This window comes from Seriola dumerili, unplaced genomic scaffold (assembly GCF_002260705.1).
Source record: "Seriola dumerili isolate Sdu_G_001 unplaced genomic scaffold, Sdu_1.0 BDQW01000291.1, whole genome shotgun sequence".
Taxonomy (NCBI): Eukaryota; Metazoa; Chordata; class Actinopteri; order Carangiformes; family Carangidae; genus Seriola; species Seriola dumerili.
The window spans coordinates 20,120-304,218 of record NW_019174546.1 but is presented as its reverse complement, the minus strand read 5'-3'; the positions used below and the strand labels follow the sequence as shown (position 1 = coordinate 304,218).

Below are 284,099 nucleotides of genomic sequence, written 5' to 3'. Positions count from 1 at the left end.
TGTAACAGTGGAACATGTAGACCGCAGCCAGGAACTCCTGAATGCTCAGATGAACAAAGCAGTAGATTGTTTTTTGGAAGATCACACTCTCTCTCTTGAAGACCTCTGTACAGACTCCTGAGTACACCGAGGCCTCTGTGACATCAAGACCACACTGCTCCAGGTCTTCTTGGTAGAACATGATGTTTCCTTTCTCCAGATGTTCAAAGGCCAGCCTCCCCAGCTTCAGAAGAACTTCCCTGTCAGCCTCCATCAGCTCCTGTGGACTTGTCTCATGTCCCTCATCATATTTGAACTTCTTCCTCTTTGTCTGAACCAGCAGGAAGTGTGAGTACAGGTCAGTCAGGGTCTTGGGCAGCTCTCCTCTTTGGTCTGTGGTCAACATGTGCTCCAGAACTGTAGCAATGATCCAGCAGAAGACTGGGACTTGAGACATGATATGGAGGCTCCTGGATGTCCTGATGTGCGAGATGATTCTGCTGGACTGCTCTTCATCGCTGAATCTCCTCCTGAAGTACTCCTCCTTCTGAGCGTCAGTGAAGCCTCGTACTTCTGTCACCCTGTCAACACACGTAGGAGGGATCTGGCCGGCTGCTGCAGGTCGGGAAGTTATCCAGACGAGAGCCGAGGGAAGCAGATTCCCCTGGATGAGATTTGTCAGCAGCACGTTGGCTGATGACTTTTGTGTGACATCAGACACAACCTCCCTGTTGGTGAAATCCAGTGACAGTCTGCTTTCATCCAGGCCGTCAAAGATGAACAGAACTTTACAGACAGCGAGCTGCTCTGCTGTGACCTTCTGTAATGTTGGATGGAAAACCTGGAGCAGCCTGAGAAGACTGTGCTGCTCATCTCTGATTAAGTTCAGCTCCCTGAACGAAAGCAGAATCAGCAGACTGATGTGTTGGTTCTCCAAGCCCTCTGCCCAGTCCAGACTGAATTTCTGCACTGAGACAGTTTTGCCAACACCAGCGACACCTTTTGTCAGAACCACTCTGATGGGTCTCTGTTGTTCAGGTAAGGCGTTAAAGATGTCATGGCACTTGAGTGGAGTGTCATGTACAGTCTCCATCTTGGAAGTTGTCTCAAGCTGCCTCACCTCATGTTGGGTATTAACCTCTTCACTCTGTCCCTCTGTGATGTAGAGCTCTGTGTAGATCCTGTTGAGGAGGGTTCCACTTCCTGCTTCACCAGTTCCTTCAGTCACATGTTCACAGCTCCTGCGTAGAATAACCTTATGTTCATCTAAAACCTCCTGCAGACCACTGTCAGCTGAGAGAGAGGTAACAGAGAAAAAAAATAAGCATGGTAAGTGATTACTGCAACACAACAAGTCCTGTTTTCAGAAATGATGACATCAGCAGACGGATATAGTCTTACTTTGTACAGTGCTGGTCTGACTGGCTGTTTGCAGTCCAGGTCTTGTTCTGGATCTTTGTCCACACTGGGGACAAGAGGAGTCTCCTGGTGAACCAGTCTGGTTCCCGTATGAGGTGATGCACTGTCTGCAGAACCAGTGTCCACAGCTGGTAGGGAGTGGATCCCTCAGGATGTCCTGACACAAAGCACAGCAGGACAACTGCTCCTCCACAGAAACACCGCTCCTCTTCCTCTCTCTGTGGAGATGAACACATCTCTTTTTAAATAGAAAACTCTTGTCATTTCTCATCTTCTGCTTCTCAGCTCATTTTCAAGTTGGAGCTGCAAGCTGCCAACCTGAAAGACAACACTTAACTTTTTCTGACATCATAGCCAACAAAAGGTCTCTGTTTAGCCTTTGAGTTGTAACTGAAAGCAAAAACTATTTAGATTTGATTATAAGATTCAGATTCAGTAAGTAGACTGGATAAAGTGCCATCAAATCCCAACCCTACTCATATGCAATCTGTTCTGCATACATAGTGTCTTACTTACGTGTTTGAGGGTCCAGGTTCATTATTGAAGCCAGGATCACTCATCTTCAGTCAGTGTCAGAAGTACACCTCTGACATTGGAGACAGACACACAATAACCTTTATTAGGGGTGGTGTAATATCCAGTGTAACAAATGAACGCGGCATGAACAACTTTTAATATTATTTTATGAAATAATATCAATAAACAACTTCTATTTGTAATTAACTAATATTTGTAAATAATTTAAAGTAATAGTTTGATTGGTTTATGATTAAATAAGAATAACTTTGGCAATTTCTATACTGTTGAACACTACTACTGATTATGTTATCTCATTCTATAACTGTTTGCGCTTCAGAATCAGAAAAACGTCACTGATCCCCTCCGGGGACGTTGCTTTGTTTCTTCCCTATACAGGATAGTTGCGCAACGCTGAGTTGGTCAAAGGAGTTGGTAAAGAGGAATCAAGTAAGAAAAGTAAAAATAAAGTAAAAGTAAAAATGACAATAAAATAGTTATATACATAGTTATAATAATAAACACAGTAATTGAATAAATGTATGAATGCAAAAAAAAGCAATGTGCGGGCTACAATCACGGTATGGACGTGCAAAAATGGAAAGCAGGAAATTATCTGCCTTTCCTCGCGCTCAAAACTCGGTTAGTTTCACAAGACTTGTTGACGGTAAGAGGGAAACAACTCACCGGGTTCTTCTGATGGGGCCAAACTTTTATATCTTGCCCAACTCAATACAAACTTCTCTCGTGCTCCTTTTCGTGATTTCCTTGAGCCCGGTCTTGTGGCGAAGTCGACCCTGCAGACTTCACACTGTCTTTATTCTTCCGTGGTGATTAATGATCTAAGGTCCGAAGTATCTTCAGAGCCATCGCTGTTGATCAGACTCAACAGAGGCAGAACTAGCATTTAATTTGGTTTCCCTCGTTAATGTCAGTATCTCTGACATTGTGCGGACACAGATTGCACACTTATATGTAAACAATTCCTGTTAGGCAACAGCTGACACAAATATGGTTCCTAAAAATGTTCAAGTACTCACAGACACAAATTAGGGTACCACTCACCTTATCAAGGATTCATAACTAATTTATAATTAGGTTGTTCATTTGGTTGTTAACACTTTACAAATCATAAACATACAATTATAAATAGGTAATAACGCAGTTTGCATACATTGATGCAGGCTCACTATTTGGCAAGATCAAGTTAATGCCTACTACAAGTTATTATTATTTATAACTGGTAAGGCATTAATAAATGATGACGGGCTCACTATTTGGCAAGCTAGGTATACTGAGGTATTTCAGTTTAAATGCTGCCCACAGTGTAGGCCTACTCCATCTTTTTTCGGGAGTTCCCAGTCTGCCCTTTGACATGCTTTGATCTGGTCTTAAGAAACAGTCTGACTTCACCACTGCCAGGCAGGATCACCTTAAAGGAAGTGAAACACTACACCACAGGTCAGTAGTAGGAAATGATACCCACCACCACACCAGACATACATTTTGTGTCTCCTCCTCACGCAGCCCTGTGTTGGACAGCTGTTGTTCTCTGACACAAGTGTAATCCAGCAGAAAAGGTAAGATCATTCTCTTTATTCTCTATGACAGAACTAAGCTACTGTATATGAAAACAAATACCCTTCTGTTTACCCTACTACATTTTCATTTGCTTGTATTATTTACTGGTAGACTTTCAACAAGACAGCAAACATTATTTAGTTAATGATAATTCTTTAAAGTGTCTGTTCAATATGTTTAACCATATTCCCCCACAACATATGTTCTCATGCAGATAATGTAGTTTTGGTTTTGAGATCTCTGGCAGCAAACGTCTCAGTGATGGAGACCTTAAAACATCTGCCAAAAAACACACACACACACTTACAGTAAAATCTAGATACAATTATGGGTACATCAGATTCTTTTGTGTGTGAATCAAAGGATATGGTTATGTTTAAAAAATTCAGACCTGATGTAAGCTTGTACACACTGGCAGGCAGTGACTGAAAAGTTGAACTGAAAGTAAAAGACAGGAAATGTGGAGAATGTGGAGTTTTGTTCTCCATCTGCATTCTTTTATCATCAGTGACTGAATGAATCCACAACATGGACTTACTGCACAGTATTACACCTTGTTGAGAATATCAACTACAGCAATTTCCATCTTTAAAACAGAACAGTGACTGAAATGGACCAGTGGAAACATCCTTCTCAGTAGTTCAGATACCAAAGTTAATGAGCAAATCATACATTTACTGTAATTAGAGCTGCAACCATTAGTTGACTGAGCAACATGTGTAATTGATTGAACATTGTCTTTGGCCCCCAGTTTCCTCCACAATGTCGGACACAGCCGACCCCATCGCACGCAAAGAGATGCAGTACGTTCCTGACTCTGATGTGTCCTCACCACCACCGTCATACTCCTACCAAGGGCAGCAACCTCCACCCTACTCTGCAGCCCCAGATATGTACTATCCACCAAAAGCGGAGACGACTTGCATCTCTCAGCCCGGCACTGCGTATGAGTCGTTCAGCGACATTAGCCCAGACGCCCCGTCAGACACGACTCCCCTCATAGCCTCGTCTGCTTTTGATGACAAGACAGTGAGAAGAGCGTTTGTTAGAAAGGTTTGTGTTGTGAGTTTTTTGTCTACTGACTTCAGGAATATCTGCATGTGTTTAAAAAGCATATTATGACTGGTGACAAATAATCTTTGTGAAATATGTTTTACTGGTAAACAGTATTTGGTGTGTTCATCTCATCATGAGGGCTATTTCATGAAACGTTATTCTACACCGGAATTTCCCGTCCTCACTTGGGGATCCTCCTCAGTGTTGCAGGAAAAATTCCAGAGAGTGTAAGATGATTAACAGGATAAGAAAGCAGAAAAAATAAATATTTCTGCAACACAAAATTGTTTTTTCTAGACTTCGACCTAATCTTTGCTTTTTACTGTAAATGAATGAATACTTTTACCCTCCTCAGGCCTCTAAAAACTATTAAAATGAATCAATCTCAATAGCAGAAAATATTCATAGACACATGCAACCTGTGAAAACAAGCTGTGAATACACATTACTTTGTTTTCAAGGGTCAGAAGCCAAAAACCACTGTCCCACACAAATTCGAGCCAAAACTCTAAACACCTCGATTCAGAAACCATCAATTAAGCAAGCAGCCTGTGGTTCAGTGTTTCACTTTAGGGTGAGGATAAAACAACTCAGTCAACAAGAGTTTGTGGAGCGTTAACTCAAGTGTCGTGCATGCTGACAAGTACATTAATAATCACACATTCTCTCTGAATAAGTTGTTTGATGAGCTTAGTAAATGTTTGCGCATGACAGTGTTTTTCTATTCATAAACGGTCACAAATCACGTGTGTTATTTTAAAATCAATGGTTTCTATTTCAGTTAAAAAACTGAAAACATTATACATTACTTGACAACATCAAACTGTGAGTTGAATTTGACGAAAGCATCTGTATACACCTATTAGATCCCTTTTTTCCGTATTTAGTAATACATTTTTATAAACACTATTCTTGTTTTCTCTCCCTGTGCAGGTGTTCTGCATCCTGACTGTCCAGCTGCTGTTCACCTTCAGTGTGGTGTGTGTGTTCACCTTCTCCAGCGTGGTCAAAGACGCGGTGCAGACCAACCTGTGGGCCTACCTGAGCTCTTTCTTCATCTTTGCTGTGGTGGCCATCACCCTCAGCTGCTGCAAGTCCTTCAGTCGCCGTCACCCGTGGAACATTGTGGGACTGGTGTGTTGAAAATACAGGAGCAAAAAAAAAAATCTTAAATTTTATATCGATATTGGCATTACACAGCAAATAAACTGAAATAATAACAAAGATAAGAAGAACAAATATATTTAAATGCAGACCTCTCTTAGACATTTGGATGCTTTTTGAGAAAAGCTGAAAACCTCAGTTTCCTCCTTAGCTGTGTTAATAAGATTCACACAAAGCCATTGAGGAGGCGCTTCCTGTTTTTGTAATATACACTGCCAATGGTCTGCACTTGAATGTGGTTTTCAGTAAAGACAATAATTATTTTAAAAAAGAACATAGATGACATGGATGATAATAACCCAGCGAGGTAAAAGAAAAAAAAAAAAAAAGACATTCAAATGATATGGTGGTGTTTAATACACTGAATTTTGTGCCTACAGGTTGTGGTCACTCTGAGCTTGTCGTACATGGTGGGAACCATCGCCTCCTTCCACAACACCACTGCTGTGGTCATCACTATGGGAACAACGCTGGCGATTTCTCTGGCAATCATTGCTTTCTCAGCACAGGTTAGTCAACCAAGCTCAGCCAAGGAGCTCCATTTCAATATGTCTCCTTTTCAGTTTTGTAGGTTTCTGCACTCAACTCTTTATTTTAAAGAAAGTCCATATCTGACATTAAACTGATGCATGTTGCAGCAACTGGAAAATGGTATCAGAAGAAGCAGAGTGTGAATGTAGAGATGAAACTATTAGTTAATAACTAGTCGACTGTCACTCGAGTCTGTGCTATAAGACTAGTGTACTGTAGTTAGAATAAATGTGAACATTTTTACAAAAGAAAACGAAATATAAAGAAGAAATTTTTTCTCATTTTTAAGGAACTTTGATGCAGTGGTTGGAAGATAAAAATAAAAGCAGCCATATTTGCAATAAATGGACAGAGAATGTATCAATGAAATGTATTACTAATGTGTTTCTGTGTTATTTGCAGACTCGTTATGATTTCACTATTTGTTATTGGTTATTGCTGATCCTGGCTGTGGACCTGATCATGTTTGGATTCTTCTGCACCTTCTACTACTCATACATCACTGATATCCTCTACGGATGTCTGGGAGCTCTGCTGTATTCACTGGTACGGGGAAAAAAGAAAAACATATACCGTGATAATAATACTACTATCTAAAAGGATGACACATTAACTAGACTTCCATTATTATAAAACAGAAGGAACACATTTATATAAGATACAGCTTCTTTTGTTGTCCTGACTTTTTCAGACCTTTTTAATAGCATATATAGAACACATAGAACGCAATTTAATACTTTTTCATGGTCAATAATTGTTTAAATTAATCAAAGGTTTTGCTACAATTGACACTTGGCCGGTTCATAGGTTGGTTTATAGCTACTGCAGCTAGAGAAAAAGTTACAACTAATGTTACTGTCAATGGCAGGCGAGAAGCACTACCTTCTAAGGCCGTTTTTTTTGGAAGGAACTGATTTCAAGTTTTGCAGATACTCTCCTCAAACTGAAATCGAGGTGGTCTAACAGGTGCTAAAGCTTCTGTGAGAAAAAGGAAGTCCAGTGTGAGGTTCACTTTGCAACATAGTGCAGTTTCACTTCATTTTTTGTGTCATCACTGTCATGTAGAGTTGCACAATATAGTATAGAAACTCCTCTTTTTTCCAGCGGACATGTTACCTTAGAAGGAAAAGTAAAATACTACATTTCAGAGGGAATTAGGTTATACATTTGACTCCACTATATTTATTTTACAGTTGTAGTTACTAGTTAGATTTTACATAGAAAACATCTACTCAGCAGTATAAAAAGTTGTTAAAAGTTAGCCACTATTAATATTGGTTTTACACATTAATACATTAGTGATAATAGTCCACTAAAATATTATACATAAAATATAATTCTTAAAGGGACCTCACCATTACTCTTAATACTCAAAAGTACATTTTGCTGTTACAACCTTTGTGTCTAAGGTTTTAAAAGCAGAACTTTAAGTTGTAATGGAGTATTAGTTAACTGTGGTATAGGATCTGACTACTCCTACCTGTGTGAGCCAGCACGCACAGTACCAGGACCCTGAAGCTGAGGTAGCAACATGAAATTCATCTGTCATTAACTTTATAATTTATACCTGTGCTTTTCCCGCTGTGACATGTTAAAAATGTCCTATGTGAAAAGGGCCTATCATTAAAATAAAAGAGTTAACTAGTTCTCACCCTGTCCTAAATCATCGTCTCCTCCTCTCCCTCCCTGTCTGTCTGTCCATCTCAGTTTCTGATGGTCGACTGTCAGCTGATGATGGGGATGATGAGCTACCGTCTGGATCCTGAGGAATACATCAACGCTGCTCTCATGATCTACCTCGACATAGTCCTCATCTTCCTCTACCTACTGGGGAGGAGGTGAAACTGTACACACATGTAGACACAAACAGACCAAACTGTACTCATAATGAAAATGTCCTTTATTATTATTATTATTATTATCATGTAACTGCATCCTGATTTAATTGACAAACAATGAATAAATTATTATCAGTGTTTATATAGACTCTTGTTTTTGTCTCCGTTTTACATAAATAAAAAATAATATGAGACATTTTTGTGCTGAATTTGTTGTTTGGGTCTGCATGTCGACCCATTTGACCCAGCAATTATTGATGAGCAAGAACCTTCAATTTCTATTTTTCTGACATTGATAAAACACATTCATAAAAACTGTGGCAGTTACTCAGTATAAATGCTCATGTCAAACCTGCCTGAGGGAGTTCCAGATCATTATGTCTGTGTTGCATACAGCACCAAAGCCCTAACCCTAACCCAGAAAACCAAAATGCAATAAGTGTCACAAAATGCAACATACAATACAATTTAAATTGATATGAGGACATTCACAACATAAAGCAACATAGAAAAAAAGCAGTGCTAACTGTTATGCATTTTTTTCTTCATATCACATAGATCCATCCTCACCTTTTAGAAAAAGTAGAAGCGGTTCTGTTGGTGTTTTTATTACTTGAATTATCCACTCACCTTTTACATATTGAGTATGTTGTATAGACTTTATGTCTGTCAAACCAAGACTGTGAACATACTTGGAGGGCTGCAACTAACTGTAATTTTCATTATCAATTAATCTGTCAATTATTTTCTCGATTAATCCATTGATCCCTTTGTTTATAAATGTCAGAAAATAGTAAAAAAATGTCAGCTATATATATTTTTGAACCAGCCTAAGGTGATGTATCAAAATCAATGTGAAAAAGATATGAAAACTGGCAAGTACTCACATTTGGATCATTTGAATAATTTTTGGCATTTTTTCTTGAAGAGTGACAATTTTCTGTCAATTGACTAATTGATGAATTGACTTATCATTTTAGCTACAACACTGAGAAAGCAAACATTTCTGTTATCCATCTAGTACTAGCAGTGTGTTCACTTACAGCATCCTATCCCCACAAACAAGAGCTATACAGTATCTAACTGACTAAGTGATATATCACCCCTGCTCCTTGATGAGCAAATCCCTCGATAAATAGCAGTTTATGTACCGCCTCACCACAGTGAAGAGTAGTTGAACTGGATCCGCAGCAGGTACCTCATGCGCGTTTGGGCAGGGTTGTAAACGATAAACTCGTTGTAGAGAAGGGAGTAACTGCTGTTCTTACCCACCCCCGTCTTCACACCAGGCCCCATTGGCACTGTGACACCATCCCTGAGAAAAAGAGAGAGGTGGATATATTCACACTCTAATGGTTATAGCACATTAGGTACAAATGACACCCTTACATTACCCTCACATTACTTCTAACTGTAAAACATACCACAAGGCAATTCCCACAAATATAAAGTTTACTCCAACACAAGACTATGAAAAGCAGCAAATTCTCACATTTGAGAACCTGAAATTATCAAATGTTTGTCATTGTTGCTTCAATATGATTGAATCAATTACATATCTCATATCAAAATAGTTCAATTAAAAAAAAAAATCAAATTTGGTTTTGATCAACTAATCAAATAATCAACTAATCAAAAAATTGTAGTGGCTCCAGCTGAAACATAAACAAATAGCTACCATTGTCTATTAAGGTTGCTAAATAATAAATAAAATACTGTTCTATGCTATAAAACTGTGTTTTCTCTGACTGTGAAATCCACAGAGGAGAAGCAGCACAGAAGAAAGCAAAGTCACTCCATTAGTGTGTGAGTCACTGCAGAGCAAACAGAGTTAAGCATTTAGTATCCTGATTTTCATTTAAGTGGTTTTACTCCAAACTACCTCTTTCTGAAATAAAACCAACCATGGCGTGCTTGAAATGACCCTCAGCTAACACGTCTACTTAGATAAAAGAAAAGAGCTTGGATAATCTATCCAAGCTCTGTAAGAGCAGAAGGGTCTCTAATGAAACACTGATGGTTACGGGGAATAGAACCAAAGTATACGCATTATTTTGTGAAGTTAATCAAGTTATTATAGATATTATAGCTGGAAACATCCCAGATTTATCAAACTTTTCTACCCTTTACAAACATGACCACATAGCAAACTAGAAATTTAATTAATGTACCTTTATAGTACACATCACATGACATCACGCTACACCAGTGATGATAGTTTATCTATCAATGTTTTAACAGATAACTATAAGTAAAGATTTGTCACAGCTCAATATAATTGGCCTACTCATACATATATATATATACTTTGCTATATCTAACAAAAACATTACAAATGTTGTATTTTTATTCTTGTCTTTTAGTTCACTTTTCTCTGTGCTCTTCAACCTGCATTTTTTTCTTTGCAAACTCTCTCCCTCAGATAACTGAATGATTTTTGTGGTGTAACAGCTGAGCACAATTAAATCCATGTTTGGCCTGTATGACATGTATCCGTGTAATGAGACAGACTAACAGTGTGACAGAGTTTTTGGAGTCAGGTCCGGTCTGTCCCAGGCCCTTGGTGCTGTGTTTTCCAGCAGGCAGGCTGCTGGCCTCGTAGTCAGCATCGACCAGCTCGTTACAGTCTCCCAGAGCGACCTGCAACCACACACAGACACACAAAGCAGGGACACTGAAACAGCGCTGCATCACATCTGGGCCAAGCACATAATGTGCTATTCAATTCAAATCATGTTGGTTTTATTGTTAATGAGAGGTGGGCTTGTATTGGCAGGTCTACGGGGTCTGAAATAAACCTCTGAGCACCACTGTTTGTCTTGTGACGATAAGTCAGGACGCTTCTCTGTCTACCTTCCACAGTAACTTTAAGAGACAAAATGTTACTAAAAACAGGTGATGAGGAGCAGGTGTGAGACCTGCAAAAAGAAAATCTACTTTATAAGTTTTGGAGGAAAAAGACGCTGTTTGTTGCCACTTTGTTCACTGATTTACACACTTGCCCAATACACACAACTTTAGATTGATCACACCCAAATTAATTACAGTTTACAAGTTATACTGGATGGCAACATTGTTTGCTTGGCAGGTAAATTGTCTTTAGCAGTAATAAAACTCTCTCTATTTTTGAGGTTTCAGTCTGCTCATACTTCATGAGGTATAAGCACCACAACAGTATAGATAGATGTACAGAAACAAATATATAGATGCTGGATAAATGCAATCAGATGACCACAGAAATGAGTTCAATTGGTGAGTAAAACACCTTGAACACCCAGAAACACTGCCACCCAGTGAATTGCACGAAGAGGGGAGGTTTCTTTCATAAAACATCCAACAATCAAAAGAAGAGAAAAGAATTGGAAAATGACGAAGGTAAATATGGGCAAAAGTGCTAAAGTGCATCATTTATCTGTGATCAATTTTTTATCACACAGAGCATTTACACATGTGCAAGATTTGTTCAACTTTTTTTGTGAAATTTCCTTTGCCAGGAAAGAAGTATCATGTCGCACTGGATTTTAACTCCAAAAAAATGTATCGACCCTACTTGTTCTTCATTAGGCAAATGGCCATCTTGACAAAGAGCCAGGTACATTATATATATATAAAGACCATATATCTGTACTTCAGCATGTGACCTGATGTGTAATTAAGAAATCAAGAAAGAATCACAAGAAGACAAATCCCACAAAATGTATCAAAAAATGTATTAATGTCTTTTTTGTTATAAAATACATATATATTTATGAAAGAGGAATATGAAGCTATAGCAAATTGAATATGCAATGTTTAAATAGACTTCATATAAAGACTAACCAGCCACATCACAGCAAAATTATATTAAATTAAAATCAAAGTTAAAATCCAGTGTGCTGACACTATACTTTTTTCAGCCACTGAATCTGTTTTCCTGCGCCTGCTCTAAATATGTGATGGGATGTAATGTGCAGACAACGACCTACATTTTCTTTACCAGCTATTTAAGAGCCACTGGCAGCTGAGACACGGGAAACAGTCGGTCAACTCACCTCGCACAGCAGCAACAGTCCAACATGATTGTGCTGATTGGCAAAGCAGTAGTTGGCACTCTTTGACGACATGTCAGCAAAGTAGATTCCTTTACCAAACTGGATGGAAGAAAAACAGGGAAATTATTGTCAATGTAATAAAAACAATATTGCTGTAATGATACAGTCCATAGAGTTTATAGATAGTGAAGAATGTGTGTCTTATTCCAAAGTGCAAAGTACAATCTTCATCAGTTGAAAAATATAGAACTTTCCCTTCTAGAAATTGCAGTCGCTGGGTCTTAGCGCCTAAACTGTCACTGTAATCATAGAATGCAGTGTTTCCTCTACATTCATTTAGCAGTGGGGGCCCGCCACTGCTAAATCATAGCCGCCACGCCTTCAAATTTCTTTCTTTTTTTTTTTTATTATCGCAAATGCACCACCGCCACATCTCTCCACCTTCACAGCACAGCCTGTGTGATGATGAGCGCAACAGCGGGGGGAGGGGAGGAGAGGGGAGGGAGGGAGTGGGGTGGCTGGGGGATCCTATTGGAGTTAATTACTCGCGAGAGCGCGGCCTTGAAAGTGACGTCACGTCAGGCACCAGGTCAGAGTCAGAGAAGTGTAGTCGTGAGGAATAAGGCAGCGAACTACCGGAGAAAAGGTAGACTTATTAGCCAACTCAGTGACGCTAACTTGGGTAAACTAATTGATAGCATTAAGCTAATATCTACACGTCATTATGTATTAACTGCTGACTGCATTTTCAGATGAGCTTGTTCAGATACTTCTCTAAGAAGAGAAAGACAACAGATGAAGAAGACGCTAGTCAGGTAGCCTATCATAAGCCTTTTACTGACTCGTAAATGATGATGGTTAGGTAAAAAATAGTATTTTAATGTTCACACTTGTAATCAGATGTGATGTGAGTGTAAACTATATAACGCTGAAAATCAAGTGCTCTGAGCCTGGGTGCAAACTTTGCCACTGACTCTACAGCCCCATCTAGCTGATCTTTATATGTTTATTTATTATTTTTATTTATTTAATGTTATTGTTTTATTTATTTTTTACTTTTTACATTTTCAACTGGTTAGAGTTGAAGTAACATTTATTTTTCACAAACCAAAGGTATTTATTTTTCTTGACATTGTATATGGCTGAGATATATATTGTAAAAGTTCAATGGTAGCGATAAAAGCATATTCAACTGGCCAGCCAATAAATAGGTTTTGAAAGTAAAATCTGCTGTCAACTGCTCATTTGGTCATTTGTGTATGCCCCCCCCCCAGAGGAAACACTGGAATGTATGACTTGTTCATTATTATTCGTTACATAACTATCAAAATTCATTTAATGTTATGTATTTATTCTATTTATTTTTGACTTGAACTCTACTTGAGAACTTGGTTTTGAGACAGACATAAAAACAGTACAGGCATCATTGATGTATTTTTCTATCCACTCATCCATCCTACCATGTAACCAGTGACAGGAGCTTCAGGTGGAGCCACTCTGAGCCCTTTACTGAGGATGCCGACCCAGTTAGACAGACGGGAACCATGCCACAGCAGAGTCCTGGTAGGACAGACAAACGGACACAAACAGCAGGCTATTTGAAGAGGAGTTCATTCTCATGAAAAACAAAATGTATTGGCATCATTTTCACATTTTATACGGGCAAATTTGGAACCTAACAAAGCAGATTTAAAAGTAAGTGTTTTAACAGAACACACAACATCTGTGGCAAAATAAACCGATAATGGTATCGATCCTGTATTACCTGTTGTGTAACTGTGAGAGGAAGCTGCTGCTCTCCCCGTCTCTGTCCACTGAGAAGATGTCAAGGACGGTCATGGAGTAGTCACGATGGGTGGGGGCGTGAGTGGACTGCAGATACTTTTCTATCACCTTCAAAACATGGAGATGAGGGGAGAGTTTTCCCTAAACATGTTGCTTGAAGGCATGTAAACATAGCTCAGTGGTTCATGAACATTTACAGTCACACAAATTGTTTTAAATATGACACATATACACATTCTTGTGTACTGAGGCAGCTGCCAGTGGAGAAATGTGTCTCTTTGCCTTTTCTACAACGGACTCCTCTCCCTGTCCGATGGCTGAAATTTCACTAAACTGGTTAGATGCTTATTTATGGCACACAGACCTGGTACTCATGAGTGCTGGGGTCCAGAAGGTTCAGTTTGCACTGGAGGGAGCGGTACTGTCTGTCCAGAGGATGTTCGTCACCGTCCTCACTGGACTGAACCATTTTTACTGCTATCTGGATGTCACTCAGTGCCTGAAAAATAAATAATACAGATAAAATATAAATAGATATCATAGTGTGGACCACAGATTTAAGTGAAGACATAAAAAAATAAGTGTAGACCAAACTGAAATTGCTAAAATCTTTACATTAATGGAGAACCCCTTTACCTCCAGCAGTGCAATTTTTTTCTTCAGCTCATCCTCTGTGTGGATGACTGGGGGAGTTTTCAACCTGGAGAATTACATATTTTAATTATAGCAAGACAGAGACCTTTGTGAAACATTTTGAAAACCTGTGACCCCTCTGATATCAATTTCCCTGCAGCATTAGTGCACCCCTCTAACTGTGCAGCCACGTATTCTTTACCCAAAGTCATGAGGGATGCGGGTGTAGAACTGGTTGCAAGCCTCCAGCAGCTCACGATTGCTGCCCTTCCTCTTCAGACACTCCTCGATTCTCTTCAGTGCACTGTAGCCTGCACGGATCTGCTCTGAGGTCAGTTTGCCTGCAGGTAGAAAAAAAATTGTGAATTTGAAATATGAAGCACAACAATGAAAGAGGTTTGAAAACACTGATCACTTGTTTGTCACCAGCTGAATCTACTCATGTGGTCAGATGGCACAACTTGAGCTTAAAAGCAAAATGTGGGAATGTTATTATTAGTAGAAATTAAAAGAGTATAACAGTACATTTCTGTTGTGATTGATTCTGTCAGACTCACCGAGAGGAGCTTTGCGGGTGTCAAACTTCATCTCCAGCACACACTCCTCCATGGCTTTAAGGTCACAGATGAGCTCTAGGAGAGACTGGATCTTCACATCCAGCTTGGAGGTCTTCTTTTTGGGTACAGTGTCCACTGTGGTCTTTTCCTCTTCCTGGAACAGTGAAATAACATCTATGTACATAACTAGAGACCCTATCTTCGATTCGATGGAAATTCCTGTCACTGAATTGTCAAGTCCTAATTACAAAGAAGTTGTTGGTTCTTTATCTTTAAACGTACCTTTTCATTAGTGCTGTAGTCCATGAACACCATGTCATATTTTCCAGCCACCTTCTCAAAACTCGCCCGCTGTTCCCACTCGTTCTTGGTCTTGTCCAAGAACCTGTGGCAAAACAGACAAGAATTTCACTGAGCCCACATCTATGCGAGACATCTGGAACTATTTTTTCAGAGAAACAAGCTCACTTTTTCTTGAAGACATCTTTTGCTTTCAGCAGATCTCCACCAAAGGCTGTGAGGTTGTTTTGACCCACTTTGCCCACTGATGAAAGAAGGGAGACACCACCCAAATACATTAAATTGAGCCGGTTCATCAGTTAGTTTAGGTTTTAGAAAAGAGCTTACTTGTGTTCATTTCCTGCATAAGTACACACATTTACATATATCAAATGTGGGAAGAATCATCAGTACATAGTGAACTCACCTCTGCCCCACCTCATCCACACACTGTAAACCTTGGAGTTGTCATCTTCCAGCAGCTGGATCAGGTAATATTTGTTGTTGTTAAACTGAAGATTTGTCTGCAAAATAAGAAAGAAATTATTTGCCACAAGCCTAAAAATCATTTCATTTTCCCACAGAGCAAAATGTAAAACACAAATAGAATTCATGTGATAATTTTAAGGCCTTTACTTAATTCCTGTTTTTCAGATATCATTTAAAACCAGCACAGGAGCAGCATTGTTAACGATAAAGAATCTCATGCCATACATACATGAACGTATGTATGGTATGTATGGTTTTAAGATGCATGAAGCTTAGTAGAATAAATTTTTGTCTAAAATCATCAGTATCTGAAACCATGGTGATAAGCTGTGATCATAATGTCTCTGAAATGATTCACAATTACTGTTTTAGTCAGTCAGCACTGCTCAATGTAGAAAAAGACTGCAGCTTTGAGTGTAACAAAACATTTTAGCTGGTTACCTGGTTCAACATCACGTCATAAACATCATTTCCTTCACTGTAAACATGAGCCTGAAAGAGAGAGAATCAGTTGTATTAATGCTTTATGTCGCATGTGTTGTTTTATGTGTTTGAAACAAAGTGCATTTTCATAGGTAAAGACACAAGGACATTACAGGATTAAAGGTGGGAAATGCTCTAAAAAGAATTGTTTTTTCAGTGAACAGTTTTCTATGAAATGTAAATAAAAACAACAACAATGAAAAACACCCATCACAACTTCCCAGAGTCCAAAGTGACATCCTGAAACTGTTTGTTGGGCAAACAAAATAAATTTTACTTACCATCATATATGACAAAGGAAAGCAGTAAATCCTAATATATGACAAGCTGCAGTTGGTCACATATTTGACATTTTCATTAAAATGATTAATCAATTATCACAATAGTTGCAAAATTACTTTTGTTTCAATTGATTATTTGATTATTCAACCAATTGTTGCAGCCCCAGCTGTTTGTGTTGGTATGGCTGTTTTATTAAAAAATAATAATGATTGCTAATTAAATCCCCAGAGCAATGACTACAACAACAACTGAGAGAATCAAACACTCAGCCTGAGTAACCTCCAATGTACACGGCTGCTTTTAGTAAATATCAATAACCACAGTGGTATTTTTTATACTGCCTATCTATGGAGTGTTAACTTGACCTTTTCAAAGAAATGTACATTTCTGACAAGCTCTTGGTAGAACAAGAATTTAAAAGATTTAAACTGCAATCATGTTCAATTTTTGACTGATTTAACACCCTACGTTAAAAAGAATAGTGACACGCTTGTGTATAATAAACCAACAGTGTCGTGCTAAGAAGGGGAACTGTGATTGAAGCAATGCTTTGCAAAAAACCCTCCAACAGGTGTTAAACCACAAACAGAAACAATGCCAACCATGAGTTTCTCTCTCTATCTTGTGTGGACATTTGTACCTTTCCGAGTTTGGCTTTGCATTCAGAGTCCACTGGAGCTTTGCCCTTCATGACCACCGTCCTCACAACCTCTGTGCAACATCCAAAGATCAGAAAGAAAACATTACTTAGGCCAAGTAACATCTAATATTAAACACGGGTAACAACATTTCCTGTTGTCCTATTTAAACTGATGTGTTTAGAAACAGCAAATAAAGAAACCCCTAGATGACGTTGCCAAAGTTGCTGAGGTATGTTTGTCACCACTCCCTCAACAACCGCCAAATCGTTTTTCACTTTATAATTGTATGACATATACAACATGTATGAAAATTAGAGGCACGTTACCTTTTATTTCTTCTTTGGGCATTTCTTTAGTTTTAGTCTGACGCTTGCTCTGCCCTCTCCTCCTCTTAGTTGCAGGTTGCTCCTCTGTCTCCTCCTCTTCCTCTTTAACTTGAACTGGCTTCCCATTGTGAGCAGTCGATTCACCGGCTTCATTCAAACTTTCTGGACAAAAGGAGAACAGGAGAAACACTTTAAATACATATTTTTTATTTAAACTATATTATTAAAAAACTGAATAAAAACAATATATACTTCATATAATACTACTGTGACTACTACTACATAAAATCTTTGTTGAAAAAGTTACAAAGTTCAAAGGAGAGATAATCTAATAAAACATCAGCGGGGAAAACTGGCAGAAAACTTTTTTTACAACGATTTATTGACCACTATGAGTCATGCTTATATAACATTTTTAGTGTGGATACTGTATTTAGTGACATGCAAAATGCTGGCAATTATTTTGTTATTGTAATCATTTTTGCTGCTCTTTGCCACAGTGCTAAGTTACTGCGTGCAAAAAATACACATCAAAAAAAATGTAGTGACAATAATCTGAAATAACAAAATAAAATGGTGCTGTGATGGAAAATGGCAGTCAGATATGCCCTAACACAACACACACACACACACCTGGTTTTACTGTCTGAGAGCGAATCTTCCTCTTGTATTTTGTGACAGGATTAATCTGGACCATCTTCTTCAGGTCGACTTCATAGGCCGCCCCAGAGCCCAGAGTCAGAGTGACGGAGGTTTTCCCTGAAGAGACAGCGGAGTCCAACAAGGCGCAGTCTGAAGGCGAGTACGGTTCCCACTGTCCTTCATCTCCTTTCCACTGCCACACTGATCACAGACAGAGAGGGGAAAGGGGGTTGTGTAAAACTTTGTGCTAAAACAAGCTGAATACTTAAATTTCAAGAGAGTGTACCTGCCATTTGTCTTTATTTTGCACTTTAAAGAGTAAATGATTGATGTATTAATCAAAATTACCTATAACTATTAATTAGTAACAAAAGTCATCAAGCATTGCTACTTTAGTATGTACAGACACAAGATTAAACTGTGGGGTCATGAAATTATGATTTTGCTGCTGTTGTTTCACCATCTGATTTATTGTTTTATGGTACATTTGGGGTATTTTAGTCTGTTTTTTTTGTTTGTTTGTTTTATATCATTTAACTGTCTAATTTTACCTCCTAATTTCTAGTTCTCAATGTTGTAATCCTGCTGAAAACCATGTAAAGCACTTTATAACTTTGTTTTGAAAAGTACTGTATAAATAAAGTTATTATTATCATTATTATTTAATTTTGACATCTTTGGGCCTGAAAAAGTAATTTCAATTAAACCATCTGAGAAGTTAAATGGGAGATCTCTCCTCTGTAGAAAACATCTGAGACATGTGACAAAGGGCCCCAGCTTTTTAGAAAGAGGACATAATTAAAAGTTTAGTCTTAAATAATGTGTGGTATGTAATGAGCTTATCATATCATGTTTCTTTACGTAAACTGAAAATTAACTACAGATATTAAGTAAATGTAGCGATTTGAACTCTATAGTAGCATAAAATGAAAATACTTATGTACTTCAAAAATGTACAGCACTTGAGTAAATGTACTTAGATACTAGTTTTAGTTACCTAATAAACATGCACTGGGTGCTTATGGGATTTTCAGTATTTATAATATTACCACGTGCACCCCTGGGTTTCAAGATATCACCCTCAGGAGAACGCAGGTGGTTCGGTTGAAGCTTTGCAACAACAGCACTGCGAGGTCACTAAAAAACGTTACATAACATCAATTTTCCTGTTCTGTTCAGACATGTCCCGGGAGCAGAGGTGGCAGAGTCACAACAGCTAGCTAACTCATCCTTCCAGCGGCAAACAAACCTGTTTTAGACCGGACTTCTTCATTCTCTGCTGCACCCTGACTTTTATTTCTCGACCCTCTTGTTCGCCTCATTGTAGTTTATGGAAAAAATAACTAGCTATTTACAGTAATAAAGGGAACACAGTGACAACAGACGGACACGGCGGCAAACTTTAAACTTCCCCTCTGTCGTTTCCTCGCCGGTGCAGCTAAAGATCGTTTTGTATGAAGATGAATCACTCAGTGGTTTAAAAACAAAAAAAAAAAGAGATTTTTGTCGCACATGCGCTACACCCTCATAATGGGTTGTTACCCTGGCAACAGTTTTAGCACAAAGCTGAGCGTCACAGTTTAACGTTAATCACAAATATCCTAACGTTAGGTTTGGCTTTCGCTTATTTTAGTCTATATAATTTCCATGTGAAATCTATGAAAAGTTAGACACACATCGGAAAGCGTCGACTGTGCCCGAAAATAAGCGCAGAGTGAGCGCTCTTGTATGTCCTCTTAACAGGGAACAGACCTTCGGTACCAAGGGTTCCGCTTTAAGCCATGGTCGGAGTTATTTTGTTGAAGGATTGGTGAGAGGCTAATGTGGTGCTCCCGTGCTCGTCGTGGTGTGGATGAAAGTTAAATTTAAAAATACAGCTTTTTAAATACAGTTCAGACACCAAGGACATGGCATCACGGAGCTACAGTGCCAGTGTCCTCTGCCAGAGAGCGGGAGTCCTGAAGATGATGTGCAGGGTGAGTGTCAAGGAACGCAGCATCTTTACCATGTAGGTCAAACACGTAAACTCTCTAACAGGACGGATTAAATAAACAATTTGTCACGTTCAGGGCATTTAACATAATATTCTTATTCATTAATCTATCAACTGTCTTTTTTTAAATACATTTATGTTTTCTCTGTTTAATGTGACACCATTTGAAAGGCTGGCGTCGAGAAACATCTTCTTACCCTTTCAGCTCCTAGTCTGCGTATTTATTTATGTACATTTGAGTGCAAAAAAACAACTTCACAGTCTGAATCAGTTATTTGTTAAAACGATGTGTATCTGCTGAATCCAGTCACTGAACAACTAACTAAAGATATAATCGATCAAAAAAAAACAATCTTCAGAAACACAATGACATAATTTTGTTGGTGAGTTTTTTGGAATTGTGCTGTTGATTTTAGTAATCTACTAGTCTTCATATGCAGGTGTATGTGTGGGTAATACAGATAACTTCATTTAATACAGTATATGTATTGAAAAGAATATGAGTATACACCCAAAAATGTGTATAGATAAAGTGGCCACAAATCCTAGTTAATAAGTGAAGAAATCAGAAATAAAATGGGTTTAAATGGAGTACAGATTTTAAATCGAATACCAAATCAATTGGTCTCTCTTGTATATTAGTTTGCTTTAATCTTAGACCTGAAGGAGGTTGGATACTATCAACTCACTACAATTTAAAGAGTTTCTTTATTTATCCTTAGGGAATGAGCACTGCTGCCCAACCACAGTCTCAGGTAGATTTCCTAAAAGGAGAACCGCACAGGAAGCACCCAGGTGTGACCAACCTGAAAACTCTGCACCTACCTGAGGAACTCCAGACGGCTGCACGGTCCATTATTCACAGTAAGTTTACTTGTGATTGTGGCTATCAGTTGATATGCCAAATATTTCTGCAGCATCACTGGTCCTTAAATGAATATGGTCAAAATGCTGTGCGACTCTTGAATCCCTCCGCCTGTAGGTGCTCAGGTGCTTCGGCTGACTGAACGCACTCGCAAGCTCACAAACTTACTGTGGAGCAGAAAACGAGCAGTTGAGGATGTGACTCTGCGAAAGAAAGCTGTGAGCCTGGAGAAAGAGCTTTGGGAGAAAGCGATGGAGAAGAGAGGAGGTGGGTGTGACATGCCGTATAAATCCAAAACTGAAAGAGGATTGTATCAACTGTAAAGAGATTGTATGATGCAGCAGCTGGAGGAAAAGGAAACGTGCTTTACATTGCAGATATAGATGAGGAAGCGCTGGAAGACCGAATCAGGAGGAAAGTGTTTTCAGAGCTCAGAAGAACAACGTATCACTGGACCCCCATGAAGTAACAGTTGCTTTTATCTACACTTTCTTTGATAAATGGAGAACATCAATTAATTTATTGTCTTTATCAAATTATTGGTGTGCTCACAAATGCTCCCTGCTCGATCCACAAATTTTCAAGTGGAGGAAGAGCATCCTTTTATACAGCTTATGTACACAAGATATAGATCTGATATGCGCAAGTTCTGATAAATATTTAAAACTTTAAACATTTTTATAGCCTTAAGGTAAACCAAAACTGATTTTGTTTTTGTTATCGTGTTGACTCTAAAGTCTTGAAATTGACTTTCAAAGCATAACAATGTGATGCCAGTGAATCAGGCTTCAAACAAAGCCAGAGATGGAGCGACAGGTTTATGGGTACATTACATGGAACTAGTAACTGGTGATTTCTCTTGTTTGAGCCTTGAGATGTAGATGCGTTTATATACAGCTCACTGTCTGTGTTTCAGGTATGATGAAGAGTCAGGCGTGGTGTACATGGCGGCTCGGCTGGCCGGAGGCTACGCGGCTGTGAGGAGAGCTCTGAATGAGGTACGAGCACGTGGTGAGGATATAAGGTTAACCCACATGATGATGCCAGGGCTTCTCTTTAAGAGTCAGTTCACCCACATCGCACTAAAACAGTTTTTTACACTTAAAGTGGTAAAACTTTGAAAAATGACAAAATAAAGGAGGATAAAACAAATGAATGTGTTGGTAGGTCAAATTTCTGGCATTTTATGTCCTAGATGATGATGTTTTTCTATCATTCCAGATAAAGAAGAGGGATCTCTCTTTTGCCCCTCAGTCCCTCCTGGATTTCGGTTCGGGGCTGGGGACAGTTGTCTGGTTAGTGTACAACACATAAAGAGAGTTTTCATGTTTTACAAGACTATAAATTCAGCCTCTCTCTCTCTCTTTCTCCCGCAGGGCGTCACACTCGTGCTGGGCCGGCTCTTTGAAGGAGATGGTGTGTGTGGACAGCTCTGGGCCAATGAACATTCTGGCAGAACGACTTCTCAAAGGTGGACACACAAATACGTCATTTTAATTCAGATTTGTTACATTTTTGTGAAATATTGAATCTGACAATCGGGGCATTTTTTGTGTGTGTGTGTGTGTGTGTGTGTGTGTTGCTGAGCAGGTGATGATGAAAGAGCTCAACCTCTCATCAAACACGTCTATTTCAGACAGTTCCTCCCTGTCTCTCCTAAGGCAAGTACGCCCTCTGTTTTTATTTCAGCAGCAGAAAAAACCCATTCTGTTTTCAGCGAGTTTCTTCAGAACACATATGTTCTAGCTTTCAATTTATTCAGACTCAGATTCTTGCTGTATATGTGACAAAATAGACACTTCTTTCCTTCTTTCTGAATGATCACACCAAGACACATGAATCGTTCGTCTACAGTCATTATTACCCAGATGCATCTAATATGTATGATAATGGCAGCTGGAGTGACTAAGAAACTGTTGCTATTTCTGATGGTGCAGTGGTGATCTTTCTCAACAAAAATCCCTCAAACACATGATTTGTTTTTTGTGCTTCCAAACCCATTTGTATTTATTTATTTTAATTTATTTGAATAAATAAATGACAAACCAGGTTGTTAGTCAGAGCAGTGCTAGTTTCCACAGCTTGGGGACAAGGAGCCGTGATAGTGCTGCGTTCCTTCTTTCAGGTGCAGTTTGATTTGGTGGTCGCGGCTTTTACCCTGTCAGAGCTTCCCAATGCGAAGGAGCGAGAAGAGGCAGTGTTCACTCTGTGGAGAAAGACGAGCTCGTATCTGGTTGGTTGAAGTAGTGACAAAACTTGTCGTTTAGATGATGTGTAGTTTACTGTCAGTTTTCTATCATTGCAGAGTAAGTGAAATATATACTAAGTTGGAGACATTTTGTTTATACATTACAATTTGTCTTGAAAACTTTTCTGGTACCTGTCTTATTTAATGATATTTATATATGTGTTTTTTTTTTGTTTTTTTTGTTTTGTTTTTTTTACAGGTGCTGGTGGAAAATGGGACCAAAGATGGCCATCAGATTCTAATGGAAGCCAGAGACACTTTATTAAAGGTATTCAAATGCGGTAGATAAGATGACACTTTTAAAATCCTGATAGGGGTGTTTGATAAGTGCTGTTGTGGAGATGACTTGACGCTGATAACACTGGAATCAGACTGTTTACTTACAGTTCTTTTAACTCCAGAAACAAGAGAAGACGGTCCATGACTCCAGACCAGCCTCAGTGTTTGCTCCAGTACGTTTAAGTCCCGGCTGCTTTTCAAAATTGTCTTGCCATACTTTCAGTCAGGAGCGTCGCGGCTTTATGGGACCTTCTCTCTATTGTTTGGGTTTTCTAGTGTCCTCATGAACTGATGTGTCCTAAACTGGCCGGAAAGCTGACCGTCCCCTGCAACTTCCAGCAGCTGTACCAACCTCTGCCTCTGCCCGGGGTGAGACTAAACTCCATGTATTCCTTTAATTAAAAGCAAACATCAGTTCGTCAAGCATGAAACTTCATTCATTCTTGACCTCAGAAAATAAAAAGTTTGACAAAATAAATCCTAACTCAAGGTGTTAAGTTTTGGTGCAATTTTTAAAAAACTTAATATAGGATTCTTCATACTTTTGTATATTTGTCAAATAATCTGTCAATAAGTGTAAAGCATCTGTAGGCGGAGCTGTTGTCTTTGCTCAGTCAGGGTATCATCACGCTCATGCTTATGTCTCTACCCTATTTACTGTGCACAAGTGTGTTTTATTTAAATTACAGGTTAAATCACAGTTGTATCAGTTACTCGCAGAAGGCAGAAAATATAAATTAATTCTATGAAAATAAAAAAAAAATGAAATCTACAAAATGGAGATAATAAATAAAATGCTGAGGAATCTAGCAAAACTATTTGATATGAGATGAAAGAGGATCCAGAAAATTATTATACAAAATAATATTGATAAGATAAATTTATATATATATAAATTTCTTCCTCTTTTATTTTTATTAACTTATTTGTTTTCCTAAATTTACCCATTTTATTTATTTATTTTTTTTTGGCTGGGTATGTAATACAGCTATGATAAAGTTATTTCCTTTTTCCAGCACAATGACCGTCAGATAGAGAAGTTCAGTTACCTGATTCTGAGTCGCAGTGGACCAGCGGAGGCAGAAACAGAGGGTGTGGACTGGGCCCGGCTGATCGCACCGGTGCTGCGCAGAACGAGACACGTCCACTGTCAGATGTGCTGCACCGACGGACAACTACAACACACGGTGGTGACGGCTCGAAAACACAGCAGGTAAAGGTCCTGCACCACACATACCGTCAAAACCCCATTATCATCAGCAGCAGCATTCTTCTGATACATTAGGGGGGGGGCATTGCACTTTTCTAAATCAGTGTGAAGGTCCAAAGAAAGTACAACAGCACTATCTTATTGATAATATTGAATATTAGATTTAAACCAATATTTTTCTTTCAGTTTTCTTTGAAAACTTTTATGCAAGTGGTCATTAAGCCTGGGTTTTTTTATAATAGTAGTGCCAATACAGTACCTGAGTTCACAGGTACAAACATGCCAGTTCAAGCCGAGCTTCTCAGATGTTACATCTTGTTTAAACACAAGCAGACATGCGAGAGGTTTTCCTGAATTAAACAGTCTAACATTTTGATTAACTAGCTGAGCAAAGAATATGTTAAAAAAATAAAAACTGCGGATCTATCCTGACATTCACTGCCAGCGTTTGCTTTTCGGTAGTTTGCAGTGCCCTGTGCTACGATCACATTCGTTGTCTTGCTTTTTTGTTCCGATTATGGGTTCTCTTGATTTGCCTGAAAATTGCATTTTCATTTTCTTTGATCAGAGATATGTACCGGTGTGCCCGCAGCAGTGACTGGGGAGATCGGCTGCCAGTCACTCAGAATTTCCAGGAAGACGTCCAGAGTGATTCAGAGTGATGATTCAGGGAGGAAGTGATTTTTTTTTTTTTTTTACACTTCTGAGATAATGGAATACACCGTAAAACTGAGATAAGACTGACCTCCAAGGAATCATCAGCTGATACAAAACAACTGCACCTCCTTACGGGAACTGGTAAAATACTGACTCACTGAACAGCTATTGTGTGGTAATCAAGATTATTTCAATAAAAAGTCACAGTTTTGTCTTGCTGTACTTTACCCAGCTTATTGTGCACCACCTTTAACAGACCATCATCTTGGACCTCAATTTGAAGTGTAAAATGTCTCAAAATGGAGAAAAAGGACCTCATGACATTCACCTGTATTCTCCTCCATCTGGATAAATATCATCACTTTATTGAAAGAATCCCAAAAGCCAAGAGCCACTGATCTTCATTACTTTCTATTGCTTAAACGATTACACTGAGGTTTGGGCATTGATCAAAGAAGGTGTGTTTCAGTGGTTTGCCAAAGACGTCCTGCTCTGTCAGACAGATTTTAGCTTGAACAATTGCATCCTCACATAAACATCTTCCGAGCAGTCCTTAGATCTGAAGAATGTGAGATTTACAGAAACGTGTCGTCTACCCATTTGTGATCCTTGTTTCTTTTGTTTTATATATGATACAGTAAGTATGAAGGCATCTTTACAGAATTTATTAAGTCAGCACATGTTCCTCTAAAATCTGTTAACTCCCAACAATCTCCTTCAGGGCTGAGCTCAAGTCCGGGTACTTGTACTGAAATCCAGCCTCTAAAGTCCTCTGTGGTACGACTTTCTGTCCCTGGGTGAGGACGACCGCCCTCTCAGAGCCCATCAGGGCGTTCATGACGAAGCCTGGCACGGGAAAAATGGTGGGCCGCCTCAGAACCCGGCCCAGTTCTTTAGTGAACTCGTAGTTGGTGTTCAGCGCGGGTGCGACTCCATTAAACACCTGCTGTGAAGGGGAGGGAGTGTCGGTGGGGGGCTCCAGGGCGTGGGCGATGATTCCTGCCAGGTCCGAGACGTGGATCCATGGGAACGGCTGGCTCCCTGACCCCAGAGTGCCCCCGAGGCCGAGCCAGAAGGGCAGCAGCATTTGCTTCATAGCGCCACCATCGCGACCCAGCACTGCCCCTGGTGGAGGGAGGGAGGAAGGACAACAAGGCAATGTATTTAAATTAGCGATACAAAACCGCCTTTTAGTACTTTTAGTACTTTTAGTACTTTTAATTTTTGATTCCTTGTTTTTCTAAGATACAGTGAAGTTATTGATATTTCTGATGTACAGTTATCATCTTACAGGAAATATTAATAACAGTTTTTGGATGTAGATACTCACTATGGTTTTTAATTACTTTAATTGAAAGTTATGTTGACTGAAATCATTAAATTAATTAAAATATTAAACTATGTGTAATGTTATTGTGTTTGTCATCTGATGGATAACCTTGGGGGAAATTGCAAAGAAAGGAGGAGGGGTGGTGGTAGATAGGATGAAAGAGCACAAGGGAGGGTTGTAGGTTTTTGCATGGGGATGAATGCTTATGTTATTATTTTGATGTTTTGTCTAGAGTTTTTCTCATTCTAGGCAATTGTGGCACATGAGATCAGAACAGAAATCATCCAATATGTGGTTGTGTAGATTATTGTAATGTCAAACCCATGATATCAGACAAACAGGAGAGTCTAATCACTCAAGACCCTGCAGGTACACCAAATCAAAATTTGGGACATAAGAGAAATGAGACTTTTAAATCTAAGAACAATATATCAACTACTCTCAAACGACAGTGAGCAAGAACTCCTTCCAGAGAAGGTGAAATCACCGAAATACACCTTTTCCTGTCAATCTCATGTCACAAACCAGCCTGTTTTTGATAAACATGAAAACAATGTAAAACTTTCTGAAGTTGCAATAACCCTTTATGGGCATTAATGTTCACTTTCAGAATTTTTAGTCTGTAAAAATGCAGTTTCTACTTACCAGGCCTGATGACGACTTGCTTGGTGTTTTGTGCCACAGTCTCAGGCAGAAGTGCTGAGGCCTCCCACTCTTTGACGAGTTTGGAGAGGAGGTCAAATGGTGTCCACTGACTGTCTTCTGTGTACTTAGCTGTCAGACTGGGTTGGTAACAAGCTGTGGACATAAAAAAAAAAATCAAAGAGGGAAATTTACAACAGCTTTGCTCCGAGCAGCATATGAGAACTTTGAGTTTTTGTCATTAGGCAAAGACTCACCTACACCTGATACCAGCACCCAGGAGTGAGGGGGGCTGGGGGAGGCAGCAATGGCTTGAGCCAGAGCTTTTGTAGTATCAATGCGACTGGAGAACAAATCTTTTTTATAGCTTTCGTTCCACCTGGAAGCAAAAGTAACAACAGATCAGCAGATTGAAATCCAGCTACAATAAACATCTATTTGTGTTAGTTACTGAGAAAATCCAAGCTGTGATTAACACTACATGTTTAACAGTGCAGCTATATGGGGTTGTCACTCAGGCTCTGCTTATTTTTAGAGCTTAACAATTAGTTGATAGTCTACTAATGTTTTAGTCCATTTTTGGAAGCAAAAGTGCTGTACATTTGCTGGTTCCAGCTTTTCAGATTTCAGGAATTTATACTTTTCCTCATCATATGCATTTTGATAGTAACTATATATATGGGTTTTTAACTGTTAGTCAGATGAAACCAACCAACTTGAATGGGTCAGCTTAGGATCTGAGAAATGAAAATCTGTAGTTGTTCACCATCGCAGCGGGTTCATGAGATTCTCTCCAGCCAAGTTGACGGCGCCTTCACAAGGTGGGAGGCCGCTGGACTCCAATTCGCCCTGCAGGAGCACAGATGAGTACAGTTAATGGTATCTCATTAGTCACAGAGGTGAGTCAGGAGCTCATAAACGAACCCCATTCCCTGCTGTTTTACCATTACTCTGAATTAAACAAAGATCACACCCATGTTATTTTCCCTGGACCAGGCTGGCGAGATATCACTGTGACCTCGTGACCTTTATCTCTGAGCAGACGAGTCAGCTCACGGCCCACAAAACCAGATCCCCCTCCTGCAAGGAAGACAAGATGCACATAGAATCCATCAGTTATCAGTTACAATAGATCTGAGAGAAAATTAAGTTATATTCCTTACTAATATTAGTAAATATTATACACACCAGTTTCCATTAATAATAATAATAATAATGATTATATTAAACTTTATTTGTTTAGCACCTTTCATGCAAGAAATGTAGCACAAAGTACTTTATAATAAAGAGACGACATGCACCAAGTGCTTCACATGAAAAGAAAAGACATAAAATGAACTGAACATTGTTAAAAGCATTAATCTAAAATGAAAAACATCAAAAACATTGATGTAAAATTAGATAAAATAATGAATAGCTGTAACTGTCAAAGTCTGCATCCCCAATTTTCCTATGGCTGTTGCTGGGAACCTTCAATGAAGCAGCAGTGGATGACCTCAGTGTTCTCAAGGGTACATAGTTAATCAGGGCGTTAGCAATGTAGCATGGTCCTTGCCCATTAAGGCCTTTGTATACTGAGGACCTTGAAATCAATCTTTAGGTACACCTAACTAAAACTAAAACTTAAAACTAATGCCGTCTAATACAACACACACTCCTGTGATAAATGCTACCTTCATGAAAGTAATGGTCAGATTTAGAGGATGTGGTTTGTGGTGCTAAGTCTACTCTCACTGATACAAATGAGACGCACAAAATAATAGAAATAGTTGTCAGTATATTTTTAAATGTAAATATCCTTTCTATTGTCACATTGAAAGCGCCTGATAGCCAGAGCAGTGCGCATGCGCAATGCACATGCTTACAAAACAGGACTTGTGCATTACTTTATCAATCTAAGCTTTGTTTAACAGTTAACCCACGAGGTGGCAGTTTTCTAGGTTTAATCACATAGCTGGCACGGTGTTTTTACTGTAATCTTCTGGGTAAACATAATGCACACGAAACTTAGATGCACAAGGCTCACTTTATGCCTTTACGATTGCAATGCTAAAAGCTAGCAGGTAGCGTTATGTCACATTGACCTTTCCGAACCACTTTATAAAAAAAAAAAGATGTAATTCTTTAGAAAACGTACATACCTATTAAGACTCTCATGGTCACCGAATTACAGTCCAATCGTAATTAAATAACAACGTCGTTGCACGTTACACCGTATCTTTATGGCTGCACCGCTCTGTGTTATGTCAGTGAGTTGCGTTTTAGCCCTTTTGGACCAAGAGGATTTCCGTAACTTCTGCTACCAGTTACGTCACTTTGTAGTTTAAAAGGAGCTCTATATGGGAATGTGTTTTAAAATAACAGGTGACATTCAATCACGGGTTTATTTAAACTGCAGTCAGTTGTCTCTAAATATTTACTTACTAAAGTCGTGTATTCATTTAGGGAATCTATGTCGTTTTGTTTTCCCTTGTGGTTCTTTTGTAAATACTTTTAGTTGTTTTGTGTCTGTTGATACTCTTTTTGTGTACCTTTTTGGTCGTTAACTGTCTCTGTGTGGTCATTTTGCATCTATTAAACTCTCTTTCTGTCTCTTTATGGGGTTATTTTGCATTTCTATATCATCATTTTTTGTCAAGGCATACTCATGTTGCGCTCTTTGTGCCTATTTTGCATCTCTTTGTAGTTGTTTAGCATGTTTTTTTTTTTAAACTAATTTTTGTGTCTCTTAGTCTTAAATGACTTTCCAACAAGAAATGTTAATGTCAGTTCATATGAGGCTCTGATCCAGGGGCCCCCAGACTCCTTGGGGGGCCTGGGCCTGTGCTCGATCGGCCCATTCAGTGATTCATCCTTGAACTCAGGGATCAGAGATGTAAAACTGACAACAACTGTAATCTACTTAATCAAGTTGAATTTTTACTTCATTGTGTATATATTTAATAAGTATAAATACATCTTTTTTATTTATCTGTTTTATTGTAAATCATTTTAATTGATATATTTTTGTACAGTTTGGTTAATGGTTCACAGCATGATAAAAACAGCTATAACATAAAGGAAATTCAGCTGCCAGTATAATCACAGACCAAACAAAACGCTACAAACAAAATACACAATAAATCAAAAAGGGGGGAATATAAGGTACAACAACACCAAAGCTAAGGTCTAACAATATTATGAAGGACAATCGTGTATGTTTTATTTGATACATTTTTAACAATTATTTGTATATTTGATCAATTATGTATATATTTTATTAGTTTAGAAACATGTTTGTGTGCACAGCAATGACCCTCCAGCTGCTGAATGATATCCGTATGTTTGTTGATATAAGTTTTATAATTCACTAATACCGACACAGTCACTAGAATAAAACTGCTCTGAGAATGAAATGTAGTGATTATAATGCATGTTTGATCAAAAGATTATAAGTATTAGTTTAATTATTTTATTCTGCAGCAGACCCGGAAGTTTTCTGGAAGCTGTTTTGTGACGAAGGACAGCAAACACGTGGTTTTGATAAAGAGATAAATTGAGCCTCAGCCTCATTAGCGGCCTCTCTTCCTTGTTGCGGTGGTGGAGGTCGGTCGTGTGTCGGCGGAGAGATGGAAACCAGCACGTGTTAAGCTTCATCCACGGTACTTGTTGGCGATTTGTAGCTAATTACTTTGATAACATTGCAGCTGGTGTATTTATGTGTCCGCCGGTGGCTGTTTGTTGCGGTTGTTTCCGCACAGATTATCATTGTTAGCTTGCTGCTTCAGCCGACCTCGTGGGGTTTTTTTCTGTTACTAATGAGCTGAAGTTTACAGCTGGAGATAGAAGGATGCATCCGAGTAAACGGTGCCTTTGGGTTAAAATGACGAAATTAGTATCTAAATGAACCATCAGGTGTGCTGGGTTTAAATGCCTATTTTATGAATTACTTTCACCGTTAGAAAATACGAACATTTTCTCATGTGTTGTACTTAAGTACAATTTTAAAGGCACTCTGTTAAACTTATTGTGAAATGTGAGCTAGTTTTAGCTCCACTTTGGGCCTTAAACAATAAATTAGTTGAAACTATCTGCTGAGAATTTGCAGGAAATGTATCTATAGCGGAAATGATAATTCAAATCTGAAGCATGTGACAAAGGGCCTCAACTCCATACTGTTTTTTCAAAAGGGGGTTGCAAGGCAAACGGGATGGAAACCACTTGTTTAATCTCTAACAGTACATTGTATTTGAATCTGCAGACTAATGTGTAAATAGTACAATGTTTTCCTTTATATTTAGGGGAGTAGTACTCATTGTGCAGAATGTGGCCTGTTTCAGAATTAATTCATTAGTCAATAATCAGAAATGATCGAATTTGGGATAATTGGTTCTGCTGTGCAGGACTTGAGTGTAATATTGCCAGGCATCATTTACACTCGTTGCAGGGGGAGGGGGGGGGCTATTGTGGGGACTTCTGATCTGCACCTCAAAGCCACTTTTATACAGTCAAACCTTGATGATGAGTTGCATGTGAGTCCGTGTTTCACCTGAACCTCATGATTATTCTTTCACTGCACTGATGGGTTTGACAGTACAGATAGTAGTATGGTGCTCATCATATTGCAAGTTGAGACTAACCTGTTGTGTTTTCTTTTTGGATTTCAGAGCCGGTACTGGATATACACTGCTCAAAACATTAAGGTAACACTTAATCATCACAGTGTAACACCAGGTCAGTTAAACTTCAGGGATATTAATCTGTCCATTTAGAATTTCATAAATGTAAAAATTATGGCAGAGATGTTGTACGAATTGAATTATACTCTACAATGAAGTAAAGTGGCCACTGAGTGTAATCTTGTGACAATGTATGGACTGTGAAATTCATTGCTCAATAAAGCTGAAAGTGTTAAACTGTGTATTGAATTCATTTGCAAATCAGAGGTGGTAAAGTGGAGAAATGTGTGGGTGTGGTGTTTGGTGGGATATTGGTAACTAGTAAGCCTGAAAAGTGGCACAGTAACACTTTATTGACAGTCATGATAGAAAAAATGTAGCTGCTTTAGGCATCAATGAAAACATAGCTGAGCAAACGTATCAAATCTTTAAGCGGTTAACATTTTTAACCTTTTATGTGCAAAGCTGGGTATCTAGTGCAATCTACATTCAAAGATCGTGAGGCTGGCTGATTTTTATTTATTTTTTTTAGATGCGATTAATGCAACTTCTGACTGTGTATAGAGAAGTAAAATCCTAATCAGAGGTACCATTTAAAGGTCTGACTTGCACAATAAAACACTAAATCAGAGGCATAAATAGAAAATCTTTGAGGATTAAAAAAAAAAACTTGTAGTACAGTGCTTTTAAAAGCAATACATCAGTGGACAACTGGTAACAATTGTCATTACTGTGTTATGAAATTGAATCAAAATATGAAATGATAAAACTTAAATTCTCATTGACAAACTGACATACAGAAAATAAATTAAAATGGAGACAGTTTGTGCCTCCAAGATTTCATTTACGATCATGTTATGTACACTTGCCCAGTCTAGTGGAAAACTGGGTGGCAGTTTGCCCATAAAGTTGGTTCAGAACTTTTGCAACATGTCATAGTCCAGGTATTGACACTTCAAAGAGGAAAAAGTGATCTACCCTCCAAGACAAGTATTTCAAGAGTGAATGTGTCATTCGTGTTATGATGAAATTCGTAGTACTGATTGGCTAAAAGAAAATAAGTGGTTGAGGAATCTCTTTGGCCTAAAACAAGACTGTACAGATAAGTTGCAAATGCATGTCATTTTTCTGAAGGGCCAGAAACATTTTAAGTTCCCCTATCTAGCAGTTTTAGGTAATATAAAAAATAAGAATACAAAAAAAACTTGTAATAGTGTGTGACACTATAATGTAGTAGGCAGATATAATTAATTTGTCAATAACTCCTGTGGACACCCAAGAGTGGAGGCTGCTGTACAAACATAACTGACAATATAGTACAATACAGTGGTAATAATACAAAATATGTGCCCATAGTTATAATTGTGGGCAAATACTGTAGCCCTACATTCTAAATATCTGAAAATGTCATTTATTGCTGTGTAAAATGACATTTTACTGTGTTGTAAACCATTTATGAAATATTTACATACTGCATATAAATGCTGAAGAGCAGGATTTAAAGTAAAGTTTGCAATTGCTTCCCAAGGTACTGTACTGTATGTTGTAGTTATTAGTTATTTTAAATTGTTTTCATTTTCCAAGTGTTATTCTCTGTATGTGCCACAAAATGGAATAAAATACAAATGACAGTTCTGATATACAGGTCAGGTACATAGAGTATCATTTCTTGTGGCTGGACCACCGACTTCCAGTCAAACTATCCGCAAAACAAAATTTGAATGTTCAGCTCTGAGCTGGTGCTTTGGGTTTGTCTGTATTTAAGCACAGCAAAATCAGGCTCAAATCTTGCTTTAACCTAAATCTGCACACTCCACATGTAGTTTGGCATGTTTCATTCAAACCTCATCTCCCATTTTGTACAGAGTTACACCCTGTGCTGGAATCAACAATACTGGTTCCCACAGTGTCTTTACCCATGGACCGACTCTTTTTGTTTCCTGTTTGTTCCGATATACCCTCAAAGAGCTTAGCCATGAAGGCGAAGCCGTTCTGCTTTATGTAGGACTTCCCAGCGAAGGTGTAGAGGACGGGATTGGCGCAGCTGCTGATGAAAGCCAAAGCTGAGGTCACCGCACGACTGGACTTCGAGATGTGTTCCAATCTGCAGATAAACAGAGACATTTCAGACCACAGCATCAACTAAAACAAATGCTATATTTAGGGATTGAGAAAAATGATGTTGAAGTTTGGCTGCATTGTTGGGAGCTTAACTTTAAACATCTTCTTCTCAAATTATGAATAAATACTGTATAAATACAGTATATCCATGGATTGATTACTCAACAGGCTCACTGGGACAGGCCCAGGGGCCCCAAAGTTAAGGGGCTTTCACCTAAAAAAATATCACTGAATGACTACACAAACACAACACTAAACAGTTGCAAAGGGGCCAAAAAGACACACAAAATGATCACAAAGAGGCACAAAGTAACCTCACGACTATAAACAGACACAAAACAAGTACAATCAGAAGCGAAAAGGCTACAGAGAGACACAAAACTAAAACAAGGGACAAGAAATAACCACAAACTACAAAGAAACACAAAATGACTACAAATACTGTTGAATTTGCCAAATATAAAAAGCTTTAGTGTTCACAATGTTGGCAACAAAGTAAAATTTATTCCTCATAAGAATTTCCAGACAGGTTTTTTAATATATTAAAAGTCATGAAATTCTCTCAGTAAAACAACTGATCTTCATATCAACCATGAAAAAATGATCAACAGGCATTTAGTTTAAGAAATACATAACCAAACAGGATGAGTTGTTTGCATTTGTGCTTGTAAGAATGTTGCAAACAATAATTGTGCAAAAGCTAACCGTGTGACATTGGGCAAAACATAATGTATAACATTTTAGAGTCTTGGTTTTGTGAATCTCTAAAAGTACCAACTGTCAGTGAAAATAATTTTGTTCAAGAGGTGAAAATCTTTTGTTTTACTCACACTTCTCTTGTGCTCGAACCAATTTCGTACCACTCGGCCGCAACCTTACACAAAACAAAAACATGGTGTTCATTCGAAGGGTCACACTGTTGAGAAATGCAGAAATGTGAACAGATTTCATGTGATAAACGACACCGCGAACATGCCCTCACACACCTGTATCATGTTGACAACGTGGTACGGCAGCCAGAAAGCGCCAAACATCACCACAATAGCCAGGATGAGTTTCTCACTGCGGACCTTTCGCTGGAACTTGGTCTGCCTCAGGCGTCTCAGGATGAGGACGTAGCTGGTTATGATGATTGCGTAAGGAAGGATGAATCCTGTCACTGTCTCAAAGGCATACTGAAAACGTACCTGCACACGGGAGGATAGAAAAACAGATGTGCTCACAAAAACGATAACGTGTGTTTCAGCAGACATGAATGGATCTGTCAAAACAAGAAAGAACAAGACGTCAGAAGAGTTGAAATGAGTAGTTGTAGTTTGTTTAAAATGTTACAGTTTGTCCATTTCCAGCTTCTCAACTGGAAGAATCGGCTGCTTCTCTTTGTGGTATATCATAGCAAGCTGAAAACCACTGAACTTTTGGTCAGACCGAACAAGACATTTGAAGATTTCACCTCAAACAACAAGAAATTGTGATTTCCATTTTTTTCCACTATTTTTTGGTCATTTCATAAAACCAAGTGATAAATTGCTTACATTTTTTTTTTTTTTTTTTTTTAAATCAGCAGATGACTGAACAATGGAAATACTTGTTTGTTCCACCCATACAGAAGCATGAAAAACATACTTTAACACATCTTTATGTGTTCATTCAAGAAAGAAAGATTAAACAAAGTAGCAAAGGAAAGAAACAAAGTTAATATATGTAGCATTGTTCTATGGTAGTATTTTTTTTCAGTTATTCTGATGGCAAAGGTTAAATATCAACAAACAACTATTTTCTATGCAAAAAATATGGAGTAATGTCCTGAGCAGAGAAGTTCTTTGTTCTTTTTGTTTTAGTACCCAGGACGGCGGCGCGTTCATGTAAGTGCATGTGACTGGCTCCTATTCCAACAGTTGGCCCTCCCCTCATTTATAAACACACAGGGACCACCCCCAAGCACGATAACCGGTGCAGTCCACAGCCCTCAGGTGAAAGCTACCTTACAGAATTTCCTTCACTGAAGAAACCACATTTGTGTCCAAAAAGTTCTCTGGCAGGGAACTGATGGACTGACCGTGGGGACTAATCCCTGTAGGGTCGGTGGACCGTCACAACAGTCATTCCTGTGGCTGAATCTCACAAGCTGCTAACGGGCTCCAACTTCACTCAGAACTGGATTTTCTTTGCAGTGTGTAAGTAACTTATTGGCTACATACTGTTTTGTGTGTTTTCATTCGTGTCAGGCTACAGTAGCCATGATAAAGTTAGCTAACTTGCTGTTATCGATGTTATGAATGTGTTCGGTGAATGTTGCTATCGGTTGGTGGCCAGCTGTCAAAGTGTAGTCGACGGATCATTTGTTTTTGGTCTGAAATGCTGGTGATCTAGTGCGACACCTAGTGATCGTTTCCAGAACCTTTAAGTCCAACAGATATTTTTTTTCTGCAAACATTTTGGCACCTCATGGCAGAAAAGCACAGGTGGAACAGATAGCATTAACAATTGGATTAGTAAGTGTAAGTGATGCCAGTGGCCCTGCCTGCACAATACCAGGAGCCTAGAACTGGAACACGTAACTGTAATGCAGCCTTTATTAAAATGATTAATTACACCTGTGTGTTTCAGCTCTGGTTTGGTCTCTACCATCCTGAGGGAAATGTCTAGCTCCACTATGTTCAGCAGCTAGTTGTTAAGTGTGTCTGTCTGCTGTTTGGTGCTGAGCAGGCAGGGTACAGTGGGTTTTTAGCTTTTTCTCTACTGTCTGCAGCACAAAAAAATGAAGTTACGGACCAGACAGCGAAACAGTGAGCTGAGACTCTTTTTTTCATATCTTTCAGCCCTATATGATAATGTTGTTATGATACAAATTAATTGTGAAAAATGACAATGTGAAAAAAGGCTGAAAAAATGACTTTAAATGAATGCTAATGTTGCTCTGTAACTTCTGGGATGTCTAAGTAAATACATGTGCAAAATATCAACTTAAGGGTGATGATTCGTCAGTGTGTTCACAACTTGTTTCTGCTGCTTTGATGTGGCCAGCAGTGGCCAACAGTCTCAACACAAGGTCAATTTACTGCCCCTTCTGGAGCTTTTGATTACATCTCATGATCATCATCAGCGGATGGACTTGTCGTTGAATTGTAACAGTTCAAATCAGGATTTAAGAAGAAGTTCTTAACTGAACTCCTTGTCCATGCTGGCATAAAAGAGCTTCAGACGTTCTAGTTTTGCGCATACATTTAATTGATTAGTCAAGGAAACAATTAGGTTAATAACATGATAGTTGTTAGCTCTATCGTCTACTTACATGTGTAGGAAGGGTGTGATTGGGCGCGCACACCAGTCTTATTTTACCCCGCTCATCGGTGTCGTCTCTCACGTCCCGAAACACCAGTGACGGAATAGAAATGACCCCGACCAGTATCCACATGGCTACAATCACCCTCCTCACAATCTTCTTGCTGGCTATGGAGGACAGTCTCCTTGGAAACACCACAGCCACCAGCCTGTGCACACTCATCAGTGTGATCAGAAAGATGGACGCGTACATGTTGGCGTTGCACAGGTAGAACATGCCTTTACACATGGTGTTACCAAAGATCCATGTCTGCATGGCCAGGTATATAATGAAGAAGATGGTGAGGATCATGAGGAATCCATCAGCGCACGCCAGGTTGAGGATGAGGATGGTGGTGACTGAGCGTCGTCGGATGCGTGCCAGGATGCTCCAGACGATGAAGAAGTTGCCAGGGACGCCCAGGAGGAAGACCAAGCCAAGGATGAGGGCACCCATGGTCGTGGAGAAGTCATTGCTCACAACACTGTCATCCTCAGGGTTTTCGGTAGTTGTTCTGTTAGTCACGTTGATAAAAGTGGGCGGTGTCATGCTGGGGGAGTGATCACCTTGAGGACGAGAGACAAAGTTAGAACCTAACACAGGATGCTAATCTACACTCTGCTGCCAGTTTACAGTCGAATCAACACCTCTCACACTTTTCATCAAAAACTGAAGATGATATGAGGACAGGATTTATTGCAGTAGGCTACTGTTGTATTAGACCACATTCGTTTTACATTACATTAATATCACTTTCTGATAAGGCACCATTTATAGAAGATTCATGAGCTGTAATTAATGGCTTTCTTAATTGTTTACACATGCTTTTATAGATCAATGATAAGTAATTAATAAAACAACTTTTGGGTTGCCAGGTTGTGGAAAATCCTTAGCTCTCCAATGGACTGTTTGACTGCCTGCCCCCTGGAAATGTTCTGCAGGACATCTGGACCAGAATCCATTTACCTATTAGTAATTGACCCTTTATTAATGGTTTACTACTATTTATAACTGCAAAAGCTTGCAACTATGTCTTGCATTAAAATTCGGTTTCAATTGCACTCTTCTATATTCTCTAAATATCCAGAGTTTGACAAACTCGTGGTTGCCTTTCTCATGACTAGTCCAAGTGCAGTTTTTAAGTGCATTTAGTCGTGAGTTTAGCTTAGCTTAGCTGGGCTGAGCATCACCCTCAAATTTACCACTTTCTGTCCTGTAAGAGTTGGTCAGCTCTGCAGAAAAAACATTTATCTGCTTTCTTAAATAGAGTGAGATGAGAAGATTCATATAACTCCAATATCTGTGTGTGAAGTACAGAGTTTTAGTAAGGAGGTGATTAGCTTAGCCTGGCATGAAGGCTAACAGAAGGAAGCTACCTCGGTTGTGTGCAAAGTGAAAAAATACACCTGTCAAATTCAATAATTAGTTATTATTAGCAGCTTAGTAATTTAGTTTTTAGAGGAATTAGTGTTTAATACATTTCTCAAATTGTTTAACTATTCTTTTAGGGATTTGATACTTAACAGATACAAATGTTACCTAAATGGGATATAGTATCCTAGTCATTTAGTATAGATGGGGTGAGTGAGCAAGATCAAAAGTTTGATAAACTTTCTAAATTCTCATTCAGTGGAAGCTCACTGAATTTTCATAATTATGAGGAATATTTATTTCTTACTTTATCTCAGAATCATAAGATCTGTATTTCATAATTATGAGTTGTTGTAATCTTGAAATACCAAAGATTCTTTGCAAAATTATGACATACTGTCTTATAATTATGATTTACCATCTAATTAGGTAATAGGTAAAAAAAAACACACACAAATATGGTGGATTATTTTTACAAGTGGAAGAAATGGGCTTCTGCATGGAACCAGTTTTACTTCCCTCTGTTAATAACCTATTTATCACTGCATTACTGGGGCAGAGATAAACAGACAGATGCTGGTAGGCATGATAGTATATCCCCTTCAGTTTCTTGTCTTGCAAACATAACTATCTAACCTCACCATCACTAGTGATTTTGCTGTGTATGCAAACAGATGCACGGACCTGATTTCAACACTGATCATATCTATGATGAAGTATAGACACACACCACACAACCAATATACAAAAAGTGTTTGTTTTTAAAAAAAAAAAAAAAAAAGAAAAAAGGCAGGTGGAGACCATGGTTGAGACTGATAATCTGAGCTCTCTTCTCTTTTGTTCTCACTGTCCTCACATATCACTGATACGTGTGTGTGTGTGTGTGTGTGTGTGTGATGAGAATTGACATTGCATCACTCTTCTTTAAAGTTAACAGGAACATTCAGTACAAAATCTATTTCCTCTTGAAGGAAATGATTTCTAACTGTGAATGATGACAAGATGTGGTAAAAGGGATAAAGAAACAGACTACTGTTGAAAACCAAATTGCCCCTCGAGGACAATATAGACTTTTAAATTTAATCTGATCGAATCTTAATTGTCAGATGTCTGAGCATGCTTACTTGTCAAAGATTGCTACATTCTAGGAAATATAGTGAAACAGAAACTGAAGAGACATTTGCCCACTAATTCTAGCCGCCACCCTGACGCAGCCTCTAAAATATTCACAACAGACCATGCAGCCAACAGTGTAGCTCGAATATAGAGGCAGCATGCTATGACATGCCAAACATTTGCAGTACTGCGTCAAACCAGAGCATCTTTGATTCACTTCGATTTTTTATTTATTTTTTTGTTGTTGTTGTTTCTTGTCCTAGTTTCTCTCTTTTCTTTGGAGTCTTTCTCACTGTCCTTTCACATGGAAACTTGTCCCACAGAGTGCAGGGGTCACAGAAGGTTGACCTTTAATGAAAAACACATCCCTGTATGTATCCCTGACTTGTATATGCCGATCATAATAGAAATATTAGACGTGATTGATACAGAGAGACAGTCATTGGTTCAGAAACTTTTCATATCACAGTATGATAAACCCAAAACCGTGTTTAACCCATGTGAGAACATCATCAAGTTTTTATTTCCTGTTTAAGTCATAATTCCTTTGCTCTGGTCCCGCTAAAGCCAACTGTTTATTTTCCCCTTATAGCTTTATACGAGATTGAACGAGTAAACATCGTGAATCAATGCCAGGCTTACATCACTGGAGAGAAATGCAACAGAAAGCCCAGTCTAAGCAACACAATGATGCTGTCAGGTGAAAGCACTGTGTCTCAGGAATTACAGCTTTACAAGAAAACTGAAGTTTTTCATAAAACCAGGTGTCCTGAATCTTTTCCAACCAAGAGGCGACCGTGCTAACTGTCAGATCAGGAAAACACACAAGAATCCGCAATTTATGACCTAATATTGCAATGGATATACCACATAAACATACTGTTGTAATGGACAGTGCAGGAAGAAGAAAAAAAAAGTTGGAAAAAGGACTGTAAAAGTATGTGCAAGAGAAACTGATAAATGGGAATAAAGTCATGGTACTTTTACTGTAAATTACAGCAAAGTCAACAAAACAAAACTTGAGACATTTTTTAAAAAAGTCTGAAAATTAACATGACTCCGCAAACCGCTTGTTCCTGCCCAAAACTCTGTTTGCCAGTAAAGTAAGAATGATGGATTAGCCTTTAGTCCACAAGTATTAAGATAATGAGTCACAGATTTGTAATAACTCTGCTATGTGTAAATAATCAAGTCAAGAAAAGTCAATTATTATTTTAAGATAGAAAATGGAAATGGAGAAAAATCTGAACGACTGAAGCAAAACGTCAATAAGAAGTTGAAAATCAAGGTATTGAGAAGTTCAAGAGTGACTGACCTTTCCTGGAACTTGATGTCTCTCTCTGTGATGTGTGTCAGATTCAAATATCCCACTGCTGCTCTCTGCTCTGTCCAGCTCTTACAGTGTTTCTCTTCTTCCTTGTCTCTGTTAGCTCAGCCCATTACAAACTGAATCACATCCTCCCTCACAGGCTGCAACATGCTGTGGTTCAAGAGAAGGAGGCACAGAGGTGTGTCCTTCCTTAAAACGCTCATTGACTTCAGTGCTCGGTATTCTTCTCTATATATGAGCATCTTGTGGAAAGAGTCTGTGCTATATCACTGTATACATAATGGACTTTTTTGTTAACAAAAATGCATTCTTCTTGAAAACATGTCCCAGCATCACGTATTAAAATCTATATCTTCTGTGTCCAGAGGCACTTTTCATTTTCTGTGAGTCAATAATTCTTGCATAATGTGAAGGAACAGTTAGTTGACACACACAAAAACTCACTAGTTCATACAAGTCTAACACTTACAGGAATGTTGGTTTCCACAAAGAAGAAGCTCCAGGACTTCCATCCTTCCAATTAAAGTTTGCTAAACATGCACACCCTTGTTCAGTGACATCATTCACATTAATGCAGCTTCACACTTACAGACAAGAACGGGGCAAACAACTTTATCTGATAATTATCTGTGATCTGTTGGCCATAGAGAAGCTTAAATGGAACTTAAATTTTTCTGAGGAAATGTTTAAGATCACACTTGAGAGTAATTCCCAGTCTGATGTCTTCTTGGATTCTTGCTCACATTATAGCAGTTTGATCAAATACCAGGGAATAGTTTCTACTTTCAACACATACTACAAATATTATGACACTAAAATGGTTCATTATCAAAAGCTGCTCGAACTAAAAGTCAGGGGGTCGTCAAAGTTATTGGGATTCCTCTTCAGGAGATCGCGAATGTCTGTAAACAGTTTTGTGTCAGTCTGTCCTATGGTTGTAGGCATATCTCAGTCTGGACCAAAGCTGTGGACTGACTGACAGGCCGACATTGACTTACTGTACATAGTGCCTCAGAACTAGTGTGGCTAAAAATATAAGTCCAGAGCATCTCAGTCCCGGACATGTTGTAAGTTGGTAAATTAGTACAGCTATGTTATACAGTTACAAAGATTATTTAGTGGACAAAGTGGTTAAAAATGTAATAATCCAACCATTGTGTTGTGTATGCTTGGTTGTGCTACATTAAGACATCAGTACTAGCAGTGGAAGTCAGCATCTTCCAAGGGATTTAAAAAAAAAAAGCAAAGGACAAGATATAGATATAGATTGATATAGTGACATGAATATTATATTATAGATATAGATTGATATACTGACATGAATATTATATTTAGTCACAGACTTTGGCTACTACCTCTGGGGCATTACTAACGTAGCTTGTTTTCCAGAGACATACACCCGGTACTGTTAGTAATATTACTCTTTGAGGTAGTTTATAGAAAATACTCTGTACTTGTCTAAGACTTTATCACTTCTTGCCACATCTCGTCTAGTGGGAGAAAAGGGAGGGTGTGGTTTACTTTCCTGGCATCAATCCCCCACACCACTTTGGTCCAGATTGAAATATCTCAACAGCTGTTGGAAAGATTCAGATGAAATTTTTTCTAAAGGCATTCATGGTCTCCAGAGAGTGAATCATACTGACTTCGGTGATCTCCTGACTTTTTCGTGTAGCAGGTTGACACTTTTTGCATTTACCGAGATATACCAGCGAGTGTTGTATGGGTTGGCATGAAATTTGCTGCGCACATTCATGGTGCTCAGAAGTTGAGTTCTAGTGACTTTGGTAATCTTTGATTTGTTTTTTTGTTTTTTCCTGTAGCACCTCCAACAGATCAAAACTATCACGTATCCTGTCAAATATCCCCAAATCTACTAGACATTCATGATGTCCACAGTCCCCAGATGATGAATCCTAATGTTTCTGCCTTTTTCTTCAGCACCACCAGGAGGTTCACATTTGTGGTTTTCATAGAGGTACCTCAATAGCGCCATCATTTGACCAAATATGAACTTGTCTAGTACTTTGTTTTATGACCAAATACATTAAAAACTAATGATATTCCCATCAGCCCTGGCTCTAGTTCCTGACAGACTATTTTCCACCAAAGATAGCGGGTATAATCTATTATTAGTTGCAAAGAGAAATAGTTTTAGTCTCACATTCTACAAGTGAGTAAATATGAATTAGTTACTTAGTAGCTTGACCTGTATGTAAACTATTTAACAGCAAACAACCCTCTCTTCTAGAAGTCACGCTTATAAATAGCAAATAGTTTTGACAAATAAGTGTTACTTAATACGAAACATATATGGAAAAAAAATATCATTATTATTTTCCATGATTTTGTTTACTTTGTATCAAATACTTATATATTTAATAATATTTCCAAGCATTTTGTGTTTTGGAATAGTGTGAATTTATATATTCATGTCAGTACTTATTTAATTTAGTATTTTTAAAACATTGGCACAAGTTGCATGACTTTTTATGGAGAATGTAGGTTTTTTTTTTATGTGTCTGTTGAATCATACCACCACAAAATGTACTTGAGTTAAATAATTCATTACAGGCTCTCTCTCTCTCTCTCTCTCTCTCTCTCTCTCTCTGACTGAGAACATAAGTCTGTCAGGGATCAAGTTACAAAAGATTTTCCACTGATAACAATAATCCGTGTCCTCGGGCTATGTAAGCAGAACTGACTTTTGAGGAAAGTTCCAGTAAAACGTTCCTCTCTTTCACCACATGAGGGCAACACATCCACGAGAACAATACCTTTCGTTTTCTCCTTCTCTCATAAACTTGACACTCAGCAGTTCCTCCTGTGTGTTGCACTCATCCATCACATTGCAGCAGTCCTTTAAACAATTTACTAGCCATTCAACGCTACAGTTTCACAACCCCCCACCCACCCCAAAACTTTCCATTTCTAGAAACGCTCTGTATTTGAACAACCACTGAGAATGTGCATACAGTACCAGCATGTGCTCATTTTGACCTATCGCATAACACAGATGTTGTGATGAACACATGTTATTTGTCAAACGGCTTTTGTGACTTGAAATATTACTGTTCACCCGGTTAACAGGTAGCATTTAAAATCACAATTTGTAATTAGTTGTCTGACAACAGAAACAGAACAATACGTGAGTGGTAATAAATTGTGAGGTCAGCTCTCCTGAAACACAGTTTAACCTAGGTGATGATAAAGGGCAGGAAGGGACAAAGCAAAGATTTAACCAGCTGAGACTGTACGTTTTTGTTAATTGCCAATCAAAAAAAGAAGGAGGAAACGATTTTGCTTTTAGATTTAGTTTCCCCATTGTTTTGTGCTTTGGTCTGGACAGATTTTTTTCCCACAAAATTACTTGAACATGCTGAACGGAGGCTGTAAGTTATTTCCACATCGACGGTGCTTTTAGATTGTCTGTGGCCTGTGTTATAGGCTTCTCGTTCATTCCGGTGAGAATGCTGTGTTGAAGCAGAGGGCTCCAGAAAAAAGACGTGAACTTGACAAAGCTTTTGCCGCAACACAATGCGATGTTGTCGCCAATCAAACACATGCAAGAGCATATTGCTGGTAGATTACTTTGTAGCATCAATGTTGCACTTGTACGGTTTTCCTTGCAGTTGAAAAGATGCATGAAAAAGTCACGATAATTTTTCCAGAGTTGTACGATCTCATGGTATTATCAACTTTTTGCCTCGTTTTAGTGTCTGAGAAGCCTTGATACTTATCCATCTGCCCCTGGAACCAGCCTTCCTGGATCGTATTTCATGTCACACCACCCCTCTGTGAATGCAGCATCCCTGAAATAAATTAAATCATGAAGGGGGCGAGAATCAATCAAATAAGTGTAAACTGTTTATTCTACTGAAAATAGTGTTCATAGCGTTGCAATTGTTTGCACACAAGAGGTGACAGTGGAAGTTTCCCTACACACACCTGCTGTCAGGTTGTCGGTCTCAGAAAGTCACACAGTTTGTCGGATGCAGTAACCCCGGTTCTGTGATTGGAAAGTTTGTTGGGGGAGTTTGATGACCTGAAACTTTGTTTGAAGCTTTCTGATCCCTTCAGTTTGGACATTCTAGCCTATAAATTTATATCGAAACTAACAGTCATGGTCAATAGCAAACTAAATGGCTGGGTAGGAACATTTAGCCAAGAGGGAGCCGGCCCCAAAAATCTGAAAATTCTTTTTTTTTTTACCACTAATAATTCAAACATTCACTGCGGGATTATGTTGTAGTCCGATGGCCTGGTGCCATTTTGGGATTTAGTGATGGTGGTGGTGAAGGGTTTGTCAAAGTCTTGTTTAGGGCCTCAGAAAGTCTTGCGTCAGCCCTGCTGGTAGCACTTTTTCCTCTCCCCAACCAGACTGTAACATCTTGAGATCAGTCCAGGATCCAAGGCCTGCCCACACAACCCCAAGAGGATGACAGGGAGAGTGAAACAAGCCCCCAGTTACACTCCAGTATAACATACGCCTGATGATTGTGAGAACCAGAGGAGGGCGAGGAAAGAGGACAGAGGGGAGAGACTGAGAGCAGGGGGGGTGGTGGTGGTGGTGGTGGTGGTGGTGGGGGGGGGGGGGGTAAGGAGCTGGACCGAGGCGGAGAGAGCCTGAGAGAGTGTGTTTATTTAAGTTTTTCGTCTCCTGACTCAGACAGAGAGCAGACTACAGAGGATAATGAGAAACAGATCTGTGGTGGAGAGGAAGGAGGGAGGGGAGACGCAAGAGAAGGAGGGACGAGGAGGAGTTGGTGGGGAGAAGAGAGGAACGAGGAGTGGGGTAAAAAAAAAAAAAAAAAAAAAAAAAAAAAAAAAAAAAAAAAGAAAGAAGAAGAAGCAAGGGGGAGGAGAGGGAAGAGTGACAGCCAAAAAGGGGGGCTGTCGTGTTCGTCGCCACAGGAAATAGGCCCTCTTATGTGCAGTAACTGACAGTTAACATCACAGCCCTGGTGGCCGTGCAGCCGGCCTTCAAAGGCAAGTTTTGGAGACAGTGAGCTGCTTGCCATGAGTCCTGCTCATGATTGGAATAATAATCATATTGTTTAGAGCTTAAATGTGTGAAACATTGTTATTGACACTGGGTTATGATGTGAAGACAAACCTAAATCTAGAGGGGAAACGCCGGGAAAAATGATGTTTGGATGATGCAAGATTAGATGTATAAATTGTAGAGATACTTTTGCAGGATATTGGTGTAAATGTTAAGTGAGTTTGACTAAAAGAGAAACCTCCTGAGTGAGTGAGTGAGCAAGTGAGGAGGGGGGGGGGGGGGGGGGCTGGAGGTTGAGCAGGGGGGATTCATGACTGACAGGCATGAGATCCTATGGGGAATGAGTAACGGACCAACTGGAGCTGGGAAACCCTCCCAAAGGCAATTAAGGGTAAAGGACGACAAAAATATTTGATAAACTTTTTTTCCCTCTCGCTCTCTCTCTCTCTCTCTCTCTCTCTCTCTCTCTCTCTCTGTCTTGAACGGGGAAGAAGAGGGAGAAGCTCCGGGGATGGCGATGGAGCTAGAATGAAAGACCCGACTCTATCTGGGAAATATGTTCCGGAAAAGACTGTGAGATATCCCGAGCGAGGAGGATTTGATTTGGACCGCAAAAAGCTGCAACGATCCGAGCAAAAGAAGCAGCCCTCATCGTGTGGAAACAGCGTGGAAAAGTTGCTCAAGTTACACCAAAACTTTTCCAAGAGCAGGGACATTGGCGCAATGACACGCACATAGGAGAACGTTTTGGGAATATCCTATTTTCGAGGCGCGCCGAAGGCGTCAAAGTCGCTGTGTTTGACCCACGGAGATAAGACTGTATCGCTGTATCTGTATCCTGTCCTTGCTGCCGGAGGGCGATGGGGGCCGCGCCGGGCTCGGGCTGGGAGGAGGGCGAGTTCGAGTTCAAGCTGGTGTTTGAGGAGGACCCGCCGCCGCGGCAGAGCCAGGGACCGTCCCCGGTGCGCACGGCCGAGCCGGAGAGCTCCGGTCTCGGGGAGGGAAGTGAGGGCGCCCTGCTGCACCTGGAGTCCTCCAGCAGCAGCAGCAGCAACCAGGGTCAGAGTCATTTCTGGGGTTGTTGAATGTGTTGAAGTAAAAGGGGCACACTGGAGAGAGATGGTCTGAGTGGCCAGGCGGGCTTCTAATGCATGGGAACTTGTGTGTGTGTGTGTGTGTGTGTGTGTGTGTGCGTGCGTGCGTGCGTGCGTGCGCGTATGCATGTGAACGTGTTGTAACACGGGCCTTCATCTGCATGCGAAGTTCGTGTGTACGTGTGTTTGAGCTTGCGTGTGATGTGTGCGTGCCCGCTTCTGTAAGCATGTGAGCACGAGTATATTTTTATTGTGTGTTTGTTTTGTGTGCGGTATGCATCTGAGTGTGTTGCATATTCTGTATTCCTGCACAGTGCATTTGCGTGTGCTCATTTGTGTGTTTGTGTGCGTGCAGCCCCAGACTCAATGTGTTTCCAATCAGCTGTGCGTGTGAGTAGAGTTAACAGCTGCCATCTGGGAAGGAACCTCAACCTCTGTGTACTGAACGAGCACCACATACACACCTCCCTCCCTCCCTCGTTCACTTCCACCTCCCCCCATTTTTCACTACACACAAACACAAACACACACAGGCACGCACACACACACACACACACACACACACACACACACACACACACACACACTCAGGAGCACACACACCTCATATCCTCACATCCACTCTCTCACTTGTTTCCCTCCCACACTGGCATACAGTTGTTTTACCACACCCAAGGCATGAAAGTGAACTGCAGGAGAAACAAGAGGCAATTCTTCACTTTAGGTGATTAGTTTTTTACTTTTCAGAGTAAAAACCTTCACACAAGTTGGTTCGAGTCTTGTTTCAGCTCTCCTGTCTCTCCTGATATTCAGATCTTATGTCCTCAGCAATATACAAAGCAGTGGGACACAACTTCTTGTGGCTCGTGACACATAAAACAAAGCAATGTTAACTTACCAACCCTGGTAGCTGGCAGCATGTGTGCCCAGTTAAACCGAACCGTGATTTAATTATTACTTATTTGAATAACTTTTAGATGAGGTAGAGGTAGACTTTAGTAATGTGCCGCTCCTACTTTGTCTTTCATGATACCTAAATCTGAAATCAGTGTATCTGCCAATACTGATCATTGATCCAAAACCAGTGCTCTATTTCTCCCTGATTTGAAGTCTGTTCATCTCGCTGCATCATTGGAATCATTTTTATCTAAAGTAAGACGATGAGGCCAGAGATTGTTGTGGCTCTAAAAACCCAGTTGGCAGTGGGCCATCACTTAATGAACATAATTTATAACAGAAACGCAGAATTTCAAAACAACATTGACAAAAATATGTATTTCACATGGAAAAATTAAGCATAAATTCACAAAAAAGAGGCAAAGATAACAGGAGGATCCCAGCAAATAAAGATTATTTTGTGTTGCAGAAATGCATAACCTTATGTTCCCTCAGATTTATTTTGCGGCCCCTTGTGCGGTTGCTGAACCACTCATCATAAAAGTTAGATAGTTAGACTTTAGCGAAAGCAGCACATTGTGCTCAATAGCTCTTTGATAGTAATTTTGCATGTCCTGCAGTGGTGAAGCCCCCTTTGTCTTCCACTAAGAGTAATGTATAACAGTACGTTTGACTGGAGAGACGAGTGGATGAGGCTTCCTCAGAGGAAGTGACGTGATGTGTTTTCGGAAAGCGTCGACTCCTCTGCTGGTCTGCACCTGAACATCTATGCGATCATTTCAGAGACTGTAATGCGAGGGCAGGTTGAAGAGGAGATGAAGAGGTACAATTATCTAAGAAGTCACAAGAAAAGAAAAGAAAAGAAAAGAAAAGAAAAGAAAAGAAAAGAAAAGAAAAGAAAAGAAAAGCATGCATTAGAGAAGAGCCTGAAAAATAAGCATCATTTTGTTCATCATTTTTCTTACCTGTTTATCATCTCAAAACAACTCTGATTTATCATTCATAAGAAGGTCTAATTATAGGATGAAGTATTACATTATCTTAAACATGTAAGATGAGGCTTCCCAATATTATGTGACTGATTCTGTTCGGTAAATTCTGCCGCTCTCTCCACCAACTTATAAATGACTGTGTCATCAATAGTTTTAAGAGAAGAGAGTCTCAAGAGGTAAATGTATTTATTTGCTGTTCCAGGTCTGACCACAGCTTCATTTGACAACTGTAGATGTGTCACTCTGGAGACTGGATGGTGAATTAGTCATAGCCAGTAGCAGGATTAATACTCAGGAACCCTCAGCCACCACCAGTGTCAGGGACATGTATACACTTCTTAATTTCATTATAGTGCCCAGTTGTGCCATATGGGGATTGGTTAGGGGTATAGATTATCAGATTGTGCCCCTGATCACTTTGTTGAGGTTCAACTCAGGATACATCGTAAAATATTACCGTATACTTGATCTGTTAGACTTTAGATTAGCTTTATTGTGCTCAATAAGTGTTGGGTAAGTTTTCTTGGCTCATAAACTCCTCCGCTGGTCCATACACAAACATCTAAATCTTTATTTCATGTGAAAAATCCTCCAGCAGAAGAGTTGCCTCAGCACTGCAGCTTTAATCACTTGGAAATATTTTTGTTGCCAGGAAACATTTGAGGAGATTTTTCACCCCGAGTCTTAATTTGCTGGCAGTTGCTGTTGTGCGTCCCCGATGCCCAAAAATTGCCGGTATGGCCTGCCGCCACTGCAGTGCACCAGTGATCAATTGGAGCCTCGCTAATTACAGAGTAACTACTGTTTGGCTCCGTGTGGAGGCCGACCGCACCACGCTGGGGAAATGTTGTGGTGAGGACTGTGGTTTTGAGGGGTCGTGTCCTCATGAGGACGGTTGTTTGGCACAGTTCTGTTGAGCATGTTTTCTGAGAAAGCTCCAAATCATCTTCATAACTGTCAGGATTAGCAGCAGAGTCGGGTTTGTGATTCTTAAAAAGTGTAAGATTTGGATCAGTGAGACAAAAAACTAAACTTCATGATTTGGTTAGAATGAAAATAGTTCTTCTCACGCAAAGTAGAGTTAAAAAAAAGTGCTGGGGGGGGGGCATTTAGTAAATTGTTGCCATATGACTGGGAGATTATGGAATATAAGACTAAACTCTACTCTAATATTAGTCAAGTTTATTACTACTATATATAAGGATAAACTCCTTAAAATGTCCTGTCAGAAAAAGATATATATATATATATATATATATATGAGGAAGAAATCATGTGTCAATGATTAACCTTTTCAGTGTTATAAATTAATTATAATTATTACCTTTGCACAGGGCCAGACTAACTGTTTTCCCCCGTTTCCAGCCTTTGTGCTAAGCTAAGCTAAGCTAACTGTCTCCTGGCTCCAGCTTCATATTTACAGTACAGACATGAGAGCAGTATAAATCGTCGTATCTAACGTTCAGCAAGAAAGCAGTAAATTATTATATATATATATAATAATATAATAATATATATATTTCCCAAAAAGGTCAAACTATTCCTTTATATTAAAAGTGACGAAAATGCAGCACTTTTGTGAAAGACGCTAACTGTGCACTTCCTGAGAAAACGTTCCAGTTGCACGCATCGTCCATATGGCAACAATTACAGTGCAGTAAATCAAGGAAAACTGATGTGTAATGAATGATGCAGGCATGTTGATGATAAAAAAAAAGAATCTTTACTTACCACAAATTGTGTTTACAATATTTTGATTGACATCTAATGAGTCTTTCTCGTGCCAGATGTAAAAGAACAGCAGGTCTCCAGAGTTAACTGTCATCATGTGGTTCTGAAGAAGGATTGATCTGAGGTCACATGACCCTGAAAAACAACCCACAACATGTGATATGAAAAGAAAGTGTGTGGAGAAAAAAAGCAAGCCAGAAAATGAATTGTTTTATAAATTGTTGCCATGTGGAAGTAAAGGTGAATATTTGGGGAATGAAAACGCTTCAAACTCTTCATTAGCAGCAGTTGGTTATCAGCACTTTTGTCCAGAGGATGCTCTCAAGTGTTTTCAGTCTGTGCTCCGGTGCCTGTGTTTGCCGTGTTTCCTCACTCTCAAACCGAGGATTATTCACTTTTCAGTTACGGACAACCACTTGGCTGCCACTCATGCAGGACACTCAATCAGCATCCCCAGTCCGCCGCCCTCAGCCAGTCAGCGGGCTGGGATGCATTCCCCGCCTCCGCGAAGGGCCCCGGTCAGAGAGTTCAGCGGGACCTATGAGAGCCTGCCAGCGCGCTCTGTACAGGTGAGACAACCTCTGTATACTCAGACAGTCTGAACCTCAAAAAAGTTGATGAGTCATTCTGTACCTTTTGCATATTTTCCCCCATTAATAAGGTGAGCTGAGCTGTGGGTCCCGCACTCACCATGACATGTGGTCTTTCTCCATACAATCACAAACTTTATCTCTGTCATCACGTATAAATTACTACAGCTACCCTGCATTCATGTAGTCGTCATCACTCACAACTGGAAATTGCCTAATTTAGAACTAAACTAAATCTACTGCACATTTCTGTGAAGGTAAACCGAGGCTTTAAACAGACATCACTTCTCAAACTGTGGGAGCTGTCGCAGTCTCAATCCAAAAACAGCAATGTCTCGCTCTTCCCATTTTTGTTGATGCGAAATCCAGGGACACTTTATCAGTAACGACCTCTTTCAAAACCATATCAAAGGCAGACAGCCAATGTTCTCATGTGGTCCAAGCAGCATTAATTTAAGCTTCTATTAATCTGAACATTTAGTTGATTTATTTCAGTTTTGTCAATGTCACATTATTTACAAGCCGGGAAATCTATTCTTTGTTGCTGCATTTATCTCCTTCACCATCTGAGGTTATGTGGTGTGAAATTTTGCAGACAAACACGATGAGCAAACATGGATGTTGGTTAAGTGAATTATTTTTTGCATCACAAACGTAGCAGTTCAGTGGCTCTCCTCAGCAGAAGTGATAGTAGTTTGGTAACAGTTCCTGCTCTCAGCTGCATTACTTCATGGTCACAATGTAACTAAATGTTAAGGAAGCTAAATGGTGACCGTGATAGATTTTGTAAATCATTTGAAATTGATTACTGTCTCGAATGTAAGTGACTTCACGTTATATGTTTTGTCCAACCAACAGTCCAAGTCTAAAAGTTTCCAGTGATGAAAAACAGAGAAAAACAGAAAATCATGGAAAAATATTTGGCGGTTTTGCTCATTAAATAACTTGGACAATTAGTTGATCATTAAAAATTCATAATTTTCTGTCTATGCACTGAGAGATAGAACTAAGACGATGAATAATCTCCTGTTCAGGTCTCAGAGTCTCGTGTGGTCGAGTGTCCCAGCATCCAGATAACCACCATTTCCCCTGAAGACGACCCAGCGCCCACCATTTCCAGCTACTGGGACATGGGCGGCGGAGGTGGGTGGGACCGAGAGCGCCTCTACCTCCCCCTGCTGGACCCCTTTACCTACCGTGATAGATGCCCTGGCTCCCTCAGCCCCAGCCCGGCTTCCAGCCCCTCCTCCCGCGGCTGGCTGAGCCCCGCCTCCAGCTGCGACTCCCTGCTGGTGGAGGAAGAGGAGCTCAACGAGGCCACCATCAATTTTGGGCTCTCGCCGTCATCGAGGCCCACCTCCCCTGGGGGCAAAAAACGAAGAAACTCCCCCCTGGCTTCCCCCTGTACCTCACGCAGGAGCAGTTACTCAGAGGAGCTGCACGGGTGCAACCTAGACGGTGGAGACTCCACCCCTCAGTCGCAAGCTCCACCCAGCAGCTGTGAGCTCAGCATCCCACAGAAAACCAGGAAGACGTCATTGGAGCAGGTGAAGACGCTGGTTTTGGTTTTGTGGTAAAATATGAAACATTTTATAGAATTCAGATTGCCCCGCAGTGGTGACCCTCACTTTCTGTCCTCCAGTTGTCTCCCAGGGAGGTGGATCAGGAGCAGGCTCCAGGCCACATCTCCCCCTGCCCGCTGCCAGAGACCCAGCAGACCAGGAGAGAGCCCACCTCTCTGGGCATGGACTACCTCTCTGTGCCCCCTGCTCTGGCCTGGGGCAGGGCCCGAGCCAGCGCCCACAGCCCTCTGTTCAGGCAGGGACACACACTCACACACACACACACACACACACACACACACACACACACACACACACACACACTCACACACTCACACACACACACACCACCATGTACACAAAAATATAATCTCAGAGAGTTATCAGAGTTATCAGTAACCAAGATAAAGAGCTAACGAAAGTTTTTATTGCAATACAATTAGAGTAGATGTGGATGAGACGTGAACATCACTTTCAACAAAACCTAAATTCATTTACATTAATTGAAAGTACAATTTTAACAGTATTAATAATCACTAAGGTTCGGTGCTTACTGTGTTGGCTGTTTTGCACCTGTCATGTTTGCATGTGTAAATTATATGTAAATCTCATTAGTTGCTCCACTAAATAGTTATTCATCTGCACCTGTCGCGCGTCCCTGCCCCGACTGTGTTCTCTGTTCCCGAGTAAAACCGTAATGATTTTCTGATCCAATGCTAGGTCTAATGCTCTGCCGCCACTCGACTGGCCGCTGCCGTCCCAGTTTGACCAGTACGAGCTGCGTATCGAGGTGCAGCCCCGTCCGCACCACAGAGCCCACTACGAGACGGAGGGCAGCAGGGGAGCCGTCAAGGCTGCGCCGACAGGACATCCCATCGTCAAGGTGAAGCACGGACCTGCAGATTTACATACATACAGCTTCTGAAAGATGTATTTGCATTTTTAGTGACGATACAGATTTGTCAGAATAAACTTGCCTAGAAATGCTCACACAAACACACACACACACACACAGACACACACAAAACTCTGACTGATGTTACATTTAATGTAATTTCTAATCAAGCTGAGGTAGAAAATTAGTGTGAAAAGTTTTGTGTTTGTAATAGTGGAACAAAGTCTGAGGACCCATGTCGTGGCTCACTGCTGCTGGCCTCATCACAGTTTGATGTCATCCCTCACACTGGGTCTCTCTTCACAGCTGTGTGGATACACAGAGAGGAAACCGCTGTCTCTTCAGGTTTTCGTTGGAACAGCTGACGACAGATCCATCAGGCCACATCCTTTCTATCAGATACACAGGTACTGAACTGGACTGAACTTTCCGTTTCAAATCAAACTTATTACCGAGCACGTAGATATTCGAGGGACACGACATACTGTGTATTCACAGGGCTCGTGGTGCGATCGCTGTGGCTTTAGTCATTGCGTAATCTGCCACCAGCTGCTTGTTGTGTTGGTCTAGGAGATGTTTTTGCGCTGGTCATCGTCAGTGTAGCTTGTTCTATGATGAGAGCATCAGCTAAAAGTAGAAAATGTAGGAATATTATTTGAACATGGCTTACAGGGATGTTGTTTTTTGGTTGGCGGCCAGTTCTCTAACTCAAACCTTCAGATGCAGCGTATCACTCTGCATTAACATTCATCACTGGAGATGGTTATCGGACACAACATTACTTCATATACCAAAAAAAATTGGCCTGCCTGTGAGGAAGACCTGCTTTCTCTTTACTGTGTCCCACACACGTTGAAAATGCTTCAACAAAACTTAAAGCTGACCTCGTTAATGCAGCTGAGACAAAAGTTTAATTGCTAATTTTATTGTCATTGTCAATTGTCATTGCTTTTAATTTTTAATTGTTCTTATTCTTGTTTAATTTATTTATTTGTCTCATTGTCAAGTCAAGCCTACACTTTCACTTTTATCATCGTTACTTTTCACCATGTCGTTATAATTGACATAGCAACGTATTCTTCTTTTTTACTGCTATTTGATTTTAGTTGTGTGTTTCTGAACCTCTGCACCATTTAAAACGGGGATTCACAAACAGTGGGTCCGAGGTTTTAAATCAGTAAATGAGTGAACAAATGTTATTGCAAAATAAAAGTCCAGAGAGGAATAGGTGCATCAAGAGGAAAGACGCTGTATGTCTGACTTTGCTATTATTTTTCTCAACTCCTTGTATCTTGGGGCATCTGTGGGATATTCTGGGACATCAACAGCTTATGATTTGTCTTTATTTGAAAATATTTAACTGATTTGACAGTTTCCTTACCAAACTGCATGTAGTTGTTCCTTTCATGGATAGATAGACGGATGTGCTTTTCAGGATACAGACTATATGCAAGTGAGCGTAACCATCACAGCAAATGTGAAATAGTAAATAAAAGTAGATAAAAATAATTAATATAAGGTACACATAGCCAAGTTTAGGGCTGCAACTGTTGATTATTTTCATTATCGATTAATCTATCAGTTATCTTTTTCAGATAAATATAATGATTTAATGAAGAAAATATTATAAAAATGTTGAAAAATGCTGTAAACAGCCAATATATTTTTTGCTTAGTAAATCACTTCAGTGGTTAATCAGTTATCAGAATTGTTTATAATCCAGCCCCTGTTATACGGTGCAGAGTTGACAGGAGCTGGAGCGTGCACACAGGGTTCACCAGATCTACCTGAGGGCTGGGATTCAGCAGAAACACTGTAACTGGAGGACTGTTAAATGTAGCTGTTTGTCCCTCTTCAGGGTGACAGGGAAGATGGTGGGTACTGCCAGTCATGAGAGCGTTCAGGCGGGGACCAAACTGCTGGACATCCCCCTCAACCCCGAGAACAACATGACTGCACTGTGAGTAGAAGAGAGACGTCCCCACCGAACAAGTCGTTGTTGTTTTTTGCATGTCATTCAGCCTTATGCTCCAGTGTCAAGGTCATTTATAAGTTTACACTGTAAACTTGAGAGGGAAGCGAATCATTTCGATTCCTTTTACTGGACCACTGTTGAACAATGTGACTAAACAACAACAAGAAGTTTAAGGTACTTGTCCTTTAATTGAGTATTTCAGTTTAAGCTACTTTAATTGTCTCAGATTTATAACCTCAGATTTATCTTGTGACTCTTTGGAGGGACCCGATCCCTGGGTTGGAAACCATTAAATTAAAACCACATAAAATAGTTAAAACTAGTTCCACTGCAAGCAGCTGCAACAGTAAAATGCTGCTCACACACTGATGTAGAAGTATTATTTTTATATGATAATATATGAAAGGGAAACTGTAAGTACATTTCCTGATAATTATGCCATACTTTTACTTAGGAGCTGAGTTCTGCTTAGTGCCAGTAAGAAAAGTGCTGAGCCCCTACCAACCAGTTCAACATTTCACTCACCGACAGTCTGTGCACCTAAATTTACAGTTTGAAAAAAATCTTTTGTGCTGCAGCATTGACTGCGCAGGGATCCTGAAGCTGAGGAACTCGGACATCGAGCTGAGAAAAGGAGAAACGGACGTTGGCAGGAAGAACACGCGTGTTCGTCTGGTGTTTCGTACCCACCTCCCTCTAGCGCCCCCCGTGGCCCCGCCCGGCCGGGTCCTGGCTCTGCAGGTTGCCTCCATGCCCATCGAATGCTGTGAGTTGCTGGTCACGTGTAGTTTTAAGGAAACTACTGTAGATGTGAGTGGGGGGGTGCACTGGCCTTGGTAGAACTACTTCAGGTGTGTTTTGGTCTGCAGCAGATTCAAAAAAAAATAAGCAGACCAAAAAATTTGTTATATGTTTGTTTTGTTTTTATGTTCATGTTTATTCTCATTCTGACTTTTTTAGTTGTAAAATTGAAATAGTTACCTTTCAAAGGAGAGCAGGGTTATGGGTGTCTGGCCACAGGTTAATTGATTATCAGTTATCCCAGTTTAAAGACATGTGAGGGGAGTGTATTTACTGGCCTTGTTTCATTTGCCTCTTTCCGCCCTACCTCAGCCCAGCGTTCGGCCCAGGAGCTGCCTGTCATCGAGTCCGTCAGTCTCACGTCCTGCTCTGTGGAGGGCGGAGAGGAACTTCTGCTGAGCGGCACCAACTTCCTGCCAATCTCCAGAGTCGTTTTCATGGAGAGAGGGACAGGTGAGTGTGCACAGAGGAGGCCAAATGCTAATAATGTGATTTCTGAGCAGAAATTTGAGCTAGTTAACAGAAAACAGGAGTGGTAGGGTGAGTAAGGATTTCTGACGCTGCTGGAGAAAAACTTTTTTGCTTTACAATTGGAGATAAAAGTTCAGATATGATCACTGAGTCTGAACGTATATTTGAATTAATTTCTTTAACAGTTAGAGTAATAAGAATTCAGACAATCGCAGAACAGTGTTCCACAAATTCAATCTTTGAGGGTATATATATATATATATATATATATAGTAGCTCAGTGTTAATCAATACAACTCAGTACCGTGTGTGCTGGTTTTGATCTTTCTATAAAGGCTGTTTAACAACAGTCAGTCATTCAGATGTTGTACAGATGGAAATCACACTGCCCTTGAAGTGAATCAGGGAGCTTTCCCTCAGTCACACAGTCATGAATAAATAGTTTTTATTTATTGGTGTCAGTTTTTTTTTTATTAAAGTTGTGAAACAGGATTAATGTTCCTCAGGAGGATAGTAAAGGCATTTCAGGATGCTGGATACACAGCACCATGATTTTAGATCAAATGTTGGTAGATTTTTATGAAATAAGATGATTAAATACATTGAATTACTCAGGAACAGACAAACCCATCATTATTTATTCTGGTGAATAATAGGAGAAGTAATGAGCTTCATACTTATCTCTGGGGTTAAAAATCAGCAGCTTCTTATAGAATCACATGCTAACCTCCTGTTAGTTTTTCTGTAGTTTCTGTGTGTGTGTGTGTGTGTGTGTGTGTGTGTATGTGTGTGTGTGTGTGTGTGTGTGTGTGTGTGTGTGCGTGCGTGCGTCACACTTGTCCTTAATTCTGCCTTATGTTCTTATCTATCAGATGGTAAATTACAGTGGGAGGAGGAGGCTCATGTCGACCGTGACAACAGCAATGAGGTAATTTAGCACGTGTGATGTCAGTCTGAAAAAAACGTAACCGATTCTGAACGGATGAACTTTTCATCACTGATCAAGTTGTAATTTAAATCAGCAGATACAATTATATCATCCGATGAATCTCTTCCATTTCTGTGATATGTTATGTCCACACCTCTCTCTCTCTCTCTCTCTCTCTCTCTCTCTCTCTCCTGGTAGTGTTTGTTGTGTGTGAGAGTTCCCGCCTACAGCGACCTGTCCGTCAGTCGGCCGGTGTCGGTCAGTCTGTATGTCTCCAACGGGAAGAGGAAAAGAAGCAGCACTCACTGCTTCAAGTATCTGCCCAGTGAGTGTCCATTCCCACCGTATTCCCCTCTGACTCTATGATTCATGGTGGATTTTGTTCAGTTTGTGTGTTTCGAATTGGAGGTCAGACGTGTTAAAACCATCCCTGCTTTTTAGATTTACACGCAGAAAACCTAAACCGTAACAATGAGTACCAACATTTTCTACATCGCTGCAGTAGGTGTGTACAGAATATATATGCGAACAATTGAAACTACATTTATTTTTTTAATATTCCCTTCATAAAACAAATACATATCAGTATATAGATATATGCATGATCACATACATATTTATTTCTCTCCATAAATTTAAGTAAACGTTGTCTATACATATAAGTTTATTTCACATAATTGTACTTCCTGAACAAACTAATCAAGTCCCGCTCTGTCACATGTGATCATTGTGTATGATATTTCTTTGATCCGATATTTCCTGATCTAAATTTACAGATCTATAGCATATTTTGTAAAACTGAAAAAAGTGTACGTTCATATTCCCAAAACAAAGGTATCGACAAAACAGTAAGTTTTTCATGTAATTATCAAAACTGAGGAAATGCATTGACAGTTATTTTTAAAAAAATGACATCTTGATTGCATCTGTGGATGTATATCTCATCTTCCTAAAACCAGCATTCACGTCATGTGGTGTCACCTTTCTGAGCCGCAATATAAGCGATATTCAATGGGTATTCAAAATCATATTAGGAGGATAGTGTGTTAATATTAATAGAAATTTATTTTGCATGTGCAATGTTTCTCCCTGAAGTTATGTTTAAAGAAGAGGACCCTCTGCTGTCCCGGCCCTCTGTGCTGCCCCTGGACAGGGGGACCGTGTGTCCTGTGGGGGGTCAACCCAGGATGGACAGGGGGTTCCATGTGAGAGGTGATCCAGTGGCTGATGATCGAGGCCTGGGCTTCCAGCTGCCCCCTTACCCCTCCACCTATTCTCCTCCCTGCGCCACCATGAGCTACCACGAGGAGTACTGCTCTAAACCCGATGCAGCGGTGGAGGAGCCCGGCGGCTCCAGAGCAGCCCTGTCCGAGCGTCACCCCAGCTTCGAGAACCTGGAGCTGGGCTTCACTGAGCTCCTTCCCCCTCTGTACCCCCGCGGCCCGCAGCCTCCCTCCCCTTCCCCTTCTCCGTGGCTGGACTCACCCTACCTCTCCTCCTCACCCTCTCCCTCTCACTCCTCCTCTCTCAGCCCGTTCCCCGCTGGCAGTCCTATCTCGACCTCCCCTCTGCCTCCCATCCCCACCTCCCCTTACCCCCAGTACTCTGCTTATCCTCAGGAGGCGTGTCCCTCCCCTCCCTCCAACCCCAGCCACTATCAGGACATCTGCCCAGCACCCTACTCCCATTATGAGGGCTGGGACCCCCAGGGAAGGGTGCTGGGGATGGGACATGGGGGAGAGAGGGATGCCAAGATCCAGGAGTGCCCCCTGGAGTTTACCAGCTCAGTGTCTATGCACCACATTACCTTTGAAGAAGGTGAGTTACATGTATTGATCCTCATGTTGAGGAGGGTAGATATGTGGAAACGTTGAATTAGGTGGCTGCTTTGCAGACAAATGAAGTACATGGGTGAGATTGTAAATAGATAGTGAATGGAAAATGGCTGAATAAATGGTTACTGTATGTGCAGAGCTTTTCAGTATTTCACCTTTATGTTATAGTATTTTTATAATCTAGAAAAAGGAAACAGGGGAAATGAGAGAGGGGGGCAAAGGTCACCGAGCTGGGAATCAAACAGTAGACATTGCAGTTACCTGGTAACCAGTCGGCCTCTGGATGCCCTGTCTGCAGAGCTTTTGAATAGTTGAGTACAGTAATACCAGAGTTAAGTCTCTTTTTATATGTGACGCCACATTTTAAAACTAGGAGATACTGTATGATTTTGTTTTGTTTTGTTGTTTTTTTTGATGATATTGAATTATCATTTTTCCATTCATTGGTGGGTCAAACCATGTAGAGACACTCTCCTTACTCTCCTGTTGAGAAATGTTAGGCCAGGTTATACTTGTCACTGTGGTGAAACCAGCGCCATCAAACTTTTATCACATCAGAAATGATGAGGTTCATGTTACCTACGCGGTCAGTTACAGTTTATGATAAGAAACAACTTCAGAAAAAGTCTGTTAAAGTTTGAATGTGCAGAAATTTACCAGATGGCACATTTTAATCCTGTAAATTGGGCAACACTCTCCACCATCTTTGCCAGTTACAGGAATCAGAAAATACAAATTTGGATAATGTTGTGAAGCCCGAGTGGAGCTGAAGTTGGGCGAGTACGTGGCAAACACTGTGACTGAAAGTGATGAGAGTCTGAGAAGTCAAGTGTCAATCAAATATGCCCCAAAACAAACTCCTCTTAAAGGTTCTTAAAGGATGTGGCTGTCGCTCAGTGACTACAAGCAAAGACATTTGACAATCTTAACTTTAATTTTAATTTTATGTTTAAGTGAATACCAATATTGAATTTTGAGAGTTTAGTCAGCCTAAGTTCTTTTAAAAAAAAAAAATGTTTTATCAACACATAGCATAACAAATATTTTTGATAAGCAAACTATGTAACGGAGACACCGTTTTGAAGCTACCTCGAACGTACCTTTGACACATCTCTAGAGTGCAATTTCTTGTTTCTTTCTTGGCAGACATTTACAGTGATGTGGATATTTGATGATGAGCTAATATCAGCCAATATATCAGCTGATATTACCAAGAATTCCTCAGGCACTCTCTAAAACTTTCACCCCTGCTGGCTTTGTTATTTCCCAAGCGTTTTGTGCTGCTCAGCCATGAAGAATTGTGATATGAGCCAGCCGACAATCCAAAACATTTCAGCTGCAAAGTTTCTTTTTTTTTTTTAAAAAAAGTGTGTTTAGCATCACTGAACTTTTTCCTTGTCATATTTACAAATACAAAAATGTGGCTTTATTATTTGTATGGGGACATAATAGCATGACAGATTTCTGTCGGAGGAGACACGTCATTCAGATGATTACAGTGTTCTCACCTGGGTTAGCACTTCCTGGTTGAAGAGCAATGCATAAGCCTAAACCGCACCTTGACATGTATGATGTGGATAGATGGATGAAACAAGATTAACAGTGATTTTCTCTCTTCTCTTCTCCACCACAGTGTCAGAGTTCATTGGAGAGGACATCCAGTCTTACCAGTCAGGCTCACAGATGGACAACCAGCCAAACTGAGCTCAGAGCAGCTGATTAACCCCCCCCCAGTTTGATATTCAGCATCATTTTAAATCCCATGTGCACTTTGTATAAAGATGCGTCGCTTCAGTTACATGTGATATTGACTGGGGGAATTTGATTGCCAGGACACTGTTGTAATTATGATCACAGGTAATTGTTATGGTTTTATAAAGGGAAACTAATGTTTTTAACATGTTTTCAATATAAATTATACAAGAAGCTGCTTGGATTATGTGTTTTTCTTTTGTGGGGAAAAAAACATAATTAACATTTATACAAAATGAATCTAGGGACTGAGGGAAAAAGGCTTAAACCCAATGGAAAACTAAATGGTTTAATAATGTACGGTATTTTCTTCAATCCCATGTAACTATACAAATGTTTTTTTTTTTTGTTTAAAGCGACACAATTATTTCTTTTTCCTGAAAGTGTCTTTATTTTAAGAAGCAGAAACGTCATCCATCCTGCAGTAAGTAGACATTTCTCTACGCAGTTCCTGAATGTGATGGAAAACTTTCTAAGTAAAGGCGACAGGATTTAAGATCCTGTGTTTCCAAACAGTGGCAATTATTTCAGAATTTCTGAATGTCAAAAAAACAACTACAAATGGCCGCTGTTAAGAAAGACCCGATGTTGCCCCCAAGCCTATCTTGTATCGGTAGATGCACTGTGACTGGTGTAAAGTTTAGGTGTTGAGACCAAAGGACAATTCTGTAAATCTGACCCCATGGAAGGATGATGTGACCGGGCTGTGACTGTCGAAGCTGTTTGACAGGTTTGCATGAGGAATAGTTTGTTAGATCCTCTCTAAGCAGAGCAGGTTTGCCTTGAGGAATAGTGCCACCTGGGGGGAGTCAGGACCAGAATGCCTGAACTGTCCTAAATCAGCGGTTGTTGGAGATATTACTCATTCTGTTGTAAAACTTCACAGCTTTGATTTTCTTCTGTTTGTACTTTCTCCACTCAAAAGAGTGTGGCTGCAAGAAAGATAGACAAAAGTTTTTCATTGTTACAAAAACAGAGAGGGCAATAAAAATGCACCGACCTAACAAAAAGACGCTAGAATAGCATTATATGTTTTCTTGACAGTTTAATGGCTCTATATGGTTCAGCACAACCATAAATGGACATGTTCTGAGGTTGAGACCAAAAAAAGCCTTAATGGTAAGAGATAGATAAAGTTGGTGTAAAGCTCTGAACATCTTTTTAAGATGAACTTAACGTTGGAATCTGAAGCCGTAACTCCTTCATGACACCGACTTTTCCAGTTCCAGCTCCTACTTTTTCTCTCTGGCCGCGGCTCAGGAAAGGTGGTTACACATGGAAAGTTCATGAGAGGTGAATGTGGCGTGAAAATAATGCAATGGAAACGCTCCTTTACAAAATACAGACCATAAATACCCCCACATCACTGTAAAATAACAGTTTAATTAATATGATCATATTCGGAGCACACGGCCGAATGTATGTGGACACCAGAACATCACATCTGTGTGTCTTGTGTTGCACATGTCTTTCCAAAACTGTGGTCATTTATCTACTGCTCTATCAGCGCCTACTCCTCTGGGAAGGTCTTACACATTCTGCATTTCAGTTCATCCCAAAGGCGTTGGATTGGGTCAAGTTCGGGGGCTGTATGGAACCTGTCTCTGAGCGCATGGGCCCTGTCCAACAGGAAAAGATGTCCCACACATTGTTGCTTCAAAGTTGGAAACCGCTGTTTTCAAAAATATTAGTGTATGTTGTAAAGTTTTCCCCTAATTGAAACTAAGGGCCCTTGTGATAATGAATCCCGGATGTGTGGTTCACTTGATAAATAAATAGATTTAAAAAATGTTAAATATTAGATGGATTAAATGGATTATAAAACTCAGATATGATCATTATCATTGCATAAATTTATTTAAAGTCTTTTTTTTCTCCTCTTGTCTCCTTATGTATGACACGCTGGAACTCATAATCTTGCTTCATGTTCAGTCTGAATTTTTCAATATTATAGTCTAATCTAATCTTAATTTCTTTCCATCCTGGCTCTTCCTTGTTTCTATTTTCTCTGACCATACACTGGCCAGTAGTGAAAGTGTTGCCCATTCGTGTAACATTATGTAGAGAGGGTTAGGTGTAATAAGCTCTATAGCTTCAGCCTACACCTTTTCAGCCAATATTGGTGTGTTTTATTTCTATGTATATTTACTGTCTATAAATAAACAGCCCCAAACAACTAGTAGTACATGAAAGTATGTAGACAGACGTGTCCACATACTTTTGGTCATTTACTGTAGTGTCGTTTGGAGCCATGATCTTCTCTTATATGCTACTTATTAATGTTTGGAAAGAATTGAGTGACTCTCTTAGACTTTAGAGCTTTCATTTGTCATTTTATTATCCGTATAGCACAGTTTCCCAGCTTATGAATAGACAAGCAAGGTCACCCTGACTTGAAACTGTGATTTGTGACCTGTTAGAATTCAATTACTGCACGAGGAAATAAAAAATGTTTTTTCACACGCAGATTTGAGAATCTGATACTGTAATGAAACAGAGGCTTTATCCTGCCTGAAGATGGCGTATTGTTTCTTACATCATAATTTCTTACACTGGTATTTGGGAACGTCTTGGTAACATGAAATCACTCAGAGTTTCACCAGGGGGAGGTATAATCTCAAAGATCAGACAGGGAGTCCTCTGAGTCATCCTGACTGACACGTACAGGTTCACACAACAGCTGACAAACAGACCCTTAATGGAAAAGCCTTCATTAGATAAAGAGCTTAAAGACCACTACATCTAAACCCAGCCTCAGTCCCAAAAGACAAGCTAACTATAGGATCACTGAGCTATGTGGAAGCAGGACACTGACACTTAATACAGTGTACAGACTGTTACTGAATACTGATAATATGTTACTGCTACTACTGCTGCCCAATTTTGAATTGGCACTAACTCTAATATTGACACTGATATGTTAACTCATACCAAAAAGGCTAATAAATGATGTAAACACTAATTCTATTACCAGCAGGAATATCAATTGTGTTAACATTAATAATAACACTACACATTTTTAGTATAACATATAGAATTTTTATTTCAACCTTAATGTTACATTTAACATTATATAAAAGACTTTATGAAAATATCATGTTGCATATTATGCTAATTTCCTTGAGCTAACATAGTGATACTGTCTAACACAAGTGCTACTAATGATCTAGTTAATAATAATGCACCTAATATTCCCACTTGAATTACTAATATACTTTTAACATCATAATATGCTAAAATTCATTTTATTCTCATAGTCACTGCTTGTGCTAGCTGAGCACACATTAGAGCAATTTAAAGCATGGTTATAGTGTAGGACGGCCGTAGAGACAATCTAAAGTGTTTATGGACATTAAACAGCCAATTTTATATTCACGCCTACTTGATTATTTCACTAGAGACAGGTTTAAAGCAACAGTTCAACATTTTCTCTTGCTGAGTGTTAAATCAGTAGCTAGAGATGATTGATAGCACTCCCATGCTTAATATAAACACTGAAAACAGAGGGAAATAACTAGCCTTGCTCTGTCCAAAGGAAGCAAAATCCATTTTCCAGTACCTCTCAAACTCCCTAGATACCACATTACATCTTGTTTGTTTAATATGTAAAAACCAAAATGTGAATTATGGTTTTATCAGGGGTCATGTGTGGGACTATTTCTTAGCCGGGAGTAGTCAACGTGGTGGGGTGGGGTGGGCAGACAACAAGCAGAAACTCCTGAATGTCACTGAACCCAGACAAGAAATAGTCCAGCACATGACCCTCCAGTAAAACTACAACTTGATACTTTACAAATTCAGCAGTTCTCCCCATGATGACTAAACTGGCCTTTACGTGTAGAAGTGGCGGAGTTCCTCTTTAAAACACATACGCATTGGTATATTCTACTGGAAGCAGCAAGTTTTCAACACAGTCATGGGTGAATGTGAGGTTGAAAGGACACAAATGTGTTGAAATAAGATGAGAATATTAGGGAACACCCCAACAAAACTACTTCACTTGTTACTCACAAACAGCTTGCACAGCTGTTTGCCATTGAGACTCATGGTTTGGAAAGAGATGAGGTTAGAAATCAGACTCAGGCCAAGCAGACAGCTTCAGGCTGTTTCCGTAGGAAGGTGAGGACACATGAGCCTGGCGGAGACATGACTGTTTGACCTTGTCAGGCGCTCGGCACATCTGTGTGTCTATTTTCATTAGTTGTATGTTTTGTATTGTCATTCAAGGGCTTGTTGTTCCATATTTTACTCTTGGCTGCGTTGAGAACAACACATCCGCTTTAAGAGTGGAAACACGATGCTGTGTTTGAGACAGAGCTCTTTCTGTGGCCTCTTTCATTTGAGATTGTATCAAGCTATTGTAGTGCTGATGACTTAAACTCTTTGTTCTTTTTATGGGTCAGAGTGGGAAGGCCAAGAATTAATTTAGTTACTTAAGGAGAGTAGGAAGACCTCTCCCCACAGCACTTTTCACTGCATGAACATGACAGCAGTGACGCTTATGGGAGATGGTGTAAAAAAAAAAATTAAAAAAACAGTCAGGCTAACCTCATGCCAGCAGAGATTGAATCTCGCCAAAATTTAAGTGGCCAAGGAGATAAGAAAGAAGGAGGATGGTTAAGGGAAAAAGCTGGGAGTCGATCTTAAATCAGCTGTAGCATTTTAGATCCAGGGCTTAGCAGCATAGGAATAATGTTTATAATCAAAATAAAAGATACATTATATTATATTATATTATATCACATGTTTTAAGTAATGCCTAACTTAAAATGCACACAGATGAGCCACCATAGATATTTAAATAACATTTTGCTGAAGAAAGGAGGTCGAACTCCTTATAAAATGATCGGGACAATTAAGAATCATTTGGGCCGTACTGCTTTCACAATAAAAGTCTTGAGGCTGAGCCTGCTGCACCCCAGCATAGCGTGATTAAAAACTGACAAACCTACAGACATACATTTATGATAAACTTTTAATTAAAGTCACCTTCTATGTGTAATCTACATGCACCTGTCAGATCAAAAAGATGGATTTCCAACAGACATTTTTGAAAAAAAAAAAGAAGAAAATTGAAGATAATGAAAAGATCTATGCCAGAGTATAAATTACATTTAATTCTCAACCTCAAATCCCACTGTGGATCTACTTGAGCACAATTTTCTCATTATGAGATTAAGATTTTTACATTCAAAAAGTGGGTTAGATTATAGACACTAAATGATACCAAACAGTGAATACAAGTAAATCTGAAATCATCTTTCAAATGAGAGGATTTGTTGCTTTTCTTTTTAATTGTTTCAATAACTTGTTTTTTTTTTGGTTTTTTTTTTTTATAATTTTGAGTTTTGGAAACAAAACAGGCATCATGAAGGGGTCACTTTGGGATCTGGGCACTTCTGACTATTTTCTGAATTTTTACAAACCAAACATACAATCAGTTAATTGAAAAATTATCAGCAGGTTAATCCATATTACAGATGATCATTAGTTGCAATCTCATAGAAAACAGTTAAAATGATCTCCATCTCAACCAACTAGTACTTTTGATACTTTAAGTATCAATAAATATTCCTGAATATATTTACGTGCTTATATTAATTTGTGTGGTATTATTGCTTTTACTGAAGTAAAACACCTGAATACTTCCTCCACCACTCTTTGCACATGGATACTTATGAAGTTGAGTTATGATGTTCCTGCCATGTTTTCCAGGGACACTAACTCCTAACTTGCCAGCACCTATTGTAGTAGCTACATTCCCAAGCCTGAAAGGGACAACCCTTCCTTAAACAAAATAAACTTCATGACATGTCATTGTGTCAGAACTGGGCGTCGTTTTTCCTGGCCATAGATTTATAAGTGACTGAAATGGGCAGGGAGGAGGAGGTGAGGAAAGTAAAAAATGTGACGAGAGATAAAGTAATCAGTGGAGTATAAATAGGGATGCACTGAGGAGATGCTAATTTACAATCAGCTTACTTTCAAACAATCAGCTTGCTCTATTTTGTTTGACAGTTTTCAAATCTATATTGTCAGATACGCTCAGTGTTGCTGAGCAGGTAGTAGTGTACAGTTAGCGTTGTGTTGGGAGCTGGTGGTTTTGACAAAGAGGTTCTGTTTTAGTTTTGCGTCTCTTGAGAACCAAAGCAGTGAGTTAAAGTGGCTGAAAGCTCCACAAAGCTGCCAAATGTTGTTGATCCTCAGTGGTATCAGCAACCACAAGCTTTTTTTTTATATATAACCATCAATAGTTTACTTCAGTATAGATATTTAAAATACAGCATCTTTGCATCATTTTGCGGAAAGCGGGACTCTAGGACCATGGAGGGGCATTAGCCAATCAGCTGCAGTCAGCCGCAGGTGTGCGAGACTAGCTGCCTCCACAGTGTCAGTGACTCAGACTATGGTGTGTTTTTTGTTTTTTTTTAAATCAATGATGTTTTATATTCATTTTCAGCTCTCAAGGTATCCAGCATGCCAACAATGATAATGCTAACATGCTAATGTTCAGCAGGTAATCTTTAGCATGATCACTGTCTTAGCTTAGCATGGTAGCATGCTAATATTTGTGATGGGAAAGTCAATGTCCATATTTGGTCATGAACTAAAGTATTTGACAAATTAAAATCCATTCATTAGTTGTTGAGGTATTCGAGTCCATACCAAAGTGGTGGACGGACCAGCATACCTCCAGCCACGCCCCAACTGTGGTTAAAAACTAAAAAGAAAGTTTATTAAAGTTGATCATGTGACACGTTTAAAATAATGCAATGACACACACACACATCTGTTTACCATGTGGTTTTATTGAAACCCTGGGTTATCCTTTCCTAAAACACCGATGTGGTAAGCACACTTAAAACATGAACAGTGAAATATAAAAAAGTTAGAGAATATAACAACATCTAGAGAGAGAGAGAGACCCATCTTCTTTGGTCTCTTTCTCAGATCTTTTTTTTCTTTTTTTTTCTTTTTTTACAGCAGTACAAAACCAATAGACCCAATCAACAAAGTGTGTAAATTAAGTGGTGTGAGTTTTGTGTTAATAGATGCTTTGATATCCAGGGACACCAAGACTTTAAACACACAGGAAATACTAATATTAAGTGCACTTTAACCATACTTGTTTTTTAAATCCACCATCTTGCTTATGTTCTTTCCACATATATATTCTTGCTATATGATTGTAGCTTGCAGATACAGATACAAATATCTCATAACAGGAGCAGAAAGCTAGCCTATAGCATTCATCTTAATATCACCTAAACAATTTTTGCACTACTTCAAGTCTCAAAACATTGGAGCCGAGTAAAAAATACTGATGAAGGACACAACCCAAACAGCTGCACTGCGAATTGGTTTCGGGAAACCGAAACAATCAATTACTAATGAAACCATCAAAAAAAAAAAACTTTCTTTGAACTTTCTTGGGTTGCTAATATTGAATTTTTCTTTTTTCTATATTTCATCCATTAGCAGTTAAGAGAAGTGCTGCTCGGCAGTTTTTTTTATAAGTGGAATCAAATTTAAAACAAACTTAAGGCAGAGCATTGACATATACATTATGCAAAAAAAAAAATCATACAAAAACATTATAATAAGCCGCCATTTACTTTGGTTTTTCATCATGTGTCATCACGGACTATGTTTACATGCACACTGTATTCTGGGTTTAGCTTGTATCTTTGTCAGAGTCATGTTCGGGAGATTCTGTTAAAAGCTTACTCATATCCAGACATCCCAAACATCCCTGTATACATGAAATAATTGCGTATTTTAAGTCTTATGATGGGCACAGGACTTTGACATTTTTGGCTTATATCAGCATGTTCCAGCAATCACATTCAGGTCTCTCATAATCAAGATAAGAGTCTATACAGGTCACTGGAAGCAATGTTTGACATTTACATGCTCCAACACGTGGGGCCTCACTAATTTAAGGGAATATTGTTGTACGTGTAAACATAGCCATTGACCTCAACCTCTTCCTCTTCTCTCCCCCTTCTCTCTCTCTAAGGTCCTAAGGCTGGCAGTATACTTCACACAAAATCAAATCTGGCAGGTTTGGGACCTAAAAAAGCATAAGTTGGATTTGATGATTCGGGTTGGCTGGATGGACTTTGAAAAGGCCTGAAAATGGCCTCTTATTGTATTCTTACTATTTTGATCTACCAGAACTATAGCAAAAAAAAAAATTACAATCTTATTTTCAGAGGAAATTTCAAACAGAGTGACCATAATCACAACAGACAGGCTCCTCAGACCGGTGTGGACACCATTAAACAAACAGACACAGTGAGTACACCCGCATCTGCTCACAACACCGTATTTGGCACCAGTTTGACAGCCTTTAAAAACATGCCACATTGAATTTTATTTGGAGCATACTGCTGGCCTAACATCCGTCCTCTTCCCTCAAGCACTGACAAACACCAGGCGTGTGGAGTAGATCAGGTCGGCCAGGTAGAGGAGGAAGTTCAGAGCGGTGAGCACAGCCACCGCCATGAGCTTATCCCACACACACAGCCCCTGGGTGCTGCTGCAACTGGACGGCCTTTGTTTTGTTCCGCCGTGCTTGGAGTCAAAGTTGAAGATGGGCCAGATGATGGTCGCTGACAGATAGAGGACCACAGCCAGCAGAGCATAGGCAGACAGGAAGCGGGCAAACGGGAAAGGGAGGCAGCCGGTGCACTCGCCTATGCAGAGCAGGATGATGGCTGCTGATAGGATGAAGCAGATGCAGTAGACGGACATGCAGTACTTGAGTGCATCGTGACGGTCGTAGAGCACGGGGTCGCTGATGAAGACAAAGATGATGCAGGCCACAAAGGTCTCGCAGACTTTCAGCAGGCCTGGGGCTGTGGCCATGTAGCCGGCCACCTCGCCTGGACGCGCCTTACTGATGCTCACCTCGCTTATGTAAGCGATGGTGGCCAGGCAGGAGAAGACAGTTGACACGATGCGGTAGTTACGGACCTCACTCGGGCCTGAGGACCCCTTGAGGAAGTAGAGGGGGAAGATGATGGAGGCGGACAGGCAGAGCAGGGCAGCGTAGCAGGCGAACGTGATAGGGAAGTTCTTCCACGAGACGGGGGCTCTGGTCTGAAGGCCGAACAGCTCCACCAGGATGATGAGCACTGTTCCGGCGAAGCTGAAGGCCCAGCAGAAGATGCACCAGTCTCCGGTGCCATGGTACAGTCTGCCACCATGCACGGCCACAGAGAAGGCCACACAGGAGAAGACCAGGGCTGCCAACCGTGTCCATAGGAGAGGGCTGGAGTGGAGGACTATAGCCATGGTGGGAGATGTAGTGGGCGATGAGAGAAGGGTGATGGCTCTTTTCTTTATTTTCTTTTGGGAGTCACTTCCTCAGATTTTTACCATCAGCCACTCAGACAGACAGAACTGCAAGAAGAAAAGACAATAAAAAAGTATTAGCAGGGTTTTATGTAATCTTTTCTGACCTTTAGATGAAGTACAAGATACGACCACATGAGGGCAACAGCTTTCAATTCTCCTTAAACAGGCAGAACACTCCTACATACCACTTGCTTAGACACACAATGCTGTTATTGTATTTTTATGAATGGTTGATACAAGCGAAACCATGAAAACACAATTTCAAACCACAAATAATGACTGCACTGTGGTCACACGCGTCACAGCACATTTACATCTGGTCAAATCATCTGGTAAACACTCTGTCTCTTTTTCTCTGGTCCTTTCTGCCTCCCATCAAACTCCAGACTGCTTTCTCAACAGCATTCCTGCGCTTAGTGCAGACTGTTTCACCCTGACATCCTACATGGCCATGTCCTCGGTGACAGGCGTGGCGCCGCAACCTCCACCGACCCCACAACGTGTCTGTCATCGCGCTCTAAACATGACCCTCCTCACTTGTTCCAACTCATCTACACTGCGAGAAGATCTGAAATCTTAAAAAGGCCTCTGAATGTGAATTCTGGACTTTGCTAATGGAAACTGCGTCTTAAAGGCCCTGACAACGTGTTTTCTCATTCGGCTTCTTCCTGTGAGTGATGGGATTCTATGAGAACAGAATTTTTTCTGCCAAAGTTAAAGCAGTTTTTTTTTTTTTATTTCACATAAGAGGAAAGTGATGGTATGTATTTCATAACACCAATCAAGATCAGCTGAGCTGATTTTTAATTACTGCTCAATACTTTGAATGTCTTATTCCAGTGGTTCAATTATTGCTTATTTAGTCATGAATATTTAAGGTTACAGAGAAATACTTAAGGTTTGAAACCAAATTTTCATAGACTTTAAAGAAAGAATGCTTCTACGGTGCCATTAGGTCTGGGTTAGGGTTTGCACTTACAACAAAATAATGTATTAAACTTTTTTTCTTTTGCAATTTTTTTTTACATTTAGATTGTATATTGATTTATTGGAGTAGACTTACTTACAATTTTGAAAATGGTTGTTTCAGTATAAAAAGTGACCACAATAGCCACAATTGACAATTTCAGGACAATGGTAAACGCTTAGACATGGTGTAACAATAGCACAAGTATAGAAGTGTTATAGAGTTATACAGCAATATTTTAAATTAAATTAAGTTAACTTAAGTTTGCCAACAATAGCCAGATAAGCTACTAGTCACAAGGGTGTAGCAATAAAACCCTTGAATATATTGCATAGAGCAATGGTTTGTTTTATTACCCATGAATACAACTTTTCATTTTGCAAGCGAATGAATGAGCAATTTCTTCTTCCAACAGTCACACAGTCTCACTTTAAAGCTCAAGTGGGGACATGTTTTAGCTAGGCCTCGACATCAAATCCTCACATTTGTGAAGATGAAACCAAACACCTAAATTACTTAAATGATTAATGCATTATCAAAATATTATATTATATTTTACCACTAGCTTTGGTTGGCTCTGTCTTTGCTTGACTGACAAATGCCGATAAGGATGAAACACTTTGTCGTTAGTCGCCCGATTTAATTCACTCTTCTCTCAAAGTTGGGTTTTTTTTTTTTTGTGGCTGCTAAAAATCTGACAAAATGGTGCCTAACTCAACTTCAGACCATATAACACCCTTTCCGAAAATTATAGATAACGTCATGTTTTCAACAAGCCCCGGAGGTGAGCAATCAGGTGTGAATGATTGCACTCAGCTGCCCAAAGCAAGGCAGTGAAGGGTATTTCCAGTTTATAAAAAAAGATACTCAAACCGCAACCTTTTCTGCAGATGCACTGACAACTCTGTGATGTAATGATGCTTCTTTCATTAATATAGTACAACATATACTCTTGCTCCTCTATGAAGGATTTGTATTGTATGTTGGAGTATAATGGCGTCTACATAAGTAAACTCTTATATAGACTACTACTCCTGTCTTGAAACCAGCTGATATGTAGTGGAGTCTCTCAGTAAAACAACAAGCCTAGAGAGAAATTTTTACAGTGAAGAAACACTCTGACCCCATTGGTCGTCCTCCCTTCCGTCCCCTCTGACACCCATCGCCCACTTGGCACTTGGCTGTGCTACATGTTCCCAGTTTACACAGAGAGGCAATTATAAACAAGGAGAAAAGGCATGTTAACATTAGTCCCATTAAACACCTATGAAACAGTCGGGGCTGGGCAGAGGGAAAAGCTGAGCAGTGGCGAGTTATGAATGTAAAAGAAAGAGGCAAAAAGAGACAGAAATGGAAAAAGAAATCCTGCAGGATGACTCACTTGAAGCCAAGAGGGAGGGTAGGTGAAGGTTGGTGAGTGGGAGGGGTGGGGTGGGGGGTGAAAAGAGGGAGGGACACGGGGGAAGCCCTGTGCCTCGGCCGCAGAAGAACACATAGTTTAAACACAGTGATGGAGTGGAATAGCAAAAGAGTGAGTCACCGCCGGGCCCCTCTCTTTCACCACCCCCCCCCCATTCTTGTAAGATTTTCCAACTTAATGATGTGTTCCAGATGTGCTACAGTCTGGCTGCTGCTGAACAACTGGTAACTTTGTCATATTTGCCAGGTCCTTTCCTTTCCTCTCCTCTCTTTTCCTTTCCTTCCTTCGCTCCTCATAGTCTCATTCGGCGGCTACGCCCTCTTTTTTCCATCAGTTGTCCCTCTCAGCTCAATACCCCCACTCCAGCTTTAAAGTCAAGGCACCAATTATACCTCATGTAAACCACTCAAAATAAACGTATACAGAGGGGCGTAATGGAAAAATCAATCGGGCCACTCCTGCCGCCATAACTTTGCTGCTTATGGAATCAAGTCAGGAAAGAAATGGGAGAGGAAAATGGCAATCGAGAGAAAAAAAAGAAAAGAAAAAGAAACAAGAGCTCCATGTGGAAAAAAGTGTCTTTACACAGCACAGCATGGAAAACACGACAGGATCATGCAAACAGGGTCACTTCCCCAAATGGAAGAGGTGCTGAAAATAGGTTCACCCATCAGGCTTGCAACAGGACAGCAAACAGGATGTGATACCATCATGCTCCTCCACACAGTCACTCAAACAGCAGGGGAGTGTGTTTCTACACACACACACACACACACACACACACACACACACACACACACGTACGTAGACGTTCAGGAAACAAGTGTTTGTCTCAGGCTGAGAGGTCATGAGCGCTGCTTGTTTGGTTGTCATGACACAACATCACAAACTCAATTTCAGCCATAATCCACTTACAGGGGATCCGTGGGTCACAGCACAAGACAACAAGACAAGCTCTGTTGGCAAACCATCCCAACGTGTGTGTATGTATGTGTAAGTAACAGCTTAATAGAAATATATTAGTTTATTAAGGTGCAACCATTGTGGGTTTTCGGAGGGTGAGGAAAAAGACACCATTATCACCCATTTTTTCAACCTTTTCAAAACATAAAAATCTCAAATATTCAGGATTTTCCCACAGAATACCATTCTTGTCGGCACAGAGAACAATGTGAAACAGCTTTGACACCACCATGAGATACTAAATGTCTCTGATGAAACACATATGATCATTTCTTAAAGGGTCATCGCCTTTTTGCAAGGCAGATTGACTCACCACATCTTCTTGCGGGAGAGGGAAACTTGGCAACAGTTGCTCATTTAAATGAAGTACAATCAGTATCTTGATAATTCAGGCAAGTGAATCACAATAGCCGCAATGTCCAAAAAAGAGAGTAAAAGTCCTCCATAAACTACTAGTTGTGTTTTAGGTTAATGCAAACGTTCATTCATTGACAGTTAGGGTGGGTGTGCCGCCTGCCGCACCCTGCTCCCATCACACTACACTACAGCCCACAAAACACAAACTGACACAAAAACAAACAGACATATGACTGGGAAATACATTTTGTCAAAGATACTGTCAAGAAAATCAACTTGTGAAAACAAAGTTACACACCCTAAAAATATTACAGTAGAAATTCCTAAAAATTTTATAAAATAAAGTTGCTATAAACTCAATAAGAAGCAAATTAAAGTCCTTTAAAACTTAATTTAGTTCTCAACTAAACTCTCAACTGGGTTTTTTTTTTTTAAATAGGCACCTTTCCAAGTGTGAACTCAACGATGTCAGAGTAAAAGCTCTTTCTTTAATCTGTGAAGAATTGTACAGAAATAAAATCAAATAAAATCAAATAAAAGCACTCTGTAGCTGCTGACAGAAGGTCATCATACTTTTCCCAAAAGGCAAAAAAGAGGCAATAAGTTGCAGCTGAAGAAACCCTTTCTTTTGCCCAAGCTTGCAGTAGAACACTTTCCCTTACCGTGAAATCACATCGGTTTTATCTGAAAGTTGGTTATTACCTCGTGAGCTCTTCTGCTGCTGTTCTCTGTTCTCCAGGTCGGTCCAGAGAGAGAGGGGAGTCGTAGATTGCACCTCCTCAGCTCCCTGACTGAATTTACTAGCAGCTCAGGGGAGCAGCTCCCCGCCCAGCAAACCAAATTAGGCATCAAATGTCTGCACAGTTATTCACATCTGTGTGAATTCCTCCTCCTCCTCCTCCTCTCTGCTGCTAAACACACCCAGTGTAGTGCAGCAGAGGTTTACCCTCCTTTAAAATGACATTTCTGGATTAGTTTTGCACATGTTCCCTGGCTGGCTGCGTCGTGGAAATAAATCTAAAGTTAAATTGATATTTTTATATCTCTTCACAATTATATATCTCCTGTATTTCTCTTGAATCCCCCCTTTTCTGTGTTGTATCTATCCCTGTTAATGGAGATGTGCGTGTACGTCTGTTTATCTATTTAATGTTAATATTCACTTGGAAATAGACAAAGTGTGAATAAAACTAAAGGGGAGTTCCCCCTCCCTTCCGGATATTACTAATAAGAATGTCGTCATTTTTATTTTCATTCCTTTCCATCATTGTTACTATCGATACGGATCAGATAAGCTAAATATTTGTCAGTGCTCCGTGTTCTGTGTCATCGCACTCTGAGATTATTTGTATGTGCTGCTTAGCAACCGCCGCAGTAACCCCTGGCAACCATATTTATTTCCTGAGAGTTGTAAATTGGCGAGTGTCCTGAGCTTTAAAAAAAAAAAACCTGTAAGAGAGCGCGAGATCTCTGTCACATGCACATTCTTACGAGACTGCTTTAATTTGCTGAAACTGCACATTTCACTGCGCCATTATAATCTATAGGTTGGCTGTAATGTCAGACACTGGCACACTGTGTTTGTGTGTGAAAGATTTATTCTATTCTGTTCTATTTTTATTCATCACTTATTTACAAAAAGTTGCACGATGTTCTAGTGGACAAAATGAAGTGACAGTGAAAATGACATGATTCATCTCCAAGGTTTTTTTAAACCAGGTTGACTTCCTTTTCAAGAATGATAAAATCTTCTCTCTATATCTCTTTATTCAGATTCTTTACTTAAGTAAAAATAGCAACATTGAAAATGTTAGTGAAGTAAAAGTATGTAAGTATTATATGATATTTACCCCTTGTGGTTATAACATTTTTCATGTAGGATAATTGATTTGAGACATTGTCCATGGACACTAGAGTTTGGGATAGGTGATTTTATGTTGAGCTGTAACCAGCTGTGTAGATTTAGCCAAAATTGGATGTGACTGAGCATAAATGAAAAGGTTGACTAATAAAAATTCAATCTGAGATGTACTTGCTTGTAACACAGTAGCTATATTATAGTTGTAATCAGCTATAGGCATATTTAAAATGGTTCCTCATGCAAATTAGGCTATTTCTTAGACTCTATAACTTCTCCTATGAAGAAATTTATATTATCACAATTTTGTTTCGCTGTTTGTCATTCATTATTTTTTCATAAAGTTGCTTCCACTTATTAGAGTCCACAGAAGGAGTTAAAATTGTTGGTTGGCAAATACATGAATAAATATTTAGGGTGGGTTTAGGTTGAGTGGGACACTTAAGTGAGTGGATAGTTCACTGTGTGAGTGTTGATGACCAGTCGCAACAACTGTTGTGTTAGTGCTGAATGCCTGTTGGACAATAAACAGAGGCCTTGATTGGTGAAATGTCACAGCTGTGGTATCACTTTAAAAGTGGCTCACGCAGAAAACCTCACGGTAAGCATGCTGACAAATCTTTTGGAGTGATAAGAAAACAAAATGAAAAAGTTAAAACTATAATCTGAATTCTTCTTTGAAACAACAACAACTTTCTTACTATTAATTTTAAATATACCAGGCTACAGAACAGACTACACACACAAAAAAAACAAATTTAAAACATTGTCCCACTCAACATGACAGTGTTAGCTAATGTGGGAATGGGGATTGCAGGTTGAGTGGGACTATTCAAAAAAACAAACAACCTCATAGCTGTGGGACATGAATCAAAACAAAGAGAGTAATGATGTGTCAATTTATTTTCATAGTACAAGTAGCTACATGAAACAGCAGACGGACATGTACTAATAATAATTCAGAAAATACAACAGCATATAAGAAATCATAATTTAAATGAAATAAATAAATCCAAAAAGTATATTTTTTAAAGAAAAAATAAATACAGGGGTACATAAATAAATTCACAAACAATTAATTATTCAGTCAGAAGTAACATGGAAAAAGATGCTATAATTGTCAAAAACGTAATACTTTTTTGTAGTTTATTAAACCGACTGATTTGATAAGAGGATTTAGTTCTAGGAGAAAAGGAGAAAATTTAGGATGGTTGATTTGGCAGGTTTTTGATTGTGGATAAAGAATTTAGCAATGGTAATTCATATTTTATATTAATTTTCCTACAGGAAATTACATCATACACTTGGGAGAGAGAGTAGGGAGAGGTTAAATGGAAACAGAATATTAAGGAGAGTGTAGAGTTAGAAGAGAGAGCGAGAGAGAGTATATAGTCCTTATAAATGCCAAATAATGTAAAGTGTTATTCAGATATCACCAAGGAGTTTAGTTTTTTTTTTTGTCATTTTATCCGCTGCCACCAGATGACGCCATATTTATTTAAAGTCAAACTCGTAGCTATGACGACCTAGATTCCGCGACGTTTTCGTCAGTTTTCGGGGACCTGTGCTCAGTGGGTGTTCGCAGAAGGTAACATCATGGCGTCAGGAGCAGGAGAGTCGTCCGCTGGACACGACGCAGAACTGGACGAGTTATTGGACAGTAAGAGATGGCATTAAGTATTTACATTCACTTACATGTTAACGACATTAGTACGGTTGGTTCCGGTTGTAAGAAGGGCTCCGATGTGGCACTGGGACCCCCTTCTCCCTCTGTGTATGTATGTGTGTGTGGTTAGCTTATGTGCTCGATGGGACCTCCGTATTGAGTCCCAGATATCGTCAAATTATCGTCAATATTCACCTAAACAAGCATATAAAAGTTACAGGTGGCTTTGTAATAAAGCGCTATGTGATGATAATGTTAGCTACCTTAGCTGTGATCTAGATCCACCGAGCAGTTTTAATACATTATGTCTTTGCCCTTGAATTTGTTTAACCCATAGAAAGTTGGATACAGTTTGATAGTCTTTCTGCACTCGCCTTTGTGAGCTTTTTTATGTGGCGAATACCTTTCTGTTGCAGGTATTGGTTTTTACTTACTGTAAACATGTTGCTGTGAACACCTCACGGCTGCACTAACACTGGTGGAAGAAGTACTCAGATCCTTTACTTAAATACATGTTCCAATACACAATGTCAAAATAGTCTTTACAAGTTAAAGCCCTGCATTCACAGTTCTATTTAAGTGAACGTACAGGGGATTTTTTCCGGAAAATGTAAGTAAAAGTACCGATTCTGCAGAAAATATCCCTTGACCGTGATATATCATCTTATGTGACATATTAGATAATAACACATGCATAAACCATGTCGCCGTGGAAATCTGTAATAAATAAATCTGAGGGGTCATGAGATGATTAATGAGGGTTGGACACAAGCAAATTTTATATTTTCTTTGTTTGCCTTCATGAAGGTAGGCAGTGTTGCAAGGCTGTTGAATTGGTCTGTATTAGTTTTAGTTTTGCCAACTGTATGTACATTTCAGGGAATATTTTTGCTTTATGGGAGTTAAAATGCTATATGTATGTGCAGGAGCTGAATGATTGTTAATCGCGAGTTCAAGCTTTGAAGCGTAATTATTTGCTAGTTTACTTAGTCTGTTATGTATACGTTTGGGTTTTGGACTGTATGTGGGACAAATAGGAGTAATTTGAAGACGTAACAGTGGCCTCTATAAAATTACGATGGACATTTTTCTCTATTTTCTGACATTTTATAGAGAAATCGAGAAATGATTATTAGTTGCAGCCATAGTATGTAGCCATTCCTTAACTTCTGTTTCATAATATTAAAGGAAAGAGTCATCCTGTTAGAGCTCCTGAAGAATGGAAAACATCCGTAGGACTGCTCTAATGTGGCCATAAGCCAGAAACGAGGATCACTTATTGCTACCAGGGAAAAACATTAAGTATATAGTAGGGTTACCGTTTAGGTTTGGACACAGTAAAATCAGCTGAAATATGCTGCACAATATGTTACAAAATGGAAAAGAGTAGACAATTAGAAAATTATTACATTTGGGTGAATAACTGTTAAAAGTCTCTTGACTGGCCGTGTTTCTAATGTCGTCGCTTTCTTTCAGGTGCGTTGGATGACTTTGACAAAACATCGGCCCCTACGGCCCCTGAACCTGCAGCTGCTTCCTCCTCAGCCAACAGTGGCGCAGAGAAGGTCTGTATGTGCACAACAACTAAACTTTTCTTTGACTGTAAGTGGCTAAAACAGTGAAGTTAGTTTGATAGAAGACCTAAAGATCAAGGAATTAGAGAAATTAACAAGTATATATATGAACTGTGTAGGGCAAAGTCTTTGTTTTTGCATTCTCATGATTTTGATAATAGTTCTTTAGGGTTTTGAGTTTCTGCCAATACCATCTATGCCTAGTTTAGTTAAAGGGAAAAAAAGTCTCTTAATAGATTTTTTGGATCAATTCAAGTAGCTGTTTCCAACTCTGAAAGATGGACAGTATTTGTGTTTGTCTGTGGTCAGTAGCCCTTGACTTGGTCAGTTCCTTGTTCTCTTTTTGTGTTTGTTTTCTAACTCGCTGCTGCCACATGTTTCAATCAGCTGGTCGCTGGTTGTGTAAATTGCAATACTTGCAAAGTTCAGTACAACAAACCCCGCCCCAAACCTTCACAGTCCATCAAAAAATACTTTAACAGTTGAAGGGAATGTTTTTGTTGTAGTAACCAAAATTTACATTTACATTTACATTTACATTATAGTTACATTTGCTGAGTTCTTGAAGGTGTGCCTGTGATGTCAAAGGAGTTATTGAGTACTGAGAAGTAACAGTAAAATTTAAAAACAGGTTAGTTACAGTTTAATGCCCAGAGTCATCTCCCAAGTCTCTAGAAAGCACCTTACGGGTTCCCTGTCTCCCTGTGTAGCCACCCCTCCTTGAGGACTGCAAGCTCTTCGAGAGTCTCTTTGAGGGGGAAATGGCTGCTCAAGCCAAGGAGGAGTGGGAGAAGGCCATGACGGAGCTGGCCCAGGAGGAGCCAGAGTTACTCCAGCACTTCCAAAAGCTGTCAGAGGCTGCAGGCAAAGTTGGTAAGGTCATCAGTTTGCACTACTAGCCCCCCCACCCCCACCCCCACCCCCCCAGGTGTGTGCGCTTACTGTATTCTAAATGGTACCTGTGTATTCTGTATAGGCAGTGACACCGCCTCCCAACAAGAATTCACTTCCTGTCTTAAAGAAACCCTCCGTGGCCTGGCCAAAAATGCAGACAACCTTCAGGTGGGTCAAATCAGAATTGTTTCGAAACTGCTCAATGCATTAATTTAACACTTTTCTAACCATATTGTGTTTTTCTTTTCTTTTCTTTCTTATAGTCCACAGGACTAGCTGGGGACGATCTTGTCAAGGCTCTAGAAGGCCTCGGATTGGATGAGGGTGGCGAAGGAGGTGGCGAGGACGGAAACATTCTGCCCATCATGCAGTCCATCATGCAGAATCTTCTCTCTAAGGAAGTGCTTTATCCATCTCTCAAAGAGATCACTGCCAAGGTCTGCCTTTGTTCTAATAGCAGTTACCTTACCTCTTTGTGTCCCTTTTTTATAGCACTTGTAATAACTGTCACTAACCCTCACAGTACCCAGAGTGGTTGGATACCAACAAGCCAAGCCTTAGCCCAGAGGACTACCAGCGCTACGAACAGCAGGCCAACATTATGGGAGAGATCTGTAAGCAGTTTGAGAAGGAGGAGCAGGCGCCAGAGGATAAAGAGAGCACGTTCGAGAGCATCATGGACCTGATGCAAAAGGTAGACGCACAGATTCAGTCCGTTTATATGTTTGTTACAGTGTCTTTAGCCTTGTGCTTCTTCAATATTTGGATTGTGAATCTGCATCTAACCATTACTGTGATAGATAAAATACACACCTACATTAAATTGCTACTACTGTAAGAGGAAGCCAATTGCATTGGCAGTGGATGGCACAGCTTACAAACGGCTGTATTGATCTAACCTTAATGTGAATGGACTTTGGCTCGTTCAGAATGAAACGCATCAGTTTATAATGTTTTTGCTTACAGCTGCAAGACCTGGGCCAACCACCCAAAGAGCTAGCAGGTGATGCGGTGAGTTTCCACTGTTCTCAGTCAACAGAACAACACTGGATGTGTTATATGTGACCTTAGTGAATAGCATGATAGCAAGAGATGTTTCACTGCCGAAACATATTTTTAAGTTCGTTTTCTGATCTCATTTGGAGCAAAGGAGGCTTTTCTGTATTCTCTCACTATATCTAAATTCCACATGGTTTTACCTTTACACGTTCCTCTGTGGATATTTGGTTCTTGCTACAGCCTGTAAACAAAACTCGGGCTCCACAGTGTACACTAAAACTGTATTGTCAAGTACACAGCTGTATTACAAATCCCCGAGTCGGGAATCGCACTCATGTTCGCCTTCATACTTCTCAGTCAACGTTTTCTTTTATGTTCTGACCTGTACTAAAACCATTCATGCATATGTGTTGATTTATTATCCGTTTATTACAGCCAATGAGTTTTTAAATTCTTTAAGTGTTGATTAAAAAAATCAAGTTTATCTTATAACATCACACAAATCCTCTCCAGAAGATGTTTTTAGGACGATGATATTTGTTTGCATAGAGGAACTTTTCAGGAAAAATCAACTCATTAACTGCTTATGGATAAAATAACTAAGGAGGACTGTGTATTTTCAGTTAATCTAGTCAATTAAATAGCCAACAAACAATGGTACTAAATGGCATTAGTGAAAAAATCATATAAAATTCAGCCATTAATGTTCGTTAAATGTATTTTCCTCAATGGCCCAATACACCCACAGATATTAAAGGAAAAGCTATCAGTGTATAAATTATATGGTAAAGTTGACAGCTGATAAATTAATATGATTTCATGGTATCTACGTATTATCATTTTGACCGACCCTTGCTTAGACGTGACGGTATTCTTCCTCTTTCTTCTTCTCCTTTAGCCTCCCGGATTTAACTTTGACATGGAGTCACTCAACCTCCCTGGAGGGCCGGGGGCCGGGGCGGCAGAGCAGTGCTCTATCATGTGATGAGGTAGTGGCGCAGTCCCATCAGAAGCACTGGAGCCAGAGGATCACTCTGTGTGCGTCAGCAATGAAGAAGAAGTGAGGAAAGGGGTGACAGAAGCAGAGGTCGGGCAGGAGTGTGACCAGACCGACGACACTGTTCTCCCTTAAGCAGAAGGTGTGTGGATGGCAGCAACATCGGGAGGAGGCACAAAAACCACCAGGAACCACACACACAAACACACTCTCTTCTCTGTAAAAATCACTGCAACGCACAACTGAGAACATCTTCACATCTCTGCATTAGTTTTTCAGCGGTTGCTACAGCTCCTCCATGGTTTAGGTTTAACAGCATTCCTTTAAAAAAAAAAAAGAAGAAAAATACCACTGCTGTTTTCCATATTGTTTTTACATACTGTTTAGCCTCATGGTAAAATCTATCAAACCACTTCACGGGTATAAACGGTGCCTTTGCAAAATGACTTTAAGTTATTATTTTAGGTCTCATAATTAAGTGAATATTCTGCTATCGCTCAGCTCAGCACCTCAGATCATAGTTTTAAAGTAGTGTTTAAGAGTTTGCAAAGATCATCCAAGGTTTACACCAAGCTAGTGATCATTCTTTGGTATTTAACACACCTCTGTCTCTGTGCAGGCTGGACAGGATTTGACTTAACAAGTTGATGATTTATTAATGTGTAAAGAAACTGGAAAAAAAAAAAAAGAGTGTACATTTGTTAATTATTTAAAGAATTAAAAAGACTAAAGAAGATTGAAGACCTCATGAGAAGTTCCCAGCACTTACTGTAATTCATCCAACTAATATAACAAGACCCATTCCCTGAGTGTTATTCCCCATTCCCAGGTGTTGATTTGAAGTGTTTGAGATGATGATTCCCGGATGCCTTTGCTGTGGTTACAGTGATCATTATAGTGTAGAGTTACTGTGCAAAGTGCTTCCCTTGTGATTCCCCGTGTTTTTAATGTGCTGAGTGGTGTTTTCTTGGGTATGGGGTCCCTGGTAGGAAAGAAAAACACTTGAGTGGTATTCAGGAGTGTTTACCACCTGATAGCATATGCGTATATCCTCTGTACCCTCCATTAAAAGTAAATATTGTTCTTTCCAGAAAAGCTGACAGGCAGAGGAAGAGAAACATGTCTATAATTGATGCAGATGCACTGTTGGGTAAGGACATCAACAGCCTCTTGATAGCACATTTTGGCTGCGGTCGGTTGGTTTGTTTACTCCAACGGCCAGTTTTCACCGGCCGCTATCGCCAGTGAACAAAAGCTTACCGCAGTCACTACAGAGAGGTCTAGAAATCACACGACCATCAGCTCATCAACAACTCTATAATAAAGGGGTACTACTGTGAAAGGATTCAGTCAGCCATGCACTGAAAAGAGATCAAATTTACATCAAACACAGCTGAGGGGAGGCTGCGGTGGAGGTCCATAGCGGGGGGTGCAATCGTTTCAACTCTCAGGGCCAATGCAAACATGCCCAGAGCACCGTTACAAAAATGCAGCCTGTCATTTGACACTATTTTGTTTTGTTTTTGTAAATATATGAAATAAAATAATGATATATTGCAAATTAATTTTTGTTGTGAATTATTATTCATTATTGCTTTCATTTCATCAGTGCAGTGGTAGAATATAAGGAAGGTACTGTGCAGTTTTAGGTACTTATGTATTCCAGTTTTTGTTGTCTTATGCCTCCATTTCACTACATGTCATACAGGTCCTACAATTTAGGCAACTATAGTGACAGGTTACTTTGCAGATGATGAAACTATGTTTGGAATATAAAATATGATGCCTGGTTATATCATAAAGTTTTATTTGTCATTTCAAGTGCACAAAATTGAGATTTAAGACCAGAACATAAAAGCTTTGAGAAAAAAAACATGTAACGCTGTATGTAGGTCCATGGACGTGTGAAAAGCTGAATAGTAAGCTGAGTAAGTAATACTGCTTTAACTGCGGTATTGTTAATTTTATTGTATTTTGAAAAAATAAAATGTCAATTGAAGGTCCACTTACTAGCTTTTTATGGAGTTTTTTTTGTTGAGTTTGTTTTAATTATTCTTCTACCAAGCAAACTCTATCCACTGATGAAGACAATGAGATGAAGATGAAACTCCAGAATAAACAAATAAAGTGGACCATTTAGTTGTGTGTGTGAGTGTGTGAGAGAGGTTGTCAAACCACTTTTTCCAAGGTCACTGATGAACTTTTCGCGCTCAACATCTAAATGCTTCTTCCACCACTAGTAACAGTACAGGAATAGCTGACATTCACAGTTTAGTCTTGATTTGGGAAACAGCTGAAGGAGTTTGGAAAACAAGCTCACCACAAGGTCCACTTTGGTAGCCACTGTGCAGCAGCTTTAAATCATATCACATGATCTTCATCAGCAGATGGAATTTTGTCAGTTGCCATGGAATTGCAGATGTTCATGTTTCTATTTTTTTCTGAGCACTGAAAAAAAGCACTTGAGATTCATATATTATGACTGAAAGCTCCAGAACAGCTAGGCTACGAGACAGACCTTGTTTTCTCTGGAGCTGCTGTTCACAGGGCCATGAAAGAACTTTGAACTTCGCTTCAGCAGTCTTTAAAGTGCACAGAAAAATGGAAATGTGAATATTTACATTTCCATTGGCAAACTCTATCTGCTGATGAAGATCTTGTGATATTACAGAGACAGCTACTAAATGGACTTAGTAGTGAGACAGTTTCCTCAACAGTACAGATATGACACTCAATGGTCTCATCAATTCATTTTATATGGGACCCTTTTGCGTGTTGCCTGTATAGAAATTTGCTATTTAGATATGTTATGTTTATATTTTCCCTGCGTGCCGCTTGTCAGTTCAGTTCTATGTGTTGTATTTCTATATGCCGCCGCCGTGGCGCTTTCTGCGTCAGATTTTTACTTCACAACTTTATTGTTCACAGCCGGAAGACAGAACGGGCTACGTGTCAGGAAAAAGGAGACTCGGCTAAATGGGCGAAGGCGACTAGGCCGTCTGACTTCACCTGTTTCTGGACTATTCATCTGTTTTTATGCTTGTTGTGGAGTTTTATTTTACCGGAGCATTAAAATTACGACCTTTACAACCGCCCAGTGACAATGTTAACGAAATTTGAAACGAAGTCGGCCCGTGTTAAAGGTAAGAGACTCGGTTAGCATAGGAGCTAACGTTACCTAGCTGTAGTTAGGAATTTAGGCTCAATTTATTCCATTAAAGCTGTGTCTGTAAATGAATACATCCCTTGATCAAACGATTCGTGTATCACAAACTCTTTTGTCGAATCATCTATATCACATCCTATGTCTATTTACAGTGACGTTGACACTACCCCAACATTTCTTTAGCTATATAGGCTAGCTAACATAACAAACTGCACTATGTGGTTAGACTTTACTGCTAAACATGGTTTCTTTGTCGCATATACGGTTTAGTTAGATTATATCTCAAATGGCCTGTTTGTAAATGTTATTGTTAGCTAATCGGCTATTTTATATTTCAGGCCTAAGTTTTCATCCCAAAAGGCCATGGGTTCTTGCAAGTTTGCACAACGGAGTCATCCAGCTGTGGGACTATCGGATGTGCACTCTGATTGACAAGTTTGATGAGCATGACGGTAAAACAGTGATATTTAATATTACTCCAACATCCACGTTGTGATCTTGATAGATATGCAATTTGACTGACGTGTCGTTGCCCACAGGTCCCGTCAGAGGCATTGATTTCCACAAACAGCAGCCTCTGTTTGTGTCTGGAGGAGATGATTACAAAATCAAGGTGAGGTTGCGTTTGCCATGAAGAAATATCATCAAGCTCTGAGGCTTGAGCAAAAAACACGTTTTATTTGGAAAGCTATTCTGCACAAAATGTTGTTTTATTGTACCTTTCTTGATGTTATTCGCTCTGGTGTCCATATATCATCTAGGATCTACTCAGAAGTCTATCGTCAAATTTTTACATTAGCTGTCAGAGAAGTGAATGAAGAGGAGGGAGACAGTGGAGGCACTTGTCTGGGTTTGCAATACTGTTAAATGAACGAAATTATGGTTAGACAAATGAAATACAGTTTCAAAGAAAAGTCCTCGCACACTAAGTTAACTCCACTATCCATAGCTTGGGAAACATAAATGGTGTAGTAGTCATAAATGGTGGCTATGCAAACTCTCATTTCAAGGTATTGGAATTAACAAATGGATTCTTCAAATGGTAAATGTCAAGGTTAGTGATTACTCAGTTTTGTCACCTACTATGATGTAGGACAGACACCCAGCTGGAGCAACTCACCAACTCACCCAATCTAATTACCAATAAATCAATGGCAGGAGAGACTTTCCAGTGATGTTTAATGGTTTGTTTCATGGTACTATTATTTCTTGTGGATTTATTATTTCATAGAATTGTTAGATTTCATCAGCATGTTATATCTGTATATGCTGTGTAAATATTCCTGTTTTGACCAGGTGTGGAACTACAAGCTGAGACGCTGCCTCTTCACCCTCCTTGGACACCTTGACTACATCAGAACCACCTTCTTTCACCATGTGAGTTATTATGCCACTTTAAAATACACATTTCCTATCTATTTCATCATTGATTTTGAGGGGCAAATATATTTTATTGCCCATGTGGGGAAAAAAAAAAAGTCTGTAATGAATGAATGAATTATACCATTTCACTGCCTGTAGGAGTACCCCTGGATTCTGAGTGCCTCAGATGACCAGACTATACGCATCTGGAACTGGCAGTCCAGGACCTGCGTCTGGTAAGACACAATGTAGCTTGAACTGTTTTCCCTGTTTCATATAATCACACAAAAGAAAGACATACTTGGAATTTATCTTGATTTTACAAGTTCTGAGATCCCAGAAAAATATTTCACATCCTAAGTGTAAGCCTGGTGCTGATATTCTCATTTTCCCAACAAAGAACTTGATTATGCTGTTGGTCAAATTCATCATAGTGCAACATCTGTTTTGTTTCATCATAGCAACCAGTCACACTGTGTTCTAAAATATTTGAATGTACCCTGTCTTTCCCTCTCGTCCACAGTGTGCTGACCGGCCACAATCACTACGTGATGTGCGCCCAGTTCCATCCATCCGAGGACCTGGTGGTTTCCGCCAGTCTGGACCAGACTGTGCGAGTGTGGGATATCTCCGGTGAGGGCTTGGGGATGGTGGACAGAAGGACAGCGACCTGGGTTTGGGGGGAGGAGTGGGGTTGGTAGTGGGGAGGGGGCAGAGTGGTACAGAGGATAAGGAAGATGTAGGTACAGGACGAATATCAAGTCCTGAACCGCCTCTTCTGCCTCTCCAACTTGTAGATGACAAATCTCTGTGGGCTACTTGCAGAAACACTTCTCCTTTCAGGACAGGCAGAGACAGGAAAATAGATGCAATGTCAGAACATATTTAGAGTGTGGTATTTCTTGATGAAATAATACACACTGTAAATACGCGTTCTGAATGAAGACATAGGTTACAGATCAGAATGTTGCAAGATGTAGGTAAAAAAGACAAACTCGAAATGGGAGAGGTGTTTCTGTGCTTCTGCATGCTATTAAGTTTTTGTTGTTGGTGTTTTTTGCTTCTTGTTTCATGTTCTTTCATCTGCTCATCCTTTCACTAACTAAACCATTAATTAGCTCACATTTCCTATCACTTTCTTACACATGGTCATGCCTAAGATGTGGATCCGTCTCCTGTCCTTGGGATTTATTTGCTTTCACATTTTCCAACTTTGAGCATGATTGCATCCATCCATACTGTTCTTATGAACTCTTAGATCATGTGATGTCATAGCAGGGTGCACAGTTTTCATGCTTAACCCCCATGTTACTTGCACAGCCGTCATTTTTAGCTTTAAAGAAAGGGTCGCTGCACTTATACTTGCATTATTCGAAGCCCATTCTGCTTTCTACACTGTAATTTGTTTTCAGTCGTTTAAATTGCATCAAGAAAAAATAACAGCCATCTCTACTAACTGGTTTGAAAGTGTATTCTTTACAGACTGAAAGGTCCTCAGTACTGATCTTAAAATGTTCATATACTCCTCCTGGCATGACATTTGCGTGGCTGGCTCTACTACTCAAAATATAACATGAAATATACAACAGTGTTTATATTTCCTGTAGCATTAGTCGCCATATTGTTATCAACTTCATTCCTAACCCATAACCGAGTCTATTAACTCTGCATGTGACTCGAACATCCTGACATGCACGAGCCTCTAAGAAAACAAACTTCAAAGCTCATACTCCTGACATCCAGCGCCCCATCAGAGCACGTCTTTACAACAACAGCAGCCACCCACCAACCACCCACCCACCCACCCCATGCCCATCAGCCAAGTCCACATGCACTCCCTGTGGTGTCCTCCTTATCCCATGCTCTCCCTGGAAACATCCACACCTGCACATGGGTTCCTAGTGCCATCTCTTTCCCTCTGTTTCATCCCTCCTTGCTGTTGAGCTGTCTGTTCACCACATTATTTTAACGGGCAGGAATCATGAACGCAAGCTATGTTTTCTCAATCCTTTTTTTTTTTTTTTTCTTGTTTTCATTTGAGTCTGTGATGTAATCGGTAATCTCGCTCTGTCGTCCAATCAAATAATGAGTAATTGTGATTTTCTTCTCTAAGCCAGTGATTCATTAACCCAATCAACAGTACTGCTACAGCCACGATTGTTTCCAGACTCAAGTTGGCAGGGAATGAGAGAACAGAGGTTGTGTTGGTGTGTTTCAACCCTGTGTGTGTGTTCAGTAGTCCAACAGTTCTCCCTCCTTGAAATTACCTGTCTGTGGTCTGTGCTTCCATCATATTGTTTCATATTTGATTGTTTTGTTGACTTGCATTGTGTTTTTCTTCTCCCTTATACTCACGTTGTGCCCTGTGTATCATGAATGTGGCTCCCCCCTTGCACGTGGTGCTCTGAATGTTGGTTCCAGGTCTGAGGAAGAAGAACCTGTCTCCTGGTGCTGTGGAGACGGAAGTGCGCGGCATCTCTGGCGTTGACTTGTTCGGTGCCTCAGATGCTGTCGTCAAGCATGTCCTTGAGGTGAGCAGCATCTTTTACACATATGGTTTCAGTTATATTGTGTAGCCAGACGTGTGTGAGCCGTTGGAGGGAATCAAACAGAAATGATAGATAAGTGATAGAAGATTCCTCTTCTGTCCAAGGTGCTGTGCTCACTTCAAACCTTTCATTTCAAAATTCATTTATCTGTGTCCATTCATTTTCAGGAAGGAACATTTTAACTGTAATGATATTCTGAGTGAAGCTACAGTAAAATCCTCTTATTAATCATTAAATCCATCCTTTCCACTGAAAAGCCAAAGAAAAACAAGTGAGCATTGTAAAGAGATTTTCCATATGGTCGCTGACTTCCAAGTGTCAGTCCTGTTAATGGAAAATACCATGAATGGGGTTTGATTTAAATTACATCATGTTCTTCTGTGTTGTTTTTGAGTCCTGAATTATATTCCTTCTCAAGGCCGAGAGATGTCCAGCCTAAGGAAATAGAATTATATCTCTTGGTCTGGGTTTTAACATCAATAACAATAGCTGAAAGCAATGGAAAATCATGACACAAGCACAGTCACACATCTTTGGACTTCTCTGGAGGTGGTAGTGAAGGTGACAAAGGATAAAGATTTCAGCACCTTAGGGAATCTATAATGTACTTTTCCTGTACCTCTTAATAAACATGAACATTTTTCCATAAACCTAAAAATGATGAAACATTTTATTTTGCTGTATTTTGACATTAAATTTAATTTCTTCCAAAGAGGGCCGTCGGTGTTTTAGTGTTCACTACGGCTTGCCTTCAGTGCTTGCAAGGGTGATGGATTTTTTTTGTTTGGATTTGTATGACTTGAGGTTGTGTGTCTGTGTCCAGGGTCACGACCGGGGGGTCAATTGGGCAGCCTTCCACCCCAGCATGCCTCTCATCGTGTCTGGAGCTGATGACAGGCAGGTCAAGATCTGGAGAATGAATGGTGAGTGACGTTACACAGGACTAGTTGGCAATCCACTAACAACCTTCTGCCTCGTATCCATTAAAGTCAAATACTACTGACAGTTTTTGATTTTATTACTTGTGTTTTAGATCAAAAATAAAAGTAAGGGTCCATCATCATTCAGGAACACCTGATAAGTTGCTTTACACCCTTTTTAGCTCTTCTAACACCTCTTCCTCCCCCGGTCCAGAATCCAAGGCATGGGAGCTGGATACATGCCGCGGTCACTACAACAACGTGTCCTGTGCCGTCTTCCACCCACGTCAGGAGCTCATCCTGTCCAACTCTGAGGACAAGAGCATCCGGGTGTGGGACATGTCCAAGAGGACTGGAGTGCAGACCTTCCGCCGGGACCACGATCGCTTCTGGGTGCTGGGGGCTCACCCAAACCTCAACCTGTTTGCTGCAGGTGAGTTGTGACACCGGTCTGTATCCGAACATGTTCAACAAAATCATAATCTTCGTATTCTCGACAAGGAAATTACACTTGTTTTGCCTTTAAGAGAAAATGACTTTTTATTAACGGATTGTCATGCAAAGGGAAGATTGTAATTTACCATTTACAATTGACCTTAATATGTCAACTTATATTTAAAATTAAAAACGTAATTATCTTGTTTCTTTGTTTTACATTTCAGATTAAAACTATTGTTCTTCCTGAAAACGGGATTTCTGGACTCTATGCCGTCTTTGTCGTGCCAGAAATAAAGCATTTAAAGCCCCTAAGCACAGGATTTAAAGATGTCTTACTTTGGTGACTGCTAGTATTATATTTGACTGATAGTATTAAGAAGACACTGATCAGCAACAGCAAAAGAGCAGATATGTAATTTTTCCAAAAGGAAAGAACATATAATATGTATGTATGAATATTTCACTAAAAGATGGTCTGGTGTATGTTCTTTAGGCCATGACAGCGGCATGATTGTGTTCAAGCTGGAGCGCGAGCGTCCGGCATACGCCGTGCACGGTAACATGCTGTACTACGTCAAGGATCGCTTCCTTCGGCAGCTGGACTTCAACAGCAGCAAGGACACTGCCGTCATGCAGCTACGCAGGTAGCTACTTTCTAGTGGTAGAAGCATGCAGCGAAACATCTCGCCTCTCATTCTGAAAGGTCTTGTGGAAATATTTTGATATGAGAGATTGTAACATGTTGTTTTGCTTGTATCTTGTCCAAGTGGGTCGAAGTTTCCAGTGTTCAGCATGTCTTACAACCCAGCTGAGAACGCCGTCCTGCTCTGCACTGTAAGTACCTCTAAATCAAAACACACTTACACACTAATCTCTCACTGTATATACAGATGCTTATATTTATGGAGTACCGGTATGTGTTTAATGCAATACTCTGTGTGTCCTGCAGAGGGCGACCAACCTGGAGAACAGCACCTATGACTTGTACTCTATTCCCAAAGAAAGTGACTCTCAGAACCCTGATGGTACTAAAACCTCAAATCCCAAATCTTATACCTTTTCCCTCAAACGTTGCTTTTTAAACAGTGACATATTTGTTATATTTGTCATTCAAGATGATGATGATGCCAACTTGAATCCCTTTTAAATGTACTGCACTTAGTGACCAAAGTAACACAGATCCCATCTTTTCTCAGCTCCGGAGGGGAAGAGATCCTCGGGTCTGACAGCAGTTTGGGTGGCCAGGAACAGATTCGCCGTCCTGGACCGAATGCACTCTGTAAGTCCATTTACAGGTTTACAAAGTAGGGAAAATGTATTGAAAAAGAACAGAGGGGCATTGATCTTTAAATCAAGTCAAAGATCTGATAAAGAGTTTTGAAACTGAGTTTAGACAGGCTGAAATAGCTAATCATAGGGATGTAAGTTTTAAATATTTTTCTTTGTGTGTTTTATATTTCTTCAAATACATATAGAGTTTAATTCATGATGAGCATTATGCCAAAATAATACCAATTTTGGAGAGGAGAAAGTCTTTATTGTTTATCAAGCAAATTTTAGTTATTCACATTCCAAGATGATGAAGTTACACATCAGCTCTTCTGAAATTATCCCCCTCTCCTTTGCAGCTGCTGATTAAGAACTTGAAGAACGAAATTGTGAAGAAAGTTCAGGTGCCAAGCTGCGAGGAAATCTTCTACGCAGGGACGGGCTCGCTGCTGCTGCGCGACGCCGACGGCGTCACGCTGTTCGACGTTCAGCAGAAACGCTCTTTGGCCACCGTCAAGATTGCCAAGGTCAAGTACGTGGTGTGGAGCGCCGACACCAGCCACGTGGCTCTGCTTGCTAAACACGGTGAGTAGATAAGATGAATATCTGCAGGTACAGGCAAGGATACTTATCAGAGAGGCACAACATCTTTATCTTGTTTGTGCTGCCATGGCTGAAGCACTGAAACGTTTCTAATTCACTCAGCCGTGAGCCCTGTTTAAACAGACTTATAATAAGCAGAGACAGGCGGTAATTTGATTTCACCCACGCACATCATGACTCCAGTAAAGTAATTTTCTCGGGGTTGTGGTAATGAACTGGTAAACCACACAAATTCATATAGCAAATAGAATTATTTTGTCCAGGGGTGAAATCTCCTGCTCTCATTTCCCTTTTTGCATCAATTTGTGCTTCAAAGAAACTTGTGGGGGGGGGGGGGGAAATGGTGTCACTGATTCAAACTGCAAAAACACATTTCAAGACCTCTAATGTCAGTTCTCAGCTGATCAAAGAAAGTTCAAACTTGACGTTTAGCTCTTTAGAAAAAAAAAAAAGAAAAAAGAATCTTCCCTCTTTTCATCCTGCAGCCATCATGATCTGCAACCGTAAACTGGAGAGCCTTTGCAACATTCATGAGAACATCAGAGTGAAGAGTGGAGCCTGGGACGAGAGTGGAGTCTTCATCTACACCACCTCCAACCACATCAAATACGCCCTCACCTCTGGGTATGCGCTGCTGAGAAATGCTGTATCACCTAACACTCGCCTGCATTTTAACTCCGATCAGTAAACTAGACATGTAGAACAGAGGAAGATCTTGCTGAGAAAGCACCAGAATAGCTGGAGGTGTAAACTGATCAAGCCAAAATGTAAATGCTTGACTGACTGGTGGTTGGCACACGTTTTCCACTTGCTGTCAGCTGTGACTGACCTCATTTCAAAGATGAAAGAGGTTTTTTTTTTTTTGGTGCAGAGGCACCAGAAGCAGAGGCTACATGAGTGCTTGTTAGACCATGTTAAAAACAAATTTGTACTCTTTAGAAGGTAAGTCTAAGTTCCCTTCACCACAAAGACTTGACTCATCGCACACTTCTACCTTCAGAAACTTGATGTGCAGCAGAGGGGATTACATCATTTCAGTTCTGAACAGACTTGGCATGTTGACAGAAAACTGATGGTTGTTGCTGAACAGAAATACACTTAATTCATCCACATATATGGCTTTACATTAGAAATTCAGATGGCCTTACTCATCAATTCGTGATGGTTTGTTTTTTCTTTCTTTTCTTTTTTTTGGGGGGGAAAAAACTCTAACATACTACTTTCATTGTGTCCCTGCAGTGATCATGGCATCATCAGGACCCTGGACCTGCCCATCTATGTGACCCGTGTGAGAGGCAACAGTGTTTACTGCCTGGACAGGGAGTGTAGGCCGCGTGTCCTCACCATCGACCCCACGGAGTACCGCTTCAAACTGGCCCTGGTCAACCGCAAATATGATGAGGTGAGCCTGTGATGATTGCTGTTTGTGTGAATGTGAATAAGAAAGACATTTTTTACTTTGTATTGGCACTGATTTCGTTCCCACACATGATAGTTCTGATATCATTCCTGTTACGGTTGTCCCCTCCAGGTGCTTCACATGGTGCGTAACGCCAAGCTGGTGGGCCAGTCCATCATTGCCTACCTGCAGAAGAAGGGCTACCCTGAGGTGGCGCTGCACTTTGTCAAAGATGAGAAGACACGCTTTAGTCTGGCTCTGGAGTGTGGCAACATTGAGGTGTGTTGCTGTTAGACAAACTGTATAATTAGGACACAGTGTCTAATTCACCACATGTACCTTTTACTGAATTATATTCTGCAAAAATTACCTCTACAATAATATTTTCACTCTAGTTTGTGTTGTCCCTCTGTTTTCTGCTCAGTTTTTTTCATGAGATAGTTAAAATACTTTATTTTTTTTTCCATCATTTCTTTCACTGAATACTTCCAGGTGGCGCTGGAGGCAGCCAAGGCCCTGGATGAGCGCAGCTGCTGGGAGCGTCTGGGCGAGGCAGCGCTGCTGCAGGGTCACCACCAGGTCGTGGAAATGTGCTACCAGAGGACCAAGAACTTTGACAAGCTCACCTTCCTGTACCTCATCACTGGCAACCTGGCCAAGCTGCGCAAGATGATGAAGATCGGTGAGTGGTGGAGACTGTAGTAAAGGATGTGCTGTGTTTTCATCATGTCTTGAGTGTCAGTTACCTTACAGTACATCTAATATCTGTGTTCTCTTTATGTGTAGCTGAGATCAGAAAGGACATGAGCGGTCACTACCAGGCAGCTCTCTACCTGGGAGACGTCAGTGAGAGGGTCCGCATCTTGAAGAACTGTGGACAGAGTGAGTTAAAAATCATTCAAAATGAACAGTTAGGTTCAATAGGAAGCATTTCCTTTCTTTTACATTGTTAACAAACAAACAAAGAGCCAACTCATGCAACTGTTTGTGTGCATGTTTACAGAGTCTCTGGCTTACCTGACTGCAGCCACCCATGGGCTGGACGAAGAGGCTGAGGCGCTAAAGGAGACCTTTGACCCAGAAAAGGAGACGGTGTGTTGGGAAAAGATTCTCTCACAATAAAGTCACTCTTTGTTCTTTGATAAACACATTATTTTAAAGATATGATAATGGTGGATCTTGTCTCATAGGTGCCAGAGGTTGATCCAAATGCACAGCTGCTGCAGCCTCCTCCACCCATCAACCCTCTGGACACCAACTGGCCTCTGCTGACTGTATCAAAGGGCTTCTTTGAGGGAGCCATTGCAGCGAAGGGTGAGTCATCAGCCTTGACACATGACAGATGCACATATACATGACGTATGTATTCAGCATATGTATATATGCATGCCTATATATGGAGTGTCCATGTTCCTTTCAAGAAAGACCATTGATTAATTGTGACAAGTTTCAGTTAACTGCTGTCCTGATGTACACCAGTGAGAAGTGTTTTTCATTTTTCAAAATGCACTGAAACTCAAAAATAAAATGAGATCACCCGTGGAAACATGTGGCCAGAGTGAGAACAGTGTTTTCTCTCTTGTAGGGAAGGCAGGTCAGATGGCTGCCGATCTGGACATGGAAGCTCCAGGAGGCGAGGGCTGGGGAGACGATGCTGAGCTTCAGCTGGATGAAGGTGAATTGAATTTAAAAATATTTTTGACCTGACCTTTTAGTGAGTAGAGTGGACCACACCATCAATACAGCATAGTGTAGAAATTGTATAAATGAATTCTCTCTCCCATTATTCTCTGTGTCTCAGATGGTTTCATGGATGCCCAGGAAGGATTAGGGGATGAAGGAGTGGTGAGAGAGGAGGGAGGAGGCTGGGAGGTGGAGGAAGACCTGGACCTTCCTCCAGAGCTGGTGAGAGGAGCTTCATCATTACAAATCCTTTCAGGATTGAAACAGGGATACAAATCCTTTCAGGACCGGTTACCGGTGTAGCTCACTGTTGATGGTAAATGTTGAATTGTCTCATTACAACATCTTTCTCTTGTTTCTAACCATCAGGACATTCCAGCTGGTGCAGGTGGAGGAGCAGAAGATGGCTTCTTTGTCCCACCGACCAAGGGCATGAGTCCGACCCAGATGTGGTGCAACAACTCCCAGCTGCCAGTGGACCACGTCCTGGCTGGCTCCTTCGAAACAGCCATGAGAGTATGTTATCAACGTGATATCAATTTGTATTTTTCACTTTTTATTTTATATTACTCTTTTTTTTTTTTTAAATAAACAGTGTATATATAATTGCCTGAGGTTTTGGCCAGTCACTAATTGGATATCATTTTTGTCATTTACAAATTCTAGTGATATTTACTGTTCCCCTTCTGTACCACAGCTGCTCCACGACCAGGTGGGAGTTGTGAACTTTGGCCCATACAAGTCGCTGTTCATGCAGACTCTGTCCAGAGGCCGCACCTGTTACCTGGCACTGCCTTCCCTGCCCTGCCTGCGCAGCCATCCCCAGAGGAACTGGAAGGTACAGCTGTTACTTTTGTTCTTAATAACAATCACAGTAGGTTTGTCTGGTTTTTACAGTGACTTACATTTATTGTCTAGTTTTCTTTGTAGGTGTTCGCTTTGCAATAAAATTTTTAATAAATCATAAATATAATACATTTTTTTAAGGACTGTGGGGCGAAGCAGGGTCTGCCTGCCGTGGGCCTGCGCCTCTCCGACCTCATCTCCCGCCTGCAGCAGTGCTACCAGCTGACCACTGCTGGGCGCTTTGAGGAAGCTGTGGAGCGCTTTAGAGCCATCCTGCTTTCTGTGCCCCTGCTGGTGGTTGATAACAAGCAGGAAATTGCAGAGGTGAGCACCGGACCTACTTTGAATTGCAGTCAGTTCAAATGTACACTTAGAAATGTGAGTGTATTAAATGTGCTTGGTTCGCCTTTGTGATTGGGATTTGTGTGTGTTTCAGGCTCAGCAGCTGATCACAATTTGCAGAGAGTACATAGTGGGTCTGACCATGGAGACAGAGAGGAAGAAGCTGCCTAAAGACACACTGGAACAGCAGAAGAGGCTGTGTGAGGTAAAAATCTGGGCTTTGCCTTAATTGAATATCAAAGCTGTTGTCATAGTCTTAAATTTAGACCTCTTGATTAATTATGATACATTTGTTTCATTCCTCAGCTTCATTTTCTGATGTGTGTGTGTGTGTGTTTTTTTTCCCTTGCAGATGGCTGCTTATTTCACCCACTGTAATCTCCAGCCCGTCCACATGGTGCTGGTGTTGCGTACAGCTCTGAACCTCTTCTTCAAACTGCGTAACTTCAAGACAGCTGCCGGCTTTGCACGACGCCTACTGGAACTGGGGCCGAAGCCAGATGTTGCACAGCAGGTTGGTTGTCCGACATCCATAGATTAATTGACTTGGATATGATATTAAAGTCTTCATTTTTAAAATGGATAGAACATGACGGTTTTCTCATCTCTTATCGTTACGTTGAATCTTTCCCTGCCTTTCAGACCCGCAAGATTTTGGCTGCTTGTGAGAAGACCTTGACAGACGCCCACCAGTTGAACTATGACCCCCACAATCCATTTGACCTGTGCGCTGCCTCTTTTGTCCCCCTGTACCGTGGACGCCCTGTTGAGAAGTGCCCTCTGTCTGGAGCCTGCTACTGTCCTACATACAAAGGCCAAATCTGCAGGGTCACACAGGTAGGTCCAGACAGATAAAAAAAATTAGTCTCAATATTAGCGACAGATGCACAATTTAGAAGCAAGTGTTGTTGATTCAATACACTAAGAGATGAAAGTTTTCACTCAGTGCCCATTTTATTAGGTACATCGGTACAGTCTAACATAATCCAAACTGTTCTGCCATAAAGTCTACTTTTCAATGAAGGACAAAAAAGTAGAAACACCTCATATTATGTAGTCCAGCACTTTAACTATGGGGCATCTTGGTGGCTGTGTGGGTATATTCATTAAAATACTAACAAAACACCAAATAGAGAAATAGATTAGCTAGTGGTTATATTATTCACTGTTTCCCCCTTGTAACCTTTAACCTTTCATTTCACCTCATTTTCCAGGTGACAGAGATTGGTAAGGATGTGATCGGTCTGCGTGTGAGTCCACTTCAGTTCCGTTGAGAGGACGTGGAGAAGAAGAATCTGTTCAGCGAAACACCTCCGCACTCTGTAGAAATAATACAATTATTGACATGAGAAATTAAAGCATAGATATGTTTGCTCACAGTGGTGTGAAACCTATTAAATCCTTTCAACAATCTTAATTCCATGCACCATATATCCTGCTAAAAAGCTTTTTCTTGTAACTGCTGCTGCGTCCTTTCTGTGCTGTAGCTTTATTAGAGCTGTAAACCTAACTGTCTTCTCTCTTCTGACTTGTATGAGTTGAATAATTCAAAGTGAGCAGCACTGCTCTGTGTATTTGGTGGAAAAATAAAAAGTCCGTGATTGAATGAAAATGTTTTGATTCCTGTGGTGTTTTTGATGTGTGATTGATGCTCTTGGTGTTAGACTTTGTGGTTAATAAAAAGAAGGAGGGTGGATTTGCTGTGTATATGAAAGTGCTACAGGAAAAATCAAAGTGCACCACAGGACTGAGTCATCGCGGTGATAAAGTGAGTACAGACTTGTCTCTTTCCTTGGATTGTGTGACTTTTTTCCTGTAAAATGTGGTGGCGTGTTTGGAGGAGAAATTTTAGTTTGTTGCAGATATTTATGTCTTAGTTGAATTGAAGGTAAAAAAAAAATAAAAAAAAAATACAGAAAAAATATAACGAACCCAAAGGTGCCATTTTACCGGAGACCGTAGACTGGGTTTGGTAGGTCTCTTCTTTTCTCTGGGGCGGAACCGAACAGCTGAAGCCGGACGTTTCCAATGTCAACACTTCCTGTTGTGTTTTTCAGCTTTTCAAACCAGGAAGATGGATTCGCTACCGAACAAATGGATTATTCATTTACTAGTTTGTTGGTTTTTCATCGGTAAGTTGTATCCTAACAGTGCTGAATGTGTCTGTAGGTCCATTTTTTTAACGAACAAAGGGTTTTTTTGTGTCTGTCGGTTTGCTTGATGGACTTCTTTGTACTCAGAGCTAGCCGAATGCTAGGCTAGCCTTGTTCGGCTTTAATCTCCATTGCTGGCTTTTTATACAAGTTTTACAATGGAGTCCGATGTTGCAACAATCCTTAACCTATTTCCATCAACTGGAATTTCGGAAATTATCGTAAGCCTCTTTTTATTAAGTCTTTTCGGCGACTCTTTTATGTCTGCCCCCTTGATATGAGTAACTCAGCATCAGCGTGACTGCTCGTGATTCCGGAGCTGCGGCCGCCCGAAGCTAAAGGGATTAGATGTTACAACTTCATGCCAAATTATATTTATATTCTGTAGTGTTTTAATGTTCAAGTTAAGTCTCTTTCATATCTTTAGGGTGCCCAAGTAAGTAAGTTGTAAGTAGCTTACAACTGATTCACCAAAGCAGAAATGTATTCGAATTAAAACGGGTTTCTGTTTCACGTTTGTCCTGTTGCTGTGTGTGCTTTGGTGTAAAAAGGATGTGGGAACAACAGGTGGACCAATTTTTTAATTTTTAACAATTATTTAATAGTAGTTGAAAAGAGTTAAATCCTTATAGTTTAACATTTAGCTATGTTAGTGTGGACAAAGCAGCATTACATTGCCAATATTTTTGAAAGGGGCTAGCTGTGTTTTTTCTTCAGATAAGAGAAATTCATATACAACACTCGTTGAATCATTAAAGTAAGAGGACACATTATTTTCTTATATAGTGCCAAGTTGTTAAGAAACGAGTACAGCCTACATTTGAGATTATACATTAAAAATATAGAAAAAAGCAGTAATGGGAGATCTACCCAGATCTTTTACTTAAATAAAAATAACAAAAATAATTTGTTGCAAGTGAAAATCCTACATTCAAGATTTTACTTGATTAAAAGCAGAAAGGAGTAAAAGCAAAATGTACTTCAAGTATTAAAGTAAAAGTACAGAATGGTTCTCAGAGAGTGAAATTATATTTGTAATATCATTAGTGATGCTTTTATACATGAGCAGCATTTTAATGTTACTGCTTGTTGAGTTGAAGCTCATTTTAATTACTTTATAGATTATGTTGGGCAGTTAAATATATACAACAGTATCATATTTTATAAATTGATTATATGTTTTGAGATATTATGGGACAGAAATACCTTCACCATTGATAAGCCATGATTTGGCCTCTCGTTATTGACAACTTTATGTTTTTAATGGAAGGCCGTCATACAGCATTACACTATTAAATAGGAGTTCTAGTGTTATTTTCACACTTTGAAAACTGTGTTCATTTTAATTAATTACAAGAACATGCTGATGATGGGCAGTAGCTGCATTAGGGCGTTAAAGGGTTTGATAAACTGAATGAGCAACAAGTTAGACCTACACAGTCATTTTACTTTCCCTGCCATGTCATGTCAGAGGTCACAGTCTGGTACACAACAACATGCCTAGAGGTAATAGAGCTCAGATATCTGGTTCAAGGACACTGCACCAGGGATTAAATCCAGGTTCACTTAAAGGCCGTCTCTCCAGTGTCTGTAACACCATGCTGCTCAGGTTACCATATATAATCATTTTTTGAAAGAAACGTTTGTAAAGAGATTCTCAATGAATGCAAACAAGATGCAAAAAATGTAACAGGAATAGTTGGAATGATAAAATCCATATACGAACAAGAAATTAGCATTGTGTGTTTTTACTTGTGAGAGATAAAACATACAACTTTCACTTTAGGCTTTTTAAACGGCTAAGTTTTTTTACCTCTGTATGAAGTTGCCTTGATCACAAATATGACCCAATGTCAAACTGTTCTCTCGTTCAGTTGTTACAGTGCTTTTTTTCCCCTTGCAGGTGTCAGCTGTAATTCAGTGGAAAAGAAGATTTATGTGGAACTCAATAACACTGTCCCATGTGTGCGACTCCTCAATGCAACACATCAGATAGGCTGCCAGTGTGAGTAAAGCAACAAACTAAAGAGATGTTTAGTGCTCATCATGAGTGTCCAGGATGAACATTACATTTGTTTGTTGCAGTTTGCACTGCCTTAAATGTACAGTGTGTCTTCAAGCCCCTCTTTGCATCTTTCTTTCACTTGTTTGTAGGAAAAAACTTATTACAAAATCTACTAAAAGCAGTGTTTTTTTTTAAGAATTTTCTTTGTGCTTTGGAGATGCACATTTTCTTTGTGGCTCCGAGGGTTAGAAACAAATTTCCAAAGAACATCAAAAGCCACAAGATGCAGATAAAGACAGGCACTGTCTGTAATAATTGCTTGCTTATCAAAAGCTGCAAGAATAAAGCGTGAACTTTTGTCATACTACAAAAGCCACAGCAGCAGAAGTTTGGCCTTTGCTGCATCAAAACGTTTCATCCCAGAACCTTTCCAGTAATAAGACGAGGCCTAGTGGGCACTCATGGACAGACAGGCTCTGATACAGCTGTTATACATCGTGTCATGGATGTTGATACTTAATTTCCTCTTTCTGATTCCAGCCTCTTTGTCAGGTAATGTGGGTGTCCTCCATGTGCTGGAGTCAGAGGAAAACCTGGACTGGGTCCTGCGGTCTGGTCGCAATCCTCCTTATATGGTCATCCTGGAGTCCCCGCTCTTTACCAGGTACAGTTAACATGTCTCACCCTGCAGAGGGAGCAGCTACAGTCATTCTTAATGACAGTTAATCTTGCTCTCTGTCTTCTGGGGCACACCTACTGACACAGTGAAGCTTCTTTTTTTTTTGAAGACTGAAAAATTACATTTGACTATTTCTTATCATGTAAAAATTGATATAAAATAGTTAATTAGTGGATTAGACAGTAATTAAACTAGTGTAAGTGTAAGTTTCAGTAATTCCTAACCTTTCTTTCAATTATGGAAAATCTTTTCTGTTTAGAGTAGCAGATGGGTGAGAAGTTCAAACGTCAGTCATAAGTTGTCAGTTACAGTAATGTGCAGTAAATTTGGCAGATTTTACCCGTCTGACCCTGAGGAAAGAAACTTGAACCACGTTTGAAACCCATGTCTGACTTGTATTTATACTCGTGTCGTCTCCCCCGCCCTGTGCCGACTGTGTACCCGTCAGATCCATCATGATGAAGCTGAAGAACGGCTCCAGCAGGGTGGCAGGCGTCGCTGTTGTGGTGCCAAACGCAAACCCAGCTGAGGGCTTCTCTCCACACACCCCCTGTCCCAACGAGAACACAGGTGGGTGGGGATTTGCGAGCTACGACTCGTCCTTCAGAAGTACCCGAGTTACAGGAATAAATTTTAGTTTTATGATCCTAGGAAGGCGAATCCTTCCAAGTCACAAGCTGTAGTCGGTTCAGATTTGAGGTTAGGTGAATGATTTCTGAAACGTTGCTGTGTCACCAGTTAATCGTGTCTGTCCTCACAGCAGAGATTTAATGTCTCAGTGTTTTATGTTTCTTCCAAGGATGGAGGAAGTATTCACTCAGGTAGACGTAGCAGCGCCACAGTATTTTCTATAGTGTTGGGCAGTGTCATGATAACGGTGAATCATGTTTTATTAACCTATTATAAGTATTTTATGAGCTCTTAATCTAAAAAGTAACTGTAGTTACTGGTGGTTTTAAATTCAAGGCTTCACATGTGTCTGTAGTTTTTATGTTTTCAAGATTTGCATTAGACACAATACAGAATGTCAGACAGTACGTTGGCTTTAAAAAGCTAAGCTTCATGTTTTATTATTTTACAGCGTTTCATTGTTGTGTATGAACACATATTGTTTTGATACTGATCAACAGAAAAATGAATAATTAATAAAAAAGAATAAAACATGAAATGTCCCAGGGGGGTGCTACTTTTTATAGACACTGTAGATGCTTTTCAGTTGCATTAAGCTAAACACCATGAGAGTTTTTTACTTCCACTTATTTACTTTGAAGAAACTTACTCATGCAGTGCACGCTTCACGAGTGCCTGCTTTTGTGTTGCGGCTGCTGATGTTTTTCTCTTGTGTATTTCCCTCAGGTGTTTATTCGGATACCTACGATCCGGCCATGGCACACTGTAACGTGACAGTGTGGAACCCCTTGGGAAACGGCTTGTCCTACGAGGAGTTTGACTTCCCCATCTTCTCTCTCAAAGATGACAACGACACTCAGGTCATACGACAGGTAATTATAACGGCACATATTTTGTCTGTTAATCCCATTTGTACATACAGGTGCTGCATCGTTCAACTTTGTTCTCACTGCTCAAAGTGGCTGTCTAATAGTTCTCCGGTTGCCTCTGGTGTTGGAGAACAGAAAGGTTTTCATGTAGTAGAATCTGATCTGAACTTGTCTCAGTGGCGGTTGAGATTAGGAATGATGCCACTGAAGCTGTTTCAGCTGCACTCGAGATCATCTTCATGTAGGGCATGTTGTGGCACATTATGTGGAGATGATTTATCACTACCCACAAAGCATTTGCTGCTTTTCCACCACTGTATGTGACAAAAACACACAGATCGTATTACATAGGTTTTAGACATCCTCCTCTGAGGTCATACAAGCATGCAAATGGCTCTATTCCTCAGTGGGCGTTATGTTTTCACAGATTAGAGCGAACACAGAGCTGCTGACCTGCAGCTTTCAGTTCTGTCTTTTTCTCAGCTTTCAGTTCAAGCTCACTGATAATGGCGGACTGTGCATTTAAAGTTCTTTTATATTGCTCTGTGACGGACTGTGTTGGTGGCTTTGTGTTTTTTGAAATGTTTCAGTCCAGAGGTTGTATTCATGTTAGATAGATAGATAGATAGATAGATAGATAGATAGATAGATAGATAGATAGATACTTTATTATCCCCAGGGGGAGGTTTGACTTGGACTCTACAAAGCAGGACCCGCCAGCACATATAGGCACATAACACATAAACATAACAGAAATGTTATGTTTTATTTAACATAAACCACAAGTTTAAAAGATTGTGGTTGGTGTCTGGCCTGATAAAATGTCAGGGTAGACGAGGGAAACTGTAAAGTGACAGTTTCAGGTTTGATCCCCAAAGCAGCTGCTGTATCAAAATGAGAAATTTAGTCCCAGACAGGGTTGTTAGTGTTACTGTGGTCAAACGTGCCAATGTCCTCGTGAGCAGGGAGCCAGACCCAGTTGTATATGTTTCAACCTGTTCTAATGAATGAAAACTATTTGTGACTCACGAAAATTTTAATAAAGTTATCTTGGTTTCTATAGCTGTAAAAAAAACAAAAAAAACAAAGACACACAAAGAGATTTCATATTTGTATGCTTTTCTTTTCTCTGTTCCCAGTGCTACTTGGACCACAACCGTCCCATGAACGGCAGCACTCCTCAGTACCCGCTGTGCGCTATGCAGCTCTACTCCCACATGTCAGCCGTCACCGACACAGCCACCTGCATGAGAAGAAATGACATTAACTTCAGCATCAGCCCAGGTATTTACACAACATGAATAAACTGTATGCGTGATATAAGCAGCAGCGTATATCACAATTTTGTCAGGAAGAGAATCTAATAAGAAAATCAGTTCAATTCTAACCGATGTCCGTTTTTGTTTTTTTTGTTTTTTTTTTATTCTGTCTGGCTTTTCAGAGATGGTCTGTGACCCATTGGGTGACTATAATGTTTGGGCGTCCACCAGGCCGCTCAACAACACAGCCAAGGGCCACAAGATGTGGGAGAGTGTAGTCATCGCAGCAGCCAGGGTGAGTTGCCGGAAAGAGTCCTTCTGAGTTTAAGCAAAAGTGATAAAATAGGCTCCTTCCAATGTTGCCTTACAGTCCAACAGTTGTTACCTATTATTGTGCAGATGCTCATGTAAGATTGTGAAAAGCGTTAAACCTTCTGCTCCCAGTATCTGCAGTGATCTCACTCAAGCGAAGTCCAAGCCAAGGAAATTTTATTGGGCACTTTCACCATTTTCGGACATTTTGTTAACCACAAGATGAGTCAGTTAATTAAGTAAATAACCAGCAGATTACTTCAAATAATCATTAGTCACAGCCCTACATTACACTGAGTACATTGTATTGTGCTGTAGGTAAACCAAAAGACAAGATGGTCTACATTTGTGGAGTTTGTGGCCACATTTTTACTTATGGAATAATGAAAACAGGTCATGACAAGTAGAACTGGACTACTTACCTAGATAAGATCCCTGCTTGATGGATCTCCTCTCCTCTCCTCTGCAGCTGGACAGCAGGTCTTTTTTCTCCAACGTCGCTCCAGGAGCAGAGAGTGGAGTCTCGGGGTTCGTCACCCTGCTGGCGGCCGCTCACGCTCTGCGTAACCCCACCCAGGAGGCCCCGCCTAACCGCACCATCCTCTACACCTTCTTCCAAGGGGTCAGTTGTTTACACCCTGTTGTATGCACCACTGTGTTCGATCAACGGGCTAAATTAGATTTAGTCTGGAGTGCGCTACCAGCCTTACTCATGTTTCTTTGAACTGTTTGTTTGACTGTTTGACCACAGGAAGCCTTTGACTACATCGGCAGTTCCAGGATGGTGTATGACATGCAGAACAATCAGTTTGCAGTGGACCTGGACAATGTTCACTCAGTGCTGGAGATTGGACAGGTGTGTGTTGTCGACTTTTCCAGGAACTTCTGTGTGCATCGACCTGCACCTACGACCAGATTTGAAGGGGAATGCGTCTTTAAAATAACTTCACTGCAAGGAGATTTGCTTGATCTTTTCTTACTGTGTGAGCTATACGTCATGTTTGTGTGTGTATATTTAGTGTAGTGTGTCAGTTTGTTGAATTTTCTCACCGTAGGTGGGACTTCGTGCTGACTCCAGAGTGTGGCTTCACACTGACCCCGTGTCTCGGAGGAACAGCAGTGTCAATAAAGAGGTTTGTATATTTAAGTTTCCTTTCTTCCCATTCAGTACTGATCTGCCACCACTGAAAAACATGTCCCGTCACTCCTGGAGAAAATGGGGTTTTAAATATTTAGCATAATAATCATTAATTGAACCTAATGGAGAGGATAATTAAATTGTAATAAATCAAAACAAAATCAAAATTCTATTACTCCAAAGCCTCAAAAATTGAAATAGCTTCAACAAATATTGAAAACTATATGGAAAATGTCCTTCAGCACTGTTGTTGTGGGAAATATTATGAAATCTGCAAAAAAAAAAAAAAAAGATGTTACTTGAGGGGCTAAATTAAGGGATTTCTGAGTTGATGATTAACTGTAAAAACCACCACAAATTTAAAAATATTAGATGACAGTCCTGGATGTAAAAGAGGAAACTACAAAAACAACTTGTGTATTATGTATAACCTTTTTTTTTTTTTTTTCTCAATGTATTGTTTCAGGTGGAGGAGCTCATCAATAACTTGCGCTTGGCCGCCACAAATTTAAGTGTCTCGACAGAAGCGCCCAATTTCTCTCAGCCGCTCCCGCCCTCGTCCTTCCAGCGTTTCCTGCGAGCTCGGCCAATCCCCGGTGTTGTTCTTGAGGATCACCAGTCTGCGTACGCCAACAGGTGACTCTGGGATTCTTAAGCTACAGAGCTACACACTATAACTATTCATCATGATGGTAGAATCTGTAACTTGTTGTTTTTCTGCTCTCTGTGCAGGTTCTATGAGAGTATGTATGATAACGGAGAAAACCTGAACATAACTTACCCACCAAACCTGACGCCAGAGGAGCAACTGGAATTTGTCACCGACACTGCTAAGGTATTGCTATTAATCACCGATTACTACCAATGCAATGCACAACCCGGCCTGCTCTTGTGGCTGGTAATAAGAACTCTCTTGGATGAAACACCAATATGTTCCTTTTTTTTTTTTTTTTTCTTATAAGGATAGGATAATTCAGAATATGTAATATGATCCTGCTTTCAATATTTAATGTGTATAATGTGTTTTTTGCATTTTTGATGCTTCTATTTCCAGAACTTAATACAGATATTGTGGAGCAGCTCTAATAGATCTTTTCTTTATTTCTCCTCATGGTTCTTTCAGGCTTTGACTGAAGTTGCCACCTTGGTTGCTCGGGCTCTGTACAAACAGGCAGGAGGAGCAGAGTCCCTGCTGAGCAACATTAAGGCAGATCCTCAAATAGTAAGACTGTTTGATTTTATTTCTTGAGTAAATACGTAGGTTTCAAGCTTTCCAGCTCATCTACCCGTTCATTGTTTCTATATGAAGTACCTTTTCCCCGTCTCCTCTCCACCTTTTCCTTTGACATATATCAGAAATATCACAGCCGTCCTCACCCTGAAGAGTATTTCTTCCACTTTTCTGACACTGATGCCTTTAGATCATTTTTTGTTTGTTGTGCTTGTTTTTGATTTATTATTTACTTTACTTTCTTCTTATATATTTACTTTCTACTTCAGTTTGAGATGTGCATTTTAAATAATTTATCATTATTTCAAAAACAACAACAAAGGTTTTACTTGTGCTTTTCTGTGACACATTTTTCTCAGTGAGTGTTTCCTCTTGCAGGAGTGACACTGAAGTCTGTTTCTGGTTTCTGTCTCTCAGGTGACCCAGCTGCTCTACGGTTTCCTTGTCCGGTCAAATAACTCCTGGTTCCAGCAAATAGTCTCCCCCGACTTGATGAGTCATCTGAGTAAGTCGGGATAAAAACAAACTAAACTAGATTCATAAAAAGTGTTGATAAATAATTGCTATTGTTAATTGTACTGTTAATATATAATCAATCATTTTGATGCTGCTGGGGAAATGATGAATGTCACAATTGTACTTGAGTATGTTTGCGTGAGATGGGCACCTTTTATTATTACCCATGTGGGGGAAGAGCAGAGGAAACTCAATGTCTTCTGTTTTCTTCCTCCCAGTCGACAGGCCCCTAAATTTCTACGTCGGCGTGATCCAGCAGTCCAGCGAACCGACTCTCCTGGTCCAGTACCTGCTGGCTAACCTGACCGGCAGCACCGTCAACGTCACCAAGGACAACTGCCAGAGCCAGAGGGAGGATGAGGAGGACAAAAAGAGCAAACATGTAGGACATATGGTCGTCTCCCTGTTATTGAATTACCTTGATTAGATTTGGTTTTCATTCAATCTGAGAGAAATTATATTACAACAAAAAAAAAAGACTGGTCGAGAACATACCTTTAAGAAAGGAAATTTAAAAAGACAGAAAAAACAGTATAATGGAGGGAATAAGAGAAGCGTTGACAGCTGCAACTAATTATGTTCATTCATTCATTTTCATTATCAAGTAATCAAGTATTTTATTAACTAGTTATTTTCTCAATTTTTCAAATAATTATTTGTCTATAAAAAGTCACAAAGTAGAGAGACATGTCAGTCTGAAGTTTCCAGAGTCACGGCTTCAAAATTGCTAAAACAGTCCAGAATCCAAAGATATTTCATTTATTTTCATTTAAATCAAAGAGAAGCAGCAGGTTTTCACATTTGACACATTGAAACCAGTAAATCTTTGGTATTTTTGCTTGTAAAAAGGATTTAAGTGATTGATAATCAATTATCAAAACAGTTGCAGACTCATTTTGATTNTATAATGGAGGGACTAAGAGAAGTGTTGACAGCTGCAACTAATTATGTTCATTCATTCACTTTCATTATCAAGTAATCAAGTATTTTATTAACTAGTTATTTTCTCAATTTTCTTTGGTATTTTTGCTTGTAAAAAGGATTTAAGTGATCGATAATCAATTATCAAAACAGTTGCAGACTCATTTTGATTGATTCATTTCAGCTGAAGAAATGTTATTAGCTATAAACCTGTGGTGTGTAAACAGGGGTGAGGGGACAACACGAGATATAAAAGAAGACAAAGTGACATCACGATGTTAAAGTCTGGCTTTAATAATGTATTTTTTGTTAAGTAGGGTCATTTTAAAAAGAAATAAAGACGGAATAATATATTAATTTCCTCTCTCCACCACCCTGTGACCTTTCCTGACTCCTCCCTCTCAGATGTACTACTACATGTGGGTTCAGGGGGCGGCGCCTCCCAACAGCACACAGAGAGAGGGTTTCTGTGTCCGCTCCACCGCTCGTCTCTCCAAAGCCGTGTCCCCAGCGTTTGACCTGCGGCAGTACACCTCCAAAGATTATTCAACGTGGACGGAGTCCAGGTGGAAGTTCATCAAAGGACGCATATTCCTGGTGGCCAGTCATGAACTGGAGGTAACCCCAACCTCTTGCTCGTCAGCATCAGAGACAATCCTCAGATTTATCCAGATCCAAATAAAGACTGATGTTGCTACGTGTCTGCTGGATGTTGTGATTAAATAGGGCACTGTTCGTTAGCAGGTTCACCACAACAACTTTAGAAGGTGTATGGCAGTGTTGTTTTTTATGTATTTGGTGAAACAACATGAAGACAAAGACAGTAAGAACATAACGAGGTGTAACATAACACAACATAACATAACAAGACATGACATGACAGCTTACATTACTGCAGAGAGAAACTGACAGCTTTTTGTTATTGCTATGTATTTCGATGACATATATTGTGATTTATTGAGAGGGAGAGAAAAAAAATAATGGTGCTTGAATGTGTTGTTTTGCACCAATAAAAAATATGATTAAGGAAAACAAACTTAATCAAAACCGGTGACAAATAATCAGTGATGTATGATCCTTTAACTTTTCCATGTAATTTTTTCCTCTTCCAGATGTTGACGCTGGGTGTGGGCATCGGCGTGCTGCTCACGTCCTTCCTGCTGACGTATTTCATCAGCTCAAAGGCCGACATACTCTTCAGCTCGGGGAGGGAACCCACCAACGCCACCTACTGATCCGAGCGGCGGCGACACAGGCCCACGACCACTACTACTACCATCACTACTACTACTACTTCTATCCCAACCCGACATGGACAGGTCCTTTTTCTTTACAACACACCACGAGTAGGTACACAGACGGGTTAGACAGTGGGGGGGGGGTTATTAGAGGACGACGACGACGACGACGACTGTGTTTATGGACTCACTCAGGTGAGGCGTGACATGACGACTGGACTGGACCGGACTGGATTGGCCTGGATGGATCTGGACTCATCAGGGTCAAAAAACACTGGTCAGGCACCAGAGGGCCTTCCCAGTGGGAATGATGTTTATATTTCTTTTATTTTTCTTTAATTTTTTTTCCCTTTTTATTGTCAAAGAATGTTTTGTTTACTGTGTCATGGGATAGTAACTAATCAATGAGCATTGTTTATTTGAGTGTGTGTGTGTGTGTATGATTGTGAATATGTAAATGTGACCGAGTGTGTCGGCAAGTGACCACGTGATTCAGTGTGTACGAACAATTATGTGTGAGAGTGTGTGTATTTGCGTGTGCATGCGTGTGTTTGCGTGTGCGTGTGTGTGCGTGCGTGTGTGTGAGTGTGAGTGAGCACGCTTAATATGAGGATTGCGATGGTGCAATACTGTAGCCGTCTTCTCTGTCTTGTAGTTAACTTATCACTCAGCTCTAATGATGAGAAACCACTTTATGAGTCAGTGAACAAGTAGTAACATTTAAATTCAAGGTTCTGCAAAATCTGGAAATGTGTGGTGAGGTTTCTTTTTTTTTTTTTTTTTGAGAAGTTCTAGGTCCTGGGAATTTGAAAAAAATCGTGTGAATTTTAGAAAAATTATCAAAAATATTTATATTATTCAATCCCAGTACACGTATAACTACACTTATATGTAGTTGTAGACCCACTGCAAGTTCACATATTGTGATATTTGTGTGGAGAAGAAGAGTTTCCCAAATCTACAAGATCCTGGAGTGGCTGACAAACACTTTATTTCATATCGATCAGCTGCCAAAATCTTCAGATCCAGTCAGAAAATCTTCTGTTTTGACAGTGAACATGCGCTGGTACTCTGGCTGTGCATCTTTCTCGGTTCGTATCTTTTCCACAAGGTTTCTTTTAATCATAACTTCTGAAAAATTGTGACAACACACAAGAGGTTTTAATTTTTGTTGATGAGTGTTCATTTACTGGCTGGAATCAATGACCAATTGTGATGCCTTGATGAAGAAATAAACATTGCTTCTTTTCCAGTTTTTCTCTTTTAGTGGTTTGACATAAACAGAAAACAAAGAAATGAGATTTGATAACACAAAGAATTAGGAAAGTATGGCCTCCGCTTATTTTTCTTATGATGCTGACAAGTTTTGGCAAACCAGCCTTTGTCAGAGCACAGCAAGATGATGTCATCCTCCTTTTATAGAGAATAAGCAACCAGGCAGGAGGTGTGTAGAGGAGGTACAACAATATACAGTAGATACTTCAACAAAAGTCATCTGTTAATTATCTCTAATAAAGGCTTCCTTTACAAAATGCAGCAGCATGAGAAATGAAATGGTGAAGTGAGGCCATGATATTGGGATTTCACTTTCCACAAACACAGTTCAGAAGCTCCTGTCACTTCGGCAAAGCACTTAAAAAAAAAAAAAAACGCTGTTCGCAAACCACAGAGAGTCTAAAATGTCCTCAATCACCTCTTCTCAACCCTTAAACATAGTGTGTCAGTGATTTGTTTTTCCCCCTTCCAGTATCCAGTATTTCACAGGAAGCAAAGAGCAGAGAAAAGACAAAAAAGAAACAGAAGGACTGCTGTATGTTTTTTTTTTCTTTGTTCTTATCCAGCTAATCATCTTGTGAACCCTTGGAGCGGTCCTGACCCGCAGGTCGGGAACCATTAATCTTGGCTAAAACCCTGTAAAAGTATTTGATTTACCTAATTAAATTTTAAATCTGAAATTCAGTTTTAAAGGGGGGTGAAATAGTCGAGGTCTCAATCAGCTGCTTGTGCAGAGAAATACTGTGGAAAGTCTAAAGTTTCATCCTTACATGTTATGAAGACATGGGTCTTTTCCACTTATCTTGATGAAACTTTCAGGCTTCAGTATATAATTGTATGACTGTATTTGATCAAACAGTATGATTTGATCAGTCACCTGAAAAGAACACAAATGATCTCCCTCTCCCTTAAAAATTAAGAACTACAATATTTGTTTTGAGCTATTAATGAGATACAAAGACTCATCCATCACATATACAACAGCAGTGAAATGCTTAGTCAGCATCTCCATAGACTGTGCAAAGTTCAAGTACCATAAAACAGGAAAAATAAACATTTTAAAAATGGGAAAAGAAAAGTATAAACACAAATAGTAGAAGCCCTGTAAGTAAATGAAAGTGGAGATGAAATATAGAACTGAGTGGAAAAATCAAAATGCGAAGCAAAATGTTTATGTTGTAAGGATACAAGTGTTGAGGTAAAGTATCAGAGGATTGTGTACAGTAAGAGGCGCACAGTGAACTGTACAGCTGAGTAGATAATGTGCAGACAGATGTGCAGAGCTTATGGCGGCTTATAAATATTTCTAATTGTGTGATATTTTGTATAGTGCAGTAGGTTAGTTAGAATAAAGGGGCTCAAGATTTAAAAACTTTAACCTACAGCAGTGGTTCCCAACCCAGGGGCCACGGCACTCAAGGAGAGCAGAAATAAAACATTTATCCAACACAAAGGTGTATGTTTGTTTTTATACACTTCCTCTAATCTTGTTTTTTTTCCCCCTCTTTTATTAGCTAAACATGCGAGAATACAAAGAATGAGTCTTGCTGTTTGCTCCATAAATGCAACACAGAGGAATAAGAACAAAAACAGCAAAAGTGAAGTAATAATTAATACTGAAATCAAACTAAAATCACAGACAGTTTTGACAGCTTTGAAATGGGATATAAACATTTGAAGTGAAATATTGAGCTGTGCTGTGGAGGAAGAAGTGAGGAGTTCGGAATATTTGAAAGTGACAAGTGCAAGGATGAAATAAAACAATTAATAATTAAATAACAGTGGAGGTGGAAGACAATGTACAATGCAAATTACTGACGAATTTTATTTCAATATTTAAAAAAAGTGTGAAGTGAGAGGAAAATCTTCCAGTCTTGATGAACTGGTCACAACTGGTGAGGAGGGGGGTTGCAAGGAGAGACTGTTTGTTTTAAGGAGTCACAAACCAATAAAGACTGGGAACCAGTGATGTATGTTGTCCAGCAGTATCACAGAAAAGTGGCTCTTTTATCCAAACTTTGAATCAAAACGTCTTTAAAAATGTCTTGAATGTTTCTTTACAGTCTCATAAAAGTCAGAGTAAACTGCCAAACACTTGATGGTGATGGGTTTGGGTTCCTTTGTTTTATGAGCCAAGGGAACCACTTACTGACTGACATTATCCTGTCCGGTCCTTTCATGTGAGAACACACACACACACACACACAGAGAAATATAACTGTGCGGTGGTAGAAATGTGTTGTGGCTGAACCACACGGTTTCACAGGCCTTGTCTCCCCCTCCTCTCCTCTCCCCTCCCCTCCCCTCCCTCCCTCACTCACTCCCTCCCTTCCCCAGGGGAAAACAGAGGAGGGGCCAATGTGGAGCGGAGGCGGGGCGCACGGTGCTACGGCTGAGTGGAAAGAAAGTGGAAAGTGAGAAAATACCTGAATGGACAATCTGGAATAAGTAAGTAGTATTTTTGTGTGGAAATTGTCTTGAAACGCTGCTGCTCGTGCTGCCGGAGCCGGTGGGTTGTGGGTGCTCGTGCGCTGCGGAGACGGAGTGGAGGATTTGGGGCGCCGGAGATCTCCGGTTTCCCCAAACAATAGTCGAGAGGACGCGATGGTCGCCTTCTCCCTCTCTCCCTCTCTCTCTCTCTCTCTTTTTTTTTTTTTTTTTTTGAACCGCAGGGAAGTTTAGGACCCTCATTGGCCCTATTGTTGTTCCCACCGAGGCCACGTAGCTCTGTTTGAAACGTGGGAGGATTGTTGTGTTTCTAAATGTTACAAGAGGATTTTTATTTTTCAAAAAAAAAAAAAAAAAAAAGGATCCGGGCAGTGATGCGTCTGGAGGGAGCGAGCGCGTCCAGTTTGAGTGTAGGCCGAAGGTTTTGAATTTTCTCCTCGGTGAACGACTGGTGGGAAATTGAGTGCGTCCATTCATTTACAGTGAGGGCGTCCCGTTTGGAAAAGGAAAGGGGGAAGAAAGGGGAACGAGCATTTGGATAATTTGGCATCAGGACGCGACCAGTGGGGCCTGGGAGTCTCCCATTGTCCTGCCTTCTTTCTTTCTTTTTTTTTTTTTTCGACAACAGCCTCCTTTTTCATTTTGTAGGTCGCACAACTCTTTAGATTCGCCGGCTCCTCGCAGTAAGTTGGCCTGTTGGTGGTAGCAGCCCTTTGTGCGTGTGTAATATTGTTGAATTATTGATGTGGTTTGACTCTTGATCTGTGTTGCTTCAGCCTGCAGCTAGGTTGAGCTAAAATGTGTCCACAGCTTTTAGGTTATTGCACGAATTCAAAGAGAGACAGTGAAATGTAGCTGCAGCAGTGAAAGGCCCCGATTACCTCTGCTTCACTGAGGACTCCACTCACCTACTGGCTCCATAACTTCTCAATGAAATACTGTAGAGGCTGCTACTACTACTGTATAAAACTATAAACTGCTTCCAGTGGGGTTTTAAATGTTATTATAGTGATAAAAAACGGGACATAAAAATACCATAAAGTAAATTGACTGTAATAGTGATAGCACAATGATACCATCGAAGATGAAGAAAGTCTGTTGAGCTAGTTATCTGTAAAGGTTTTGTTGACACACATGCTTTGGAGCCGGAACACCACTGTAAACTTATATTACTGTTTATTGTAAGACTTAGCCTGACTCTTTATAGCTTCTTCTTTCAAACCAACAAATCCAAAACCCAAATAATATAAAATAAAAATTTCTTTCTATTATATTAAGCAAAAAAAATCCTCCCATTTGAGAAGTTTAATCTGATAAAAGTTGGTATTTTTACTTAATGAATGACTATTAATCACAGATAATAATATAATTATTATCAGCTAGTCATTTCAGCACTGCTGTCCACTCAGCCTGTCCAGCTGAAGAAAATAAAACTATGATAAATATATGTAAATGAATGTCCCTGGTGTTTTACAGAGCAGCAACCTACAGTATATCAGTGCAGACACGTTCAATGTCTGACTGAAGATGTATTATCAAGTAGCTATAAAAAACTGAAAGCTTAAACCACACAACCGCACAATCAATAAAATGTGTTTTTGGAGAAGCATACCAGGCAGAAGGCATCTTTAAATCAGCTGTTTGACATTGTTGAAGGGCAAAGCAGGACTGAAACTAATGGATGTTTTCCATTAAGCTGACCATTATTTTCATTTTCAGTCATGTCATAAAATATAAAAAAGAAATAGAGGAAATGGGCTTCACAAGTTTTGATAGCAGAAGGTGACGTCTTATAAAGTCTTGTTATGTCCAACCAACTATCCATAGATATTTATTGTACAGTGATTGAAAACAGGGAGGAAAAAGCAGCATATCATCACATTTGAGACGATGGAACCAGCAGATATCTGACATTGTTGCTCGATTAAAGGACTTAAATGATTGATCGGTCGTTAAAATTGTTTCCATTTCGTTTCATTGAAAACTGTTGTCTGTTACGTCTGTGGATCGTCTGGTGTGACCAGCAGACTCTTCCTTGACAGACAAGTTGACTTTTTCAGATGATATTTTTAAATGCTTCGAGCACCACAGATACAATTTAATTTACCTGCATTGTATTGAGATGAGGGTAGAATGAAATTGAAATCACCTGCACTGCTAGATACCACCAGAGGGATAAGAAGGAAAATATGTTTTTTGATTTGATTTGTCTGAACCAACAACCAAACTTTCATCATGTTTAGAGCTGAAACAATTAGTTGATTAATCGATTAGTCAGAAAATTATTGTTCAAGTAATTTCTATGTCAGGAAATGTACTGGTTCTAGGTTTCTTTGTTCGTTTATAATAGTAAATTTAAAATCTTTGTGTTTTGGACTGTTTGACAGACAAGAGAAGCAATTTGAAGACGTCAGCTTTCATTTCTGGCAACTTGTAGTGGCTGTATTTCACTATTTTTTTCTGATATTTTACAGGCCAAATGATTAATCAATAAAAAAAAAAAAAAAATCAGCAGATTTATCGATGACAGAAAAGAATGTCTGATGGTTAAGACAGTAGGCCTGCGGCTTTGAGACCAACCAGCACGAGTCTTTTATCTGAACCACATCAGTCTCATCTCAGCTCGTTGGGCCACTTCCTGTCTCTGCTATACTTTGTTTGGATATGAAGACAGATTGTACGCAGGGGTCTCTTTGAATCACAGCACTGAGCAGAGGACGGGCTTGTTGATTCAACCACACCCTGTTAGATTTGTACAGACACACACAGACACACACACACACAGACACACACACACCTGCTCCGGTTTGCTGTTTGTGTGCGCACGAAGGCTGACGGTAGCAGTTGTCTTGTTTTTCCGCTGTTTTTACTGATGTCGTCGCAGGCAGCAGTGGGTGGTGGTCAGTCCTGTGTGTGTGTGTGTGTGTGTTTGTGTGTGTGTGTGTGTGTGTGTGGCCCTGGCACACTGATGAACCTCTTCCCCTGCTGGAGCCTGGGTGTGTGCACGCTTATTTTCACAGTTGGTATATCAGGCCTCAAATGGCTTTTGAATGGAGCTGGTCATTTCAGAGATGGCCCAGATTGCTTTTCCACCCTGACAGCTGCTGTCTCTGTGCCAGCAGCTCAAACTGTGTGATGACAGCTTGATTTCTTTTTGCCTTTGGGAAAATAGGGGCTTTAAAATCCCACATCTGCGCCTTGTGACTCGATGCATGTTTGCAGCAGAATTCCTGATTAATTTTGGTCAGTTTCATTAGTCGTTAATTTGATGGTTTGAATGATTTGTTGAGCAGCATGAAGTTACAGGGCTTTTTTTTTCTTTTTTTTTTTTTTTTAATAACAGCATCTTCACTGTTTAAGACTAGAAACATAGAACACAGATTAATGCAGTAAAATAATAAACCAGAAGGATTAAGACAGAAATGGAAGCATGAATTCAGACTAGTGGCTGGTGGATGAGGGTTAAAGATTCAGTCAGAGGAAGTGGTGACCAGTTGTCAGTAGATCAGAAATATATGTATATTACTTTTTTATGCTAAAATGGTATGATTGGGGCTGGGCTATTGTAGTAATTTATGAGAATATAAAACGTGATTTTTGGTACTTGAATTAGCCAAACTTCTTAAAAGACTTTGTCGTGACATAAACCAGCCATGACAGAACTTTTCCTAAATAAAACCTCTGCAAAATGAGCAAAATCATCATTTAAATTAAATATGAGATCAAAGAATAAATAAACAAGGCCAGGAATCTGTCCAACCTTTCCAAGCCCTGATTATGATTTATCATTATATAACAATCACCGTATTTTTGACTTATGGCTGTAATTTCTATCAGGGGTTTGTTTAAAGTGAAGTTTCTATAAGAGTGGCTGCAGCTGGCCCTGAGGACGCCAAGGTCATGTCCTCTGTAATATATCTGGAAATTCACTTTGTATGATTATACATGTTCTGCACACGATGGGTTCTGATGTTCTTTGGACTAAGTTAGATTGTGTTCGAGAAATGAATTGAACCAAAAGCAGTAAAAATCAGTTTAGTTGTCTCCTCCAGTGTTTGGTTGGTTGGACTTTGGACACATGACCTCTGTGTTTCACAATAACCTGGCTACAGCTCTCTACAGAAGGAGGCTTATGTACTTGTAAGGTGTGGAAGCAACTATCTGACAAAAATTTTTTTTTTTCTGCTGAATGTGTTCAATTGTACAGGAAATACAGGAAACACTTGCCTTTGCTATGGAGTTAATGATGTGAAATGTTTTTACGCTCCCTTTGGCTCAAGCCATAAAACGGTCCAACCGTGGCACTAGTAGGCCTGAAGCCCAACATCCTCACTGTTTAAATCTCAGACCACACACACACACACACACACACACACACACACACACACACACACACACACACACACACACACACACACACACACACACACACACACACACACACACACAGATCACTGGACTGGCCTGTTGTTGTATTCAGTCAAGACCTCAGACCTGAACAAGGGTCATTTTCTTTTTTTAGAAATCAGACTTTCACTTTGAAGCAGAGCTGTGAGGAATTAACAAGTTGTGTGTGTTTATTAAAAAAAAAGAAAAAGAAAAGAAGAAGAATCACACTACTGTTTGGTTAACAATGGCAGTCTGGAAACAATAGCTGAGTAAGGAGAAATGAACCTGTGTATTCCTGGAGGAAGTTTATTAAGAGTCACAAACAATAACAAGCTGTGTTTTTACAGAGCAGGCTTTATTATTATTATTGCGGCGGACTGAAGTTGATGAGACGAGCCCTGTTGTGCTTCATTAAATAGGCCATAGGACACTGGGATGAATGGGAAACCTTATCCATCTCACCACTGGACCACACCTTTTGTAGATCAAGTGTTCTGCCATATTCACACTGAACAGGCTGACGGAGAGACAGGCGGTTTAACAGACGGGCTCATTACAAAGTGTAAGGGTCAGAGATACCACTGAGGAAAAGAAATGAGGAGCAACAGTGCTCAGGGTAAAGGCGTGTACCGGATACCGTGTTTGTTTTATCCTCCCAAGGTATGCTATACGTTTGGACGAACATCTACTGAACTGCAGACATTATAAGACTCTTAGATGAATTAATTTACTCAAATAACAATTTCCTCATAAAATTGTATCAATCAATTTATTAACCAGCTGGAAATCCAGTCCAGAATAGTCACATCAGGAATCATAACAATCATACCGTGCACTGATGATCAAAGTAAGTTACATTTATCTTTATGGAGGTAAATGTGTTGCTTTTATTACTTTATTATGATAACTTCCGGTCATCATCATCCAGCTCTGTTACAGGTCAGACTTCCAGACTATTCAAGCTTTTGTTTCATCTCATACCTTCATGTAGGCTCTCCTTTAAAAGACAACCCTCTCTAATTCTGTTTCATTTTTTTGTAGCATATGTATCTCATTATGTGAATAACAGGGGGACAAACATAGGCGTCATCCATCTGAAAGATCAATGCTGAGAGTTGATGTCAGTCCTTGAGAATGAACACAGGAGGAGCTTCTTTATGAAGCCTCTAGTTTACACTGAAGCACTGTTCAACCACAGTGGCCTCAAAAGCCCATAATGCACTGCAACCACAAGATTGGGTTGTGTTTTGACTGAATAAGAGACCGAAAACTAGTATGTAGATAGTTTCACCATGTAATTATTGTGACCAGATTCTTTCAGTTTCCTTCACAGCATGAAAAATCTTAAATGCTTGAAAATAATCTTTTGTTTTTGAAAGTTTTGGATTTATGAAACAATATAAACGTGTAACCCAGTGTGGTGGTAATGAACCTGACTTGTTACTCTTTGGATCACATATAAGCATCAAGATGATGCTGTGGTAATTATTGTGGCACTAATGTTACTCATACTGCTCCCATCCCTAGGTCAGTTTATATGCATAGACGCACGCCTTTGATTAAAAGCATCAATTTAATGTCTCATCTCAGTGCAACGCCAAAAGTCATTGTGGGAAATGTAGGAAGTATTTGAGGCAAGTTTAGGTCAAGTGAGTACACCAGCAAAGAAAATGCAACTATTTCATCATCAAATGAATAATGGAGTATACTGAACAACACATATTGATGGTCCCTAGAGGATGAATCCTTTTGGCTTTACCTGACCTTACCTGAGGTGTCACCAGTGAGCTTAAGTTTCCAGCTGGACACGGGAAATCAACTGGGTTCTCTGTAGGATGACCTCTGCTCATTTTTTAAAAACCTCATGACCTTTTTCACCCACATGAGGCTGAAATATTAACTCTGCACACAACATTTCTCCTAATCTAAGGTGATAAAACCCCTTTTGATTTTAAGGACTTTTCCTTTTAGTGCCGCCCTCAGAACAAACTTTAAAGTTATCACCGCAATATTTGCTCAGTCCAACGTGTTTGTTTCGCACCTTTAGCGGTCACTAGCAGGGATTTAGGTTTCTATTCTTGGTCTTATAATTGCTCTCTAAAGCCCTGAATGACTTTTACTATGGTTGCTAATGAGATAGAGGTTTGACATGTTTGTGTCTGTGAAGCCTGTGAAGACATTTATTGTCACACAGAAGACTGACAAGATATGCAAGAGTCATCATGGCAGTTATCATGACATGTAAACAGAACCACACATCTTAGTTTGCATCGTTAAATGTGTGATTTTCATAGATGTCGAGTGTAGGGGAAGATATGTTGCTGAGGTTAGTCATTTTATAATGAGTCATCTTGTGGTGTAATTGCTTTGAAATACGGACAGCATTAGTGTAATTGCTTAATTGTTATTTTTTTTGACTGAACATTGAGGCCAGTGATGAATTCAGATTGTTATTTTGGCCAACATTTCTCTGTCTGGGAGGGCAAGTTGCAGCTAAACTTCCACGGAAACTAGATAAAAACACTGTTTACATTTGGTCTGTTGCCAATCAAGAAAAATCTGCGGTTAGTCTGGGAATCTTATTGTCCACTTTTTCCTTTTTCTTTTTTTTTTTTCTGGGACACGCCACTTAAATCTGCTCCTCCATGTGAATCTGTTCTTTAGATGCTTCAAAGCATTTGAGAAGGACTAAGTGGGAGCCTTGAATTTTTTTTATGTTCTTTTTCAGTGTCAGTTCATGCAATTCTACATTATCTAAAATACAAAATTTGCTCATGTTGCGTGACTTTCAGATGGCAGACTCTGCTGTTGCAGAGTTAACGTGGTCAACATGAAAAAAAATGACAGTTTCCTGCATGGTCCTCATTTCAGTGCCATTACTAGAGAGAACAGCTTATGATCATACACCAGGAAGAGGCTGTTTTTTGGGAGGGGGGACTTTGGAAAACTTTTATTGAAGTAAATACTACAGGGTAAAAATACTCCAAGAGTACAAGAGTACAGCGTCACAGTAAAACCATTTCCTGTAGTTGCAGTATCACGGCAAAAGTAGCCTACCTTTCGTAGTTACAGTATAGCAGTAATAGCACTTCCTGTAGCTACAGTCTCTTAGCAAAAGTACCTCATGTATTAGAATCACAGTAAAAGCACCTCCTGTAGTTACAGTCTCAAAGAAAAAGTGTTGTGTAGTTACATCATCACGGATAAGTACTTTCTGTAGATGTAGAACCACAGTAAAATGACTTCTGTAGTTACAGTATCACTGTTTTTCTTTTTATTTAAGTAGAAAGTGTACTATATTATATGGCAAGTTTAACATCAGTGCAAGGCCCTTAAGAAAACGGAGCACAGAAATAAGGAAAAAAAGAAGAGGTAGAGGCTGTTAGTCATTGGAGTTTTGTGGTTTGGAAGAAGCATGTTGTTGAGATTTTACACATGGCTGCAGGGCTGCAAAATCTTCTCTGGTCTGGTAGAAGTTAGTGCATTTTGTTAGTGGATGAAGGGCACTTCCTCCTCAGAAGAAATATGACTGGAAGACTTTAAAACAAAGGGGGAATGGTTTATATGGAACTCACTGGAATCCCACAGGCAGCCTCGCTGTCATACAGTATTTGGCTTGAAGGGAAGTGGATTTTATGGACAATGGTGGTGACGGAGCATAAAAGCCACATTAAGTTAAAGCAGGACCCTGTAAAGACAGTGACGGCAGCTAACGTCCCCCTTCATTTCCCACAGAGGTCCAATCAAAGCCCGCGAGACACACCCTCCCTTTATCAATTAACCAGCGTATGACAGTCCAACATCCGTCATGCCAACACTTTTATTTTGGCGATTTTTCGGCAGCATGGAGAACAGAGTGGTAGAGGGCGGCGTGAGGTCACGTTTCCACGGCAACTGTCAACCTCCAATCCCCCTCCAGCTGAACACTCTCTTTCATCGCCATGGCAGCGGAGAGGCCCCCCGTTTCCCGGGGGACGAGGGGAGTGCGGGAGGGAATGTGAGACGGCGAGAGGGAGGGAGAGGGCAAACAAGTTTAGTGAAAACACAGTAATCCAATATGGCCGCCATTGTGTTCCGACTCCGAGCTAACGGCGGCTCCAGCTCGTTCCTCGGTGAGAGGAGATACAGTCGTGTGATGATTAACCTCGGCTGAGACCTGGAAGACTTGGTATAAGAAGACAGGGCTGAAACTCGAGCCTCGGTTCAGTGGGTCAATGTGTTTTAGTGTGGATAGATCACAGCGCCCAGTGTGCCAGGGTGAGAGGTTTGATTCTCACAACAAACACATACATAGGCTCATATTTTACATCATACTTGTACAGTTAAACTGACTGATGTGCATGCTTGACTGATGTACCCTTCTGAAACTTGATACTAATCCTGATAGACACTGAGGGACTATTTTTTGTGCTTTCTCGAAATTGGACAGTTCTCACACTCAAATTCTCATTTTTATTAGTGATAGTCTCACAGTTTTATTCTTGACAGGCTGGAAAGATTTAGATCATTATGCTACATCCAAAGTTTTCATTTGAACCAGGGCTGAACAATTGGCTGATTAATTGTTGTTCAAGGAAAAATGCCAAACATTTGCTTGTCATAGCTCCTAGGGTGAGGGTTAGCTTGAGAGGATCTGCTGCTTTTCTCCTTTTTATGTCTCTGTAAATTGAATATATTTGGATTGTTTGGTTGGATGAAATAAGCAATTTGAAGGGATCACCTTGTGCGGTGGGAAGATGTGATGTGTAGTGACTTTTTTCTTTACATTTCACAGACAAATCTGTTAATATAATTGAGAAAATAATCAACAGATGAATCAATAAAGAAAATAAACATTAGATACAACCCTAATTTAAGACCACATTAAAGATATATACAAAAAACACCACTTAAGAAATAAACCATACTATTGATCTTTGCAGATCAATAGTGATTGAAATGGCATGATCAATAGTGATTGAAATGGCATGACTGGCCCTGACAATATCTAATAAAATGCCAGCATCTGCCCAGTAAATTGGCAACACTGGCATGTCACTGTAAACTGTGTTTAGAATTGTTACAAGTTAAATCTAAAAGTGTAACCCTGTAATGACATAAACAAATCACTTAATCAACAGAAATTAATCGGTTATAAGTTTGATAATTGGTTCACAATTCTAGAAACAGCTTCAAGATAAGTTTGCAATGTTCATCTTTAATGATTGGATTTTAATATAATCTCTTGAGTATTTACAATGGGCACCATTTTCCAGATTTTATTGACTCACCAATAAATTCTTAGAAAAATAGTTGCACGCATAATAGTTGCAGCCAAGGTTATGTTGCACTGAAGTTGTTTGATGATGAGCTGCTTTGATGATTGGTGATGAGACGATACTTTGGTTTTCAAAGCTGTTGTGTCCTGAATTTATTTGCAGATTAAGGAAATGCAGTAGCCTTTCAAAGGGAAAATAATAGATTTTTTTAATCTCTTTATTTTATTTAACTTTGCTTAAAACATAGTGTAACAGAAACATAAGTAAAAAGGAGTTTTAATGTCAGTGAACTGACTCAGTAAAGTCAGTTGCAAAAAGCAATATCTATCTAAAGTTTGCTAATATTATAGCTTATAGCCATAAGATATTTTCCAAACCAGGGCAAATAAGAGTGTATTGAATTGAACAAGAGTGTGTTTTATTGCTTCTGAATTTAACTTTTCATGCGTAAGAGCAGGGTTGTGGTCTTTAAAAAGTTAGTCTCACTGTAAACAATTACATTCCTTATTTTTACTTTTTTTTGTTAAATGTACTGTGTGAATGGCTGATATGAAGGAAGTGCTGCCAAGTGATGTTTATCTTGTAGATTATACCCAGAACAGGATGCATAATATGAAAAGGAAGTTTTGCCAAGTTCAGAATAGACTCTGGGGAGCTTGAAGTGTATCCATCTAGATGGTCTGCTGTGATAGTGTTTGGAAATGCGAAGCAGGAAGTTCAATGAGAATGGTTTGTCAGATGAAAGGATGCATATAAACCCTCCTCTGTATTTTTGGTGAAGTCCATTCACTTCACATGTATAACCAGACGCTGAGGATGTTTTGAGTCATTCATGCATACACAGTGTAACACCATAATTTAAAACAGATAAGAATATGGACAGCAGTAATGAGATCCACAGCAGATACTGATGTGAAAAAGGTTTTCACCAACTTTCTCTCCTCTCCCATCTCTTTTAGATCACGGCCGCCTCAGCTCTCCCCTGCTGCGAGTCTCCTACCCGCCATCCTCTCCCATCCCTCTTCCTCCTCTTCTCATCCTCTCCGTAGCCTCCCCCGCTCTCCCGACTCCCTTCTCCTGCTCCCTCCTCATCGGCCTCCAAGATAGATTCCCTCAGGAGTAAGGTTGACCTGCTCAAGCTGCCCCTGGCTCTCTCCACCAAGTCCATCTCCGAGCGCAAGAGCCAGCTGGGAGGAGTCGGCGAGCAGCGCGGCACGGGGGGTGGAGGAGGAGGCGGGGCTCGTAAAGCCCGCTCACCGCCGACCCGAGACATGGACAACGAGTCGCAGTACTCGGGCTACTCATACAAGTCGTCCCACTCCCGGAGCTCCCGCAAGCACAGGTGGGTCACAGAGGTCACATACATGACATCATTTTATCCTCATCTTTCTCTGGCTGGCATTTTAGCAGCAGCCATTCACTGTGTTTATGTTCAGAAAGTTCCTGTGTATGTGTTGTTTTGGTGGGATCTATTGTACCTACCCAGTATACAAATATATGCCACAAGCAGGTAGACTGGAGTATCTTAAAAAGTTCCCAAACAAACCAGAAGATGACATAATTTCTTCTTTCTGTTGACAAGTTTGAATATCAAAACAAAAAATGACATTAATTACACTTTCCGAGATTTGTTAAACAGTGTAATTAGATTATCAACAAGAACTCTGCCTTTTTCTTGAGTGCTTATTCACATGTTCCCAAATTAAATACACATTACTTCTAATTAAAAATGATATCGGTTATAACAGGGAAATGGTTGATTTTCTAAGTGATGCAGTTACATCAGTACGTGGTGCAGCTGTGTATAGCTGCAGCTGGAGACTACATGGTGGCGGTTGCTTCCCCACAAAGGTGATAACACAGATTTTTGTGCCTTGTTTTTCGAATGGGACTTCAAATGGATCTCTGGTTATGAAAGCACACTTGACAAAAACTCCAAAATTGAACACTAATCAGAATGATGATTTACAGCATCGCCCTGGGTCGATGTTGTTACCAGGAAACATTCAGATCCAGTGTCTCAGTCATCTGGTACCATGTGCTGTGCGGAGAAACAGTGTCACAAAAAAAAAAAAGGACTATATCCCTTGACAGGAACACTCTGCAAGCTTTCTTTCTAAGATCTTAACCTGGTACTTGAAGATGTTCGTGGTGTCTGTGCTCTAACGAATCCTCTCAGAGAGACAAGTTTTTAAATATTTCCATTCAGTGTTTCAAAATAAAATCAACATAATTATAATGACCATGAGGGAAAAGAAGCAGAAAAAGGAAAAAAATAACATAAAAAGAATTGTCTCCTATGACAGACCCTGAACCTGCCGCACCAAAACGCTGTTAACAAGGACAGTGAAAGAAGCAGTATTGGTGCACAGTGAGTAACCCTGTGTGTGTGTGTGTGTGTGTGTGTGTGTGTGTGTGTGTGTGTGTGTGTGTGTGTGTGTGTCTTCCAGGGATCGGAGGGATCGTCATCGCTCTAAGAGTCGAGACAGCAGCAGTCGTGGAGACAAATCGGTCACCATCCAGACGCCCGGAGAGCCGCTGCTCGATGCAGAGTCAACCCGCGGAGATGATCGGGTCAGTCGCACTGTCTGTCACAAGTTTGTCCGTTTTTAAAGCTGCATTTATTCATCTGTGACCAATGAAATAAAGGCCAGCAGCTCAGATCTCTGGTGTTTGTGGAGATGACAACTGGAGTTCCAAAGGGGTTAAATTCTTTGTTTGGTACTTTAACAGCTACTTTGTTTGCTGCAGTATCTCGGTGGATAAAGATAAATTTCCGTCCTACCACTTTAAGGATGGGAAGGACGCTTCCTGTAGAAGTGTGTTTTTACACTTACCTCAAGTGTGTTTCTCAGGAGCTGTCAGTCATTTCACTCCAATCCTTGCGTGTCCCGTCAGTCACTGGGGAGCAGCAGGTGTTGACATTTGTATAATTGAGTCTTACGACATTGAAGAGGCAGTATTTTAAGTGAAGAGGCATGTTTTCAATCAGGAGCCTTAGGTGACATTTTTGTGCCTAGATGAAGGGAGGAGGCGTCTTTCTTTAAATAGTCTAGAGGCATTTGTATTTAAGTTTTAACCAAGCAGTCGCCCTCTCTGGCTCCAGTGCGGGGCCATGAATGCAACAAGGACACAAACAACATGGATATTGAGCGGCTGAGGATGTTCAGGGGTTGATTCCTCTCATAACTTCATAAAACATTTTAACTTTAGCTGCAACGATTAGTCGATTCATTCATTTGTCGATCAACAGAAAATTAATCAGCAACTGTTTTGATAATCTAATAGGGATTTTAGTGATTTTGTTTAAGCAAAATTTGTATTTGCCCTTTTCAGATTCTGAAATATGAGGATTTGATGCTTTTATTTGTCACACATGACAGTGAACTGAATATCTTTGGATGTTTTACTGTTGATCAAACAACACAAGACATGGAGAAATTATAAATAATATAAATAGATTGAAATAAAATTTCTGGCATTTTCTGATAAAAACAATTAATTAATTGGAAAAAAAATTGACAAAAATTGTCAGATTGATCGATAATGAAGATAATTAGTTAGCAGCAGCCCTAGCTGAATATAATTTAATATAGTTTCTTTTTAGATGAAAGGTTGAAACGTTTGAACGAAGAGTTTGCTCACCTCTTCCTTTCCTCCTAAACGAACCTTTCATTTAAACAACCACAGATTTTCTGCCTTGGTTCAGAAGAGGTTCTCAATATTTCTAAGTAATTGCTTGTCTAGAAAATGTCAGACAATAATGAAGAATGCCAAACACATGTTCCATGAGCCTGAGATATTATGATAAAACAGTCTGAAAACCCAGTTACTAAATATATAATAAATGTAAAACAAATCCTCACATTTGAGAAACTAGCCCTTCAGGACTAGTCGGATGTAATAAATGATTTTATCAAGTGAAAAGAACAAACATATTCTGGTAAAAGCTTCAAAGCTTCTTTGTTCATTAGGATTTATTGCATTGTAAATTAAAACCACTGAGCCGTTGTATTTACTAACGCTGTATCAGACAGTAAAAACTAATTTCTCTCTCCTGGTCTGACAGGATGATAACTGGGGAGAGACCACCACGGTCGTCACCGGCACCTCAGAGCACAGCATCTCAAACGAGGACCTGACCCGCGTCTCCAAAGAATTGGAGGAGTCGACTCCACTGGAGTGCAAGCGCTTCGTTGGCCCCGCCCTGGGGGGCTGCCTGAGCTTCTTCGCCCTCGTCACGCCTCTAGCCTTCCTCATCCTCCCGCAGGTCCTGTGGCGTGACGCCCTCGAGCCCTGCGGCACGCCCTGCGAAGGCCTCTACGTGTCCCTGGCCTTCAAGCTCCTGGTCCTGCTCATCTCCTCCTGGGCGCTGTTCCTCCGCCCTCCTCGCGCCACCCTGCCGCGCTTCTTTGTCTTCCGCTGCCTGCTGATGGTGCTGGTGTTCCTGTTCGTGGCGTCGTACTGGTTGTTCTATGGCGTGCGGGTGCTGGAGCCCAGGGAGAGGGACTACAGGGGGATTGTGGAGTACGCTGCGTCGCTGGTGGACGCTCTGCTCTTCATCCAGTACCTGGCTCTGGTGCTGCTGGAGGTCCGACACCTGCAGCCGGCCTTCTGCCTTAAGGTGGTCCGGAGCACGGACGGAGCCAGCAAGTTCTACAACGTGGGCCACCTCAGGTTAGTGAGACCGGACCTGGAAACTGGTTAACAATATGTCAAGTTCACTACAAAGTTCTTAATACTTATATTGTTATACAAGTTGAAAAAAAATGAATTTTCAACAAAATATGAGCAAGTTTTATTCTGTGTATCGTCATGATGTTGACAATAAAGAATTTAAGCTTGTTGACCTTTAGAAACACCATAATATTGGTTAGAAATCCCGTTAAATAGGCACACAACCTCTTGACCTTTAGTGGCCGCGCAGCCAGAGATATGACAAATTTCTCAACAATCCTAGCTTTCGACCCGTGCTTTCAAATCAAACTGACCCTTTTTCTCTGTGACTTATACTGGTTTACACTTCTGATTGATTTCCCTCTGTCTTAATATCCTGTTCCAACATCCTGTTTCAAAAACAAGGACATCATATGAAGGAAGTGTTGTGAGCTAACTCACAAAATTTCAAATCCTGCTCAAAGGGGCTTTAAAGTTACAGTTTGTTCCATCAGGGATTTTATTAAGACTACGAAACTCCTCTTATTTACAAATGAGAAGGATATACAGTGTCTACTATGTGTGCACACTGCACATGTGTCTCTGCATTTCTGTTTCATAGCAAGTGTGTCCTCATATTTAGACATCAGACGGTTTTATGTATTCCTGTATAGAGATGAGCATTAATTTATAGGACAGTTAGACCTGCCTCACATACTGTTCCAGAAAAGTAAAGTAAAGTGTTTGTTTGACAGCTTGGACAACTGATTTGATCCATTTAAGTTTATTTTTTCTGCTTTGGAAGCTTAAAGGAACATAAAAGTATAAAATATATAAAATCTGATTATAGAAACATCTGAGCAGGAGATAAACCTGTTTGCAGTCACTCCCTGCTTAGATAAAAGTATAACTGATTTTAGAAATCACACTGTCATTCAGTATTATTGCAGTGTATAGTCTGTCTTTGTCCAGTCAGCAGCTGAGGTTGGACCAGCACTTACTGACTAACTCTGTGTTGTAGTATCCAGCGGGCAGCTGTCTGGGTGTTGGACCGTTATTACAGCGACTTCCCCGTCTACAACCCTGCCCTGCTCAACCTGCCCAAATCCATCCTGTCCAAGAAGATGACCGGCTTCAAGGTTTACTCCCTGGATGGTAAATACACCGTCATGGTGGCTCTGATGCCACTTTTCTAATCCATCGCTCATCATTTTCCTCAATCGTCACCTTCGTGTGTTGATCGCTGTTTGACACATACAATGACACATGTCGAGGCTGAAACTTTAAGCACTTAAAATTGTCACCGAAGGTCGATTACAACTTTTTTTGTTTTTTACTCAGATCTGGATGAGATTAATTTCACCTGAAACTACTTCACCGTTAGAGTCCATCCACTAATTCGTCTCTCTCTCTCTGCACGTGTTGTTGTCTTGCAGAAAACACCACCAATAACTCCACGGGTCAGTCCCGGGCCATGATAGCAGCTGCTGCCAGGAGGAGAGACAACTCCCACAACGAGTTCTACTACGAGGAGGCAGAGATGGACCGCAGGATCCGCAAACGCAAGGCCAGGTCAGATATGTGTTCAGTACTTGGAAGTGATTCCCTGTGGTGTGTGATTCACGGGGGCGGCTGTTTCACAGGAGACAGACTGTGTGTGCACACAGAGAGAGAGAGAGAGAGAGAGAGAGAGGGAAACACACGACCGTAGTGTTGGTTTTAGGCTGAACAGTCAATCTGTCTCAATTTGCAAGGTGTAGTTTACACCATGTTGCCAGAACAATGGGCGTACAGGGCATGCACAGAAAAAGATTGAGTGTGTTTTGTGAGCACAAACGCATGATCACGTGCTAGTTCAAAAATGATTTATGTTTTTGTTCAGATCTGATCTTACTCTCTCATTTCCTCCTCTGACATAACACATAAATCAAACATTAGCCCATTTGTTTCCCAGTTGAAACAAGGGGAAGAAACAAGAGCGGGCAAGGAAGAAAAAAATCTTCTATTTGCTCATCACAGATGTATTGTGAACGACACACAGTATCTGTCTGCTGATGAGTAATGAGAAATAGTAGTAGAAACATTTCATAGAGCTCTGACAGGTTGATTAGTCAACTGTAAAACATCCTGCACAGTACATCATTTTGAGGCACCCTAAAAATGGTTGTTTATGTTACGTGTTTGAGAAAAAGTAGGAACCACACTATCTCAGGTTATTGCAGGTAATTCCCCACTTCTCTCTTCCTCATTTCTCATCATCTCTCTACTGTTAAGTCTCTCTAAGTCTAAGTCTAAGTCTATAAAAATGACAACAGAAACATATCTAGTAAATGATCACCACCATGATAAGAGACTGATTATGGTCAGTAAGGATGTTTTATTGAGTAAAAAAAATAGCATTATGTGGGACATGAAAACACAGTCTACATTTTCATTAGAAAAAAAAACAAGCAAAAAAAAAAACAAAACAAAAAAAACAAGAGAATAAAAGAACCAGTGTCCAATATAAATACACACAAAAGAAAAATACACACTTAATAAACCCTCCCTCCCTCCCTCCCTCCCGCCCGCAGAGTTCATTTTGTATGATGGGAGAGGTTGCGAGGGAAAATAAGAACAAGAGGTGAAAAATAATAATGGACATGGAACGTCCTGTATGGGTTGTTTTTTAAGTAACAGACAAGGGCTTGAATCCTTATTTAAAAAGATATCAGCGTGTGTGTGTGTGTGTGTGTGTGTGTGTGTGTGTGTGTGTGTGTGTGTGTGTGTGTGTGTGTGTGGTGGTGTGTGTGTGTGTGTGTTGGGCTCTGCTGAGCTCCACTGACATAGCGAGCATGCATGTTGTGCTGACAGATATGACTGAAATGATATTGGCAGGGTGTCCTGCAAATATCAGACATATTGATTTGGCTGTCGTGCTCGTGAACAACAGGTTCACTTTGACCTGTATTGAGCCCGTCTTGGGGCTGTCCCATGGGTGCCTGTTTGTGAATGAATAAAATCACTCAGTCAGTTTCAGCCAAGGACCTCCTGGGAAACTTTGGCAGCTGCTGCATCAAATTACATAGTTAAATTTTTTACAGATTCTCAAGGTGAAATGTGAAATGTTTTGTGTTTCTGATGGTTAATTCGTACAGACACCAACTAAAACATGTTTACATTCCTGCTCAAGCTATTTAAGTGTTTTCTCACAAGATATGTTTACCAGAGCACAGCCGACATATGGCCTTGTTTACCTCTTCCTTGTCTTCTAAGCTCCACAATCACTCAGTTCTGATTGAACAAAGCGTTTTGTTGTTTACAGACAGTCTGTTGAGAAATAACCACACATCTGTCTTACAATGCTTTTTTTTTTTTTTGTTGCTCCCGAACTCTCCAGGTTGGTCGTGGCGGTGGAAGAGGCCTTCACACACATCAAGCGTCTCCACGAGGACGAGGTCGCCTCGTCCCCCAAACACCCGAGAGAGGTGATGGATCCTCGGGAGGCGGCTCAGGCCATCTTCGCTCCGATGGCCCGGGCCATGCAGAAATACCTGAGGACCACCCGTCAGCAGGCCTTCCACAGCATGGAGAGCATCCTCACACACCTGCAGTTCTGCATCACACACAACATGACGCCCAAGGTGAGAGAGTGTGATCCCTGTAGCTATGACAACCTTTGTTATCTGACTTCTGTGAGGCCCACGGGAGCGTTTACGCTTCCAGATTTCACGTTTTCTTTAGAGCGTCCTTACTCCGCGACCGTTTGAGCTAGAGACATTTTTTCTCCTTGAACTAGACGATCGGCGATTTCTATCAAGCTCCTGTTTGTCCATGTGTTGTCACTGGCTTCGGTTGATACACTGACCTTTAAAGTTATGAAATATTTGGAGTAGTTTTCCTTTTTTTTTTTTGGCGCATTGCTGCTTTCTGTCTCAATTCCACATTCCTATTGGCTCCAGTTGGAACTGTCACAGCCAATCAGAGTGTCTGATTCAGAGGCTTGGCCTGCCTTGGCTGTATACCCAGACTGAATGGGAGCAGAGCTGTTTTACTCTGAGCTCAGAGTGAGGAGAGGTTGTTCTATGTTTATTGCGGTGACAGTCACATATTTAGTGCAGCGGAGGATTTGGAGCTGATTTTTCAAAGAGCAGACAAAAAACGCCCTTAAACAGAGAAATCATGAACAGATAAAGATAGAAACTTCAAATAAAATTTTTTTTTTTAAATCTTTAAAATAAGGAAACATTGGCTGAGGTTATGCTGATTCTGAATATGTGTAGCACTTGGTGAAACTTTTTAAAAATGACAATTTTATTAGGAAAAACACAAAGGTGTGAAAAAACGAAAAAAAAAAAGTTTAATCGTGGGCCTGTCAGGGCGGCCCAATGGATCACAGCATCCACAATATCAAACATTTTCATGGTAATTAACCTCTCCCTTTCCTCCCTGTCAGGCCTTCCTGGAGCGTTACCTCACCCCCGGCCCCACCATGCAGTACCAGCAGCAGAACGGCAGGGGGCGCCAGTGGACTCTGGTGAGCGAGGAGCCCGTGACTTCGGCCCTGCGTCAGGGTCTGGTCTTCTCCCTGCGACGCCTGGACTTCTCCTTGGTGGTCACAGTCACGCCGCTCCCCTTCCTGAGGCTGGGGGAGGAGTTCATCGACCCAAAGAGCCACAAGTTCGTCATGAGGCTGCAGTCGGAGACCTCGGTGTGAGACCTCGGTGTGTCTAAACCAGGATCGCTGATGTGTGGGACACGTGGAGGCCTTGTGGTCCGTTCTCGTCCAATCATTTCCCCCCCGTCTGTGACAAAGAAAAGGAGTGTTACATATGTGACGCCTCCTCCTGTTTTTTTTTGATCATCACAGATGCTCTGATATCAAACTGTGATCAGCTCAACGATTGTCTAAACCTGGAAATAAACGGATGCCTTGACTTTTTCTTTCTCTGTGTTGTGAAGTATTGGTCTTTACAACACGCTGTAAAAAAAAAAACAAAAAAAAAAAAAACAAAACCTTTTTTTGGAAAGGGGAATTTTTGTCCTTTTGCCTCTTCTCTCACTGTAACCACTGGACTACTTACTGTGCTGACTCAACACATGAACACCAGAGGAGGGTGATTACATCATGGTTGTCACTTCCTCTTTCTTGTGTCTTATACGAACAGACCAACGCTCAGCTCTGACTGCAACGCTGGTGTACCACTGCCTCTTGGTTCCCTGTTGGTGTATTGTTTTGTTTGACATGACCAGGACTGTTTTTTATATTAGAGGGTGTGACTTTTTTTTTTTTTTTTTTTTTTTTTTTTTTTTACACTTTACAGAATGTAGCATTATGTGCATTGAATTAACACATTGCTTTTCTGTGGCCACAAGGCCCAAATGTCTTTTTATCTGACTGTAAAGAAAAATGGAAGTACATTCCTCCAGTTGTTGCTACTCCAGACTCTGTATGTTCACGGTTGTCTAAATATGCAGCTTTAGTTTTATTCTACACTGGCATTTTTACTATTAATATCACAAGTTTTAACAGGAAATCTGAACAAAGATCCAATTTACACCTGGTATTAACATGCGATGTGCACCTTATTTGGATAAGCATGTTAAAGCATGAGTCAGGTATTATTCTGACATTTTCTTATTGTGAAAAAACCTTTAAAGCTTTCTCATTGGCCGCAATTGCTCAGTTGTCATGGTGAAACATTTAGTAGGTTAGTTGGCTGACAGAAAATGAATTAATTGTCAACAACTTCGAAGAATGATTAAGAATTTGGGTCAAAGAAATTCATAGCTGCAGGTTATCAGTTGTGCGTTTCTGTTGCTTTTCTCTGAACTGAACATCTTTTGGATTTTTCGACAAATACGACGTTTGAAGACGTCACCTTTGTCTCTGAGAAACTGAGGACGCACATTTGATACAAATAATTAATTACTCAAGCCAATAATCGGCATATTAATCAATAATGAAAATAATGGTTAATTGGAGCTCTGCTGATGTTTTAAGTTGTGGAGGAGGAGGAACAGCCACAGCTGACACTAGAGCCCGGAGTCACAGTCTCTCTTTATACAGCCACCTGTGAAGTGAAGCAGCTCCGTCTGCTGAGGAAGTTGCTGCAGTTGGACCACAATATGTCATGGTCAGGTAAAATAAAAACGACGCATACAGCAGTGTCAGTTTCCATCACATGCTGGTTACACATCTGTCATCTCCCCTTGCCTAATTTGCACATCACCACTTTCCTGTGGGAACCATGTCTGTCAACTTTTCATGACTGTAAGAGGAACACGCATGAGGAAAGGTCATTTTTTAGCTAATCCAGTGCTTTGTTCATTAAATGGATCATTTTCTCAGTTTAAAATTTCAGTTTATGTGAAAATGTCATAATTACCAAATGGTTTTCATCGGACAGTGATGATAATGAAATCAGATCATAGTCTGTGCAGGATCAAGATAACAAGGACACGAGTCTGTAATCTAGATAATGAATCCAGATGCAGATTGAATGTTAATATCAGGTGTAAATGGGGTCTTTTTTTAACATTGTGCATATAAGGAAATCAGTTCTAAACAGGCAGCTGTAGTTAAACTATGAGCTGACGTGTTATGGTTTGAATTTTTTTATTTTTTATTTTTTAATGCATTTCTACAAAAATCCCAAACCAGACGTGTGATTGTAACTCCTCACTGCAGCTCCTCTGCAGCAGTAGCGCATCACCGCCTTCGCCTTGTGCCACGAGCTGAAACAAGCACAGTGAACACGCTGCCTCCTCCTAACTCTCTCAGCCTTACTCTCCAGATGTTGGAGGAGCAGCCATCGGGCCACATCTGTCCCTCAAACTAGCTCCTCCTCTTTTTTTTTTTTCTTTTCCAGGTCCTGAAAACTTACTGTAAAACCCTGAAAGTCGCCTGATGTTGAGACTTGAGCCACTCTGTTGTATCTACCTACACTGTGTTGAGCCACAGCACGACTGACTGTATGCTTTCCTTTCCAGTGAAAATGTGCTTTAAAAAGCCCTTTACATGTCAAAAAAAAAAATCCAAGTACCAGGTCCGATGTGTATGACATTTCATGAGTGATCAAAATGCAGATGTTTGTTTTTTTTTTGTTTTTTCTTTTTAAAAATGCATGCTAGAGTTATTTCAGGCTCCAAAACCTTTTTATAATAACTTGTTTTCTATCATTTTTAAGGTGCCTAAGTTATGACGATGCAATTTTCTGAATGTTTTTACTTTTGAAAAACAAGTGGCTTGTAAAAAATTTGTAGATTTGTCTCGTATTTTCTTCCTTTTGGTAACTGTAGCTTGTATAGTGTGTAAGGCGTTTTTCCATTATTAAACCATTTATTCCTTATCAGTCTTCTCTTTGTCACTCATTTTGATGCTGTCTTAAATGAGGAAGAGAGTGCGTAAGTCGCTTGAATTCTCAGGGGAGGTAGATGACCAGATATATTTTGGTATTTGTGGTTTTTATGACATAATTTCTGGCTGTCTGCCCTCTGCTGCAAAGTTTCTGTTTCCTACTAATTGTTTTGAAAGCTGGACTCGTTTCACCAAAGAGAAGCGGCGTGTTTTTCACAAGCATTTTAGAGGAACTTCAGTGAAGGGAGGATGGCAGTGCTGTAGGCGTGCGGTTTCACAACTTCAGAACGGACAGAGAGCCCCGGACTTCCTGCTTGCTGATCTCGGAGCTCACTTCAGAGAGAGTTATAAAGAAGTCTCGCCGACAGCCGTCAAGGGAGCAACCAAACAGACCCCTCCGTCTTATCTGCAGCCCGACCTCGGTAAGATGGTGTGAGCGTTGCTGCTCATCGCCGCCTTTCTGATGATCTCTCTCCCACCTGCGCTGATGAGGATTAATAAATGTCACTTCTCTGAGTTCTTTTTTTAAATTTTTTTTAAATACCTCTACCTTTATGTGGATGAAACGCTACCAGCCATCTTGACATTTCTGCTGGAGGTGACGATGGTGAATGATGAAGGTCATGATGATGTGATTTCTGTGTACAGAGACCACTGGAGACATGGGCATATGTTATATCCTGGACGGGATTCTCATCTTCTACGGCATCATTCTCACCGTCTTATACTGCAGACTGAGGGTAAGAGAAACAGGAACAACACACAGCACACACCACCATGATGAATGTTAGAGAGTGTTGAACTGCTCCTTATGGCTGTACAGTAACAAAAACACATTTAAATGCAATATCTGAAGACTTAAGATAAGCTTTCTCTGTACTTTTGAGTGGAACACGTCATGAAGACTTTCCACCAGTTTGTAAAAAGACAGATTATTCCGCTGTAAATGATTTTAGACGTAACATCCTCTTGAGTATACCTGTACTGTTAAACTGTTAAACAAACCAGTTAAATCTCACACATTGAAGTGTAAATCCAATTTCTGATTTATTTTTGACAGATGCATTCAACCACCAAACCGCCTGCTGAGGTAAAATCAAAGTTGTATATCTACATAACTGTGGAAAAAATGTATATACAAGACAGTTATGATTGAGTGAAATATGCTTGGGAAAATATATGGTTTTTTTTAAAGGTTTTGCCTTCATTTTGTGGTATTTTATCCTGAAATGCTGTAGTTCTGTTTTATAGCTGACTCCAGACTCTCATTTCCTGTAAGCTCGAGCTGACCACTGACCTACATTATTTATACACTACACACACTCACAGTTTCCACCATGTTCGCACAAAACAAATATGTGAGATCCCACTTCCTGCTCATTGTGTTACGCATGAAAAGACTCATCTGAGTTAATCCTAAAAGTTTAGAATAGATTCAATAATCTGCACCCATATGCCTTTTACAACTCAGGCTCAAAGGAGGACTAGATGTTTCAGACACCAATCGCGTTTATTAAGAATCAACTGTTGCTGAAGCGTTCTTGATAATTTATCTGAACTGTTTCCATCCCACAGAAGCAGCCCGCTGAGGGAGGCATCTATGCGGTGAGACTTCTCATTGTAATGCTTAAAAAGACATTTAAAATGGCACATGATGGAAAAGTGACAGATTACTGCTCAGCCAAGGGACGACCTACCTGGCTGTCACAGAGAGAACAATATCACATTTAGACTCAGGAAATGGTCTCAGCATTGTTTTGTAGAAGTGCATTTTTAGTTTTTACATCAGGTATTTTCGTGTGTGTGTGTGTGTGTGTGTGTGTGTGTGTGTGTGTGTGTGTGTGTGTGTGTGTGTGTGTGTGTGTGTTCTGCAGGGTCTCTACTCTCCCAGTAATGACACCTACGAGACCATCAGAACGGATAAAAAGTCTATCGTCTGATCAAAGGAGACTCGGTGCAGAGAGGATGCTGTGCACAAAAACACAACCTTTATACTGTATATTAAGTTGTTTTTACTTGTTGCGGGCCTGTGCATAGTGTTTCTACATTTACATTTTCTCCCTTTTTTTTGTAAAGAAAAAGATATATACTACTTTTATTCCTAAACCTCCTCCTCCTTTCATGTGCATGCATGAAATGTTAAAACTACTAATTTAAAATCTATGTGAGCGAGTTTTCACTGCATGTTGCTCCATGTTTTTTACGAAAGTCACCAAGAAGACAGAAGTTTAATTTTATCTCTTGTTTCTGTTCGTGTTCCCTCTTTTGGTCTTTCACTTCAGACTATTTGAAAGAACATGAAATAGCTTAACCTCAAAAACAGGACTGGAACTGATGGGTATTTTTTACTAACAATTAAAATGCTAATTATTTTTGGAATTAATATTTCAGTGTATTAAATGTCAGGAAATGGTGAAAAATATCTCAGTTTCCTAAAGCCCAAGTGACGTTTACAGATGTCTGTCTTTGTCTCATCTGTTCAAATCCCAAAGAAGTTCAGTTTGTAATGATTTAAATCAGACAAAATCAGCAAGATCTCACAACTGACAAGATGAAATATTAATTTTCTGCCAATTATCGACTAAAATCTACTTATAAACTTGATTTGATTAGTCCGAATTTATGTAGCAGTTTTAGGGGTTTTAAGCTTCTCATGAGCTTCAGTTACTTGGACTGGAACTTGGACTTGGGAAAATATGGTAACTCTTCACACTTTTTACAGAATATAACGAATTTCAAGCCAATTCAAGTTAATTTGCTTGAATTTTGCCTAAAATATAGATTTGACACATCAAGCTGGTTATCCTGTTACAATGTTTGAAATACATTAGATTTGTCTCAACAAGTGTCATGTCAATTTTTGAAACTTTTGGTTACTTGATTTCTGTGATACGCTTTATGTTAACTGCCATTTTTACCATTACATTTTAATTTATTAATTTTTTCCCCATATAATAGCAATTTTAGGGGAAAATCTAACAAAAAATGGGTTGAATCCTCTTAATAAACAAATAAATCTCACATATCTTTTCATGTTCATTCATTGTTTTCCCCTGAGGCTCAGGAAACTCACTCAGAGACTACACCTCCACAAACCGTTGCAACATACCTGGCTTGTGAGACAAAGGAAGGTCGGGATAAACAAATTTTAGCGTCACAAATATATTTGAACTATGGTGCAAGTAGTATTCATTAATTAATGTATGCGTACATGTTTCATTCATACTATCATTATCACTGATTCCCATTAAACATCATATTACAATAAGTCAGCAGGTAAACAGCTGAAACAACAGGGACATGTTCCTGTCAGAGGTAAACAATCTGGTTATTGTGGTAAAACTGAGTGTAGATGAATTTCACAAGAAATCGCGCTACGTTCAAGTCCTCCTGGGAAATTCAAAATTGTGATCTTTAGAATTGTTGTCATATGTCGACATGACACAGTGTTTTAATAGATATTGAAGAGAATGTAAACTTATGTTTAATTTATATTTAATTGAATTAGTTAGATATTTTATCACAAAAAAAACATGTGTTATGCTACTTTGGAAAAAAAACTTGATGGAGTACAACCATTGGGAAGGAACTAGTTTATCATTACAGGGCCAAAGCATTAAAACTTGTAGGTTACACAAAATAAACTGTACTAATTTAAAACCACCTAAACAACAACAACAACAACAACTCTATCTGTAACTATTAATTGAAGTGGGCTTCAGACTTTTCTTCCTTGACTTTTTCTCTGTTGAGTTGTCCACAGCTCAGAAAGTCCAGTCTCAAATGTAACATTTAGCATTACCAGCTGATAACTGCAACACTTTCAGAACATTTATGCGCTTGAATCTTGTAATCCAGCTGTTATCAGCACAGGTTGAAGGAATGTTCAACGCTGCAATTTTTGTGTCAAGATGTATAGCTCCAAATAAATAGGAAAATAACATTTTAATATTCACACAATGGTGGGAAAATAAAGATTTGTCACTTTAAAGCACATTTATAAGGCCTGCATGTGTATTGCAAATCACCTTAAGACGCTCTTTTAGAGTGCAGAATTATAAACTCATACATGTATAATACTATATAATACTAATAACACATGTCCGACTTAATTAGTATCACCTGAACGTGGCATCAAGTGTGGGCGTGTCCAGTTTGCAAATGTGGGCGGAGCCAAGGCAGACAGGTGTAGAGGGGCAAATCTGTGTTGTAGGTGTTTCCTTCGGTGCGTGACGAGCGGATAGGTTTTCCATTTGGTCTGTTCAACCTGTTATTTTTATTTTCTCACATAATTCCCAGTGTTTATCTCTTCATGTGTTGATACTCCTCCGCTGAGTCGTTCTTCCAGCTGCTGAAGTGGACTTTGGCTTGCGCGCGAAATGAAGTTAATGCAGTTCACAACCTGCACTGAACAACATACAGGTCTTGCTAGTGGACAGCGGTGTAGTGTTTTTAGTTTGTTAGAGTCATAGGCTGTGTGAGTTGAGGAGGAAACACCTGTTGCACCTGCACGGCCTGCCGAGGACTCCTAATCGCTGCTGCCGCTGAGTTTCCTGTCTGAACTAAACGCAGATATCGATAATGAAAGCTTGATATCATCCTCAAACAACCGAGAAGGAAGCTGATTAAGAGCAACTTTTATTTTGGGAGCAAAGATGGAGTCGGTCGGGCAAAGGGCAAAGAGCCTGGCACTGATTTTTCTAATTGGTGAGTTTTCTGTTACATTCATTTCCATGACAATGAACACTGGTACTGTTATGTAAAAGCCCTGCTGTCCGTTTTTACTGTTTATTTAAGTGGTGGATGTATTCAGAGTGGTTCAGATTAAAGAGTAAATTCTAAAATTGTGAAAAATATATGTATTAATTCAACACAGAATGACAATAATATCGTCAAAAGGGGGAAAGTAGCTTGTGGTAATTTATATTACACAACCATCATCTTCCTACAATAACACCATAATATACCTGCGAGCACCTGGAGTGAGGCTGTTTGGTATTTTTATGAATCTTACACTGTATATATCAAATGTCTATGAGCCTAAAATTGTCTGTACAGATCTGGTTTCCTTCAGAAATGAGTGTGAATTTATTTTTGCTCGTAGTTACTGTCTGAATAGTGTTTTTTGTAGTTACACTAAATGGACAAAAGTATGTGGACACACCAGATCTTGGTGACACAGTTTACATTTTTCCCGTTGATAAATGGACATAATGATTGTCATTTAAAGGAGGAGAATGTATTAATGATATTTCATTAGTACATTCAAGAAATACACTCTATGGCCAAAAGTATCTGGACACCCCTTTCTACTGAGACATTTGTGAAGGGCTGGTTTTCATGGTTTGGTTCAGACTTTTTAGTTCCAGTGAAGTGAAATCTTAATGATACAGCATACAATGATATTTTAGAGTAGTGTTTCCCAAACTGGGTGTCGGGACCCTACCAAGGGATCATAAGATAAATTTAATGGGTTAAGATTTTTTCAGATTTTCTTCTAAGATTTGCTTATTTTGGTGAATTACTTGATAATTTTACCTCTTCCAGGCCCTAAAGGTTTTTCACACAAAACAGGAGGCTACATGCCAACTTCATGCCAAAAAAGGGTTGGGAACTTTTGTTTGAGACAGTTGTGTGTTTCCAACTTTGTGGCAAAGGCCCTTTCTTGTTTCAACAACATGTATCAACCCTTGTGCACAAGGCCAGGTCCTTAAAGAAATGGTTTTCCCAGAGAACAGAGTCCTGACCTCAACCCAGTCTTACGCATTTGGGATGAACCGAAACATGGACTGTGAGCCAGAACCTTATGACCCGATATCAGTGTTGGACCTCACTAATGCTCTTGTGGTTGAATCGGGGTTAATCCCTGCCGCCTGGTTCCCAAATCTTGCGGAAATGCCTGAAGTGAAGTGAAGAGAAGAGCGGAGGGAGCGATAGCAGCAGATTAATATCTGTGGCTAATGTTCAGACGTCCACATACTTTTGGCCAAGTAATTTACCTGTTTGTGCCTGCAGATGTGAAGAAGGAAGTGGCATAACAGAATGCGGCTCCGTCACATTCTTACTTTTAGTAAACATGAATCACATCTTATTGCTCACCCTGCGCCTTCCTCTTTTAAGTGACTAATTCTGTCAATGCTCAGCTGCTTTTGTTTCCCTCTTTAGTGGAGATTACACTGGGGCAACACTTCAGCACTATTGCTACGATTAAAAAAAAACAAAAAAAACACAAAGTGTACACATTAGACTATGATTGTTACCTGCAGCCACAGGTGTGATATAGTCACTGCCATCCTGAGTGAACAGGAAAAGCTTGAATGGCAACCTTGTGACGTTCAGGTGAACTCGTGTTTGTCTAACGCCGTGTGTGTGTGTGTGTGTGTGTGTGTGTGTGTGTGTGTGAGAGGAGTGTATGTTTAAGTCTTTCTTTCAATTTGGTGTTTATTTCTCTTGACTGTTTTCATTTCTCTTTGCCTTCCTCTGAAGTCAGTCTTACTCTGTCTCTACCTCTGTTTCTTCCCTTTCTTTCCCGTCATTCCCATCAATGATCAAACTGCACAAGATTTAAGTTTGTCTCTTTCTCTCTCCACTCCACATTTAGGTCACAAACACTGTGGCTATTTGTCACCTAAATTAAAACTTTCTGTGTTTGCAAAGAGACCTGTTTCCCGTCTTCTCTGTGTCACACTTTTGTTCATGTGTCCTTGCACTGACTGTGTGTGGGATGTATTTATCTGTGGGAGCCTGCGTCCCGTATCAGCTTCTTTGTAATCATTAATAAAGTTTGAGAATCAGTAACCACAGAGGGAAAAAAAATGTATACACTCCAGAAATCAAAGGGCAAATGTTTGGTCTGCGCTGTTGATGCGTTGCTCTCTCACACCCCTTTCACTTACGTATCTGTTAATGTCCCACGGTTCGATGTAGACTTTCAGCCAGGTGTGATAAAAGCACAGTCAGTCTTAGTCATTAGTCGGCACTGATGCATAGTTATTTAACTAGCTCTGATGGTGAAACACGTCAGTACGAGTCAACTACGAAGCCAGTTACTGTCTTTTTGTACCGGAGCTGCAAAAACGTATTATTTTGGTTTTTAATATTCAATATTCTATTAAACATGTTTGCACTGTTAACACTTTACATCGGCGCCACAAGGTGCTGCAACTAATCGCGAAGACAAAACAAATCTCAAACACCGGGGACGGTCGGTTTGCTTTGGTTTTATTCTGCCGTAAAACAACCTACATGTAACACATTTGTCCAACTACTCACCAAAAACAAACAGAGATAAGAATCAGTCAAACATGAAATGTAAAAACACAAAATACACAATGAAACACTGAATAAAAATGACAGCGTATGACACAAAGAATTCTGCATAAAATGGAGTAAAAAAAAAAACAGACTGAAATGACGTATTTCAAATGATTACATCAATAATTGAGATGTATATTATGCTTATAGACAAAAGCATATGTCAGTGTGTCAAGATCCGTCAAATACTAATGAAAATAGAAAAAAGTCAAAAGATTTGAGTGAAAATGCAAAACAAGGGAGAGTCAAATGGGACCTAGGAGAAGCAGATAAGACAATAATCAATAATCAAAACTCGTCCAAACTAGAAATATTCTCATAACCTTAAAAAAAAAACCCCAAAAAACAAACATAAACTTCTTATGTTTCATACGTTTACTGATGAAAACAGTGATAACAGAATCATCATCCATCCATTATTTATACTGCTTGTCCTTCACGGGTCATGGGGAGGTTGGAGCCAATCCCAGCTGACATTGGACAAGGGCGGGTTACACCTGACATATAGAGACAAACAAACATTCACAGTCACATTCACACCTACGGGCAGTTTAGAGTCGCCAACCTGCATGACTCTTGCACGCACAAGGGGAACATGCAGCCTCATACTATAGGCTACTATTATTAGCCTGCATCACTGCAGCTTGTTGACAGCATACAAACGGGGAACAGATTTGCTTTTAAAGAACGTATTAACTCATATAAAAGCACTATTGTTGAGGTATTTAGCGCTGTCGCCTCATAGTGTGAAGATCCTGCGTGCAAACCCGCCCCCCCATGCCGTGTCTTCTTTGTCTGCATGTCAACAGACGAGCAGGTTTGGTGAACTGGCGACTGCCTGTAGGTACAACTGTGAGCTTGAATTTGTTTTGTCTGTCTATATATAAACCTTGTATGGGGTATAACCCCGTCTGTCACCCAGTGCTTTATGGGATAACACGGAGCCCTCCTGCCATCCCTAACAGGATGAGATGTATTGGAAATGGATGGATGGACTGTTTTACAAGCAAATGAATAAATAAAATGTCTTTTCCCTCCCCTCTTCAGTGGTGTGTGTGCAGAGTGACTTTGTGGAGCCTCCTGAACCAGACGCCTCCCTGCGCTCCATGTCAGAGAGTCAGACGAGGCTTCCCTGTCGCTACCAGGTGGAGGAGGGCGAGAAGGTGGTGCAGGTCACCTGGTACAAGGAGCTCGCGGACGGCAGCAAGGACCAGATCATCACGGCCCACTTCACGGACGGCCACACGGGTAAGCTGGTCGACCAGAGGTCAGAGAAGCAGAGCTGTGGTCGGAAGATTAGAGTCGGTTGGTCGTCGGTTTATTTCTTTCTTATTCATTATTCAAAGCTCATGAGAGACATACCTTCCTCCTTGACAACAACCTCAACCTTTTATCTTGGATTTCAATATAAATTGTCTAGGGGAAAAAGAAGCAAAGATGTAAGTAAATGAGAGAAAATCAAACGTGTGCTTGAACTGCAGTGAGGTTTGGAGTGAGATCATACCCCCGTGCATCTGGATTATTTGTCTGCAGGGTGGGGTTGTGACATCACTGGATAAATGCAGGTTTATATTGCCAGTGTGTAATCATTTATTTTCCTTTCTTGGAGTTGATGCTTTAGACTTACAGGAAAAGATATTGTTACAAAGGATTTTTTTTTTTTTTTAAATCTATTTGAGCTTTGTAAACGATGACAGACATACTGTATATCTGGCCTGAAGTCTGCTGTTTTCTGTTCTCAGAGTTTGGGCGTTACTCTGGTCGGGTGAGGTTCGAGAGCGGCAGCCCCACGGAGAACTCCGCTCTGCTCATCCCCAGTACGGAGGAGTCGGACGAGGGCAGCTACGCCTGTCACATCTCCACCTTCCCAAACGGAAACTTTGAGAGGCACATCACCCTCACCGTCTGGAGTAAGACTCATCCTCCTCCTCCTCCTCCTCCTCCTCTCACTCTCTCGCTCTTCTCTTCCACACCTTCCTAATCCTATCAGAGCTGCTGTAATGATATTTAAACCATAATCATCTTCATAGAAGAAGAAGGAATTCAGCAGTTTTGCCAACGTGGCCACAAACACTTGCACTGACAGCACATCAAAGGTTTTAGTGACTGAAAAGTAAAAAGAGAATATATTTTGCAACATAATATCATAATCACCTATTATTCTTTTAGTAACTGCTTAGTACCAAGTGAAAAATACAAAAGTAAAATGCAAGTTTGAAAAATACTGTTTACCGCGCAATCTGCCTGTGCGCAGAAAACTTTTCTTTAGTGCAAAAGGCAGATTGTTGACACAGTAGTTAGAAAGTAGCTCAGCTTTCAAAACACCAGCAGGTTCTGAGTCCAGGCAAGGTGCAGAGGGTGTTTCTGCTCTAAAAGATAAACGGGTTTCAACCACCAGGTTTGATTGAGTTTGCGATAAGTTCCCAAGTCAAGTCACATTCATTTATATTGCTCAATATCCCAAATTTGCCTCAAAGGGTTTAACAACTTCTATCCTGAGACTCCTCGATTCATATAAAGAAAAAACCTTTAACAGGGGGAAAATAAAATAAAATGGAGAAACCACTGGAGGACTGCAATAGATTTCCAATGTTCAGAGTAAGCAGAAATAACAACAGTAAAATTATAATATAGAGAGATGGAATGACAGTATTAGGTAAATAAAGTGCAAAGATATAAAGAGTATATGCATTAGAGATGATATCAAGTAACTTCCAGTAGCATCTGGAATTTCCTGCTGGTATCCAAAACTCAGGTCTCTTAAGGTGTCTTCAAATACCAGCTCTTTCTGCTGCTGTGCCGCTAGTGTGTCCTAGCGATGTTTTCACAATAAATGAGGCGGAGGTGGATTACTAAACCACTGCAGTAGCAAGAAAACACTTCAAACCAGATCCAAACTCAAAATAAGAAGGTTTTCACTGGAAACAAATTCAGTTGAGGCAGCACAATTTAAAGGTACCGGATGTCATTTTTTGGCCACGAGTTCTGCTATGGAGCAATGTTTTAATGAGTGAGTCCGTGATTTGTTTGTCACGCACATGCACACGGGTAACGCAGTGCACATTACTGCCGGTGATTTCATCTACAGTTGGTGTTAATGTGCTAAGAAATGCAGCCAGAAAAGGAGAGAAGACACCTAGCACCGGGTTTACAGGTATCGTAAGAGAAAAGAAAGGATATACTCGTGTACACACATTGTATCTTGGTGAGAGATTTGGGGAGAACTGAATGTGAACAGAAAACTCCACAGAGCAACATACTTTGAAGTAACCTGTCACCAGGTCAGATGACGTATTAGTATTTTGGATCCTGCGTCTTTATCACTTCCTGAAAGTATCGCAGTGTGAAACGATTTCAGGATCCTCCTCGAAGTGAAAGCTGGAGCGACGATATCTGTTCTGTTCTACATGACATGAGCAGTGACAGATCATCAAGTCTCAAGCCTGTCCCAACACGCCTCATATCAGACCAACCAACAGAAATATGCGGAGTATTAACAGAAAACCTCCAGCGCTGAATTCCCTCGACTCCCTCAGCTTTAGACCGTAAACATTCAACCACAGAATGTTGAATGTGCACATGGAGTCCATCCAGAGGCCACATATTGACACACATACTGTCCATGTATCATTAAAATCTGTAAACTGATCCAACCTGGCTGTGCAGGTTTGTACCTCCTTTAGCGAACACCTTCTTCTTTGATGATGACACTAAATGGAGCTGGGGATCTTCAAATAATACATTGTGATGGTATTGGTAACCATGCTTTCTATTTTGATGCTATCATCCAACAAAACAATGTCCTTTATTATTAATGCACTATCCCTACTTAAAATGATATTAATTATATTGGTAGATCTTGTCTAACTACTTTACTTACTCTTTTTTTTTAACCTATTTTTTCATTGAGGGAACAGTTGTGCAATTAAGATGACGTTAGAAATACATCACTTCTATATTGTGTGTCTGTAAGTGTTGAGAAATCCTCTACATGGTTAATATCCATTTTAAGAGTTGTCAGTTTCACTCTTGTGAACATCATTTGTCTTGGTGGTGGCGCCTTGTTTTATTGATTACGTTTTCTCTGGGTTTTCTCTGTGTTTTCTCCAGGATGTTTAAGGAATTTGAATTTTTTTTTTCTTTTTTTGTAGCCATATTCTTACCTGATAACACGATCTTTAAGACCTTTTTGCCCTGACATACATTCACTACTCAATCATACAAAAGCATTCAGTGAAATCCTGGTTTTAATGGATTTAATTGCGGTCACTTTAGATGATTTTAGGTAAAGACAAATTAGCTTTGAGGCGGGCTGTGGAAGGTATTAATTAAATCTCAGTACCATGATTACCCTTGATTATAGGGAATGTGCATTACATAAAGTGTCCAGGTCATCATTTTTAATAGATTAACAGAAACAAGCTGTAAGTCTTCAAGTCTTTAAAGCATCAGAAATCCTAAACTCACCCCCCCCCCCCCCCCCCCCCCCCCCTTTTCGTTCCCCCCCCCTCTTCTGTTAGGTTCACCCATCTCCTCCCTGGAGCCTGTGGTCCTGGTGGAGGGCCAGTCGTTCCGTGTGGCCGCCACCTGTCGATCCGTGGGTCGCCCGCTTCCCCGTCTCTCCTGGGACACCGACCTGCCAGGCCTGTCCCAGAACCGCACCAGCGAGGGCGGCTCCGTGTCCAGCCACTACTCCCTGCACCCCTTGCGGAGCATGAATGGGAAAAAGCTGGACTGTTTAGTGTGGCATCCCAGCCTGGACGGGCCGCGCAGGCTCTCAAACCGCCTGGTGGTTCAGTGTGAGTACAGCTGATGATGATGGTGATGATTCTGTAAAACTGGTTCAAGGCCAAATAGAGACCAACAATAGACGATGTAGTAACCTAAATTACAGTTTTAGTTATAACTGTATATTTTCTTAGTCGTACATGCTATACTGTATGTCTGGTTCTGAATTTTTCCTGGTGTCATCTGAAATCGTATAATGAGTTTCCAGTTACCATGTAATATGCAGCCGGGACAGCCTTTGGCTCTCATAGCAGGAAAAGCACAAGTTTAACCGACAACATTGATGATTGTGTTTCATTGAGGTGTGTCAGTGAGGACTACGTGCCGGTGAGTTGGCATGTACAAAAACAGAAACACCTAAATGAAACGCAACTATCATTTATATTATTCTCTACATCTGTGCTTTTTCTGCAATGAGGTCAAATTGTCTGCAGTGAATAAAAGGTTTACTCGGCTCGAAATATGGAAAAATACAAAGGACGATAAAGTTTTCAGTCAAGGCCGTGGGATGTGTGAACACACTACATTCTCAAAACCAGCGTAGAATCAGTATTTAGTATGGAATTAGGACACAGTTTACTCTTCGTTCAGTTCAGCTCTCTCCACCAGGCCACCTTTTTTAGCTCTTCCCACTAATACTAAATTCAACCAATGAGATTTTTTTCCCTCTGAATAACCTGCGAGAGATATTTGCACAGCCTAACCTTCTGTCTGTGAAAATAAATGGGTGACAGTACACTAAACATTAGACAATATTGGCAGGTTGGATCCCTTGCTAAGAGAGCGTTTGAGTAATACTCTGTGTCGAAGCCACTAAAACGTCAGTTCCTTCAACAATTGCTCTTTGTCCATTACACTGGACAGTTCACAGACGTCCAGAGGTGTGCACCTGTGTCACATGACTCAGGCTGGAGTCATGAATCTGACTTTAGACTCGATTTGACAAAAATCAAAACAGACTTCCAACTTAACTTTGGCCAATGACTCCTGATTTCAAGCTTTTTAACTTGAAATGATCTGATATCCAAAGCGCTTGTATTTTTTCCAACCAGTGTGGATTAAAACATGCGCACTTCCTTGTCGGTAAGGGTCTTAGGGATAGAGCTTCGGTCGTTCTGTCAAGGCGTCATCATAGGGAAGTGGCCGTGGTTCAATCTGAACGCACAGACGCATCCGGAGCCCAAAGATTAAAGTTTATATGATTTTAAAAAATGCAGCAAATTAACTTTTCATTATTCTGACAACTGAGGAACCTTGGGAGTCAATCAGAGAGCAGCCGCTCACATCTTGCGAGCAGGAGGGAAAGATTCATTTGTCAGTGGGGAACCAGCAGACAGACATCAGATGATACCTCAGATTGTCACATTCACATGGAGAGACTGTGCGGTCTGTAGAAATTACATGTAATTGTCACTGGAATAACATCCTGTACCAAAAACACGCCTTATCAGTTTTGCTTTTAATTGTTCAGAGTTTATTTTGAAGTATCAAATACACATTTCAAAGCACTAATATGATTCTGCTGTATTGATATACTGTCTAAAATGGCATTAAATTTGGTGCATAAAAACTTTTTTAGGACTCACAACACAAGGACTGGGTCTTGGGATTTCATAGTCAAGACTATGAGACTTAGAAAACAAGGACTTCTTGCCACCTCTGAAGTCTTTATCGGTGTGAATGTGAAGTACTGCTGTAATAACAGTGATTCTGAGGCAACTTAATCTTTAGATAAATAAAGATAAGAAAAAAAAACCAGCCTCACCTGGTTTGTTTAGGGCATGAAGATATTTCTTTAAATGACTGTGCTGATAAAAATGCTGATCATCAAGGTTTTCTCTGTGCTGTAACATGCTGTCTACGGGTGAATATTTAGTGCTGCTGCATGCTCATGTCTGTGTTTCTGTGTCAGACCCCCCAGATGCCACCATCTCCACTCCCTCAGGAGACTTGTATGTGGGTTTGGAGAAAGCTGAGCTGCTGTGCAACAGCGGGGGATACCCCAAACCTCAGAACGTCACCTGGACATGGTACCGTCATCAGCCTGTCTGCTGCTCACACACACACACACACACACACACACACACACACACACACACACACACACACACAGTATCAGGAGTTTAACTATGTCTGGCTGCCAGAAGGACTGTGCCAATTACATGTTAATTCACCCCACCGTAATACTATCTGTGCTGCTAAATTGCTCTTTACATGGCACTGGAATGTGACTGAAAACATACATAAGCCACGGCTAACACGCACTCACACACACACACACACACACACACACACGGACTACACACCCGCGAACAACAAAGAAGTGTGCTTGAATCTAAAGGAGGGCGTCTTTCTCTTCTGGCTCAATTCATCACAGAATAAAAGCCGCCGTGTCGTGTTGCGCAATTTGAAGTTATAAAAAAAAAAAAAGAGGGAAGGAGAATTTTTTCACACGAGGGAGGGAGTGAGCTACACGAGGAAGAGCAGGAGACGCATGCTAAGAACTTAATCATAGTGCCATGCTTTAAATATCACTGTAATGCCTGGTAAAACACAGGGTCTGTGTTTAATTAGAGACACTGTACCAGCCATCACAGCTACGACTGTGCACACAATGATCGAATGTTGTGTGCTGAGTGAAGAATATTTTAGCCATGAGATAGTCTTGAAATATTCAGATTAATCTGGATTAAACCTTTTCAGCGCCGCAGACCCTTCGGCGCATCTGTTGGTAGAAACCCAAACTGCGTGGACATGACTTGTTCGGACTCAGAGAGGCTTGTTTTGTAAATTTTAGTTAAAGAAGTAGATTGTGTATTTTTGGGACATATGCATCATCACTTTCCTGCAGAGAGGTGGGTGAGAAGCCAATCACATGTCTCTATGATAAAAAAAAAATGAAGCCGGTTAGCACAGTTTAGCCAGGAAGACAGGAAACACAGGGGGGCAACAGGTAGCCTGGCTCTGTCTGAAGGTAACTAAATCCCCCTACTAGCACCTCTAAAGCTCACGAATGAACACAGTGCATCTCAGTTGTTTTAATCTGTGCTGAGGTGTAGAAACTAAGGGGCTTTTCCCAAAATGTGAGTCTGTCCCTCTGAGATCTCAAGGTTTCCACAGAGAAGGTAATGTGTTAAAATTGATGCAAATATTTTATTTATTTATTTAGTTAGATCCCCATTAGCCACTGTGCTATAACAATGGCTACTCTTCCTGGGGTCAACGGTACTTCAGTGACAACAGATACATCAATACACATCCATATCATTCATATGCACAACGAGACTCACAATGCACAACACAACCCCCAACAACCAGCACAAGACTAACACATGCAGTAGCTCTATTTAATAATTTCATTTCTTAATAAATGAGAAAAAGAAAACTTTACAAAATTCACTCCTATAAGTCGCAAAGAATGAATTCCCTAGATAGGATAGCCCTAAAATAAATTGTGTGTGGTAAATATTCTAAAGTCCATTTACGTGGCTGTTCCAGCTGCTTTTGACCGATCTCATGTCCTTCTCTGTCCTTCTGATTAGAATATTTACCACAGATTTGTGCCTCCAAGATTAAGAATGAAATGTTCGATGTTAATATTTTATATAAGTGTGAATCTCAGGTCTCATTCGCCTATTCTGTTCTTAGTGCTGAACTGAACAGCACTGGAACGGAGGAGACTTTAAACTTTAAAGGGGATATTTCAAACATTTAAAGAAATAGCATACAGCGTGTTGAAGGCTGACTGAAACAGGCAGCCAGGTTCTATTAAAAAAATATAAAGAAATAAACCCACCTACCAGCACCTTTTAAAGCTCATTAATTAACACCATTATATGTTGTTTCTTTATTTTGTTAAAATCAAAGTGTAAAAGGGTTTTAGACTTTTTTTTTTTTTTTTTTTTCCAGCTAGAAAATGAAAGTGCATTCCCCAAAATATCAAAGTGTTCCTGAGAGGTTTAAACTGTTGCTGCTGTTGTGGGTGTAGTTTCATTCATTGCAAGATAGCAAACTCTCTGTCATTGTAATAATACAGAGATTCAATCGCAAAGATTCAATCAACAAAGTAAAGCAGATTTTGGCCGCTAAAGCTGCATTACTCACCTTATCAGTGTCATTTTCTACCATCTACTCAGTGCCAGATACAATCTCCACCTGTGGCTCTAGTATAAAAGGTTGGTTAGACAAGCTAGGTGGGGTTTTGAGAAAGGAAATCCGAGCCAGCTTCAGTTCGAGTGTGGAGGTAGGTGGGTGGGGGGTTAAAGCAGCTGTTAAATAGCCGCTGCAGCACAGTGAAGCCTGGGGCAACATGACCCCTCTCGGTGGACCTGATCAGAAACTGGCTCTCCATTATGTGGCCTGCGATGTCTTCAGCTGCTCGCCGTGGGACTCGATAGCAGGTCTTGTTTAAATCTCCCAAACCTAGTATTTATTTGGTCTCTTCAGATCAATGGGCTCCACTTGTAAGCCTGGCAGGTTTTTGGTTCAGGTGCATGCAAATTGGTGGTTACACTGTGCGGTGACCCTGATCCCGTGTGGTAGTTATTCAGCTGAATCACTTCCCTGATGCAAAACCAGTTGTTGCTTTGGCTGCTGTTGCTCAAGAGCAGATGTTAACACATATTTGTGCGTTAACTAAAAAAAGCTTCACACTGGAACGCAGGTTGCACTTTATTGACTTCATTTTCTTAACTGAGTCACAGTTATTGTTTAGAGCAGTGAGTCGCAGGTTTCTGTGTCACATATCTCTGAGATCTAATGGTGAAGTTTTTCCTTTGATTATCCACAGGAGGGGAGGAGCTCTGCCAGACGGGGTGTCTGTGGTTGGAGGAAAACTTGTTTTTGGGCGGGTCCTGCGCATGAATGACAGTGGGGTCTATGAGTGTGTTGTCAAGAACAACGTAGGAGTAGGAAAAGCAGAGTATACACTGACTCTAACAGGTAGGTGCGTGGGCCCTCAGCCTCGTCAGCGCTTAAAGTGCACAGGGTTAAAATGAGATGCTTCTGTATGTTCTGTGCATAAACTTAAACAAAACACTGAGCATTTTCTTTCATTTGGAGTGTGTAAGTGTGTAAATTTGCTGCCCCCTTGTGATGGATGGAGGGCATAAACATGATCAGGATCAAAATTGCTGCATGAATGCATGTGTGTGAGAGAGAAAAAGAGATGCATGAACATTTATGTCTCCCCCGTCTTTCTTTCAGAGACATCTCAACGCCAGGGCGACTCCTCTGATGATAACCTGCTGCTGATCATTATCGGCGCCTCAGCCGGAGCTCTGGTCATGGTGCTGGTCATTGTCGTCCTGCTGGTCAACCGCTACCATCGGCACAGAAACAAAAAGCTTGAGATGGAGCTCAGCGAGAAAACGTGAGTTGACTCCCATTTTCTTCAAACGGCCATGAAGTGGGAAAACTGGAGAAGACGTTTATGATACAGAGATTCAAAGACGTTCATTAGCTTTAACCGTGATGAGAGCTCAGCTGTGAATGTTTATGTGTAAACTGGTATTTAAACTGTTTACACACGATGACCTAATTTCTGAAATTCAATTTCCAGACTCGCTATTGTTCCGTAAATCCTCCAAATGTGCTGTCTTTTTTTTTCCCAGGGAGGAAATTAACAGCCTCTCCAGACAAGCCTCCTTCAGGAGACTGAACTCTGTCAGCACAGACCCCAGAGTGCCGGTAAGAAAAAAAAAAAAAAAAGAAAAGATAAATACACACACACACACACACACACTCTCCTGCTGAGAACAATAACCTGGAGAGAAACCAGGTCGACACACCCGCCCGTTGGCCAGGTGTAGCCGGAGCGGAGCCGCTGGCAAGTCAGCAGCTGTGTCTGCTGTGGAGGCCGATGATTACAGGCTGCTGCAGCTTCAAACAAATAACATGCAGTGTTCATAAGCACACACTGTGTCATTAATATCTCATTCTGGGTGATTATATTTTTTTTAATCTTCTGTGTTCATGTTCAGTAACTTTCTTCCACTTTCTCCGTTCTCTGCAGGCTGAAGATTACGCCCTGCTCAGAGTAGACAGCAGAATGAACCACAGCCAGTCTCTGGTGAGTTCCTCACTGGAACTTTTTATTATCCGTCTCATTGTAAATAGTATATACAGACAGAAACAAGTTAATACAGGACAGGAGGATGAATGCTACAACGGTCCCTGAATGGAACCAAGCATGGTGCAGTCACACAGTTTCAGTCTTTGACCAGTCTTTCATCGATCTATAACAAAGAACTTCCACAATATTGTTATATTCATATTTAACATGTCCTGATATCCACTGGCAGCATTGGCTGGGATCAGGCGACTGATGATGAGATTACATTACATTTTTAATCATCATTCAATCATCATTTATCAAGCAAAACTACAAAACTTGGCTCTGGTCACAACTTCTACTTTTCTGTGCTTTATTTATTGTTTATTGAATATTTTGGTGTAATTGGTTTAAATGGAGACAATGAGTTCCATAAAAGTCCTGATTTTCCACCTAAATATAAATAAATATGCAGTGTGTGGGAGACACTGACTGTTTCCAATCCAAAAGGAAAAGATGGTAAACTTTGACGACAACAAGTCTCGTCAGTCTATTGACGAAGGGAATTACAGTTGCTTAATTTGCATACTCGTTGTTTAAGACAACAAGCAGTTGTTGTTGTTGTCAGCGTTGTGACTGTCTGTGGCCACCTCCTCGACCTGCAGGAGCGACCCACCTACAAAGACAGCCAGTCCACTCTGGGCGGGAAGTGGGGTCCTCCAGGAGGGGTGGAGGTGGATGAACTGGGGCGTCCGGTCGTCTGGCAGGACGACAGCGAGAGCCTGAGAGGGGCAGAGATGGACGGAGAGAAGGAGGAGCGCAGGAGGAGGGTGGAGTCGTACCTGAAGAGCAGCAACATGTCACTGGTATGTGTCACTGTCTCAGAGATTAGGCCGAAATGTATTTGGTTTCATTCATAATGAGTCATACGGTATCATGTTTTATTTACTGACGGATTTGTGTTGTTACCGTCAGACGTTGCCAGAGAGACGGCACAAAAGGACTACAAACAAAAACTGGAAACACTATCAGCCTCTGTTTATTATAATGAATGATTTGTCTGTGCAGCTCTGTACTTTATTTTATTCATATACAAACAGGATAACATGTTCTACGACTGTAAACCTGTAAACCTGTAAACTTATTCTTGATGATGAATCAGTTTTTATACAGGAAATCTTCACGCTACAGCACAGCATTCAGCACTGAAGATATCTAAAAAAAAAAGTTTATATTTCCCCTGTTCGTTAAGTGGAACTTGATGTGTGTTATTGACCAACCTGTTGCAAAACGTCGTTGCTTCTGCTTTGGCGGAGCATTAATATCACTCTGTGTATCCTCTGAGTAATTCTCTCCACCCTCAGTATTTGGAGGTGTATGTTTTGTGGTGTGACATGACATGACGTATGGATTGGTATTTAGAACGGTATTGTGTTTTTTGGCCTGGATACATTGATGTATCGTTCAAACAAAACATTTTACGGTTCAGATAATAATTTCTGTATCATGGCTCTTATTAGTCTGTAAAAAATTAGAAGATGTCAAATCTGCATCCAGCACTGTTTTTCACTGTTTCTATTTTAAGTCTGATTTCTTTCTGTGTCTGTCAGGACTCGGGTCTTCCTTCGTCCCTGGTTCCCCTGAAGGCCCAGCAGGACGACGCAGTCGGGCCCAGAGAGCCAGACCTCGGTCACGTCAGGGAAGAGGACTGGGCCCCGGCACAGTCGGTAGAGCAGGGACGCGATGAGGACGACAGCAGCAGCTCCTTCCAGATCTCAGAGGCGCTCACTACTCACTTCTACTACAGTAACGGGGTCCTCAGACCCAGGCCACACTCCAATGCCATTCTGCTGAACCCCAGAGGACAGATTATCTAGACTGGAGGCTCTCAGCCACTACATGTCTGCATTCCTGCATTGACAGTGATCTTATTCTTTGTAAATGGATGTTTGTTTTGTACACACTGACTGCAATGGGTAATTAGCCACAGGCACGACCCAAATTTGATCATTTTTTTTTACCTCTGGGTTGGGAGATTTATTTTAAGGCTATAATAATTGGGGAGTGTTTTAAGGTGATTTTATGTCTTCATTAGATACCAAACAGTGGAGAGGAAATGCGGAGAGAGAGAGAGAGAGAGATGGTGAATGACATGCAGTAAAAGTCCCCAGCCAGACATGGACCAGGAACTAATTTGGAAGTTTTTAAACCTAATTATTTTGAAGAAACAGAGAACCAAACGGCCAACGATTTTTACCTTTCATGCACCAAAATGGCATTTAAATGAAAACTTTTTCTCTCCTTGAAAATGCATGGAATCAACGTTCCTGTTACACAGTGTTTACTGGATTCGTGCATCCACGGCTTCTGATGAATTACAGCTGGATCCCTGTGAATCCTGTCAACTGTTTACATCAAAAACATTCATGGAACACAATATGAACAAGCTCTAAGTCGTGGCCAAGTTAGAGTGAACTGGACTCAGAACCTTTATATTTCAGTGTGGATGCACCTGTGGATAAAAAGTTAGTGTGTGTATTTGTACATGTATCTATTTTATATATGTATATATATATATGTATATATGAGGAAGGGATAAAGAGCTACTGTATGGTTATGATGATGTTATGAACAGTTACCTGCAACTACAAAAAGGTCAGAAAAGCTGTTACTCTGAGGACCTGAACATAGACATGAAACAAACTGTTCATGGATAGAACATGTGGAACTGGCTTCCACGACCGGGTTTAAACCACATCTACATTAAACTGTCAGTGCACAGCAATCAGAGGCAGCACCCTCAGGCGAGGCAAACCAGGCAAATGTTTGTGGCCCCAAAGGGAAAAAAGAGCCCCATGATGGCCCCTCATATGTTGACAACTATAAGCTGTCTTAAACCTCCCATGAAGACACCATACAGTGCACCGCTGCTGCCCCAAAACCTCCCTGAGTGGGGCCCCTGATGATGTGTGCTGTAGCTAGCCTCTACTGATTGCCTGCATGTGAGATGTTCCAGGAACATCTGTAAATTGTAGCATCTGTCAATAGTCCCCCAAAGTCTAGGATCACCACTGACAGGAGTGGAGAGACTGGATGAAACGTGCAGGAGATGAACTGTAAAACATCATCCTGTGTTAACGGACTGCCAGTTGTCAGACAGCAAACATACATGTGGAAATTGTTTTATATTCATCCAGTGTTTTATATGAAACTGAAAAAAAAAACCTGACATGTAAATATTAACATGGAATGTGTAGTCATGAAAGTACAGCATATTCAAGTTTAAAAACAGAGTCATTGTCCTTTATTGAAACTTGGGATAATAAGATTGTTTCACGTCGTGTGAGGATAAAGGGCATCACGAGGCTGACCCCAGCTGCTGTATTAGGCTGTAGTGATTTCCTGCTTTCTCTGTGTTCTAACCGCCACGTTCCTCATTGGCTCAGTAATAACTAAAATAGTTGAGATTGTGGATACAAGTAGGAAATCTCAGAGAACCGCTGTATTAAATGATTAGTTCGACAGTTTGGTAAATGTGTTAATTTGCTTTCTTAGATAAGAAGTTCCTCTCTCATGTCTGGATGGTAATCATAAGGCTAGTGAGCTGAAGAGGTGCTGGTAAGAGGATTTTGTTACTGCTGGAGAGAGCCAGGCTAGTCGTTTCCCCCTGCTTCTAGTCTTTACGCTAAGCTAACTAGCCAACTAGCTGCTGGGTGTAGCTTCATATTCACCGTACAAACATGAGTGCTATCAAATGGTATCAAGAAAGTAAACAGATGCATTTCCCAAAATGTCAATCTATTCCTTCAAGATGCTGCCTCTCCACTCAGAGCGGATAGTTCGGGCAGAAGTGAACCAGGCATGGACAACTGGAGGAGACTGGGACTGGCTGGACCTGGGACAACCTACATCTCTTAAGCCTGCTATGGAGCCCCTTGGGATCTCTTGCTTTAGAGGAAGTTACTGAACAATATGAATGTTCAAGAAGTGTTTTCTTATTAGGAAGGTTGCTAATTGACCCAGAAGTATACGAGCTGCAGCTATAATGTAATGTAAGGCTGAATTCTCAAAATGCTTAAAAGAGACCAGCTTCAGTACTTCCTTTCCTAGAAGATAGACAGGACTTTACAGAGGGAAATCCACTGCTATAGTCTCACAACTTACATTAGTGAAATGTACCCATGACCAAACTTACAGAATTCCCTGTTTCAGCAGAATTAGACGATTCAGGTCACGGACCGCTGTTACATGATGTGGGTTCATATCTAAGTGCTGCAATCATCTTTTGTCCATTTCTGATGATTTATCCTTGATATCTTTCCATCAGGTGAAGGGAAACTGGTTAGAAAATTGTTATTTTTTGCCTATTTCGATAGTAAAAATGGACATTGAATGAGAAAATTGTAATGCTAAGGGATATCCGAGGGTCTACAGTGATCATATAGAGAGGCTTGCTCTCCAACCCTCTCTGATGCACAATGACTCACGCCCAACACCCAGACACTATAGAACAAACTGTGTCCTTTTCTGTAACCTTAAGAAGTCAATATTCAGCTTTGTCCTTGGGGATGGATGCCCCTGTATATTTTTATAAATCTCTATATTGGCTGAATTTACAAAGAGTCCACAAGTAACAAATTTAGTTCTTACAATCAAAGCTATGACAAAGTTAGAATTTAAAAAAATGAGTGCACAGTAAAATCAGTCAGCTACATTACGTTTTGGTCATATCAAAATACAAAGAATTTGTTAATGAATCTAGACATAAATGCCACAGAGACAATTCTAGCTTTCCACATTGTTCAAAATCTATTAAATCAAACTGCATTTTGGGATAGAGCCTCTTTGTGAGTCCGCTGGTGAGTGCGAAGGTTACTCCTCTGAGAAAAACACTTGCCACATGTGTCGCATGTGTATGGTTTTTCTCCTGTGTGAATTCGCTGGTGAATCTCAAGATGGCTGACGCGATCAAAGCTTTTCCCACAGAACGGGCAGATGAACCATTTCTCCTTTATGCGGCGACTCGCTATAGTTTTATGAAACTCGGGGTCATTTAAGAGAAATAATCGGCTGTCTGGGTTAAAAGAAGACATGTTTTTAGTTTGTGGTGGTTTCTCTGAGAGGAATCTGAAGGACACTCCTCTCTCTGGGTGATTTATTGCTTCTATAGGTTGACTTGGCTGAGCTTGGCTCAAAGTCAAAGAAGCCCTTGATTTACTTGATGCACCTTGTCCATTATCTCTCATAAACCTGTCAGAATATGCTGTCTCTGCTGAATTATCGAAAATGTCCAAGGCATTTTGAATGAGCAGGATTTCTGAGTCCTGGTTTTGTGACAGCTGCTTTGCTTCAAAAACGCAGTCCGAGTCGTCGACAGTGTTGCTGTCTCCCATCGAAACAGTCGTCCACTGCTCGCTCTCTTTTTCTTCCAGGACCTCGGCAGGTTGGTGGTTAGGATCCATCTCGTGGTGACCAGCTCCATCGTTAACACTGTGATCAGAGTCCAGGATCTGCTCCACAATCTGGACATCGTCCTCGTCCTCCAGCTTGACTATTAAGTCATCATCATCTATGTCGTCCCTTTCACAATAGTCAGACTTGAGCTGCTCACACGGCTCTTCTGTCTGAGTGGGTGGTGGCGGTGGTGGTGATGTGTGATTTGCTGAGCTGTCCGGCCTCTCTCTGACACTCGGTTCGGAGCATAATTTCTGGACTGAATCTATAATAGGCCCTGAAACAACAAAGCAGGTACATTTTTAACATTTATTTAGCAGAACAGTTCCCTTGAAAAATCACTTACAGACAATTTAACTTTGTGACTGAGGCACCACCTTTTCAGCACTAAATGATAGTAACATGTTGCTTAAATGCAGTCAGGGATTATCCTCCAATTTTTAGTTAAAAAGGTTCTTTAAGTATAAACAAGTGGTCTTATATATACCTGATAGTTGCAGCTACTTGCTACATCGACTAGCTTTACATTTAGCAACTATTTTAATAAACAGTAGTCATTTGCAAGCGGAAATTAATTATCATTATTTCCAACTTCTCAAATGTAAGGTTTTGGTGTTTTTCTTTATTACAAAAACTGAGTATCTTTGGATTTTAAAATTGGAACAAAGTAAATTCTAACTGGCATTTTACACTATTTACTGTCATGTTATCAGCAACACACTTGGTTTAAAACACACTATAATGTAGTAGTAGACAGATTTAAGTGTTAACGAATGTATTTAACAACTATATCTCCCCCTGTGGACACCCTTAAGTGGAGGCAGCTGTATAAAAAGATAAATAATGATAATATAGTTGTACACAAAATATATTTTCATAGAAGTCAGAATTATAACACACTATAATGTTGTTGTGTGCAGGTAATTTTAAGTGTTTATTTAACCATTTATTAAAAGTGTATATAATGCTTATGAATACTTAATTGGAGGTGAGTGTTACCAGTATATTTTAAAACATACATTGCTCATTATCTATTATCCATGTACCGGTTATCCTTACCATCACCGGTGGGCGGCAGCAGTTTGTTCTGCTGCTCTCTCTTGGAAGAAGATGATGATGATGATGAGGGCAGATTTGTAGTCTGTGCTTGAAACAGGATCGACAGTCGCTCATTTTCCATCAGCATCAACTTTGTGTTCAGGGCTTCAATTTCGTTCTCTCTCCGGCGAAGCTCGACCTGGACGAGGGCGAAGCCGTCCTCCCACAGTCTGCTGATTTCTAACACGGCCGCTTTAGCTAGCTTCTCCATGATCGAGGTTAACTTGCCCTGGAAAGCCACACAGTTGGCCATGTTGCCCCCCGCCGGTTTGGCACCTTTGCTGGCTGAAGCGACGTGGGCAGACATTAAACTAACTTTGTTATGTGGGGAGAAATCACACAGCAGCCGCAGTTTTAACGCTGTAATTTACATTACCGTTGCTGTTTAAGGCGAAAAACATGGAAGTGTAATACAATAGTAACAGGAAACGGACGTGGTCACGTGACGGAGGATATACGGTGTTAGAGAAAGGACAAAATTTCTCAGCAGCAAAATCGGAATAAATAAATTATACATAAATCAAAAATGATCAGACTGAGTAGGCAAGAACGTCAATTATCTTTGGGTTGTAGTTTGTCAAATGTGAGTTTCCCAGAGCTCAAAATGAAACTTTCAAATTGGTTGTTTCATCGAACTAACAATCCAAAGCAACAACAACATTTTTTTTTACTACTATATATGACAGACAAAGGACACAAATCATCCCATTTGAGAGGCTAAAGCACACCCAAGAACATTTATTAGTTTTTCCACACATTCTTTCATCTAACCACATACAGTAAAAACCGTTTTGACTTTTTCAAGACCCTTACCATAAGTTTTACAAGTTTTGATTTGGCAATTTCTTTTTAAATCCATATGGACATAAACCTCTATTGCAGTATACTACAACCAGTTTTTTTGTGTAAATAAATGAATTGTAACATGATAACTTTATGAACTACTCATAAAGCCGGTCTAACTTTTGATTAAATGGTCAGTTGTAGCTGATTAATGTATGTAAACTTGGCACCGAAGGAATAGTGGTTACATAACCTTAGAAAATTAGAAACTGACGTGTTATATACAAACACACCCCTGAACACTGGTGAATGCAAATATGGCTTTATCGCACAGAATAGTGTTGATATTTGTCATGTGATGCTAAGTGTTTTGCACAATAAGCCTGAATGACCTGCAAGTTGTAAGGCGACCTGGCTATTTCCGCAGTACAGCACTAATGGAGCTCCGTTGATTTGCTGGCCTAGTCAGAGAGACTGAAAGGAAATAACACCAAGTTGAAGTTATATTATAAATTTCATATAAGAGTCTGGGCTTTTTGTAAAACATCTGGGCCTGGACCCCACCCATCCTCCCACTCCGCCCATGATTGTAACCCAACATCAACACCTATTCAAAACTGAGACTTTTCCCCTACAAAATTATCAAAATGTCACTTGCAGCAAACTGCCAATGGCCAATGTTTAAGGAAACCAAGAAGTGGGTTGCAATATCATGCTGTTGTCTGAGTCTGATGTGTATAGCAGTAATTTCTAATTTTGTCCACTAGGTGACGCTCTATTTCCATGAGAGCAGCTAAAAGCTTAGGTCAAAGAGTCGGGTTCATGAAGGAAAATTTTTTATGATTTAGACTGATTTAGAATTTTATCTATGGTGCAGCAGTTTGTCATTGTAAAGTTTTATTAGCTAATTTACCAAACATTGTGGACCTGATTGTAAGTATTAACCATATGCAATCATTTTACACCTGCACATTTTAATGAATTAAATAAATGACAGGCCTGTAACATATTTATTGACCAAACAAATATTTTATTGCATTTTAGTTATTCATAAACCAGTGGCAAAATGTTAAAGCATTCTGATAATAAAAAATCTGGATTATAAAAAAACAAAACAAAAAAGACTATGCCTTCAAGTTCTTCCATTTGTTGGACATCAAAGGGCTTTGGGACACAATGGACACAATAAACATGGGATGGATCTAACAAAAGCAGCAGTGGCTGTGGTTGCATTACCTAAAACAGACTACAGAAAGAGTTTGCGCCAACGCACAATTGTTTGAACTAATTTAAGCTTAAGCCATTTGTCAAAAATTATATTTGAGTGAGGTGAAAAACTAACCCCACAACAGATTGCACTCATATTGCCAATTTGACCTTTTCAGTCAGTTTAGTGTTCTCGATATGAAATTTATTTGCATCTTCTGCATTTGTGCTGTTTTGATTTCTTCTTGCCCTTCTCTTTATTTTCCCTTGTTAATGTATGGCTCCTTTTTCCTCCCCGAAAAACACTATGTACTGCATTTGTAGAAGGCCTTTCTAAATAAACTTGAAGTTTAACTTCAAAACTAATTTACCAGAAATGATGATGATTTCATTCTCTCTATCCCATTAACTTTCTGTATAGCTAAACTCCAGTAACTCTTATGTGAACTGAAATTCACAACAAAATAATGGTTTTTAAATATGTTTTGCTTCGGTTTATTCATAATCGTTATTTTTAACGTGTCCTTTATTTTGTTTTCTACGAGTTCACACGCACGCTCAGAAAGTCGCGTGCTCATTGGTTCATTGACCTGCCAATCAAATGTGGGTTGGGTCAGTGGGAGTTGCTCGGGTGAGAGCAAAGAGACGACAGAGCTGTCAAACACCAACAATCGTCTGAAATATTATCCCGGGCGGTACAAAACAGAGAAAAAAAACCATCTTACTTTGCTCTTTTGTGGAAACAAGGACAACAGAAACAGACTTCGAGTTTACTTTGAGAAGTCAGCCTTTGGAAATGTGGACTTTTCAACCGTTGCGACGAAAAACTTCTTGTTTTGTGTGTGTTGGTAGTGGATCTCAGGCTAATGTCTGTCAACGTTAGCGCTTGGTTTAGCTCGAGTTTTGTTGACAAACTAGCCAGTGAGCTAGTCAATGAGCTAGCTGCGTTACAAACTTTGCTGTTTCGGGGGTTCGCTTGTCGTTTTCGATAAATGGATCCCAGCTTGAACTCTTCTTTCAAACATCTCTTTGAAAGAAAAACAGGTAAGTCTGCTTAACTTTAACCAGGAGTTAAAGCTAATAGTAGCTCTTGCTGCTGTGGTTTGTTTACATTTTTTGCCTGGTGTTGCCAACGATTTAAACATGGTCAACCAGCTACTAATTCTTCACCTAACTGCCATCGGTTAATATGACTTGCATCAAGGTCTCTTGGCGGCGTTGGCTCATTAGCTGTCCATGGTATCCAGATAATGGTCAGTTTTTTTCCACGGTGTCTGCCCCATGGACTTGTTCATTACTTTAAACCCTTGAAGAATGACAGGTATGCAGCGGCTCACATATCATGGCAGTTAACCACAATAGATTGTGGTCAGATAAGAGGCCGCTATTCACTTTTGTTGAATGTGACCTTGCACAAATACTTGACAAAGATTGTTCTTTTAGTGATCTCTCAGCTGTCTCTGTAGCTCATAGGAGAAAGGCTAGCAGATTACTAAATGCTGAAATTTGTTTGCATGGGCACGAGCAAATGATCTCAGACACATTTCACACACACCCATTTAATACCTATTGCACTTCAGAGACACTCTTACCCTTGCTCAACCTATCATTATAACATCACTTAAGCTTTGATTTATTGCTGACATTTTCTATTAGTCTGTAATCCACTGGGGCACAGCTGGATAGTGTTCAAGCCCCCAAACTACTGTTGAAACATTTGGCCTGAAGCTGCTTTGGAGATGTCCCATCTGTTTTGGAGTAGCAACAGGCCACATTTTACAGACCAAAAAAAGGCTGCCTTTTAAAATTCCACCCTTTTCCATGCATAGTCTCTTTAGTGTGGTGTTTTAAGTGCATGCCCTTCAGATATGTAGGCAACATGGTATAGTTTGGAAACAAATATAGTAGTGAACACTGGTGGCCTACATTTTCTTCTAATCATTTGTATGAAGAAGATTTCCAACTGCATAGTTCACTGAGGATTAACGTGTTGCGAAATATTACAGGGCTCTGTTATATGATCTTGTTTTTAATGGTATAAAGTAATTTTATAGTATGTGGCTAGAGTTGTGTTCCCTGTAATTGGACTGTCTGTTGGTGGAGTGATTCTGAATGATGCCTGTTTTTCATGTTTACAGCAGAGGTGGGTGTAAAACTTCTTTTTGGTGGTCAGTATACTGCTTTAGACTGTGAGGATCATCTAAAATGAAGACTGGTTTTTACTCACCTACAGTAGCTTGTAGAATAACGCAGTTATTATCATCAATTTATCATCATCATAATATCATTGCATCACTAGTGAGTGTAGGAAGTTTGTGTTTACTCAATATCAAGCTGCTTTAACCAGTGATGTGGGTGTGTGGATACAGAAGCTTTTAGTTTTGTATCAAGGGTGAATTTTACATGCTGACCTATTCTTGTCTACCCAGATAGAACCACATAGATGAAATGTGTGTCTCTGTTTTGGCTCTTGGATGGGAAAGCAGCTGAAATTGGATAGGAAGGCTTAGGCCTGGCACTTGTGGCTTGCATTTTTCTTGGCACAGGCACTTTTATTTTTGCCGTACCATTTCAACAAGGCAGAAAATGAGGTGTCATTGGAGAGAAAAAAGAAAGAGGAGGATGAAAAGCCTTTTAAGGATGTGGCTGGGACGGAGAATGATCTCAGAAGTTGTCCAGTAGGTCCACAGTAACGCTCAAAGAGTCTAATGTCTGTGATGTAATGCTAACGGACCAAAGCAGAGTCTGGCTGTGTCATCTCAATGCTGTTTTTAGGATCTGATCTTATGAGACCTCATCTGGGCCAAAGATTGACTTTTGTTACCCTCTGCTTTGGTTTAAAATAGACCTCTTTAGTGTGTTCATTTTAAGTCTCCATCTTTCTTACCATTGCTGCTGTGCCTCCCAATTTACCGGAACACATTTTGCAGAATTATTCAGGTTATGTCCTGTGTACAAACATTGTAAATTTCTGATTACTCCTGAAATATATTGATGCTGTGTGTGGGCAGAAATCTTAGAATACACGACGGCAGGCTTTGTAGTATTAAAAAGGATTGTGTGGTAACACAGCAAAAGTGGGTGAGAATAGGGCTGCAACTGTAGTGAAAAATACCCATCACATGTCACTTCTTTTGTCTAACCAACGGTCCAGTCAGTTTACAATAATGCATGACAGAGAAAAGCAGGAAGTCTTGCAATTAAGGGGCTGGAACTGAGAAATGTTTTGCATTGCAATGTCAATCTGCTAATCTACGGTTTTAATGTTCAGTTTTAGGAAACTGTCAATTGAGTATATATCATGATATAGTATATAATCTGGAAATTCACTGGTGTTGAAAAGTGTTTATAGATAGATTATTCGTGCAGCTGTCTTTAGCATCAGCTTGCATGTTGTTGCTCAGATTTAGGGGGTAATTACTCAATTAAATACATAGGCTCTCTTCAAAGGAAAACAAAATTGATGGGAGTGTTTTTCAGTTTTTAGTTTTAATCTACTGTTATATCTTTCTTTGAAGTAATGTGGAAGAAATATTTATTACTAGACTTGACATGTTCTATAAGTCAAAGAAATATTCCCTCTGGCCTCAAGTAAAAGTTAGATATGAAAGCCACATTGTTTACAAGTATAAAAAAGACCTTTAGCCACAGACTTCCTTTCCTGTTCCCCTTTGTACCCTGCTGATTTTGTTTTGGATGGCAGAAAGGTCCGGGACCTGAGCTATTCCTTGGCTAATCTCCCATAATTGGACAATCGGCCCCTATTACAGCCATTACATTTGGGCCTGTTGAGCAATAGTGGCTTGTCTCATCCATCGTTAGGCAAGACACAGTCTACTGCTACAGTTTCCGCTAAACACCTTAATCTTTAATGAAAGAATAGCTTACAGATTTTGTTTTTCTTTTAGTGTTTGTTTGGCATAACCATAAATCTATGAACAATAGCCACCACTGCTACTTTACGCGTCTTAATCTCAAACCAATGAAAGGCCCCTTCATTCATTTTTCTCTTTACTTTCTCTAGGTCTCCAAGGACTTACAGTACATCTGTCAAATATGTGAAGTCCTTCTCATCCTGGTGGACTCCTCAGTTACAAGCAGTGAGGAACTGGACTAGTAGGAAACATCTTGGACCCAGCCAGGGCTTGTCACCAGGGGTGTCCTAAACCAAATTTTAAAACTGAAGTCTATGTGTGTGACATATTTCAACCCAGGACACAAACTGAGTAAATCCTGTTCTGCCGTGGAGCCCTCGGCGCCGTTTAAACAATCTAGTCTGCTTGTCATGTGGGTACATTACAGAATAAGGCTCATATTACCCTCACTGGTATCGCCATCTTTCACATCACCATGGACCGGAATAAACGCAATTCCATCGCTGGGTTCCCTACACGACCCGAACGTCTCAATGAGGACAGGGACGGTATCGGAGGGGTAGGGGTCGGCGAGATGGGCATGGGCCCATCTCCACAGGTCAGTCTTTGTTCTTTATTTTAAAAAGTAGGATGCATTTCAAAGATGCAGGGCATACATTACAGTATACAGGCTTCCTGTGCACGTATAAAGAGTTCAGCAAAGTATTGATAATTGATTAGACTGTTTTGGCTTTCTTGACTACTTTGGATGGAAAAAAAAATTAACAGTTCTGATACACACACAGAATCATTTGGCATGTTATAATTGTAATTAGGATTGATCAGACAGATTTGGTTCCAGTCTTGGACAGTCAGGAGATAAAATCAGTTGTAAGTTGTGTGCCATTTAATGATTTTTATTGAGTCTTAATAAACCCATTAATATTGAGTTTATTATCATATAAGACTAACAAAATCAGCAAGTCCCCCAAAAAACTTTACTAAATAAAGTAACTAAACTGAGCTATTGATCATCACATTTTTAATGTTTTATCTATCAAGATAGTCTGTCAATTGAGTAATTGACTAAATGATTGATTGCTTCAGCTCTAGTTGTCAGTAATAAAGCATTAATTTATGATGCAGTTCATCCAGGAATCACTGAAGATCCACAGCTCAACTGACTTTTGCCTCATTCTGGTGAAAATGTAGATCTCAGCAGAGTGATTGGCCTGCAAAATCAGAAAGCGCAGTTTATGCATGAGATTAAAAGTGGTTTTGTTTTGGTAAGTGTTAGTGTTCAAATGAAAATGGCTATGTCATGTGTTCATGGTTATGTCCATGCTAGCCATGTCCCTCAATCAACCCTTACACACATTGGTTTTGCATCTGGGTCTTTTCTATGTAAATTACAGCATAAATGAGCAACACTAATGAACAGTAATGGTTCAACAAATGCTAATGCTGGCGATCAATTGATTTCAATCTGTTTTGGCATTGATACATACCTAGGATTTGGAGGGTTGAGTGGTTTGGTTGCCTTATGACACAAAAATTAACTGGGAAAATCTGTGTATGCTGGTGCAAATCAGTCTTTATATCTAGTGTTTAGTGTTTCATTTTTTTTCCACACAAACAAGCAAGTTATAACAGTGGTCCGAGGGCATATACATAAGATAAAGGACCCATTTTGACCTGTTTTTACTAGTCTGTTCATATGTTCTCCAGGTGGGCAGGGTGTGGCCATCATCCTACAGAGCCCTTATCAGTGCCTTCTCCTGTCTTACTCGCCTTGATGACTTCACATGTGAGTGGATTGGCTCTGGATTCTTCTCTGATGTCTTCAAGGTGTGTGGAGATCAGTTATTACTTGCTTCGTGATGTGCTCTTATAATTTTTTTCTTTTCACTTTTATGAACTTCCTCGGTCTCTCCTTGGCTTGACTTCATCTTCTGTTCCTTTTTATCTTTTTGATGTGTTCCTGTGTCTTTTTATTCCATGCTTCCATTCATTCATCCATCTGGTGTGTTTTATAATAGGTTAGACAGTCCCTTAAATCACACATACTCATTCAACCTCACTATTGATTTCAGGATCAGAATAAAAAAAGGGGAACTTGTTGTGCGTGGCTCTCACTAATACACAATCACATTTATAAGTGAAGGAATGACACCCAAAGTCATTTTCCGTTTGATTTGACTTGTCAACTTGATGTGCTTGGTGGGTTAAAGACCGATTGTTTCTGGGCTATCTTGATCTTCACTCACGACTCTTTCATGGACATTTTTAGGTCAAGTTTCGCTGCAATCAGTTCAAAGACATCACTTAAATATGGGGTTGTTAACCCTGTTACTTTGTCCCTTCCCCCTCCAGGCATGTGAACGGGAGTCACACAAGCGCATTTAGAGTTTTTAGTTTGGCTTTGCTAAATGAACTGTTATTAACATCTATCAGCAGAGAAATTTCATTTTCTTCATTTCCTCTGGTTAGATGTATTATCAAGGCCACCGTGACACTGGGATCTTTGCAGGGCCCAGTTTAACCTAGATAAGTAGAGCTTTTCTGCATATATGTACAAGTCTGTACAAGCTTTAGGGTTAACACACAGAATAAAGTTGACGAGGATTATTATCATTTATAAGCATTTGTATTTCTGTTGTCATTCTGCGAATATTGGAATTTCAATATGAGCTTAGCTCACAATGGTATACCATGTACTGTGCATCTATGTAACAGTAGATCTCTATTGGACTGGTGAACTGGGGTGACATTCATTTTCCATTGTGTCTCTCTTTCAGGCTGTAACTTGGGCTTGGGCTGATTGATGTTACTGTTGATAGTGTCTGACAGCTGTTAGTGATGTTTGAGTGTTGTGCATCTGGTTAGGGATGGCCCGAGCCGACTTGAAAGGTCTGTAGTGGAGTAAATCAAGGCATATTTTTTGATTTATTTTTATTAGCCATATGAAGCCCATATTAAGTTATTTGTTTACTGTCACCCATTGTATTCTGGGTATGCCAGCTGTCAAAAACAACCCATTGTGTGCTTCCTGAACACTGGAGCTTATTCATAACGGACAGCACTGCAAATGAGTGAACCACAGAGCAGCACAAATAAACAACAGCGAGCAGTTTCAATTAATGATATATCCACATTTACAGCATGTATCGGTATGTGAAACAAATATGGACACTTTGGCTTAAACAGCGGTCAGTTTGCTGGTATGCCGGTGTTTGAAAACCGCTTTTCAGGTTAAGTATTTTGCTGATGCTGGAGTGAAGAGAGGCTGTCCAAACATTCTGTTACATTCCGTCTCTCCTCTCTAGAAAACACTATAGGATACACCATATGAAACATGTTAATGTATTATACACATAGAGCAAATCATCTATTGTTTGAACAGGAAAGTTATGATAGAGGCTGTAAGTTGTCTGGTATATCTTGCCTGAGTTGAACCTGCTTAAAGCTACGTGTGTACACAGCTTTATTATTGTGGATGTATGTAGGCCAAATATCACAATGTGATGCTGTAATAGCTAATTATTAATTCATTCATTGATTTAAATTGGAATTTAATGGCAACAGCACTGTAAACTTCCGACTCCCTGCATGAACGCTGCCACATCAGGTACCGCCTCGGCCTCTTGGGAAATCCCTGTCAACAACATTTTTTTCCTAGGTGAGAAAGGAATCCATAGGCAGCGAGAAGAGAGTGGAGGGAATGGCAGAGAGCTGATGAAAAGCTCAGTTGGGGCGAATGAAATGAAAAGGCGGCAGCATTAATGGAGATAGAGGTTGAGGCTAAGAGGAGGAGGAAAAAGCTTCTGATGGTGGAGAGCTGGGATGGCAAGACTTTTGAAAAGGATGAAATATGTGGGTTGAGTGAGTATAAGGGATGGGGGCAGACAAGGTTTTGGAGAAGAGGGTGATGTAGGGTTTTGCTAGAGCTGGGGTGAAAGGGAGGAGGAGAAAAGGGAGAAAAGGTTTAGAGGACAAGGACACCGGGGTTATGTTTTCCAGAAATGTGCAGTGGTGAAAAGACACATCGCAGAGGAGAGCATGCTAGAGCGGAGTTGGGAAAGGTGGGGGCGACAAGAGAGGAAGGTGGGAGAGAAAGATGGTACTACTACTGGGGGAAGATGAGGATTGGGGATGACGGTTTGTTGGAGGCCACAGCTACGAGGAGAAAGAGGGGGATCAGGGATAAATTCAGATGGGGGGATGTGAAGAGTGAAGAAGGAGGGGGGGGGGTTGGAGGAGGATAGACGGATGTGGGGGGAGGAGGCCTTCACAGGAGTGGCCATCTGTTGTTTCTGCTGTCCTGTGGCGGAGACTGTCGGCTCTTACAGCCAGGCCCCTTCCTTTGAACTTGAACAGAGAGATTTTTGTGTCTGTATGTATGAGATGGGGAGAGAGAAGCAGACACAGACACAGAGAGCTCCCTTAAACTGAAACAGACTGCATGATCCTTTATGATTTTTCCACACTACATAGAGAGATGTTTTCACTCTAGCAACAGTTTTGTCCAGCAGTGTATTTCACTGACTTTCAATGTAAACGTAAACCTATGTACTCCATATTGACTTTGTCCCATCGGTGAGTTGTCCGTCCTAATGTAAGTGATACTGCCCTCCATTGTCACTGGTTCGCTGTGGCTGTGATGATGGAAGATGGTCAGGATGACATAAAGCTGCCCACTGTTTAGTGAATATGTTTGACAGTCTCTTTGGTACCGTATTTCCATAGATTAAAGTTATCAGGATTTTCCTAGTCTGAATAGCTGTTTCCTGGGAGAGCTGTCTATCCAAAGTATGTTCCATACTTTTTGTCAAATGATATATAAATAATCATATCTAATCATATGTCATCATTTCTGTTCTCCACAATGATGCACATCAGTAGTGGACATTTGCAGTATTGAAATATCCTTTAAAAGGGTCATGATGTTTGTGATGTCCACAGCCCTCAATGTCACTGATGTGACAGTAAGTGTTTTTGCACGTATGTATGATGCTTCTTCCTGTTCTGTATTCTTTGTCTGGAGCTCTTGATTATGTTTGAATAGGCTCTTTGTTGCTGGACGATGCCTACCTATATACACAGGAGTATCAAGTTCGTCTTTTCAAACTACTGGATTAAAAGCTGCTTTGTGATCTAAATATGTCTCTGCTGCCAGGAAGTGAGTAAGCACGTGCAGGTAGATAGATCAGTGTGCAGCAGCTCAGTCATCTGGTGTTCTGCTGACTGTGGTTTGCTAGTTGATATTTCCTATTTGCATGCACTATGAGTGCATTTAGAAGAACTTCAATTCTTGGTAATTAATTTGTGTCATGGCATCTCTGAAACAGGTTGTAAGACGACCTGAGTTCACCTTTCTGTTTCAAAGACAGTGACTGAGGCAAGAAAAAGTAATGCACGTTGGCTCCTGGTCTTTAATAGTACTAAAAAAAATATTGTATTGTATTACTGCTTCGATGCAGAGATTAAATGTGCTAAGTGCTCTTTTAAAGGCTTTTCACTTAATAGAAATGGACTACAGCTATTTTTGGTGAGTACATGTCAGTCAGTGTGTAAATTACTCCAAATTAAAATCTTTGAATTTCAGTTCACTCCTGAACACATAATACTGCTTGTTCCTAGTCAGAAATAATGTAAACGTGCATCTTGGTTACTCTACTCCACTTGAAGAACAAGATTATCTTACTGCACGAGTGGTATATTAAAGCAACATATGTATCGTTTTAAACTTCAGCAGGAAGGATTTCAGTGCTGTCTTTATGCCATGACCTGTCTAGTGTGTTTGCTTGCCTTGCACCCAAAGCATGCTGGGATAGGTCAACAATGAATGGATGGATGAATGGATGGTGGTATGGTGATGCCTTCACTTAATTTTAGATTAGATGGAAACCAAAATCCCAATGCAGCATAATACAAAATTGATTGTGCAGGTCTGGACTGACACATTTATTTTGTCATGGCTGGTCAGCAATGACTGACCTCATTTCAGTTCTCTTTTATGTGCTGCCTTCCTTTTCTGCTTACTCTGTTTAATGCTGCAGAGACAGAGACAGATTTTTTTTTTCCACTCACCATTAAAAGAAGAGCAGTGTTTCAAGCTATTAAAGTGATTGTTAGTAACACAAACTGAAAATTAAACAGAATAGTTTTGATTTACTGTTGAATGAAACGGTCATATTTTCAATCCCAGTTTTTATAGCCATCTGAATAAAGGTTATGTTCGGTGTAGTTCATACATAGTGATTTAACCATTGTTCATGTCGTATTTGACTGTACTTGCAGCATGTTGAAACATGGCATCATTTGACTGTTTTACAGGTACGTCATCGAGCTTCAGACCAAGTTATGGCTCTAAAGATGAACAAGCTCAGCAGCAACAGAGCTAACATGTTGAGAGAGGTCCAGCTAATGAACCGGCTTTCACATCCAAACATACTCAGGTTGGTAACTGAATAAATTATTGATCTAAACAAGTGGGGGGAGCTTACTAAAGATTTTAAGCCAGACTTAAAAATGTCTGAATTTTATTTTGTTTTTGAAACTTTGTTTGTTCTTCTATTGGGAAAGCAGCTTTAAAGTTGCATTTATGTTAATCATTAGACAAAGCAAGCAAAATAATGTGATAATTCTCCACTTTGTTGTTGTAGTTAACTCTTCATGTAACATGAGCTACTTTGTAAAACGTGATTAGCCCTGGGAGATTATTGGTAGTGATTTCCTTTTAGCATGTCTAATGGTCAAATCCAAAAGGTCTGTTATGTATCAGTGTACTATAAGACATTCAACAATAAGATGCCAGTAATAACTTGGAATAAGCTCGCTTTCATAAATTCACAATAGGCTTATTCTAAGGCTTAAGAGTTTAGGTCACTCAGGAACTGCTAATAATAAATGAAGAATAAATCCTCATTATTTCTGTGTAAACAGTGTCACACATTATATTAGTCATTTCCTGTAAAGCTTGCCTCTTTGGTTATAAATTAATATATTTACTCATATGGTCTGCCTCTGCCTTTACCTCCTCTCTCACTTGTTCATGAGTCTGTGGTTGTGACCTGTTTCCTCTGGGGTTGACTAGAAACTGTGTCAAACACAGAGCCTATTAACAATGGATTTTCTAAACTGCCAGCTCCTGTTAGAGCTGCAGCAGATGCCCTACAGGCTAAAACTCGAGGAGCACCCGTTCTATCACAAGGGAACAGGACGAGGCTGTGAACGATCACATTCATTTTTTTTTTTTAATGTAGAGATCCTAGTCAATAATTGTTTTGACAAAATGGACATAGCATGATACTGTGTGAGCCCCTTACACCTGGTTCTGTGGCCCTGCAGTTTTAGTGTTGCCTCTTTTTCACATTTTTCAGACTTTGGCTTTAGCAGACACCATTAATGGAAAACCAATTTTTTAGAAGCACTGCATAATAATGGCTGTGTTTTGTGAGCTGACCAATCACGGTTAAGTGGAGGTGAGACTTCATGAAGCATAGAGAGCTGATTGGCTTTTCCACCTCAATACCCAAAGCACAGGCAGTCTAATCTTTGGTCAAACTCAATATGCCAAAACCTAAACCGATATGCCGATATGTGTTATCGGTTGGACGCGAATGCAAAATTACTTTTTCTTCATTTTTTTTATCACTGTTAAATGCCCACCAGTTACTTTTAGAAAAGGTTTTAAATGGCTGCTACTAATTTATAAATCGGTTAACAGTGTCTTTCATATGCTTGACAAATATAAACCCAGTAGGTCTCTTAGATCTTGTGGGAGTGGTCAGCTAGTAGCACGTTGTTCTTCTGTGGCTTTAATTGATTAATTTCCCTTCTGCAATTTATGTCCTCTTTTAGAATTTGGGACACCTTGTTACTGCACTTCCACTTTTTTTGTGGTTGTTATTTTTTGTCTATTTGTATTTTATTTTATAATTTTATTCCTTTTAATTGATTTTATTTCCTTTTTTATTGTGTTTGTAGCTTGTGGAAAGCACAGTGAATTGCTTCTGTGCTATACTGAGCTAACAGACGCTATAAAAATAAACAGCCTTGTGCTTTATGACTGGAAAATAAAAAGTCAGAAGACAAAATAAAACTTTATAGCCAGTCCACGCAAATTCATTGACACTGACTACGATGCCCCAGAATAGTGTAGTTCTTGCTTTTTGTTGTAAACACTTTCATTCAAATTGACATTCTGCTCCGAGCTCCTAAGTGGGAGAGTGCGTGTTTATGAACACGCACATACGTGCGTAAATATTTGTGTGTGTGTATTTGTGCACACACACATGCACCGTATCTTTTTACAATGCCATCTTTGTTGAGCATGCCGAGTGGATTGTGTGTCTGTCTGTGTGTTAACAAGCAGGCACTGAGGGGGTCATTGTTAGCTAAAATCTAACAAGGACCCACAAAGTTGACCTTTTCATTGCCTCCTGAATTATGAGGCCTTCAGCGCTCCTCATGAGCAAAGTTGTTTCATATGTTACTCTACACACACGCACGCACTTAGACGCACACACACACACACACACACACTGACATCGTTTCACTTTGATTGAAGGAGTGCATGCGTCCTCTCTGAGTTAAAGATATTTTCCAACCTTTTGGGCTCATGAACCCCGTCAAAAGTAGTAGTAGTAGTAGTAGTAGTGTTGTCTCAAACGAAAAGGCAATTTCTCTCTATTGCTAATGATGGGAAAGGTGGAGGCAGAAATGGATGGAATGCTGATGAACCAACTGAGCTGTTATTTTCCCTCTGTTAACAGACAGTCTCGCAGTAATGGCTTGTGTGGTCTTGCCCAGTGGAGTTTCACATTTTTTCTTAACAGCAGAGAAGACCATGCAGGTGTTTTGTTAACACATTTCTATCTTATTTTAATCTAAACTAAACTATGACCCTACAGAGCAAGTGATTGAACTAGGAAACTCCACCTTTGTTCAGATTGTGAAAAAGTAGATAAGACAGATTTAAGCCATTTTATACAAATCAACAACAAATGTCCTGCATTATTCAACAATACCTTCATTTTGCATGTCTTATGTTGTTTTTGTAGGTTCAAGGGAGTGTGTGTCCACGAGGGACAGCTTCATGCTCTGACGGAGGTAGGAGATCACACACAAACACACCATCTCACATTAAAGCAAAAAAAAAAAACAAAAAAACAATGACGTGTGAGATCAAAGTGTTTCTACTAATGAAAGGTGGGATACAGATAGGCTTAAAATATGTTCCAGTTTCTTCTTGTGTCTACTAGTAAATGTGAGCCCTGAGTGTGTGTTTGTATATAATTTCCTACTGTTTTCAGGTGAACATCACGTCATCCATGAACACAACACAGTAACACACCAGTCTGTAATTGTAGGACACCTCAAGAACTGAATGTTCTTATGTATACATAACACTTAGGCTGTGTGTGTCTCTGTAAGAGGGAAAATTTGATACAGGCAGCTAATAAAACTTCCAGAGAGACTTAATGTGAGGACATTCACCATTAGAGTGACGGTGAGCAATACTGTATCTTCAGGCTGCGCATAACCTATATTTAACCTGTCTATGTTCCTCTGTGTTTCTCTGTGTGTCTGTGTGTGTGAGGGAGAGCGGGAGAGACTTTGTGGTTGTAATAGTCATTAATTAGTCATGAAAATGCTTGATTAGCAGTTGATATATTAGATTAATAAAACTTCCCAAGACCACAGGTAAAATTGAAAATTGAAAATTGTAAAAAAAAAAAAAAAAAAAAAAAAAATTTATTATTTGACTTTCAGGAAACAGGAAACATTGCTGAATGATGGATTCTAGATATGACAATTATACTAAAATAAATGAAAATGTCTTGTAGAGCTGAAACTATTAGTTGATTAATTGATAAGTCGATTTGCTGGCTGCAGCTTCTCCAGTGTGAGAAGTAATTGGTGCTTTTCCTCGTCTTGCATTATAGTAAAGTTTAGACTACTGGTCAGACAAATATATGAAAACATATAAAAAGATGAAGATGTCACCCTGGGCTCTGGGGAATTGTGATGAGTATTTTTTTATTTTATTTCTGCCCTTTATGCACTAAATGACTAGTCAAGTAATAATCATCAGATAATCTTCAGTTGCAGCTCAAAGTTCTTGCAATGTTTCCCAGCTGCTTGATTCACAAATTCTGTTTTTTTTTTATTTAGGGATGATGGTGGTTTTACACACATTCATTACAGATGCACACATGTACAAGTACATACAGACACACGCACATTCAGTACACTTCAACAGTTCAACCAGCGACTTAAGCTGCATCTCTGCAGACACGCTTGTAATTGAACACATATGCAATGGTCAAACACATGTAAACGTGGACAGACGGTACAAAACATACGATTCATCCCAGTCAGAAGAAAGACCACACTGTTGAACGGTGTTAAAGATCCTTCCAGGCGCACATGTGTGCTTGATTACACTGTTGCGCTGCACAGTGAATTAGCTTATTGTAGCCTTGACAAACAAAGACAAACACCAACCTTCTGCAGTTACAGAAGAGAACGCATTTTAAGAAACTTACATACACACATAACTTTTTTTCCTACACTCAAGTTGCAAAGCGAATCCACCTATTGTAAGACGCACATATGTGCACGCTCACTGCGGTTGGTCTTGTTTTCCTGCTGCAGGGTAAACAGATCCTGTTGTGTCATGTCAGGACCTAACTGAATGCTCTGACCCTGTTAGCAGGCCCATGCTGTTTTGTTACCTGACCCCTACTATGAGGCCGTGCTCAGAGGAAATGGAGAATAAAGTTACTGCATGGCCGCAAGCCACCTCACCTTACTCTCTCATACACAGACGCACATGCAGACACACAGGCAAGCACACATAAGTCCAAGTCCAACAGAAAAAATAAACAAAACTGTTTGGTGAAGTATCTTTCCCCTAAACATTTACTAAATGAACCTGAAGCCACAGTCAAGAAGCGTTAGAACTGAGCAGCACGGCCTCCATTGACTGTTAATAAACTTGTTTGTTGCTTTTAACAGTAGGTACAGCCGTAGTTGTACGTTTTTATAACACTTTACACTTCTCCAAAACATCTCACATAGTGTAAATAAAGTAAAGTATAGCAGGTATAAAGTGTATTATAGGTATATGCTGGTGGTTTTTTTTATGTCAGGTTCTGCAAGGCCTACTTAAGATAAAACCTATAAGTTTACAAATTGTGTAATAGTTAACTAGCTTGTCAAGGTACTCAGGACTATTTCACGACAGACTGGCACCAGTATAATGTATCATAGTGAGAATGAACCCTTGAAGACTCTGTCAGATGTAGAGAATGATTTAAAGTGTTGAACCTCGTTCTGTCTCTGCTGAATCTCAATTTAATGCACCTTATAGGAAATGCTACTGCAATTATAATCTGGGCTAATGGTAAGTCATGACCCATGGCAGGATTATACTGCTGTTTGAAGCTGTTCCCAGCAGCAAACAAAGAATCTTTTGTTTGAGTCTCTCCAGGGTTTTTAACCTGGACCACAGACAGTGAAGCTGAGCAATTTCCACTACAGTTGCCGTATGTTTTTCATTTCCTCACCACTCTACATTGTACGTGATCAAGCCGAGGCACTTATGTGGCTGAAACATGTGCTATGTGAAGTAATTACTGTGGTTATCAGTAACTCCACGAATAGGATAAAGCAAATTCCAGGGGAAAATGCCATGCCGGAGTAAGAGGCTTTTTTTTTCGAATGGGATTTTATTCCCATTCAGTTACTTAAAGTTGACACAGCAGGTGCACTCCTCCGCTTAAACCATGTGATTTGCATTTTGGACCAGGCACGCACCGCGCTCGCTGCATATTCGGTCAATGTGAGGATAAAATCAGCTCCATCTACATCTTAAATGAGATAATAAAGGAAGGAAGTTGGATTAGTCTGAGTTTTAATTGTCTCCAGTGGAGTTTTCCCCAGGCAGACAACAGATGTTGAAATCTGTAGCTGTACTGAGGAATTTGTTGGACAAATACTGTAATCCTCTGACATCTTGAAATGGGGTGTTTATGTGTGTGTGTTTATATGCGTGTGTGTGTGTGTGTGTGTGTGTGTGTTAGACAGAACATTTGAGGGTACAAGGCTAAAGGGAGCTCAGCCTTTTTTGGGGGTGGGGATTTGACTTTGACACTATATGCACAGGTACACAGATCCTTTTACTCTACAAGTCCCCAGACTATTTAAACATTGTGTTACTTTCTTTAGTGAGTCCTCAGACTGACGTAGAATTTCAAAATAATAGCAATAAACCATTATCTGATTACCCCATGAGCTGTAATGGACTATTGTCTCTGAGTGGTTGATTAGGATTTAAAATTGAAACAGAACAGCTACTAAGATCATTATTTAGGATTGAAAATGAATACATGTTTCATTACCTTGGATCGCATTTAAATAGAATACATGGCTGAAAAACTGTTGTAGGAGTAAATGATGCAGAATGTAAATTACATGTTAGATAATAGCCAGTGACTTATTATTTTTATTAGGGTACACTACACAACTTATTTACACAATTTATCAAATGAGATTTGTTTTCATTGACATTTTTATTTGCGCTGTAACAAACAGCCAAGTCTCTCCCTAAAATGTAAAAACATTATATGACATACTTACAACAACTTAAGCTTCCTTATTTCTCGCTGACATGTTTGCATGTCATTGAGTTTAACATGATTTAACATGATAGATTTTCTCTGTCAAATATCCTGGGATCTCATCCAGACTGAACCAATTATTTACTTGTTTCTAAGACTTTTTATTTACAGAAGAATACTCGATTGAAAACTCAACACAGTCTGTATCTTTTGATGTTGTAACACTTCATCTTTCTGTGGAAGCTGAACCCTCACGGCGGTTTATATTCGATAAGTGGTAGTGTGACTGTGGATGTGATTCTGGAAAAATCATACACAGCTTAGGGTAAATAATGAAATTTGTTATCGTTGAGCTGATAGAAAACAAACTGTTTTGGTCTAGTTTCATCTTTTTAAGCCCCTTTCATACAGAGTTCTACATTGTTACAATTTAAGATTAGCAGAAAATTAGAATTAATCTGACCAGAAGCCCAGTTTATTGCATTGCGTGAAGAAGTAGAGCCCTCCTCTCTTCACCATCAGCCCCCTTTGTCCTAATTCCGTGCTTGTCAGCCATAACCAATAACCAGAACTAAACCGGACCATCTCTTTATCCCATCTCAGCTCTCCCTAGTTAACCACTGTTGTTCGTGATATCCGACATGGGATTTAGTGTGTGTTTGCATGCAACCGGCAAGGTCAGACAAGTTCTTCTGGATCAAAGCTGACAGGCGCAGTAAAGGACCCTCCCAGCACGCTGAGCTGATTTGCCCTCTTGGCTGCCCACTCTTCAGCCTGAACGATGGTCAGAAGGTCCACATTCATGTAGAAGAGCAGCTGCTCTGTAGAGATCAAGCCAAATTTTGTTCAGCCAGTTGTTTGATACCCCTGCCAGGCAGACAGGTAGGCTGTCTGTAGCCATCGGTCGTCAGGCAGTTGGTTCGCAGAATGTAGTTAAGCAGTACCTTTTATGTAGTTTGTCTGTATATTTTTAGCCAGGTAGCGAGCGGGTTAGTCAGCACACCACTTGACCAAGTAATTCTCAGGTCTGTTCTTTCTGTCACTGAGAACAGAGAGTTATGTTGCTATGATTAGAGTTGTCACACCAACTGAGTTCAAACTTCTCACATTTAATTCCTGTGAGAAGTCATTTGACATCTCCTCACATTTAATGTCACTAATAAATTATTGTTTAACACGTAATGTCTTTGAATTTGTGGAAGCTTTACGGCACAGTTTTTTCTGTAGCTGTTAACATTCAAATTTAAACAATTTCCTAGATTCATTTCTTTTACCCATCACCATTCTTTTACCCATCACCAAACCTTTTTACCCTCTGAATATGTACGTATATCCTCACCTTTGAACACTCTGAACCCTCTTTGGTGACTAGGGTGTGGTTAAGGTGAGGGAATATTGTGGTAATGGTTGATCAAAAAGTGTAAACATTAATTGCAGGTCTGTGATGGGACACAAACTCTGTTTATTTATGCCTTGTTACATAAAGGACACACTACTTCCTGAACTGACATCGCATGTTTGCATTGGATGTAAATCAGGTGCAGAGGAGCAGAATTATCCAGCATGAATGTAATGACTCAGAAAAAATGATGTTCTAACTCTCCCTCTTCTTACACCTACTGTTGCTGTGGCTTTATGAAAGACCTTGTCTGTTGAAGACTTTGTGAAGCTTGTGAGTGGTGTGGATGTGGAACAAATGAAAACATGTTTATCACTGTTTATCGTTGGTCTGCTTGTAAAGCGCTACGTTCATGTGCTTGAGTGCCAATATAGCGTATTCACCTGTTCATTCATTTGTGCGTCGATCTCTCTCTGTCTCCAGTACATCAATGGCGGAAACCTGGAGCAGCTTCTCGACAGCAACAAACACCTGACTTGGCCCACCAGGGTGAAACTGGCCAGCGAGATCGCCAGCGGTCTGGCCTACTTGCACTCTAAAGGCATATTCCACCGAGACCTCACCTCCAAGGTTAGCTAGCCAGACAGGCTAATTGGTCATTAAGAGGAGAAACCGTAGCTAAAAATAAGACTACAGCTCTGCTTGTGTCCCCAGCACAACAAAGCAGTGGCTGTACGTTTGTATTTTTATTATGTGTATGTATAATATTTTTGCTATTGTATTGTATTAAAGCAGCATCACTTGAAAAACATCTTTTAACATTTTTACATTTTAACAACATATCTTTTCCATAAGTCTGTTGAAAAAATTTATTACAAGCATTTTGTGTCGAGAAGAATACAGTGAGATTAGTTCAAATGTTGATTTTGTGTTTACCTTCTTCAGTGGTTTTAGATGGCCCAGGACTTTTGTACTTAAGATATTCAAATATTAGCTGGTTTTTGACAGCTCTAAGTGCATTAATACTGTTTGGTGACTGGAATAATGAAGCGACCTCTGGACGTCAGGCTTGGAGTTTAGATTATATTATAGATATTCGTGTCTTGCCACACTTATCTGTTCTTGTAGTCTTAGACCTGCTAACCTCTCTGTACGGAACACAGCGTCACTGTCAGATGTGATAATCTGTACCAGGCAGCCTCTAGTTTTCCAACTTGACCCAGAGCCATGTTGGCATGGAGCAGGGACAGTACGCACTCTGCTGTAAACCCTTCATTCATTGCCTGTGTAAGATTATAGGTGGTCATCTGCAGAAGAATACGAAAGTGCACAGAAAGCAATGCTTTTAAGTGAAATCTTTCATTGGAACAGATAAGAGAACAACAAGCTGATACTGGGGGTTGAATAATGTTTTCATAGCCTTTCTAGATTATAGTTCCTCAAATTAATACACAGTGCTCATGACTCATACCTCCGTCCTGAAAGTCAATAAACAGAGCAGCTTTCTCTCTTTTTCTTTATATTTTATTTCATGCTTTATACTTTTTCCAAACACTCTCTCCTTCCAACTGTTACTTTATCCTGTGTTATAGATATGCTGTATTTTTAGGGAGCTACATGTTGATGTACCCTTCCTTTATAAAGGAGTGATAAGATATAAATTTCCAAAGCTTAGAGGAAATACCCATGCCCAATTAGGCATTTGCACAGAGACATATTCACAGCACTTACAGCTGACTACATAATGCCACATAGTACAAGGAGTGAAGGGCAAGGTTCAGCTCAACTCAGTATCCGTGGCTGCCAAATGTCAGTTTAACTGTAATGTTACGCAAGGTTGTGCAGATGATGTCAGGATGCAGGTACTTTTCTGTACAGCTTCATTTCAACACTGCTTGGATAATATTGCAACAAATGGTAACTGTTGAGTTAGAAATAGCTAATTTTAGAGTGAAGAGGAAAAGTCCAAACTTTGTAGGAATGCATATTGAAATGTCTTGTTGGTTCCTCTTTTCTGATGTACACAGAATAACAATGTACAGTGAACTGTTATTGAAGGCTTAAGTCCAAGTTCAACTAGGAAGTAGAGGTCTGACTGATGTTGCCAAGCCCACAAAGTGTTGCTTTTTTTTAATCCCCCTGTGTTGCAACTTCCTCAGCTAAATGTGTTAATGATGATAATGTTTTTCTGTGTTCACAGAACTGCCTGATCAAATGTGATGAAAATGGCTACACAGCGGTGGTGGGAGACTTTGGCCTGGCGGAGAAGATCCCCACTAATCTGTAAGGAGTATTCCACTGATCACTGCTCTACATACATATACCCAGTGTTACATCCTTATTAGTTAATAAATAATAACATCTAATCTAACCTAATGAGTATGCAGAGTGAAAAGAGGCTGCTCAATGTGTTAAAATTGTTGGGAAATTATCACCCAACTCTGACAGAGCTTTGTAGCCTCTTGTAGCTGTCTGTTTTAATTTATGTGGTTGTGTCACAGCTGTTCTTGTCCCTTGTAGGTAGCTATTTCCTGCAAAAAAAAAACCCCTCTCTGAATACCTCATGTACACCACCTGCCAATCATCAAACAGCAAACAGTTAGTGAGTGGCTGATGAACAAAGTCGAGCATGTATCAGTTAAAGCCCCAGATATATTCCTCAGAAAACCAGAGCTGAAAGGAGAGTGAATATTGGACGACAGATGATACATGACTCACAGTGAATGCTAATGATGTTCTGTGCCTGCTTGCTTTATAACTACACAGTTGTTTTGTTAATAATTTAGCAGCAATATCTTAATAAATCTCATTAACACTTTGAAAAAAAACCTGTCAAAATATGGAGCGTTACATCTGGTGCAGATACAGAATATCAGCACAGGTGTGATCATTTTCTCCATGCTTGCTCTCCACTTGAATGTTTTCTTTTCTGTTTTTGCTGTTGTGGCTATTTGTAACTCACTTAAGTGATTTTTCCCTCCTCCTCAGACCAGGCGCAGGGTTATTTATTAACACATGGGTCAGCCACTAACATCAACCGCAGGCTGTACAGATTACATTCTCTGCTTTAGTGTTTTGATAACAGGAGGATACTATCAGTGCAGGGCTCTAGTTTCTAATGCTGCAGCAGCACACAGAAGGAGGGGCCTTGTCTTAAGGAACAGAGTGAATTACACTTACATAAAATGATTGTATGTCTTTGCATGAGGAGGTGGGCATGCAAACATGTTTGAATAATGCACAGAATATAGCCACACTTTAAACTCACACGATTTGTGTGATTTGTCAGGAAATGACACATTTTCTTTGCACACAAAGATTTGAGATGCAAGATCTCTGTCACCCAGTCTAAATCCAAACAGAGCAACAGCTACAGAACTGAAAGGATTAGAGAGTAAAGATTCTTTATACACACCATCTACCGTCTTTTTAAAACAGATTGAAGCCTGGTACGAGTTAAAGCTGCAGTTATGCTTTAGCTAGAGGGTAAACACACAGAGCAACAGGCTAATTCTGACTAGAGTTGGCTTAGCTTTCATATTTGCCTGTTTGCACTGTTGTCTTCTCTCAGCTTCTTTTATCTATCAGGTTGTTCATATTAACATTACAAAGTCAGTCTGGAGAAATGACTTCAAAAGCTCTCAAACAGACTTTTTTATTAAGTGCTAACACGTCAACACAGGTGCAATAGCAGGCAGTTATTGGAAAGCCCACCCTTGTGTTTTTTTCTCCTGCTGCTTACATCTTTTATTTACACATAACAAGGACAGGGTCAGGTCAGGGGTCACCTCCTGGTGGTGCTATTGGCCAGAAGAGGATTAATTCAAACCAACGTTTCTCCGGCTCGAAAGGTTTACACACAAACCGATAGTGAATATGCTCTGACTTTTCTTCAAGCTAGATGCTCTGTGTAAACATGGTGTTATTATATTACTCAACCAGGAACACAGAGTCCAGGAGTCAGCTCAAAGCCTCTCAAGTTGCTTGAACTTTCTGGCGCGGATGACTTCCTCATTTTGATGACATGTTGCATATAATCTGTCAAACGTGTGTATGTGTGTGTGTGTGTGTGTGTGTGTGTTGTATTCAGTGCCGAGGGAGAGAAGCTCTCGGTTGTCGGTTCTCCTTTCTGGATGGCTCCAGAGGTGCTGAGAGATGAACCCTACAATGAGAAGGTAAAGTCACCAGCTTTGACCTTTGACCTTTGCAAAAGTTAATACCAAGTAGTGGCATTAGTAAAGATGATTTGGAAAATAAACTCAAATATACTAAACATTAGATTAGTTTGCTTTGTAACAAAGGTTGGAAAAACTAGAAAGAATGTAGAATTTAGAGAGTTGTATTACAGACAGGAAGGAAAGAAACTAAGGTAAGAAGTGAATTAATATTAGGGAATTTCCCAGAATGAAGAAAAACTTAAACAGTTTGCATTTATCTGTGTTTGTGTTCATTTTTGTGTCTATCTATTTTTAGGCCGATGTATTCTCCTATGGAATAATCTTGTGTGAGATCATTGCAAGGATCCAGGCTGACCCTGACTTCCTACCCCGCACGGAGGTGACTACTCATCTCACCTCTTTCTCACCCTGTTGTTTGCTTTGTATACAGGTTGATCTCTTGGTATCCCATAATCCTCACCCTGTTTACGCCGTGGAACATTCACATGACACACATACAGCTGAAATGTTTGTCCATCCGATTCTGCTGAAATTATAACTGAACTTTAAATATTTAGAAGTAGTTCATTTGCTGTACCTTGTCATTATTTTGTTTGTTTCATATGGGAAGTAATACTCACAAGTTTATATTTATATTAACTTAACAAACTTAACTAATGTGAATATAGATGGGCAGAAACTCAGTTCAGTGCACACAGTTGTCGTCTTATTAGGAGCTAAGAACATCTACAGTTTAGTTTACAAACTTATTGTAACTGCCATTGAAAATACAAAATGTAAGTTGTTGAAATCTGCAGAAACCCTAATGTGAAATCACACCCACAGTCTGTGTTGTTAAAGATTTGGGGTGGAATAATCAGTCTAATGTAGGCTTCCTTACCTGCCATGCAGAACTCAGTGTGAATTGAAAAGCATGATAACTGTTAAATAGGATCATCCCTTGCATTGCCGTGTGGATTGAACATTTAAACCAGGCTTTACAAGAGAATCCAAGCTCAGAAATGAGACTTTGGTTATTAGACCTTGATAGTCCACTTGGCAGTCAGCAGGACCATGTCAGAGGGATTAGTTTGATGTGAAGCTGGCTTTGGCACAAGAGTAACAGTGAGTAAAACATCTGATGAAGCTCTGCCTATCGCTTTATCTTTCTTGTCAGAGAGGTAACTGTGAATTTCCTGTTTAACTTTCATACTGTACATTCAAACCTCTTTGTCTCTCCCTCTTGAGCAGAACTTCGGCCTGGACTACCACACGTTCCAGCACATGGTTGGAGACTGTCCGCCTGACTTCCTCCAGCTGGCTTTCAACTGCTGCAATGTGAGCCCACCACACTCCTGTCCTGTCCACTCTGTGTCCGTTTTTTCTCAAATCGGAATAGTGATATTTGATGAGGTGTTCATGACGAACTTTTCTACATCCAAGACACACGTGTGTGTCTGCCTCGGTTGTTTCTACAATTTCTTCTGTTTCATTTTTAATTTCTTAAGTAACTTTTATTTTAGTCATCAGAAATAGAGCGGCAATCTGATTATGCGAATAATCTGATTTAGCCCACTATCCAGGGGGTCTTCTATTCTCTAAAAGCTGGATCAGTTACTTGGCAGACTGACCTTTTCACAACATCCATACACTGATTTGTTGTTAAATTGATTAACTGATGAAATAGGGAGTAAAAGGAATAATAAGTAGGTCAAACCAACCATAACAGATATGTTTTTTTTCATGAGATTTATCCAGTTGTAATGCTCAGACTGGAATTGTGATTTTTAAAAAATTTTTTTTTTATTCTCTAATATAATTACAAACCACAGAGGATGAGAGCATTAAAGTTTTTGGAGCACCCTGCTGATTGAGCCGAGATTGGCTCCCTCCATCCCTGCTCATCCTTGTCTGTTGTGATGCTTTTATCATCCTTGTCTCCCTTATTTTCAATCCAAGTCGTTCTCCAGAGAACCCCTGTCTGAATTTCATTTTTTAAATAGTCAGTGTTACAGATTCTTTCTTGGATCTGACTCCAGTCTCTTTGCACTTCGTAGTTAGCTTTGTGTCTTTTAGCCACATTTTTTCCCCCCATCTTGTTTTTCCACTTTCTTTCCCCCTCCCTGCAGCCTGTCTCCCTTCTCCATCTCCCACCTCTTCCACACCATCTATCTACCTCTCTTAATTCCTCACAATTTTCTCTTCTTTTATCTTCAACTTCAGCCCCAAATGTTTCTCCTTCCTCCCATCTCACATTTTGAACATCAGTATATCCCTGTTCAAGGAAAGAACACCCAGATATTTTTGCTAAAGACATCTGAAAATGTAACTGACACAATGAGTAGCTCCAGGAAGGAGGTTATGTTTTCGCCCATCTGTTTATTTGTCAGCAGCATTACACAAAAAATACTGAACCGATTTGGACCAAACTTAGTGAAGGAATGCGGCGCAGGCCAGGGAAAACCCATTCACTTTTGAGACAGATCCAGATCATATACTATGAATTTGAATGTTTTTCTCTGAAGCCTGGTGTACATTGTTGGACATTGGCCTCGGCAGATGTCTGCCTCTTTGCTTTATCTTTGCATTTGTACCACTACCATTCATCCTTTGTACCATATCACAAAGGAAACACAGTGTCAAGGCTTGTGGAGGCATCAGCTCTGGTGTTGTTGGTTTATGTAAATTATACCGTTAGGTAATTATGTTAATAATTATTATGTTATGTTTCCCTGGTAATAACCTAATATGAACAGTCTATCTCTGACTCTACAATACGTCACCATGTATAAATCACTCATTCTTTTTCCATATCCTCATTTCCTCCTCCCCCAGATGGACCCTAAACTCCGTCCATCCTTCCCAGACATCGTCAGGCACCTGGAGGAGATTCTTGCTCGCCTTAAAGTTGAAGAGATGGAGCAGGAGTGTGTCCCGCTCAGTGGGGACAACGACAAGAAGACTATACCCAAAGGTATCGGCACTGCACAAAATCGCATAAAGTCATTTCCGCTTTAGCTTTACAGTCTTTAAAAGTCAGCTCCTATTGTTTACAAGAGGATGCTAGTAAATTCCTGTCAAAGGAAAGTGGTCGGAAGGGAACTGGCAACAGAAGCCTCTACAGGCTCCGCTTGCACTCTATAATCTAGTCCGATCGCCAACCAGTGAGCTAGTCAATATTTCGCTTGTTCTCCAGTCAGTGGTGAGCCTGACAGAAACCCATTTCCTCACCATTTACTCTTGCAAAGCAGTGTTGATCCCATGTTTGTCCAGTTAGTCAGTAATAAGCAAAATGTTTACACTGTCCTCTCCCAGAGAAACCTAACCTCGGTTTAGTCAGACAGTCAGGAGAGTAATATCCCTACTTCTACTGTGATATCTGTATCCCCTGTTCTTTGCACCCTAGTAAGTTATTCATGGAGCATTTTTGCAACACGAGTGCTGGCCCAGAATCCTTGGTTACTGATAATATAAACTTCATCTTGTCTTGAAGAGGAAAACTGGTCTGAGATCAACATTCCTATTTTCAGATACCTGATCCATGCAGGCCCAGGTTTCACTTCTAATTTGGTCCAGCGAACAGCCGCCTGCACGTCTGACCATCATGAAGTCAGGAGGCTGTAATGTTTTTGTTTAGACGAGCCAAACGGCTCCTTTTCCTCAGAACAACACAGTGTGAAGAAGGAGAGCACGAACATATGATGTCACGGGATGCAGGGTAGATTTACACTAGTTACAAATGTGGTTTGTCTGATCTGCTGTTGTGTTGTAGACGGAACACATAAAACACAGTCCGAGCCTGTTGACAGAAGAAATACCCCTCATGAGTCTATTATTGTGTGGAAAACATAACTTGGATCTGGCTCCTCGTCTGCTGTCGATTGTAATGTCATGAACTTCTCCGGCCCCCTCCCTCTCTGTCCACCTCCGACTATTTATGCGCTTATGTGAGCAAAGTTTGTTTCTAAACAATGTGAACAATCGCTGGAAACTTGAGTTTGCAAGACTTTCGCTTTTTCTTTTTCCTCCGTTTCTGTCATCCTCAAATCCATCATTTTCCAGGACTTTACCGGCACTAATACTTCTTATTATATGAAGTTTATGAAAAAATTTAAAGTCAACAAACTTAAGAGGAAAACAATCTGCTGTAGTATCACAGGAAACATTTGAAGAACAGGGACTCAAGGAACTCATAGCTACTCTATGCAGGATTGAGCCTGTAGTGCCACCTAGTGGTTACATTAGATTATCACTATGAAAAAGATATCTAACTATGACTGTTTATTTCGCTTCAAAGTCTAAGATACACCTCTAGACTTATATCTTGTAGATTTCACTTAAGGACGTCACAAAACGATGCTCTGTCTTTTTGTTCAAGGTGAAAAGATCCAAGGCTTCAAGCGGCTGAACCCTCTCGGTTTCCAGGATGACAAAATCCCGCCGAAATCACCCCGTCCCCGGCGCAACATCTGGCTCAGCCGCAGCCAATCGGACATCTTCTCCTGCAAACCAATAAGAAAAGTCAACGTCCAGGACCCTTACTATAACCCACCCACTACTCAGCGAGCATCCAAAGCCCGCAAGATCAACCCGTTCACCGCCCGAGAGGACCTGTGCGGGGGCAAGATCAAGTTTTATGATGTGCCCAGCAAGTCTGTCTTCTCGCTGGTGTTCGACCTCCACTCACCTCCGGGGAGTGTGTTCAGTAACCAGCCACCTGCTCATGGACCTGTGGGGCCGCAACAGGAGGCGTCTTACTACTGGCAGCAGCTGCCAGGACGACAGTGCCACTCCTTACCGGTGTCCCCCCAACTGCCCCGCTCCGAGGTCTTCCACCTCGCTGCTGCTGTCAGCTCCAACAACAATGGGTCTCTTACCTGTAACTCCAGCCAGCTGTCCACAACGCTTCCAGGTGAGTTGTCTGATGAGGACATGTACATGGCTCTTGGCGGGTGGTGGCAGTGGGAAGCTGTTGCTAACCAAGGAACTAAGACACAGGCATAGATTTATTTTTTTAAAAATCTACCACTGTATGAAAAACTAAACAAATATACAACTTTGAACTGTGTTTGTGACATTTGCACAAATCTAATTTCTATTATTACCAAATATGTTGTTGATTAGGCAAATTTGCTCCTTAAAAAAAGTGACTGTCATATAAATATTAGAAAATAAGAGGTATTCAATATGTCATGCTGGCGTCTGTTACTCTGTGACACTGTAAACACATGATTGTGAACACAATAACTCGAGAACGATTCATGGTAGAAAAACTTCATACTTACACCACAGGTACTCTATGTGGAGTAGATGATCTGTTTAGATTTCGGTGTCCTTTGCTGCATAAATATGCATACTAAAGTGACTTTTTTTGAAACTTGATTCTTGATGACAAACTGCTAGTACTTGCATACGTGTCTGGTTTTTTGTTTTTCTTTGTCATTGAGATCATGGCAGGACGCCAGGCAATGCAAGTGCATCTTGTTTAGACATATAGTGTTAGAAAAACACAGATAACCTAAACATTGCTTTGATGTGTTTGGTGTAGTAGAATAGAAAATTACTTATGATTAAAAGTAATATAAAATAAATACAGTTCAACTTAAAACACCTCTAGTACCATAACAAGATGTGGTTGGAGTCAGCTGATGCCTAATGTAATTAGAAAAGCTCATAGCTGCATTTGACACCGATAAGAGATGCTACACATGATGGCAAACACTTGATTAGTGATTTAAGATGAAGCATGGCAGTTCATCCCAGGGATGATGATGATGATGATGATGATGATGATGATGGGGTGTCCTGTCTTTTGGTCCATTCATTGTTCATCCTTGAGATTTCCTCCTCTTGAGAAGCACCTCTATGGCCTTGAAACAGATCAGCCCTGCTCTCCTGGCTGCTGCAGACATTTATGTTTATTTGTCAGTAATCATACTTAAAAATCTGAAGGAAACATATGAGATGCTTTGAACTAGATTAAGCAATGAGTTGTTTTCCTTAGCAGAAAAATGCATGCAGCAACTCTTAGAACAGAGACATTGTTTTTGTGTATAATTATGCAGAAGTTATATATTATAAGTTTTTGTTGCCTTAATTTACAGTACTTATATTATTTTAGTTTATACTTTGCCAACATAAATAATTTCCGAAATCATATAATAATGGTGAATTTGTCCTTGTTTTTACTGTTGTATTTCTGCTCTTTTCCTCTTTCCTATCTAACACTTATGTTACTGTCCTTACTTTTTCTCTCCTCTCTTTCCTGTTTTGCCTCTTTTCTCTTTTTTTTTTTCTTTTTTCCCCTCAGCGCCTAACTCCAGGTCTGACGCCGGCCTGACTGGAAACGACATCCGACAGAAAGCGTTGCTGGGCGGCTGGGCGAAGAAATACGTCGTGGTTGAGATCCCACCTTACTGCAGGCAGAGAGGAGGAGAGGACGATGGAGAGGTCGAGGGTAGGAAGGAGGGAAACAAGGAGGACTTGTCGGGGGAGAGCTGGTCAACGGTGGTCCCCAGCAGCGAGAGGGAGGACGGGGAGGCGATGGACTGCTCCTGCAGCCAGGAGGCAGAGGAGGAAGGAGAAAGAGGGACAGACACCTGCCCGATGTAACAGATTTAAACCCAAACACTCACATGAAGGGAGGCGGTGAGGAGGATGTGCCGGTTTTCGGACAAGAGACGGGGACTCGGACTCCTGACTGTGAGGACAGTCAGGTATACCGACGGACCGGGACGCATTTCAAAGATTTTGGAAATATAACGTAAAAAGAAAAGTAAAAGCACTTGATTTTTATCTCTCAAGTGAATGTATCACATGTTCAATAAATCAAACGCAACTGAATTTAGATAAATAAATATTTTTCAAAGCTGTTATCACCCAGGTGTGACAGAACAAGGTGTTAGCACAAAAAAAAAAGAAGCTTTTATCAACACGGTGGACACTCGGAATAGAGATTATTTTTTTGAAAGGTTGTTTATATTTACTATTGTGAGATGATGTAGATTTTTTTCCTTGAAAGTTTCATATATTAGGCGCCTTGTCTATGATAAGGGGCACTGAAGATCCCTTGTGTTGTGTATGTGTGAGTGTCTAAAAATCAGAAATGTGTTTTGATACTTTCCCCTTTTGTTAGACAAGTACTTTAAACTAAATCAAAAAACATCGTCCACATCCTTCGGATAAATGAGGCCGTGCGCTGACATTCAGTGGAAAGAATTAGAGATGATTCGTAATAAATGTGTGCCTGAAACACAACACGCATTAGACAGATGGCGAATCTCAAACCATCCGAGCAACCTCAAACCTGACTGCAGCGGTGAAATGTTTTACAACAACATGCCTCCTCGAACTATTTCACGGGAGAAACTCTGCCTAAAATCAACAGTGGTGAGTTTATGAAGGAGATGGTTTTAGGAATTTAAGGACTTCAAGTACATCAGTTTGGTTGCTACTTGATGACATAGGCCATAAGTGCCACAGATGAAGCAAGCTAACACCCTTCAGCAGTCAAAGCATTCACGGGCAAGTGTTGTCGAGACATCAAAGCCAGCACACAAACTTTCAGCAAACACGGAGCTTGTAAATTTTTTTTGCATTCGAAGCCGAGTCACCAATTTCATTTTTCAGTATTTATGAGTTTTCAAAACAGCCCCCTCTTGCAACTCTAAACACACGATGATGATTGTCAAAAATTAAAGCCAAAAGACAAACTGTTCACTCCAAAGCGGCCGATGTTCTGCAAAAGTTACGTAGTCTTGCTTTAAAGTCAAAATTGAAATTTCTAGAAACTGGATGCTCCTTTAAGATGGGAGATCAATCTCATGTGGAACTTGTAGCTAAAGATAAACATAAAGGCCAGCAGTAATGTGAATTATATATGAACCATACAGTATACACAAAAAATGATAATTCACAGTGTCAAAATGCTACAAATGAAACAGTGTCATGAAACAAACTGTGATTAATGCTGAAACTCCACACACACACACGTAGTCGTCTAAAAAGCTGCCACAGGCTCATTTTTTGAACATGATGCTGGGGCTTAGATGACTGCAGGCCCAGGCTTTACTGGTCTCACTGTGGCGTATAATGTACCACTGGTGCATGTACTGCCCCGCGCATTTCCTTAAAATTCAGTGTATATTTCCTTGTTAGTGGAGCACATTTCATTAAAGTCTCTGATACTCCGAAACACTCTCTAATGAGGTTGCTGCTAACATTTGATTGAATTTTCATTTCAATAAATTGGTGGTCTCATGACATTTTCTACTTTTATTAACACGCTCCGATGAATGTCTTAAGCAGATTTGGTGTCAGACTTCCTGTTTGATCGTCACTGTTCTGTTGTCCACTTCCTGTGCTTCATAGGTGTGGAAGGGGTGAGACCGCAGAGTTGAATGTCACAGGTTAAAGCATTTCTTCAGCTTTAATGAGAGTCTCATCTGGAAGGTGTGTTGCATTATAAAATAAGATTTTTACTCGTTAAACATGATGAACCGCGTTTGCCTCTGCTCCAGCACTTGTGTATTGATCCTGATGTTACTCTCTGCTGATCTCAGTCTGTTCACTCCAATAGGAACTAAAATGCACTTGTACAGTGATCTCCTCTTAACTACTCGTCTCTACTTTCTATGCAACAAATGTAACTTTCACCACACTGTTTTACAGGATAAAGGATCTAATTTGATATTTATGAGAATACATTTTTAATGTCTTACCTTTGTATATTTATGTAAAAAGTTTGTGTTACCTCCCTCGATGAAATACAGATTGAAATGTTTTTGCTGATCGAATAACGGAGCTTCCCTGAGTTTTCCTTGAGTTCGTCTCTTAGTCTTTTCTTTAAGGATGACTTCAGTGAACCTTCAGTGAAAATCGTATATGTTTGAAAATAAATGTGAAACTTTTGCTTTCAGTTTTGATTAGCAAGTTCTGAGACTGAAGTCATCATGTGGACGACTGGTGTCAAAAGATCCAGACTTTACATCCTGATCAAATGGTTTCTCCAGGTAAGAAATATATGACCAGTCTACTTAGACCAGCCTGGCCCTGGTTTGTACCCCAAATTAGTAATCCCTGAGAGTCACAGGGCGAAGTGTTTGTTTTTCTTAAAGATGTCTTCAATGAGATGGATTACACAACTTGAGGAAATTTCAATCTGCTAATTAATTTTCATACTGTGTAGAATTAAATAGGTAAACAGCTGTTGGAGGACTATATGGATGGAAAGACTTGGTCGTGTTTTAGTGTGTCAGAGCCTGACCAGCTCACCTGCTGCTATCTGGCTGGTTTCTGTCCAACCAGATAGCAGCAGCAGTGTCTGGTTTACCCTCTAGTGTCTTTAAACTGTTTCTCTTGACTCAACTCATTGTGACGTTACAATATAATGTGACAATATGACTGTTGGTGTATTTCAAAACATATTTATACACAAGATCATTTCTAAAAATAACAACAGTAACATTGATATGTTGACCAAACTAGTATTAAAAAACATGAAGATACACAATTAAAGGACCATACCAGTGGTTCTGCAGATCTTAGTCCATTTCCTGCAGATCAGATACTGACCATTTATCGTGTTTTAATAATTTTAATGTATTTAACCTTAAGTATCGGGCAGCCGCATACATTTAAAAAAAAAAAATTTGAAGTACATAGGATTTGTAGTGCAACCTTAAAACCACGCTGGTATGGCCCTTTGAGCTAAATTACAACTGCAATGATTTGTCAATTAATCAATCATTGTTTTTAAGCTAAAATATCAAATATATGGTGTTTCACATTCACAGTTATGAGACTTTGATGCTTTTCTTTGTCACACGTAACAGTAAACTGGACATCTTTGGGTTTTGGTCGGACAAAACTAGACATCTGAAGACGTCACCTTGGTGTGTCTGAAATTAGAATGGACATTTGTGTCTATTTTCCGGCCGTTTATAGACAAAACGTTTAAAAACAATTCTCATATTCATTGATAATGAAAATAATTATTAGCCGCAGCCTTCAGCTTAATTATGGTATTACAATTCCAGACTAGTCTGTTTTTACAATATCAATATTATATCAAATGTTATAATATTAAATAAATAAACAAACATAATAATGACAATGTAATAATTATAGAATTAAAACAGTTTAATCAATGTTTTCCCAGCTCCAGTTAAATGTTTCTTAAAGTTACCAAACACAGGAATCAGATGTATAAAATAAACCACTCTGAACTCAGTGAGCTGTTTTCTGGTGGGACTTGAGGCTGGAGCGCTGGGTGAAGCACTTCCCGCACAGCGAGCACTCGTAGGGTTTCTCTCCACTGTGGACCACCGCGTGTCTGATGAGGTTGCACTGCTTGGTGAAGCTCCGGCCGCACTGCAGGCAGCTGAACGGCTTCTCCCCCGTGTGGCTCCTCAGGTGCTCTTTGAGCTGACTGAACCTCATGAAGCTTTTGTCGCAGTACGTGCAGCTGAACCTCTTCTCGCCGATGCCGGACCTCCAGGGCGTCCTCATCCTCCTTGCCAGGCCGAAGCCACTGCGGCTGTGCCCGCAGAGCGAGGAGGCCGCTGGATTCGGCGCCATCGGATCCTGATCCGGGTTCCTCACAGCAGGTGCAACGTCTCTGTACTGATGCAGACATTGTTGAGGAAGGGAGCTTTGATCCACGGAGTTAATCTGAGACAAAGCACTGTGTCCTTCATCTGCCTGTGGTCTTTTACATCCCAGTGTTCTGGCTCGTCTTTTCGCTCGTGATACATTCACCGTGACACAATGTGATTTCCCTACTGAGTGAGTTCTGGGTGCCATATCTTCCAAATGCAGGCCGCTTTGAGGTGTGAACACAGTGGGAATCTGCTCAAACTGTTGCCCGGCATAGGAGGAGCTCGGATCACCGGCATCTCCGCACAGACTGGACGACCACAGCTGATCGTCACCTTCCTCCGTCACAAACTTGTGGCCTGAATCGAGAGGAGCTGCGTTCTCATCGGGCTCTTCCTCTTTCTCATGTTTCACTACGAGTTCTGTCCCATTCTGGTTTGTGTTCAGCTGCTGCTCCTTCAAAGCGGTGTAGCCGTCCGCTGGGGAAACGAGAGATTCTGGGTCTGCTGGGTTCTCAGCTGAGAGGTAACGGTTCACAAAGCCGTCAGTCTGGGCAGGTTGTGAGGTTTTGAAGTACGCCGGCTGTCCAGCTCCAGAGACTAAAGAAAAACAAGGAAACCACATATAATATTAAAGTAGAGGTTTTCAGTGAGCTTGGGTTCTCACAGCACGTATCTTTAGCACTGTTGCTTGACATGGTGAGGTAATGCAGTCAATGTCCGCTGAGTAACAACATCACCTGAAACTACTTTGCTCAGCCCTATGTGTGAGACTGTGTGTGACTACAGCGTCGACACGGGCAAAGGAAGTTTCTGTGTGTATCTGAAGAGTGTTCACACTCACTGTGTTCGTCCTCTGGGTCGTTCTTCCACAGGTCCTCCTCTGCGCACTCCTCTTTGATCTGTATGTGGTCAGCTTCATTAGCGGGCTCCATGTCTGCACACTGCAACACCAGGCTCAGCATTAATACGACACACACGCTGTGGAGTCAGATAAATACACAAACACACACCAGTTGTGCAAGTAGAGGGAAAACCCATCTACTATTTGTACAATACACTGACCACATACAGTATATGATCATCAAATAGAAATGAACTTCATGAAGAAATGAAATACAGTAACATACAAGTGTTTATAGTTTTAAAGTTATTTCTGGGAGCTGGAATGATTAGTTGATTAGTTGATTAATTGATTAATTAATTGACAGAAAAATAATCTGTAACTATTTTTGATAATTGATTCATTATTTGAGTCTTTTTCATGCAAGAATAGTGGAAAAATGCTAAAATGTCTGTAGATTTTAGCCTTTCTTTGTCATATTTGATTACAAACTGAATATTTGTAGGTATTTTTGTTGTTTTTTTTTACTTTTGGTTGAACAAAAGGACGTTTGCAACCCTCGGCTTTTTATTTATTAATTTATTTACAGTTTTTGCTGTTTCATTGTCTAAACTATTAATCACTTTTTCTCTTCTTAGCTCACAAATGGGAACAAACTGTTTGATTCCTAAGCCAAGAGATGTCCTGGGTGTTCTCTACTGAGTGAGGTTAATAAATCAATTGATAGAAAACAATTAACATTATTATTGACATAATTAAAGTCAAGCAAAAATGGCAAACATTTTCTGGTTTCAGCTTCTCATGTCTGAGAATTAATTTATTTTCTGTTCTTATTTATATGTCTGTATACTGATTATATACTGATCAATATACAGTCAAAATAAAATGATGCAGTGCTCATACCTGCTGGGGTTGATTTTGAGCCTCAGCATCCATCATCTGTCTGTCCCAGTCTGCGCTCTGTCTCTCTCTGTTCAAAACTACTTTGACTGAAGGAGAAAATCTCTCACCGGCTGGAGGATAAAACACTGAGGAAGAAGAACAAAGATACACATGTCTCCACGTTTGAAAAGCAGGAACTACAGACAGTAACTTGACAAGTAAATAATCTCATGCAACCCTCCTCACCTTTCCTCCTGGCCCTCATCCTGGTCCTCCTCAGCTCTGCCTCCATCACCTCGCACTTGCTCTTCAGCAGGTCGATGTCCCGCCGGCTCTGGCTCACCTCCAGCCGGAGCACCGCGCAGCTATCATCCACACGCCGGTTGATCTCCGCCACCGCCGCCTTAGCCAGCACCTCCATGACGGACAGCAGCTGGCTCTGGAAGCTGCAGTTCTCCATCTTGCAATGACCTCAGCTTCTTATTAAAATGATAATAAATATATCCACGCCTGTATGTGACCCACTTTCAGGATAAACGTACACAAATTGCTGGTCAGAATGTTGTATTCATCGTTGTTGGGAACTGGAAGTGAGCCGTTAATTTCTTCCGCGGATGGTTCGGGGATAGGTTCGCTCCTTTTATTACCCCTTGCGCTTCGTACGAGCGGTGTCACTCGCTCTCCTGTTCCTCGCATTGAATATAGACGACCTTTTTCTTTGAACTAACATACTTCTACATCTGCTGCCATGAATTAAATACACCTCGAAAGGTCTTTGTGTGCTTTTTTGACGTTAGTCGGATGTTAGTTCAACTGTATTGCCGCCCGTATGGGACGTGCAGGAATGTAAAACGAGGTTACCACAGCAGCGTCCCTGGCAGCCACAGGTGACATAGTACTACCGTAAATATGCGATGACATGCGCACTGTCAGAACTCACGCTGAACCCAGGTGACTACAGATACTCAACACTTTACATATGATACAACATCTAATGGTTTATAACGCACTATAATGTAGTTGTAAGCAAATAGAGGGACACATGAAAAGTTTATGAAAGTATAGTATATTTTTATTGTTATTTAATTTCTGTTTTACTACAGTACATTGTCATTCATTATCTGTTTATACCCCAACGTCCACATATGGGTGACAATAGGAGTTATAATATACTTTAATAAACAAATACCTGCTTACAACTACGTTATAGTATGTTATAAACTTTCTGTGTAATGTTTATGAACCTAAACAGGGGGAATAAAAAAGAAAGGTGTTACTGATATTTGCACGTATGGCAAAATTTAAATAGCAGGATTACTGATAGAAGCGATATGGACCTCAAGGTATAGATGTTATAAACCATTAATGACTCATTTGCTAATGATTCGTACATCAGATTGAGTTGCCAGGTTATGAAAAAGACTAATGGACCTACCCTCTGGAAACATGGAGTATTTGGACCAAAATCAACTTATTAACAAATTAGGAAAATGTCTAGGTCTCAACTGATCTTATTAATGGCTTATGACAGCTCTATAAATCATGGGTAAATGATTTATTAAAGGCATTAGTTACAACTTATAAAAACTTTATAAAGAGTGCCTTAGAAGTAAGTCGTTGCCAAGCAGAGGACTGTCATTACTATCACTGAAAAATCTGAAGATTTAACACATTATTATAAACACCTTGTATCATAAACTCTAACCTCAGCTAGCCAAATACTCGGAATACTGTATAATAACCGGATGCTGTAGAAAGAGATACGGGCCCAAACTACCACACTGGGTTATAATATACTTAACAGTATCAAAGAATATCATAAAGTACAACAATATCTAATTGAATTTACAGCATTACATTGCATCCAAATGTCACATATATGGATTACACTTTGTGGTAACTTGTGGTATGCCTGTAGTGTTTTTAATTTTTTTTAAGTACTCTTTTATAGTCATGTTATTTGTGATTCCTTGTGGTTATTTTTGTACTTTGTGGGATTTAATGGCAGGCCTTCTTTGTTTTTCTTTTGTGAAACTCCTGGCACTATGTGGTGTAGTCATATTCTCTGTGCTTTGTGCTAATTTTGATACTTGCTCTTTGCATTGTGGTACAGTGTGATACTGTTTGGGAGCCTATTTGTGATTTATTTTTAGGTTTAGGTTTAGGTTTAGGGTTAGGCTTAGGCTTAGGCTTATGCTTAGGTTAGGTTAGGTTTAGGGTTATGGTTAGGCCTCTGCTGCTGCTGCTGCTGCTGCTGCTGCTGGGTATGACAGGTGTGCTACATGAAGAGGATGAGACTCAGGAGCTCCAGGGGGACCCACACTATTTCTGTAGTTTCTGTTGTGTTGTAATTTCTGGGCCTTTGGGATAATTTGTAGTAATCAATGGCACTGGATGGTATCAGTTTCTAGCAGTTTGAAGTAATCTGTATTATACACTGTGGTGACTGTTTGCATTGGTACTTTTTTGAGTCTTCGTTGCACTTTGTGATTTGCTGTGAGGTACTGTGTGGCAGTTTGTGGTACTTTGAGGCTCTGTGTGATGCTTTAGTTTGCAGTGATAAGTATTGGTACATAGCATACATGTACAACTGACACAACCAAAGGAAGTGAGTCAAACATTTGTCTTTTCTCTTCAGTTGAACTGTTCTGTAGCTACATTCAGCATCCATATCTTGCTGTCAGGGTGAATAACATACAAGGAACTTGGCCTGCACTGAGAAAAACACAGCACATAAAGGGAAATAGATGTACTGTACAGATACACTGAACTGATTTCCCTACTCAGTCAACAGAGGCGGAGAAAGCGTGGGCCACATACAGAGAGAAAGCGCAAGAGAAGGAGAGACACTCAGGAAGTTAACAGGGGAAGTTTAGTGGTTTTCTTGCGTCATCATTTTATGCTGCTTCTTGCGTGCTGATGCAGAGTGAAGGTAGGGACACTCGTATTCTCTTTTTAAATTGTTTATTTTCTCAGGTTTCTACACTGAAACTCTTCCTTCAAAGTGGACAGACAGGGAGGGGTGGTGGACAACAGCAGAGCAGCGGCAGGTGTCAGGAAGATGGAGGGGATGGGGCAGCGAGTTCGAATGTCAGTGTGTGTCTATATGTTCAGGCTTAAACAGAGCTTGACTTCCGCTGCAGTGAAAAAAGGGGCCGCGGTGGCCATGACATGTGGGCAAGTAGGACAGAGACCGGGTCTGTAATGAAGTCAGTCTTCAGGCAGGAGCTGAGATTGGAGGTTTAGGTGGGTCCGCCAGTCCAGAGAGACATTGTAGTGTGGCCGGAGTGAAAGATTCAGAGGCTCACTTCACTCAATAGGAGAAGTTCAGAGGCAAGGGTGTGGCCTTTCATTCGAAAATATATTGAGTGCATCAGGGGGAAGTGAGGAACCACATATGCATACTGAGGATTCATCGCCATTTGTTATTTGATTTTGGTGGGAGATTGTTCTCTGCAATGTGAAGCTGCTGTTTGCACAAATAAACCTTTATTTCTGCTTTTTCAGGGTGGAAGATGAACCAAAGTATGTCCTAACATACCAGCTTCAACATATGAACTCCAGTGCAACGCAGCTTACAGAGGAAACAACCTGCACCCAACAACCATGCACTGAAGTAAAGGAAACAGAAGCAGCAGCAACAGCAGCACGGTCAAATCTCTGAAATGTGCACCACCTCTACAAAGTCATTGTCACATTAACCGAGTTGGTCAACACACCCAGGAGCCACGCCGACAGTCAGAAAGTCAGTCTGACAGTCACAATCTGAGCAGCTCGGGCCGGTCTGAATGTGAGGTGGAAACAGAAGACAGGAAGAGATGCGAAGAGTTCGGAGAAGAGGTGGAAACAAAGAGAAGGTGTTTGGATGTGATCTGCTCGAGCACCTGACTGCCTCCTCTCAAGAGAGTAAGTAAACGAACCCCTCTCCAAAAAAAAAAACAAAAAAAAGTCCTGTTGTATTGTGTTCTGTTGTTCTCTGTTCCACAGACTTGCCTGTAACCACGACAGGCAGTACAGCACATACTAAACACCATGTCGTACAGATAAATAACCATACATGTACATTTAATCTCAACTGTGTTTAACCACAGACATCTGAATTATCAAACAATATCTATATAACAGTGTGTGCATAGATATGAATGTACTCCATATCCTGAGTAATCTGGTAAACCATAAGTGTGTTTTTGTGAATATTTAATTACATCCACTAAAATATCATGCTATAGTTGTAAAAATAAATATTCAGCAGGTTGATGGGTAGCAACTTGGTAATCGCTGTTATTTGGTCAGAATATTTGTCATGTTTTTTTAAATGCTTGGTTTCTCATTTTGCACTGCCCAGACAGATATGAAGCCAAAAAAAGACTTAGTACATGCAAAATAGTTTCTTTGTCAACACACATCACTAACCACACCCGGTTTACGTTAATGCTTTAAATGGTAACTACTCATTTTATAGTGAGCCATGTGAGTACATACTGCTATTCCATATCTCACAGGAGTCCATGTATTCTTTAACCGCCCACCCTGCCATTTCTTATCATCTAAGAGCGGATTTTCTTTTAGATAGAAACAAAACTACTGCTAGCATGCTCAAAATGACAATGTGCTGATGTGTAGCAGGTACAATGTTCACCATGATCACAATAATAGCTCAGTGTGTTAGCATACTTACCTTTTGCTAATTAGCACTAAACACAAGATGCAGAAGAGGCGGGTGGGAACGTCATGGCTTCTGCGGGTATTTGGACGTAAACCAAAGAATTGGACAAACTGAAACTTTGACCTGATGATGGCGTAACATGAAAAGTCAGAGGATCGCCACAGTTACTGCAAATCATGCTGAGGGAGGACATGAATGTTTGTACCAATCCATCCAATAGTTGTTGAGACATTTCACTCAAAACCACAGATACAAACTTGATGGTGGCACTGGAAGAAATGTCAGGGGATGACTAGGATTAGATAGAGTAGGATTCATCCTCTGTGGACCGTGAATGTCTGCACAAAATTTCATGGCAATTAAAAAATAGTTTGTACTAACATTGCCATCCCTTGAGCCACGCTGCCAAAAATGCTTTCATGATATAATTTATGTTATGAAATATTTAATTTATATACTTGTATATATTTATATCAACTAGTTTGTGTATTTTGTCTTACATGATTTTGATGCTGTACATGATTACACTGCTTTTATGACAATTTGGTAATACATAGTACAATATATTTTGTTTGTATTTGATAATCGTCCATAAATTATTTGTAGGTGCTGGTTAACAATAATCTACACAAAAGGACAAAAAGTAGTCCACCTTCAAACCCAATCAGTCTTCCTCAGGTGTCTATGGAGATCAAAATAAATACTAGGAAGGAGACAGCAGTGTGAGGGTATTATTTCGTCTTTTTGTTTGACATAAAACCAACAAAAACGGGCTTCTAGACTATCACATGTGAAACACACAGACAAAATACATACAAATCTGAACGTGTATGTTCATAATCGAAGTTAATAAATGATTCATGTTATTGTCATGTGAATATTCAGGTCATTAATTTGAGTCATGTGACACAGTTCCTCAGGTCTTGCGATGCTGCAGTGAATTTGTTGAGCATCATGGAGTCGTGGATGGAATCTACAGGTTGTCCGGAGTGTCGTCCAACATACAGAAACTAAGGCAAGTCATGTGTGTGTATGTGTGTGTGCGTGCAGCTGTGTGTTTGACCCTATATCTCTAAATGTACACTCTACTACGTTTTTATTAGTATGTGTTTGTGGTTATGTTAACATACTCTAAAATGAATTCCTCTTTTTCTAAAACTAGGGGAGAGTTTGAGAACGACGGGAATCCAGATCTGAACAAAGATGTGTATCTGCAGGACATCCACTGTGTCAGCTCTCTGTGTAAAGCTTATTTCAGAGAGCTGCCGAACCCTCTGCTCACATACCAGCTGTACGACAAGTTCGCTGTGAGTAGCACGGACGCACAAACATTTCACACAATTTCCCCCGCCTCCTGTTTGTTCATGGAGTTAATAGAAAGAGATGAATTGTCTTTTCATATTGATTCAAACACGTGTCTGTGTTACAGGAGGCTGTGGCCATCCAGCTGGAGGAGGAGAGGCTGGTAAAGATCAGAGATGTTCTGAAAGAACTACCAACACTTCATTACAGGTACAGTCTCGTGCAGCTCACTCAATGCCTTGTTTAAAATCTCATTTAGATTTTCCAACTAAGCCAAAAGTAAAACCAACCTTTTCTTTCTCGAACAAGTAGGTGACAGTTGGTATTTAGTCTGCAGTTATACCATCCAGTGGATATAACATTTTAGTTCCATTATTTTTACTTAAAGACTAATTTGGATTCATATTAGCATTTTACAAAGTCCTCACTATTCAGGAAAAAAAAGTGATCTAGCCAATTTACGGTCTATTTATTTTGGCAGTTATTGCAGGTTTAAGTCTCCACCTTTATTTCCTTCAGGACTCTGGAGTTCCTCATGCATCATCTTGTCAGAATGGCCTCACATTCCTCAGAGACCAACATGCACGCCAGAAACCTGGCCATCGTCTGGGCCCCCAACCTGCTCAGGTGTGCTAATATCAGTGGCCTAGATCAGCATCTTATGTATTTCTGTTGCTGCTGAAGGGCCTTTGAGCAATACACTGAACTAGCAACCCAATCAATCAATGTTCAATCAATCAATCTCTATGTTAAGGTCAAAGGACATTGAGGCGACTGGGTTTAACGGTACAGCGGCCTTCATGGAGGTCAGGGTTCAGTCCATTGTAGTGGAGTTCATCCTCACACATGTCCCTCAGCTGTTTCCTGAGCAAGGTTAGAACACACACACACACACACACACACACACACACACACACACACACACACAGAGACCGGCTTACACTCACCTCTGCCTCATCTCTTTCTTCTGCCGTATTCAGGTGTATCATCCGAGAGAAGGAAGTCCCTCCCCTCCCCATCAGCAGAGTCCAGTCAGGATGAAGGGTTTTTCAAGTCTGTTTCCTCTCAGCCCTGCCCCAGCTTTGGGAACATCAGTCCAGGAGACGGTCCTATCGCCATAAGACCCTACCACGCTATCATTGAAGGCACAGACAAGTGAGGAGACCGTCCATTTATCAGCAGTGTCATCACACTACATTCCAAATTTATGTTTACCCTTTTCCTGTGCAGGCAGAGTGTTAAACTTCACGGTAAAGTAAAGCATGTTGACATTATGTCATAATGTCAAGAAACTGCATCTTAGAAAAACAAGTTTCTGAGTTTCCTTGGTGGAATTCAGGTTTACCATCGCGTTCTTCATACTGTATAAACCATTTCCCTGTGAATGTCCGTCTTGTTCACCTCAGGAGGAAAGGATCTCTCAAGGGCAGGAAGTGGATGTCCATATTCAACATCGGAGGACGATTCCCAGACCCGCGGCGAAGGCACAAACACTCAGCTAAAGGTACAAAACCTTCTCATGTTCCTTTTTCTCAGTTGGAGTATTAACTTCTACTGTGGTGTAGGAAATTGATAAAACTGTTAAAAACTGATGATCATAATCTGCTTCAATTCTTATAGGTCAAAATTAAATGTATGATCTTTCTGATAATGTTAAGGTTGAGGTTAAAACCTTTGGAGGTTATAAGCATTAATAATTTGATTTAGAACCAAGTTGTTGGGGGCAGTTTCAGACAGGAGGTTCAAAGTTTCTATATAATCAGTTTTCACAGCTTCCCTCTCATCCCACTCTTATGTATGTTTTTTTTTTTTTTTTCCAGAGAAAGACAGGGCTTCTTTGAGACCAGCAAGAAGCATGGACTCCCTCAGCAGTCCGTTGTATCCAAATGAAGGTGCTGCTCTTCTCACACGAGTCACAAGTCATTTTGTGATTCAATATGAATAAATACCATAAATATTCCAACATAACAAAACAATTATTTCATTCTATACACTTAATACTATACACGCAAACTCCATCCATCTGGGGTTTATTAGAAGGATCAGTTCACCAAAAGTACAAAAGTTAAAATGAATAATGATAATAATAATTTGTTATAATAAGTTAAAATTCTCACTTAGCCCCAAGTGGTGTTTGATCATGAGGAAAGATTTGATTGTATGAATTTAGGTTTTGAGATATCCGCCTGTGAATCTTTGAGTTCATTGAAAAAATGGCTTTTGAAAAACTCAGTGGGACTTGTCTTTCCAGAGACAACGTCCCTGTTACCCTGAATCATCAGCAGAACATGCTCTCAAAAGTTTTCATAGGGATTGTTCTCATGTGTAGAAAGTACAGTTCCAGGGAAACCTATTTACAATGAAGCTTGTGGATTATTCAGAGTAACTGGAACATGGAAAGACACAGAAAATTCTCTTTCTAGCTGACTTTGTCCAGTGTCGTTTTTAATGCTTGAAACTGTTAAAACCTGCACACAAAAATGAAACAATATAAAGAGAAGTGGGGGAAAAAAGTACTTCTAACTTGTGTGTACAGACCCATACAAAAGATTCACAGATTCACAGTTATATTTTTACCTAGACTGAACTGTTAAACTTCTTGTGACCCAGGTCTTATCTCTCTATTACGCTCCAGGTTCCAGACGTTCTACTCAGCGCCCTCCCTCCATCAACACATCTCCTAATGTCACACCCTCACCTCAGCCATGCTCAGAAGCTCCAGCTTCTTCCGGTGCAATGGGTGGCAGCGAATATGCTGTGACATACCGCAGGGGAACAGGGTTAGTGAGTGGGGGGACCCAGGGCACCTACACTGCTCTTGACCCTGAGGGTTTAGGGTCCACAGGCAATGAGACTCTCCAGTCAAGATCCCCGGGACTCTCCACTAAAGCAGGATGGAGAGCAGCCATGCACATTACAGGACCCACCTTGGTTACTGTGCCACTACATATCACCTCTAACCTGGCATTAGGGGTGTTGCAGGGGGGCGGGAGCAACAGGGTCATCCATCGTGGCAGGGATAAGGATGGAGGGGACAGGGTGGAAGGTAAGGAGGAAGGAGACAAGGTGGAGAGGAAGGAAAGCAGAGAGATGGAAATGAAGGAGGAGGAGGAAGGCAGAAAAGTTGAGGAGGAAGAGAAAGACAGTGAGGGAATTGTGGACGTGGATGAGAATGCAGCGGCGGCAGGTGGTGTTGGCGAGGAAGAGTTTGAAGGAGCAATAGAGGAGGAGAAGAGAGAAGAGGAGGTGAGAGAAGATAGCAGCTGGAAGCCAGAGCTGGTGATCGGAGGTGTGTCCAAAGAGCAACGAGCCAAAAGCGTCAATTCCAACCCAGACGATGAAGATGCTGAAAATAATGACCAATATGTTGACTACAGCAGTGACTACATGGGTAATTCCCTCTACTTCATAACCTTGATCGCCATTACTTTAAATACTTGGGCTTAGACTAATCTGAGACTGGACTGTTATCAATATCATTTACTTTTTAAGCAGCTGGTTGATTAAATCAGTCCACCATCTTAAATATCTTTTGCCATAAAATCTGGTACAGATAATCAAGGTCCCCAGAGGATGAATCCTTCAATTACTTTTGTGATCCCTGAACTTGTTCCTCTAGCACCACCATAAGGTTGACTTTTGTGGTTTTGCAAAAAATATCTCAACAAATATTGGATAGATTGGATGAAAGCAATTGCCAGATGTCACCATCCTCGAAAATGTCCCTGTTTTTAATTGTGAATTAGAAACAGTTAAAAACTAGCATTACTCTTGTTGCTATAGCAGCTTTAGAAATGATGCTAAAACCATCAAACAGAGTTATCCAATCAGATTTTTGTCTAGGCAGAGAAAGGTCAGCTGGCTCACTCATTGGTTAGGAGTTCATAACTGGGCAGACAACGTACAAAAGCAAGGATACCCAAAGCCCCTCAGCCGGAAATTGAAAAAATAGTTTAAGTAATATAGTAGAAGAAGTTTCCTGATTGTCTGCAATGGACTTTACATGACAATATTCACAGCCTTTTATGAAAAATGCTTTTGATTCTTTTGATCTGTGAATCCTTACGAACTAATGTACGAACTAATAATATAAATAATTGAGGAATAGATAGACAATGGGACTTGACAACTGACACTGAATAACCATGATGAACAGAAATACTATAAAATTTCAATGCACAGACAAGTGCAAGGTAATATTTGACTTTTTTTTTCCTGGTCTTTCTTTAGCTGGAGCCTTTCTATTAGAGAGACACAAATCTTTATCTGATATTTTCTTGTCCTTGTGACCGTGAACTGGTTTCTTTTAACCCAGCATTCTTGGAATTTGAGTTTATTCTTTTATAACTAACCATATAAATGTTACACTCATCAGCCCATCTCTAATGTTATATGCCTATATTTAATTCACAGAAATGAAAGGGGTGGAACGAGATGATCCTCAGCCAGCGGTGACTCAGCCCGAAGACACCTGTGCATTTGATGCTCCTGACATCCTCAACTCAACTGAAGTGGAAGGGGACAACCAGGAGCTGTTTGGCTACGTTCAAGATAACTTTGACTTCCTGGACCAAATGGACTGCAGCGTCCTGGACCATATGGACTGCAGCACATCCTATCAGGTTTGTGTTGTTATATCTATACAGATGAGGTTTGAATGGTATTTGAAGGTTGCAAGTATTTCCAAACACATGGAGCATAAGACGCAGTATGTATGCATAAGATAATAGAAAAAATAATTTGAGAAAAGTTACATTTTTTTCACCTTTAGAGAACCAGCAGTCAGAGCAGGATTGTCAGGATCTGAGAAGGCTTTCATGAAGAAAATTTTATATTTCACTTCATGTTTCTCTTAACCTCATAGGTGAACGAGTTCTCCGTCGAACCTCCAGGTCACTCAGACGATGAGTATGAAGTCATGGTGCAAGCTCCGCCTCCTCCTCCCGCTGCAGAGCCGCTGCCACACCCTGAAACACCCACCCAGAGTCCAAACGAGTTAAAACCACACAGGCCGCTCAGCCTCGACCTACACAGCCGACACACTAAATCCCTCAGCTTACCTTACATGACCTCACCTGTCCACGGACCGGACGAGTCTAGCTCTGAAGAGGAGGATGAAGGGGACCACGGTGATAACGATGATTACAGCAGCGAAGAAGATGAGAGCATGTTTTATAAAAGCCTTCCTGCTGATTTCCTATTAAGCAGTCTATCCGGGTTGGAACTAGACACTGATGCACAAGACAGTTGCACCCAAGATAGACTTCCTGTTGATCCATCACAGAGCTCCGAGGAGGGAGAGTTTGAGACATTGCACTCTCAAGAACCGGCCGCTGGAGATCAGGAACAGGGAGGAGTGATTGATGAAGAAGATAGAGAAGGACTGGAGGGAAAGCAGATGATGAATAAGGAAGAGGAAGACACACATGATAAGCAAGGAGAGCAACCAGAAAACCATATGCAAAGGTGAAACTGGTTCCTATTTTACATTTTTACATAATACATCTGAATCCAACGGTTAAAAATGCGTGTAAGTCGTCAGTTCATAACATTAATGCAAGCTTTAGTGAAGAAGTGTATTTCTCTTAGGAGTTAGTAGGAATCAAATCAGAGCTCAAAGTAGAGTGGGATATTGAAACTACATTTGTCATATAGACGCAAACTTGACACCAAATAAACGCTAATGTTGCTCCATATCTGCCCTATGAGTACATTAACATTGTGACTGTATCTGGCCAGTTTAAAGTGAGATTATTGAAAGGAAAAATAACATATTCTTCTCCATACAAATGAACATTTTAATTCATAAGCAATAAAATTCACCCAGAGTTCCATGCACTAAAGGGGTTTTGCCACTACAGCCTGATTTGGTCTGGTACGACCGGCAGTCAGTGGTTTTAGAGAGATATTGCTGTATAACTGACATTTTTAAGTTACTTAAATGACTTTAACTCTTTTACTTTTGCTGCATTTATTTAAGCATTTACCATAATTACAACTTTACCTTACATAGTCTATCAATTCTTGTTGCCACCCCCCTCTTTCCCTGGATCTGACCTTAAGCAGCACATATACTGCACCAATAACCACCATGACTATCTATTCTTTCTCTAAAGTAAAACTTAACAGATGCTATAATGACATAAAAGGTCTACACATGGTGGCTGTTACCTAGCACGAAGTAGAACACACAGTACATTTAGCTCAACATAAATAAATATAAATATATATATATAAAAAGTTCTCCCAAATAACATCAAATAAACAGTTTCCACACAATCTCATAAATGAACAAGACTGGACAAAGCAACTGTTTTGTCCAATGCCCAAGGAAATGTAATGAAATGTAACCTTACACACCCCTAAATCTTCATCTGAAAAGCAGGATATCTTCTTAATGCCCACTTATTTATCTTAGCTGTTTCTATTTGTCATCCATTTGCAGCATGACAGCAGAGGAAGATGTCAACATCACGGAAGATGTTAAAAGAGAAAAAGAAAAGCATCCGACTTCAGACACGTCATCACACTGCTGCATGGAGTTTCGACCGCCAAGCGATGATGACATTGATGAGTTAAGCACTATCAAGGTCGAGGATGAGAAGGAAGTGGTTGAGAACCCTCACAGTGATCATCCACCTTGTCACACAGATATTTATACAACACAGGAAATTGGTGATGTTTCATTAGAGGAATCCAGAGAAGATCTCAGAACCTGTGATGGAGGGGATATGAAAGAGAGACACAGTGATGAGGGAGGGGACGGGAGGGTATGCAAAGAGAGAGAGGCAATATGTGAAGAAAAGGTTCTTGAAATAAAAGAAAGTGATGAGAAGATGTTGGAAGATCCCACCGAAGACGGTGAAGAAGGAATAGCTGACAAAAAAGATGAAGAAAAGATGCACGAAGGTGGCAAAGAGCAGGATAGTGAAATATGTAGCAGTGAAATTTGGGAGGAACTTGAGGATGTTATATGTGAAGTGATCGAGGATGAGGAAAGTGAGCAGGCTGAGAGGGATGGTGTTGCAGGCGTAGAAAAAGTTGGAGAGGAGGAAGAGCAGAAAGAAAAGGTTTCCGGAGATAAAATAGTGCAAGTGGAGGAAGGAGGGGCAAACAAGACAGAAGTTAAACCAGAGGTGGAGGAGGACTCAGACCCAGAGATAGAGCAAGAGTCTGAGGAAAGAGAGACAAGTGAACTAGGAGAAGCAATTCAAAGGAAGCATGCGGTCAATAAAGAAGCATGTCATCGTCACGGAGAAGAAGTGGTTTCAAAAGAGACAGAAAAGGAGAACTGTGACCAGGAGAGAGCTCATGAGCAACTCAGATCACCGCCAAGTGTAGATAAGCAGATAAAAGAGGCCAGGTCTGATATGAAGAAACCTAAGTGTGAGGACAGTGACAGCAGTCAAGGAGCAGTAGGTAGGAAGCTGGTTGTGTCCAAAAACCCGAAAGTTTACCAAGTGAAAGCGGTGCCGGTGGTCCCTCCGAAGCCTCAGCACTGCAAAATCACTGCCCTGACCCTGCGCCAGCAGCAGCAGCAAAGAGAGAGACGAGATGCAGACAGAGGGAGGGAAACCAGGCAGAAAGTCCAGACAGAGCAGGACAGAGTTTGTGCAGCGGAACAGGGGAAAGATGGAGGGGAGAGAGAGAGGGAGAGGAGGAGGGATGGGGATGAAGGTGCTGCGAGGGACGCAAGCAGAAACAGTCCCCACAGCATGTGCTTTGACGAGGCTGTTGCCATAGCAACCATGAGGCGAGAAAAAGAGAAAGAGTGCGAGAAGGAGAAGGAGAGGCAGAGGGACTGGGGAAGTGAAGTGTAGTGAGCAGGTTTTTTTGTCTGTATATTGAGTAAAACTGATTTTTCTGTACAAACTATTTTTCTACGTGTTGCATAAAAGGCTGTATTTTATCTTTATTGAATGTGGATTTTATGTCAGTATAAATTACAACAACAGTATTGTCTATCTAATGCTACTAAAGATGTTTAAGTGGTTTTTCTGTCACGCACAAACTTGATGCGCAGCCAGAAAACAAATAGGTTTTTACCTCTTTGTTAGACAGAGAACTGCAGAGAGCTGACTGCGAAATGAAAGGAAAGAGATGGGGGGTGACATGTAGCAAAGGTCCCTGGCTGGAGTCAAATCAGGGACGTTAACCCCTAGGCCACAGGGACACTCCAATTGTGATTTTACTGATATTAAGTGAAATAAAACATGGAAACTGAAAGCAAACACACAGTGAGGTGGGATTAAAGGTGAAATGCTGCTCCTTATTTTACAAACCATTTGGATAAACTGCCATTTAAAAAAAATAAAAAATTTAAACCCTAAACTTTCACAGCTTTTATACTCGAGGGCTGGAAAAACAAAACATGCCACAACTGGACAACTCAATTTTGATAAAAGCAAAAAGATAAACCTCAATTCCAGCTCACTCCTGTTTGCACTAGTCGTCTATAATTATACAATACTTTGTAATTATATAAAGTATATGTATTTATATAGTATATGTATTAAGAAAAGATTGGCAGAAATGTGGTTAAATAGTAGATTTGAAAGACCAGGGATGAATAGAATGTGCCATTTGAAATAAATATAATGTTTAATGTTTTTAAAATATGTGAATAAAAAGGTGTTTCCAAGATGGCGTATGTTCTTTATTATTATTATTATTATCATCATTTTAGATAGATAGATAGATAGATAGATAGATAGATAGATAGATAGATAGATAGATAGATAGATAGATAGATAGATAGATACTTTATTTATCTCCTAGGGGAAATTATTATTATTATATTTTAACTCAACTTTGTTCTTTAACTTTATTTGTTTAAACTATTTAAATCTATGCATTATATTTAAAAACAACATTTATTTAATTGTGTTTGATGGAGATAATTTCTTGTTAACGAGTAAGGATGGAGAGAGTAGTAGAAAGAATTTATTTTAGCTTGATAGCAGGACATTTGTGATTAGCGTTTATTAGAAACGTTACGTCTGTCGGCCCTAGACGTCACATCCGCCATCTAAGTTTCCCGGAAGTAAACCAAAATAAAACAGATGGGAAGGCGCTTCTCCTCATTGCAGAAGCTCTGGTCGTTAAACAAAGCTCTGAATTTGTGTCCACTAAGTTATTATTTTGACTCGGCAGGATGTCTTTCCCTTCTTCATTTGGTTCGCAGGTCGCAGCCATCATGGATGTGTTAGCGAAAGCTGCGGTCGCCGAAATAACGAAGCTGATGGAGGACGGGACCGTGGTTCTGCGCCTGGAGATGTGTCGGAAGGACAGTGAGATCGAGGAGCTCAAAAGAAGTTTAAACCTGATGGAGGTTGAACTCTGCAAAGCTCAAGAAGCAGCCATGACACGAGCTACAGAGGACAAGCAGGAGCGAACAACAGCCGGGAGTCAGGTCCCTCCAAAAGGTGAGAAACACTTAAGGTAGCTCATCTGGGTCTGGATAGCACTTTCACACCAAACTTCATTTAAAATGTCCTCAATTCAGAATTCACATGCTTGTCCACAACGTTTCTCAACCGGTAGAACATGATTAGAGATCCTTAACGAATTTTTATGGTCTCCTGTGAAATTCGGCTTAAAGATTATTCGATCATTTTAATATATGTGAAACTGGCCTATAGTTCCTCAGATTGCTTGTTTTGTCCAGGCCAGCAGATATGCACTTTTCTATCACAAAAGACAGGAAGAGGAAAAGTCCTGATTTCACATTGGCATTTTCTTTAATAAAAATGCCTGAAATAATGAATTGACTGTCATAGATGTAAATCAGTTTATTGTCAAGTTACATATTGATTAATTGACTGTTTTCTGATCTTATAGTTTAACATAAACATAAACATAAACATAAACATGACTTTTATGTATTCTCTGAAAGAGTTTTATGTTATTTTGTTTTTACTGTGTATTTTATTGCAATTATGTTCTAACCTCACATATAATCATTTCTGAAAATTTGGATCTGTTTTCAGTAGATGAACTGACTGAATGCAATCATGAAAGTAGTGTGTTTCTTAAAGTAAGTTGGTGCACTGGACATATGCTATGTTAAGAAATGAATCGTTAGTGTTCAGATGATGTCTCCTCATGTTCTTTCAGAGATGGACACCTTCCAATAGACAGGGTAAGTAAATAGCTGTGGGGTTGTACTGTTCTAGTTAATAATTGTGTTCTTGGATTATTGACTTACATTTGCATTATTGGAGCTAAGAGTCAAATTCATGTGTACCTTCAATTCAATTTTTTTTTCTTTCAATTGCAGATGAAAAAGAAGATCAGCAAACATGTGAGGTGTATCGGGAACCAAAGACTACTGATTCACTCTGTGATGGGACAGAGGAGAGCCATGACATGAGGCCAGCAGTGAAACATGAGCCAGCAGATGAACTTGCAGTCCAGGAAACAACAGACAACACTGCAACAGCAGCCACTAATCTTAACTTTGAGGCGGGAGAGCAAGATGACCCAGTATGGCCTCCTGCTGCTTGTAGCATGTTTGAGGAAAGCTCTGTTGCAGCTCAGCAGCGCATACAGATTTTCCCTTCTCACGCTGAGCAATTGTCTGCTCACAGAAATGCAGAAAGCTCCTTTAACTCTTCATCAGCTGCACCAGAGGAAATCGCAGAAGATTCCTTAAGTGTGCCGATAAAAGTAGAGGTAGAGATTCCTCCTATGTGCATGGGAGGTACCGCTTCAGAGCCTGTTCATAATGAACCATTTCAACATGTTTCACGCCCTGCAGTCAGTCAGGACCCCCGGTTGCAACTGTCTGCTTCGCAGCGGGCCGGGCCGTCACGAGCCCTGCCTCATGTCCCGAAGTCCACAGAAGACACAGAGGATTACATCTACAGTAGAAACAACCTGCGGGCAAAAAGAGTAATGAATCTGTGGAGGACAAATCAGAAACTCTTCATCTGCTCTGTGTGCAACAAGGGTTTTCCGCGCTTGTCTCAGCTGGAGGAGCACAAGGCCACCCACCAACCCTTCAAACCTTTTAGGTGCCTTGAATGCGGCAAGTCTTTCACCCAGAAGACCCGGCTGAAGACGCACCAAAGTGTGCACACGGGAGAGAGGCCGTTCAGTTGTAAAATCTGCGGCAAAATGTTTTCGAGGCAGGACAACTGCCTGAGACACGAACGGTTCCACAGCGGCCTGAAGCCGTACAGCTGTGGGCAGTGTGGTAAAAGCTTCACAGTGCTAGGTAACCTCAAAATACACCAAGAGATTCACCTGCAAGGAAGATAGCGCTCAGATACTGGGTCTCTCAGAGACACTCTGTAAGACTTCGGAGCATTTGCACAAACCCATATTTATTTTGCCGGGTACTTTGACGGTTTTAGTGCGTTGAATACAGTCATAAAAATGTCCACCGGGCATTTCATGGGGCAAGACAAGGAGGTTGGAAATGTGATTTTAGTTAAATGTATTAATTGTTCAAACCTGTGTATACCACATATGATGGTAGAACTTTATTTTCTCACAGTCAAGAATGAGATCCATTCTTTATCATGTATCACTGGAATCATAGCGTGGGGTTATTTACCGAGAGTTACAGTTATCTCGACATTGAGAGTACAGGAAGATTGCCAAGTGAAAATTACAGTTTCAAGTTGACTTTCAATTAATTTGGCACATCATCAAGACATTTTTATATATATATATTGGGCTTTTCATGCCTTTATTGGATAGCACAGTAGAGAGAGACAGGAAATGGGGAGGCAGAGAGAGGGGGAATGACATGCAGTAAAGGGATGCGGGATGCGGGATTCGAACCGGGGCCGACTGCAGCGAGGACTGTAGCCTCTACATATGGGGCGCCTGCTCAACCCACTGCGCCACTCGACGCCCCCATCATCAAGACATTTTGACAGGTTTGGTTAGTTTAATATACCTGAACAAAGAGTTGGCAATATGACGGTTAGAACTCATTATAACATGATTTGTAATGGTACATTGAGATACAAAGTGATACTAACTTTTATGAAGAACTCAAATGAGAAACTAAGAAGCTAATCCAGTAAATGAAATACGTGGCAAGTTAATATACATTGCATCAATGTAGTCATATGAAATTCCAACATTGACATAAAGCAGCTTATGGATTTGCAACATTTTGCGTAATGCTCCCAAGAAGATTACCAGGCTATGGAATAGTAAAAAAAAAAAAAAAAAAAAAACTAAATTGAGGACTTTCTTTAACAATTCTTTAACATAAAATACTGGATAGTTTTACCTCTTTTAAAATGATTCAAATGAAACTGACTGTGGAGAAGGGAAATTGCTCACAAAGTCACAGACATGCAAACTGTGACAATGTGACACAAGTAGATGTTGCACCGTATTAAGACCACAGTAAGAAAGGTTGGAAATCACCGGTCTGATACAGGCGCAGAAGCCATGGTACAAATGGTATGACAAAATCTCTCAATATATAACTATATATAGTCATATCACCCAGCCATACCTGGACTGTATGGTCTTCTATGGACAGTTTTACAGCTGCGCAACAGTTTTTTTTTTTTTAATTAAGTGGGTGGGTTATCTGCCATAACATGACCAATCCAAAATAAAGAAAGTTTATCTCTCAATATCATAAAATATAGTGTTTCCACCAGCAGTTCAGTCAAATTGGGCTGCCAACTCAGTTTTTAGTGCCACAGCAATCTCTTGCTTTATCTTCACCTTCATACCTTACATAAAAATGAATCCTATAAGTTCCACGCTGTGAGGTATACTGCGTTTGACTTTAGAAAAAGAGAGCACAGATATCGGCAGATATCTCTACAATGGATCAGTAACAGTAAGACCTTACTGTGCTCTGAAGTGTTCCAGTGCCTTGCACGTTTTTAGGTATCGCCCCCCTAACTGTTACCTTTCTAATGTTTGTTAGTCTTCATGATTTGTGTTATGTTTTTGATAGGAAACCAACTGACCAGCTGTTGGACCGTCCAGGTACAGACTGTGTATTTAACCTAAAATCAGTTGTCATACGTTGAACTCATTATGTGGCCTCTAAAAACAGTTTCACGGTGCAGAAGTAATGATTTAAGCGTGTCCTAGTAAAGGCGGTGTGAGGTGTGTACCTATGCAATAATGTATTTGATTTTATATTTGCACATAGTTTATATCTTTTGTCTGTAGACTTTTTTCTTCTTCTTTTTCTATAACTTTTTTCATTATAGTACGTGCTATACTTATTTATTAGTTTTTATTGTTTATTTTATTTATTTACTTTTGACCTTACATGAGTTAACAATTTGGTTTAATGAATTGCATGGCATTTTATGGGGGGGGGGCTTTCATAAAGAAAAAAATAAATAAAGTGAGTTAATGGTTGTCAAATGACCTCCACTGTGTTTTAATGTGGGGTGTTGCAATTTTATTGTATAATACTATATTTCTCCTATTAATCTTCTACTCTATTTAATTAATTCAATTATTTTTCTTCTGTATTATATAGGTTACTGTTGCTTGGATTATTGTCCTCCATGTTTTATACTGGTGCCCACAGAAGCATAATGCATTCACTTAAGGAAAAAAATCTGCTCTGTTTTTCTGAATTAACTTTTTGAACTTTTTGAACTTATTGAATTTTTTTTTTAAGAAAGCTTCTCAGAATTTTCAGATAATTATGTTATTAATTCAAAAAAACAGCAGGAATTTTATTTATTTATTTATTTAATTAAAAAACCGAATCTGAATTAACGACATGATCATCTCTTAAATTTTTTAGGTGAATGCATTAGGCTTCATAGGTGCCAGACATGTATGTTATCGTCATTTTTCTTAATCTTGGTTGGTTAACTCTTTTTTTTTTTTTAAAGCCTAACCTCGGAAGTGCCTCGGGAATATACGTTGCGTCCATTGTCCCGTTTTTACGGTTTTGTGTCATCACTTCCGTTAACGAGATTATTCTTTGTGCCAATTAGTTGCTGTTAGCAGAAAGCGCCACACATTAAACCTAACGTCAAGCTCACCGTATAGCTGCGGTCTGTGTACAGTCGGTGGCTCCGGCAATGACCCGTTTCGTTTTACCGGGGCGACCGACTTAACAGCCTCGCCTCGGACGGTCGGGCCACTTCTCTCGCTGTAAACTTCAGGTCTCCCTGTCACTTGCTTGGTTTATCACAATGGTGAGCAGCGTCGCTCTGCGGGCTCAGATCGCCTCCATCATCGATGCCCTGTCCAAAGCGGCCGTGGCAGAAATCTCCAAAGTTGTGGAGGACGGCATGGTGGTGCTGCGGCTGGAAATGTGTCAGCGGGAGAATGAGATCAAGAAGCTGAAAAGCAGCGTGGAGGTTCTCCACAGCGAGCTGAGAGCGGCGCAGGACAGGGTGACCCTGCGACCCGACACCTATGTGAGAGATGGTAAGATGGACCTGATGGAGACGAACCAAAAACACACATCTACTCACCACTTTGACCTGGGATACCTCTTACTGGGATGCACTCATGTCACACACGCAGTGCTGTGCAAAAGTTTTACAGTAAACTGAGGATACTTTCAAAAAATAATGCCATGAGTAGTTTTTTTTTTTTATCATTCAACTTTATTCAAATTGCAGGCAACAGGAAAAAAGAAAAAGTCAAATCAATATTTAGTGTGACCACCCTTTGCCTTTAAAGCAGCACCAGTTCTCAGGACAATTGTGCACTGTTTCAGATCTTTGTGTAATCCCAGACTGACCCCATGATGAAGAGATAAGGACCAGACCATCTGTTGCAGGATTCTGTTCTTCTTGTCTCTGATGATAATTCATAATCATCATAATAATCAAGACTCTGGCTTGGGAATTTGTGACCGATCGGACACCTCCCTCATGGAAAATCTCAACATCTAAAATGCTGAAAACTTTTGCACAGCACTGTAGGAGCTAAATACCGTTACATCGGTGCAGGATCTATGACGACTAGATTTCCTTGAGATGGAAATCCACAAATCTCTGTTTTCTTGACAGTAATCTGACATCTGTGTTTGCCTTTTTAAGGATCCCTGCTTCACCAAACTTATCAGCCCAGTCTGTCTGCAAGGGGCAGATTGAACATTGCAATTTCATCAGTCATAAACATTACTATATAGGTGGTTGAATGCCAAAAGCATCGACTTGATTATGAAAGATGTCAGTCAGCTGTGCATGAGACAGCTCCAAATATGCCATATCTGCTTCTACAAAGAGAAACAGCATCATTAGTAAAAACTTACAGGACTATAAGGGATATTTACATTTGTAAGATGTAGACAAATACTGCTTCTTAAAGGGATTCTGTTACTTTATCTACTGTGTCAACCACAATGTTTTTTCTGATGGGTGTAGCTGAGAATTAGATGTCCTGTGCAGGAAGTGCAAAAAGCCCCTAGGTGATTCTCGCCTCTTCTTTCTCTCATCACTCTCTGAAGCCATAAACAGTTATTTTCATTTGACCTTTTCCTTGATAAATGACGGTTACGTACATTTAAGTTCCGCTGATGCACTAATCCATTATTTGACGGATTGTTGCATCTCTAAATGCATGCTCACCCATCAACAAACGCCAACCTACAAAGTCATTTACTGATGGATTGTTGGTCATATGATAGAGTGATGCCCCTCATAGCACTACATTGGTTTACTTCCGTCTGAAAAGCACAGCAGTTGTCATGTTTTTGGGAAATTGTTGTGAAACAGTTTTGTAGATTTCACCTAAACCTAGTTTGAAACCGGAACAGTGTGAGATTTAAGAGTGAGATAGTTGAGACGGAGGATCACAAAAGTCGTGCAATGCTTGGTATTATTGGAATCGTGGGTGGTCATTAACATTATTTTCTTCTGCTGCTAAACGCGTCCGAATGAGGTTACCAAACAACTTTAATTCACATATTTAACTATGACATTAAAACATTAGAGGCTAATAAATAACACTTGTCTTTCCACAGGTAGTCAGAGTGCCACCGCTGACGAGAGGACCTCGCTTGAAAATGTGTGCGCTGACCAGGACCACAACAGCCTGTCCATGCCGGAGGTCCAGGTTAAACCTGAACCCATGGAACAGGGAGGTGTGGAGGCCAGAGGGCAAGCTGATCAGCTGGGAGAGGAGCTGGGACTGTACGAGGGGAACAGTGGGCAGTGGAGATCGACGACACAAAACGAGACAGGACGCAACAACTCCGATTATTTAAATTTAGGGCAGAACTCCCTGTCGTGTCTCCCTGAATCCTCCCTGAACTCTGGACTGGCTGTGCCCTGCAGCAGCTCCGGCGGGTTTCAGCAGAGCCCGTTCGGCCGCGGGCTGCTGGGTCACAGTCAGTACCGTAACTTGTACAACATTGTGCGGAGGAGGAAGAGGTTGATGTTTAAGAAAGGCTTCGTCTGTCCGTACTGTGGCAAATGTTTTGAGCGCGCCGGGCACCTCGAGAGACACAAAAGGATTCATACCGGCGAGAAACCGTATCGTTGCGAGATTTGTGGGAGACGTTTCAATCAGACGTGCAGCCTCAAGGAGCACATGAAGATTCATCGGAGATGTAAGTAAAATACTTTGGCTTTTCTTTCTTTTTTTTTTTTTTTTTTCAACAACTACCTGTAGAGTCGCCGCTGAAGCTCATTACAAGGAAACCCTGAAGACTGTTATACTTGGCAGTTGTCAGGTTTCAGTTTGAATAGATGTACATGCAAAGCAGGTTGTTACTGCAAAAGAGTCTGTGCACTCAGGTAATACCCTCTGCATTAATGTCTGAAAACGCATTTGAAAATGGAGACATTCTTCTTCTTCTGTTTCCCTGCTCATGGAGGTCAGGACCTCTGGCTGTGGAGCTGGTGGGGATTTAGTGTCTCCCTCAAGGATTCTCCAGCAGGACAGGATTAGGCTCACAGGATGTTTGGGCCTCAAATTTAAATGCCCCAATAAGGGTCACAGGCTTTATATTTAACCCTCTGAGGTCTAAGGGTATTTTCTCGATTATCTCTTAAAGTACTTGCATATGAGGTAATACCCAAGTGTTTATATCACAATTTTCAGAACAATCTCATCCCCTTCTATAACGAGGCCCCTTTCTGACCCTCTTTACACTGTGCAGAGAGATGATTTCACCAAACGCTGAAAAATTGAAGCCCAGGTTTTTGGAATTCTTCAAATCTATTGTGAAAACAAACCTTTGCTGATATGGATGAATTGTTTTGGTGCTTGAAATTGGTTTACCAAAGTTTTATGTTGATAATAATAGTGCAACATGTGAGTAAAATAGTAGATAAATGTATAATAAACGTCTAAAATGAAAAGTGTTGTCTAGAACTCTACTTTAACCAAATTTTTGAGGCCTGCTTAGAGGGCTTCTAGCTCCGCCTGTGAGTCACAGATTCTAGACATTACATAAACCATATTTCTGTGCTTTATTATTGCAAGGAAATTTTTATATCTTATTATAGTAAGATATTATAATAGAAACATCCGTTGACCTTAGAGGGTTAACAATTAACTGGACAATTGTATAAATTGTAAAAAATCTCCTTTGGACTTTTTAAATAAAGTTTAAAATATTTTAGATTTGTAATAGAATTGATGTGAGGAATCTCTTAATTTGAAGGTCCTCCAAACCTCCCTGACAGGTTGGCAGCTAGTTGTATTTCTCTGCATGTTATTTTTGTCTTCTTGTCTCGGTTCAGTTCACAGTCGGAAGTCTCTGGCTGTGACATTCCTCCGTGTCACAGTAAGCAGAGGAAAAAACTATGTGGTTTAGGCAAGATGACAGTAAAAGGAGGGTTGGGGGGGGGGGGGGGGGCTTGAAAGTTCCTCGCTGACAGCTGGATGCGACTGACTGTCCTCTCTACGGTCTATTAGATATTAATGACTGGGGTCACGTCTCAGTTCATGTTCATGCAGTGCAGCTGTGAAATAAATTACCCTCAAGACATTTCAGGTACTTTACTCTTTAGTTTTGCGAATCGTAGCGTAGCAATAAGCGGCAAGTAAGTGGCGTCTGTGCTTGAGAAGTGAATTGCTGACCAAAAGAGCACCTTCCAACAAAGTACATCTTCACAGGATTTCCCACAGGAAACTGTTTAGCAGAGTTGGTAAACCACTGAGATTGTGATGCATCTCTTTCCGTAGTTGGTAAATGATGGTCTGAACCATTGTCACGCTCCAAAAATACAGTAAATGGCATTTTCTGTGTGAAATCGCTCCTCTGTTTTTCTTCCCTAAATGTTCATGTTTTGTTTCATAAAAATGTGTATTTTTTTCAGCTTTTAAAGCTGTTAATTTTTCAAAAAATTAACCCATGTGACTTATCCTAGGCTAACATTGTAAAGTTGATGCACCTCTGCTGCCACACTGGAGTGACTAAGCTAACATGTGACTTCAGATTTATTTTTGCAGCTTCAATACTGTAAAGCTGTTACAGCAAACAGCTTCGCCATTATCCACAAGTTTTTCCACCTGTGCCGCTCACTCCAAAATTCTTCCACACATTCCTCCTCCGAAGGTTTGGTGCCGTGATCATTCTCCCAACACGTCGGACTACTTTTCTCTGCATTGCGTTAACTGAGATCTTCAGTGGGGCTGTAAGAGCTATACCCCCGCCCCCCTGCTGGCATACAAGACATGACCTGTTGTTCTTACAGGCATGTTGACAGATAAATACAGATTTCATATTTTTTTTCCCCAATATTTATTTTCCAAGTGGCAGTAAAAAAAAAAAAAAATTAAACTTCTACTAAATCGTTTTTTACGTCAGCTGTTTTTGTTTTTAAACCCATATGTGAATAAATATTTATTTAAAGTACAAAGTAAAACTGATATAAACTTAAAGGTTATGGAGGAGTTATCAGTTCGATGTGAGGAGACAAACAAAAATAAAATAATATTGTCCTTCTCCTGCTTTCAGTTCAATCCTGAATGTTCAGTCGTTATCATTAAAATAAGAAGTTCTCTGAGAAGTCTTTATTTGGCCTCCGTTCTGTCACGGGGGGTCGGATGTGGGCCGCCAACATTTCTGAAAAGTGTTCGAGTTAATGGTAAAAAGCTAATGACTGCTTTGGATGTAGGTGTTAAAGATGCTCGTGATAACTTCTCTCTTCTTAAACAGGTATTCAGCCCAGACCAGTTGAGGTCCAAGTAGGCGAACAGAAGCAAATTCCCGAGGTGAATCCGCGCACCGACACACATCGCCCCGAGGAAGAGAGCCAGATCAAAGCTGAGGATGGCCTACCCAAGAACGAGGACATGCTCCCAACACCTGTACAGGTCAAATCTGAGCCGGTCGAGGAGAACGTAACACAGCCGCTGTTTCATGGAGGAAGTGAGCAGACAAAGGAAGGAGGAGACACCCTCGGTGAAAACTTTACAGCGTTTGAGAGGGACGGCCAGCAGTGGATCTCCAGATTACAAGGACAGAACAGCACAGAGATGAGCAGTATAGAATATCTCGGCGGCTCGGCGCAGAATATGACATCCTTCCCCGGGATGGCTCAGTTACTCCCGTCACCAGTCGAAGCTTCTTGTAGCGCCTTCCCCTTCCCGGGGAAAGCGTACGGGGAGATAAAAAACAGCATGATCTCCCAAGCACCCTGCGGGTCGTTAGACACGCTGCTGATGTCAAGTGAAGCAGGCTTACGTGGCATGGCGGCGGACGCCTCGCTCAATCACCACCGGCAGAGGAGAAGCAGGTCTTTTCAGGTGATCAAACCGAAGAAGTGCTTCGTCTGCTCGTACTGTGGCAAGGTCTTCGAGCGCGCCGGCCATCTGGAAAGACATTTGCGAATTCATACCGGGGAGAAGCCGTACGGGTGCCATATCTGCGGGAGGTGCTTCAATCAGAAAAGCAGCCTCAAGGGCCACATGAAGACGCACAGAAATGGTAAGAGGCAAACTTAGATAGAACAAGATATTGGCTTAAGGATTCAGCTAATGATTATTTTCATTATTAATTAATCCGTCTTTTATTTTATTGATTAGCTGATCAGTTATTTAGTTGATAAAGTGCAAGAAAGAGTAAAAAAAAAATGCCCATCACATCACATCACATCACATCACATGCCCAAAGCCCAAGTTGACATATTCAAATTTTTTGATTTGTCCCACCAACAGTCCAAAACACAAAATGTTTAGGTTAATATCAAGAGCAAGAGAACCAGCAGACATTCACATGTGAGAAGCTGGAACCAGTGAATTATTGACTGCCTCCAAAGATGAAGCATAGGTGATAGTTTTTACCAAATGCTAACAGCACGTTCCCTCAATGTAGAAATGATAAAATATACTGAACAAAAATATAAATGCAACAGTTTTGACTTTACTCCCATTTTTCACGAGTTGAAATAAAAGATCCAAGAGTTTTTCCATAAACACAAAAGACACACACACACACACACACACACACACCATTCGTCTTTTCTTTCCCATTCTTGTTGAGCAGAAAAGAGGAAATGGTAAACAGCTGACTCTTTGTCAAGCCCAACTTACTGTTATGCAATTCGCACCTAAACGTCCAGATGATGTGTGGTAAAATATCACCTACAATAACACACTCACACACTCACACACACACACACACACACACACACACACACACACACAGATATACCATCTTCTCGTGTTGCATCATTATTATTGCACAATTCCTGGAAGCTTCAAACATCCCAGTCCTTGCGTGGCCTTGTGTAGTCACCAGACATGATGTCACCCAGTGAGCATGTTTGGGATGCTCCGGATCAGCGTGTAACTACAGCATGTTCCACTTCCTGCCAATATCCAGCAAACGTGCACAGCCATTGGAATTCAACGGACCACAATCAACAACCTAATCCACTCTGTACAAGTATGTGTTGCCCTGCACGAGGCAAATGGTGGTCACACCCGATACTGACTCTTTTTTCTGATCCACGGCACCCCCCCCCCCTCCACCTCGACCTCCCCCTCCCTCACCCACCAAAGAAAAAATGCACATCTGTAGCCCAAGTCACACAGTTCAGAAGCTAAGAAATGTCTTTTTTCAAAATAAAACTACACTTTTTTTTTATTGTGACCAGCCCACGGCACACCTGCACCTGTGCAGTAATCATGCTGTGTAATCAGCGCCTTGATATGTGACACCTGTGAGGAGGACAGGTTATCTCGGCAGAGGAGAAATTCTCACCAACACGGATTTAAACACATTTGTGAAGAAGATTTGAGAGAAAGAGAGAGGCCTTTTGTGGTCAGATAAAGTCTTTAATTTCAACTCATGAAAAATGGGAGCAAAAACAAAAGTGTTGTGTTTATATTTTTGCTCAGTGCAGCTTGAAATAGAGCTCTTTAAGAGAAAGTATAATTAAGCCAATTAGTAATCGTATAATATGCATGTTTAACCCTTTCTTGCACATAGAGCGCTACTGCTGTATATAAAAGCACAAGAAAAGGTGTCATGTTAACGCTGGGTTTCGCCCACCTGGATTTAAGTTCTGCCTGCCTTTTTTTTCTGAACAGGGGAGAGCACAGATGTGCTGGAGGCACATCGCCTGATGATCACGATGCCAGATAATCCACCGCTGGAGAACCTGGCAGAGCCCAGGACCGGACCAGCAGCTTTTGAGGAGCAGTTGCCGGGCAGCGAGGCGGCGGGTGAGCAAACAGTAATGGTGAAGGTGGAGCCAAATGGAGAGGATTTTCACACTCTAAGTCAGGCAGGGCCCGACAGCGGCACCGGAGCACCAGACCAAAGTCAGCTGTGGACATCAGGGATAGAAAAGAGTAGTGACCCCACGGAGCAAACTGTCTGCGTACTTTTACATGATGTCAAGTATCACCTCAGTCCTGCAGCTGGAACGGCCAATCAGCAGCAGGGATACACATCTCCAGTCAAGGATCTGCCTTTTCTAGAGGATAAAGAGAAGGAAGAGATGATGCACAGTGATCAGTTTTCAGTGATGGGAATACAATCAAGAAGCTCTGATATGACTCTCACATCTGAGCTACGAGACCAACATATTATACACGAGGTGACTGTGAACGATTACAGCGCAGTGAGTGACCCGACTCACGAGGGAACTGCGTTTGAATTCAACATGACCTCCTCGAGCAACCGTGAGGACAACTGCGACAGAACCCGACAAAATTGCTTCATATGCTCGAGTTGTGGGCAAAGCTTCGGTAATTTCACTTTATTCGAGCGGCACCAGTGTAAGAGTATTACCGAGCCGTCCTTCAGCTGTGAGATATGTGGTAAGGTTTTTGATCAGATGAGCATCCTGAAGTTGCACCTTAAAGTCCATGTGGAATAAAATAATTTCTAACGTACACAAGGAGGAAAAGTACACGGTTCTCCACCAGGCTTCATCCCGTTCAGTCGTAAACAAAAGTGCACTAGTTCATTTTCTCACGGTCGACAAATCATTGGACGAATAGATAAATCCTCGACATGTCACAAAACTTCCAAAGGTGAAAGTTGAAGAGCAGAAATCGTTCATTTCTATTTGCAGTTCTGATAAGTGAAGATAAATGTTTGTTTAGCTTCTGTCACATTTCAAGTACATTTCAGAAGCATGACCTTTTTTTTTTGAGAATTGTTGGCATAAACTTACTTTGTGTTTGCTGACACTGAGCTTCTCGAGAGGCACTTGGTTGACACTTAATTTAAGTTAATTATTATAAGGAGAAACCAAATGAAGTCCAGGGTAGTTTGAAGGGTCATTTGTAGCCGTCCCATTTTCTGGTCTACAGCCAAGAACTGTTGCTCCAGCCGGTCACTACTTTCACTTTACTGGATTAATTTTAATGAGACTTGTCTGTATTTTAACAAATGTAACTGAAATATAGATTTTTTTTTTGTTGTTGTTGCATTCTTGCCGTGTTCATAACACAAGTTTAAGAATGTGTAAACTTTCTTCAGTTTCTCAAACTCCAGTCCAAGACACTTTAAAGTTAAAAGTACAGTATTTTATTATGGAATACTGTTCACATAGTTGAACTATTTAACAATAATCAGCCGTCATCCTCATACAGAAACACATTGTTGTGTGTTACTTTACTGAAATTTGAAACACTATTCTTTTTTTTTTAATATATATATTTTCTTTATATTGCAAATAATGAGAGAGAATTTTGAGCTGTAACTGAGTTTATGTTCAGTTATTATTTTATAATTTTTATTTTTATATATATATATATATATATATATATATATATAAATAATTAGTCATTAACACAGCTCAATAAAATGATTTTCCTTTCTTTTTTTCTTGGTGTGAGGTAAGATCTGATGAAAAAGAAATCACACAATCCGTGGTGGCAAAACAATATTCAGTGGGATTTGGTGAAATAAATACAAATTACAGTATGCTCATGGATCTAGCATTATTAACTGGAGATTTAGCAGAGATTTCTTCTTAATCTTATTTATTTTATTTTATTTTTTTTACTATTTTGCCACTCTTAAGTCACAGAACAATTTTGATGAAGCTCAACTTGTTGCTGATTTCATTGTAATACCCTACACCTTTTATGTGGATTCAGATCAGTGTACTGTGTCTTAAAATATTTGATAATGCCTAGTTCTCCTATTGAGGGCAGTGCAGCGAGTTAAACTTTGTTGTCAAAGCCTGTGTTAAAAATATTCGTAGATAACGAAACAGACTGACAGAAGCATCCTCATTTTGAATCAAACCGAACCAAGCCTGTTCAATGTTCTGTATACCTCAAATTACCATTGCCTTCAAAGCTGCATGTAAATGTGTCTTGATAATATTAGCACAATGTTCTGTTGGTTTGGTCTTTCAAAAAGGCAAATTTCAAGCTAATGCTGTGATTTTTGGGTCAGGCCAAGATTTCAAATATAGCAGACCCCCCATGATCCAAAAATGGCAACATGTTAATGTTTTTCTTTGGAGAAAGGCAAAGGACTACAAGTTAATCCTAAATCATATGCAGCAAACCTGTGCATTATGCATAACTAAAGAAACGTGAAATACCTCAGTGATATACATAGTTATGAAGAATTTTGAGAAGTCAAGAAATTTGAAACTTCTCTTTGGTTATGTTGTTGTTACTTTTGACTGATATTTATTTTGTGGGATATATTTTTGTACATTATGCCATTAGTTAATGACACTAACTGTCAGATGAAACAAAGTAGATGGTGTCAAGTGTGGGAAAACTGTAATACGAAAATCTGTTTATCTGGTTGTGTAAATCGAGAAGGCTCCTGGATAAACAGTGCAGTTTTTAATGGTTCATAGCAGGTGGTTGAACGTGAAGGGGTCATTGAAATAGTTTGACAAAACTAACACTCGAGCTAAGCCCTAAGAGCACCTGTCCGGGGCTGACAGGGTGACACAAAACCCTTTATAGCACAGTGTGATGAGTGCCTACATTTTTCACATGGGAATAAAATCCTTAACCCTGCCCCTGCTGTGTTATTGCCACAGAGTTAAATTCCTTTGTTTGTTTTTTTTTTTTTTTTTTTTTTTTTTTTTTTATATTTCCTTTATTTATAGTGTTTTCAGTTTGTTTTAAGTCACTGATTAGAGATAAGTGATCAGTAATTGTCAAGGAAACACCCAATTGTAGCATGATTCATGGGTGTCACATGACCTTAACAGTATTTTCTTTATCACATTATACAGGATGATACATTTTGTTTGAAAAGATGAATATAATGAAAAAAATGACTCTCTTTGTTTAGCTTTTTGCATTTTCAAATAAATTCAAAACTAAGTTAATAGAATTGTGGCGTCTGGCACTGCTTATTTTTTTTAAAAAGTGATCAGTGTAAATAAATGATTGTTGAATGTTAAATATTTCCTGCACTACCTCTTCCTCTTTCCCCATTTTTTTTTTTTTTTTTTTAAACCTCTCTCACATTGCCTTCTTTTCTTCCAGGGTTTCCACATTCATGGAAAAGGTATAAAGACCCCTTGGAATTTGAGCTAAATTGAAGGTCCTTCAAGGAAATGACGGGTTTAAACCACTAAAATGCTAAGTGGTTAGTTTGTAGCTGACAATTATGATCAGTCTTAACTGTTGATTAGTTTCATTATTGATTAATCTACCACTTATTTTTTAGATGATTTAGTCTATAAAATATAAAGAAAAGTTCAAAAAGTTGTGCTGATCTTAAAGCACCAGTGTGTAGGATTTAGTGGCATTTAGCAGTGAGGTTGTAGATTGCAACCAAATGAATACTCTTCCTCTCACCATCTCTTTTCCAAGTGTTTAGGAGAAACTACGGTGGCCTTCAGGTAACGTAAAAATGTGAAAATTCCTCTCTAGACCCAATGTTTGGTTTGTCCATTCTGAGCTACTGTAGAAACATGGTGGTGTAATAGAGGACCCGCTCCCTATGTAGATATGAAGAGGTCATTCTAAGCTAACCAAAACATGATTCTTGTTTTGTTTCTCTTCTATAGACTAATGAAAACATAATTATGAATATTATATTCCATTGCTGCCAACATATCTCCCTTAATCCTACACAGTGATCCTTTAAAGTGATGTCTCCAGATGTTTTGTGTTGTTTGACCAAAATGTCCAAATATTCAGTTAACAGTGATGTTATGACAAAGCAACAAATATTCTCATTTGAGGCTGAAATCTGCAAATATGTGTAATTTCCTCACAATTTTTGCTCCAAAAATTACTGAAATGATTAATCAATTATCAAAAAATTTGATGATTGCTTTTCTGTCGATAAACTAATCGATTAATTGAGTAATTGTTTCAGCTCAAATCTTGTATAGGTGAATGTAGACTATTTTGTACTGGTTACATTAGGCTGATTTCTCAGGACTGACTGAAACAGCTATCAGTAGTGAAATTTGAGAACCAATAATGATAAAAGAAATTTAAAGAACATATTGAACTACTTGCAACTGAGTTTTCAACTGATTGTCACATCTTTTTTTTTTTTTTTTTTTTTAAATGTTTTTAGCTTTTAGCCTGCCAGACAGAGGTCAGCTTATTTTACACATAGTATCGAGCACTTTCATCACTTTTTTTAAGGTCGTACAGTTGTCTGACATAAAGTAAAGGTAAGTCAGTTTAGTTTTACTTATAACAGCCCTCACTTCAGACTCCTCTGTTCCTTGTTGGTTGTAATTTCACTGCGTTTCTACTCCCGTATTTACGGTAGATCACTCCGCCATACGGAAGAAAGCTTCCAGTTAGCCTTAGCTAGAGACACACAGGGATGTAATGTTTTCTAGTGCGTCGGTTGTTTTCGCAATTAAAATAAAAAATCACTGCGCGGAAGGACCACTTTATTATATATTTTTCTCTCACATTACTTTATATAAATGAACATGGCGACGTGTATTCCCTTCCAAACGCAGTTATCCTCAATAATGGAGGTCCTGGTGAAGGCAGCAGTGGCAGAGATATCCAAACTAGTCGATGACAAATGTGCGTTTTTGCATCTTGAAATATCCCGAAAGCAAAGCGAGATTGAGATGCTGAAAAGGAAATTGTTAATGATGGAGAACAAAAATGCGCAGCTGCAGAGCGGGTTTGGTAAGATGTTCAGCTGCCTCATTAGTGTTCATAATTAACGACTAAATGAATGTAATATACATATGAACGTAGAAGTATCAAAAAACAAAACGTCCAGTTATCTTATAAAGCAGGAGCGCTGTAGAAATGCTTTAAATCTTTACATAAATGAATGTATATTGTTATTAAAATGGTCTGCATTTCCTCCTTGAAAATAATACTAATTTTCACTTTGCTCTGCCTCTTTCCAATGTATTGTTTTCATTGTCTTCACCCAGAAAACTACATGGACCGAGGAACTGATGTGGGGAGTAATTGTCCTCATCCCACTGGAGATATAAAGGTCTGTGTCGTTTTAATAACTCCAAAACTTTGATTTATGTCAGTAATATTTCTCAGTGCAGATTAAACTGAATCAAGGCTGGATTATTAACAGGGACAGGCAGACAACTGTCCCAGGGCCCCGGACCCCAGGGGTCCCCAAGAGCCCCAGGTTCAGTGGGGCAATTGCTTTGTGGTGTTTTATAACTGTTTGGGATTATGTGATTACGTGCGACTACGGATTATGCACACAATATCAGCTGACTTAATAAGGTGGGCCCTGCTTCATTCTACGAAAATAAGGTGGAGAAGAGCCACATCCAACCCCAGCTGGCTGCAGGCACAGGACAAAAACAGCGCTGAAGAAGAGAAGGAGAGGTTGTTCATACTGAGATTTGCGAGCGCCACAAAAATCTCCTGATGCAACTTTTTGAATTTCCCAGAAATGTACTTGTTGAAGACCAGGTGTTGCAAATTTGAGTACATGGATAACCTCTCTTTTTTTCCTTGGGTCTTGCTTTATTACCCAACCTCGATACCTTCTGTCAAAATCTAGGTTGAAGATCTCAATTATCGCAGCTCATGATACTCTATACTCCAGAATAGCCGTCTGATTTTGCCCATCTAGTGATGCTGCTGGTCTGGAACATGATTATAATGAATTAAAGCTACTCTCCATCAACTCTGGGTGGAAGAACTAATGGTGTCACTTGTAGTTTCTAATCCACAGAGAATTTTCACCCCACTCTGCAGTTCCTTTCAGCTCTATGGGGCTTTTTTAGTGTCTTTCCGTTCATTGTTTTAGTTTTATTGCTGGAACTTCACTGTTTTGGTTCAGTCTCATCAGTGTCGTCATTTGCAGCAGCAGCAGCAGCAGCAGCAGCTTTTTTCCTTAAAAAAAAAGGCCTAAAAACCAACTACATACTGCTTCCCCAGCCAAACAGCAGACAATGCTATTGACTAGCTGGGGAACATAGTGGAGCATTAAGCAGCTAAAGAGCCATATATTTCCCTCAGGCATTGTGTAGAGCAAAGCAGAGCTAACAGTAGCATGAATATTGGACTTAGATTCATCTGGTGGACAGAATCATCACTACAAAGGCTGATTTTCTTCATGCCTGCTCGGCGTGTAAAAGGCAACCTCATGTCGAGGTTGTGTTTACAGCCTGTGTTGCCTCCACGTGGCCAAATCAAATCAAATATCAAATATAATATTTCAGATTTGAAGTTTAATCCATCCTCTGTCGATCTAGTTTCCAGAGATTGAAGATGCCACAGTTTCCTTCACAATAAAAGAAGAGAGTCCAGATGAACCACTGTGGATCAGTGATGCTACTGGACCGATTGGTGAGTTAAAAAATATTTGGGGCTTTGGGGCAAGAATTAAATTTTTTAAAAAGTTGTCACTTTTTGGTTGAAATTAACGACAGTACATGAGCCCCTTCTGAATGGACCTGTTGTTACCTGTAGGTCCTGCTGTACAGTACCCCAATCCAGGTAATGCTCCAGAAAGCCAGCAGCTTGAGGAGGACCATCAGTTAAACCATTCAGATGTCGCCAGGCTGAAGACATCGGACTTTGGTGACTTGTATAACTCTGGTCAACACACAGGAGACATCAGCGGCCTTCATTTCACTGTCAAGACGGAGAAGGAGGAGGACCGATCAGGACTCGGTCAGGACGGATGCCAGCACAGCGCGGGGAAGCAGACTCAGCTTGCTGCTGACTTTTCCATGGATGAAAGAGAGAATCAACTCTGGTCATCCATAATTGAAGGTAACGACATTGACGCCGGGTTTCCCGACTTTTCTAGCGTGGTAGAGGAGTACTCCAACACATTCCCGGACCATTCGGATACGCACGTGGTTTCTAACACGAGCAAGTCGACTAGTGTCCAGCAGCCGTCCTCTCAGAGGCCGTGTAATGGGATCTACAACAGTGAGTATCAGAAGGATGTTCCTCAGTCGTCCAATTTTCAGAGCAGACCTCAGGGTGCTCTCTCACAGCAGGACAGGCAGAAGGAACAAATGTACTCGCAGAGGAACGCGTCTCATTTTGGACAACACAGGCAGCCAGACGAACACCCCGAGAGGGAGGCCGCGGCAGGAGACAGAGCGGTCGTAACTCACTCGCACAACACTTTCACACCGAGCAGCTACCACACTCACGCCCCCCACAGACCTTTTTCTGGCGCGGCGCGAGGCTACGTCTGCTCGCAGTGCGGAAAAGCGTTCGGCCGCCTGCACCAGTTCAAGCTGCACCAGCAGAGCCACAAGAGAAAGCGAGCGTTCTGGTGCACGGTGTGCGGGAAGAGCTTCCAGTGTTCGTCCCACCTCAGCATACACCACCGGACGCACACGGGCGAGAAGCCGTACGGTTGCGGGCAGTGCGGGAAGAGGTTCACGCAGCAGAGCAGCCTGAGGGTCCACCAGCGCACTCACAGCGGGGAGCGGCCCTACAGCTGCTCGCAGTGCGGGAAAACCTTCATCCTGATGCACCATCTGAAACGGCACAGGATTATTCACACATACAGCTGAGGTGCAGGTGTGTGTGTGTGTGTGTGTGTGTGTGAGGCTCAGGTGAAAGGACACACATGACCCTTAAAACAAAATCAAAAAAACCAATGAACAGCAGCTCTTTGGGTTGGGATTTGTAACCTTGTGGACTTGCTCACAGACTTTCTACATGAATGCATATTTTACTATGCAAAATCCATCTGGATGGATTTAAAGACGTTCGCTTCTTTTTTTTTTAAAAATACTTTTATAATTATGAACATGTGAAATTGAATCGCGCCCTCAAACAGAGTTCACACACGTCCGTATTTTTAACTTCCAAAGCTAGATATCCAAAAAAAAAACAAGGTCTAAAATGTAGAGCCATTAAAAAAAAAAAAAAATTTCCTGCAGATATCCTCTTACAGTTGTATACATGCTGTTTTTCACTCATAGACACAGTTTGTTTTAGCGTCTCCTGTAGAAACGAGCCTTATTTCATCTCAGTACTGAAACTGTAGAAGCACAAGATGCTCATTATTCCCATTAAGTTTCCCCTTCACAGTCACGTGTGGGTTTTTTCCGTTCAGTGGCGTTGAAGCAGCTCTCAGGTTCATGTTTTGATGTCAACACTGATGAAAAAAACAAACAAACAAAAAAAAAACCTGCCTGAATATTGTTTTCAAGTTTAATTTTCCATGAAAGTTCACCCGCAAAATCAGTCGCTCTTTGTTCTGATTCATATTAAAGCATCGTTAAAATCAACAGCTGGATTTTTTTTTTTTTTTTTGACTGTGAAATTGCACGTTAGAGGATGTGTCACTGTCACAAGTGTTTCTAGTTTTGGACATCACACTTCAGTCGTACTTGTCAATAACTAAGATTTTTCTGTTCCTCAAAGTAGTTGCCTACAAACAAACAGGAGTCAATTTCATTTCTGGGTTCATCATCGTTCTCATTTGTTTGATTAAAGTGTGCACATTTGGTACTCCTTATTTTATAAAATGAAAAAATAATAATAAAATAAATAAATCCAAAACAATTTACAATGAAATGAAACAGGAAAAGTAAAATTCTCACTTTGAAGAAGCTGAATCCAGTGAATTGTTGGCACTTTTGCTTGATAACTGATTAATTTACCATCAGTTGACTCCATCAGTTCGTCAACTATTTATTTCACCACTACTCAAACTGCAGGTTTGTCACTGTGGTAGATGAAATGGCACCAGAGGGCAGTGTAGTGCAACTGCTCCTTTAAATCATGACAGAGCAGAGAGGGAACTGTGACCCTACTCTGCTGCTGGAGAGGAACAGGAGCTTCACACTCTAAACTTCCTATTTTCTGCAACAACAAAAAAAAAAGTAACCACCTGCCAAACAGGTGCACAACTTGACTCGTGCGTTTTCACCTTATTGTCTCATTGCACGATTCTAACAGCTGCCTTCTCCTCAGTATGTGATGGCTTTGTTTCCTTTTTCGGTTGCTGTTTCCTCCTCGCTTCGCTACAGAAACCCTGTTAAACTGTCGCACGGAGGCTGTAGAAACATTCGGATGATGGATCGCTCTCTTCCTGTTTCTGCACACCGCGGAGCTGTCACCTTTGTCCGCTGGGTTTGGTTCATGTGGACACGCACACTCTCTGTACGTTTCTGATAGGACAGTGTTGTTGGTCTCTCTGGCCTTTTATGTGTTCAGGTTGGCATTTTTTACTATATTTTCCATTGTGCCTGTGGGTTTATTAATATAAGGTCAGCTTGGGTTTAGTTTGGTGTTGAGACTTCTGTGTAAAGTAGTGAAGTACAGTGTAAACACTGCTCTGGAACAGTGTGTCCTACAGTAGTGGTGAGTGCCAGAGACGCTTCTTTTTTCATAGACGTTGTCTTTCCAGCCTGACTGGAAGAGCAGCCGTCATATTTACCAAATGCACTCTTACTTTATGATTTGTAGAGCTTCACTGCAAACACACACGCAGTTATTTAAAGGTGGTAGAGGAAGGGGTGTCCACTTATGTTTAGTTTTTTTTGCCCATAAAGGATTATTGAGAGAGAAGTGAGTGACACAGATGTAATATTAACATAGAATCACTGACTTATTTCACAGTATGAAATCAGCTTTGTCTTCACTTTTATTCCATGATTTTAATCAGCTGAAATTTAAAAAAAGAAAATGGCAACACAAAATCAGATGCAATTATATTAAAAAGGCCAATAAAAACTCTCTATAGAAACATTTTATTTTCCAGAAAACAAAAAAAGAAATGGAACATTTAAAGAAAGCTCCACCACATCTTTAAATCGACTTTCACTATGCACAGAAAAAATAAGCAGATGCAAGGTGGGAAACAGACAAACAGATCAGTGCCTTTGGCTTTATTATGCAGGAATGAAACGGCTTAAACAAGCAACTGTTAATATGTACACTACACCCACCTCATGTTAAACATCATTTGCATAGTGAAGCAAACTAATTACCCTAATTACATTTACAAGTTTAAAAACCTGTGTGTGTTTGCAGCCATAAATGTAACCTGCAGTACCAGAGCAGGAACCCATCAGCACCAGGTCAAGGCATCCTAACAGGGTGTGCAGCCTCTGGCTCATTTGGCTTCCCTGCCTCCACTTTACAGTGAATGAGTACATTTTGTCCAGACACCTGGACCTGCTCATTTACTGCAGTCAAACAGACAGCTCCTTAAATTCTCACAACCTTGTATGGCCATAAACAGTGGGGGCCTGAGCGTCATGGAAAATGGGTTTTTTTTTTTTCTTTTTTTCTTTTTGGAGGAGGAAGAGGAGGAGGAGGAGGAAGGGGACAAGTGGCAGTGGATATATTTAGGGTAAGGAAGTGGGAACAGTGAGAGTGTAGACTGGAGGGAGTGAGAGAAAGTGGTTAGTAAATAAAAAGGAAAGCTGCTGATACGGTGAAGGACAAACTGACTGTAAACATGTCGACCATCACCTCTTTCCCAGGGGAACAGCAGCATGCACCACCATGATTTATGTTTTGCATTCCTCCGCTGGGAAGCTTGCATTTAATGTGCAGGTTGTGCTTTATTAGCCAGACACTGTTAGGAGACAGATGTTAGTCATATAATTTACATTCCTGGCCAATTTTGTTGCTGTTTTTTTTTTTTTTTTGCATATTTTTTTCTTTCCCTGTCGATTAATTGCTAAATATTAAAGATGATGCTTGATTAATACAGTGTACGCTATATTGCTAAAAGTATGTGGACACCCATGTCTACTGTACCATTGGCCTGGCACTGTTTTCCATGGCCCCCTTTTCTAGATCCCTTACGTCCAATTAAAGGCAAGCCTACTGCGACAGCGCTACATTTTTTTGTTTTTACATGTAGGCTACATTAACCTTTTTAAATAAGAAAAGAAAAGAAATAGATACAATATACAATAGACAATACAATGCCAATTTGTCGTCCAAATTGAGAAAGCATGTTGCAATATGTAACATGTCTTTAATTCCATTTGAAAACAGATAGCTTGTTGTAGTTGGTTTCTATGCTGTGGTTGGTGAAATGACTTCTGTCTTCATATCCTAGTCTTTTTCTTCCACAGGTTCTACTGTCAGTCAGCGCTTCAGTAGGTTCTGTAAATGTGGACCAATACAACAATGGTACTCCAGTACTTAAAGTAGTCCAGTAAATCTGACTGAACAACTTTGACTTTTATAGGAGTATCTATACTGTGACTCAAGTAATCGAGCTGTGTATTCTGCCTCACCTCTGCCTTTTACCAGCCTTTAGCAGTTTACATTCATGCCACTTTTTCTTATATTTCTTTGAGCCTCAGAAACCAACCAGCTCCTCTGCTGCATCTCTCTGCTGCCACAGGGATTACACATGCAACATCATTTCCTCTCCCGTTCATTTTAACACATTTCATTGAGCAAGTGACCCTCATTTGTTACATGTGATGATGCAACCGTTTGCAATCTGCATATAATCAATGCTCTCAAATTGCTCTTCATAAAACGGCTGCAGACTTGCAGTGTGGCTGATAGTTTGGGGTAATTTAATTAACAAATATATTTAAGAATATGCAGCATATAAGCACAGTATCAAATGAAATTGACACACCTCAATATGACAAGGCCTCAAAGGATTGGGTAATTACGTAATCTCCTTGTTTTGATGGTACATGTTGCCCAACAAACAGATGACACAATATATAAGATGATTTGAGGTGGTGTTTCCCTTTTAAGACCGTGACTGACGGCCCTCTGCAGGAGAAAGGTCCGTTACGTCCCACCAACAAAGAAACAGCAGACGAACACACAAAGATCAGACCTGTCCTTTTCAAATGCAGCATTGTCTTTGTGTTGAGTCTTTTTTTTTTTTATTGTAAAAGCAGATCCAGAGTTTGTACAGTCTTGGGTAAAGTAAAACACAGACAGTCGAAAACCCAGTCTGTTAGTTAACACAGTGTTAAGACACGGAAAGAGACTTGAATCTACACACTTTGGTAACTGTCCCATGCGGGACACCATCCCTTTCTTCCACTCTCTCTGTCACACACATACATCATCAGAGCAAATAAAAACACCACTTAAATACATTTAAATATTCTATAAAATTGACACCTTTTTTTTTTTTTTTTTTTTTTTTTTACACTATATGAAATTATTATTTCTGCCGTGGATATGTTTGATGAGTTGGTCTTCTACATTAGAAATGTGAATATCACTGTATTTGTATGGGTTGTTTATTGATATCAGGGAATGTAAAAGAACTGAAACAATAAATATTTTATATTAAGTTAAAAGTTATTAAGTTAGAATTTACAATATGATGCTGTTTCACTGAAACACTACAGTTGTCTGAATACAGAACGGGGAATTTGTCAGAGAGCTACTGATAGAGGAATGTATAAAATTTTACCTGTTTCCAAGACCTTAAGACGTGAAGTAACGGTCAGTGGAAACATTTCAGAAATGAGGCTTTGCGAAGAAACTACTTTATCAAGTACTAAACCCGAGATAAAGCAGGACAGCGGACTCAGGACCGGGCGTCAGGTTCTGTCGGCGTTCAGAAGGCGTTGTCGTCGTTGTTGTTTTGCTCCAGCCGAGCCACCATGATGGACACCAGCTTCTCCAGCTGCTGGGACCTCACCCTGCCCGTCTCCAGGACCTCTTCGTGGTTGGCCTTCTCCTGGCTGTCGTAGTCCATCACCGCCCGGTTACTGATCAGTGAGAGGGCGAAGCAACGCATGCCGGCGTGGCGGGCAACGATCACCTCGTGGGCGGTGCTCATCCCTGCAGAGAAGACGTAGGGAAGGTGAGACGTCAGTGTCGTGTTTTGTCATGTTTCAGTTCTTGAAATCTGTTATTTGTATGTTTTAAAATTCCAGTGTTACTTTTTCCTTTTTCATACTGACATGACGTCAGACTCACGCAGACGTGAGATTAAATGGGATTGGTCGACTGATTTTATGAAATACTGCAAATTTTTTATGATTTATGAATTCAGTGATGCGCCTATTCATTATTTATTTGTTGCGACCGGTTAAATGAATTTCTCCTGAAAGCTTCCGGCCTCAGCAGTAGGGCTGCCATATACAGATTTTGATTGAAATTGGTTAAGTGAGGTTTTGAATGACTTGTCCTGTAACTGTCTTTCCTCTATGTTTTAATCAGTAGGATTTATTTGTGTGCGTGTGCGTCTGTGTGTGCATGTGCTTGTATTTCCGTCTTGATGACCTGAATGCGCCTTGTGATTGAGGATGTTTTTGGGAAGTGAGCACAAATAAGGTCCGGTCCTCACTTCCTCAAAGGGTTCTTGTTGTTACGGATGAGGTGAGGTAAAGATTAAGGGTCTGGTGAATGTGTTGCGTATGAAAGTACGATTGTGTGTGTGTCAGAGAGATGTAACAACTCACCAACAGCGTCGGCGCCTAGCCTATGCAGCATGCGACACTCAGCGATGGTTTCAAATGAGGGCCCTCCGACGACGCTGTACACTCCCTCTTTCAGGAAGTCGTAGCCCAGCTCCGCCGCCACGTCGTGTGCCAGCTGGCGCAGCTCGCGGTTGTAGGCGTCGGACATGCAGGGGAAGCGAACGCCAAACCTGTGGGGAGGAGGGCGGTGTTGACTCATCACAACTTGCGGTAAGAATTTACACAGAAGTCCTGCGCAAGATGAAACGTCACCGGACGACTTGGGTAACTTTAAAGTAATAGACAAAGTTTAACAACACTTAAATGGAAGTCTTTTGATGCAGAGTATGTGACAGGGTACGTCTGAGCAATGTGCATGTGGAGATTTGTCATGTCAACTCGGTCCAACAAGGCGCGCAGGTCACTCATCTGTTTCCTGCAATGATTCTGTTAAAATACACTGTTGTGCAATCGTCATCTTTTTGTCCATACTATAAATTTAAAGCCCCCTGAGGTCTGATTTGTGATAAAAGGCTATATGAATAAAAGTGACTTGACTTCTGGGAGTCGGGTCAAAGTGTTTTGAAGTGCTATGTAATCCCTCTAAATTGCAGCCTTTGAGCATGACAGGCACTTTTGTTGACAACGACATCAGATGCTTCGGGGCCAAAGCGTAGCAGTTCTGTGTAGGAGCCTGCAAAAATGCACATATTTTACAAGATGGAAAATGGCGGGGGAGGGAAAACTTCGAGCTGCGTCATTCGCACAGTGAATGAGCAGAATCTGTTTGCTTGAAGTTGCTAGAAAAATAAAACTTTTTATTGGATCTCCAAAGCGGGAATTCAAATAAAAATGTCTTGGCCTCTTTTGAGCTTATGACAATTTTTTAATATAAATTTTAAAATCTTGAGACCAACTATCAATCATTTAAAAAGATGAGGAGTTTTGAGTGTTTACTGCAGCTGAGCTTTTTCACTGCGACACAAACATAATTGTGCAAATAACAGGAAACACTGGTTGTTGTTTTTTTTTTAGCATTTAAACCTGTCAACTTTATAAGCAGCTCCTTAGCAAAACTAATGTAATGTAACATTTGCCCTCATAAAAACATTCATCCACGCATCTACCCCTCCCTCCCTCTCCTCCACCCACCTGTCATCGTTGGGTCCAGCCAGAGGGTTGATTCCAGCGAAGCCCGGCATGTTGATGTGGTCCTTGATGATCATGACGTCTCCCACCTTGTAGTCCTGGTTGAGACCTCCAGCCGCGTTGGTCAGGATCATCGTCTCCACGCCCATCAGCTTGAAGATGCGCATGGGCAGCGTGATCTGGAGAACACAAGGTAACGTAAGGTGTGAGGTTACATATGGAGAGAGGAGAATTTGCAAAATGTGAAGTGTGTTCCTTTGAAGAAGTGCTTTTGGAGGGAATGTGGCTGTTTCTTAATGTATAGATTGACAGTTAAATAAAAATAACAATTTTATCCATTTACGGTTAAATCTACAACACAAGTGCAAAAAGTGAAGGGGTGAACTGAGGCCACTGCAATCTCTGATATCTCCAACTCTGCTGACTGTGTTCAGACACCTGCTGAATTAGATAGTTAGATAGTTTTTGTTTTATTTATCCAGGTTCTGAAGACTCTGTATCTGAAGTTTGTGCCTGGTGAACAGCAGCTCAGTGTCTCTCCAGAAAAGATATGAAACAAGTTCCTCCACAAAGATCTGTTGGCAGTTTTCATGGGAACAACTCTGAGCCAAAGACGTTGTCCTGCTGAAAATGGTTCACTGTGACGTCGGTGCAATAACGTTTCAGGAAAGACAAACTACTGCAGAGTTTTTCAAAAGTAATTTTAAAAAAATATATATTTTCAGCAGCAGGAGCAACGTATAATTCATCCCCATTGACCTAGGGTTGAGGCCTTGAGTTTGAGTCTGAGAGGTGAATATCTCAACACCTCAAAAACCAAGAGGTGAAGCTTAATACCACTAAAATCAGGGGGGATATTTATGTAGTTTATATGGAACTGACTGTTTAAATTATCATTTAAAGCTAATGCAGATTTAAAGACATTTTTTGTCATCAGGCTGCACAACAAACTACACACTAACCTCAGTTGGAGTGTAGTGATTACAAGATTATTCCAGTTGGAGAGATGTGTGACTGCAGCTAACCATCGTGATATTCGACAAACTCATGCAAGAATTCACCAAATGGGTTTACCGTTGCTCTCGTTGCGTGCTGGTCCTCAAACTGCTCGTCTAACGAATGCATCAGGTTGTTTAGTTCAACTTTTCCTCTTTAAATATTCATTCAACCAGACAACAGGTCTAGCAGTACAGGCGCCAGGCCAGATTCTGTGCAGACTCATGGGTCTTTGTCTCAGATAGACGGGCAAATCATGGCGAAATGTAGTCTGCGCTAGGCTTCAACTTTACAGACTGGTGCAGGTTGTAAGCTCTACTCACCTTCTGGATGGGGTAGCCCTCATACAGGTGGAACCTGCCCTGCATGCAAACACACGGCTTGCCTTTTAGTGTTCCAAACACCAGCTGGCCAGCATGACCATGCACTGCAACACACACACACACACACCAGACCGGTTAGACACCCAGTGCAACTAACAAACGTGCACACAAAAACACACAGAGATTAAAAGCTGTGTTTTCCCAGACAGCTGCAGGCTGTGCATACCTGTGCTCCGGGGGAAGTTGGGAATGTCGCTGTATTTGAAGACCTGCGGGTCCTTGAGCATCTCAGCCAACCCGCCCAGACCTGAGCCGCATACGATTCCCACAGTCGGCCGCACTTGTGTGTTGGAGAGCAGCCAGTCAGCTGTGGTCCGGCACTCCTCATAGCTGTCACTGAGGGAGTCAGAGAAGCAAAGATCAGTCATTAACTCTAGTGTCAATAAAAACTAAATTCACACGATGTGGTTTGCAGACCGTGTTTTCAGTTCATCCCAGACGCGTGGGATGTGTTTCAGGTGTCAGTGTGTCATTTTTCTTTTTTTTTTTTACTTCATAGTAAGTAATTAAATTATTATCATCATTTGTTAATGCTAAAGTTTTGCATCATCCACCTTGAACTCACTACAAAACACTTTTAATTGATTGTTGTCATTATATTATTTATTAATTGTATTTATATGTCTATTTTAATTGATGTTCTTTTTCAACTGGTATTTTTGTCTGCTCGACATCACTGTAAACAAGGGCTTCACCCCCCCCTCAATGATTTTCGAGTTTTCATAAAGACATAATAATTTAAAAGATACATAAAGCTCTTTTTAAGATGGCATGACACATATCCTTATTTAACCTCTCTGCATCTACCGTCATGCCACATTCAATAACCAGGAAATAACCTGGAATATCTGATTAACCAGAAGGATCCTGGGGGGCGGGAACATCCTGCCCAGTCACTGAACCCGAATGAATATCTTTCCGGGCTTTGAGCAATATATACATAAACACACAAGTGCACACACAAAATATCCTGTTGTGTGCATGTGGTGGTACTGTAAAAGGTTTGACTGGCTCGGATGTGCAAAACAATGCGTCACGGTCATGGGATGGAGAGTGACACCTTAACACACCTTGATGGTAATTGCAGTTTACAGTATTTCTTAAACACACACAAACAGACAGTTACATTTCTGTGCTTGTGAGGACATCTAAGTATCACGCGTCAATCCCATTCATTAGTTTCACAACTTTGGCAACAAAAGATGAAATGTTCTCTGGCGCATCTGGTCACTTCACACACCTTTTTAAAACAACTATAAACACTCCTTCAAAGGGATGTATGGTTTGAGCTCTTAATCCAGTTTGTTTTCTATTCTAACAGTTAACCCTAAACCAACACTGCATCCTCACAGAAGAGACTGGATTTTTTTTAAAAGAATGATGACAATATAAGAAAAAAAAAGAAAAAGGAAATCATTTTTTACATGAACACATGATATAAAAAAATGCTAAAAAGCATTTAAATGTTGTTGTAAAAGAATTGGGACCAAGATATCCTGAGCAGATCATTTTCCAGCTGTAAAAAAAAAAAATGTTAAGTGCTCTCTGGTAGACTGAATGTATATGGAGAGATTGTTTCTAAATGACTATTACCAGACATTTCTGTACTGTAATCTCTTGTTACTGATCATCAGTCACATACGCAATACTAATGTGCGCAACTGTTTTGATCATTGATTGATATCAAAACTATCAAACATCTCACTTATAAGGAGTTGCTGCTTTCCTTTGTCTTATGGGATGGTAACCTGAATATATATGGACAATTAGTCAGACAAAACAATACATGTAAACACGCTACTCTGGACTTTAAGAAAGAGTACTTTTCATTATTTACTGACATTTTATACACCAAATGATGAATTGAATAATGAAGAATAATAATAATTGTCCGAATAATTGAAAATAAAAATGACCATTAGGTGCAACCTTCTAATAGGCTAGTATTGGTTTAGTTCTACCTGATAAACACAACCCTTACTGCTGTAAGCCTATATAATATAACACCTCAGCCAAATGAAGTGGCTCATGAAATGGATTAATTTAACTATCGTTGTTTATTACTTATTATTAACTATTATTGTTATTATTATTACTAATGAGCTATAAAATAATAATAAAATATCTCTATCGATCTAAAGTACTGGGCTGCCTTTATGATCAGGTCTAAAACTGGTTTTCACTGATCCTGGTCCTTATAAAGACAAATACAAAATCAGTATGACCACATTTGAGTTACTTATTGGCTGTCACATCACAGTTTGGTGGTTTCATTTTTGCCTTTTCTTTTATGATAATGTCTTCTTTTTATTTAAAGGTTGAATAATATCAAGTGAGCAAGCTTCTCCTTCTTATTTCATTTTAAAAGTGCTACGTGCGCTCTGTCACTAACCCCGCACATGGACGTGAAGATGTAGATGTCACACCGCGGGGTCTGCCAGCTGTGACACCTCACTTATTAGCACATGTGGCCAAACACAACTCACGGCAGCAGCAGCAGGACGGAAGCCCGCTGACTCATAAATACAGTCACGTAGAACACATCGCCTTCTTAAGCTTGCAGTGATGGGTTTGTAGAGATGACGTCACGGCGGAACCCGCATGGAGCTTACCTTATCTCAAGAACTGGGACAGAAACACCGTCCCAGTTCTTGAGAAAACCGGAGCTGTTCCGCGCTGTATGGCGTCATGAACAGGTATCAGACGAGCACGTTTCCCTCCTCTTCGTGGAAAAGTTTATAGAGATGACCAAGCAGCATCCGGAGGGGGCGTGCCATCCTAACTAAGTGCCCGCGCGCGCTTCTCGGGACCGTTTTTAATTATCAGTTTAATTATCTGCTCCGAGTGTGACTGTTTCTCTGGGGATCTAGTTTATAATGTAGCTACATTACGGGCAGTTTCATGTAACATCCCCTGTTAACTCAGCGATGGAAAACCGGTGATGAATGCAGCTATATCCCGACGGAATACCGGTGCTGGATGTAGCTACATCACAGCAAATGTATTATTTTATCTAACAGGATTAAACACATGGTTTCTGCAATTTAGCCTTAATTAAAATAGTAAAGTAAATATTTTTAACTCACTCAGACACACACTCGGACATGGAGAGCATGATGAAACGTGACTCAGATGGCCTCAGCAGGTTGTTCCGTGTTCAAATGCTGTAGAAAATCGCTTGAGAGTAATGCCGGGTTTCCTGATGTAGGGAGCTGTGTTAGGTTTTCACCCCCCACCCTAAATGACACCACACCCCCTCCTTTGCGTCACAACCAGAATGCCCCGATTGGCTGAAGCGCAGGCGTCTTCTAATGATGCGTTTATGAGCTTCTTCCAAAATAAGAGTCGAGAAGAAGTCTAGACGGAATTTATGACAAAAGAAACACGAGGCAGGTTTTTCTTTTTAAGGCAGGATGTGTGATCTACAAGTCACAAGTGGAGATCACAGGCCAAAAAGTTTGGAAGTCACTGAATTAAATGTTTGACACACAGATTTTTTATTTTATTTTCACCCCTAACCCTAATGTTAGATTATTTAAGTATTCCTCAAATGTAGCTATAGCATCAAATGTTTCCCGCAGGGACTCTTATTTTCATTTTGGAATCAATTCAGTTACTTTGAGCAGGAGAAAGAGGAGAAGCTTGAGATCCCTGTTTAGTTGTTGTTACATGTTTTGATGTCTTTAAAGCAAAGCCAATAAAATCCTGAATACTGACCACATTGTTTTCTGTTTTTATTTCCTTCACATTGAGAGGGAATTTTCACAGCTACAGAGGAACTAACAGAAATGTGAATAAAAATATCAATCCAATCCAAAATAACAACAAAAAAAGAGAGGCTACTTTAGACATGGAATATAACCTTTACACTTAAGTATCATTAATCTTGACTTTTCTACCACTGTGTCCCATTATATTTTTTTCAGTCTTGTTAGTTTTATATCTATTTTTCATTATGCAGCCTACATAACCAATGAGGAGTATTAGTTGTAAGATTTCCCAACAGGACTTGAAGGCAGCAACAGAACTCACCATGCTTCCAACGTGGTAGTGTTGCTTTTGGTGCTGATGCAATCGCCATGCACGAGACTAAATAAGTAAATAAATAAAAATCAGTTAGACCATGCATCATTTCTGGTAATTCACTTAGTTTTTCAGTAATAATTTACTAGATATAAAAATGCAACTAATGATTCTTAGAAAACTTCCTGGATATAGATTTATGTAATTTTTGAATAATTAGAGGGGAGATGGTGTTCTATAAAGACCCTCTGTATTTGAATTTGAGAGAAAGAAGTGATAAGACTGCTGTTGGAAGGAGTTAAGGCCTTAAGCATTCAGAAAGTATGGAGAACAAAATTTAATTAAACCATGATAAAATGACGTCCCACCCAAACTTCCCAAGTCAGATCATCAGTTTGTTGTCATTCATATAGCCTACTGTATGTTATTCTGTTTTCTCTCTGCCTTCAGGAGAAAATAATGATATTCATGACAGGAAAAAGAACAGTTACAAAATTTAAGTTCGTAGGTGTTGAGGTAGTGAACTCAGATGCAGTTTTATATGTCTGGTGTTTAACCCTATTTGCAGCTATAGCCTATTGTAGAAAGGCAGTTGTTACACTTAACACTACTGACACAACATCTTGGCTATTTTAGACTACAAAATAATTTTAACAGGATGTAAAATGCAGTTGAAAACTCTGGAGAAAAAAGCTATTAAGTGGACTTTGAGTTAAGATTAAATTGTCAGACTACTTTTTACCCTCTACCACTACTACTGCTACTATTCTTAAGAATAAACTGATGGTTTTTCAGTCCTTGGCTGAAAGTGTAATGTTTGTTCTGAGGCCTGAGTGTGGTGCTAGAGTACTGGGCATGGCCTCATTAAAAGTAAAAGGTTTCATTCCTCTGGGAGCATGAAAGTGCTTCATAAATCTTTAGTCAGCCTCTTAGATAATGAGATGTGCTGTGTCTTGAGATATCGGACTGATGGGTGGAACTAGAGAAGGGAACATCTTACATTCGATTTAATCCGTTTTAGCCTGATGGTGGCACTAAACAAATACTTAGCCTGATCCTCCTGACATCAAGTATATTCACAGTTTCATGAAAATCTGGTCATTACTGCTCAAGCTGGGATTTATGAGCTGACTATGGCACTAGATGAAAGGTTAAAAGGTTTGACAAAATCTGTAGCAATCATCCTTTTGGATTAAACAGCCATCCACACTGAAATAATTGGCAATCTTACCAGAATTTGTCAAGATGTCTTCTTGGTCAAAGTTTTGAGAGATCAACATCCAGCCTGACAAACTGGTGGAGTGAAGAGAGGCAAAGAGAGTGAGCCCACGGGGGTTTGTATGTGTTCAATTTAGACATATACGTGTACAGGCATGCGTGCATATTTGTGTACATGCATCTCTGACTCTGCAAGTGTGTCCCACCCAACTGTATATATATATATATATCTATATCTATAGATATATATAAGTATATATCTATAGATATATATATGTGTGTGTGTGTGTGTGTGTGTGTGGGTTTTGTTTCACATACCCATATAGCAGCACAGAGCAGCCAGTGTTCTGGTCACCCATGTCTTATGTAACAGCTGATTTGTATTCTCACAGTTGTGAGGCCCTTCATTCTGGCACGCCAGCCAAAACCTGCTGCTCTCACTCCAGTCGCCAGTGCAGGACATTTGCATCACTAACCCAGAGTAAATATAAGTGACATTTGACTGCATCTCCTGTACTATCATTATTCATTTATTATTACAGCTCATGTTGCACACTGCAGCGTTCAGTGTCCCAGTGGATCTGAAAACATCTGGAACTAAATGGAATCACACTTTTTTTTAGGCCATATGCTTATCTGGCAATTATTTTCTTTATCTATTCCTTCATTGTACAGTTCTCTGCTCATTCAAGAGTAATATACAAAATGTCATTATTCTTATTTTATTTTTGCAGTTCCCTATGATAAACTACACTTCATGCATTTACTGTACACTCAAGCAGCAGGACGCCAAATATATTTAAGGTTATTTTCTATAACCTTGTATTTTGTATATATTGTATTTTTCTATATGTTCTATAACCAGGTTGTATGGCTTGAAACTAGGTATCAGCAGACCTTTCTTCATATCTTTCTTGTTTAAATGATCTCTAAATACTTATTACATAACTCTTACACATAGTTCAATTTTTACACTGTTCATACTTATTAATGTTGAATTCAGATCTTTGAGATGCATTGAATGATATAGATTGTGTTTAAGTATCTCCTTTTGCAGAAAATGTCTGGGTCCTTTCTGTACTGTGTACATACCTATGTTTGTAAGCCCTTACATACGGGATAGTTTTGAGCTTTAAACATACATTGTGTATTCAGTGATATCCCTGGGCATATATGCCCCTTAGCATTTTTTTTTCTCTAATCATGTTGTGTGCTTTTGTCATTTTTTAATCTATATTGTGCATGTTTCTTATTGAGTACCAGTGAGATGTTGTAGGTTTATATAACTGTTCCCTTAGATATATCCCCCTAAGTGTGGCTCATTCACAGATGCACTTCATCAACAATCAAGCAATCATATTCTATAGCCTCACATGTTTATATTGATGTGTCTGAGTTACCACTGTCTCTTACCTAGCAATATTAAAATATAAAGACTATTCTAGTGTGGCATTTCCTTCACCAAAAAGAGGTTTTATATTATTTCCTGCAGTTTCTGGAGCCTCAGAGTGACTGACAGAGTCGTTTTTCCTCACTCTGTGTACTGAGTGTGTACTATTTTTAGCACCATGGCTTTAGGAGTGGGAGTTTCGGTTGGTTGGTTGGTCAGTCCAGATTGAAATTATTGGATGGATTTTTTTTTTATTAAATTTGCTGTAGCACATTCATGGCTACCAGTGGATGAAACCTAACATAATGATTTTGTTGATCCCCAGACCTTTCATGTAGCGCTACCAACAGGTTAAAGTTTCTAGCTTTTACATTATGACATATTTCTTCATTCTGATCGTTTAACTGAGTTCAATTCTAATATTTGTAATGCTAATATTTGTACTCATTGTTTGTTGTACTTTTTCTAAACTAAGTGATAACCAGTCAGGTCACTGAGGTCACTATCAATATGAATTCCCTTCAGGTGCATTTTATTTTGTTGTGTGTTGTTATTACCACTAATCTGACTTCGTAATTTGTTCATCACTTTTTCAGGTGAGCAGCTCTTTTCCCCATGAGAAAGAAGAATAGGATACACACATACACACACATAAAGAGAGAGAGAGAGAGAGAGATCAGTCCTTTTTGCCTGCAAATAAAAGTTATCAGCTGTTACCTGCTGCCACCTGCTGGATGAACTCTGACTTGTGGCAGAAGAAAATTCTGTTGATGCACTTGCTGTACAATGTGCTACATTCCCTCTATCAGAAACCTTAGGATCATCTGCATGCATAATCAGGTTTACATTCACATTTTTATTAACATGTAATGTGATGAAGTAGTACTTAAATAGCACAATTCTTTTTATTTATTGTAAAAAAAATCCTGAAAGTATAGCAGTCATTTGAAGTGTAATTACATGCAGTATTTATTTATTGATCAAAACAATGGAACATCCCATTGTTTAACAATTGATTATGGATTATGTACTGAATTATAGCATGGTCACTGTGGCAAATGAGAGGCTGATGAGTAGCTGATTTAATCACTGGTAAACAGAATGAATGAATGAAATGAATTCTTGAACAAATGGCTTGATGAATCTGTGATGGTTTGCAAATTGCAGCAGGTCTTTAAACTCTTTGCGACCCAGTATCAGTGTTTTCACCGCAACTGGTGCCCTGAGTCCAACACAGGAAGTGAAACAGCGAAGCAAAACATCAAATAAATATTCAAGAGACAGGATGGAGGGCAAAATAAAAGGCTGGAAGGAGAGAGAAAGAGAGTTTCTAAGGATGAATGAAACGGAGGTAAGTCCACCAATACCACCCTTATGTGCCAAAAGCACTGGCTGACCCCAACACACACACACACACACACACACACACACACACACACACACACACACACACACACACACACACACACACACACACACACACACACACACACACACACACACACAACACACACACACACACACACACACCATTCGTCTTTTCTTTCCCATTCTTGTTGAGCAGAAAAGAGGAAATGGTAAACAGCTGACTCTTTGTCAAGCCCAACTTACTGTTATGCAATTCGCACCTAAACGTCCAGATGATGTGTGGTAAAATATCACCTACAATTAACCAACTCACACACTCACACACACACACACACACACACACACACACACACACACACACACACACACACACACACTCACACACGCCTGATCAACGTTATCCACCAAGGGATGAGAGCTAAAAAAAAATTTAGCACGTTTCATGTCGAGCTGAGAAAATAAAAGAAGAGAAGAAAATTGTTATGACATTAGAGCTTAATCATTTGTCATTTTTCTCTTTGTAGTGTTTCCTGTTTTATTTTCAAATCCCCTTTCTTTTGTGTCTATGGTTCATTTGCTTCACAATTCATCGTTGTGTGTTTCCTGCCTGTTTGATTTCCTGCCCTGCCTAGTTTGACCTTTTCCAAATTACCTTTGTGTTCCTTGTTTATTTAATCCCCCACTCTTGGTCAGTTTGTCTGTTTACAAACTGGTTGTGTTTCCTACTGTTCCACATCCTGCTTACCTGGATACCTGACCGCCATCCCCTCATCTTCCTGTAGACCTGTTTTTGCAGTATCTGTATCTTCACTGCATTCACCTGCCTCTGTGTAAGTCTGCATTTGGACCCTGAAATCATTTAACCATGAAAAGAAGTGCTCAAGACATTTTACTTAAGTAAAAGCCGCGATATCACAAAGTAGAAATGGTCTGTTACAAGTGAAAGTACAACAGTATTACCATCAAAATATACTTGAAGCACTAAAACTAAAAGTTCTCATTATGCAGAATGGCACTTTTCGGAACAACATATATTATATTATTGGATTACAATTATTGGTGCATTTTGTTTATGTTACTGTAATGTTGCAGTTGGTAAAGGTGGGGCCAATCTTGATTACTTTTTACTCCTGGGTAGCTTGTGAATCAGTATGGCCCTATCTGATCTTCTCTTAACCTATAACAATCATAATCATCGTAGTCTATCACAATTTATTTTTTGATTATATTTTGTATTATTAACCTGGAAGCTAGTGTCGAAACTCATCAAGTAAATGTAGAAGTGTTTCTTAACTGTCATGGAGTAGAAATATAAAGTAGCAGAAAATGCAAATACTCAAGTAAAATCTAAGTACCTCAAACTTGTTTAATTATAGTACTTAAGTAAATGTACTTAGTTACTTTCAATCATTAAAGAACTGACTAACCAGCTGTTACTCAATATACCATATATTTATAGCTTACAGGAAGTGTTGTCATTGGGATTCCACGCTGCAGATGAGCTACAGTAAAGGGAACACACATGGCTGACTGTTCTCCTCTCTGCATGCACTGATTGTCCCACAGCTTCCCCACAGGATCAGTGGACCTGTAATTTACTGTAACTGTAGAGGAATTCCTTCGAGTTTCTGTGCAGTGTCACTGGTGCTGGGACGTATCAACAGCAGTTATGATGTAGTCCACATGAAGACACAAACAGTGCTGGGGTCAATTAGTCACAAAGTGCCTTAGCAAAGGACATTGCAGAAATATGATTACACAGTGAAAAGTAAATCCAGATAAATTGGATAAAATGATGCATTTTCCAGGAGATATAAGGGAGTTACACCAAGCTGAGAGCTGTCGAGCATCTTTTGGCTGTCACTGCCACTACTCAGCTCTCAGTGGGGAACTCCACAGGTCAATTTACTCATCATGAGCAGTGCAACTCTGCCTATAAAAACATATGTATAATGACGTCTGTCTAATGTGTTGATCTGACTGTTGAACCTAGTGCATCAATTGCTTTTGCAAGTTGAATGTGGTTCCTCTTTATCCGCCTGTCAGAGCGTTTAGAGTGTGCAGGCAAACTCCATCAAATCCGTCACAGTGTGTGAAAACGGTTAGTTTGGTTTGGGGTTAACTTCCCATCATGCTGACTGTTCTGTATCCTCTTTTCTGTGTAAAGAGAAAAAGCAAGCCATCGCTTCCCACCATGCAAGAAATTTCATGTTATGCAGATTAAGAATGTGTGACAATCAGCCGCAGTATGCTTTAGAGGAAGTGAGTTGACACGAGGCGATGCAGCAAGTTTGAGCCTGGTGCATCAGGCCCCGACACGTGGGTTCCCCTATGTTGATGTGCACCTTCACATGCACTGACAGAAGTGCTATTGAGCAAGCACTTCCCTTCCCTTCCAGTTCCAGGGATGCTGCTCTTTCCATCTTCACATCATCACAGTGTGATGCAGGTACATGACTGTTTACCAATACAAAAATACTTTGAACCGGGCACACTCACAGAGACTCTTCAGCACATTTGACCAACCATCCTCATCAAGTCCATCCACCTCTCCCTCTTTCAATTAAATAATGCTTTGTCACCCTCTCCTGAGACGGAGTAAGGAGTCGTATTCACCTCACGGATGTGGCCCTTTATGTGTTTGAGCTTAACAGGACGCTCCGTACAGACGCTCTTGGACACAGCAAATGCCGGGCAAAGACGTTATGAATAGAGGGCTCTGTGGATCCCCCTAAAAGAGTGTTTGTGTGTGTGTGTGAGACTCTGTGTGTGTGTGTGTGTGCGACTCTGTGTGTGTATGTGTGTGTGTGTGTGTGTGTGTGTGTGTGTACTTCAGGGGGTGGTTTGTTGGTGTGTGCACGTGTGCCAGAGTGCATTTGTGGAGAATGTGCATGTGATGCCCCAAACATGTGCATGTATCTGTGTGTGTGATAGTTGGGAGTGATGCAACAACAAAATGCAACAAAACATGATTGGAAAAAAAACAAAAAAAACAATATTTTGAACCCCAGTTTTTCAGGCCTATTTTTAAGACTCCATTATGATGCATTTGTGGTCACTTGAGTTATTCTGATAGTGAATTGAGACTTGGGGGCGGGGTGGGGGGTGGGGGGGGGGGGTGGTGGTGGCAATCAGTTATTACAGCAATTACACAGACGTTAGCAGGACACAACAGGAATTCAGGAGTGAGGGAGAGAGAGAGAGAGACAGAGGGAAAGAGTAAAAGTGAGAGAGAGATGCCTCTTATAAAGCCAAGTCCTGTCCCTTTGGGAAGAATTTGCGAGCAGTGAGACCGGGCTTTGGGTCACAAACAGGAGCCCGATGAGCCAATGACTGTACTCATAATTCTCTTTAATGGTGTATCAATGTCAAGGGACGCAAGCTGTTGAGCTTATTCTTCCTGCAGATTTACAGTCCCAGTTGTGTCCTGTGAGCATGCGTATGACAACAAAGCAGACATGTGGACGAAAGGCTGAGGCTCTGGGCTCCTAACTCTTCTCTGTACGGGTCAATTAGATTGCAATCCCTGCTGAAAAGGTAAGCAATTTATTTCTCAACAGAGTGCAATGCAAATAACTCAAATAAATAAATAAAATATACTGCATGGCAACAAAACTGATTTGTTTCTTAAATTAAGAAATGATGCATTCCAGTCATTTCTCATACAGTGAAGGTAAGTTTCTCAATTGCTTCTACTGTACCCGTGTAATGTGCATATGTTTCATTTTATTATCAACTGATATATGTATTTACATCTTTATTTATTTTGCATTATTTCTATTGGTAATGGTTGTATAAACAATTTGTACAAACTGTTAAAAAAAACTCTCATAAAGGAAACCAAAGAATTTCTAATTTCTCCAACTTTCCAAATGCATACAACAGTAAGTGGCACCCAAACAATGTAGGTAGTTCGATTTTGAGGCAGTCCTCTAAATAATCCTCACAGTTTAATTCATATTCGGTTGGTTTCAAAATTTCAAAGGATCCACCTCCACATGTGAAAACATCTGGCCTCTCAGAATCGTAATGAAGCCGAGTTTATGGAAAACTAAGATATCAGGTCACAGCGTTCACATCCAATCAGAGCATTTGATTTCCGAGCGTCTTTTCATCCTGGCACTGTGAAACACACAGGGTATGAAATCTTTAAGTGCTTTAAAGTTAAAAATGAAGCTTTAAAAGCTATGCATTAAAAAAAAAAAAATCTTTATTGAAAACAAACATGAGTTGGATGGGGGCGATGGTTAGTAAATGCAGACTTTTTTGATTTAGCGCTCTCTTGCTGTTAAAGAGTGAGACACTATGACCACAAATAAAAAGTTATTTTATCACTGAGATGTTGTAGAGAAAAACAATGGAAATCAGTCATTAGGCTTTTCTGTGTTTTTTGGGTTTTTTTTATCTTGAATGATTGTGGATATTCAAATGAAATCAATCAAGGAGTTCCTTATACTCTCTTAACTTATATTAGTTTTCTTTTTGTACATTTTCTATTCCATTTATAACATTATTTGGCAAATTACCTAATTTCTGAAAGATATGATGTATTTATGCAAGTTTAGACTGTGAGTGGGTTGTGAGTAGAGTCTTATCCATCCTCCAGCTTAACTGCATGTTATCAGCTTTAGATCTGGTACCAGGAAGAAATCTGATTCATGGACAGTAGAAATTCAGTAAAGCAGCAGGAAAAAGACAAGGAAATGAGGAAATGGAAGGAGGAGGGAATTATTTTCTTTTTAAAAAATGTTTCCACATTAAGAGACAGAATTTGAGAAGTTAAGTTTCTCTTCTTTTTAAATGAATCTGGGTGCCTAATGTGATTTGGTTTATGCTGATAAATAAATGATTTGATATAAAAGAAGGAAAGACAGAGAATGAGATATTAAGGAAGGTAAGAACAAAACAAACTGAGAGGGTGTGTGTGTGTGTGTGTGTGTGTGTGTGTGTGTGTGTGTGTGTGTGTGTGCGTGTGAGGGGGAGACGGAGAGGGAGAGATGGAGGGGGATTACTCCTCACTCCAGAATACTAACGAGGGCCTTTTGTCACAGATCTCTTTCTCTCTCCCTTCCTCTCTTCCGTTCTCTCGTTTTTTCCTTTCACTCATCTCTCTCTCTCTCACACACACACACACACACACACACACAACACACAACACACACACACACACACACACACACACACACACAAATGCACATATAATTGTACACTCTTTTTCAAATGATTGCACACAAACACACATACAAAATGTACGCCTACAGCCACACACACGCAGAAATACACATGTAATTGCAATGCCCACTCTCACATAATCTCACATACACACACACACACACACACACACGCAAACAGACACACACACACACACATGGATGGGCACAGAGTCGTTTTTGTCAATGGTGTCTTTTGTTTCTTTTATCTCAGCTCCAAACAAAGCATTCCTGTGTACACAGAGGAGAGAGAGAAGGAAGGAGAGAGAAAGAGGAAAGTAGAAAGAGAGAGAGAGAGAGAGAGGGAGAGGGAGAGAGAGATCAGGAAAACATTGAGCGCTCTTTTGTTTGGCAAAAGAAAAAGTTTTGACTCAGTTGTTGGATTCGGTTTGCTGAGGCCGGGCTGTACAGTAAGGTAGTCGTGTTGCCATGGAGATGGAATACATCCTACTGGAGAGGTTGGTCAAAAATATTTTCACTCTCATTTACTCCATTCTTATTCATCTGATATGCCTGTAGTGGGATTTGTGTTTTTTCCAGGCCATGTGAGTGTATGTGTGTCTGTGTGTGTGTGTGTGTGTGTGTGTGTGTGCGTGTTAAAAAGACACAGAGGACTGGGTGAGAGGGTGATGCAGAGTTGAAAGAGTGAAGTTTTCAATGGTGTCATTGTGATTATGATGCTTTTGAGGGGCTCACCCTTGCATAATCACACATGTGATGTAATTAAATCTGATTGATTACATAACATTACATGATCAGAATCCCAGAGTAGCTATTTTTATTTACGCTACATGGCCAAAAGTAAACAGACAGTCTTTGCTTGTAGTCCAGGGCTGCTCTCCATAATCTGACCTATATTATATATATAATTTAAGTGCATTTTGTTGATAGGGCGACGTGGTGAGGCAGTGGTTAGCACCGTCGCCTCACAGCTAGAAGGGTCTGGGATTCTGGGCCTGGGGCCTGTCTGTGAGGAGTTTGCATGTTCTGCCTGTGCCTGTGTGGGTTCTGTCTAGGTACTTCAGCTTCCTGTTACAGTCCAAAGATGTGCACATAGGTTAATTGGTGACTCTAAAGTGCCCATAGGTGTGAATATGTGGGTGACTGGTTGTTTGTCTCTATATGTCATCCCTGGGATGGACTGGTGACATGTCCAGGGTGCAGCCCACCCTCACCCAATGCCAGCTGGGATTGGCTCCAGCCCCCCAGCGACCCGGTAAGGATAAGGGGTATAGATAATGGATGGATGGATTTTGTTGATAATGCTTACACTTTGAATGCAGGCCCTTCGCATGTAATGAAGTATATTTACATTTTTGTACTGGTACTTTTACTTCGGTAAAGGATCGGGGTCCTCCTCCACCACAGCACAATGTGCATCATCAGTGCTCGTCTCTACCAATGCTTTTGTAGCTGAATAGGATATTTAATCTCTGCCGTCAGCCTCCAAAATCTTGTGGAAATCAGAGCAGTGGAGGCTGGAATAAGATATTCAACAATCACTTTCAAGTGTAACTTTAGGGTGTCCACATACTTTTGGCCATATAGTTCAGTGTAAAGCAGCAAAAAAAAAAAAAAAAAAACACCTGAGAGAAAGATTGCACAAGACCTGAGTACCAGGCTGAAAAACAAGCAGGGCTCTCAGAAAGCACAACTTTGGCCCTTTTCCTACCAAACTCTTAATGCCGTCTCCAGTTTCCAGTCAGAAGTTCACTCTTTGTCCACACTCAGCGTCTATGGTTAGAACCAACAGTGAAGCCTTTTTTTTTTTTTTAAAAAGAAAACTTTTATCTTGATAAAAGTTTTTTTTTTTTTTTTTTTTTTTTTTTACCTTAATTGACTCATTCAAGTTTCTCCTCTCTCACAAATGAGACTCTGTGTGAAGGGTTTGTTGGGTTAATGCAGCACATCTTCATTTTAATTCTACTCTTCTTTCTTTTCTCTTTCCCTCCTCCTTATCATCCTCTTTTGTGGGTCACCCTCTCCCTGCTGGACGTAAGTGAGCGTGTCAAGTGTGTGGAGATACAGTAACTGTCTGTCTGTGCGTGACAGAGGTGGATACAGGGGGACACATTCATACCAACATCCCACAGCGTAAAGCATTTAAAACAAAGATTTGCAGTTTGTAGCTTATTTATTCTTCATGAAGACAATGATGCATGTAGTTTGTCTTGTGGAGAGAACTCACAAATGACACAAATGACAGGGTTAAAAATAAATCATCAAATGATCTCAGTTCCCCAATCTGTCCAAATATGTTAATAAAGATGGTGACAATATCATCTGAATAGGAACTGCTTTTAATGTTGTTATTTAGGCTTCTCATTCTTTATCCTTTAATCAAGTGTGAAACAAACTTTCTGTCTAACTTTCAGCATGGCTAACATGCTAACAGGCTCACAGTGATAATGCTAACATGCTGCTAAACTAAAGTGCTGGAGGGAAAGTCAGGGGAATGTGTTCGGGGAAATTTATAGAAACTTTATTCAGGTCTGACACACACTTGCTTTTGTCCCACCGCAGAGTGTCATTGTGACATTATGTCTTGAGGTTTTGGTTTTGTTGAGCAGTTCTCAAACCAGTGGTTCATGTTAGAGCGAGACAGCAGTCTCTGAGAACATGAGGGAGGAAGTCGTCTTATCGTTTGCTGCGTATTCTAAAGAAGCAGATGTTTACACACATGATAATTGCTTCATATTTGTGTTTCATACAGCGATACCTATGAGGAAATGTTTGTTCTTCCTCTAACAACCGTTAGTTACAGAGAACTGTCGAAATCAACTGAAAAACTCCAACACATATAGAATCATAGCAGCTGATTTCCCATGAGAGGATGGTTTCTTGGTAGCAGACGTCACTTCTTTCACTTTTCATGATCTTTCCACTGAATTTCCAAAAGCTAAAATACAGATGTGCACTGGTGTGAAATTAAGAACTTTTCCACAGTCATCTCTGTCACAGCAGTTTACAACACCATGACATGAACACTGACTTTTCAACCCTGCTTTTGAGTGTGGGACACAGCTATAGAGACCTTTGCCTTCAGATATAATTGGACAACACCTTATATGGTTCCACCTAGTTTGTTTTAAGCATACTGAGACCATAATGCTCAAACTATCTGTGTTTTAAGGTTGTTTGCCTCTATTGACTTTTCTCTCAGGGTGTTAGAATCCGCTGTGGTGGTTGTACTCGATCCACCACTTTTGATTTTCTGACTCCAAACTGCGGCACTGAGTTTAATCCTAAAATCTGCAGTCTTCAGAAACACTTCTGAAAAAATGACATGAGCCAATAGATTGAGAACCACACACACAGTACATCCACGCAGGATGGTTATCCCTCCGCTGGGGACTATGTACCAGGGCTGAACACCTGCCAGTGAACATACAAGAAATATTTGTAAAATCTTCTCCCTATCCCAGGGGAAAAAAACCTGCTCGAACTCAACTTTTTTTAGTATTTATTTTCAGATTCTGTCAAGTTGAGTCTGATGTAATGTAATGAGTGTGATTTGGAAACTCCCACTACAGTTCCACCAAATCTCCGCCGTAAAATTTTAACTTCCACTTGCATGGGTGTACAAGGCCTTTCAGGTTTGTTTTGGCTTGTTTTGTTCATGTGGTTTCCTGCTTTGTAATTTGAATTAACAGTTTGATATTCACTTGTCTGCTGGGTGTTTTATTTTATTTTGGTACATATTTTGAACATAAACAATCACAGTTTCAAGGCTCAATTGGGATAAATTTGCCCCCGAGATAGAAAGCAGTTGGCTGCAGGGGAAATTACCAAAGCATGCTGTCATTACTGGAAGTTTCTATCTGTTCCTGAATGAAACAGAAAGTCAGTCATTGTCACACTGATGTGTTGCATGTTGTAAGATGTGTCTATTTATTTAAAAAAAAATAAAGACCTCCCAAACTAATCTGCATACCTCCGCCAAGGCCAAACAATCCAACACATGTCTGTCAGATTATCTGGATCTGAGACCAAATTGTCCCAGATTCATATCATAAATATGTCTATATATATTTTTATATCAAGATCCAAAGATAATTTCCTGAGAAATTGATGAAAGTGCTGAAAAATTGCACATCTCGCCATGTTAAAGACAGTGATAAAAAAGATTTGTGGAGCCGCAGCTTTAACCGGATCGGCACCAAAACTGAATGGCCCACGTCGCTCAGTTTGCATAACAAAAGAAACAAAAGAAACAAACAAGAGAAACAAACATAACCTCCTTGGCAAAGGTAATGAGCCTGTTAATAACACTGGCCATTTAAAAAAGACAATTTTAGAAATCACCTAATTTAAATCTTTTTTTGTCATTCACTAGATGACGTCTGCCACACCTCCTTCCTCTCGTAGCTCCTCCCCTCAGAAGGTTTGCCACTCTCAGACACAGACGGACGTTTTAAAACCCCTGCTGGGTGGCATATCCGGTGGGGGCGGGACTCTGAGGAAGAGGAGGCGTGTACTGTCCAAGGATGGGCGCAGCAACGTGCGAATCGAGCACGTCAGCGGCCGGAGTGCTCTGTACATGCGTGACCTCTGGACAACATTTCTGGACATGCAGTGGCGCTACAAGTTATTTCTGTTCACAGGCACGTTCGCAGGGACCTGGTTCCTGTTTGGAGTGCTGTGGTACCTGGTCGCGCTGGTGCACGGAGATCTGCTGGGTGAGAGGGGGCGGGGACTTTAAACATGTCATGGGTTAATGTGCAGTTTAAGGTGTCCTCCCTGAAAAAACATTTGGGCTCAGCCTAGATGATCCACAGTCCTCCCTTCAAAGTTTCTATAGGGGCTTTTTCTGTGAGAGCAAAGATTGTTGGGGTGGACCTTTAACCGAATCATCCAGAAACTTCAAAACACCTCTCGTAAAGATGGCCTTTTTTCCCGCCTGTGCACTGGTCTAAAGCAAATGACTCATAGCGAAAGACTGACTGTTGAGGGTGTGTTACTTCTAGCAGTGTTGTAGATGTTGGTGTTTTCTGGTGTCCTCTGAGCTTCATCTTGAGCTGAATATAACCCTGATTATATTAAACGTTAGTGACAGCAGGAAATGTTTTCATATCTTCAAAAAGACACCTGCCCCTCTCTCTCTTCCTCTAATGTCATGTTTCCAGCCTTTGCAGTGACTTGGCCTTCGGGGCCTTGTGCAGTTATCTGTAATGTTAACATATATTTTTAGAATAACAGGAATGAGCTTTTGTTCCCCTCTCAACGTGTTTCTCCAGAGTTCGACCCTCCATCAAACCACACACCCTGTGTGATGCAGATGCAGACCCTGACGGGGGCTTTCCTCTTCTCCCTGGAGTCCCAGACAACTATTGGCTATGGTTTTCGCTGTATAACTGAAGAATGCCCTGCTGCCATCATCCTCCTCATCGTCCAGCTGGTCCTCACCATGCTGATGGAGATCTTCATCACTGGTACCTTCCTGGCCAAGGTAGCCAATAATAAAAAGGGTTGTGTTTCTCTTTACAGTGAAAAGACAGGGCCGCCTCATACTGTATGTTTACTATACATCCATGTAGTTTTCATAATCGTACAAATTGCTGCAGAGTATAAAAGAAAATATTAATTAAGTTTTCTAAAGCATTGTCAGGTCAAACAAGTGTGTTCTCCTACCTTAAATAACTCACACACAACTATATGCAATCCCCTGCCGTGCTGCATTCATCTGTTTCTGTGTTGAGGTTGAGACACTTACACGAATCTTATCAAAGATCATCAAACTGAAACCAGAGGTTAACAAGCTTTCTCTGCTCAGGTTGCTCGGCCAAAAAAGCGAGGGGAGACGGTAAAGTTTAGTCAACACGCTGTGGTGTCGACCCACGAAGGTCGACCCTGCCTGATGATCAGGGTGGCCAACATGCGCAAGAGTCTCCTGCTTGGGTGTCAGGTAAATGTGAATAGATATAGAGAGAAATTAAGTAAAGGTGATCAGATATCAGATTCCTTGTGTTTGAACAGTTTGTGAAGCAAAAACCACCTTGTGAACATTGTTTTTCTTCAGGTGACTGGGAAACTGCTCCAGACGTCTCTGACCAAGGAAGGCGAGACGGTTCGTCTGGACCAGAGGAACGTGCCCTTCCAAGTGGACACTTCCAGCGACAGCCCCTTCCTCATCCTGCCCCTCACCTTCTACCACGTCATCGATGACAACAGCCCCCTGCGAGCCTGGGCAGCCAAGGGTATGTTTGGTAGTTAGGGCAGGAAGTTTAGTGAATGGTGGTATTAGTAAAAGGTGTTTTGTGTTTTCAATCTTTTGATTAGAGGCGTCAATAGGCTTCAATCAAAGTATTTGTGTTTGGAGACACCTCCCCCCGGCACCTTTCTGACATTGGAACTGGGGGGGCTTGGTTCATCTAATTTTGTGTTTTTTTGAAACCCACATTCTGACAAACATACTCACTTTACGAAGCGAGTGTCCAGGTGTGTGGAGGTGGAGGAGGTTTTCATGTATAAAACTGAATTCAAGACCACGAGTTTATATGAGGAGAAACTGTGTGAAAGTGAACGATAACCTCTAGTAGTGGTCACATGACAACAGTCTCATTTGCCTCTGCCAGGTGGGGGCTGGACAGATCCAGAATTGGCTGACTTTGAGCTGCTGGTGATCATGAGCGCTACAGTGGAGCCGACTTCTGCCACCTGCCAGGTCCGCACCTCCTACCTGCCTGACGAGATCCTCTGGGGCTACGAGTTTCCCCCCGTAGTCTCCCTTTCCCCGTCAGGTAAATATGTAGCGGACTTTGCCTTCTTCGACAAAGTGGCCAAGACAAAGACCACACCCATCTTCAAACCAGCCAGCCCTCAGCATGGGTACCAGAGCAACGGGGGTGGGACTGTGCCTGAAGTGTCCGCCGACCCGGAGAAGATTCGCCTGGAGCAGAGCTACAGGGAGCGAGGGGAGGACCGTGGCCGGGTCAGAGAAACTCCCCTCAGTGTTCGCATCAGCAACGTGTGAACAAACGGTTGACTGGTTGAGAAGGGAGCATTTCGTGGAGAGCAACTCGCAGGAGACTGCCAAGTTCAGAGTCAACAGTGAATCAGTGAAACATCAAAGCAGCTTTGGACACTGTCTTTTTAGACTGTTTTGAACTTATATCAGAAAGATGTTTGGTTCTCAGTAGCGCCACATGATGCAGAAAGCAAATATGGAAGACAATGAACTCCTGTATGGTCAGCTTAAAATTTGTCATTGTCATACATCTGCTGGGATAATACATGTTTTACACAGGTTTGACTGCATTACATGATGGCATAAAACACTACCTAACTGCCACTGCTACTTACATTTGTGTGGCGAGTGAGAATCTACTGTATACTTTTATAACAAAAAACAATAGTTGGATTATTTATTCATACAGAAATCCTATCTCCTAAAAATTACATTTCTATACAACTAAACTGCAACAGCAAATACGTGTACAAAATTAATTGCGATTTGACTCTGTTTTTATTATGGATATGTTGTTAATGTGTTTAGCAAGTCGCAAATACTTTGATACTTAACGTATCAGTAAAACAGTCACAGACAGTGTATCTGTTGTCCACCAAAATATCATATTGGTTGAACGGTTGCAACAGGCGACGGTTGCAACAAGTCTTATTCATCCAATCAGAAACGTGCTAGAAGGACGACACTCATATTGCACCTAACCCTAACCCTTATTGAAAAACAGAACAGAGCAAAACAGACCATACAACAGTATTTTTCAATATTTCCAGGTTAATGTATGTGGCTAATTTTGTCCCATAGCACAAAAGACGCAGCAATAATCATTCATTTTAAAATACAAACAATTTATTTTGAGAATTATTTTGTTAGCCTCTCTTACATATTTTTATTTTCACCATAAGCAATAAATTAGATAAATTGTGCCTATTTTAACTCAAGGTAGGCCGATGTTCTATGCAAAACAAAACTCAATAACCTTTCTTTGATAATTATCACTAAATAAATGAATAATATTATAATATTACTGTAAAACAATGCATACTTTCAGAATACTACACTTATTGAGACAAAAAGTAAATGTTAATTGGTAAAATTTCATGCAACTGTCCCTGATCCATGTTGCAAGAATTCAGATCTAAATTCTTAATTTCAAATAAATATTGTGAATAATATGTCATATATAATCATCTTTAAATAGTTCGGGTAAGTAGCAGACTGATGTAGGCTAAGTTTATTATATGAAAATGATCATATTAGTTGGTCTAGTCCAAATAGTCTCTCTTGCAAACATCCCCCAGGTATTCATTGAAAAAATATATTACATGTCGAACCTAATCCAGCCAGGGATTATGTTTCCTACAAAGCATATTTGGTGTTGCAGTTCAGTTGTATAGATAAGTCATTTCTCAGGAGGCAGGGTTGAAACAAAACAAAACTCTAATTAGTTCTCTCCAGAGTACAAAGTACCAAATCACAAAGAGAAAAACTTGCAAAAAAGTGCGAGACATTATGAGTGTATATTTTCCAGTGTATGAAGGGTAGAGGGGTATGGGGGTGATGTTGTGTGATAAAGTCAGCAGGAAACACCCACAGACACTTTGGCATATACAGGTAGAATCCTCTGCTATACCTCCTCTAACATACATGTAAATGTATGGTTAATACACACATAATGCATATGTACTACAGTACGCACAAATTTATTTCTAAAAAGGTCAAATGACTTTGAGTTTCGGTATAGTAAATATTATACTTGACACACCAATGAGTGATGGTGAGTCAGTTTATCTCACAAAGTCCCCAACCCATATTTCCTCTCAACATGGTATTTTTATCCTTCCTGTTGCAAAAGGCAGCAGTACTGATGTGTGTTGTACATGGCGATGCACGCACAATTAAGAACTGGAGATTATGTTACGCTAATGTAGCACTACAACTAAAATGTAGACAAACAGAGTGAATATACTGTGTTTAAGGTGCTCTGTACACTGTATCTCTTTTAGTTGGAGGTTTTGGTTTGAGTATTTCTTGTGTGTGACTGTTACTGCTGTTTCAAAACAGAAAGTTAGCACTTTATGTACATGATGTACGTTTGCACCTTAGGAAGGTTAGCTGCCTACGTATTTTTGTGACCTTACCTTAGCGGGATAAATTTTTAACACCACTAGAAGCACTTACATATTGAATATCATTGAATTTGAAGCACTTATAGAAGAAACTAAAACAGCTTCCTTCCTACAAAGCTAATTAGAATTGCTGTTTCTCTCTCTCAGTGGCTTTAAGCAAACTGACAAATGAGATAATGTCTTTAGATAATCACAAACAGCTACTGTACATGCATGGATGTAAATGCCCATTTGGTAATTTTACTTAAAATGTTGAAGAAGCTCTCCTCTCTGTGTGCAGACGACGCTGTGGTATTCAAGTTTTTAACAGTGTCAAATGAATTACAGGCCTTTTGTTGAAACACCCCCACCCCCTTTTTCCAGTCTAGACCACAAGTACATGAAGAGGACTTGTAAGATGACTACACCAGAGGTGAGTGCTGAGAGATGACAGTGTTAAGTGATGCTGTAAATCACAGATCATTCTGATGCAAACGCATGACAATGATGGTTCTGTGATGGACATGAATATGTTGGAAATTGCATGTATTTGTAACATTTTCTTAACATCAAGCTGTGGAGTGTTATTAGTGTTTAAAAGTGCAGCTGGAGAGATCGAATGAGACGGTTCTCTCTAAAAAGTGATTAAATAAAGCTAATGATGATTTATTAAAGGTCATATTTTGTTTCACATCTTTCACTAGAAGAGGAATGACACATGAATAAACTAATTACTACAGTAGCCCTGAGAGCCCAACGCACTGCAACTCAAGCAAATAGACAAAACCCAAGCAAATTTAGAACATCTTCACCAACTTGACAACACGTGCTGCAAATACTCATGACACACTTGAATTAAAAAAAAAAAAAAAATTATTATGTTGATCAGGTTGGTCCAAAAAAAGGAAGTGCTGTCACATATATGTCACAAATAAATAAACATTGGTTACACTTACACATTTGGATAGTCCGCCTACAGAGAGTTCTCAGAGTATTTGTGACATTTAACAATCATTGTTGAACATTCAACTAACATTCAACAATGTACAGGTGCATCTCAATAAATTACAATATCATGGAAAAGTTCATTTATTTCAGTAATTCAATTCAAAAAGTGAAACTCGTATCTTATATAGATTCATGACACAGAGTGAAATATTTCAAGCCTTTATTTCTTTTAATTTTGATGATTATGGCTTACAGCTAATGAAAACCCAAAACTCAGTATCTCAGAAAATTAGAATATTGTGAAAAAGTTCAATATTGTAGACTCACGGTGTCACAGTCTAATCAGCTAATTAACTCAAAACACCTGCAAAGGTTTCCTGAGCCTTTAAATGGTCTCTCTGTCTGGTTCAGTAGGCTACACATTCATGGGGAAGACTGCTGACTTGACAGTTGTCCAGGAGACAGTCATTGACACCCTCCACAAGTAGGGTAAGCCACAAAAAGTCATTGCTAAAGAAGCTGACTGTCCAGAGTGCTGTAGCGTATTCATAGAAAGTTGAGTGGAAGGAAAAAGTGTGGTAGAAAAAGGTGCACAGGCAACAGGGATAACCGCAGCCTTGAGAGGATTGTGAAGCAAAGGCCATTCAAGAATTTGGGGGAGATTCACATGGAGTGGACTGAGTGTGGAGTCAGTGCATCAAAGGCCACCACGCACAGACGTATCCAGGACATGGGCCTGCCAAGCCACTCCTGAACAAGAGACAACGTCAGAAGCGTCTTACCTGGGCTAAGGAGAAAAAGGACTGGACAGTTGCTCAGTGGTCCAAAGTCCTCTTTTCAGATGAAAGTAAATTTTGCATTTCATTTGGAAATCAAGGTCCCAGAGTCTGGAGGAAGAATGGAGAGGCACAGAATCCAAGTTGCTTGAAGTCCAGTGTGAAGTTTCCACAGTCAGTGATGATTTGAGGAGCCATGTCATCTGCTGGTGTTGGTCCACTGTGTTTTATCAAGTCCAAAGTCAGCGCAGCCGTATACCAGGAGATTTTTAGAGCACTTCATGTTTCCTTCTGCTGACCAGCTTTATGGAGATACTGATTTCATTTTCCATTGGCACCTGCCCACACTGCCAAAAGATTCATGCAAAAGGAGCCCGACCAAGTATTGAGTGCGTATACACGAACATACTTTTCAGTAGGCCAACATTTCTGTATTAGAAATCCTTTGTTTTATTGGTCTTATGTAATATTCAAATTTTCTGAGATACTGAACTTTGGGTTTTTATTAGCTGTAAGCCATAATCATCAAAATTAAAAGAAATAAAGGCTTGAAATATCTCACTCTGTGTGTCATGAATCTATATAATATATGAGTTTCACTTTTTGAATTGAATTACTGAAATAAATGAACTTTTCCATGATATTGTAATTTATTGAGATGCACCTGTATTTTGTCAGACTCAGCTGTAATTGAGGCCTACTGTCACCGCATCTGTATGCTCACAGATAGGACTGTAATGTATCTGTATTGCCTCAACATTTCTAAAGTGTCGCTATGTTAACATTGTGAACATGGGTTTTCTGCTAAAAGTACCGGCAAAGTAGAGCAGGGTCTGATTAACTTCAGGTGAAGCTGGTGGATGTTCTGGAAAACTGGAATTGTTTCTTTTGCAGAAGTAATTTAAATGAAAGCTGTTAGAGTATATGTAGAAGCCAGAATACAGGCAGTGCTCAAATATTCGCACCACTTCCTCATGTGACACATTTTACAGAATGGCTCTCGTACTTCTCTTTTCCGCTTTTCTGTTGTGTCCATTTCACACAAAAGGTAAAAAGTTGATTTTTTTTTTGTTTTGTGTTTGTGTTGTTTAAGTAAGTTGGATAAAAAAAATCACAGTATGTATATACAGTATATTTCAGGAGGTGATATGAATTAATGTTTCATCAGAACAAATTAATTGATATATATTGAAAAATGTATATGATTTTCTGTAATGTGCTTGTTGTAAATTACTTCAATAGTGATTCTAATAATCTAAAACTATACAATTTAATGAGATATGCTTAGATACATAGTTATGTCAGTTATTACTAATAGACTAAAATTTAGGTGTTCATAACTGTTTCCGGATTGATGACGACGATAAGCCACATGATTATTCAGTATTATCTGCACTTGGACGAAAATGTGGATCCAGACACAAATATAAAAACCTTTCCTATACCTATACCTTTCATGTTATTAAAGTTACAAATTCAGCGGGTTAGGCATCTTTGAGTTCTTCTCCTCAATTCTAGTTCCTTTACTTTTGGCTTTGAATTTCAATACATCGTTTACCATTTACTCTAGATAATATCTGTTTGAATCTTTAGATCTTTAGATTCTAGCTGTTTAATTATATTGAAATGCTTGAATTGATTGATTGATTTTGTTGGCCAAAAACTAGTAAAACTTGAATACTATCAAATCTTTGCGCACATCAGAAATGGAGATGGTGATTCAGAGGTCTAGAACCAGTCTATTATGTCCACCAAGTAATAGTTTTTAATTACTGAATGTAAACTGCCACCAGGTTTCTAAAAGCTTCTCTATTTGATTTTTGACTCTAATCTCCTGAAAGAGTTTATTGACAGCGAAGCAATTTGTGACAGCGATTAGCTAAAGATAACGAATGACTCTGTTGCAAAACTGTAAATCTAAATCTACAATGAAGAACTCATTAGAAAACTAATGAAGTTCTTTTGAAAGATCTTCTCACTTCTTTCTCTTTATCTCTGTATTTTTTTCTGTTAAACTCTGACTTGTTACAACATATCCGTGGTTTTACAGCGGTTCAACAGTCTTCCTGTTTCTCACCTATTGTGAGGGGTGAAGGCTGAACATTTATGCACACTAATCTCTTCATTGACAGTACTTGTGATATTGATTTTAGTTGCAATGTAGCAGTTCATGGAAGAAGCAGCATCTGTATTTTGTGCAAATCAAAGAAAGACTAGAGTATCATTCATATTTAATTTGTTTCTATCCCTATGATGGACACTTTCCAGAGGGCATTGCTGTATTAATACTGATAAGCAGTCTATCACATCATCCATTAAATATCTTTAATTGGTTGTGATGTGTTCAGCTCAGCATATTACTGTGCTCATTCAACATACAAAACACAATTTTTAAATTTTACCTCATTTATTTAAGTTGTAAAAAAGTACTTTTTAGGGAGCACAGTGAATTCAGTTCTATGTAGTGAATCGAGATGGTAGAGTGAAATCTGAAATGTGTGGGAGCCCACTTGGATTTTACATTACTGTTCAGGTGATTTCACCTGTGTTTTACTTAATAGAAATTAATGTGTACTATTGAAGCCAAAGCTTCAGAAATTGGCCTGCTAAATATAATACTTAATAGGTCAGCAGCAGGTCTATGATGTTTAGGTTGGTTTTCTTTGTCATCTATTGGGAAAGTCCTTGTGGGTGTGTCCATTTTCTTCTCTTCTGTAGTGCTAGGGCGAGGATGGCAGACATTGTAAGACTACTGACTACAGACAGGGACAGGCAGCTGCACCAGAGCCAAAGTAGCACATTGTAAAATGAATTTATTTTCGATCCCTAGCAAACAGAGTCTGCAGCAAAGAGACAGCTTCAGCCTGAGCTGCATTGTTGACCGCCATATTGCATTTTGCCTCCACCTGTGTCTTAACTCCTTTTTTTATGTTTATTGGTGGTTGTGTGCCACGAACTGGTAGCAACTTCCAAGTGTGGTGGATACATACATACTTAAGCATAGACATATATAAATAGATGCTGCATTGGCTGCTGGATTGTACGTCAATGCCGCTGCCATATTGGTCCAGGGAAAGCTGCCCTGTAATCAAGCACAAGTAAATGGAGGAGCTGCAGTTTTCTGGATATAAAGCGTTATAACGTTTATATTTCTTAACCGATTTCAATTTTCCACCTAAATCTAACATTAATACACACTCCTCCTTATGGAAAACAATGAGTACAGCCTAAACTGTCATGACTCTAATTAATTGGTGACCAAACTTTTATTTTTACTCCAATTAGATGATAAACCCTTGAATATAAAAAGACTAATTGAAATTGGTTGAGAAATACAATATAAACGTTATAGAGCTTTTTATCCAGAAAACCTGCAGATGCTCCGTTTATTCCTATTTCTTTACGGGACAGTTTTGCTCGGTCCAATATGGTGGCAACGTTGATGTATCACAGCAACTGAAGCGTCTATGTATGTCTATGTACTCAAGCACATACATACATGCATTCTTACACACATATACCCTCATTCATGTGTATGAATGTATGTATGTACATGTATAACTGTATGTGTGTATATGCATGTATATATGTATGTATATGCATAATAGTATGCATGAATGTGCAAATGCTTAGTACTGGTATATATGTATGTAAAAATTAAGTATTCAATTTTGGCCTAGGTGGCTTCTCATAAAAAACTTAATGCAAGAGCTATCTCCAAAAGAAAACATCTACAACAGATCTCATGTGGCACTCTGCTAGAAATATGTACTCTGCAACAAAAACTGTGTGACAACCATTTATTGATTCCTTTCTGAAATGAATTTATAAGCAAATGATAAAAGATGAAACAAGAATTAACTACCAAAGTAATTCATTTCTAGTATATATGTTTATTTACTATTCACTTAATAAGCACACATGATTTTGACAACTGTACTCTTTTTTTTTAGGGTCCAGTACTGTGCCTACTCTGTATGTGCAGCAGGGAAACGATGCACTTCTGGATGTCAAGACTGCTGTTCAACTCAACAAAAAGACAGATTTTTTCTGGAAATTTAATAAAACTTACAATGTAGGAAAATTAGCTTATAAAGTGGATCCAATCATCTTTGACATGTATGAGGGAAGGGTTAAGATTTTTGCACAAAATCACTCTTTGCTACTCAAGAATCTACAAACAAACGACAGTGGCTATTATACTGCAGTAGAGTCTGCGGGAAAAGACCAAATGGTAGCTGAATACAAGCTCATTGTCCAAAGTAGGTTTCTTTTTTTTTTTGTTTGAATGTTCATACCTACTATTACCCTGTTTTTAAAACCTTTCACACCTGATTTTGATTGATTTTTTTTTCCAGAGCCTGTGTCTCCAGTTTATTTGAAAGTGAACTCCAGCAACTCTTGCAACCTTACTGTGACTTGCAGGCCAAAGGGCTCCAACATTAGCAAGACTTTTAGATGTGACGAACAGTCCTGCTCTCAGGAGGGAGGAGAGGAAGCCACAACCTACACTGCGTCTATTAATGTGTACCTGCAACAAAGCGTTGTCATCTGTAACCATAGTAACCAAGTGAGCTGGAAACACAAAGGGGAGAAGATTAGTTTTCTCTGTGGGCCACATCCAGGTAAGATTAAAAAGCATAAAGACATACAGACAGTGATTGACAGTTTGAAGTTACTCATAAGCATTCAAACATTTCACACGAAGAGATCTCTGGTGCTAACTGGTTCATTTAAAGTGGAGTTTTGAGTGGAGCCATGAAAAAAAACATAATTTGTAAAAGTTGCGCATTTGATTGAAGCTTTTATCTGCTTCCATTTACCTGAAATGTCAGATGTGAATTATACTCCCAACACTTTAGTACACACCTTTGTAGACGTATCATGGTGTGGCTGGGGTACACTTTTCTTCCACTTAGTAATGCAGGGCTTGATTATTCACTTATCCTTTGTATAATGCAATAATGCAGCCTCATGAAGAGTTTTCAGCTATTTCCCAAGGAAAATACCCACTGACTTTTTAAAGAACTTCATATGCCATTTTGCTCATAAATATACTGTATTTGCAGTAGCCAACCAATTCCACTCACACTAAAAACAGAAGAAGGGGTTTACATTGTGTATGGGAAGTTTTGTAATGCTCATTGTCAGGTGCAACTCGTCATTACCTATACAGTAGATATGTCACCAAATACTGTGGGAGTCAACACACTATATTTTCCTACTGGTCAGAAAAAGATTTACTGCTATTCCCCTTTGAAAAGTAGTCTTTGGGTGATCTAACAAGTTATGAATCTATAGGGACTTTGAGACTCAAATGGAGAGATTATTTCTGCTTTCAGAACACTTTTCTTCCACAAATATTTGTGAAATTAAAACTGCAATTATATGTCAGTATTTCTGATAAAGTTTTCTTTATTTCTTTACAGTTCCTAATAAAACCACCATCATTTCAGCTGTGACTGCTGTTGTGATTGTTGGACTGATTGCCTCTGTTTGCATCATCAGAAAATGTAAGTCCTAGTGTGCAAGGAACAATACAGTAAAAATCTTCTTAATTTTTAGCACATGGAAATCCAACAAAGCAGCAGAGCATATTTTGCTATACACAGATCTGTTGCGTAAAAAAGAGATTCAAAATAAGGTGATTTAAATTACATTTTTTTGGCCTTAGGTTACCATAGGTTACTATTTGGGTTTCTCTAATGCCTCCCTTTGCAAATAACATTATCAAGAGCATGGATAGCATGTTTATAAAAAAAAAAAAAAAATTCAGTAGTGAAAATGAAAAATACCCTGAGCTTGAGAGTAATATAGATGTCATACAGTATTTTGCATTTGACTCATGTATCAGCTTGATGAGCATCTGACAGTTTGTCTTTCCTTTCTTTTCAAAAATCTTTCCATCTTAAATTTTACGTGCCTTTTTGTTGTATGAATAAACCTTACTAACCTGAATCAAGATAGTGTTTCTAGTTTTAGAGCTCCATTGTTTGTTTATTGATACTAAATAAATCAGATTCATTTAACTTTTGTTTCACTACATATGACTTGCCTTTAGACCAAAAATATTCAATTGAATTGAACTTTAGTAAATATATTTTCTATTTCTCCTCACCCAAAATCATATACTGGTACTGTGAAGGCTTTAAAAACATTTATGGAGAAATGATAGAAAAAACATAGACTTTAATGTTCAATGAACAGTTAAATGAATAGATAAAAGTAAGTACTATCAGACCAGGGGTGTCCCTCTCTATCTTCAAGAATCTCTTGAAGACTCATCTCTGCCGAGAACACCTCCTCCTCTAACACCTCCACCAAGGTTTCCTACTGCACTGAAGCTTTAGTGTTGTCCCTCACCTGTAAGTCACTTTGGATAAAAACCAAATGAGTGAATGTAAATGTAAAAATCCTCTGCTGATCCTGTCTTTGAAAAAGTGGCTTTACTAACATGGTTACAGTAGCTCATGGGCTGAAGCAGTTTGAACAGTTCAAAAACGCACCAGAGAAAGCCAAGGTCAGTCATTTCAGATGCTCAGTAGTGAGATAACATTATGTCAGGCTGCAGTGCTCCTTCTCATCCTCTACCAACACACACTGATGCAAGCTACAAACTAGAATTACCGCCTCATGGTTGCCTGCCTCCGTCACTCAGACTAGTTTCAGCCTACATCCCTGTTTATCTGAAGTCATATAAAATATTAACCATTTGTGTGAAATTTTGTCATAATTGCTGTGTGAAGTCTTGAGTAATGGCTACAAAGTGTTTTTTGAGGTCACAGTGACCTTGACCTTTGACCTTTGACCACCAAAATCTAATCAGTTCATTCTTGAGAATGTGGATGCTTATGCCAAATTTGGAGAAGTTCTTTCAAGGCGTAATGGGATGGACGTACAGACAGACATGTGGATGGATGGACAACTCAAAAACAATATTCCCCCGACTCTGGCTGTCACAGTGCGGAGGCATAAAAACAAGTTGCTAACCTAGCATTCTTCTCACACAAATTAGCCTACTCACAGAAGGGACATTTTGGACATGTCTCCAAAAACATTTTTTTCTTTACATAAAACAGTGAAAAATCACTTTGACTGCAAAAAGGGATGTTTTCTAATTTAGATTGGACATAAGAAAATGAACCCTGTAACAAAGCCATACTGTGTAAAGATTTACTATATACTGAACAAGCAGGGTTGTAACAAACTTCTGTCACTTCGGGTGTGTTGAGATAAAGCGGACACATAATGTCTGGAGCCATTGTTGTCCCTATTAAAACTCAAGCTGCTCTGTGTGGGAACAGCTCAAAATATTTTCTTCCTTTATTACAAAAAATGAGACTTTGCAGAAGAGGGAACTTTAACACTTCAAAAAGAAACTAAAGCTTCTGAGAAAAATTCAAATTTTAAGGAAATCAACATATGTTTTTATGACTGACCTACAGGTAGAAGAAAGAACCGCCAAAATACAGTATATGCAGTTCCTCAGGTAAGCGTCAAGTTTTGTTTTAAAAAAATCTCGTCCAACTTTGCCAGTCAAACTGAGGAACAGAATTTCACATTGTGAATAATTTAATGATGGAAACCTGATTGTAAGGAGGAGGTGAAAAAAAGAAATGAGCTCAAAATGAAGAGCTTTGTGTTAGTTCAAGTGCAAGAGAAATCCAGCCTTAATTTATCCACTCTAACTCCAACTCTATATTCAGGACTAGGCAGTCTATCTGAAATCCCTCCGCCTCCTTGCTACACTAACTGCTTCACCCAGTCTGCTGTCACTGATCCTGCTGTGTGTTCCTGCAGCACCTGACACATGTACATGTTGCTGTTTATATCTACCCAAACGTGCAGGTTTGGTTATATGTGTTTTCTAACAAGACTGTGTGATTTTTCTTCCTAGAGCATCAGTCCAGCACAAACTCAGAGTCAGAGTCCTACAGAAGATGCTTCAGGTTGTTCTCCAACCTCCACCTATGCGTTGGTGAAGTTTCACACCACACCTGTGGAATCCACTGGGTACAAAACCACCAACTTGCCAGAGACTGTGTATGCTGAGGTCAAAAGAGCTAACAAATCCAACGCCAGATCCCCCCCCAAGCAAACAACGCCTAAAGCTGATGAAACGATGATATAGGACTATACCGCTGGATGCTTAGACTGCATTTTGGCTCAGCGAGGGTACATATACATATGTGTGTGTGTGTGTACATATGTATATATGTGTATGTGTGTGTGTGTGTGTGTGTGTGTGCTATCACAAAATAAATCAATTGTATATAAAAAATAAATAATTCTTTGTTCATTGTGTGTTTTGAGATGCAAATACGAGTGTAGAGAGGAAGAGAGCAACCAGATAACCAACTCTCCAAGCTCCGCTAGCTTTACATTAGCCACATGTTAGGTCTTAAATTACATTTAGTTAGGTCTTAAATATGTAAGTCCATTTACTGCTTCCTTTGTTGCTTTTCTTTTTGTTTTGTTAAATGAGTGAATGAAGTTGTGACGGTCTCCGCTGAGACAGAGGAGAGAAGCTACTAGCCCTCTCTCGCTGTCACTTCTAGTCGCGTTGCTCTCCTCCCCAGTAATGTTAAATTTAGCACCGAAAAAAACATAATAGTGGTAATTTAAATAGCGGTTCATGGGATTTATTAACCCTCAGGGGTCCCTCTGTCCTTTTTTGGACATTTTCTTCACTTTTCTTTTTTGATTTGCTGATCATTTTGGCTGTGTTACAGCTGAAGGATTGGATTTCTGCAAGAAAGTGTCTTTTTTGACATATTCTTAAAATCTAATGTCAGTTACTGTTACAGGTCTATTATACACTGGTAACACATTTTGTACCCTCTGGGGTTCCTCGCGTCCAAAAAAGGACACACAAAGAAAATGCTATAAAATCATCATATATCAATATTTTGTTCTGCTTTTTTTTGCATACATCTCTTAAACCACTTCAGTTCTGCTCAAACCTACCAAATGTTTATTAGTTTTCAGGATTTTAACCCTTTAAATGCCAGTTTGAAGACATGTTGCCTCTTGTTTTATTAAAAAAAACAACACAGAATATGAGATATTTCCCACATAATACATGATGGAGGGATGTGACATTGTTTTATATCAGAGTATTTTATATCAAGACATTTCTCAAAACCAGAATATGATCAGGGTGACTTCTGAACACTGGAAATAAATCATGTACTCATCCCGGCAGTAGCCCCCGTGGCACTCAAAATTTCCCTGGAATTTTCTAGTTAATGAATGTTACTATAGTACTATTACTACTACTGCTACTGCTACTACTACTATTATTACTACTGCTGCTACTGCTACTACTACTACTAGTGAGTGAGTGAGTAAATGCATGTGTGTGTGTGTGTGTGTGTGTGTGTGTGTGTGTGTGACAGATCAAACAAAGTCCTACTTGAAGTCACTGAGCTTCTTGAAGAGTGTGCAGACATGCAGATTCACTGATGTTGCCTTCGTTTTGAACATCTTCCCGCTCTTCTTGCTCTGCAGCCTCTCATGAACTGCTTTTGTGCTACTCTCAGGATTACAGTAATATCAATGCAGGTTCTGAAAAACAATGTAGTTCGTAGTGTGTCTTTGCAACAGTTTGGCACAAACAACAAAAACAGTGAATTTAGAGAATGGTCTTATCTTTAAAAAAGTCTTGATTCTGACTTTGTTATAACACTTCTAAACGGCAGAAAACTATTCACAATTATCTTTTACTTTCTTGACAGGGAGAATTGTACGACGTTTGCGGACATTTTGACACTTTGAGGTAGAAAAAAAAAGGTAACAACCTTACTCAGTGGATGTTGCTTTATCACTGCAGCTCTGGACGTCTGTGACAAAAGGCTGAGCAGGCTGTAGTGAGGCTGCGCCTTTGTGGCCACAGACACTGGTTGGTAAATGTGCTCCAACGTTGTCATCAACAAAAATAAAATGCATGCTGCAAAAACAGCCCTAACCCTTAAGCAAGAACATGTTATGTCAGTGAAAGTAAACTATCAAGAGATTCTCTGAAAGTGCTGCAATCAGCCCCCCCCCCCCCCCCCCCCCCCCCCCCCGACATGTGAGGTGACAGGTACAGTTAACATAACTAGTTAGTCCTCTTTGTTGAAACACAATGGAAATACCATAATATATTTTAAATAATCTCTGATAATAAAAAATGATATATAACTGTTTCTGTGCTTGTGGGTGAATAATTCTGTTATGATTAGAGTGTGTGAAGCATGTGAAGAACGGTGTTGGTGGAGGGCACGATATAGGAAGTTGGTGTTCGGGCACTTCACTTCCTCATATAAGTTCGTTTCGTGTGGAGTATGTGTCAGAATGGGACGTATTTTATTGATATATGCTGTTTTACTGGTGTGTTCGTGTCAGATGGAAGGTAAAACCTATTTATCTCTACTAATATTTCAAATTTTGGATTGCCTCCTTTTATCTTTAAATTCTGGTTGTTTCACTTCAGCACTGAAACATCGTGGTAAAAGACATGAAATGAGACTAAGGGAGCGCAGGTGAGGAAGAAACTAAATTAGAAGAAAATGAAATGTAGTAATAGCTGTCAAGCTGAAAAAACAAGAATACTGGAGTATAAAAATTGTAAAATGGGAACATATACCCAAAAGTAATAATAAGAAAAGGATAAAGATGAACTTTATTAAACTTTATTTGGAAAGCACCCTGCAGGAAACACAGCTCAAAGAAGAACAGAAATAAAATGTACAAAATATGGTGAACTTGTTTGATAAACATTGTTTCTCCCAGTAAGATAGAAAACTGTTTACAGCCACGTGATCTGACACAAACAAATAAGGGATTTATTGTAAGTCAGGCAGATATTGAAATAAATGTATGATGCTCAGTTGTACTTCATGGAAATATATTTTTCCATAGAAAAACTAGTGAGTAGAAACCTGTATAAAAGAAAACTCACTTCCTTTATTTGATCAGTGAATTTGAACCTCTTAATGATCATTATTTCACTGATTGTAGCAAGCAGTGTCATTCTACAGTAATCTTGAATAACTCACTTCTCTGCAGGTGTGTGGTATGGACGCTATACTGCTTACATGCCAAAATGTCTGACAGTAACAATAATAATTCATATGAGAATTTTCTTAGCTTGGAAAAGATATTGGTAATAGTTACATAGAAGAAAGCTAAAAGCTTGTTCCATTAAATAATTTGAAAGAACTACAGGAGTTTGCATGTTTCTCTTACGTTCTTCTGTACAGAGTAAGTATCTACAGAGAATGGATGGTTGCATGAAATAATCACAAACAATTCCACAAAGCGAAGTTACCTACACCCTACAGGAAACACAGCTCAAAGAAAAGCAGAAAAAAAATGTACAAAATATTTAGTAAAGCTGCATGGACTTAAATGCTAACAAGGTGTAGTGGACACATTTTCTTATTTTGATATGATGTGCTGAGTCTGTTCCTCCTGGAAGCGAGACTTTACGCACGCTTGTTATCAGGAGACAATTCAATGGAAAGTTACCTGATGTAAAATGTATAAACAAATTCAATAATGTTATTTGTTACTGTGGCTTTATATTCATTCAAGCTGTTCAGGGAGGGACCTCTACACTCTAAGAATTTTCACTGTAAATTTACAGTAAGTAATTGGCTAATAATTGCATTACTTTCACAGTAATTCACTGTAAATATTTTCACAGTAATTTACTGTAATTATTTCACAGTAATTTACAATAAAACTACAACACTTTACCGTAAGTTCACAGTTGCCATGCCCATGGAATTACTGTGATAAAGCAGTATTTAGCTGTGGACTTACTGCTACTACTTACTACTGTGAAATAATTACAGTAAATTGCTGTGAAAATATCTACAGTGAATTGCTGTGAAAGTAATGCAATTATTAGCCAATTATTTACTGTAAATTTACAATTTAAATAATACTGTAAGATATTGTAACATTCACTTGTTAATTGTGATTTTACTGCACCTACACAATATATTTAAAGCTGTATTGGTGGGTTAGGGTTGAGACTGAAGTATTGAGCTGTTCTTCCTACACAGAAAGTTTCACAAGGACAAATTATGTGAACTTAGTAAATAAACTCATTTCTCAAGAACCTTTCAATGACAGGTCAATATGAAATTGGTCAGTAGTCAGTATTTATTTACTTTTTTTTGGACGACTTGAAAACATGTCATATTATCACATTGTAAAGTTGTCATGGTGAACTTGTCGTTTCTCCCGGTAAGATAGAAAATGTTTTACCACCAAGTGATTTGACACTAACAAGTTTGGCAGCATACAGCATGTTAAAATAAACAAAGACTAAAATCATTAAAATATATAAGTATATAGTTGGAAGGTTTAGGGTGTGGCGTGTGATGGATGAAAAACTGCATCAGACAGGGATTTTTTTTTGTTCCAGAGCTCTGAGTTTTCTTTTCTTTACTTGTGCAAAGAGGTTACAAAAACATGACACACATCTTACAATCAGGTAGCTGGTGGCCAACAGAAGCAGCTTTTTCCCTGCACAGCAGACTCCACAGAGGCGACATAACCTGACCCCCTCTCTCTGACACACAATGCTGCTACTTCACAGCATGGAGCTTATACACTGGAGGGCACTCCACTTCCACTCCCTTTAACACACATATTTACAATTTAATATTGCCATTATTTACATAAACATGACTACAGCCTAACACAGGATACATGAGGCACATAACAAACCCTCTCTCCTGTCTGACCACCTGGTCCAGCCAAACAAGATGACTGGCTTCAGCTGTAGCTGCAGTCTCATGTGTGCACTCCATGAAACACGCACCCGGAAGTAGACCTCGAAGAGAGAGCGGTTAGTTGAAATGAACTTCCTGTTTAAGCTTTCCCAACTTTAAAAAGTCATTGTGTGTGTTTTTACACCTTAGTGAGGGGGATGCCTCCCAGCTCCCTCACACTATGAAACAAAATATATAAACACCAATGATATAACTATAAACTATAAAAGATGTCATTCTATATTCATCATAAATTCAAGGGATCCCTGCATGAGATTTTGATTGATCTATGTGAGACCAAAATTGAAAGAAAAAAAAAACATGGTATCTATAATAATGATAATAATAATAATAAAATTGCATTAATGTGGCAACCTGGGAACAGTAATGTGGGTGAGAGGGTTTTTCAGAAGACAGAATTGAATGGACAGAGTGAAGAGTGCAGTGGTGAAAGGAGTATGAGTAACATGTTACTGTCATCAGGGTCAGTTTCACCTGTTACACTCCTCTATCCTTCAGCACGATGTGGTAAATACATTTCCCAACCCTTATTAAACCATGATCAGATGAAGATGCTTCATCATTTTCAACTGATGATCCAAGTGTCAGACATGAAGAATAGAAATGGAGTAGCATTCAGTATTTACCAAAGAACCATGTACTGTCTGTGATTTCTGTTGTATCATGTGTTTGTTGTTTTACAGGCTCCAGTGCTGTGACTCCTGTATTTGTGCAGAAGGGGAAGGATTTAATGCTGGAGGTCATGGCGGATGATGTACCTGAGGATTTTTTGATTTTTCAATGGAAATTCAATGAAAGTAACACTTTAGTAACATTTTCACCTGGTAAAGAACCAACAGTCTCTAATGTTTACACTGGAAGGGTTGAGGCTTCTGTGAAAAATTTCTCTGTGAAACTGAAGAATCTACAAGAGGCAGACAGTGGAGTTTATATTGCACGAGTGACAAGTGCTCAAGGAGATAAAAAACCAGCTGAATACAGCGTCACAGTTCAAGGTAGGTTTGTTAACATCCCAGACACTGACAGAGACAATCTGCTGCCATGTTTCTGAAACGCTTCATGTAAACTTTCCCCCTCAGATCCAGTGTCTCCAGTTGCCATGACAGTAGACTCTGTGTCTAACAGCTCAGACTCCTGTAGCCTCACTGTGACCTGCAGCACACAGGACTCACATCACATCAACAGCACCTTTACATGTGACACCAACACCTGCAGTCAGGAGGGAGGAGAGAGGTCAAAGGTCACAACCTCTGGTGCTTCACTCAATGTCTACCTGCTGAATGACTTAATCATCTGTAACCATAGCAACCAGGTCAGCTGGACCAACGACAGTAAAATAATTGATCTCTTTTGTCCCAGACACACTGGTAAGTCTTTATAATAATTTGACACAGTTTGGAGTTAAATTTAGAGCATTTAAGGATTTATTTTTTAAATAAAACTTTTACTTTGTCCAAGTAAATAAGGTCTCACCCATCAGAAAGGACTAAAATATATCATGTTTTCGATGAATTGATAAACAAATTGTGTCCATTACAAATACATTTGAAATATATATATTATATAATACAGTATATATATTAAGGTAGGCAGGGCAGTTTTTTTTTTTTTTTTGCAATTTTCTATTTTGCTGTAATATTTTGACTGGCAGAACTGAACCTCAACAGAGCGGCCTTGTTAAACCAGGCAGGAGGAGGTGCATTTAAACTAAATCATTTAGTGAGTTTTGGAATGTTGGTAGTTTTAACTTACATTTGCCTCCGTCCATTAGGGTTTTTTTTTTCTCTCTTACAACAGATCAGATCATTTATATAATTAAAAGTATAATCTGTCAAGAGCACAAGATGTAATGCTGCAGTAGAACATTCTCATCATGATGATTTTAAGTAGTTGTAAATTTCTAATCTAGCTTTTGTTTTTTATTACAGATCCTGAAAGAACCCATGTCCATAGTTATGTTATTGTTATTTGGGTTTTGATCATAATTGTCACAGCAGGTGGTTCTGCTGCTGCTGGTTATCTAAAAATAAGAAAAGGTAAGTCAGAGTGTGCTTTGTAACTTAATACCAAAGTTAAATCTCCAAAACCTTATTATACATCGGAATTCACCATCCTCACAGTGTGTTTCATTTTCTATACCCATAAATTTGGAAGTGCAATACAATAATTATGTAATAGACAATATCTTAGACCTTTCACATAGCCTGGTATACAGGACGGGTTGTTGTTCAGAGTAGCCAATGTTATGACAAACCTCTGTAACTTAAAGCGCCATATGTTGGTTTTGTAGTTGATCATTGCATCTTATTCTGAGAAATTATTCTGTTAGCTGAATTGCAGAAAAACAAACAATCAATGGATGCGGTCTTTATGCCTTGGCCCATTCACTCTAACCATCCCCAGGCTAGATCCCAGGGGGAAGGAGAGGGGTATCTGCATGCACTGCTCTTTGGCAAAACACCTGTTTTGATAAAAACTCTCACCAACATCACAAAAATATCAAATCCCACAAATATGAGTTTTTAAAATGTGCTGCTGTGTGACGATGGAGTAATTTAGTGTAGGTGCAGCTCAAGTAATGTAAATATTAATGCAGTTCAGCTGTAGAAATCTCTCAAAATGAAGTGTAAATTAAATAAAGTTAAAACATATTTGTTGTTACTGACTTGCAGATAAAAGAAAGAACATGGAAAATACAGTGTATGCATATCCTGAGGTAAGTTTTTTTTTTCATATCTGCCTCCCAGAGTTGCCAGACAAAGAATTTCAGACTTTGATCAATCAAACAATAGAAACCAGATATGAGGAAACAGGCAAAATAAAGAAATGTTTTCAAATTCAAAAACTGGAGCTTTACATATATGATCTGCTGGCTACCCCTACACACACTAGTCAATATGCATTTTCCTGACAGGTGGTCTATTTGCTGTACATGACCTGTGACCTCTTGCTACACCAACTACTGCTTGGTCTTGCCTGCCACATGTGTTTGTCACTGATCCTGCTGCTTGCTTGTGCTCAAACAAAAGGTTTGCACCGGATCAACCTGATGAATTTCCAGATGCAGCGTGATCCACCTATCCAAAACACCCTACCGAAGTCTTGTCTGTAAATGATTCAACTTAAACTGCAGGATGTTTCTTTGTGCTGCATGTGTGTTGTCAGTTGTTGAATGTGCCTCAGTTTGCTTGTGTTACAGTTTTTTTTCATCGTTTTGCTGCTTTGTTAGGAATAGTTCTCAACACTCCTCATGCAACTATCAGAATCACACACTAGTGTCTAAAGAGACAATAACGTCAATACAACAACTACGTCATTTACAATAGGCCAAAGGCTTTTAGGCACATTGCTTCCACTATGTTTGCAGCTGTGTTTTCTTCTTCCCTCGCTCGCCTGTTATTGGCTTACACCAGGTAACCTACATGTGACTTCATACTGAGCCAAAGGTTTTGTGCCTCTGCGTATTCTTATACAGTGAATGAAATTTCTCTTCATTGGGAACCAGATTATTATGAGCAGAAGACTCTACAGAAATCCACACTCAGTGTCTTATTTGTGTTAAATGTTTTTGTGAACCACGTTTTCTCCATGTGATTTTCTCTGTGACAGTGAGATTACTTCATATGTTCATGATAGCACTATTCAAATGAAGTGGGACATAAATATCGCAAACAACCTTTGCCAAAAACGTCTTCTGTGATTTATTTTCCAGGTTGAAAATGACCGACCTGTGAATCAGACTCCAACCAACGATGCAACCACCACCTACTCCATGGTAGGGTCTCACACTGGACCCATGGGATCCACTGAGACCAGAGGCAATACTCTGCCAGAAAGCCCGTATGCTGAGGTAGATAAGCCATGAATTTTATTCCATATACTGCACTTGTAGCGATTTCCAATTTGTATTTAAGCGTTGCCCAAGCTGGTGACACAGCATGCAGTATTGTCACATTAGAGCCAATTTAAATGTCATGAAAAGCTGCTTTAGAATATTAATTTTGTACCAATCATGTGTGCAGGCATTCAGCCAGCTCAGCCAGAGAAAGACACGAGTGCTACAGGCCCTTAAATGTGCACAAATGAGGCACCGTCATGGAACACTGTATACAGTTCCCCTAATACATCCAAGAGCAAAGTGGCTCAGTCAAAAAAATAAAAATGTAATCGACTCTATCATCTACTCTGGTCATCAAATCAAGAGGAGTAGGAAAAATATAATTTGCAGTGTCTTTTTCTAAATGCCATGTACTGTATGTGTTGTGTAGAGTGGTGCAGATTCTCTCTCTTTTTGCTTGTGTTTAAGTTACAGTGTGTTGTGCTCTTTTCTCAGCCAAGAGATTTGTTTGAAATTAACTCGGGCATCTTTTAGACACAGTGACCTGTCCTGTCCTGACTTTGCTCTTGATGAACCTAAATATGTGTTTTACAGCCATTTCTTGCATTTTAGATAAAAATACAAGTTCATTGTGATGTCATGAAAAACAGGGATATCGCTTTGTAATAAGTGATACAGATGTTTGTGGTTTTGAAGGATACAGATGAGCTATTGTTAATGAGATTACTTCATATGTTAATACAGTATAATAGCACCATAATGTGATGTAAAGATGTCCAATGCACTTTATCGAAAATATCTTCTGTGATTTATTTTCCAGGTTGAAACAACCCAACCTCATGAGCAAAGTCCAACCAATGATGCTTCAGTTCTTCCTCCAAACTCCACCTACGCCTTGGTAGGGTCTCCCTCTGGACCCATGGGATCCACTGAGACCAGAGGTAATACTCTTCCAGAAAGCCTGTACGCTGAGGTAGATAAGCCTTCCAGGGCCTGAAAAAAGATCTGAAATTGTCATTGTGTTTTCTGAGGGAATTGTTGATAATTTGGACTGATGTTTGAAGTGGGAGAGCCTCATGATGATCCAAGCTGTAGAAGAGCGCCAACTTTGAGTCATGTGACATTTCTGTGGGAAGGAAAAGGATTTTTACTTCTGAAACTAAATGAGTTTTGAATTACTCCTCCCACTGAAACTCTATATCTATCTCTTCTATTTATATCCAATTTATTATTGTAAATACGTGTATTATTATAACCCAATAACAGTGCTTGGAGCTGTAATAATTTCAATTATTTCCCGGTAAGACACATATAGTTTTATACTTGTTTCTAAAGACTTGAATTAACTTTTTTTGATGAAACATGAAACAAATTATTAAAACAAAATACTTTTTCTGATTTGTAGGATGTCGTTGTTGTTGTTGTAAAGATATTAAAAGAATATGCCACTGAAAATAAAACTTTTCAGAATCAAATACTTGCTCCTTGTAAAAGGCTGTTCTGCAAAGTTGGTATATGTTCTGAATGTATGGATCAATGGTAGTATATGAAACGTACATTTTACTGGGAAAATAAAGTTCAACTCAGAGATGTTACTCCTGGAGTGTAACTGTATGTTTTAAGTTTCTGTGTCATATTTTGTTGTGCATTCAGTGTATCAAGTGTGTTTCCTATAACAAAGGTTAAAACAAGCTTAAAGTATTGGGAATTATCTATGTTTTGATCAAATGAACATGGAATTCACCAAACAGATGTGTGAAATCTTTTCAAGGATATTGTAAATATGACCTCATGCATTGTTACATATAGTGTATTAATGAAAGTTATATTATTTGTAATTTTTTCAAGAAAACAACATCCACAGACATTTTTAACAGGGGAATCTCTTTACAATCATTTTATTTACAGAATGAGATTATTGAATATTGGGTATAATCAATGGATAATCAAGAATAATTTGCATTTGTATTGAATATTAAAAGTTTTTTTTGCAAAGAAACAACATTTACATTAACAGTCATATATTGTGAGTATTTGATGCTTCAGTTCTTCCTCCAAACTCCACCTACGCCTCTGAGGGTCTCCCTCTGGACCCATGGGGGATCCACTGAGACCAAGGTAATACTCTTCCAGAAAGCCGTACGCTGAGGTAGATAAGCCTTCCCAGTGTGCTGAAATTGTCATTGTGTTTTCTGAGGGAATTGTTGATAATTTGGACTGATGTTTGAAGTGGGAGAGCCTCATGATGATCCAAGCTGTAATAGAGCAGCCCGATTTGCAGCATCACTGATGACATTTCTCGGGGAAAGGAAAAGGATTTTTACTTCTGAAACTAAATGAGTTTTTGAATTACTCCTCCCACTGAAACTCTATATCTATCTCTTCTATTTATATCCAATTTATATTGTAAATACTGTATTATTATAACCAATAACAGTGCTTGGAGCTGTAATAATTTCAATTATTTCCCGGTAAGACACATATAGTTTATACTTGTTTCTAAAGACTTGAATTAACTTTTTTTGATGAAACATGAAACAAATTATTAAAACAAAATACTTTTTCTGATTTTGTAGGATGTCGTTGTTGTTGTTGTAAAGATATTAAAAGAATATGCCACTGAAAATAAAACTTTTCAGAATCAAATACTTGCTCCTTGTAAAAGGCTGTTCTGCAAAGTTGGTATATGTTCTGAAGTATGGATCAATGGTAGTATATGAAACGTACATTTTACTGGGAAAATAAAGTTCAACTCAGAGATGTTACTCCTGGAGTGTAACTGTATGTTTTAAGTTTCTGTGTCATATTTTGTTGTGCATTCAGTGTATCAAGTGTGTTTCCTATAACAAAGGTTAAAACAAGCTTAAAGTATTGGGAATTATCTATGTTTTGATCAAATGAACATGGAATTCACCAAACAGATGTGTGAAATCTTTTCAAGGATATTGTAAATATGACCTCATGC

At 40.0% G+C, this 284,099-nt stretch overlaps 22 protein-coding genes across 23 annotated transcripts in view; 14 read left to right on the top strand and 8 right to left on the bottom strand.

The window, feature by feature from the left end:
* LOC111231189 overlaps positions 1–1,958 on the bottom strand; it is a 24,633-nt gene extending 22,675 nt beyond the window's left edge. The window contains exons 1-3 of the mRNA XM_022758224.1: positions 1,915–1,958; positions 1,381–1,616; positions 1–1,272 (exon numbers count right to left, since the gene is read on the bottom strand). The exon at positions 1–1,272 is cut by the window's left edge and continues 589 nt beyond it. Coding sequence (XP_022613945.1) covers positions 1–1,272; positions 1,381–1,616; positions 1,915–1,958 — 1,552 coding nt within the window. The remainder of the gene's footprint in view (positions 1,273–1,380; positions 1,617–1,914) is intronic.
* A 1,379-nt stretch (positions 1,959–3,337) lies between these two features.
* Positions 3,338–8,226, top strand: LOC111231129 (protein lifeguard 1-like). Its single transcript, XM_022758134.1, has 6 exons — positions 3,338–3,494; positions 4,247–4,548; positions 5,485–5,685; positions 6,096–6,224; positions 6,649–6,792; positions 7,954–8,226. Exons 2-6 carry the CDS (start codon positions 4,258–4,260, stop codon positions 8,086–8,088), a joined length of 900 nt encoding a protein of 299 aa, XP_022613855.1. The 5' UTR covers positions 3,338–3,494; positions 4,247–4,257; the 3' UTR covers positions 8,089–8,226.
* A 104-nt stretch (positions 8,227–8,330) lies between these two features.
* parp2 (poly(ADP-ribose) polymerase 2) lies at positions 8,331–19,646 on the bottom strand. The gene is made up of 17 exons (XM_022758133.1): positions 19,482–19,646; positions 18,224–18,433; positions 17,591–17,752; positions 17,264–17,334; positions 16,300–16,350; positions 15,797–15,893; positions 15,559–15,634; positions 15,373–15,475; positions 15,091–15,244; positions 14,736–14,874; positions 14,537–14,600; positions 14,265–14,399; positions 13,881–14,008; positions 13,576–13,675; positions 12,116–12,214; positions 10,600–10,724; positions 8,331–9,399 (listed from the first exon to the last, which is right to left on the bottom strand). Exons 1-17 carry the CDS (start codon positions 19,552–19,554, stop codon positions 9,240–9,242), a joined length of 1,947 nt encoding a protein of 648 aa, XP_022613854.1. The 5' UTR covers positions 19,555–19,646; the 3' UTR covers positions 8,331–9,239.
* A 386-nt stretch (positions 19,647–20,032) lies between these two features.
* mettl17 (methyltransferase like 17) lies at positions 20,033–25,695 on the top strand. Its single transcript, XM_022758325.1, has 14 exons — positions 20,033–20,208; positions 20,948–21,089; positions 21,208–21,357; positions 21,468–21,555; positions 22,007–22,088; positions 22,312–22,385; positions 22,467–22,561; positions 22,681–22,751; positions 23,216–23,323; positions 23,538–23,606; positions 23,740–23,790; positions 23,894–23,986; positions 24,634–24,830; positions 25,396–25,695. The coding sequence occupies exons 1-14, from the start codon at positions 20,140–20,142 to the stop codon at positions 25,487–25,489; spliced, it is 1,383 nt and encodes a 460-aa protein (XP_022614046.1). The 5' UTR covers positions 20,033–20,139; the 3' UTR covers positions 25,490–25,695.
* A 102-nt stretch (positions 25,696–25,797) lies between these two features.
* Positions 25,798–29,715, bottom strand: sdr39u1 (short chain dehydrogenase/reductase family 39U member 1). Its single transcript, XM_022758326.1, has 6 exons — positions 29,598–29,715; positions 28,430–28,536; positions 28,223–28,305; positions 27,714–27,835; positions 27,460–27,612; positions 25,798–26,609 (listed from the first exon to the last, which is right to left on the bottom strand). The coding sequence occupies exons 1-6, from the start codon at positions 29,611–29,613 to the stop codon at positions 26,182–26,184; spliced, it is 909 nt and encodes a 302-aa protein (XP_022614047.1). The 5' UTR covers positions 29,614–29,715; the 3' UTR covers positions 25,798–26,181.
* A 2,734-nt stretch (positions 29,716–32,449) lies between these two features.
* LOC111231262 (leukotriene B4 receptor 1-like) lies at positions 32,450–41,520 on the bottom strand. Its single transcript, XM_022758310.1, has 5 exons — positions 41,363–41,520; positions 37,531–38,126; positions 35,222–35,422; positions 35,066–35,109; positions 32,450–34,218 (listed from the first exon to the last, which is right to left on the bottom strand). Exons 2-5 carry the CDS (start codon positions 38,107–38,109, stop codon positions 33,960–33,962), a joined length of 1,083 nt encoding a protein of 360 aa, XP_022614031.1. The 5' UTR covers positions 38,110–38,126; positions 41,363–41,520; the 3' UTR covers positions 32,450–33,959.
* Positions 41,521–46,937: 5,417 nt separating this feature from the next.
* On the top strand, positions 46,938–62,028 carry nfatc4 (nuclear factor of activated T-cells 4). The gene is made up of 13 exons (XM_022758059.1): positions 46,938–47,441; positions 51,499–51,665; positions 52,721–53,233; positions 53,329–53,504; positions 53,969–54,131; positions 54,450–54,550; positions 56,002–56,103; positions 56,697–56,884; positions 57,232–57,372; positions 58,263–58,318; positions 58,517–58,643; positions 59,414–60,136; positions 61,787–62,028. Exons 1-13 carry the CDS (start codon positions 47,243–47,245, stop codon positions 61,855–61,857), a joined length of 2,727 nt encoding a protein of 908 aa, XP_022613780.1. The 5' UTR covers positions 46,938–47,242; the 3' UTR covers positions 61,858–62,028.
* A 6,666-nt stretch (positions 62,029–68,694) lies between these two features.
* Positions 68,695–75,817, bottom strand: LOC111231250 (myeloid-associated differentiation marker homolog). The gene is made up of 2 exons (XM_022758289.1): positions 75,678–75,817; positions 68,695–71,313 (listed from the first exon to the last, which is right to left on the bottom strand). The coding sequence occupies exon 2, from the start codon at positions 71,203–71,205 to the stop codon at positions 70,324–70,326; it is 882 nt and encodes a 293-aa protein (XP_022614010.1). The 5' UTR covers positions 71,206–71,313; positions 75,678–75,817; the 3' UTR covers positions 68,695–70,323.
* Positions 75,818–78,404: 2,587 nt separating this feature from the next.
* On the top strand, positions 78,405–83,651 carry pex19 (peroxisomal biogenesis factor 19). The gene is made up of 8 exons (XM_022758014.1): positions 78,405–78,493; positions 79,976–80,064; positions 80,784–80,946; positions 81,050–81,135; positions 81,231–81,404; positions 81,491–81,661; positions 81,934–81,978; positions 82,865–83,651. Exons 1-8 carry the CDS (start codon positions 78,430–78,432, stop codon positions 82,949–82,951), a joined length of 879 nt encoding a protein of 292 aa, XP_022613735.1. The 5' UTR covers positions 78,405–78,429; the 3' UTR covers positions 82,952–83,651.
* Positions 83,652–85,903: 2,252 nt separating this feature from the next.
* Positions 85,904–99,152, top strand: copa (coatomer protein complex subunit alpha). The gene is made up of 30 exons (XM_022758019.1): positions 85,904–86,106; positions 86,468–86,581; positions 86,669–86,742; positions 87,426–87,506; positions 87,651–87,727; positions 88,015–88,124; positions 89,913–90,022; positions 90,864–90,963; positions 91,175–91,393; positions 91,892–92,042; positions 92,166–92,232; positions 92,348–92,423; positions 92,595–92,677; positions 93,027–93,252; positions 93,756–93,894; positions 94,510–94,672; positions 94,802–94,948; positions 95,162–95,351; positions 95,456–95,551; positions 95,673–95,761; positions 95,860–95,983; positions 96,255–96,344; positions 96,471–96,574; positions 96,722–96,868; positions 97,050–97,190; positions 97,340–97,522; positions 97,635–97,745; positions 97,893–98,054; positions 98,183–98,377; positions 98,755–99,152. Exons 1-30 carry the CDS (start codon positions 86,067–86,069, stop codon positions 98,812–98,814), a joined length of 3,669 nt encoding a protein of 1,222 aa, XP_022613740.1. The 5' UTR covers positions 85,904–86,066; the 3' UTR covers positions 98,815–99,152.
* A 440-nt stretch (positions 99,153–99,592) lies between these two features.
* ncstn (nicastrin) lies at positions 99,593–111,039 on the top strand. The gene is made up of 17 exons (XM_022758319.1): positions 99,593–99,672; positions 101,597–101,698; positions 102,239–102,362; positions 102,826–102,947; positions 103,734–103,879; positions 105,016–105,160; positions 105,318–105,430; positions 105,917–106,069; positions 106,199–106,303; positions 106,503–106,580; positions 107,052–107,221; positions 107,318–107,420; positions 107,709–107,807; positions 108,234–108,321; positions 108,551–108,714; positions 109,659–109,871; positions 110,366–111,039. Exons 1-17 carry the CDS (start codon positions 99,615–99,617, stop codon positions 110,486–110,488), a joined length of 2,106 nt encoding a protein of 701 aa, XP_022614040.1. The 5' UTR covers positions 99,593–99,614; the 3' UTR covers positions 110,489–111,039.
* A 13,876-nt stretch (positions 111,040–124,915) lies between these two features.
* On the top strand, positions 124,916–133,763 carry vangl2 (VANGL planar cell polarity protein 2). Its single transcript, XM_022758328.1, has 7 exons — positions 124,916–125,203; positions 126,312–126,435; positions 127,931–128,538; positions 129,539–129,672; positions 129,954–130,089; positions 131,897–132,140; positions 132,953–133,763. The coding sequence occupies exons 1-7, from the start codon at positions 125,133–125,135 to the stop codon at positions 133,211–133,213; spliced, it is 1,578 nt and encodes a 525-aa protein (XP_022614049.1). The 5' UTR covers positions 124,916–125,132; the 3' UTR covers positions 133,214–133,763.
* A 6,335-nt stretch (positions 133,764–140,098) lies between these two features.
* Positions 140,099–157,893, top strand: LOC111231142 (nectin-4-like). The gene is made up of 11 exons (XM_022758153.1): positions 140,099–140,563; positions 144,218–144,418; positions 144,913–145,080; positions 147,691–147,969; positions 149,871–149,988; positions 152,748–152,899; positions 153,164–153,329; positions 153,571–153,646; positions 153,972–154,028; positions 154,676–154,876; positions 155,621–157,893. Exons 1-11 carry the CDS (start codon positions 140,512–140,514, stop codon positions 155,885–155,887), a joined length of 1,737 nt encoding a protein of 578 aa, XP_022613874.1. The 5' UTR covers positions 140,099–140,511; the 3' UTR covers positions 155,888–157,893.
* Positions 157,894–157,903: 10 nt separating this feature from the next.
* On the bottom strand, positions 157,904–160,952 carry LOC111231143 (zinc finger protein 287-like). Its single transcript, XM_022758154.1, has 2 exons — positions 160,524–160,952; positions 157,904–159,741 (listed from the first exon to the last, which is right to left on the bottom strand). Exons 1-2 carry the CDS (start codon positions 160,867–160,869, stop codon positions 158,828–158,830), a joined length of 1,260 nt encoding a protein of 419 aa, XP_022613875.1. The 5' UTR covers positions 160,870–160,952; the 3' UTR covers positions 157,904–158,827.
* A 2,254-nt stretch (positions 160,953–163,206) lies between these two features.
* On the top strand, positions 163,207–193,388 carry tesk2 (testis-specific kinase 2). Its single transcript, XM_022758152.1, has 13 exons — positions 163,207–163,595; positions 166,576–167,024; positions 168,134–168,253; positions 172,742–172,863; positions 175,471–175,519; positions 180,857–181,003; positions 182,574–182,656; positions 184,464–184,548; positions 184,847–184,930; positions 185,782–185,868; positions 187,366–187,504; positions 188,909–189,442; positions 190,841–193,388. The coding sequence occupies exons 2-13, from the start codon at positions 166,902–166,904 to the stop codon at positions 191,140–191,142; spliced, it is 1,875 nt and encodes a 624-aa protein (XP_022613873.1). The 5' UTR covers positions 163,207–163,595; positions 166,576–166,901; the 3' UTR covers positions 191,143–193,388.
* Positions 193,389–194,689: 1,301 nt separating this feature from the next.
* On the bottom strand, positions 194,690–197,436 carry LOC111231144 (zinc finger protein 691-like). The gene is made up of 4 exons (XM_022758155.1): positions 197,098–197,436; positions 196,873–196,997; positions 195,970–196,069; positions 194,690–195,725 (listed from the first exon to the last, which is right to left on the bottom strand). The coding sequence occupies exons 1-4, from the start codon at positions 197,309–197,311 to the stop codon at positions 194,758–194,760; spliced, it is 1,407 nt and encodes a 468-aa protein (XP_022613876.1). The 5' UTR covers positions 197,312–197,436; the 3' UTR covers positions 194,690–194,757.
* A 2,326-nt stretch (positions 197,437–199,762) lies between these two features.
* LOC111230952 (rho GTPase-activating protein 31-like) lies at positions 199,763–211,460 on the top strand. 2 transcript variants are annotated; one of them, XM_022757856.1, is made up of 14 exons: positions 199,763–199,783; positions 200,359–200,757; positions 202,430–202,532; positions 202,680–202,824; positions 202,947–203,029; positions 203,339–203,446; positions 203,574–203,692; positions 203,800–203,974; positions 204,226–204,323; positions 204,640–204,711; positions 205,455–206,210; positions 207,233–207,441; positions 207,684–208,285; positions 209,265–211,460. In XM_022757856.1, exons 2-14 carry the CDS (start codon positions 200,670–200,672, stop codon positions 210,637–210,639), a joined length of 3,933 nt encoding a protein of 1,310 aa, XP_022613577.1. In that variant the 5' UTR covers positions 199,763–199,783; positions 200,359–200,669; the 3' UTR covers positions 210,640–211,460. The 2 variants fall into 2 exon arrangements, with proteins under 2 accessions (XP_022613577.1, XP_022613576.1); XM_022757855.1 differs by lacking the exon at positions 199,763–199,783 and adding an exon at positions 200,049–200,097.
* Positions 211,461–211,896: 436 nt separating this feature from the next.
* On the top strand, positions 211,897–232,829 carry LOC111231188. The gene is made up of 10 exons (XM_022758223.1): positions 211,897–212,244; positions 213,099–214,080; positions 216,978–217,204; positions 218,751–219,338; positions 221,898–222,668; positions 224,276–225,010; positions 229,097–229,291; positions 229,549–229,613; positions 230,845–230,938; positions 231,062–232,829. The coding sequence occupies exons 1-10, from the start codon at positions 211,974–211,976 to the stop codon at positions 232,126–232,128; spliced, it is 4,995 nt and encodes a 1,664-aa protein (XP_022613944.1). The 5' UTR covers positions 211,897–211,973; the 3' UTR covers positions 232,129–232,829.
* A 3,849-nt stretch (positions 232,830–236,678) lies between these two features.
* On the bottom strand, positions 236,679–243,722 carry LOC111231267 (purine nucleoside phosphorylase-like). The gene is made up of 6 exons (XM_022758318.1): positions 243,590–243,722; positions 240,670–240,839; positions 240,444–240,547; positions 239,128–239,303; positions 237,979–238,166; positions 236,679–237,355 (listed from the first exon to the last, which is right to left on the bottom strand). The coding sequence occupies exons 1-6, from the start codon at positions 243,616–243,618 to the stop codon at positions 237,129–237,131; spliced, it is 894 nt and encodes a 297-aa protein (XP_022614039.1). The 5' UTR covers positions 243,619–243,722; the 3' UTR covers positions 236,679–237,128.
* Positions 243,723–251,709: 7,987 nt separating this feature from the next.
* Positions 251,710–263,453, top strand: kcnj10 (potassium voltage-gated channel subfamily J member 10). The gene is made up of 6 exons (XM_022758034.1): positions 251,710–252,039; positions 258,049–258,391; positions 258,950–259,161; positions 259,486–259,617; positions 259,732–259,909; positions 260,288–263,453. Exons 2-6 carry the CDS (start codon positions 258,049–258,051, stop codon positions 260,683–260,685), a joined length of 1,263 nt encoding a protein of 420 aa, XP_022613755.1. The 5' UTR covers positions 251,710–252,039; the 3' UTR covers positions 260,686–263,453.
* Positions 263,454–265,481: 2,028 nt separating this feature from the next.
* On the top strand, positions 265,482–272,752 carry LOC111231170 (SLAM family member 9-like). Its single transcript, XM_022758194.1, has 6 exons — positions 265,482–265,556; positions 268,462–268,770; positions 268,867–269,133; positions 269,938–270,021; positions 271,954–271,997; positions 272,406–272,752. The coding sequence occupies exons 1-6, from the start codon at positions 265,502–265,504 to the stop codon at positions 272,637–272,639; spliced, it is 993 nt and encodes a 330-aa protein (XP_022613915.1). The 5' UTR covers positions 265,482–265,501; the 3' UTR covers positions 272,640–272,752.
* Positions 272,753–274,819: 2,067 nt separating this feature from the next.
* On the top strand, positions 274,820–280,531 carry LOC111231000 (CD48 antigen-like). The gene is made up of 6 exons (XM_022757927.1): positions 274,820–274,901; positions 277,980–278,291; positions 278,376–278,663; positions 279,225–279,332; positions 279,969–280,012; positions 280,526–280,531. Exons 1-6 carry the CDS (start codon positions 274,844–274,846, stop codon positions 280,529–280,531), a joined length of 816 nt encoding a protein of 271 aa, XP_022613648.1. The 5' UTR covers positions 274,820–274,843.
* Positions 280,532–284,099: the final 3,568 nt, after the last annotated feature.

Excerpts from the sequence above, each read along its gene's own strand:
- LOC111231129 (XM_022758134.1), top strand. The coding sequence starts at position 4,258 with ATGTCGGACACAGCCGACCCCATCGCACGCAAAGAGATGCAGTACGTT. Across the intron at positions 4,549-5,484 it reads GAAGAGCGTTTGTTAGAAAG|GTGTTCTGCATCCTGACTGT; the intron begins GTTTGTGTTGTG and ends CTCCCTGTGCAG. Across the intron at positions 6,793-7,953 it reads GAGCTCTGCTGTATTCACTG|TTTCTGATGGTCGACTGTCA; the intron begins GTACGGGGAAAA and ends TGTCCATCTCAG.
- LOC111231262 (XM_022758310.1), bottom strand. The coding sequence starts at position 38,109 with ATGACACCGCCCACTTTTATCAACGTGACTAACAGAACAACTACCGAA. Across the intron at positions 35,423-37,530 it reads ATCACACCCTTCCTACACAT|GTACGTTTTCAGTATGCCTT; the intron begins GTAAGTAGACGA and ends TCCCGTGTGCAG. Across the intron at positions 34,219-35,065 it reads GGTTCGAGCACAAGAGAAGT|ATTGGAACACATCTCGAAGT; the intron begins GTGAGTAAAACA and ends GTTTATCTGCAG.
- vangl2 (XM_022758328.1), top strand. The coding sequence starts at position 125,133 with ATGGACAACGAGTCGCAGTACTCGGGCTACTCATACAAGTCGTCCCAC. Across the intron at positions 125,204-126,311 it reads CGGAGCTCCCGCAAGCACAG|GGATCGGAGGGATCGTCATC; the intron begins GTGGGTCACAGA and ends TGTGTCTTCCAG. Across the intron at positions 130,090-131,896 it reads ATCCGCAAACGCAAGGCCAG|GTTGGTCGTGGCGGTGGAAG; the intron begins GTCAGATATGTG and ends CGAACTCTCCAG.
- LOC111231000 (XM_022757927.1), top strand. The coding sequence starts at position 274,844 with ATGGGACGTATTTTATTGATATATGCTGTTTTACTGGTGTGTTCGTGT. Across the intron at positions 278,664-279,224 it reads CTTTTGTCCCAGACACACTG|ATCCTGAAAGAACCCATGTC; the intron begins GTAAGTCTTTAT and ends TTTTTATTACAG. Across the intron at positions 279,333-279,968 it reads TTATCTAAAAATAAGAAAAG|ATAAAAGAAAGAACATGGAA; the intron begins GTAAGTCAGAGT and ends ACTGACTTGCAG.
- LOC111231142 (XM_022758153.1), top strand. The coding sequence starts at position 140,512 with ATGGAGTCGGTCGGGCAAAGGGCAAAGAGCCTGGCACTGATTTTTCTA. Across the intron at positions 144,419-144,912 it reads CTTCACGGACGGCCACACGG|AGTTTGGGCGTTACTCTGGT; the intron begins GTAAGCTGGTCG and ends TTCTGTTCTCAG. Across the intron at positions 147,970-149,870 it reads AAACCGCCTGGTGGTTCAGT|ACCCCCCAGATGCCACCATC; the intron begins GTGAGTACAGCT and ends TTTCTGTGTCAG.
- tesk2 (XM_022758152.1), top strand. The coding sequence starts at position 166,902 with ATGGACCGGAATAAACGCAATTCCATCGCTGGGTTCCCTACACGACCC. Across the intron at positions 181,004-182,573 it reads ACCGAGACCTCACCTCCAAG|AACTGCCTGATCAAATGTGA; the intron begins GTTAGCTAGCCA and ends CTGTGTTCACAG. Across the intron at positions 187,505-188,908 it reads CAAGAAGACTATACCCAAAG|GTGAAAAGATCCAAGGCTTC; the intron begins GTATCGGCACTG and ends TTTTTGTTCAAG.
- ncstn (XM_022758319.1), top strand. The coding sequence starts at position 99,615 with ATGGATTCGCTACCGAACAAATGGATTATTCATTTACTAGTTTGTTGG. Across the intron at positions 107,808-108,233 it reads TTAAGGCAGATCCTCAAATA|GTGACCCAGCTGCTCTACGG; the intron begins GTAAGACTGTTT and ends TCTGTCTCTCAG. Across the intron at positions 108,322-108,550 it reads CGACTTGATGAGTCATCTGA|TCGACAGGCCCCTAAATTTC; the intron begins GTAAGTCGGGAT and ends TCTTCCTCCCAG.
- LOC111231267 (XM_022758318.1), bottom strand. The coding sequence starts at position 243,618 with ATGCTCTCCATGTCCGAGTGTGTGTCTGA. Across the intron at positions 240,840-243,589 it reads ATGTCCGAGTGTGTGTCTGA|TGACAGCTATGAGGAGTGCC; the intron begins GTGAGTTAAAAA and ends TGACTCCCTCAG. Across the intron at positions 240,548-240,669 it reads CAACTTCCCCCGGAGCACAG|TGCATGGTCATGCTGGCCAG; the intron begins GTATGCACAGCC and ends TGTGTGTTGCAG.
- kcnj10 (XM_022758034.1), top strand. The coding sequence starts at position 258,049 with ATGACGTCTGCCACACCTCCTTCCTCTCGTAGCTCCTCCCCTCAGAAG. Across the intron at positions 258,392-258,949 it reads GGTGCACGGAGATCTGCTGG|AGTTCGACCCTCCATCAAAC; the intron begins GTGAGAGGGGGC and ends GTGTTTCTCCAG. Across the intron at positions 259,910-260,287 it reads GCGAGCCTGGGCAGCCAAGG|GTGGGGGCTGGACAGATCCA; the intron begins GTATGTTTGGTA and ends TGCCTCTGCCAG.
- LOC111231143 (XM_022758154.1), bottom strand. The coding sequence starts at position 160,869 with ATGTCTGCCCACGTCGCTTCAGCCAGCAAAGGTGCCAAACCGGCGGGG. Across the intron at positions 159,742-160,523 it reads GCTGCCGCCCACCGGTGATG|GGCCTATTATAGATTCAGTC; the intron begins GTAAGGATAACC and ends TTGTTGTTTCAG.
- pex19 (XM_022758014.1), top strand. The coding sequence starts at position 78,430 with ATGGCGTCAGGAGCAGGAGAGTCGTCCGCTGGACACGACGCAGAACTG. Across the intron at positions 81,136-81,230 it reads AAAATGCAGACAACCTTCAG|TCCACAGGACTAGCTGGGGA; the intron begins GTGGGTCAAATC and ends TCTTTCTTATAG. Across the intron at positions 81,405-81,490 it reads TCAAAGAGATCACTGCCAAG|TACCCAGAGTGGTTGGATAC; the intron begins GTCTGCCTTTGT and ends TAACCCTCACAG.
- sdr39u1 (XM_022758326.1), bottom strand. Across the intron at positions 28,306-28,429 it reads GTCCAGGGAAAATAACATGG|GGCGAATTGGAGTCCAGCGG; the intron begins GTGTGATCTTTG and ends GTGCTCCTGCAG. Across the intron at positions 27,836-28,222 it reads CTCATGAACCCGCTGCGATG|GTGGAACGAAAGCTATAAAA; the intron begins GTGAACAACTAC and ends TTTTGCTTCCAG.
- mettl17 (XM_022758325.1), top strand. The coding sequence starts at position 20,140 with ATGGCATCACGGAGCTACAGTGCCAGTGTCCTCTGCCAGAGAGCGGGA. Across the intron at positions 23,987-24,633 it reads AACCTCTGCCTCTGCCCGGG|CACAATGACCGTCAGATAGA; the intron begins GTGAGACTAAAC and ends TCCTTTTTCCAG. Across the intron at positions 24,831-25,395 it reads ACGGCTCGAAAACACAGCAG|AGATATGTACCGGTGTGCCC; the intron begins GTAAAGGTCCTG and ends TTCTTTGATCAG.
- LOC111231144 (XM_022758155.1), bottom strand. The coding sequence starts at position 197,311 with ATGGAGAACTGCAGCTTCCAGAGCCAGCTGCTGTCCGTCATGGAGGTG. Across the intron at positions 196,998-197,097 it reads GATGAGGGCCAGGAGGAAAG|TGTTTTATCCTCCAGCCGGT; the intron begins GTGAGGAGGGTT and ends CTTCTTCCTCAG. Across the intron at positions 195,726-195,969 it reads CGACCCAGAGGACGAACACA|TCTCTGGAGCTGGACAGCCG; the intron begins GTGAGTGTGAAC and ends GTTTTTCTTTAG.
- nfatc4 (XM_022758059.1), top strand. The coding sequence starts at position 47,243 with ATGGGGGCCGCGCCGGGCTCGGGCTGGGAGGAGGGCGAGTTCGAGTTC. Across the intron at positions 53,505-53,968 it reads GCCCACAGCCCTCTGTTCAG|GTCTAATGCTCTGCCGCCAC; the intron begins GCAGGGACACAC and ends ATCCAATGCTAG. Across the intron at positions 58,644-59,413 it reads CTGCTTCAAGTATCTGCCCA|TTATGTTTAAAGAAGAGGAC; the intron begins GTGAGTGTCCAT and ends TTCTCCCTGAAG.
- LOC111231188 (XM_022758223.1), top strand. The coding sequence starts at position 211,974 with ATGTCTTTCCCTTCTTCATTTGGTTCGCAGGTCGCAGCCATCATGGAT. Across the intron at positions 214,081-216,977 it reads ATTCACCTGCAAGGAAGATA|CGTCGCTCTGCGGGCTCAGA; the intron begins GCGCTCAGATAC and ends AATGGTGAGCAG. Across the intron at positions 225,011-229,096 it reads CTTCAGCTGTGAGATATGTG|TTCCCTTCCAAACGCAGTTA; the intron begins GTAAGGTTTTTG and ends TGGCGACGTGTA.
- copa (XM_022758019.1), top strand. The coding sequence starts at position 86,067 with ATGTTAACGAAATTTGAAACGAAGTCGGCCCGTGTTAAAG. Across the intron at positions 97,523-97,634 it reads ACAAGCAGGAAATTGCAGAG|GCTCAGCAGCTGATCACAAT; the intron begins GTGAGCACCGGA and ends TGTGTGTTTCAG. Across the intron at positions 98,055-98,182 it reads AGCCAGATGTTGCACAGCAG|ACCCGCAAGATTTTGGCTGC; the intron begins GTTGGTTGTCCG and ends CCTGCCTTTCAG.
- LOC111230952 (XM_022757856.1), top strand. The coding sequence starts at position 200,670 with ATGCGAAGAGTTCGGAGAAGAGGTGGAAACAAAGAGAAGGTGTTTGGA. Across the intron at positions 203,975-204,225 it reads ATCATTGAAGGCACAGACAA|GAGGAAAGGATCTCTCAAGG; the intron begins GTGAGGAGACCG and ends TGTTCACCTCAG. Across the intron at positions 204,324-204,639 it reads GCACAAACACTCAGCTAAAG|AGAAAGACAGGGCTTCTTTG; the intron begins GTACAAAACCTT and ends TTTTTTTTCCAG.
- parp2 (XM_022758133.1), bottom strand. The coding sequence starts at position 19,554 with ATGAGGCGAACAAGAGGGTCGAGAAATAAAAGTCAGGGTGCAGCAGAG. Across the intron at positions 14,875-15,090 it reads CACCCGCAAAGCTCCTCTCG|GCAAACTGACCTCAGAGCAG; the intron begins GTGAGTCTGACA and ends TTCTACCTGCAG. Across the intron at positions 14,400-14,536 it reads AAAAAATTGCACTGCTGGAG|GCACTGAGTGACATCCAGAT; the intron begins GTAAAGGGGTTC and ends TTTATTTTTCAG.
- LOC111231250 (XM_022758289.1), bottom strand. The coding sequence starts at position 71,205 with ATGGCTATAGTCCTCCACTCCAGCCCTCTCCTATGGACACGGTTGGCA.
- LOC111231170 (XM_022758194.1), top strand. The coding sequence starts at position 265,502 with ATGGCTCTCGTACTTCTCTTTTCCGCTTTTCTGTTGTGTCCATTTCAC. Across the intron at positions 268,771-268,866 it reads ATACAAGCTCATTGTCCAAA|AGCCTGTGTCTCCAGTTTAT; the intron begins GTAGGTTTCTTT and ends TTTTTTTTCCAG. Across the intron at positions 270,022-271,953 it reads TGTTTGCATCATCAGAAAAT|GTAGAAGAAAGAACCGCCAA; the intron begins GTAAGTCCTAGT and ends ACTGACCTACAG.